This window comes from Apteryx mantelli, chromosome 1 (assembly GCF_036417845.1).
Source record: "Apteryx mantelli isolate bAptMan1 chromosome 1, bAptMan1.hap1, whole genome shotgun sequence".
NCBI lineage: Eukaryota > Metazoa > Chordata > Aves > Apterygiformes > Apterygidae > Apteryx > Apteryx mantelli.
The window spans coordinates 115,493,468-115,781,825 of NC_089978.1; the positions used below are offsets into that span (position 1 = coordinate 115,493,468).

General features: G+C 37.0%; 1 protein-coding gene and 2 long non-coding RNA genes across 7 annotated transcripts; 2 read left to right on the forward strand and 1 right to left on the reverse strand.

The window, feature by feature from the left end:
• Window positions 1–37,150: 37,150 nt before the first annotated feature.
• On the reverse strand, window positions 37,151–208,300 carry GBE1 (1,4-alpha-glucan branching enzyme 1). Its single transcript, XM_067299853.1, has 16 exons — window positions 208,123–208,300; window positions 168,851–169,020; window positions 156,102–156,217; window positions 144,600–144,725; window positions 142,418–142,553; window positions 139,968–140,058; window positions 138,624–138,833; window positions 113,566–113,681; window positions 113,189–113,316; window positions 108,930–109,028; window positions 105,917–106,027; window positions 103,108–103,279; window positions 69,970–70,154; window positions 68,663–68,793; window positions 52,243–52,360; window positions 37,151–39,138 (listed from the first exon to the last, which is right to left on the reverse strand). The coding sequence occupies exons 1-16, from the start codon at window positions 208,221–208,223 to the stop codon at window positions 39,082–39,084; spliced, it is 2,067 nt and encodes a 688-aa protein (XP_067155954.1). The 5' UTR covers window positions 208,224–208,300; the 3' UTR covers window positions 37,151–39,081.
• LOC106490730 (uncharacterized) lies at window positions 208,050–219,386 on the forward strand. 5 transcript variants are annotated; one of them, XR_010884705.1, is made up of 5 exons: window positions 208,050–208,154; window positions 210,886–211,087; window positions 213,611–213,739; window positions 215,654–215,730; window positions 216,613–219,386. It is a non-coding gene; the product is annotated as an uncharacterized lncRNA (long non-coding RNA). The 5 variants fall into 5 exon arrangements; XR_010884704.1 differs by having other exon boundaries at window positions 213,611–215,730; XR_010884709.1 differs by lacking the exon at window positions 215,654–215,730.
• A 10,372-nt stretch (window positions 219,387–229,758) lies between these two features.
• LOC106490731 (uncharacterized) lies at window positions 229,759–231,708 on the forward strand. Its single transcript, XR_001293671.1, has 3 exons — window positions 229,759–230,038; window positions 230,632–230,746; window positions 231,587–231,708. It is a non-coding gene; the product is annotated as an uncharacterized lncRNA (long non-coding RNA).
• Window positions 231,709–288,358: the final 56,650 nt, after the last annotated feature.

The following is a 288,358-nucleotide window of genomic DNA, read 5'->3' on the forward strand; positions in this document are numbered from 1 at the left end:
CTTTCTTTACATTCTGCGTTTTTTGTCTGCATTGCAGACAAAATTGGAACAGAATAATGAGGATAATGACAAAACCATTAATATACCTTTTCTATTTCCTGATATCATTTATTAACAGATGATATATGTTAGATACTGTATACCCTTTCTCTGTAAGAGCATTAAAAACAAAAACAAACAAAAAATAAATGCAGTGTTCTTGTTCTGGTTGAAATTCAGACATCTATTTGGTTTTTTTTTTCCTTTGTTTTTTTTTTAAAGGAAGTCTCATCTGTTTTAAGATTGTAACAGATAAAGTGCAGTCTATAACCTATGCTTTTGGATAAGGATTATCTTTTTTCAATTGTGTGAAAGGAGCCTGACAGAGTAGAGTCTTGGGGCAGCACTGTAAAACAATCATTAAATAATATTAAGCCTATGGCAAGAGAGAAGGAATCACTATAATCATTGTATAACATGGCTCCCAGATCCACCCTCAACTTTGAGTCTAATTCTTGGTCTCTTGGAACACCATCTTTAGATTATAACAGAAAAATCCTGTTAATGTTTCTGCCATTGCCACAGTCACACTGCACATGTCCTTGGGACAATTATACTATCAAGTTCTGCTTCATCATCTGCATCACTAAAATAAGAACAGGGATTTTCTATCTCAGGGTTATATTGTGTGCTTTCATTAAGGATAGTCATGCGTTCTGACACTGCTAGACTAAAAATGATGTGGAACTGCAACGTATTGTTACTATTATTTAATAATGTTGAACAATACTTAGGAGCTTCTTTTGCTTCCTGACTCCCATTCAGATAGTGCAACCAACCACTTCTCAGGATGTAGGACTTGCAGACAAACATTTGGCACTATGTTTCATTCAAACTGGAGATTTATATAACCTCTCGAATGTCCTAACACACTGGCCACAGTGACCCACTTTGCTATTAGGGAGCTGTTCTCATGTGTCAAACCATCCCTCATTTTTATTTACACTTTGAACTTTTGTTCCCGGTGAGCACCCTGCCACTGTGACCAGAGACTGCTGGTGGGAGAAGCTGAATAGCTGGCAGTATCTGGTCACTCACTGTCACCTCCATGATCCGGACTCATAAGAAAAGGGGTTTTGGATAAAAGAGACCTGGATGGGAGAACAATTTACCCCGGGGGAGAACATACACTTAGTGCTTTATCAACCCAAAGCACATATGGGTTAGTAAAAGCTCATTAATCCCAGGGACCCTGAAATTCTGAATTCTTCTGATTTCAATCTGGGCAAAGCATCATTTAAACTGAGGAGAATATGGGCATTTAGTTTTAAAACAGCAAAGAGGGTGAGGCTTCTTGGCCTTTTTATGTAGCCAAAAGGTTCTGCTCTGAGTATCTGACTGAGCTTTCTCACATGGCACAGCGTGGACCTCAAAGGGACACTCACACCCTATATTCATCTCTTCTGTATACTACATCTCTTATGCGTTGTTTATTTCGCCTGCATGAATTACTTACACTTTCAAGGAATTACTATGTATTATGCAAAGAGATTAATATAGAATGTTATTCTAAAAACTGGTTTATCACACTTGCATTAAGTCAGTGTTATCAAATATGTTTTGATATTTGCTGGGGCATAGAGAAATGCCTCTCCTTTTTATGTTGAATTTTTACAGGTTCCCCTGCATCAGATTTAAACAGCTTTGCCTGACTGGTTTCTTCAAACCACAGATAAACTAGGGATGGAGGAACTTTGTTAAGCTGGAGATTTTGTGAACCTCAAATTATTTTTTTTGTTTTGCAAAGCTCATTTGGCTATATGAAGCTTTTCCTCCAGGAATTTAAGACCACTGTTTTTGAAAGGTGATGTTACTTGTAAGAGACAGGCTTGTGAGTTACAGAAAGTTTTAATGATGTTGCTGGAGCTATAGGTGACCAAGGGAATAGAAGTTTGGTTAAAAGAAATGCAGGATTGCCACAGAAAGCCTTCAATTTGAGAAAAGGTAAGGAAGCAGGAGTGAACAGTCACTGTCTAATAGAAAGAGTGACAGATCTCTCCTTGCGAGGACCATGTTCTCCATTCATGTCTTTAAACAACTCATCAAAATTTTCATTTTACTGTTAAAACCTCCTCTAATTGGATCTGTCCTCTTTCTGCGTTTCAAATATACCTATCTGAATATACTCTTTGCCTTTCTACTACCACATCCTTTCTGTTCATACTTCTCGTCAGTGTTGTCTACTCCATATCACACAATTTACTTTTCCATTTCCTCCTCAATTTTTCCCCCTTTTTCTCCTCTCCATATAGACCTATCTTTAAGAAAAGATTCTCCTATTCTCCAAAAGTGAACCCAGCACTGTACATATTAGAATTAAATTTTCAAAATCAACACATAGGGTGAAGAAATAAAAAATTTCTAGCCCTGTCATACTAACCCAAAAAGCTCAAAGTGACAGTATCACCATATGATTATATATACACACAGAACTACTGACTTTTAACATTATACACCTTCACGTGGAATGCAGGGCCACCATTTGCATCTGATGGCATACGGAAAAATTGCTCAATCCCTCCAAAGTTTAACAGACTTCTGTGGCAGGAACATGAACAGTTTAACATGAATGTTTGATGTCTCTCAAGAACAATGCCAGTTCTCACCTTGCATCCTAATGACCAAAATCAAGAAGACAGACAATTTACTATTGCACATTCCCCACCATGATGGATAACTACACCACGTTATCCATTTCATGATGTTATGCTACATTTTGGAAATTGTACCATCTGCCCCCAAGATAATTTTTACCTGTAGTTTTGGAGGAGACTGCTTGCAGATCTGTGTCAAAGACATTTTTGACACGTCAGGGTGGAGCTAAGGGAAAGGAAAAAATGAAAAAAAAAAGCCTACAATCAAGAAATTAGTGTTATAGAAGGGTAGATACTATTAATAGCTGTAGAAGTAGTATCTGCTGAGCTTGTGGACTGATGTCGTATAAACTGTGCAAGGGACAGTAGGAGGTAAGTAGTCAGGAGAGCATGTGAACCTGACTAGCTCAGTATGGGAAGCTGATTTTAGAGGCACAGAGACCGACTAGTGGGAAAACACAGAATTTGTGTTTTCCTGTGAGACTATGAGGCCCAACTTGGTTCATTGAATCTCCTTGAAATTTGTAAACTTCCCCTGCCATATTCAAGGGTAATGAGGATTAAACCTGCACACAGGGGCCCAGGATAAACATTTACAGCACAGCTAGTTTGTTTCAAATCCCTTGGTAGGTCCAAGCTATAAAATTTGACCCAAAGGATTCGCACGCTAGCTCTGCCTTCATAAACCAGCAGTTGCTCATTGCCATTTTTGCAGTTCTTTGGTGGCGATGGCAGGGGACAGTTCTGCTACGTGTTCCCAGGGAACCAGCTGTGCTAAACACACAGTCAGACACAGCCTAGCAGGGGCAACACAACAATCAGTCAGGAGCTGATACACATGGCCAAGCACCAGGGCAGCTTCCTTCAGGGAAGCCACAGTCTCATACTCCTGGGGAAGGGAAAGTGTTGAGATGTTTTCTGCTGTTTTCTTAGAAAGTTATTTACATATTCTAGCCTACCTCACTGGATATTTGGTGATAAAGAGGCACAGTGCATCTGTATGGGCATGTCTGCACCAGAGAACAGAGGTGACCACTGCCAGGTCCAGAAGAGCAGGAGGACCAGCTCTGCCAGCAGGGAAGGCAAGGATGTATAAGCTACGTGCAGTCATCACACTCACTTCTAGGGCATCTCTATAGACTACCGTGTTTCACCAGAAGGATACACTGCCACATTCAGCCTTAGCGCAGGCCCCTGTCGGTGCACTAAACTGTACCTGAGTCCAACACTTACATCCAGCACTTCGGGCATCGAGATACCCTCCTTCCTTTCTTTCCTAAATAGCACTTTTGCCAGCCTGGACCGGAGGCAGTGACATCTACTTTGCTGTTTGGGATTTCAAACAGAAGGGAACACAACTTTGATCACAGAGAGGGTGGAATCGGGAAACCAGTAATGGACTAATCATTCTGTGAAAGAAAAAGGGCAGTGACCTCTCCTTTTCCAGCAGGTGCTGCAAGGAAGCTGGATGCACTTAGTGTGGCTGCTGAACAATACGCCTAGTTACCATCTGCACGCTGACAGAAAAAAATGTAAGCCAAAAAGTAAACAACCCATATTTATTTGTGTAATTAAAGGAGACTAAAATGTGATAGAAATATCTAATCTCCACAAGAAATCCTGTAACCAATTTCCAACATGATTAAACTCACTATGTTGCAAAATGAAACAATCTAATCAACATTCTGTGTTCTAATTATGTCTACCTGATCTTGAAATATTTCTGAGCTTGTTTATATCCCCAGGCCTTTTTATCTTGACGCATTGTAAAATCATTTCTAAAATGAATCAAGTAATGGGTTTTGCTTTCTGTGGCAGGTACAGCATTGTGAGCGTGGGGAAGTTCAGAGACCACTGCTATGAAACGATGATTGAAAATCTCAGGCAAGTGGCGGGGGGAGCAATGGAGAGGGAAATGAAAGTGCTCAAGGGGAAGAAACATACTTAGCACTGGATACAGAAGGAAAAACCGCTGTACACAAATGAGGGTATGGCAGACTAACAGGTTGAGAAGAAACTATACAATGCAGAAAAAGAAGGGAGGGGAGTAAGATTAAGTCAATGTAATCAGAGGCACTTAGAAGAGTGAAGGTAGCAGAGAGAATTCATGGTTCTTTTTTTAATTTTTATTAAATTTAAAAAAGAGAAAAAACAGATTTCTCTCTCTTTCTCACATTGTACTACTTTCTTCCCTAAAGCACTTCCTCAGATCTCATCTTTGTTCTTATAACCATAAGAATTTAACCAGTGAATGACAATAGGTTGAGGTGGAAACAGATTAGAGGCAATATATGAATATAGCTAAATAGTTAATATTGTAAAATGTGTATTAAGTTACCTCCAAAAGACAGTGAAGGGCTGTGACTTTGGGGAGTGGAGAGAGAAAAGCTGTGTCTTCATACGTCACTGTACAGCAAAGTGCATGACAAGGTTTTGATCTTGATACTGGCCTCTGGATGCTACTGCAACATATATAATTAACAAGCACAGTATGGCAGTGGAAACAGAAAGACAACATGGTTTACATTTGAAAGGCTACATTATGGACCCCTAATATTTTTAGCAGCAGATAAACTGCACAGATGATGAGAGGGGAAAAAAAAAAATGCAAACTTCCATTTTTCTTCTTCTTTCTCCATAATAAACTCTTATTAAAAAAAAAAAAAATCAAAGTACTTAAAATAAATCACTCCTCTCTCTTCCCTCCCCCCTTCCACCCCATATTTAAATTCCAATGTTACGATTTAAGTCAAGTTGGCTTCCTGGAGTGCTGAAAATCAAAAGGACCTCTAGCAGACAGGCAGAGACCTATTACGAAAGCTCCAGCCAAACCATTGCACACTGCTTGCCCTCATTTCTCTAACAATAGGGACTTACCTCAGATAGGAAAATGGACAGCTACTTTTAATCAATAGGATGACCACAAGACCATTTGGACAGGGTAAAAGATAGAGGAAAAACCCTTTTACCTGATGAATAAGCACTTTTCCACACTTCTAGTGAAGAGAAAGATTCCTAAATTTTTAAACTTTCATAAACACTTCAGAGCTTCATCTTGAAACATGGGCTCCTCTGGTTTCTTGTTTCTGTGGGTACCCAGAAGCAGATGCTGTGGGAGAATATACAAGAATTTCATTTAACATATGTGGGATAAAATTCACTGCATGGAAGTCTGTTTACTCCTCATATTTTTAGTTAGATGCTCAGGATTTAATATCTTTCCCCTTGTTTGTCATCATTAACGATAGCAACTCTCTGTTATTAAGATCAATAACTAACAAGATGGTCTGCCCTCATTGAGAAACTCCAGGGCTCCAAAGTTTTGGTAGACTTCTTCTGAAGCACCTCTAGTGGCCTTTCAGTGCAAACAGATATTCAAAGCAGCAGCAGCTGGAAAAGTGAAGACAGAGGAAAAAGTATCATTTTGACAGTGACCTCTATATCAGGATAAAAATAATAAAGAAAAAACCTTATGAGCTGACACCAGAAAATATCAAGCAGGCAGCTTCAGAGTTAGAGTAGAGGAAGGGTCTGGCTGAGGCTTTCTACTGAGGACATGTTTATTTTGCACAAGTCAGAAGCATATAGTAAAGTTAAAAAAATCTTAGTCTGCATGGACTAATTAGCTCTGTTGAGAATCCACTCTGTGGCAGACATGTTCCACAGGAGATGTTTCCAAGGTCTGAAGGTCCAGGGGTGCCTGATCCAAGGGCAAAGGCAGAAAGTTATGGAGAACAATGCCTTTTCAGGAAAAAGTCAATGAGACAAAGGCACTCTCATGAGCAGTTATGAGACAGAAGGAAAATGTGTGCAAATCCAAAAATGGAACAAAAAAATTGTTTTGTATTGAAAAAAAATCATAGCTTTGGAACCGGGCTAAAATTCTCAGAAGTGCTTGCATGACCTGTGTGCCTTTTGTTCAAGTATACCAGTGGCTATAATGCAATGTACAGACACTCCAACTACTTTTATACTTGGGCAAGTCTGATTACAGGTAAGAACCTAACTGTGGCTGCACAGAGCTCAGTATCTGATCATTTATCTTTTTTCCCCTCACCTCTCGTACTCTGACTGCAGTGTAGATATTACTTCAAGTGTCCAAATCTCATTTATTCAGGTACTCCATGCTCAAGAAGCTTTTTAATCTTACAAGGCTTTGTTATTTCTAGAAAAATATAAAGACAGAAAAAACAGGCTGATTATAAACTTCCAATTATGCAAAAAGTTGGTGTAGTGCCTGATGATTTATATGTTGTTTGATCTTTTATAGGTCATCTTAAAAGTTAACATTCAAATTATTTGAGAAATTCTGACTCTTAAATTGACCTTTTTAATAACATTATTGCAGCTGAATCCCTTGAGTGTTTGGGTTCTTAGTTTCCCTATTTTAATTATTAATTCATTGCTGCACGTTGAATTTTTCTGTAGCAACAGAAAGGTTAATATTCATAACTGATTTCATACGCTTTTTTAAAGGCAGGTGACAAACAGTAGAGGGGAAGATGGGGGGAGGGTATCAAGGTTTAATTACTTTTAATACCACTGTCTAGGTTGTGGTTCCTACTGGGGCTTCTCACCTCCAGGCTATTCAGAGAACAGAGATAAACACTGTAAATGAATGGAGCAAACCCATACATTTATACCTACGGAAAAGCTTTGACAGCCACACTTCTGTGCAGTTTTAAATACTCTGTCCATTTAAAACTGCTTCCACTTTCCATTCTCATTCCATCTCTTGCGCTCACAAATGCATCATTAGGAGCTACAGAAGATACAGTCAATTTTTGCTTAACAGATTAAGATGAGAAAACCACAACTAAAGCCTATCTAGCAAATAATACTTATGGAAGACTTACGTTATACGATTTTTCCTCGGCTTACCCAAACATTCAAGATCAATCCTTCTATTAAAAAAAAAAAAAAATCACTGAAACACAGGCATTACCCAATTGAAATTAAAGTTTTAGTGTTTACATTACATTCATGCTATATTATGATCATGAAAAATGCATGCTAAAGCCTCTAGGTTTTAAAGTGATACAACTATACTCTTACCACAGAAATGAAATGTCCATTTCAATCTGGACGAAATTCCTAGATGTTTAATTGACAAAGGAGCAAACTAAGGATTACAGCTCTCTTTGGTGGAGGAAAGAAAAAAAAAAGATGTGAGAAGACCCATTTTTCTTATTTTGTAAGATTGTTATAAAAATTCCGTTCCGCAGGATGAACCTCAAGAACAACATTTCTGCTACACCATTTTATTTATTTTCAAACAGCAGTTCCTTTGCTTTCAAACTGGAAAGCTTTGTTTCCCTATCTGTTAAAATACTGACAGCCTCTAGGAACATAAATCATTACTGTGCAGTCATTTTTGATATTTGAGATAGTCTGAATTGCCTATATTCACAAGAGGACATTTACCTATGGCTTTGGATTCACTTATTTTTCTTTACTGGAAAGATGATGCAAATATTTATTATGCAGCTGCATTTGAGAAGTCTTTTTATGTCCTGCATCAAAAAGATGAAGTGAATAAAAACTGAAAGTCTTGCTATGTACACACAAGATAAAAACTCTAACCTATAAACTGCAAGTCAACTTTAAATAGGTTTTTTAGATTAGAAAATGATAAAACTTACCTCAGTTTATTCCCTGCCCCCAGTCAAAACCTGTATGCATGCCCATATTTTCATGCAGAAAGGTGATTTTTTACTAGGGTTATGTGTATTCAAGACAAAATACTTCAGAGAAACACCACAACAATCTCTCTGTAAGACCTTGAAGTGTTCTTTCTGCTCTGCCGAAAACCTCTAGATGGCATACTTTAGTAAACTTTTATGATTACAGACATCTTGGCCTCAGTGTACAGTTTACAGTGCTTTTGCCAATGTTTTTGAATTAATCTACTGTGATGACTGTCAGTTTAATGAGTTATTAAAAGATATTCATGCTTTTGGAGTGCAAAGTGTAGAGCAAATAGAATAAATAACATACCATTTATTACAAATCTTCCTAAAATAAAATATATTTCTCTGTCCGGACTGCATTGCAGGCTCTAGGGAAAATAAAACCAACAGTATTTTCAAGGAATAAAATATTTTCTGCAACAGGACATGTGTCTGCCTAGACAACATGATAGTAGATAGTAACCTGTCTTCCTCCTGAAGTCAATAAGGTCTCAGGACTTCACTATGTTTAGATAGTTTATCTGATATGGATCTGTGTGGTTTTACAAGCAGAACACCTAATAAGCAAAATAGCAACTTGCCTCTGGGATCCCTGCTTAGAAAGCGCTGCATTAAATTGCAGTAGGCCCCTCTACGACATTATCATTAGATCAGCAAACACAAATTTCTGTATAAAACAGGCTTTCTACTACTACTACACGCTATCTTTCAGTGCTATACACTTGGCAGAATCAGACCCTAGAAATAAGGCAGTCTGTCTGGAAAAAAATGAGTGAAAGAGATGCTGACTGTCCTTGCCATCAAACAAGGTAATAATCTCCAAATATATATACATATATATTTTTATATGAGCTAAGACTTTTCTGTGTCAATCCATTCAGCTACATGAGAACTGGACCCAAACAATATGATTACTGAGTGGTTCATCTCCCCATTATCAACAGCTATGGCTGAGGCTTCCTGAGTCATGGAAAATCAATGCTAGTAAGGCTCATTAAGACGTTTGACTTGAGATATGGAATCAGCTTATGTCCATCCAGATTCATCAGTTAACAGTGCAAGATCTGGGCTCGTTCCCATAGGACTGTGCTGCTTCCAAGCTCTCATCAGCACAAGTGGATTGAGGCTCATGTGCAAGCAAGCACTGACTATTTCCAGACCATCAGTGCATAACTTGCCTTCTTCTCTCCTACTGATGTGGAATACACATATCGCTTTTCTCACGTGCCTTAAGTTACCTTCTCAGTCATGTCCTGTACTCCCTGCTCTCAGCCTCCATGCTCCTACCTTCCTCCTCCTTCTGAAAAGTCCTAAATGCTGGGGAAGAGACAAGAGACACCGTTCTTTATCTCCTTCCCAGGCAATTCCCAAATATTTAACTAGATTTTAGATCCTGACCCACACAAAACTAGCTAGTAATAGTAATTGTTGTCAGGCACATCTGCAATGCTATGTGCTTTGTTTAGGAATATGAGGTGAGCAGATTTGAAAACCTAGCCCCCAAACCAAATCATCAGTTAACTATGTTTGAATTAGTAAGCACAGAAGGGTTTTGTTTAGTTTTTAACCCCCAAAACAAAGCCATCCATATATACTCTTTCTGCCTGTGTTCCAGCAAGTGGATCATAGAGCATGCCTTATACAGAATACCACAGGAAAAGGGAAATGAACAAATGCTACATAAAAGAAGAACAAGCCAAAAATACCCTGGGGTTATTGCAAACTCCAGCAGATTTTCACAGGTGTTCTGGGCTTCAACAGCACAGCGAGACTCTCTCATTCATGTTCCCCCTGCTTTCTGGAAAACAGCACTGATGTGAATATCCAAGCTAAAGAAAACAAAACCCAATGTATATTTCAAAAAGAGAACTGGCTTTATATCCCACGGATTATTATATAGCTGTGTTCACAAATTGTGCCTAGGCATCTTAGGAATGTTGAACTATTCAAGCATAAACAGAGCCAAGATTATTTATAGTTCTTTTGTGTCATATTGGATGAGGCTATGTTGCAATCGGACAAATAATAGGGGCCAAGGTGACACACACTGTAATATTAATAGAGAGAGGAGGGGAAATTACCAAACTGAAGTGCTTGGGAATCTACAAACTATAGCAAGAACAACCAATGTCATAAGAAAGTCATTCCTCTCTAGCAACACATGGATTCAGGTTCCTTTTAATCATTTTGTCTAGTTGTATACTCTGTTTTACGATGGTTTAATTGTGGCTGTACTTCAAATGTGGTGTGCTGATGGGGGACAGCAGGGGAGCATTAGGCATAAAATTTAACTGCAAAGCTCAATGCAATCCTAATTATGGAGCTGCTATGACACCTCCATAATTACTCATTCTTATCCACTGGCTCTACTAAAATAATTCACAAAACAAGAGCAAGCTGAGAATGCCAGCACTGTCACTGCAGTCCAGATGCAGGCAGGGCTAAAGCATGGTGAAGGCTGGCTTTTTGACATCCACATCCCTCCACTGAATTTACAGAAGCCCTATTTAAGCTTTCAGTTTCCATATAATGCAAAGGTTGTCTAAACTAGCTAGAAAGAAATGTGGAAGAGAGGAGTACCTAAAAAAACCCTCATTTTTCTTGGGCACCTCTATGCAATTTTGAGTTAGTTGTTCTTATGAAATTAGGATCCACAGTCCTCCAGGACTTGGAAGCCTTTCAAGCACACACTAGCAATTTATAATGTTCCCCTAAAAAAAGGCTAGAAAAAGAAGTGGAGCTTGTATCACTATTTTTTTTTTTTTTAAACAAACTAAGAGTATGTCATTTCATTCATAGATAAAATGAGCAAGCATCACCATGCTTTAGTCCCTCTCTAGATCTGGACTGTAGTGAACTGCAGTAACAGTGTTGGCATTCTCAAACTGCTTTTTGTCTTGTGAAACATTTAGTAGAGGCGGAGGATAAGGGTTAGTAATGATAAATGCATCATAGCAGTTCTGTAATTAGGATTGCACTGAGCCTCACACTTGATTCAGGAAGCACGGATCAATCTCCTGTCCTCCCTTTCCCCAGGGAGTGCACTTGTCATGGGGCTACAGAGGCAAACTTCCTCTCAGACTCTTCAATCCTACATCTTTTTTAAAGACTGGCCAGTCTAGCCTCTGGCATTGCAATTAGGGTGCATTCACGGGAAAGGAGAGATGAGGGTCTGAATTCCTCAGACAGGGCATTGATTAAAGCTCTGACCTTCACACTGTAATACAGTAGGTAGCAACCAGGTCTGGGGAACCCCTTTGATACTTCCTCCTTCTCCTCTTCCTCCAGTCATATTTAAATTAAAATGGAATCTAAATGAAGCCTAGAAAATTAAATTCTTAATTTTACCATGATGGTAACAATCTTGGGCACACTTGAAGAAGAAAAATTCTAGCTACCTAGTCCACCAAGAAAACATACATATTTCTTCACAGGCCTTTCAGTACCAACATAGCTATTTTGTACACTGCAATCTTGGACTGGGGTCCCATTTTACATGTTTTTGCTTTACAGTTTACTTCTCAAAGCAACATTAGAGCTGAAGGAGCAACATAACTCCCAACCAGTAGCACACTCTCTAGAGTAGGCGACCAGCAACCTCCTCTAGGATACTAAGATTAAAAAGCTTTTGGTTTGGCTCTGCAAAGAGGCCAAGGAACTCATTTCTTGCCAAAATTCTCATTGCTGCATCTCAGTCCCCATTCTCCTACTTCTAGAGCAGTGTAGGTAGGATCTAAAATCATTTAATGGACCATGGAGCAAGGTATCTTTAAGTTTTAGGAAGGATAACAACATAGATGCATAGGTTTCCTCTAGCACTGATAATTCCAAGTCACTGAAAAATATAAAAGATTGGTCTGAAATAATAAGATAAAACCAAAAAATATTTTGGAAATGGTACAGAAATATTTCAAGTTTTTCCTCTTTAAGAGCAAAGACTAGACTTTGAAAAAACTGACAGCAGATTCTCAAGTAATAACACACATCTGTGAAACTGGAATAAGACATCACATACTGCAAGACTTTCAGACAAACAGCAAGAGTTTGTAACACAGTCCCTGTTCAGCTCATTCCTTTCCAGAGTGCAAAACTAGATGATAGGTACTGACAGCAGAGGTTAGATCAAATACCCAATCTGCTGGAGGGTGCTTAAGGGATTAGGACTGAGGGACTTGATACTACTGGAAGTATTTGATTCTCTCTGTTACTTCCAGGTTATTATGAGGAGCTTCTTCCTTCTGCCTGCACAACAGCAAAATATCTAATCAAAGGTAAAATCAGGTACAGTTATTTCATTTCCTCATTCCTTTATGGCTGTTTTCTGACAACAGAGCACCATTTCACTTAGTCAAAGTTACAATCCAAGTCTGGACTCCTAGTGCGGAACTGCTGATCAATATAATGGAGGCCAACATCAATGAAAACATTAGAATTGGCCTTGCTGACTTTAAGCACGGTGATTTTAAAACGGACAAAAAAGCCCGGTGACTTTAAAAGTGATCAAAAATTTTATTCCTAAAACAAATTTATGCTTAAAAACAATCTGGCACAATTCTGCTATAAATAATAAATTAATACACAGACACACACACAGGTACTTACATATATACACACTATTATAGTTTCTTGAAATGTTTTCTAAACATGGATTAAAATTAATTGATTTCTTTTTATGCACATTAGGAACTGAGATAAAGGAAGTTTCAGTGCCTCACTTCCCTGAAGTTAAGGGTCATCTGACTGACTACAGACACCTATATTATAGATGACTATGTGACAGCTAGTTAACTAGACTTTTATTAGAGTCAACACAGAAATGTAGGGTTATCCAAAGTATGATTGATTTCGGTCTAAGTCTAGATGAGACTAGATGTCTAGAAATCTGGTAAGATGAATACCTCTCCAATCCATTTGCAGAGCCATGTCTGGAATTTATATCTTTTGATATAAATCATGGGATTTATGATCCCCCCCCCCCCCTTCTTACCTCAGACATCCTGAACCCTGATGTGTATGCAGGACATGAGAAAGTCCAGATGATTTAAGGTGGGCAGGAGACATTGCCTTGTATCTCTTCTACCATACCATGATATGAAATATGTTGACAGATTTGCATTAGAGACAAGAAAACAAGTAAAAAATAAATGTGTTCAGAACTTTAAACCTATGAAATGCACTGGATTCAAATTTCTTTTTCTTAAGATCTAAAAATCATGTACCACATTAGCTATTAGATGACACGCTGACAGCTGTCACAATTTAAAACATAGGGAGAAATACAAACGCTGACTGATTAAATTTTCTTCACTCTCAAAAATATCACTTCTGATCTGAAGCCATCCATGGTATATATTAAATCAAAAGGAATCCAGCTGAGAAAGCTGAAGGGTTCAGAATGGTTAATGGAACACAGCCTTAAATGTAATGGGTATCACATCAGCACAGCATAAATATTTTCAAAAAGTAAAGGATATCACTAAGAAAGCTTTATTAAAAATATGTATTATGTAAACATTCCCTAAGAACTGTATTACCCATCATTTCTTTGTAACCTTTTTTTCTAAGAGATATGCTTAGTATCTCTTACCTCTGATAAGTGCAGCAGGGATGGACTGGATGACTGAACACATCTGTAGCAAACAAGATCACAAGGAAGAGGTTATGGATTCATGCAGGTACAGTCAGGAAAAGATGCTGCAGAAATACAGCATAAACTTAAGACGACTTATACCTAAATGGTTTGTTTTCCACAAAATGAGTTATATTGAATCCATAGTTCTTTAAAGGAAAGTGTTAGATTTTATTTTCAGTTGCTTGCAGATAAAAAGTAAAGTGCACATAAGAAAAATCTTTAGGTAGCTTTGGTAAAATAGAACAAAAATACATGTCTATATCTCTACATATCCTTTCTTAAGTGGATAAAGGCTTCCTGTCTACTATGTATATATCTATATATACACGTAGGGGGGAAAGGACAATTAATTCAGTGACCTCTGATGTTCATCTAGGAGGGAAAATTGGATGCACAATAAACATAGATAAATTTAATCTCTTCTGTAGAAACAAATTATCCTACTTACCCTTTAACAATCTACTGTGACTTTTTTGTCATCAGATCATGCAACAAGCTGAGGGGATTTTGCTAATTAACTACAAGTTGCAAGCTGCAGAATTCAGCTATCAGCTTGTTTCTGCTTTAACAAAAATCAAAACATTTAAATGCTCCTCTTGGCTTTATCTTTTATTTCCTAAGTTAAACTGAAATATTTTAAATACAGAAAAAATACTGATAGTGCTAGCAATTAAAAGCTAATGGGTGATGCTGGCCCCATGATGCCAAAAGTGAATGCCAAAATCCTCCAAAGTAGGCCATTAGCTTTCCTAGCCACTATGTTGACAATAAGGCAAATGCAATGATTTCATGCATATAAAGGACTGCTTCTGTTCACAGATAATGGAAGCTTAAGCTACTCAGTGTGCAGTAGGCCACTTTAAGAAACAAAGCAAAAATAAAGCACATTGCAGAAACATAAAACAATTGTGCACTTGCATGTCTATATTTATACAGAGAGCGACCATGATTTCTGGTTACTAGAGTAAGCACACAGATGAACAGACAACTAAATCGACAAACAAATGTTCGTATATAATTAGGATATTATAAAAAGTGGCCCACGTAGCAGACTTGCACAACCTTGAGCATATGTGGGCTTTCCCCCCCCCTTCTCTTTTAATGGCTGCATGTCCTAGATGAATTCTTACTACTCACAGGCAATGACTAGAACAAATAGACTGGTTCAAAGGGCTGTTGTGAGGTGCTCTCTTACTTTATACTGAAGTACCATTTTTCTTTTGCATGCTCAATTCAATCTCTAATCCAAAGCAATTGCTCACAGGTGCCAGACTTGTATATGCAGCATGACAGCCAGCAATAGCAAATAACATTAATGCCTCCTTCCTCCAGATACTAAATGCTACTGGATAGAAAACTTATGCTGTATTCTGCCCGTTTCCCACCATTGCAGAAACCGAAGAAGCCAAGATAATCTCAGATGCTGTTGCTCAAAGAACCCATAGTAACTGTGCAAGGAAAGTGGCACTGAAGAGAGAAGTAATGTAGATTAATTTAGTAAGAATGTAATAGTAACAAAAGGGGGTCACTTACAACAAACAGAATATGCTTTAGTTTTGGACAGTTCACAAAGCTAAATTTTTGCCCTATCCTTGCAGCAAAGATGTCTTATTTGATCTTCAAGCAGTTCTTGAACCACCATAGCTTTCAGTGCAGAACTGTAATGTAAACAGAAGTAAGTGATGGTTTACACTGAAATTGCTCTCTGCAGCTGACTCTCACCCATCTCAAGCATGCTACCAATGCTCAAAACCCAGGTGACAGGGTGAAAGGAAATATTTAGAAGGATTATGAATAAATGCCTCTAGAAAATGTTGCTTGCCAGGAGATGGTAGAGTCCCTACATTATGGTCATTTAGGCCTAGAGTGGTCAAAACATGAGAAAATCTAATGAATGGACTGGATGTTGGGTTCTCAGACCGCATGCCAAAGGTGTCTGTTGCCTCACTAGGAATTCCCTGAGGTCTAGAGAAGTTAAACCTTGAAAAACATACAGATATGTTTGGAGGTTCAAAATACCGGGAGAAAAGGTCTAAAAACATGTTATCTGTTGTCTGTTGGAAGCTCAAACTACTTTTGATAAGCATGTACTGTAGCCTCCAGAAGACCAGTGTAAAGTGAACACTCCCTTAAATATTGCTTTTCTCAAAGAGCTGAACTGTTGGCAGCCCTCTTCCTGTGTCTACCTGAGGGACTGGAGTTTAAGTGGTACAGCAGATGAAACTACCATTGGGAAGCTGGTGAAGAAAAACTACCGTCTCAGATTATCGGTACTCACATAACAAATGGTTTGGAAGGACAAAAGTGGAACCTGAAATTATCAGATAACTGTTCAATATTACTCATGAAATATGGTCTCACAGGAAGAAACTCTACCAACAGAAGCACAGTGCAGTGATTTTCACCCGCTGAAATTGATATTTTTCTCCCAACTATAACTACATAAAAACTCATTACATTAATCTAACTTTCATGGCTTGCTGCAGAGACTTTTCCATATAAAAATAACTAAAAAGCACTGTCCATCTCCAGGGTTAAGCACAGATGAAAAGAGCAATACTTTGCAGCAGCTGTTTATTGGATCAGTCAGGAGCACCTAGGCGTCGAGTAAGGGCAGCGAGCAGCGTCCTGCACCTTGGGCTTCTAACTAATGGCAGGAAAAATCTTTCCATGCCAAAGGGCAGCTTTGGGGCCTAACTCACAGCTGGTGGAAAAATTAGCACAGCTTTACTGGTCACACTGAAGTTACTTCAGTAAGGGTGTTCTTCCCAAACCTTGAACTTTTTAAAACTAGCAGTGGTCATGACCAAGTTGGCGACCATGCCAGTTAAAGCGATGAGAAGCAACTGGGCTCACCTATGCTTAACATGGGAGAGATACAGAGGTACCAGAAGTTAGCATCAGTGTATGAGAGAGACCAAAGTGCAGCTGCCTAGTTATTCAAAAAAAGTGCCTAAATTTTGGTCCTTTGGTCTATTTGCAGGTTTCCCATTAACCTTGGAAAAGTCACTTCTTCACTTTGTTCCTCTGCATTCTCACTGTAAAGCAATTGGAGAGCTACTACTAATCTACTAAAGCTATCTAAAACCTGCATATTATTGTTGTAACTTGCAGTCATTCATAATTAAGTTTCATGGATGCAATTTTGATTTAAAACTCTGCATTTTAAGTCTTTCACATATCTCAGTAAAAGCACAGCATTTTTTTTTTAAAGAAACACTTGAGTTCTTTACCTTTAATCACAGAAGACGTGTCTGTTCCCGACCAATATTCTGTGATGTAGAATTTAATTTACTTTCCACCATTTTACTTTTAATTATTGCCAGACTCCCAAGCAATAAACTGAAGCAACATATTGATGGGACAAGTCTTTTAAATGATGAGACATAATAATTATTAATTGCAACTTAAAGGTCCCTAGCAGCACTTATTTGCTATAAATACTGTCTGACTTCAAAAGCTAAAAAAGACTAGTATTGTGTAACAGTCAATTAATTAGATACATACTGCAAATACCTTTATTAACAAATTTGATTATGAATAGAGGAATTCTCAGACTGAAATACTTCAGCTGTAAGCTGCTGACTCAAGTGTTAACAGCCACACATTTTTTCAAGGATGAATATATTACAGTGTACAGGCCCCGTAATGATACTGCAAATTACTATTTTCTCTAAAGTAGTAGTTCTCATTTTTACAAACAACACTTAACTACATTGCAAAACTTTAAATTGTCCATGAAGGCAAACAATCTTTTGCATTTCTTTTCTCTGTTCCTTATTTTTGCAGCAGGAACATGACAGAAATTTATTGTTAGCTTGAATAGGAGAACAGGATTGTAAAATAGCGTGCCTGTCAGAAGTAAATCAGCAGAGCACCTTCTTAAAACGTATAATAAGAATGCTTAGCAAGTCTCTTCTAATCCAAAGTACTTTCAGGAACTGGTAATTTATTTTTAAAAGAAATTACTCTACAGGTAGAGAAGGTTTTTGTTTGTTTGTTTGTCAGTTTTGTGAAACAGTTTTTAATTAGCTATATTTAATTGAGTCTTGCACATACGCATTGGGAAACGATTTATGAGGTTTACTGAGGCTGCAGCACACTTCTCAAAATAAATAGTCCCTTTGCCAACTTACTTACCCCACCTACTGACTAGAAAACTATGAGCTGTATATTTTTTCTTTATATAAAAAAAAAAGCACAGAGAGATAGGGTCTTCTTGTACCAATGAAAGCAGCATGTGCCAGGGTTTAGGGCATGTGTTCAAAATAGGAGAACTGGATTTTCTTCCCAGGTCTACCAGTTACACAGTAGGAGCTAGACAAGTCATGTCACCTTCTGCCCAGCATCTGCATCAACGTGGAGGCAAGCACATTTAAATTTTCATTATAGTTTTCTGAGAAGCACCAATCAAAATTGTCATATAGGAAACAAAATACTATATAAAGCATGGCTTTTCTAGTTTGCTACTATTTACAAATTGGATTAACCTGAGTAAAATCCAGCAATTTCCAGTTGAGGTCATAAGCGTTTCCAAAGAGAACAGGAATGGAAGGCTGATGATCAGATGTTTGAGAAAAAAAATGCAAATATTTGATTTATAGTAGCACCTGGAGGTCCCAGAAAAGATCAATAAAAAACTGCCTTTGTCCCAGGGAGCTGCTCTCAGTAGATAGAATCAGTGAGATCGATGGGGAAAAAATAGCAGCTCTCATATTATTTAGCAAATTAGCATCTTGGCTGTCTTTTTATACAAGACATGAAGGTTTTCCTGTGTACAAGTCAAAGCACAGAATACACTAAGAATAAAGGGTTCGATGTACTTAAGAACTGGCTACACTGTCAACTACTGTGGACTCCAATATTTTCATATTCTAGAAGTGTTACATGGCAGTGAGGAAGATTTTTACTGCATTGTTTCCTCACTTAGCGTTTACCAGAATAAATACCACTCAGATATACATGCAATACGAGCTGTAAAATGAACTGGTGATGTCTATAATTGGAAGCAAAGTAATAGAAAACATTGACTATATGCTCTTGACAGATGTTTCTCATCCTGATCTTGTGAAATCTTGATACAAAGGAAGATTAAAAAAAAATTTATAATAAGTGAGAAGAAAAGGACCCCCAAAGATCGCACAACAGTGTAGTATGAACTTTGTGGCTATACAAGACTCCTGAAGAAGTATATTTTAAAAAAGTTTTAATTCCTTATGAAAACAAAGTTTTTTCTCATTGAAAAAATTTCCTACTGAGAGATAGAGTGAGAGAATCCTATCCATATTTCTTCTCAATTCTCCTCCCTAGCCCCAATTAGTAGAGGATATTTACATTGAAACAATCTCTTTCTCTCTTTCATTCATTTGATCAGCTGCTTATCCCTCATCTGGAGCCATAATCCCTTGTCTGTAGCTTCATAATCTTCTGCACAGCTAAAAGGATTAGGTATCCAGGTGAAGCATAAACAGCAAGAACAGATGATCATATAGGAAACAAATGTTATCCTGACTTTTCTAATGCCAATTTCCCCAGTGATAACAAAAAAATAAGGAAAAAGAAACCCTAACCCCACCTAACCCCAACCCCCAGAAGTAATGGAGCAACCCTGCAAATATATAAAAGGAGAAAATTAACTCAGGATGCAACATCTTTAATAAATAACTCTCCCCAGAATTAAAACTGCATGAAATTACAAAATGAGTAGTATAAAAAGACAAAGTATAAGAAGATTAAAAAAGAGAGGAGAGAGAGGATTCTAAATGCTTTAAAAAACTGCTGCAATCTTTTCAATGCAAATATTTTTCATCCTGAAAACGAATGCCTTTATCTCTGGGCTTTCTAAAAAAAGGGGTAGCTGAATTGGGGAGTGGTAAGGCTACATTTTTGTCCTTGCTTCTCAACCTACAGCTCTTTATTAGGCAGGATGGAATCTACCTCTTAGTAGGCCATTTTCATTTCTTTTATAAACTTACTGAGCATTCCTTGCATCTGACTTTTTTTTTTTTTTAAAGCCAGTACATCTATTGAAGCATATCATGGTGTTGCCATAACCTCCCATTGTGATTAAAAACCAGTCTGATTACTTGTGCCCATTACAAACGCATAAGAGAAATCTTTGTAAAATTCAAGATTCTTTTCAAAACTCTAAAATCAAAATCTAGCCAATTCATACTCTTTTGACACACACTTTTATATTCAATGCTTGAGACTTTTCTTTAGTTATGTCCTCTTTCACTCTTTTCCTTCAACAAGACTTCTGATATTAAGCTCAAACACAGCCCTTACTAATACACCGTACAACTGGAAAATTTTCAGGAGTTGCTTTGGTTGTCTACATTTGTGAAAAAAAGAAATACATCTTTGGAGAATTATTGTGCTTTTTTTAAGCCTAGATATATATGATGGCTGCTACAAAGGCAAAACAATGGCAGACGGACATGGCTTTTTCAGTATGCCTCAATGTAGGAACTGGATAGTCTTACTCTGAAGCCGAGAGCCTCACCTGGAAGATGAAGGAAGGCATTAGGGAAGCAAAGAAGAAAGTAAAGCTACACAGAAAAACACACATCTTCATGATACCTCCCCTCTTCCCATAAAGTTACCATCAGCTTCTAGTTACTTATCTACCAACATTATCTTAGGTTAAAAAAGTGTTGATTTCTTCCCTGCTTGTTTAATGGGCAATAGATCTGTTTTTCTCATCACCAGTGTATGGAAATTTACAATAAGTTAAAAAAAGCAAGCTAAAATCTATTTCCAAGAAGTTTATCTTCCCTCTCATTTCAATAAGTTAGTAGACAGATTATGCAGTGGCATAATTTTGAAAAGGATTTAAAGGTTTGCAAAAATGCAAATCAGGTATAGATTGAGTTAGTATATCAGTAATATATCAGTCTTTTCAGAACTCCTGTAGACAAAACACAGCTCACATCTAGAAACCAGTCAAAAGAATCTTGTTGAGCAAAGCACAAAAATGAACGCTGAACCTGTGGGAGCTGATGTTCGCCTACGCCAACCTCTCTTCTTAACAATTCTTTAAAGTCTTACCTTCTGGCAGAACCCACAGAAATATAACACTCAAGAAACTGAGGAAGAGTCAAACTTTATCTGGCTATCCTCTTTACTACACTGTTAGAGGTTATATCAGGCACTCATGGTCAGGAACAGATATATTAGGGTTTAAAAGAGGTTTGCTAACAAAAATTCAAAAAAACACGTAGCAATGGTTTGGGCAATATGGAAGATGCACGTTGAAGGCAGGAGCTGCTTCTGCTATTTTGTGTAATCAGTACTTCAGTTATCATCTAAGGTTAATCTGCTTGCAACATTAATAAAATTGCAGCACAATAAATTGAATTCCATAATGAAAATAATGCAAAGGAACACTAACTAGGGGGCTTTTCTTGCTGAGAAAAGCCCCAGTCCTCCAAGAGATGCATTCACTGCCTGGAGATTTCCAGGGGAAGTCACCATAAGCTATTTTTGGTGATCTAAAATGCCCCATTATGTAGCTACAGCTGTGATCAGCAGAAGCACATGAATCTTCTGAATTTGGGGAGAGCTATGAGAAGAGTTTGCCCCATGGGCTGCCCCAGCTCTGGACGCATTCCCTTCACTCCCTGCAGTAATCTCAGCTCACTGACCTTCCAGAGGAAGCTAGCTGCAAAGCCTGTTTCTTTGCCAAGGCTGAGGAAAGGGCAAAATGACCTGAAAGCCGGGAACTGAGACTAAAAATGCTATGATATGGAACAGGTTGTTTCTTTCCCTTTGCATTTGTATTCATTACTTTAATCACAGAGTATAACAGAAAAGCCTAGAATCTAGGACAAATGCTTTAAATACCATGTATAACCCTAACCAACCAAATACTTCAGAAAATCGGAACACCAGCAGTGATAGCTCAGGAACTTATTAACAAGGAAGGACAAAAACCATTGAAAATGTGCTACTTGGCCAAGAATTGACTAAAAAGCAAGGTGTGAGAAAGATAAGAGGTGTGTGTTGATGTAATAGGCAACAAACATTTGAAGGCTACAAATATCTAGGAAGGACACAAAATTATATTTTCTCAGACTGCCTTAAATAGCTATAAAAATTATATAAATTCAAATGTCATTATTAAAAAATCTGGACTGTTTTTGAGTAGCAAAGCTTTAAAATATTTGTGTATAACCACCAAAGAAAACACCACCTTGATATTTGGAGTAGAAATGAGGCAAGGGCATCAGAACATAGAAAACAAAACATCCAAGACTTTTAATAAATTAGGCTTTATATTAAATATTAATTGTTCAAAAACAAATTGGCCATCTATAGATACTAAACCAAGGAAGTATTAAAGATGTAAAAGATGATTAAGCAACTCTAAGAAAAAGGAGGGAAATAGAGAGTGATATAGCCAAAAAACCTTACTGTCAACACCATGTATCAGCCTGTAAATGGTATCTCGAGAGAAACAATAGAAGTACCACTACTTGGATCCATTCTAAAGACTCCGCAAATCACTAAAAAGTTCTGCATTATGGACCTATACTGGCCTAGCAGGAACATGGAGTAGATAAACTGAATAATCTGGTTCCAACATCTTAGATATGATCAAGCCACTGGAAAGCTGAATTTCTAGCTTATTGCATGAAGGTTATATTGCTTGTTAGCTCAAGTATTCAAGCTCTTTTTTATTTTAGTTCAGAAATGTTAAATTTTATAGTCCATCAATCCAGCCATCTCAGAGTTGTTACTGAAGCTAGAAGACTTCAGAAGGCAAAGGAAAAAAATCAAAAACAAATTAATGTTGGAAGATGAGATAAATCAAGTAGGGAAGTCAAAAATGAATTATCAAAAGATCTTTATCAAAAATGAATAATTTTTTTCTACTTCAAGAGGAACCCATTAAATTTATTCTCCCAACCCCCATCCCTTTGCACCATTGTAGTTCAAGTAGCATAATATAAAAATGGGCTTATTAAGATTTGAAATGTGTTTAACTCTCATCATAAGCACCACAGTCCTTCAAAATTTAATTTAAAAATATATAAATCAGGATAGCATAAAATAGCTTGCACTTAACAATAATTGAGGGGATAAATACGTTTATAATTGAGAAACTGTGAGGAAAAAGGAGTCAGGAAATAAATGGCATGGGCAGGATTCAGCAATCAATGACAGTACCGTAACTGCTTTCATTGACATTAAATGAGATTTTGTGGGGGTTCACTATTGAGTAACTCTAGGATTTTCAAAAGATGCAAGATTTAGGAGGTCTAGTGTGATTGAATACATGAAATAGAGCGATTCCCTCAATACCCATGCTGCCATCCTGTATGATACTGAGAACTCCGGTCCCTATTAAAAAGGAAAAGAAAACAAAAAGTGTTCAGCATATACGCAACTTTAAGGCTTTTATCTCACTGGCACCCCTCATTTACTTAAAGTTATGCAAGTGCCTAACTTGCTTTCTAGACTGGCCAAAGCAAAGCCACAGGTCATGGTGGCCACTTATTGACATGCGGCGTGTAATATGTGAATCATTTTACAGTGGCTTACACCACATGTAGACTTCTTAATTTTGGTTATTTGCTGCAGCATTAACCTTTGCTTTTCCCTTTGTTTTTTTCTCCCCTCTTCCCCCAAAGTAATTACCAGATGAGAAACTGAGAAAAAGTTCCTTGGTAATGCTATATTGTGCTAAAAGGAACTTACAGGGAGTCAAGATGCCTGAAAGCAGGTATCTGTATGTGCAAAGATACCACAACCAAAATAACATGCAACAAATACAGACTTAGGGAATTTAGTTTTATTGATTATCAAGCATCATATGATCACAGGTGTAACATTACCAGTGACACTTGTGAACAGAGCCTGTTTGAGACAGCTTCCAATAAAATAAGTAAATCACAACACAACAAATTGATGATACAGCAAAGGTGCTAATAATGGTGAGGCCAAAGTAATTGGGAAGAGACATAATAACTTGCCAGCCATCATCAGTTGTTATTATACAACAATTACTTGACTGATATATAAATCAGGATATGGAGGAACCCATACCATACCTTTACTCTATTTCATAACCCATGTGATCATATGGTTGTTGTGTTGGACAAAATTTTATTGCTAATTTATAGTATTATTTATACACTTTTGTAAATTTACTATATTGAGTCTTGAAACCTGTCTTCTACTTCATGTAATTATTATTCTAAGGTATCAGAATTATGGTAATTACTATATCTCTATAATACGAGAATAAAAACCCAACCTCAAAGAGCAAATATAACAATTCCCACTGACTTAGGATTTTCGATCCCAGAACTTTCTTGAGGGACTACATTCACTTGTTTAAGTGAAGATAGCTCACTGAATGGCTCACTACAAAGAAAAAATCCTGAACAAACAAATGGCTTTGAAACTCAACTAGAGCATTCAGGATTACACAGAATCAACAACTGCTTTAGTAAGATGTCAGGACACAACAGTTTCACGTAATATTTAAATAAATAGTGAAACAAAATATACAGCAATGTGATACTTGCCTGAATGCATATTCTCCTTAACAAGTGTAGACCCTAAATAAAAAGGCTTACTAGAAGAATTCAGCAACAGGAAAAACAGCCTTTGCATCCAATTCCTGAAATAAATGGCCTATACACAGGCCTGATAGCCTCATGTTAAGAATATTTTTATTATTGATTTATTCTGCAGGAATGTCTACAAATTTCAGAAATAGACCAGATTTTTTTTGGTCAGGTGTGTTCAAACACACAGAAGTGAACAGTGCCTGACTCTAAAAGGATGACATTTAATAAATATTAGTATGTTTTATGGCAAGCAATTTGAGCTGCAATTATCTTATATTCAGCTATAAGAATTAGAGAGAGAGTCCTGTTTGTGTGTGCACATATATATGTCATATATACATTTAGAAATATGTGGAGAATACCCTGTTTACTGGAAAAAAAGAGTTTTGGCCAGCAGCATGACACAATTTGCCTGTTCAACTAAACTAATACCATACAAAGGATTGCAAAACCACCACGGTTACTATCACGATAGCCTTCAGAGATGCTGTCAGTAGAGTTTTGGAGACTGTGAATGGGGCCAGTCTCTTCTTCTTTCACAAGTCACTTCCCCTGGGGTCTGACCTGGAGCCCCAGAGAAGCTCTCAGCATAGTGCAGAGTATGGTAGGACCTCCTTTCTACTCCTAAGATCAAGGACTTCCCACCCATCACCTCCCAAGACCCATAACTCTACATGGGCAGCTGCTTGTCTCTGCTCTTCCCCTGTGCTGGGGGAAGAAAGGAGAGCTGGTGGTCAGAGAGAGAGAGAGAGAGAGAGAGAGAGAGAGGGTGTCACTCACTTGCAACCACTTTGCCTTTCCACTTGGAGACTGAATGGATGTGTAGGTAGACTGTAGGACAGCCCAGAAAAGGAGGGTACAGTGGAAGCAAAGACACAGAAGGGCCAAGTCGCTCAGGGTTAAGTGTGCTGCAAGTGGTATTGTGGATAACAGGATAAAGTCGGTGCTTTAGTATCACATATATTTAGAGTGGTGGCATTGCTAAATCCCTAAGGTAAACTAGCTAAAGATGCAAGTCAGATGGTTTCATCTGGAAACCAGGTAGGTCAAGCTGAGGCTGCTGGAGGACTAGGAGCCCAGCTTCAGTTTCATTCACTGCCTGAGGTCTAAACTCAGCTGTTCACCTCAGACAGGTACTCTGGTCAACAGAGAAGCCTCAGACATCTGGAGTGCTCTGTTACATTAATGCTGCTCATTTCGTATACATGATCAACAACATTTTTGGACTAGAAAAGGTAACCAAGATATCTCACCTCCCACATCGGTATCCTAATCACTAGGGCAGAGAATCATGATGTTTTTCTGAACCAAATAGTGCTTGTGAACAGAGCCCGTTCCCTACAAAGCTGATCACTGGCTCTGTCAGAGGAAGGTCATTTTACACCTAGGTCCATATCACATTAACACTGAGACCTCCAAAAACCACTTCCTTTCCTACAGAGTGGAAATTAGACCCTGGGCAAAACTAGTCTATCAGTTCTCTTCTGTTCTTCAAATGTTTCAAAATTAACCTTTTTGTTTTAGGTCAAGTTAAGTATCTCAAGTAATATAAAACATTCTGTTTTACTTTGATAACAAAAGAGAAAAGAAAAGCTGTTAGTACAATCCTTGCATGTTTGTACTTTATCGGTTTGCTGAATGACCCAATAAATTCAATTATTCACCCAGAGAGGAGACAGTAAGCACTACTTAGAGAAATACATTCTAGTTATTTCTGGATTTTTATGAAAACTGAAGGATGACTTTTCCTGGAGGACTGGAATGAGAATGACAGCTTTAATATATTTGCTTAACCCTCTTAAGAAAATTGTCAAGGGACTTTAAGCTTTAATGCAAGTTAAATCGTATTTATAAATAATTTTTGTTTTCTGTGGTATCAGCTGAACACGTAAACAGGGATTAGTCTATACACAAATAATATATTTAAAATCAATATTTCCTATTATATGTGTTCAGCAAGGCCAGAACCTGACACTGCTGAGGAAGTTTATATCTGAGATCACTTACAATAGGCATGAATTATTTGATGCTGTTATTAGGCTAATGTGCCTCTATAAACACCAAATTCCTGGGACTACTGTAATCATCATGATATTGACCTCTATTTGGGTTTTCTAATGAAAAAGAATACTAGCTTCTCCTTTGCCACCTCTTCTGTAATCTTGATTTTAGTGCCTGGCAGAGGGCTCCATCCATTTACACAGGCTTTGGCTTAACAAAGGTGATTGGATGGCCTCCATGATTTAAATTATATTTAAATGAAATTAATTGCTGCTTATGTTGACTAATACTTTGGTGTAAAGGTATATTCGGTTTCAGTACAGTGCATGAATATCTACAGCAGGCACATTTAGTGTAATTACGTAGAAAAAAAAAAGTTAATCTTGCAGAAAACAAGATGAAGCAAGATGCCTCCCATGCAGTGTCACAGAGCACACTATTTATATTTCCCAGTAGAGGCAGCATACACATCCTTTGAACAGAATGTTTTACATTTACACAGCCTCCCTTCCCTTCATTATTAAAGATCATAGATGCTAGCAACGTAAAAGAATGATCTGTTTCCGCCACACCAGTTCAAGCTGTTCCAACTCAAAGCAAGGGAAGAAAATGCAGTAAGCTTGCAGGGTCTTGAAAATACCCTGTGCTCTCTTCTGATATGACCCATCTACACTGCCTTCACTTGGGTCAGGCTAGGACAGTAGGATGACATCCCTAGCTCAGCTTTGGTGACCTCCCTTGTGAGGGGATGTGGTTGCTGACACGATTCTGCGGGCATTCTGTGTGCACAGGGCTCTGCCGTCAGTCCTGTACCATCGCTCTTTTCCTCTTGCATGACTTTTATATCCCAGTTCTGCACTGAGACTACATTATCTTCCTCCCATGAACTTAAAACTGACAGACTATTGCAACACATAACCCCCCCCCCCCATACCTACATTTAATCTTCTCATCTGTCAGCCAATAACTTGGTATGTTAGTTGTTAGCAAGGGTGAGGCAGGATACTCATCTTTCTCATGACTCCCCAGCAGGTCTCCCAAGCAACTTCTAGGACAATCTTCATCCTGCAGTAGCTTGACACCTGGGTAATGTATGCTTCCATTGACCAGGTCTGGTGAGCAGCTGGAAGACTCATTCACCAACTCTAGAAATAAACTTTTTCCCATTAGTGCTCTCTGGATCCTGGAGTGACTGTACATGGCTAGCTAGGTGAGAATAGAGCTGTTCTGAAACTACATCTGGCATGGTGATGTAGAACTGCAAAAAAGGGCTGACAGAGTGAATACCACAGCCTGACCTTCTACAGAAACCATTTTATACCTTTGATGTACCTTTAGCATACCACATAGCACCCTCCCTGATTACTGCAGTTGCTAGAGCATGCAACATTAGAGTGTAATCAGAAAATGCAGCAGAACATTATCAAAATAAAATGTGAAGGACCTCAAGAGGAGTATTCACACCATCTAACTTAAAGAGAGGTAGGCTACTCCTGAGTGCAATTAAATAAAGATGAATTTAGAAAGAAGAGAGTGTTGCAAGCAATGAATTCTTGTATCAGCAGAGTGTTGTAAGGTTAATACAACCTGAAATATATCCTCTATGTGACAGATCTCTGTCTGCAAAGTGGGATGATATCAGTTTTACTTCTCCCATGCTTTAGCTTTTCTTGAGGACACAAATCAGCCCTCACTATCCCTTACTGCCAAACATAAGGTTTGTGGTGCAGGGAAGCATCAATCTCCACTAGGGCTAAGAACAAATTGCAGATTTTGGACTCATGACCATACAAAGGGTATGGTAACCCTCAGATGCCAGTGTAATTATAATTCTTTTGATTTAAAAAATATGGGCAGTTGACTGAGAATGAGAGAGTCTTTGGTGGGGGAAAGGGGAAACAACTGTTTCACTACGTGCTTCTTAAGAAGAAGTGCTAACTTTTAAAAATCTTCTGGCACTTGGAGATAAATTTTGTCTTTGAGAGGAAAAAAACCTCCAAAACTAAATTGCAACTGCCATCCAAATATCTTGTTGGTAATGATTTTGTGCACTGAAATGTTACATATACTGCTTCAATTTCTAAATCTGCATTTCAGATGAAAAAGTGCAAAATAAGGTTTAGCAAATTAGATATTAAAGATTTTGCTACTCACTGCAGTTTCTGTTACATTAGACAAGCACATTATTTGCCTTAGCAGGCAGAAGAACAATGACTAAAGGCTGCTATTAGACCAGAATAGCTACATTAAAATAACTGTAAAAATAATTGTAGATTCACAACATCAATTCTGTGTAAACATTTTCAGCAACATTTCTGTATATCTAGTTTGGTTTGTAGTGTTACAAAACAACATGTAAAGTCTTGCAATTTTGGAAATTATAGTGCCAGCCTATTTAGGCTACATCTGTGTTAGCAAATGCTTTAGTAACAGAAGAGAGGATCAAAGTGGCTGTTGCTGAGCTCCTCACATTGCTGTTATATGTGGTTTGGGCAGTATACTTTGGATTTGATTTAGTTTGGTCCCCTGGGCTGAGAAGTCTTCATTCCAGATGTACTTTGAAGCTTTCTGATAGGAAAACGCAGTAGATGCATGCGGGAAGTCCTGGCTGTGGGCAGAGGCCATGCATGTCAATATTAGGTACTAAACTAATTACGCACGAAGGTGCATTTGGGGCAATTTTGGAGAAAAGTCCATGGTTTAGTTCCATCTCTAAGCAATCTAGCTCATTTGCCCCAAAACTGTTCTGGGAACAGAGTTAACACATTTGCAGCATACTTACCTTTCTAAACTATACCACCGCTTTTTTTATTATCATTCCTAAGAGGTTCAGGCCTTTCAGGCCTTCAGGACTTCTAGAAAAATGCTATGTGGTATTACATGTCACTTGGTTAATTAAGCAGTATCATTTGTGGAAATATTGTGCAGCAGTGGGTTGCCATTGCAAATGACATGGCTTAGAGATGCAAAAAAGACACAAAAGTGGGTACAGAATAGTGCAGAGCATGTGCTTAAAAAATAAAGCCCAACTTTTCAAATTCCTGTGACCAAAAGCTATATTAACTAAAGATTTAAAAGCAAAAGAAACAAGTTCATTCCAGATAACTACCAAGCCTATCTGCAAATGAATCTGTCCCACCATGCACAAATTCCTCTACCACATGCATGCCACCTCCAAGCAAACCTGGCCTTCCCCATAGGGAGGATTATCAGATAACTACCTACTGGCAGCTTGCGCTTTCTGCCAGCAGTGGTGTCTGTAAAAGACAGGATGAGCAACTGGTTCTAGCAAGAATTGGAACACAGAAAATACCAAGAGTAAATAAACAATAATATGGGGGAGGGGTGTGTGGATGGGGTGATTTCCATGTCCTTGTTTGACTTGGCCATGCTGTCATGCCACTGAGTTCTTGCTTTGTACTTGTAATCCCCTGATCATTTGCTGAGCCTGCATATTGGTATGAATATGACTGGCCCCCTTGGAAGAGAGAGGAAGAGGGTGCATTTGATTGTATCAATCCAGCAGGTAGCAGGAGGATTCCTGTCATGTCCGACTCTTCCACTGGTCAAGGCTACCTCAGCAGGTGATGTGACTTCATGAGCCCTTCACACCTTCATGCTTTGCTTTCTGTCCCCCAGCATACCACTACAGAAAGCTGTATTGGGTGTGCTGTGAAGTGGTTCTCTCATATCCTGGGTAAATCATCTGCCACAACACCAGCTTTTCAGAATAAGGATGTATGGGCCACAAAGGAAACAGACTTCTCGAAATACATGCAAGGAGATGCTCAGACTTACAATTTTTACTCATGAGAAAATTCCCTACCAGTAACATGCAAGCATTGCTTAGGAGCTGGCACAGAGCAGTAAGAAGTTGAAGATGGTTCATTTGCACATCTCTGATGGCAGCTTACATCTTCACTTTTATTATAAATTGCTGTGAGAGCAACCATTGAAATGTTGCTACCAAGCCTCTCAGGTCAGGGTCAGCCCTCAAAAGGGGCCACAAAACCAGGGCCACAGAACCTATAAAAGCTGGGGAAATCAACCATCATGAGATCACCCTTCCTTTAGGGGTGAATCAGATCTATAACAGGCCAACATGTTTGCCTATGCTGCAATCCACCTTCTGTCTCCAAGCACTGGAGAGATTTGGCCTTGATAAAAGACCTTTTGATGGGCCAAAAATACCTTGCAAATATCAACAGACTCATGTCACTGGGCGGCTGATGCTAGAGAAATAGGAAGGAATAAGGACATAAGGATTGCTTAAAAGGTCTAGACTGCAGGACTAAGCAAGGCGCTGTCCTATGAGGCAACAGAACATTGTAGAAATACCTAAAGCACACTCGACATCCACCTAGCTTGTCCAAAATAAACAGGAAGACTCACAGGTCCTGTTCAGAAAGACGCAAAAGCAGACTAGACAGGCTGACAGCTGTGCCTAGCATCAAAGCAAGTCATGGTTTCAAACTCAGTAAGACAGTTAATGTAAAAGGTCAGAGTATTCAATTATTCATAGGAGTATCTACATACAAGTTACCCGAGAATCAACATCAGCAATATCTTTCACATTTAACAACCTTGCTCAGCATTTTACATAACTTGTTGTATGTATACCACAACTCAAGGTTAGATCAGACTACTATGATCAACCAGTCTAACAAGTATATACAGTACCACCGAGCAAGAATTTCCTAAAGACAGCTTCCCCAGCAGTAGCATTTTTATAATTCAGGGATATTTGCTCATGTTGTCTACCAGAAATAACGTGAAGATTTCTGAGAAAGTATAACCCTCTTTGTGCAGTGATGAGAGATTAGGACTCTCCTCCCTCCTCTAGCCACTCCATCAGTACTTAAATCCAACAGAGGACTGGATAATTAGATTTTTTTGTTGATATGAGAATAGCTGTCCCTAATTAATTTCTAGCTACATGTCAATATGGTTTTATGTTCCCTTTAAAGTGTGTGTGTGCTCAGTGATAGCATTGCAAGGGATGCATGAGACACTAGTGATACCTTCATGCTTTCTACATGCACAGGAAAAGAAAATAAAAAGGGAAAAAAGGAAAAAGCTAAAATTGCATTAAATGTATCTGATCTTTCATTATCACTTTCTACCAGTTATACCCAATTGGGCAAACCATGTTTAATTTGTTTTAAAATACTTAATTACATTACTGGGTGATTCCTTCAGGATTATTAAAGAAAAGAAAGAAAGAAAGAAAAAAAAAGGTCAGTGCAAGGAAGGACGTATGGCCACTGTGTTAATCTATGAATATGATATATTGTATTACACTTGTCTGATAAGTTTGAGGAATAGGGGCTGGTAACTCCAGCAGGCTACTGAAAACTAGAAGCAGCAGTAATTTCTGTTTAATAGAAGGTTGTTACACAGCACAACTGGAAAAAAACACATACATATTTGACACAGCATAGCCATCTCCTGACAAGTTGCAGGAAATAAGACTGGGACATCAACTGTAAAAGCCCATTTTCCAGCTAGCCCTACAGTTTTAAAAAAGTTACTATTTTCCTGATGATTACATTTTCCAGTCCAATTCATCACGTGACCAAGAACATTTGTGCCAGGGACACAGGGACAGGACTGACCCACTGGAGAAAGCAAATGCTGAAGCCAGCACCACGGGCCAAATCATTGACTGCCAAACTTCGCCAACAGGTGTCACCAGAAGGGACACAGCTGATTGTCAAGGCCCGAACTAAAGAAGCCAAAGGAGGCCTAAGGAAAGGTAGCTATATAGCCCTATGGCTTTACATGTTCGTAAAAACAAAAAAACAAAAAAACCCACACCACACACACACATCTTTAAAAGTAACATACAGTAACTTACGCAGTGAAGTCACTGAAAGCTGCCTCCAAGCAGCTACATATCCAACCTTATGTTAGAGCTCAGCTAGTTTTGATGCTTTGCACATAATACAAACACTTATTTGCTTAGTACTTATAATTTTTAAGGATAAATTCTGGGAGGGCTTTTTTTGCCACATATCTTTCTCTGAAAATGCTGATATATGAAAATCCAACATTCTCATGAAAACGTCCCTTTTTTTTTTCTTTTTTTTCTTCTGGGAAAAGATCTATGAGCTTTGAATTTCTGATTTAGAGTGTGACTCCCTGGAACAGCAACAGTCCAAGACTACAGGAACTTACCAAGAACAAATAATTGAACTAAGCAGTACGGGGATGGTCCAGCGTGCCCAAGCAAGTGATAAACCAACAAGTAAAACTAAGTAAAGCTACTAGATCTGCTTGCCATTTAAAACAAACAAACAAACAAACAAACAACCTCCTCTATCTGGAGATCTCCAAAGCAGATGGGGATATTTTTGAAATCTTGGAAATATTTTTTGCCTTGGGAAAATTGTTTTCTGCATCTATCTGTGTTATACAGCCCTTCTGCACAATTTCATAAAGTGAGCAACACTAGTTCCTTCAGACAAACAATCCTGGATAGAAAAATATATTTTGTTTTTTTTGGACCTGATGTGTTCACATAACTGGCTTTCTCACGTTAGTCTAAAGACACACTTTTTCACCTGCCAGGAAGGGTTTGCTTTCGTCTGACAAAAACATGCCACGGTCAAAGAGATTTAAAATGATTAGTGGAACTACAGAGGCAGGAATTGAAGCGGCATTTAACACCACCACCAGACATGCATCTTAAACCTCCCTCCTCTTTTCCTTACCCTAGAAAACCCCAAACCAAAGCTAACCCCAGCTTATTACTGAAGACTGAAAACTGTGATTGCCTCAAAGAACTACTATTTACACAGGTTACAGAATACAGAAAGGTTCAAAGAAAACATTGCATTCAGTCTAATACCACTGTGATGAATAAAGAAACAATATAAAAAAACCCAGTAGTGATCAATATATGAAAGAAGCTTTGCACAAAAGTAATGGTTATTTCTTATGTTCTACATAACAGATTTTCATTTCATTTAATTTTCCATATCTTTATGGCACTGGAAAGCAGTCATCTGATAAAACTTTTTTTCTTTTAATAGTGAATAAACTTTTATGAAGGAATTTACTGTAAAAATTACTTACATTTGCAAGTAGAAAATTATTTTTACACATTTCTACAGGGATAATCACGTGCTAGCAAGCCAAGCCTAATACCAAAGAACTGGTCAAAGAATTTCTAGCATGAATCACAGAATATATAGATTTTTTTGATCTTACACAAAAGTGATACTTTAATGGCAGGATAATTAATTCAAAACAGTTATCTTGCTCTACTGCCTTAGTGGACACAGGGCATGCTAAATATTTAGAGAAGAAAATAAGCAAGGCTGGGATTTACCCCCTCCCTCTTCCTCCATTTGACTCCTCCTACTTTCATTTTGTTAACCAATATATTTTTGAAGTGGACAAGTAACTCAATTTTTAGTGGGAGAGCTAGCTAGCTTTTTTTTCCCCCCCCCTCTTCTCCTCTCACTCTCTTGCATTCCCCAGTAAAGAATATACCAAAATAATTTCCTTCACTACAAAGAATCCAGTAAACTACTGGAAAGTAGGAAAACAAAAAACTACTATAGGGAAACCAGTATAACATTACAGCATTTGCAGCTTCTTTTCTTCAGTGTTCACAGGCATATCTATTTTTCCTTAAATGCACTGTCCAAATACAATCTAATTTGGGGTTTTTCTTTGTTTGTTTTTTTGTTAATAGACATGATACTCACCCTGAGCATACACTGAATATTCAATCCATTAAATTTACATTGTCTTATCATAGGCTGTCCTTTTTCTATACATTTCAACTGTGATTTGTGGAGAATACTTAGAAAAAACAAGCTTTAGAGGGAGTTCTACTTAGTCAAATGGCATGGGTGATTAGTGATCAATTTTAATCCTTAATATTTGGAGAAATGATTATGGTTGTCTTAACTCTAGAAGACAGTTTTCAGAACTAGTTCAATTAAACTATTAGATCTTTTTCAGGGTTCAAAATAGCTTTTTAAATAAACAAAAATGTCAAGTAAGCTGAAAGCTTACTTCAATACCTACAAGTTCTTACTTTTTCTCTTAATTCATTTCAGGCTTTAACTTACCATGAACACCCAAAGAGTTATTTATATTTGCAGGGTACATATTGTACTCACAGGCATGAAAAATAAGATTTGTTTAATCTGATAAGTCATAATTAACTCTTGTTTTTACCTTTCTGTAAGCAGAATATTTTCATCATATTCAACTGCAGTTATTTTTTATCCAAAGTTTCATAAAATTATTTTTAATAAGAGCAGCCATATGTGAGCCAATCACTATTACTGCAAATTATTTTCAGATAAAGCAAAAATGAAAAAGCCTACATAAAGGAAGTATCGCACAAATAAAAAAAAAATATATTGATCCCACACAATAAAGGCGCACACACATGACAGAAGGTTATGGAGCTTTGTTGTTGTTTCTTTTTTTTCAAATGCTCAAAAAAAAAAACTTTTAGAAAGATGCAGTGTCTCTTCTAAAGAACTTGAATGCAATGCTAAATAGTCTGGAAACCAAAAGTGAGAGCTAACACATATGCTTTGGCCTAAGAGACAGCTTTCTATTACAGCAAATGACTGTCTACTCCTCAAAACACTTGCACCGTATACTATGAGGTCTGAAGAGACACGCACACACAGCTCTCCTTGGCAGAAAAGCCTCTGCTAATTGTTAGGAAGATGACACCTATAGGCTGACTTTTTTGAAGCTCACTTCCTAGCTAAGGGATAAAGTATGGAAATATGTGAAATATTGCTTTGTCTCCATAACAGTCCTCCTACAATGATTACATGCCCAGTTTGGAAACATTAGTCAATGAGGGAACTCTCGAGTGCTATATACTTAAATTCCTCAGAAATTTAAACAGGAAGAAGAAATATTGATCGAATACCTCAACAGAATATTTACATTTATTTGATTTAAAAAAAGCCCCCAAAAACAAAAACCAAAAAAAGTTTCTACTGTTCATTCAGACATAACCCTCACCCATCACTACCTAATGAAATGATTTCTAGTTATGAGAGAGAAGACTTAAATAAACAGCAAGTTCTCCAGTAATCTGTTAGTGGGCAGTTAAGAACCTGGAGGCACGAAACAACAGGGAAATTAAACTTGTTCGGCTGTTTAGATCATCTTAATTTGAAAGCAGAATTGTGACTGACGGATTAATATGGAAAATATCACCTTGCATAATACCTGAGCACCATACAATTCTTTACCTAGGCTGGTATCTTGCAGTTCACAGTTGGTCTCCTTTTGTCAGAGGATCGTTTTCATGATTTCTTTTATCGACAGAACAGTCCTGTCTTTCAGAGCACAGGGTTAACAGTCTCTTTACTAAATTGAATGTAATGAGCATAACAAATTTCATAGGAGAAAATAAGAAAAATGATTTTTTTTCCATTAAAGTCTGTTTTTCAGAAGTACTCACCAAACTGAAACAAATGCTCCATTCTTCATCTTCAAATATACCTCATGTCAATAAGGCTTGAATTGCATGAGGAGAGGAAACAGCAAGGAAATCGAAACTTACTCCACTTGGAATATGACAATTTAGTGGGTACCCGCCTGTTATTAGAAAGAATAGCCTGGATAGATGAACTTATGCTGTTCAGCACAAAGAACCATTCAGCACATACACTGCAAGGTGAAAGGAGGGTCCCTGAATCAACCTGAATCTTTAGGAAGGTGAGGAAGAACTTCTGGAGTTCTCATCAACTGTCATAGAGATCCTGAAACAACAATTGCTGAAGCCAGAGTTACTAAGAATCACTAATACACTTTTTGGTGACAGGGATGTGGGAAGGCTACCTTTAAAGGAATAAAGAACCTTATCAGCCCTCTACCCAAAGAGAGATTACTTTAAAGGGGAGTTCTTCCATAATGTCTAAATCTCTACAGAGAGCTTTGTGCCCAGGGGCCCATCCTCATGGACCACTTCATAATCTACTCTTGGGCCAGAGATAAGTTATGAAATTGAACTGATGAGTGCTGATTTCAAGTGCACCCAAGCAAAAAAGCTCCGGATCTCATGTGCTGGTCAAGGCTTAAACTGGTAGTGGTGACAGGCTGTGGGAACACAGACTCTGACACAGTGCAAGCACCTTTAATAGAGTCGGACTACGGGGGTTCGAGCCTTGTAGGTGGCACAACAGCGAGGAGGGACTCTTGGTTTAAGTCTTGCAAACTGAATGTGACACGAGACAGGAGCTGGAACAGCAGTAGCTGTATTCCCCTTTATATGCCATCACTGAATAGGAGGTAGAAACTGGCCTTCCATGGATATTGCGAAGGAAAACTTTCCAGCCTTGCAAGATAGGCAGGAGCACATCCACTGCTACAACATACACACGGACTCTGAAAAAGCCTTAATTATTATGTTTCCTACATTTTCACATTTGTTTTACCAATCTTCATGTAGTGTGCTTAATCTATTCACTACATAAGAGAAGTATCTACACCGGAGAAATATTCTGCCATTTTCACTAGACTGTTTCTGACCAAGACAAATTCCTGATTTTGAGACGTGCCAATATTCTCCAGTGTTAAGACTACTGGACAATACTTTTACAGTACAAGCAATGAAACCACATATGCATTTATGTTTTATCCTCCTCAGAGTTTATTTGCATGTAATTTTATACAGTTTATACTTCACATCACACATTTGTTCCTTCCCTTGCAAAAAAGCCTGACAAGTGCAATTGCCTTGCATTACATTTTCAAACCTGGAACTGTTGCCAGTAAAAAAAAAATCTACAAAACATTAGCAGATCAATATAATGTAAATATAGCATATAATTATGTTGCTTTTTATTTCACTACAAAGAAAATATCATTTGACAAAAATGATAATCAGTTCCAGTTGTTAAAACAGTTCAGTGTATTTCTTTTAAAGTCTCAGTGTATGGGAATGCTTTTCTCAGCCCACTACCAAACAATGATCAAAGTGGTACAGGGGCAAATGAACCATGATACTAAACAATGTTATAGCGCTCTGCTCCAATACAGAATTCAGACTGGGGATGTTCATAAAGTCCTTTCAGTGTGAAGTCTCCCAAAAGACTGCTTTCAATGCTATATTATCCCATCATACTTTCTATTTTGCTTAAAAGTAAACCGTATTAAAGTACAAGTAATCCTTCCAAGAACTGTGAAAAGATTTTCAGTGTTGACACAAGTATTCAGTAATCTACACAGTGGCCCACAGAAGAAACTCGGTAAAAGTATGACTTAGAAATGGTCACGGACATCTTCCTCTTTGGCTATTTTAAAGTTAGAAAACTCAGACTCGTACAAAACACAAGAATCATTCATTTTAGAACCAATTCAAATATGCTTTAAAATATGTGGAGCAAAAACAAAGCATTTCTTTTTAATTTGGTATGAACTCTATAGAATACTCTGTAATACATTTTCAAATATACAGAATCTTACTCTTTACAAAAAACATCCTAGCTTTATTAAAGAACTCACTTGAACAGTCTTAGCAGCACTCCAATAATTAACCACCTTGAACTTAGCAAAAAACAAAACAAAACAGAAAAACTTAGTTTCATTACTGTATTTTGAGACTACTTCTTCATGATAAGCGATGTTTCAAAAGTTATAAAAGTACAAGAACATCATGTTCCAAGCTGAATAGCAGCTTCTGAAAATGGTGAAATCAGTATTACAAGGTCTCGACATTATTGAAATAAAAGGGAAAAAATAAACTTTAAGAATATCTCCTAGCATGGTATCACTGTAGTAAGAAAATGCTTCTTACTGAGCATCTTAGGGGTCTACAGAAAATAGTCAAGTGCCTTTCTTTTTCAGCTGCAGCAGGTGAGGTCCACAAACTAAATGATTTGACCAGCAGCAAATAAGCAGTACACAATAGCATCAGCAGGTCAGAGTCACTCAGCCTGCCCATTTGGCTGTTAATCATTTTTGTGAATTTCTAATAAAAAAAAAATAGCAGAGTACAATACTCTCAAAGAATCTTCTCATCCATTTGGATAAACATTTTTAATTACATGTTGGACTGCACTGAAGAAGAGGAGCCCAAAATGAGGTCCCACAAACCTTTAAGGTTTCCTTTTAGCCAAGAACTTCTGTTTTATTTACACAAACTACTTACTTTTAATAAGAAGCATTGATATATAATGAACGTTTGATTTCTTCATCAAAATGATAGAGGCTTACAAGAAACAGAGAGCAGGACCATTCCTGATAAAGCTCTGTAAACAACAATTTGAGAATGCTAGCTGCTCTGCAATGTCTTAAGTGTAATTTTGCAATCTCAGAGCTACAAAATTATATTTTTCTTTCTACCTCTTTCATAAAGTTTCCTCAAATAGGTTCTAGCAACTTGAGAGCTCTGCAATTATATGTGAATATTAATCCTATATTTTAAACATCTAATACTACTATATTTAGTTTCAGAAAGCTTCCTTAGAGCAAGTTTTGTTATACTTTGCACTGATACAGTATATCAGCACTTCTTCTATGACTTGCTTCTTCAGTGAAGAATATCCATATATTCAGTTTAGGATATCCATATTCTGAAGCACAATAGCCACTCTGCTGGGAATGTACACCTAGTAAAAAGATGACAAGAACAAGAATAGCTGAGAAGAACCATGAACCTCACCAGATACAATTTCTAAATAAGAGCATGAGAAACACACACACACAGAATATCTTAGCTCTTTAAATTTATCATTTGTGCAACGTGTCGTTGATATTAATCACATTTAAAGTGTGATTATTGACTGCTCAGTCCCCAGCACTTGAGTTATACAAGATGATCCAAAAGTTACAAGCTTAACAGACAACTTAACTTAATTGCAGTCTTTCCTCTTTTCTCTCTCTCTCTCTCTCATATGGTGATATATTTTAAAGAGGATACCACTAGAGGGCCTCATATGATTTACAATGTCCAATTAAAAAAAACCTCGAGGACATTTAGTCAATAGACTATACAATAAATGACAAACTTTTCCAACAACATTTGAACACTCTTCTGCTGTGAATTAAAGTTGCCCCAAGGTTCATGATGTTATTTCATACAGGTAAATACCAGCAATAAGACACAGCAATGCATTCTTCCCACTCTTGACATCTATAAAGTTTCAGTATCTAAGCAATAAATTCACTCTCAAATACAGATATAGATTCAAATTAACCACTAAATTATTGCATTTTCTTTACTCTTTTAACCTAATCACCATGAAAAAGATACACATATAATCAAAAGACTTCTCATAGATCACAAAAAAGCTTGTGACAATATATTTTACATGACATTCCTTCCGAGCAAAATAAAGTCACAATCTGAAAACAAGACTGATATGTACTACCTACCAATTACCTTGGTATTTGGTACTCCATCAATTGTCAAGTGTAAGAACATGTTTTCTGAACAAGTCAATAAAAATGCAATTATAAAAGGTAACACAAGATTGAAGATTATTGGCTTCATTTTGACAACATCTTCTTTTAGACTATCCACCATCCCTTTAGAATGTCTAATATTCTGCAATTTCAACTACGTTATTTGCAAACTATAGCCTGATGGCATGAAAGGCCTTCAGAGTTTGCAGAACAGAATAAAGCAATAGAGCAAAGAGCTTTAGGAAAAGGAGAAAAAGGAAAGAACAGCTGATCTTCATTGAACCAGACTGAGGCATGTCCAATGCTTTTTGAAAGGCAGCAAATATAATGATTTCCCCCAAGGTTTCAGTGATAAATAGCTGCTACAAATTTCTGCAGCGGAGGAAATACTTAATCAAGACAACTGACTCAGAATGTCTAGATAAATGAGAGATTTCAAAATTGTGAATTGAAAAATTCAGTGTTCTGGATTTATATGACGAAGTTGAAAAGGGAAGAGAAGGAAATAGGAATAATTTTTCTAAGAAAGAGTACCTACTACTATAGTTATAACAACAAAATCAAATATAAGATATAATAATTAGATTATGGTCAATAGTAAGTCAAATCTTAGGAGTAACAAATTAGCCTAGTTCCTTTAAAGTCAATTTACACCACCTGAGAATCTGGGAGCAGTTTGAAAGCACTCTACCAGTTCATTGCTGGTGAGAATTTCAGAATTGATTTTTAGCACTATTTCAGAATTTGTGTGAAATATTATATTTAAACTGATTAAAACTATGTTTTCTGTTTGTCATGAAGACATGTAAGGCCCAATAACTGCTAGTTTATTATTTTAGGCATTTCTTTTTCTCGGCTGGGCAAATTGAATATGAGTTTTAATGCTTACTGATTTGGTGGTCTTTTTAATAAACCTTAGAAGAGCCAAATATGACATTATCTCCTAATCTTATCAATTGATATCATTAGGCAGTATAACCACCTTTAAGACTTAAATAAAACTGTAAGATGAAACAAAAAAAATTAGGGCATGAATAATGAATACCTACCACTGTAAATTAAATATTCATTCCACTGCTGTAACAATGTACTTACAAGGAAAAATAGTATGCAAATAAAGTAAAAGACACCTCTTATTATAAATTCAATAGGACTTGTTTTTCAAAAAGTCTGAAATACTACTGTGTATGTGCTGGGTTTTTTTGTTTGTTTGTCTGTTTTAAGCAGCCAGAATATAGATCATTTGGGAGAGGGAGATGGGAGTGAAAAAGTGACCAAAGAGGCTACTGGTGTTTCCTGGACTGAGATGAAATCTGGAAAATTATCTGTCCAGGACCCAGCAGTTCTTAGCCTTCTGCTTTCTCACCTCCACTTCCTCCTATTCTGACACCTCTAATCCCAGTGCTCCTCAGATTTTACACTCCAGTATTCTATCTTCTTTACATCCTCCTATCTCATATTTATACACATTGATAAGATCCCCCCATAGTTTTCTCTTCTCCAGGCTGAACAGTCCCAGCTCTCGCAGCCTCTCCTCATATGAGAGATGCTTCAGCCCCTCAGTCATCTCTGTGGCTCTTCACTGGAGTTGCTCCAGTAAATCCATGTCTGTTTTGTACTGGGGAGCCCAGCACTGGACCCAGCACTCCAGATGTGGCCTCACCAGTGATGAGGAGAAGGGAAGGATCATCTCTCAATGCTCTGCCTAATGCAGCTCAGGATACTGTTGGGTCTTCATTCCCATGAGGGTGCCCATGTTCACCTTGTTGTTCACCAGGACCCCTAGGACCTTCTCTGCAAAGCTGCTCTCCAGCTGGTCAGCCCCCAGCCTGTACTAATGCATGGTTATTTTGCACTTCCCTTTGTACCATCTGGTGTATCAGCCACTCCTCCCAGTTTTGTATCATCTGCAAACTTGCTGAGAATGTAGTATTCTTTTTCCTTCACCACCTCTCACTTGAACTACCACTTTTGTAATGACAGATCCCAGTTCCTTTCTATTGATTTTCTGTTTTTCTGACTTCCTCCTAGCCATAGAGCCCACATACTCACACCCTATACCCCCCTCCTCTGCCCCACTTGAGGGCTATCATGCCTGTTGCAATTGCTGAACTCCTTCAGAAGACCGGCAGTAGCAGTGTACCGAGTAACCTGTGCTCCAGCCAAGTACAGAAAGGAAAGCAAAAGCCAAATTTTAAAGAAACCTTTAAAAATTCTTAGATTAAATTTGGCCTGCTATGACTAGTGAAGCACTAAGTCACAGAAAATAAGAGGAACTAGCACTAGGCCTTTCACATCCTTTCCATGCATTCTGAAAGCTGGAAAGTGAAAGATATTGGAAATATGCCAATACCATAAAGTGCTACTGGAGAAATACCTGCCTTCTTAGGGTGCACTAAAATTATTGTACTAGACCTGCAGTATCAAGTGATGAACTTTCAGGGAGATGCAACTCAGAATGTACCTGTATGGACTGTTCCTCTACTTGTGTTTCAGGTTGGACAGACTAACCAGTATTGTTCTTGAGCTAACATGCATTTGGCTGAGGAATAAGTTCAATACTCAGTTCACAAGCATTTCTAAATGCCTGTTGACACCTAGATCTCATCTAGGAATTTCCACAAACTGTATCCTTTCTTACTTCTCTATTTGGCCACATGACTCCATCACCCCTAGGCAGCTGATTATTGGGTCTCAGTACGATATGCCTTCTGCACATACAACTGTAATGCAACACCCTTGAGCATACAATTATTATCTTTTAGGAAATACAATCTTAGTAGAGAATGCAGCTATTATAACAGGTTAACATGAAAACACTATGTCTTCCCTTCTACATACTAACTTCTACCAATTAATGAGTTCATGCCTTCAGATTATTCAATAGTTTACAAAGTCCTTCACAGATTTTCTGAAGTTCCTGGAAGAACAACTGCCTTGCGAAAACAAACTCTCTGCAGAGGAAAACCCATTTGTAATGAAGACGCACATTCTTAAGAGCAAGTCTAAGGACAGGGGACAAAGCATATAATGCATGTGCAGCTTTACTACATGTTAATCCAACTACAAGCTACATTGTTTGCCTTTGTCAGAATATGGTTTGTGAAACAAATTGTTTGTGCTTTTGGGGGTGTTGGGTGAGTCCAACAGATGGATATGTGTCTCTAGCTTTGGCTTTCTTTAACACAGCAGGCATAAATTATTTAAAAACCCTTGTAAGACTCTTCTTTGAAGACAGGAAGTGGGAGATAAAATTGCGTAACAAATGTTAGTTGTGTTTTGAAAGGCACTCAGTGATGTAGGATGGTAAAATAAGAACATTAAGTATATTATCAAGTGAGTCTATCATTCCTAGATATAGGTGGATCCCCTTTCTGACAAATTAGTAACTTAAAAAAAAAAAAGTTCTTGAACCTTACATTCCAACTTTGTAGAACTGTTTAAGTTTAAATAATACAAAAACTAAGTTAAGAATAGTAAGAGACGTAAATTTAGGAAAAAAAATAAAAGAATGCAGTCTGGAAAAATTTACAGACTTATACTCTCTTGATCTGCCTCTAGACTATTTCTTCATTGGTAATTTTATACAGTCTTACCAGTTGTTGAATCCTTGCTTCAGACAATTTGATAATGTGTCATAGAATGTGGCATTCTGTTCTCAGCTTAAAAAAATTGTAGCATTAGCAATGCCACTCAGTGGCAAAATGTCAGGAATCCACTACTGATGGGGTAAGTTGAAAGAAAGCATCTTATTGTATATTTGAGTGCAGTCATTTTCAAATACACAGAAAGATAGATAATTCCTAACTAAAGCAGATAAAAACATGCCTTAATTAGTGACAATAAATCTATTTTAATCGAAGTCTCTATCTGAATCAAGAACTCTGCTTTTTTATATTTTAATCCATTACTTTGATTCATATTAAAACACATGCAGTGTTCAGCATTATAAAAATAAATGTACAAAAGTATATAATAAAGGCTAACACCCCTCAGACACAGAAGCATGAATGCTTCTATTGCATTACTCAGTTCTGTCTTCTTTAAATACTGAAAAAGGTAACCATAGTTCTTTTTTCATTTTCTAGGTAAAGCATTATGGATCTTTTAAGTCTTTAAAATATTTAGGTCCACGTTATAATAAACATTTTTAAAGATAATTCCAACACACTGAAATGCACTAATGAAGATAATTCTGACATTTTATAATAGGTCTGTGACTCTATACAAACTCCATTCCATTCAACATGGCTTCAAATTTATCAGGATGCCTCTTTCTACCATTCAATACATCAACCCCCCCGCCAATTCAGTGACATCTACAGTCTGCTCCGGGTACATTGTGTCTCATCATTCCAGTCACTGCTGAAGACACTGAACAGTATCAGACCCAGCAGCAACACATGGAGCCTTTGATTACCCAAACAGCTGCCCAGTCACCTAACACTTAGTTTATCCAGCCCATATTTCCTCAGCTCCCAGATGAGAGTGCTGTAGGAGACAAAGCCGAAAGTCTTACTACAGTCAACGTAGTAACCTCATGCACACAGCCAGTCATTTCATCACAGAAGGCAATTGGTCTGACCAGGCATGATTTGCCTTTGCTAAATCTGGGTTGGCTTTTTCTGACTAACCTTCTTATACCTCACCTGCTTAGATATGGATTCCAAGAGGATGTGATCCTTGATCTCTTCAGTGACTGAGGGGAGGTTGACTGGCCTATAGATCCCTTGCCTCCACCCCCCACCCCACCTTTAAAAAACAACCCCCCCCCCCAGAAAAAAAAAAAAAAAAGACCCCACACAGATGAACATAATGCTAGCTTTCTGGTCACTATGATTTTTCACAGATGATAGACATCAGTCTTGCAATCATATCACTGAAATCTTTCAAAGCCCCTGAACAGATCCCATCTGGCCCCACGAATTTGAAAGCAGCCAGGCTCTTTAAGGTATCTCTAACCTATTGTTCTGCCACTGCTCCTCTCCTTTCTGGAGCATGCTGGCACACATAAGAGTGTAGGAGCAGTCTTTGCCTTCAGAGTCCAAGATATATATATATATACATATATATATATATATGTATATATGTATATATATATATAAAAAAAAAAGCATTGAATATTTCCACTTTCTCCATAGTGCCCATCACTAGCCTGACTCCTCCATTTGTCAAGGGACTTGCATTTTACAGCCTTCCTGATTTTGTTCCTAACTGCCTAAGCATTGCTTTTTTAGTGTCCCTTTGTTGCTTGTCCTTGATCCTTTATTTGTTCTTTTTTTGTAGTTTAGTTAATCAAAAAGTTCCTTATTCTTATTGTTTTGTTGAGCATATACGTTCTTGTAATTTGTTACATAGAACAAACAGGTTATTGGATATTATAGGTGAATGTTGCGTTTCAGTTAAAATTATAGAAATAAAAGCCACTTAAGCAATAACTGACTTGTCTTCAAGGGATGTTATAGGAAAAAGAGCAAAATCACAGGCACAATGTAATGTAAAAGTGATATTATATTAAACTTTTTTATCCCTTAACCTCCATTTAGATATTTATACTACAAAAACGTAAGAAAGAGGACAAAAAGAGTAAAACAATTGATGATTTTCCAGGTTAGTTAGTTCAGTACAAATAGTTTAGCAGCAACACTTTTTTCCTCTCTTATTATGTATCCTGTATTATTCTTGATGATATTGGTCACAACACTCAAAACTTTAATCTCCTTTTCCCAGGTTTTCTTACCCAAAGTGCATCACTGAGATCAACTCATTGAAAGTCAGGAGACCCAGACACTGAGACAGGCCTCCTGGAAACCCTTTCTAAATTGCTTACCTCCTTGTGCCCTAATTACCCATTTCAAAAAAATAAAAATAAAAACATAATTTCACGTAAAGTATGTAGAGATGCCCTGATTAAAAACATCATAGAAAAGCTAGGTATTTATCAGTAAAAGACATCATCATTCTTGTCCTCCATTTCCTTTCATGTACTGTCTCTGAATTATATTGTTTCAGTTACTGCCTTCACTTCTATTGATCTCTGCTCTTCTAACCGGCTTCTTTCTGATCAGAAGTTTTATCCCCGTTCTCCCTCACCATTTCATCAGCTTCACTTGATGAACATGGACAGAAATGAAAACCCTATTCTCTCTAGTATTCTATACTTTGTTTTATAGCTCACCAACTTCTTGACTATCATTCAGTAGTATTATCCACTGAATCTCTCTTCTTTTCCAAGTCTCCTGCATTCACTTGAAAGGCCCTTCCAGGCTCTTTCCTCCCCTACAGTTCTTAGGATTATATGATAATTCATGTTGAAAAGGGCTTCAGGAGATCCTCCTGCTCAAAACAGTGTCAGTGATGAGATCAGACCACGTTACTCAGGATTTTAGATACCTCAACAAATTAGCCCTTTGCTACCTACACCAATTGCCCCATTTTCTCCAAGATGTCACACAAAAACTCTGTTATTTTAGGAAACCATGAGGACACCAATAAAGACACATATATAGCAACACTCATAAGGACTTCACAATGGAGGGAGTGGAAGATGGGGAAGGGAGAACATCCAATCTATGACAGAGTCAGGCTAACTCAGTTGTGAATAAAGTTTTTGACAAAGTTAATTTTCAAAGGTTTAGTCAACAAGCTATTGTTGAGATTCTTTGTATTCCCAGTGGAGTATTCATCAGAAAAAGTGAAATATTTGCAAGTTGAATTCACAAGGCAGATGGGCTAACAGAAGACAATGGGGGGTAGAAATGTTGATTATAAGTCAAACAGATACAAAACATGTTTTTTGTTACCTCCTCTTTAACCTTTTCATATGGCTTGTCCATTTAAACTATGAGGCAGTTTCAGTCTAAAGCAAAGCATATCCCACATAGATCAAGGCTTGTGGCACTAACGCAGTATATCCACTTTAACACACAGATAAAACGTTTTTACAGTCAATCTCTGTTCCACTTACATACATGGTGTCCCATCAAGACCATGCTCCATTCACATGGGCTATCTCACAAATAGTGTAAAGCAACAAGTACTACTACTATTTGCCAGGAACACATATCTACGCTTCCTAGTCATACAAATACTTATTTCTTACACTTCTCCACTGTAAACATCCAGCTAATTTCCAGAAACAAGAGATTAGAAAAGCTAATAAGAATTTCTCTTTAAAATAAAACTAAACATTTATGAGTAGTTTTGTGTCTTTAACCAAATATACAAAGTGCTTGTGAACAACAATAGTTATAAGCAGGAAACTCACCTTAGATATTTTGGAAGACCACAATATGCAGCATTCTCCAAATACGTATAAAAAAAACTGTACAAGCAAGAAGTTCTGCAGCTGAAAATTGTTATTTTCAGATCTGTCAGAACTAGATTCAGTGCCAGGTGCAAGCATCAACTGAAATCAGCTGGAGCTGCAATGAACCACCCTTCATCCCACTTGCAGGGTTGGAAAAAATCAAGGCCTAAAAATCATTTCAAGGTCATTTTGCAACAGATGGAAGAATTACTGGAACTCAGAGCTAGATCAGGCACTGCAGAAAAATATTTGACAGTGCAAATTGCAGCTGGTAGGTGCAGAAGGCAATGTCAGAAGAGTCTGTGCCAACATTTTCTTAAACTTTTAATTAAAGTGAGGGCTTTAAACAATCTCATGACTCTGCATCACTACTAATTGTCAGACACTGACACTATTTTGAGAATATAATTAGCCATCAATGAATAAGATACATGATCCTTTCCCTTTCTGCCTATAATTTGTTATGTAAAAACCTCAGACATTTTGGATTTCATTTTGTTAGATACCGCATATGACAAAGAAGGTATGCTTAAAATAACATGAAGTTCTGCCTCCACTTTGTTTTTCATTTTACAGCTGTAAGACATGAATATGCAGAAAACCATTTCTTAGATTGTTTTGCTTCATTTCTGCAAAAGTACTCCAAAAACTGCACTGTATCTCAACATTTCTCTTCTGTCATCTCCTACACCCCTTTTCTGCAGGTTAAGAAAAAGTACTTAACTACAACAACAACAAAAAAAACCCTAACACAAAAAAAAGTGGGTTAAGAAATAAGATAGGAGGAAAGAAAATGGCTAACAAAAAAACCTTTGGAAGCATTCCACTTGCTAGCTTGCTTTGAGCACTGAAACAATCAATGAATATGAAGAAGCGAATTTATAAATCTTAAACCACAGGAGGTAAAAATAACAAAAGATCTTGATGGTATTAAAAACTTATCCCATTTCCTTAGTTAAAACAGTTAGTTTTCTAACAACAAACATTCTTCCATATAATCTTCATGTCTGTGCACATTAGGGGGAAAAACAGTTAAAGACTACATCAGATCCTTAAAATTCAATACAAAAATCCTGATCATGGAAGTTATTCAAATGAGTATTTTCAAACCTAAGGGTCACTAAAAGCTTTTAGATCATTTCAGTCTGTGGAAATATTTTAATCTGTCAATAGACTCAAGGAAGCAGGAAGTTGCACTTTGACACTGAATATCATATATTAAGGTTAAAAAAAAACAACCCAGCAATAAAGATATTCTTAAAATAAACTATATAATTTCAGTTTCATTTGGTGTGAGGGCATTGTCAGTGCAGGCCAAAAGTAAAGAACCAGAAAAAGACCAGCATCTAGGGGGAGGGAAATCCAACACCTACTTATTTTTTTAAACTAATTTGAAACAACTAAAGAAAAAAAAAGATGTATTACATGTCTCAATAATCTGCATACTAATTTGCCAATGATATATCATGCTCTGCAATATTCCATTTAGCCTGCTTCTTACTTGGAATATATAGAACAAACAGTACTGTGGAGAAAAGTGTCAGTAAGTTGTATCTATCTACATATCTAATTATAGTTACAAATCTATGTTTCTGTCTATGATTATAATGACATTTGACACTTTTGATGTAGAACTGGTGCACAAAGCATCAAAACTACTGTTTTCATATGAACACTTGGTCATTTTAATATTTTTGTACCACACCAGAACTAAGATGCAGACTGATTTTTAATTACATTTTACAGTAAAATTCAGTCAAGTCAGAAGCCTTAAAAAAGGAGAAAAAATTAGGAATGATGCGGGTAATTAAAAGAAAAGAAGTTTTCTTCCCCCCTCCCCCCAAAACGTCCAACTACAATGACCAAATAAGATATCAATAAATGACTTTGTACATAAAGGGGTACTAGGGTATCTGACAGAAGCTGAAATGTGTCTGTGGCATTTAATTTCTAACTAGAAAAGAAACAGGAAAAACTAACAGTTTACACAAGCATTCCAAAAGCACACAAATTAACAAAAATTCCTCAGAAAAGACTATTAGGAGAACACTGCGGAGGGGATAAGCAGAAATAAAGCTGTGGTAAGAGTCCGTTTTTACAGTGACAAAAAGGTTAACATTTTGATTTTATAAAGTTTGATTATGTGGTAAGTTATGTTCATTTATATATGGGTTAAAAATCCAGAATAGAGCAAGCGGTGAAATGGAAAAATTAGATTATTATTTAGATCAGTCTAATTATGATGGACATTTTTTGTGGATTTTTCTATAGAATTGTCAAGATGTCTGATGATTTTGAAGTCTGACCCTTTAAAGCATTACTGAACAGAACCTGTATCATCTGTTCATCAGCAAAATTTTACAGTGAAGTGGCTAATGGTGCTTACAAAGCTTACCCTCCATCCAGTTTTCTTTGCTCCAGGTATTTCATATTTTCCTTCTTCTCATTCTGCAACGTCACTTTGAATGTTTCTTATTAGGTGATGTTTTTCGAATAAATCATGTCATATTTAATCTTCTATTTTTACAATGCATTTTTTACATTATTTAAGTTTCACTTGAGCAGCAGAATTATTATTGCATGTGATTTCATTCTGCCATAGACCTCTGGGCATTTTTTGCTGACAACATTTGCTAACACCTTCACACAAAACCTTATGCAATCAATAAAAAAATTTCTTAATAAGTTTTCTCAAGTTTTGTGGTGAAGGGGAACTAAACTTTTTGAAATGAGAAACTAAAGTCTCATGCATTATCTATGGAGAATAAGATAATGATGGGGGGAAAAAAAAACAGAAAAAAAACCAATGCTGTGAGTTGACTGGGGTGAAGCCATAGATCTTTTAAAAGAACCTGGAGAGGAAGACATCTACTTGGATTTTATAAACCTCAACTAATTCTAGAGCAACTCCCAAGCATGGCTAGACTGACTAAAAGTTGGGATCTAAATTACTATTTATGCTAGTTTTATCGTAAAACAGCAACTGAAGGAGTTTACTGTAACTTTTGTTCTTTCTCACTTGGAGTTCTATCTTGTTGAGTTTGATCTGGTTTTCCAGAACTTTTCCCAATTACTTTTACTTGGTGTCCTTTTACTGGCATTTTACCTCTATGTGGTGCTTGTGGCATCTTCTGGGGTGTTGACTGAAGCTGCTCTGTGAATTGGATTGCTGAAGGATATATAAAAAAAAAAAAAGTGACCCATGCTGTTGGGTTTCTTTCTGATCCAGAAGTGCCATTGCCATGCCACAGCTTATGCTGCAAAAGTACACTTGCTGCTTTGCTTACTTGTCACATGCCTCATCTTCCACATGCTCCTAGCAAATTGCATCTTCATATTTTGTCACTTTTTTTCTGTCTTGAATGACTTGCACTCCTCATCTAAGAGTCCAAATGCGAAATACACATTCCAAATTACAGTTAATTAGCTTGCAAAAATTATTAAGTTAGTGGCAGATGCTCTTCAATCACTAAGACAAGGTATTTGAATTGGACACATGAAGCAAGAATTCTGGAAGCATTAACCTGCTATACAACCTTCAAGAATGAACTCTCCTGGAGCCTTAGTTTCTTTGTGTGCAGATGAGTATAAACACTTACCTACAATATGAGGGCATTGTCGCATATACTTTTAAAAAATGTTCCCAGGATCTTTTTACACAAACAATAATAAAAGCGAAAGATATTTTTCATGTAACAAGGCAGTTTTAAAACAAGCCAACAAAATAAATGCCACTACCCTGAATACAATGAAATAGGCAGAGAGTGGGGGTGCATGTGAGAGACAAAGAGCTTGCAAATTACAATAGGTCTCTGGAGCACAGCTCTCGGCAGAAGTTTTAAGACATGACCCTAGAATTTGATTTCTCCACTCTGGCATAGGAGACCTATGGCACACACAGACCAGTGCACATACTCTGTGTTTGTATTCTATTACATTATAAATGTAGCTTATTTACAAGTGTGTATATGCATATGCACATACACACACCTCACTCGTGCCCTCACCTATACATGTGTATGTTTTAGATATGGAAGTCTAGTCAGCAATATAAGCTTTCTCAGAACTTTTCCAGTGAACTTTGTTTTAATCCATATTGTTTACTTCCCTAGAAGAGAGGAAAATCACTCACAGCCTTTATGAAGCTTAGTTTCTGTTGAGCTCATGAACATTAGTAGAAGTTAATATGCAGATACACATACGTTTATAAATATATACACACACATGCACACACACTTTTTTTTAATAACATGTACACATAAAAATGGGAAAGTGACAGATTTATAAATTGTTAACTGTGATAAATGATTATGATTTCAAGAGTAATGATGAAAGATAGTTTTTATTAGTCACCATCTCAGCTAACAGAAATTGCATGCAAGGATATGCCTCCCACTTTATCTGAAGTGATTTGTGGGAAAGCCTTTATCCATTAGTTATACAAGTTTAGGACTGGAAACTCTTGAAATTATTAATGGGAATAGAGAAAGTCTGTTCTGCTTTGCAAAGTTTTTCTGTAAGCTGAGGAGGAAAAAAGTCTGTCAGCAAATGAATGATTTGCTCTAATTCATGTTTGTGGATTTAAGCAAATGATTTAAAAAAATATCAGTTTCTACAGAGCTTTAATCACAAAGCAAGCATGAAGATGGAGTTCCTCAGACATGAAAATAAAGCAAATGAACGATGATATTCAAAATGACAATTCGAAAGCACATTAGAAATCTTTCATGCATATTTGCTGGCAAGGAATGTTTTGTATGCCAAACACTATTCTACAAAAGTGCATGCAAATTTAAATGTAATGTTAAAAGAGAAAAACAGCTAACATTATAGGTCATAAATAAATCATAAAATTGTCATCTCTACTGTATTTATACAAAAGCTGATTTTGAGACAATAAAAAAAGATAACAGCAATGCACCTAGAATAGACTCCATATTTGTCCAAAGAAATTTTAAAAGTTATTCAAATGAAAGTAGAATGAAAAAATCTTACTTACCATAAGTGAATTATGCCGATAATTGTGAGGATATTCTTCAGAGAAGTATTCTGTACTGTGGTCCAGTCTTTGATGTCCTCCATATTCTGAAGCATCAGAATCCAGAAGAATTTTATACTTAAAAAGGACTATTAAGGAACTATTCCAGATTACTTTTAAATGGGAAATAAATCAAAACAGAAAAACTAAAACACTGGTGCAACATATTTCATACTAATATAATCATTTTAAAGGAAAAGTGGAAAAAAATCAAGCTAAGAAAACTTCAAAGCAGGAAAATATATAGAACATTTAGAAGCTGTATGAGATTTTGTCTTGAAATTTTCATCTTAGTACGGTGCTAAAAAGAAAATACCTGTAGTATCTTCTGAAATCTTCTATGAATGATAAATTATAGTATTACAGTAAAGAGGTATGCATGTCTATTTGTACAATTAACTAGATTAAAAATGGATCACTAAACAGAATTAATGAATTTAATTTGAACTGGATTTTAAGAAAACTACATAATTGCGACCAACTGTCAAAATTACAACCAACTGTGATTAGCAAAATTTTAAAGTCTGTCGAAGTGCTAATGAGAAAAGTATATAATTTTATAGAAAAAAATATTAAAATATTTAAAACTTCTTTCAGAGTTTATCAGAAAAGACTTTGAATTATTACAATATAGAGGAACTAGGGTCGTTTATACTTAACAGAAGACCTTTTAAAACACAAGTATTAGTCTGACCACAGTTGTTAAAATGAGATGAGTTATTTAACAAAGTGTAACAAAGCTTAAAGGATAGCATAACGATACAGTTATTTAAAAGGATTCAAAAAGATTTAGGAAATAAAAGTTGAAAGAAGAAAACTTAAAAAAAGTAAGGAAATAAATAGGGAAATGGAGATAATACATATTCAGAAGTCAGTTTATTCTCATCTGGGACAACAATAAAGAAAATGCTTTAATTGTATGATTACTTCTGGCACTATCACAGGCTATACTCAAGATTATTGGAATACTTTAACTATAGATTTTTATAGCTTATTATATGTAGAACTCTTAAGTTTCAGTAACTTTGAATTTCCTGGTTTGGGAATAATTAAAACATCCTTGCATTTTTTCCTCAATAAGTTACAGAAACCTTCAACAATTCCAGCCTCCTCCTCCCCACCATGAAATACAGAGAAAGAAATGTGTTCTATAATCCATAATTTACTTCCTTAATTTTAAACCACGAAAGAATCTTATTTTGATAGAGCCTGTACTTAACAGGATTAGAGCAGAGTGAAAAAACACTCTTGCATTCATTGGCTCTTAAACTGCTATAGGGCTTCTGTGTTTGCTCAACCTTTTGATATCGGGCCTGCTCAAAAATCTAAGGATTTTGATATTAGAAGAATTGCTATTATTTAAGTCTTCTTACACTACTCTATCAGCTGATGAAGCAGCTTAGGAAATTTCTTGTTACAGTCCTACTAATTTAAATTTTTAGCAACAAAAAGACTGTTGAAGAAGTGACATAAACACAAAAGAACCCTAAGAGTACACAATTTCAGTCTGAGATATTTCAGTCATATGATGGATGATTGCATTGGTTTTGGTGACAGAAGGCAGAAAAAAGTAGATACAGGCGTAGAAAAAAAAACAAAGCCATCAATTAGCTATTGGATGACCATGATAAGTAATCTCCTCCCCACAAGCATCTGTTGCAGCAAGAGAGACAGACAGAAAGGTCCAAAATTGCCAAGCTGGTTTTTGATTTCTAGAGGTTAACTGACTAACAAAATAGAGGACAGATCACCTAATGCTCTAGCATCATCTTCAGCATTGTTCCTGCCCTTTTTTTAATGTTAGGAAAGTTATACTTTATTGCCAGTTTTAATCCTCAATGCCTTATGCGAGTAACGCATGGGTGCACACCCCCCCGCCCTTTATTTTAGAAACATGTTAAAAAACTATTCATTTATTGTCATGTACAACACACAAGAACAAACTAGAAATTTTGGTTACTGTCTCTAGCACCCTTTCAAGTCCATCAGCAATGGCTGATACTACTCCACTGTACATTTTATGAACATGGCAGGGGAATATCTCCCTCAACATTTTATTTTTTGCTTCTGTGATCTACAGCCTACATTAGATTTAATAATACATCAATGTTGCTGAAAGCCCTGACATCTCTAATGATTCCTTTAAAACTATTTACAGCTATTGCAATTGTTATGGTTATGCTAATTTTAAAATAAATTATCTCATTTCCTTAATCCAGGCTATAAAAGTATGTCTAACAGTGCTCTCTAGCAATACAAAGTTATAATACCACTGCCTCCTCTCACCTCACAATATAACTTTATCTGGCATACATATAATTAACCAGATCCTGAACAATGGGGTCAGAAAGCATTCTAAGGATCTTCACCAATTAGATACTTCTCAGGGAAAAATTACTGGTTTGGCAAATACATCCATTTGCCTTCCAACTTAAGCCTCACAGAAAAGCTGCATTTCACATTCCAGAATTATTAAGTTTCTGAACACTACCTTCATGAAAAGACTAAACAATAGTTCTGCATTTTAATTAAGCACATAATAGAAGCATTTTCTTTTACAGTAGAGCCTCTTTTCTTTCAGCTACAGAGTGCTGGGAATACTAACCTGTATTCTGACTGAAAAAAAGCCCGATTTCCGTTCAATTTGATGCCTTGACTGTAAATTTCCTAACAAGGATACTGTAGGAGAGCAGCAAAAGCAATGAACTCTTGTACAGACAGAGCTGGAAATGGAATGGCTGTCATTATCTACCACATTAATTACTGAATTACTGTGCTTTTATGATGTTTTGAAATACATATTTTAATGTAAAATTTTAATTTAATCTTATGCATGCTTAACAACACATAAAACATCACTAAGTAAATGTAAATCATAAAATAGAATATTTGTATTTTGTTTCTCAACCTTTAATAGTGAAAAAGAATCCCAGTGCTATTTGTGGGGGTGATGGTCCAGCATAATTAAGAGGTTTGTGAAAGAGCAGATGAGAATTTCTACTGACCAGTGCAGAGAAGGGGGGGAGGGAGGAGAAACCACATACACAAAAAAACCCATGGTTTATTGAGTACTCATAAAGCAACTACTCCATATAGTCTGGTTTGAGTCTCATGAACATATGTCACAAATTAAATACCTCCAAATACAATTAAGAACATTGGGTCTTCTGTATTATATATGACAGCCATATTGCGCAAACTTCTTGAGTGACAGGTTGCCCATCAAGTTGGCAAGTCTGGACACAACTGAGCAAGACTGGAAATGTAGCAAGGGTAGTTAGACATATACAAAAAGACTGTAAGTCATCTTGATGGTTTCACCTCCATCCTTTCATAATCTGTTTTACAAATAGGATTAGGCACTGTTTAGTTTAGACTTTATTGCACAATGAAATGTTTAATACCCATACCTCTGGTTCTCTGGTATTTTCCAGACATGCACCCAGACCATGTGCATACATGTATGTATTTATTTGCTTCTTCACTCCATATGTAAATAAACTCTCATTCTCTCACTGCATTCCTCAGTCTCTGAAAAGAATAGCTAATAAGTATTCCATTTTTACCCCTTGCTGCCATTTCTTGACAAAAAAAGAAGAAGATATGGTTCTGGCAATATAAATGGGCCAAAGCTAAAGCACAGATCAAAAGGGATCAAAAACTGTGCTAAAACACTGCTGCATCATGTCTGTATACAGAAATTTTTAGAAAGTGAATTTAGGCTAGAAAGAAAGGCAGATAGGGACAGCAGACTTGGAAAAACTTTTGAAAAGCTTTTGATCCTTTAAGCAGACTTGGGAGTAGCTAGCTGTCCTGAACCAGATATAGTGACAATAATAGTAATAGTGGCATGACCTCACACCTAATCCAGCCAGAAATTATAAGGATATGACAAGATTAAACCTACTCATTTTCATTACACATGGACCAAAAGATTTACACACAAAGCAAGATACTGAATTAAAAGTTATCTTACACTGTTCAACAAAGAATTAAGAAATACTCCCCCCCCCAAAAAAAAAACAGAAGAAAACATTTTAAATTTAAAATAAACAGGAAAATTCCTAAATCAACATGTATTTCTTAGATGTTCTTTTAGTAGTTAAAAAAAAATTATGCTCTTGGAAGCAGCATGTTTTCAGATTTTACCTCTTATGAAATCATTAATAACTTAGAAGCAGCGGTATGTGAGTATACAAATAAGATACTGGAGCTACCAGTCGCTACATTTTAATATTAAAGGAATGTTAACAACATTGACCACTAGTTCTCTCTGTTGTCTTAGGTAGAAATAAGTTATTAAGTTTCCATACATGTTAGTGCCTATTTGCTAATGCCCTTGCCTAAAAGATAGGGGTGAAATATTTGGAAGTTTTTAAAGTAGAATTTAGCAAAATTTTTAATATGGGTTTGTTTAGCAACTAAAGTGAGATTTGTAATCGTAGCACATGAAAACCAGGGCCAACTCCATCAGATGTCGAGTATTACACCACTTCTTAGTACAGTTAGTTTATATAGCTACACATACAGTAATGGCATAAGGTAAAAGCTCCTAAATAAAAACCTTTAATTAACAAGTTGGATATATTTTAAAAATCCAATTCTCAAACTCCAGGAAAATATTTTTGCTCATCTTGGATGAAAATCAAAAGTCAACATTCAAGTGTTGTATTAGCATTTCTTCTTAGTCTTGTTTTAGCTACTGGCATATACAACAAGCAGTCCACTTTTGAATGGGGCTCAGCATTGTAATAGCCAGATTTGCAGAGGTCAGGCTGAGTAAACTGGCACAGCAGTGTAGAAGAACTCACACCAGCATTTATTAACTGAATACTGCATACGAGTTCTTCCAAATTTGCTCATTAAGAAAAGTCAGTAGAAAGCAACAATGCAGAAGAGTACAAATTACTAAGGGGCCACCCTTATGAAGCGTGGATTAGAAACCTATCATTAACACACCAAGACTTCCTTGTACTACTTTGATTTAGAGAATTAAACACAAAAATAGCTTTTCTGTTTTTTCAGCACTTCTGCAATTCAACATTAGAAACTACATGAGGCAAAAATGAGGTTCACAGATGTAGGTTTCTTATTCTAATTGAAGTTTTCATAGTTATCAATCACTAGCAGAAGTTCCAATGTCCTTAAATGCAACAGTGAAATATATATTATCCAAAATTATTTTTTTCTATACTTAGACACATTTCTCTATTCTTTAGGTAAAACTGGAGGTCCAGATATATTAGGTATCACGCTAATTTTCTCCAGGTGAATTTGTCTCAGGAGATAAAAGAGAAAGAGTTCAGTTTGGGAACTTACTGCATTCCCTAGATAGGGGTGTGTTTGTGTGTGCATCTGTTTGTTCACCTTGAAGATACAACCCAGGGCTATTCTAAGAAAATATGAAAATGGAATGGCTTCTATTTAGGAGAGCTCATAGAATGAGCTAATTCACCATTTCATCCTTCAAAACTAAAATTGATTGCGCACAGAATCAGAGAGATTACAGATGAAAAATCAAGTGTGATACTTTAAAAGTGCCATTTTTCAGACCATGACGTACCTTTGGTATGCTTATAAAAATACACTGAACCGGGAGTAGGCAGTCAATTTGAGTCATGAAATTGATGCACAGTTTTGGGCATACAGCTGCCAGACAGAAAGAAAGCACATACTCAAGTCCATGCTACTCCACGCATTTGCTGGATTCTCACATTCACCGTGAGAGATTTGGGGAATCAGAATTTGTGTCTACCTTAACATTTAAGCTTGGGCATACGCTTTAGGAGCAGTTCTCATGAGAGGCCCTAATCATGCTTTGGTTCACACTTCAAAGCAGTCTTGGCACATTTGAACTGGATTCCCCTCAGATGAAGGGGAATCCCGTTGGGTGAACCGGATGTGCCCATGAAGCACAAGTAAGGTGCTCCAGCTGTTAAGGGGAATGCAGTCCACAGGACTAGAATTAAATCCAAAGTAAAGTATCTGAAAGGCATATAGTGAGGGCATTGGGTATTGCATACCAACAATTTCTCTCTTTAGATCTTCAAGCGGTCTACATTGTTGTAAAGAGAACCTACTGCATTCTGATGAGAATCACAAATTCCTGGGGCCACACAAGGAGCAAAAAATGATTATTGAGAACTAATGGACAGCAAATATCGCCACCACCTACACATGTACGCACAGAGTAAGATGCACATGATGGTTATCCAGGCATGGCATTTTTCTGCCTGTGCAGAATATTTTTGATCATTCTAACAGAATATGAAGCTCAGTATACATGCATCAGTTACTGAGATAATATTATAAGCACACAGAACTTGACCCAAAGAAGAAACAGAAGCACTTAACTAGAAAATACTTCAGTTTGTTTGCTTCCTCCAATATCAGAGTATTCAAGTTGTGTATTTAAGGGCTGAAGATGTGAAAATACAGACTTCGTCTCAAAATTAATAATGAATAAATGAAGGAAAAGCATCCCAGATTCAACAGGTGTCCTCAAAGCAATCTGCACTCTTGCTTAACTCAAGTCCAAAAAAAAAAAAAATTTAAAGTCATTACTAACACCTAAAGTGTACCTATTCCGAGTATGCTCTGGCATTATCAAGCAAGTTTGTCTTCCACATTTAAGTAGGTTTCAAATTTCTTACATTTACTCACCTTTGAGAACTTTGCTGACAGAAACAACATTAAAAGCTGCTATTTAGGAAAGCCACTGAAAAATAGCTGCGAGTTAACGAGAGAACAGAGCTCATCTACACAAGAAAGATGGCTTCCACTTACCACAGAAGGGTAGGTACAATTTCATACGAAAATCTGAAGGACAAAAGACAAGGATCACAATTCACAGCATAGGATCATAGGCTAATTCAGGTTGAAAGGGACCTCTGGAAGTCAGCTCTGAGGTCAGACCAGGTTGCTCAGGGCTTTATCCAGTCAAGTCTTGAAAACCTCCGAAGATGGAAGTTACACAGCCTCTCCAAGATATCAGTACCAATGCTTGACTGCAGGCATTGTGAACAAGTTTCTCTTCTTGATTCACAAAACAGGAAAAGCAATGTCTCTGCTATTAGACTTGAAGCTAGGAAGGTTGTACCAAGAGGTCAATCCCCATCTAGGATACTCCAGTTTAGATTTTAGATTGAATTTACTGGGAACATAACCTACATTTTCCCAACAGCAAAAACAAAAGATACCTGGTAGGGAATCAGAAGTAGGTAGGAAAGCTGTTGGAAGAACTGCCCAGATGGAGAAGGCATGAGGATCACCATGAGATGACACATGACTTTCAAGTACAAAGATACACCAGCTGGTTCAAGAAAGTGCCAAACACAACAGTAATGAACCAGGGCCTGGATGTTCCCGAGGAATGCATTTACTCTACAGAAAGCAAGAACAGATTAAACAGTCCTGGCTGCAGTTTTCATTGCCAAATTGCTCCCTGTTAAAATAAAAGAAGATATCCTGGCAAAAAGTGAAGAATGCAAAACCAGAAAAGGTAAAACCAGGCACACCAACACCTGTATAACTAACAGTCATTATTCCTCAAGACAGATTGAAAGAAAGGGGAAAAGAAGATATTGAAGGCCAACAATCATGAAAGGCCTCAAAGCTGGTTAAAGTGACTAGGGCTGTTAAAAAAAAGAAAAAAAAGTAGTCTTGAATTCCACTAGACAAGCAGATAGTTAGCATAATTAATTTCCAGATAAAGGGTTCTTCTGCTCCTCCTTTCCACACACTCCTATTTTTGGAGAAGTACTGTAAGAGTAAGGTCTCAACATACAATCCAGAAAAAGTGTTTCAAAATATTTGGGTGAGTTTTCAAATGAAATTAAACATCTTGGCCTGATGAGCTTCAAGACAGAATGATTAGAGGATATTTGAAGCCATTTAGTAGTTAACTTATGGTATAGTACTGAAACAAACAAACAACCCTCAAGCTCCCCAAATATTGTACTTTTTTTCTTCTACCAGAAAGGTAGAAGGGCAGAAGAAAAGAAGCTGTAGAATTACAGACAGACTAGTCTTATTAGCTGTAGTTCTTGGGGAAAAAAATCTGGAAAAAGAAATTAAATTTGCAAATCCATGTTTGTTGGAAATCAGGTAATCAAGAACACATGTTGAACAGGAGCATGATGATTTACTTTCTCAGCCTCAAAAAAAAGGGGACATAGCTTAATTTTCATGAGACTTCTGACAATACAAAAAATTTGTGCAACAAAACTCAGTGTGAGATCTTATGGAAGGGAAAGGGGATATTTATTTACAAAAATCTAAGTTAAGTTGATTTTCACCCACTCACACTCATTCTCTCATAGATTTCATTCACTCTCATATCTATACACTCACAAGCACCAAGTCCTGTGTGCCCAAGTGGTCTGGCACTTGCATACGATGCTGAGGACAGGGATGTCAACTACACTCAAGTTTTCATCATGCCTCTTAGGCTCCTCTTGATGGGCAATGAGGACCCAGTTTGGTGACAAGTCTTTTACACCCTGTAGAAATCAATAGTCCTTATGATATGTTCTCCTTTGCTTCAGAATCTTGATTACTTCAGTCACCATAAGTTTTAGGCAAGGTTGCTGCTTATTGTCTGTGTTTCCATGTTTATTTGAAATGTGTGCCTGTTGTCCTGCTGAGGTAATGGGGAAAAAGGAATAGCTTAAGTTAAACCTTGTTGCCATCCCGCTGCTGTTATAATGCAGGGTCTTCTCCTGACAAGTCATCTGTACTGCAATCTTATCAGTGCATGCCTTCTTGTCTTAACACAAAATCAGATCCCTCCATTTTACTACTGAGAGCTTTAGCCTCCATTATCAATACAGGCCATTCTTTTAATCCTTGTTTTGTTGCTTCTGCTAGCTCTTTCACATGTGCATTTCCATTCACATATTTTGTTCACACCAGTAATACTTCTGTTACAAATCTGTTATTGTTTTGCAGATGACAAAGTTAATGGTGGTTTCAGCTGTGACATAGGACCCAGATAAGAATTCAAGCCGATACTGACAAATTCAAGAAATGGTCCATGGTGAAAGAGTTTAGCTGGGATAAATGTTAAATGCTGCGTAGACAGGAATAACAGAAATACTTAACTGTACAAATACAAGATAAGAGGAAGAAGAAAAAAATTAGGAAATAGTTATTAAAAAATGACATGTGGATTACAAATGCAACATGCTGTGGCACAAACACTGTATAGAATTAGAGCTTTCAAGACCATGAATCTTTCTACTTCTCTGACATTGGTAAACTGTCAAAGAACTGTGACTAGTTTGGGCACTGAACTTCAAGAAAGGATCAAAGCTAATTCCATAGGAATGGCTGAAGAACTTCAACAAGAGAAGATTGAAGAAAATGACAACAGAGTCATCAAAACGATAAAAGGAAGTCTCTGATTCTTTGCAAATAGGATCAGTAATAAAATTGTTGGAAAACAGACTTAAGTTAAACATTAAGAAAAGCATTTTAATAGCACAGCTAATGATGCACTGGAACAGACTGACTACGAAGCTGGGGAAAGTTATTTTGAAATTACTGAGGTTGATATAATAACTTAAGTGGAAAACAAATCAAATTCCCTTCTCTGTTTTTTCTTCCCCCTCCCTCCTTCTTTTAGCCAATTTCCTTTTGAATAGATGAAAAAAGGTTGCCTTACTGAATCTTTACTGCAGACCGGGCTTGGAGACCTTGGAATCAGCCATTACATCACTGAAATGTCTAGACAGTACTAAAAACATGGAAGCTTATGAATGGTTTCCATGCTAACATTCAAAATTTTATCTACAATCAGAGGGCCAGAGACATCTGACGTAGATGTTGATTATTCCTCTATCTCCAAACTGAAGCAAATTAGGCAGAAATAATTTGTTAGCTCAAGCTGCCTGTTTCATATGAAAGGGTTCTGAAAGAGCATAATTTATGAAGTAAAATTCCACTATCAGCACATAAATGTTTTCTTCTTTCCCTCACATAATGAAACACAAATTGGGAAATAGCATATGCTGCTCTAATAGTTGTACAGATTCATGTTGCTGGAAACCTGTATCTTTTCCTCCTTAAACCAAACTTTTTCAAGATGCATTACCACATTGGTATGCTATATTTCTTATTCACACATCTTAAGGTTAACATATAAATTACCTTGATGGAATTTGGCATTTAGTGGATCCTAAATTAAGTCCTTAGTCTTTATTTGCTGTATAAACCCTGAATTCTAATAGGCAGGGACAGTTACATAACTGCACTTCAAAGCAGCCTGCATAAAAAAAACAGCTACAAAGCAACATCTTTGCCTTCAGCAATCACACTCCAGTGACTCATTCAAGTGACCTTATTTGCTTATTAGAAGCTCTAGGTGCAGGTTGCAAATGTCAGAGCACCTGAATTTATATTTTTTTTAAAGTATATCTTTGCAGCATTTTAATAACAATATTTGTGAGATCTCAGGTTACACGTAGCTATTTACTTATCTACAGCTGTGACTTCCGATATATTTATTCACCCCAAACCCATGACAACAATAAATATACTCCTCTTTGGTACTCATCCACTCCAGCTTTTTAATGCTCTGACATGTTATGCCATATAACAATGGCAACATCTGTAATGAAGTAACCATTTCTTTCCACAACATTTTTTTCCTACATACTTTATGAGTATATGAGAACATGAAATCTCAAGATGCAAATAGAGGTAAGCCATTACAGATTTGTACTGCTCAACAACATTTATGGACTTTTGCGCTCGCATATAAAAATAAGGTCTCAGTATTTGAATGTCTCACACTAGACCACATCATCTTAGGATAACGAAAGGTAGAATGAAGCAACTCAATTTCAAGGGAATTTCACAAGACAATAGAGAACACAGTGGTGGTAGAAGTGTATGAAAACTGACTCTAAACTAGCTGTGACAGTTCATATGGCTTTTGACTGGCTGACTGTTCAGAAAGACACTTTCAAAACCAAGTGGAACAAGAAGGACTATAACGTCTACTGGACTTTATTTCTTTTACAAAAGTACAATGAAGAAAAAGTATGGTTTGTTATGCCACCAGCCTACAAGTAAAGAACAGCTAAAGAAGAATGAGATATTCAAGGAGATGAAAACAGAGGAGTGCCTGCAGAAATGTAGGCCAGAAAGGCAGTAAGCTCTATATTTCTTAGTTTATCTGATAACCTATTTGAGAAACTGTATATGACAACAATTTAATGATGTACGTTACTATAAAATACTGATACGTCAAACATCCACTTAAAGGCAAATTTAATGCATATCAAACTCGGACTAACTGGAATAATCTAGTCTGCTAAACAAACTTAAATCCAGGTATGGGCTACTGCAAGGATCTTCATTTCCCACAATTCCCAATATAGTTCAGTTAAACTTTCTAGTAAAAGAATTTAATCAGTATATTATAGTATTTTGCTCTTCAGGCTAATTCAGTAATTGCCTCTCTTCCGAGAGTATAAAAACAACTGACTGCTGACTTCTTTTTAGAAAAAAAAAAGCGCAACACACATGTTTTTAAGTGCTTCTACTTTGTGTTTAAGTTCCATATGTTGACTAAAGAATGGCTTCAAAAGTGGAAGATATGTTCTGAAGATTTCATGTTACACATGAAATGTTACTTACATAACACATTTTCTAAAATTTCAATGTAAAAGGTTCCATTACAAATCTGGACACAAAATTCATGGCTCTAATTGCAGGACAAGAGTTAGAAAAAAGCTATTCATCATTAGAACACCTCAACATATTTAAAGAAAACAGATACTGAAAATAAGCATGTTGGATATAGGCAACAAAGAAGAAAAGGTGGTGAAAGTAAGTGGAGTAAGAGGGTAGCAGTAGCTGTTAACATTGGAAAATGTTTCATTTAAAAACTGACATTAAAAACCGTTCTACATAGTTTCCATACTACATATGTTTGACTACTACAAAAGATTGAGCTGTAAGAAATAAATTACGTGATTTTTTGTTGCCTATAAACCGATGCAAAGTACCGTTCAAGTCAGCTCTTCTTGATTAATAGTTTAGAAATCTCAACCAAGAAAGTTTAACATCTAAAAGAAATCTAAGCATATAATTTGTATCTTTTCTGGCTATATAGAATATAAGGAGGATTTCCCATTGACTTGCTTAGTTGATAAAATACTTTATAACCTTGACGTTCAGTTACAAAAATAAATCTGAATCGCTCTTGAACTGAAGTGCCAAAACATGAGGCCCCATAGCTTCATTCATACTTTGGAAATCATGTTGTCCTTTTCTTCTCTTGCACTAACTCACTTTTACCAGTCTTAGAAAGATTACAGCAATAGTGCAGATTAGGCACTGTTTATTGCTGACATTTTAGGCAGTTACCAACACTACATAAAACATCTAATAAGCATATCCCAAACTGGACAGCACTGTCTCCCACATGTTAACTTTTGCCTTTTGGTCTTGCAATTTGAAGAGATATGAACAGAATAAGGAATTCTCATGGCTCTTCTATATAAATAGAATTATAAAGATCATGTATTGGCTCCTCATCCGGGAAAAGTGATGCAACTTCATTTGCTCTCTTTCACCACATGCTTTAGAACTTATATAACTTCAAGTTTGCTGTCAGTTAAGACTATCCATACAGTTAGTTACCATGGCTCAGGCGAGGAAGTCTGAGGGTCTGCTGTAACTTGATTCTGATTTTTAGCTTTTTCAGAGGAGCATTTCACTGACTACCTGCATCTTCTCAGTTCTAATGCCAAAATAATAAACACGTCAAGTTTAACTGAGATGAGGTCTCCTGAAAACAGGTGCTTATACATGACATATGCCTGTACCAACTATTACTAAGATCTCAGCAGTTCTTTAATATGCTCGATGGCAGTTCCCCAGCTCTAGGGCTTTCCTTGGATTAGAAGTAAGCTTTTACATAGAAAAATGGGACAACGGAGCACTTTTGTATTCATCTTCATTTTATAAAGGAAGAAAAGACACTGAGAATGCCATTGTTAGATACAATTTTGCTTACCTTTTCCGCCAGACAAAATTGAATCAAAAAGTTTAGGCATGTTCAGGATCTCTACGGACAACTGTTACTGTCCAAGGATGATGCTAGTGACAGGCACTAAACAGAAGTGAGATTTTATTGCGTAGGTATCAAGGTATGTTGCCTTATTTGATGCATGCAGCCAAAACACCTCCCTTACAAAAGAAGTCCCAGCAGTTCATCACATGTGATGACCTCTGGATGAGAGCATAGTGACCTTGTTGGAACAGATCATAAAGAAGCTTCGCAGAATCAGAGAGGTCCTAATTAACATGAATATGATTTTCATTTCAAAGACCAAAAAGGAATAATAAATAAATAAATAAAATTACCTGCCTAATTAAAAGGTTTTTACCTAAATTAAACTACTCCTCCCCCCCACACTACTTCTTTACTAGTTTCCCCTTTCTATGCTCAACAGTTTAGGATGAAGAATTTTGATTTTTATTTCAAGGATGAAAAGAAACTATTGCAATTCCTCGAATTTTACTGAGCCTGATGAAGATTTACTCAACATGCTGTTAAGCTGAAACTACATTTTTGGGGAGCTAAATTATTTGTCTAAACAAACATGCCCAACTCTAGCCTCAAAGTACCTTTATGAGTTTTTTTTGTTTGTTTGTTTTTTTCCTCAACTGAAAGGAGGTTGCACAGAGGGACAGCCACACAACACATTTTAGCTTTTGAAACATGAAAATCTGTTTAGGCCAGCTTTGTGAACTGGAACTTGTACTATCATTTGCAACATATCTGCCTAAGTACACATAGTATTCAGAATTATTTGCTTCTTTAGAACCCTAGATACTGGAAAGGAGAGAAGACTCCTATCTTCAGACTTAAAAATCTAAGGTCAATCACGCTGAGATCCAGTTGGTGATATTTCACTCAGAGGATCTTCTGGAATTTCCCATTGTTTATACATTGATCTGCCATAGAATAAAACCAATAAGAGAAGACCATTGAAAAAGTGATTTATAGGAAGGTTCCACATTTGAGATTCTCAAGGGAGAAAACTAAATTAAGAGCAGCTGATTACTTCCCCTCAAAATTGCAAACAGTACAATACAGGAAGAAAAGATAACACTTCCCTAACTAAATGAACAAAACTTTCAAAACTAAGGTTAATTATGTTTTATAGACAAAAAAATAGCAATAAGATCATTTAGACCCCTCAATTCTTACCAGAGGAAGCAGATCATTTGTGACATACTGAGGAAAGAGAACCACAAAATTCACTAGTTGTTGGGGGTGGTGAGCTTAGCGGAGGTAAAACTTAAAACAAGACCTTTTATAAAAGCAGATACACTGTTCATAATTGGCTATTTCATTAGCAATAAAAGCTTTGAGTTAGAGAATGAAGAGTTAATATGGATCTTTACTACCATCTTGCTTTAACAAAAGCCTATCTTTTACATTTAAACTATCTACAATATGATGCACATAAAATATATATCATACACTTAAAAGTAAGGAGTATGTATTGGGGCTAACACATTAAAGAAAATTTTATATAAGTTGCAAGTGTGAAACATCATCTAACGCCATCTAAATAACACATTTGTCCTGAAGACACTTGAGCTATTGTTAAGTGCTATTATGATTTTCACTGAGTTAAGATAAACATAAAATATCTAAAACAACCTTAGCATCTACCAATAAGTGAAAAACATTTTCCAGTGAGTTTCTACCCACATTAAAATAAATAAATAAGTAAGTGCTGGCTGTGCTTCCATGCAAGATACAATACAGAAAGCTGTTTCAACGTCTGCAGTGAGCTAGTGACAGACCAACTTACTGAAACCCATCTGGGCTTGACTGGCAAAGTAAAACCAGTGAAAAGCAGGTTTGGGGACTTGCTTCAGAACAGATACTACAGAGCAACCTCAGCTGAAACAGAAGTAATACCTCCAGGATTCTATACATACGGTAAAAGTCAAATTTATAAGAAGCAAGGAGATCTGGTACTGTAAAATAGATGCATGAAAGGTTTTTGAAACGACTGGAAAATTGAAAGCACTGCTCACATTAAGTATCAACTTAGTCAACATAGTGGTCATGAAAATATGTTCATTAACATAAAGAAGCCCAAATAATTTCAGAAATGCCTGAGCTCAGCTTAGTCACATCTTAGCTGCAAGTATTAAGGGGTTACTAGGAGTACAATTCTTCCAAAAATGTGTGCAGCAAATCTACACAGCAAAAAAAATTATGCCTAGATATTTAATTCATTCAGTAAAAAAAAAACAAAAATGAAACTAGGGAAACAGACTCATATAAAATAGAAATTAAACACAGGCTTGATGAGGGTATGTTACGGAAAAGAGAGAAATTAAATGATATGAGTTATTAAGAAAATGAGTTTATTTGCAATATTTTCATAAGCATACCTGAGAATTGAACCTCTAGCATTTTTGAACAGGGAAGGCAGAGAGCGAACAGGGAAGGCAGAGAGCGAACAACATGAAATATCTTTTGTATTTAAGGGTAACGGTATAATAAGTATCAGAGCAAGAAAGTCATGCTAATTCTTTGTTACGTATTGCAGTCCTTAACATTGAATTTATACATTTTCCATCTGTAAAACTTGAAGCATTTCTTATAAGGCAGATAAATTGCAGTAGCATCAGCCTAAACAGGTGGATACCTGAGTTCTATGACCATCAAGCGCTGGTGTTATAGAAAAAGACTAAGATTTTATTACTCCAATGTCTTTCACGCCACCTCTTCCAGGAGTTCCAGTAGCACTGTACAGCTAGCAGAGGAAAACACTGAACAAGCTGGGTCTCAGCTAATGTTTCTAAACTCTGAAACCACTGTTAAGGTCCTGAGACACTGCAGGTATATGCAGCAATGCTCATAAGTTAGAGTAACTATTTGCTATCCCAGACTAAAGCAACTGAAATATGGCAATAGTTACTTTCTGCTGAAACTGCTGACGAATAAAAAGAAGGAAGTAGGCCAAAAGGCTAGGAACTGCAGTGCATTAAACTGATGCAGCAAGATTCATTAGACTGCATTTGTCAAAGCACTTGAAACAAACTGAATTTAGTTGGGTAAACTAAATTCCTCAAGCAAGTTAGCATCAATTTTTTGAAACTCTCTCAATGCTAAGTATTGGGAGACAAATGCACACACAAGTCAATTACTGAAGATTTACCATTCACTCCTTCTCTAAACATTAATTACTAACCCTTAAAGTATGATTGTACCAATGACAAAGAAGTGGTCACTTACCTTTTAATTACAGTTTGCATTCATGTTAGAAAATGGGGAAAAAAAGTAACTTTGAACTTCTGAAGTTCCTCTGCACATATGAGACAATAAAGAAAAGGATATTTTCCTGGAGTTTCAACACCCACTCTGTAGTCCACATAACTTTGATATGGATGGAAGTTGAAAATAAAAACGAGACCTGCCCTCTCAAACGCAATGACCTTATTGGATTCATGCTTTTCACTCACAAAGGCCTAGGAAGAAAGTTTTCCAACACTATAAAATAATATCTCATTTCTAATTAAATTGACAAAAGTAAGAAAATACACTGCTGCTATACCTCATTTCAGGTTAAAACAGACTTTTAAAGATTCAAGCAATATAGATACTGGAGTTAACATACAAACTAAAGATCTCTTGTACTTAAGTAATAAAAAAATTCTGATCACAACTTTAAATTTTAGAGGGGAATGTAAAATTAAAAAGTCAGAAGTGAGCTAGAGATATAGCACTTGAAAAATTCTTTGTAGTCAAAGATTAGTAATATGGTCATTGTATCACACTTTTCTACAGCAAAAAATGGCGTCCTTTTACCAAACCAAATTTTCAATATATTTCTTATGGCGATCAGCATCACTCCTACTACTAGTAATATAGAAAATGAAGCACCGGATATGCGGGTTTTTTGTTTTTGTTTTTTGTTTTTAATTGATGTGTGAGAAATAGCTTTGATAAACCACAGTAAACATTCATTATTTGCAACAAACAGCCGCACATATACCATCTTTATTCTATTTGCTAAAGCCATAAATAAATAACTAAGCAACCATTTTAAACAGTCCTTTAAAGTGAATTATGACTAGAGCATCACATAATACTTTATATGTACAAAAGCTATCAAATAATTGAAAACATTAAACACTGAAAAACTATAATAATTGATGAGTCGCTTTAATAAAAAGTATAGTGCAGTATTCAGGTAAAAAGGCAAATACAAATGTGACAGGTTGAAGATCAGGACACTATAACATATGCTATACTGTAGCAAAGTGTTTTATCAGTAATAGAGTAATTATTTATACAAAGTAAATTGTCAGAAAAATTTACACTTTCCCAGAGTAATCCTTGGACTGGACTACAGACAAAATTTTATAGTTTGCTTTAGCCAATCTGCAGTTACTAAATAAAAATAGCAAAAATAATAGGAAAAAAGCTTGCTGTGAAGCTAAAAGGATACTATTTTAGATTTTACTATCCATAGAAGATATTTCAATGACATGTTTTGACAACTTGAAAAATATAGCGGGGCATTACACAGTGCATAATAAAGTGCTGTTTAAAATTTCTGCATGCAAATTTTATATTATTGTTATTCTGAACATGTACACTACTGGTGACTAAAAACTTAACATTTAGTATATACAGCTTACCGGGGGAGATGCAAGCCAGCCAAATCTTTCCTCCAATTTATTCATATCTCTGTCAAATGCATTTAGGAATCTATAGCGAAGAAGATGATCATCAGTAAGATTAAACTGTCTTCTGGCATAGTGGTAGCTCTCATTATTCCCTTTTCTGGGAAAGTCAAGCCATTCTGGATGCCCAAATTCATTACCTGTATTTAAAAATATTAATTAGGGATTGGTGAGATCACATGCTGAAGAGACATTAAAAACAAAGATATTATACATTAAAATAGATTTCCTTTCTACAAATTTTAAAATTCCATAGAATATTTTTCCTTACATAAAATGATTGTTTTATTATTAAAATTATTCTCAGAACTTTCATATTTGTTAAGAGGTTTGATTGGCCAGTGAAACTGCCAAAGCAAAATATCCATGGACTCCTGTAAAAGTCTAGACCGGGTTTCAACCCCTACGCTATCATGTGTTGCTTAAAGATTCCTAATTCCCATCCCTTAATCAGAACAACAGGAATTCAGTCAATCAGGATATAAGTTTTAGAGTCACTATGAAACCTAAACACACCACCTTAACACTATAAACCCACTGTCTGAGAGCACTGAAGAGAAATCAGCACTATCATTTACATGGTCAGCTTCCATACCCATGGAGGCAAAAATCTCCCACTTTATCAATTGAACTTAACAACAATAAAAAGACCAGCTGGACCCACCTGGACCACTTTTTTGACTGTATATACTGACTATAAATACTGTCACCACTGTTTCCAGTAAATTAACCACTAAATGAAAACTATTAAAAAAATAAAATAAAAGAATGAGAGCAAGAGAGAGAGAGAGACTTGAAACTGTTCCTCAACTTCCTAGAAACATTCAAAAAGCATCCTGCCTCATTTGCTGACGATACAAAACTGGGAGGAGTGGCGGATACACCAGAGGGCTGTGCTGCCATTCAGAGGGACCTGGACAGGCTGGAGAGGTGGGCAGAGAGGAACCTCATGAAGTTCAACAAAGGCAAGTGCAGGGTCCTGCACCTGGGGAGGAATAACCCCATGCACCAGTACAGGTTGGGGGTTGACCTGCTGGAAAGCAGCTCTGCCGAGAAGGACCTGGGAGTGCTGGTGAACAACAAGTTAAGCATGAGCCAGCAACGTGCCCTTGTGGCCAAGGCAGTCAGCGGTATCCCGGGTTGCATTAGGAAGAACATTGCCAGCCCGTCCAGGGAGGTGATCCTCCCCTTTCACTCAGTCCTGGTAAGGCCGCATCTGGAGTACTGTGTCCAGTTCTGGGCTCCCCAGAGCAAGAGAGACATGAAGCTACTGCAGCAAGTCCAGCAGAGGGCTACAAAGATGAGTAGGGGACTGGAGCATCTCTCTTATGAGGAAAGGCTGGGAGAGCTGGGACTGTTCAGCCTGGAGAAGAAAAGCCTGGGGGAGGGGGTGTCTTATCACTACATATGAACATCTGAAGGTGTAGAAGGGAGGGCCAGACTCTTCTTCAGTGGTGCCCAGTGACAGGACAAGAGGCAACAGGCACAAACTGAAACACAGACAGTTCTGTCTGAACATGAGAAAAAAACTTCTTCACTGTGAGGGTGACAGAGCACTGGAACAGGTTGCCCAGAGAGGTTGTGGAGGTCCTTCCCTGGAGATATTCAAAAGCCGTCTGGACACAATCCTTGCAAACATGCTCTAGGTGACCCTGCTGTAGCAGGGAGGGGTTGGACTAGATCTCCAGAGGTCCCTTCCAGCCTCAACCATTCTGTGATTCTGTAATCCTAGTTCAAGTAGTGGACTAGACTATACACAATAAACCACAATGTGTAATGATGATGCATTCAGTCTTTGATACCAAAAACAAGTGACGTAAGGGGCTTCAACAGAGCACAGGTTGCTTCAGCCACCTAATCCTTGCAAGGGGAGGGGCTCCCTTCCCAAACTTGACATTTAGTGCCACAGGCACCAACAGGGCACTTTTCATGCTGGGATAAAGCACATTCCAGCTCTGAGTTCCTTTATATGCTAATCATTCTGGTCCCTTTAGATGCCTGCAAACACCACTGCATTTCAATTTGTTTTTCTATAGCAGTAATGCTTCACAAGTCTGCTGTTTTCATCCTATCTAGCCCACAATAAATACTGAATAGATTTCACTTTACAACAAGGAATAGGTTTAGTCAGACTTAAATCAGACTTAATTAAAAAAAAAATAGAGGTGAAAAAAGTTTCAATTTAATCAAATATGAAAAATTTTCTCTTACCTAGAATTTTCAAAACAAGTCTCAACTGTTGAAGCTGGAGTTTCATAGCAACACCTCATTCTTCTTGTGACTCAGCATTTTGAATGACTTTCTTGTATTCAGAATTTACTTGTTTTATAAAACCCTTCCTTCCTTCTCTATTAGTTTGATACAAACCCAGATGAACTTAATGGTTCTACCTCACGCTATCACCTGCTGCCTAGCAGCCTCTCAGTCAGTTTGGACCGTTCATCTTGCACAGGATTAAAAGACGTTAAGTACTTTAAAAGTTAAACATGCTTTTCATAGAGTCTATGGTATCTGATGTATCACAAACATTTTACAGAGATTACACAGAATACATCCTCACCATAAAACGGAGATGATGAGTGGCATGCCTGGAAATGTCTATGAGAAGTAATATGATCAAGTTTAAGAGCATTTCTGCATTAGAAAAAAAATGTATCAATATTTCTGCAAGCAGTTACTCAAGTTTTGGCAATAAACTGCAATTTTGTGGGCAGGTGAAGGACAGGGAGTGGGAGAGAACGAAGGTGGTGTTTCCTGGAGAAAGCCTGCGTGTGTAGCCACCATCTGCTATCTCACACAACCTGTGCTGCCTGGAAGGCTCAGAGGAGATGGTCAGCGGCGACAGCTATGAATTTGGATTTCCAAAGTGATTTTTGTGTATTTCCATGTTTCACAGGAACAAAGAAATGAACAAAGAACAAAAGAAAAAGGCTGCAGTTATATTTAGGAGAGTCCTTTACAATGGCATCCATTTTGTAAACGAACTGACAAGTTGTAAATTAAATTTCATGTTCAGAAGCTAAACCACTAACTTTCACATTCAGTTCAAAAGCACAGACAAATATAAAAGAATCAGAATCACAGCAGGACTTTGAAAATGACCTTGGAATAATACTGGACTGAGCTCTTAAAGTATGCTAACAAGTTGGTACAGAAAATGAGGAAAGATATTACTACAGAACAGAAACTGTATCTAACCAAATTCAATATTCTGTTAGGATCTGGGCAAGGTATTATCTTTTTTTGTGATCTGTGCACTATTGAAAAAGATGGACTACATGAGATTGCTCAAAGATAGCAAAAAACATTACAAGTTGAAGATAGTATGTTTCCTGAAAAGACAGCCAAGGAAATCATACCTATTTATTCAAGAAAAATATAAAAGTGGAGGAAATAAGCAATAGAAGACAGTGAATAAATCAGACTAAAGTAGTACATCATTTCAACAGAGCATTTCACCAGAAGTAGGGCATAACTCCTTTGTTTATACAGTACACCAACTCTTTTTCATTTGTCTTGCCTGTTTCCCCACCACAGTAGCTAGTGTTGTTTGAATGCTGTTTTTTTTTTTAATGAAAATACAGCAAAAATAGTGCAGCAACTGGATAAAAGATTAAATTACTTGCTGATGTCAGAAAAGCATATTCAAGTTCTAAGCACTTACAGCTAACATTTTAAAATCTGTTTTCTTTTATGGGCATCTTCTGGGCAACGTATCTGCAAGCCATTTATATTTGCAATGTTAAAAGTGAGAGAGAGCATTTAAGAAGGAAATAAAAGTTCCTAAATTAAGACAAAACAAATTCTAGCAGGCTTTTTACTTTTGGTCTTAAGATATAGCATAGGGAAAGGGAACGAACATTTAGGATGCAAGCAGGCCTTCCGATAGACTGCAAAGAGCACTTTGGCACTTGAGACGCATCAAGGCTATGCATCCTTTAACAAGAAATACACGTCTCACACTACATCTTACCCAACACTCACTGGCCTGTGCTAGTTTATAAAATAAATATAAAATCACTGCTTTTTCTTAGTTTAACTTTAAAATGAATGAGGAGGGGATAGGAAAGAAGAGGTGACTATGCCACTATGCCACTTACTTGTGGAATAATTAATGGCATCGGTAAAGTACGTGCTATCTCCTCCCCCGTGTTTCACTTCTCATTTCTGACAAGAATCAACAACATTCACTTCTGGATAATTGAGGAAACATCTAAGCATAGATGTTCTATTGGGATTTCTCCTCCTGTAATTAATTTGCTGTTGGATGTAAAGGTCCAAACTACAGATTGACAAGAAGCCAGCTGGTACAAATGATGCAAATCAAGACAATGGAACTAACACGGGGGAGGCAGAGAACAAAGCTGAAATTAACTGAAATTTTGATTAGAGAAACAAAACAAAGACAAACCACTGAAGTGCAATGCATACTAATTTTATCTAAGAATTAATTCGTCTGCTATTTCCTACATGTTATGCATACTGCACACCTTTACTGTGCATAAGATTTCAAGATCACAATTCTAAAACAAATTAACACCCTATTCACTGTAATGAAAATTTACACCACTATTGTTTGTAACAATAGAAATACATTTACACCACAAGAAGTACTTATGCGGCTGATGACTATTTTGCAGCTGAAACCCTCAAGTTAAAGTATTGTTGATCTCTCTCTTTTTCAGACATCTTAGCTAGCAATCCTCTCTCAGAGAACCAGGCTAAACAGAACACTGAAGGCAGTTTTAAAAGATGCAGGGAGCTAAGAGATGCTAACTTTTGGGGATTTTGTTTTCTGCTGTGCCTTTTTTTTTTTTTTTTTAATAACTAAAGACGTATGACATTAAATAATTTAAGAACAAAGTAGGTGAGTAATTTATTTGATATGTCAAAGAAAAGAAAGAAGTTTATTTAGGTGTTTAAGGTTGCACAAATATATAAAGGATCTAAAATACTATAAAACCTTATTTAAAGCAGACGGGCTGAAGACTGGGCACATTGGGACAGATTTTCAACCTGTTCACATTAACGTATTTCCATCAAAGTAAGTGGAGTTACACTAATTTACCCAAGCCAGATAATCAGCCCATTCAGGAGTCATAACTGATTTGAATTTAATTTCACTGCCACTGTGAACAACGGTGATAATATAACAATCTGAAGCTGAAGAACAGGTTTAGTGCCCTCCAGGATGAGGAGGAGATGGGCATGGCTGCAAGGGGAGTAACTGGAACAACAGACCCTGTGCCCTGCCGGAACGCCCGGAAGAAGCGGCAGGTGATTGTTGTGGGGGACTCCCTGCTACAGGGGATGGAGGCACCTGTCTGCCGACCTGACCTCTTGTCTAGAGAGGTTTGTGGCCTGCCAGGGACTCGAGTATGAGATGTCATACAAAGACTGCCAAGGCTTGTCCACGCTTCAGACTATTACCCTCTGCTGCTCTTCCATGTGGGCGCCAATGACACCAAGGGCAAACTGGAGAGCATCAAGCAGGATTTCAGAGCTCTGGGGATGGTGGTCAAGGGTCTGGGAGCCCAGGTCATCTTCTCCTCAATCCTGCCAGTGAGGGGGATGGATGAGAGGAGGAGGAGATGGACTTTCCAAGTTAACGACTGGCTGCGCCGCTGGTGTTGGCAACAGGGTTTTGGTTTCTACGACCATGGGACCCTGTTTGAAGATCGACAACTGATGGGGAGAGATGGGATCCACCTCACGAAGCGGAGCATGTGTGTCTGCCAACAGGTTGGCCAACCTGGTAAGGAGGGCTTTAAACTAAGAAAGATGGGGGAAGGGGAGAGTGTTAATGCTAGGGTAGTTGGCAAAAGACTGCTCAAGTCAGGATGCCTCCAACAGGTGAATGCAGCCAGGGAAGTGTGCATGGGATGCAGCTATGGAGGATCCTCTTGTATCCCTCCTGGGAAACCTGCATGCTCGATCACCTCTCTGAAATGCCTGTATACCAATGCACGCAGCATGGGGAATAAACAGGAAGAGTTAGAGATCTGTGTACGGTCACAGGGCCATGATCTCATTGCCATTACAGAGACATGGTGGGATAGCTCGCATGACTGGAGTGCTGTCATGGCTGGCTACGTGCTTTTTAGGAAAGACAGGCCAGGAAAGCGAGGTGGTGGAGTTGCTCTTTAGGTGAGAGAGCAACTGGAATGTATTGAGCTGTGCCTAGGGGTGGATGAACAGTGAGTTGAGAGCTTATGGGTAAGGATTAAAGGGCAGGCTAGCATGGGTGACACTGTTGTGGGTGTTTACTACAGGCCACCTGATCAGGAAGAGGAAGTGAGTGAGGCCTTCTACAGAAAGCTGGAAGTAGCCTCACGATCCCAGGCCCTGGTTCTCATGGGGGACTTCAACCACCCCGATATCTGCTGGAAAGACAACACAGCTAGGCACAAACAGTCCTGGAGGTTCCTGCAGAGCATTGGTGACAACTTCTTGACACAGGTGGTGGAGGAGCCAACAAGGAGAGGTGTGCTGCTGCACCTCGTACTAACAAACAGAGAAGGACTGGTGGAAGATGTGAAGGTTGGGGGCAGCCTTGGCTGCAGTGACCATGAGATGGTGGAGTTCAGTAACCTGCGAGGAGGAAGCAGGACACCAAGTAGGCTCGTAACCCTGGACTTCAGGAGAGCAAACTTTGGCCTCTTCAGGGACCTACTTGGAGGAATCCCATGGGTTAGGGCCCTAGAAGGAAGGGGCGTTCAAGAGAGCTGGTTAATATTCAAACATCACTTCCTCCAGGCTCAAGAGCGATGCATCCCTATGAGTAGGAAGTCAAGCAAAGGAGGCAGGAGAGCTGCATGGATGAGCAAGGAGCTCCTGGCCAAACTCAACCAGAAGAAGGAAGTACACAGAAAGTGGAAAGGGGGACAGGCCACTTGGGAGGAATATAGGAAAGTTGTCAGAGTATGCAGGGATGCAACAAGGAAGGCTAAGGCCCGTGTGGAATTAAATCTGGCGAGAGATGTCAAGGACAACAAGAAGGGCTTCTTCAAATACATCAGTAGCAAGAGGAAGACTAGGGAAAATGTGGGCCCTTTGCTGAATGGGGTGGGTGCCCTGGTGACGAAGGATGCAGAGAAGGCAGAGTTACTGAATGCCTTCTTTGCTTCAGTCTTTACTGCTCAGGGCAGCCCTCAGGAACCCCAGACCCTGGAAGCAAGAGAGAAAGTCTGGAGAGAGGAAGACTTTCCCTTGGTAGAGGAGGATCAGGTTAGAGATCATTTAAGCAAACTTGACACCCACAAATCCATGGGCCCTGATGGGATGCACCCACGAGTGCTGAGGGAGCTGGTGGATGTTATTGCTAAGCCACTCTCCATCATCTTTGAAAGGTCATGGAGGACAGGAGAGGTGTCTGAGGACTGGAAGAAAGCCAATGTCACCCCAGTCTTCCAAAAGGGCAAGAAGGAGGACCCAGGGAACTACAGGCCAGTCAGCCTCACCTCCATCCCTGGAGAGGTGATGGAGCAGCTCATCCTGGAGGCCATCTCCAAGCATGTGGAGGACAAGAAGGTGATCAGGAGTAGTCAGCATGGCTTCACCAAGGGGAAATCATGCCTAACCAATCTGATAGCCTTCTCTGATGGAATGACTGCCCGGGTAGATGAGGGGAGAGCAGTGGATGTTGTCTACCTAGACTTCAGCAAGGCTTTTGACACTGTCTCCCATAGCATCCTCATAGGGAAGCTCAGGAAGTGTGGGTTAGATGAGTGGACAGTGAGGTGGATTGAGAACTGGCTGAATGGCAGAGCTCAGAGAGTTGTGATCAGTGGCACAGAGTCTAGTTGGAGGCCTGTAGCTAGCGGTGTCCCCCAGGGGTCAGTACTGGGTGCAGTCTTGTTCAACTTCTTCATCAGTGACCTGGATGAAGGGACAGAGTGCACCCTCAGCAAGTTTGCTGACGATACAAAACTGGGAGGAGTGGCCGATACACCAGAGGGCTGTGCTGCCATTCAGAGAGACTCGGACAGGCTGGAGAGGTGGGCAGAGAGGAACCTCCTGAAGTTCAACAAAGGCAAGTGCAAGGTCCTGCACCTGGGGAGGAATAACCCCATGCACCAGTACAGGTTGGGGGTTGACCTGCTGGAAAGCAGCTCTGCCGAGAAGGACCTGGGAGTGCTGGTGGACACCAAGTTAAGCATGAGGCAGCAATGTGCCCTTGTGGCCAAGAAGGCCAGTGGTATCCTGGGGTGCATCAGGAAGAGTGTTGCCAGCAGGTCGAGGGAGGTGATTCTCCCCCTCTACTCAGCCCTGGTGAGGCCACATCTGGAGTACTACGTCCAGTTCTGGGCTCCCCAGTACAAGAGGGATGTGGCACTACTGGAGCAAGTCCAGCGAAGGGCTACAAAGATGATTAGGGGACTGGAGCATCTCTCTTATGAGGAAAGGCTGAGAGAGCTGGGCCTGTTTAGCTTGGAGAAGAGAAGGCTGAGAGGAGATCTTATCAACATGTACAAGTATCTGAAGGGAGGGTGTCGAGAGGATGGGACCAGACTCTTTTCAGTGGTGCCCAGCGACAGGACAAGAGGCAACGGGCACAAACTGAAACACAGACACTTCCATCTGAACATGAGGAAAAACTTTTTCACTGTGAGGGTGACAGAGCACTGGATCAGGTTGCCCAGAGAGGTGGTGGAGTCTCCTTCTCTGGAGATATTCAAAACGTGCCTGGATGCAATCCTGTGCAATGTGCTCTAGGTGACCCTGCTTGAGCAGGGGGGTTGGACTAGATGATCTTCAGAGGTCCCTTCCAACCTCAGCGATTCTGTGATTCTGTGATCTGCAGAATAAAATACTGCTTTGCTTTCTTTTCTAAATAGAACCAATGTAAATCCGATCTAGATTGTACACCATATTCATCACTTTTCACAAAATAAACATTTCAAAGGACTAATCCTCATTTTCCCTTGTTGCGAAGCTCTGTGATTTTGTGTTGCTGTTACACTGCAACAGTTTCCATTCTGTCATTTTCAAATAACAACACTGTGGTAAAAAACAGACTTCATGGCTTCGACACTGTGACATTTCCACTATGCTGTATGCCTAAGTGTATAGTACATACTGTTAGTTAACCACTTTTGAGAGATCCCCTAACATTTTTAGGAACATAAATATTCCACAACACATCATCACTTTTCTTACAAAATTGCAGAGATTAAAACAAAGAAGGAAACTATGACAAGAAACTTTTCAGAAGATTTGGTCAAAGAAGCTCTAATTCCTTCAATGTGGCATTCTGCTGAGAATTGATTTATACCACAATTGACAGGTTAATGGATTTTAAAAGTGAATTAAAGACTAGATAGGAATGGGGGTAGGCCACGTGAAGAGGGCAAAACCTTTTTGCTGCAGTATCTTAAATAATGGCAGTTTTCTTGTTAGTTTCAATATGGCCAGAATTTCATCTTCTGTATTTTTGAAAGATTGGACAAAGAATAATGTTAGTGAAAGAGAAAGAAAATGCAAAATGGAAGAAAAAAAAAGGCACTTGAATGGTACCTAATGCATAGGAAAGTTGTAAAGTTTTTGAAATGATGTAAAACAATAATGAAAGCTTAAATTGTTCAGCAATATTCTGTTCTTGCTATAGAAGCAAAGCTAGTTAGAATTAATTAAATACACATTTGTTAACAGCACAAAATGAGAAAATTCAAAATGAAAGTTTGGACTGATTCAAAAAGCAGTTCATAAAGAAAAAAAAAAAATTATCAGCTTGCCTACAGAGTCTGGGGATTCACCAGAAACTTAATTACACTACAAAGAGGACAAGAATAGATGTCAAAACTGACAATCAGCAAAGCTATCTGGGAGCACAACTTGGTGCAAGAATGTGCTAAACAACCCTGTCAGATATTTTTGCAAACTCTTCCATACTAGCTGACTCTAAAAAGAGCTGTTAAATTTCTTGTGTATTTGAAGCGGAAAACTTTTGAAACATCCCAAGTGACAGATGTCACGACTCATGAACACATAAAGATTCATGAAGCAACAGATATTCAAAGACACCAACAGAGAACATTTCTACTATTTAAAGTGTTATAACACCCTCAGAGAGAGAGAAAGAAAAAAAAAACCCAAACCTTTATACATCTATTAACAAATGTTAACACAGCACTGTCTTTACACAATTCTACACAGCTACTTCAAACAGAAATAAAGAGAAAGGAAAACATATGATTCTTGTCCCAGAGAACTGATAAACTGCAATTTTATCACAGTGATGACAGGGAAATACAAGCATTTTGGGAAAGGAGGAGTGTGATGAAAACCATAGAAGAGAAAAAAGAAAGCAGTCAGTACAGATTTAAAAGTCAATGGACAAAACAGAACAAGGTGGATTGTGAGGAGTTGTTGGGGATCATGAGAAGTCATTTGAAGGGGAAACGCATTATGAAAAAGAGATAACAGGATGGAGAAGTGGGCAGTAGTGAAAGACAAACAGCATCAGAATGGTAATGCTTAAATTCATGCTAATATTTGGGGTGGCAGGGGGACATCAGGGAAGTAACAAAGTATGTTTGAATAAGGGAGAAGTCATGACTGAAAAAGAAGATATTTGAGTAATTTTCATTGCAAGGTTAAATTCCTTTGCATACGTATGCACGCGCACACCCAAACACCCCTCATTCCCATCAGTCTGGCCGCAGATGCCAAAGACTAGCTGTATAATCCTCAAAAAGGAAAAAAAACTCACAGAGAATATCAGCTTTCTTATCTACAGACACTACTCAAATACATACAAAGAGTCCCCTTTGCAACTGGCATATCATCTATTCTGGGATAACAGCTCCCCTCTTGTACATACATCATTACCTGCACTACATATAAATATATCTATGAAACACATATACTTCATCCACAGAACTGATACAACAAGGAAACAAAAAAGCAGAAAGGTCATGGGTTAGGAATTCTTTCCACTGTCCACAAATCAGGCCAGTCATTCTTAAGCCGAAGAACAAAGAAGAAATACAACTCCTGCTTTCTTGAAACAGGATGATTTGGGCATCACAAAATGCTCCTCGTTGCAACTGTGAACCTCTTTTATCCAGCGTCTTCAGCAAAGTAGTATATTCCTGAGATTCCTCCTAGAGTCACATATCACTGCTTTGAGCTTGCTTAGCTTCCTTCTCAGTCTGTGAGCTGCTTCCTCCCTCCACATGCATGCCACTCAACCCTGTCACACTGAAAATGCATTTATAAACTAAAAATATCTGGCTTAAACCTATCTTCTGAAGACCTTCACAGTTTTGTACAGCTCTCATTTGCCATTATTTTCAGTGGAGCCAGCCATTTACTAAAGATACTTTCAAAAACAGAATTTGGGGATTATTGTAAAATGCCTTTGAAAAGGCTTTGGCCTCAGCTACACCACCTTTTCCTCAAAAGGATGGAAAACACCAAGCGGCAAATACAGCAGCTGGAGCAAGTAGTACCTGGGCACTGTGGCATACCAAGGTGCTGTTATTAAAGAGGCCATCAGAGCCTTAAATCTGATATCCTCAATCTTAATTCTGTGGCTGCCAATATTAGACTCCCCTGATTTAAAAACAGTCACAAGTATCTGTAGCTCACTTACTGGATATGTTTCAATATAATTAAAGAAACTGATTTAATTGTATTCTGAATTACATATTAGTGATTTGTGAATCTTGAAGGTACAAGTAGTATTTTGTTTGAAGGACTTGGTACTTTTTCAACCAAAGCAAGCCAGTATTGTAATGCCTTACCACTGTGAGCTTACATATACTGTATAAATGCATATTTTTATATATGCATATATATATAATTAAATGGTCTGTTTGTTTCTAAATAGAATTCGATATGGCAGCTGAAATCCTAAATGTGACTAATATCTAATTCAAGCCATACCTTAGATATGTAAGCACATTCTCTTGGAAATTAATTAAAACAAAGAGACAAAAGTAAAACAAACAGGTAAAAATCAAGCAGAAAACCAGCTACAGAGCTATGCATATAACATATATAGACTAGTCCTATTTTGAAATGTCTCCAGTCTGTGATGTTCTCCCTATAGAAGATTTCCCTGCAATGGTGACCGTGCCATCTGCGCATTTTTCAACGGTGTACTCACCAACACATTGGATATGCTACCCAATTACTACCCCATCATTTTCCCGGTGCTGGGGGTGGTGGTGGGGGAATATTGCAGTAGTACTTCATATTGATGGAGGATTGTTTTTGTTTTCAAATACATGATTTATAGGACATGAGGATAGTCAAGCTGAAAACATGGCTAGCACATCTAAAAAAAGGTAACAATGTTGAGACAGTCCTTACTTACGGAGCTTATTTTATATTCTCTGACTGCATTTCATTGATACTGATTCCTACAGAGACCTGCTTGACTTAGAAAGTTACCTTGGAGTCAGAGAATCCTATTTGTGAGTATAGTCCTTCAGGTATCCTAGGACATGACTACAGAATGCTTTGAGATATGGAAAAAATGAAGAAAATTGTGTGCAGAGCCCCTGAAGAAAGGATGAATTTGACACATTTGTGATAGCATGCCTTGATGAGCAGATGTACTGGTATCTGATTGGCATATGAACTTTCTGTGCTTAAATAACCCAGGTTTGCTGCACTTATAATGCATCTGAGATCTGATGACTGCATGATTAATTGACCTGTTGTGAGTAAATGCATCCTTTTAAAATAATTAGGTCAGGACAAAGTTTAGTCTCTGAGATAAGTTATAAAACTCAAGGGCCTTCTCTGATCCCTTGGGTGAGAGAATGCAAAAAAAACCCAGCATGCAAAGTAAAATCAATATCCTAATCTCAAAAAAGCATTTTTAAGAGGAAGAGGAGTCCAGAATTTGATACAAGCTTATACCACTCCATCATGCAGAAAATCATAATGTTAGCAAAGAATTTCACCACAGTGAAGTATGCAGAACAGTAAAATGAATCCAAATAAGTCACACATGTCACCTTTAGTAATAAACTTCTTAAATTAAAACCCTTGCAGGTTCCTAACTCACCCAATGTGACATTGTGACAACATATACCACGTCAAAGAAATTTTTGAATATTATGTTCTATTTAGAAAATACAGACCAGGAAGATACAGGCATTCTATTTTCAAATCGTTCATTAGAGTATTTTAATTAATTTGGTAACAACTTACAAACCCCTTCTCCTACTATTATGGAGTCCAACATATTGCATGGTGTGCTTGGCTAGTGAATGTAAACCCATTGTTATAAAGAAAGCCAAACATTATGACCCAGCATCACGTACTACCAACATTTCAGAGCACTGAAAGCCTTTCAAAAATGAAAAGGGCTGCCTGCATTTTTAAGTCAGGTTTCTTTTACAGAGTTCTCTTAAAATAATTCATTTCAAGAAACAGACTTGCTTCAGTGAGCTGATAAAAAAAGCACAGCCCTGGCAAAATCTAGTATACCTACTGTTCAGCACAGTGTATTTTCTTTCTACAGCTACTTCAGTTTCACTGCTTAGCAGGAAGACATTTGAATTTTTATTGTATTTCTACCTCTCAGCATAAGAATGTACGAGTCCGATGCTAAATAACTTGCACTGAGAATTTGAAGTTAGATCACACATTTTTTTTATACACAGCAGATGAAAATAAATGCCAACTACTGACACCGAAAAAGAAGATTGGCCAGCAATCCCTTTTGCTTCAGGGCTACTGCTGTGGTATGAAATGTTAGCCATCTGCAGAACACAAACATGCTGAGGAAAATATAAATAAAGAATCCATATTTTGAGAATCATAACTTTTGATAACCATTTAAAACAACCCTGAGGTAGGAAGTGCCAGTTGATCAATCTACTTTCCTATATAGTTACCAAAGTAAACACAATACATGAGATAACAAGATTCATGAAAATACAAAAACAGAACTGCATATGCAAATAACTCCGGGTGTGGGCAACAAATAAGACAGAATACCTCACACTGCCATTTTCAAACACCCATACTAAACGTGTTTCAGATAATAATATGCTGAATGAGCTGTAAAAGGGTCCAAAATATATCACAGCTATATATACATTTGAGTTTAAGAGTTGAATGCTAGTTTGTTTCACTGAAGCTACTTAACTCAAGAGCAGAGCTTAAAGAAGGAAAGAAGCAGAGATGAATCAGACCAGCAGCAACCGGAAGACCATGTTAATAAAAGAGACAAGATCTTGTATCAGGAGTGGCAGAAGCCCTTGCTGAGCTTCAAGCTAGCTGGGATTAGACCACCCTGCCACTCGCAGAGATCAAGAAGCACAAACGCAGTTGAAGCTCCGAGCCAGCAGTCGCTGCCTCTTACAGCTTTTAAGGTGTTGCCTATCAGCTGTCCCACACTAACTTGCATGGGGAGGAGTAACTCCTCATCCAGCCTTGTTCATTCCCTTGGACTGTCTGCAGTATGTCGCAGAAACTGCTTTTAGCTCTCCAACTGTAGCTGCTGATCCAGAGAAGTTTCAGCATGTCACTGACAAAAGGTGATGGTGCCCTCTCACACACTGCCAAAGCAGCCCGTAGTTCCAATTCAAGCACTGAACAGCACAGTAATTTTGCAGAGGATCTTCTCTTGTGATTGAAGTCTAATTCCTAACACAAACATTGGTTCATTGTTCTGTAGCTCTGTTTAAAGACAAGACAAAACCATCAACCCCAAACCCCAACACATTATGGTATAATGCATCACTTATTTGGCACTTCCATTCAGACCAGTACAGTTTTCTGGTTTCCTGAAAAATTAAAAAGAAAAAATAAAAATCTAGAAACCAGTAATCTAAGGGTTTATGTTAAACATATTGCAGTTTGAAAAACCTCTAACAGTTCACATAGGGATACTTATCGATCAGATAACAAATAAGCAGTTAAGGAAGAATGACACAAACTGAAGTCAAAATTGACTATTTCGCTAGGAAAATACAAATCTGCCAAAATCCCCTTGCAGACGTGTGAATATTTTGAGTAATCTGAGAAGGAAGGGAAGAAGCAAAAAGGGAAGGCTCAAGAGTTTATAATTCTCATCTGCACTATGCAAAATTAAATGTTGCATTTACATTCTGATTTTCTTTATACTTACTATTAATAATATACACACGAAAACACAGTACTACAAACAGTTTAAATTCTATCAAGTGAAAATAAAGTTATGATTTTTTATTTCATAAAAAAATTGACTTTTCATCCAATTTGGAAAGAAAACAAGTTTTGAAATATACTGATATTCTAAAGAATGAAACTGCTGCTTTTCAGAGTGCATTTCAAAAGCAGTATCTTCATCAGTGTTTCACAAATATAAACAAATAAACATAATCACTGCATATATCAAGAGAACTCCCCCCATCAACTCACCTACCCGGTCTCTTCTTTCCCTTTCAACTTGTTCACTGTTATCTTTAGTTTGGTTTGTGAGATATTTTGTTTTTTAAATACACTTACATAAGAAATGAAAGAAGGTGACCAGTTTATTCAAGACTATAAGCAGACACATGAAAGCATTTTTTCCTAAGGGATGGCTATTAGTTTTAGGATATTTCCAAAATACTAGTAAAATAATTGCATGGTGACAATCTGTGGCAAAATTTCTATTTATTACAGTCAATCATAACCAAGAAGCATAAGACAAGATTATTTGCAGTGGTTTTTTTTTGTTTGTTTGTCTTTTGGCTATGTTTTTTGGCTATGGGGAAAGGATATTGAAGCCTACAAGTTTGGTTTTCTTAGACATTTTACAAAAGGGGCAAGCTTAAAAAATAAATGAAATAAAAAAAAAAAAAATCACATCTGCCTACTGATAGACTGAACTACTTACAAGCAGTGCTACCTATCAGTCAGTGTATTGACCTGACTACTAAAGAGCTGACTGTTCTGTCACAGAATAGACGGGTCATTTCACTCTACACCACACCTTACCTGTTTATAAATAAGATCTACTGATGAAAACATGCAAAAGGTATGCATTAATGTGCAAAAAAACTCTGATGATACAGAAACATAAGGGGACCTGTCCACAGCAGCAGTCGTCCTGATATTCTCTCTCCCTCTCACCAGAATAAGGACCAAATCTTGTACAATTTTTCAAAAGTGATTCTGAACACCCAGTTGCAAGATACAGTGTGTCTGTCAAATAGCAAGTGACTGCATCTGCATGGGGTTCAAAGTCAAAATTCAGTTAGAATCATTTGAGATGCACTGCCTCCACAAAAATACTTAGTCTTGAAACACTCACTAAATCAGCTCCTAATATTTAGGACAGATTTGCAGTTGCTGCATGTGAACATGCATGTGCACAGAAATTTTTTAATATGGATGCAAACATTACCAAATTTGAGTTTAAAAGTACCTTGAACTTGATCCTCATCAAACTATCTTTAGTCAGACCATAGAGTGTAAAAAACGAAACAAAGTTAAAAAAAAAAAAGTTAAAACATAACAATAACATAATGCATGCATATTATTAAACTACTTTTATGACTGTTTACAATACCAAAACAGCGTAAAGGAAGTTTGTAAGGTACTTAAGAATCAGTCCCTAAAGAGTATTATCTTCTAATACCAATGTACACTTAATTGATTACATCAGACACAAAGAAATCCCAATGCCATGTTTTTAGACTATGAAATAAAACCAAAACAGAGTGGTTTTGTACAGCATGCACTTTATGAAGTGGGTCCCTGTCTCAGTGACTGAGGATACTGCTGCCAGAACGATACCCATTCTCACAGTGCTGTTGGCCACTGCGGGGAGGAGAGGGAATGCAGCTAATGAGAATGCGACAGCAGTTGGAGACCATTATAAGTAACCTGATAAACAGATAGGCTAGATTTACAAGTGTAATTTAAAGATAGCCTTGATTCATGTGTACATTTAATCAGTGTCAGCACAATTGAGAAACGGGCAAGAGGAAAAAAATACCAGAAAGAAGAAAAGCAATTTAGCAGGTTTCAAGATAGCCCATCAATAGGCAGGCAAAAGCTTTAGAAGCTGAAGGGAAACATCACTCCTCAGACAAAAAGGCAACTACACTGTAGAGAATTGGTGCTGATGGCACTTTTGCTACAAATAGCAAGTGATTTATAAAATACCCTCCAAAATTCTGTAAAATTAGAGAACAATTCTCCTGTGAGGCCTTTGTATTTTATATGTTTGTACGGGGATGATGGGGAAAAAAAAAAAAATCTTGTACTATTGAGAGAACAAGCTTAAAACAGGAAATCACTTGAAGTTAAAAATAGGGTAAAAAAAAGAAAAGGAAAGAAAAAGAAAAATGTAGAGAGAATTCCATCATTGACAAACTACATTGTAACTGAATGTTACCATATTTTTTCTTTGGGGGGGGGAAAGGGGGGAGGAGGAACAGTTGTAGCAGAGGATACCCCTTTTTTGCATGCTACATTAACCTTTTATCTTCTCCTCCCCTTATTTCTGAATAGGTACCTTGAAGAAACAGCTTTAAAAGGCATCAGAAGATTCACAGGATGCATTGCCTGAAGTGGCATTATTCCATTCCCCTTCTTTCAAGTAATCATTCTCACTACAGGCAGAAAGACTAGAGAAAAGATTGTGGCCATTTGCCTCCCAATAATGTGTCTTTTGATGAAGAGCTTCTAAGAGCTACTTGGAGTGTCATCAGGCAGAGCTTCTGCCAATTTTGTATTTCACCTACTGATTTTCAGGTTTTAGCGTAGAAAATTGTTCAAGTAGCTAGGAAATCTAAGATCCATTGAATAGTTCCAACGTTTTTAATGATTGGCATATTCCATGTATGATTCCAGACACACATCAGTCCATACATTAAGAAAAGTAGTATGAGGGATATGTACATGAGCTGAGCAGTGTGGTGTTCTGCACCAGGTAGATGCCGGTTCTTTCCAGATCTCACTAGGAAGGAATGTCCACCCAAATCTTTAAGTATGATATGATGTTTAATCAGAACATTCAAAGATAGGAGTGGAATAGAAGATTAGCAATTAAGTCCTATGCTCTGATGCTGGGAACCCTGAGATGATATAGCATTGGATGGACCTCTAAATCAGGACATGGCACGTTGCGCAGATCCCACCTGTGGTAAGGTTGCACTATCTTTGAATGTTCTTCAAGTATACTTAATATGATGTTTAATCATATTGATTAGATATCATATTAAGTATACTTAAAAGATCCAAGTGTACATTTCTTACTGAGATCCAGAAAGAACCAGCACCTACCTGGTACACAATACATGGGTCCACAAACGGAAGCAGACAATACTTGCTGCATTACAAACTACTGAAGACTCTTCAAGTTTTAATTTAGAAAAACCTGAGAGAGCTAAAAAAAAAGGTCTAAAATACTAGCTTTTAATAAATAGCTCGTTGCATTCACCACAGGTCATTTTATGCCACCAGCTTTTATGAAGCAAGACACTATTCAGTACATGTTATTCCTCACCCAAAGCCATCAGAAAAAGGGGAACCTACGTACTTTGATCTCATACCTGCATTTATATTGAGAGGAAGATGATCTCCGAGTATTTAGTTGGGTTAGGGGCCCAGAGACCAAGGTTGAGCAAGTGACCTACCTCCCAGCATAGGCACATATGTTGACCTCTGATTAGCAGCAACAAAACCATATCGAACTAATTCATCATCCCTAAAAAAACAAGATATAGAGCAGAGGTATAAAGTGTAGGTATTCTCGTTAACCAACAAGAAGGGACAAATACTCTCTGAAATGCTGTGGAGACTCTGCTACTATGCTTGATTTCGGATGGAAGATGCAATTACAATACCAAACTTAACATGATACATACATCAGAACTTACACAATTATGATAATAGTTCTGCAGTTTGATTGCTTATTTCCTCTTTTACAATATATTTGCAGAAGGGTAGATACATGATAAGACAGAGAAGTATGCTTGCTATAACTCCAACTCACTTCCTGAATTTGAGAAAGGATCAAATAGATTTGCATGATATGAAAAAAAACCTTCTATCCTCTGGAAGGTTTCACTGGGAATCAATCAGGTACTCGCTCTTAATGGCCCAATTGTGCAGGTGGGAGAAGGAGCTTACAATGTTGCCCCTTCTGAAATGTGGCAACTCAAGAAAGGACGATTCGGGAAAATGTCTTCCCATACCAGAAAGTTAACCTTTTTTAGATTAATCCTTAAAGGAAGAAGAGAGATCATGATGCAATATTGGTTATCTATCTTCATATTCACACATTAAGCTGTGTTTTTCAAACAACTTTGTGAAAAGGGAGTTGGGAAACAGGTAAATGAATAGCCTGACACTAACCGTATGAGACCCAAAGTCGCCAAAAATACAAAAAAGGAAGGTTTGCCATGAGTCATCACTGTCTTCACCCATTATCTTTTGCCTCCATTTATTTTCAGATCACAGCTATTCTTTGTTTTTGAAATTCTACAATTTACTACATACATAGATGCAAATTTGGCAATATTAAGCTTATACTTGAAGCACATTCAACTTAACACTAAGACTTGAATTGGCTGAGAGCATAAGAAAGCTGGGAACTTTTCAAGAAATACCCGACTAACCATTTTATGGTTTTCCTTGTGATACCAAAGTGATATAAACATACATTGACAAAGGAGAATTAGAGGAGAAATAATTTCTATGTTACAGTATGGCTGCTTAAAACTCTTTTTCCCCCCATTTTTGAAATAATTGAATTGAATAAATGAATAATTGAATTGAATAATTGAATAAACTGAATTGAATAATCTTGAGTTGTAAGACAAACTGTATAAAATCATATGAGCAAACTCATTTAGGTAGCCACCTCCATATTTTTAAAACATTTTTTTTTAAAAACTAAAACAATACTTTAATCAGGCACTGTTCCTTTCTGTGCCCCCAAGTTTAGCATTATTGTTAGAATTTATTTTATATGCATTCATTATGATTCTGAATTACTGTTTTCAAAAATAGTACTTCACTTTATTGAAATCTGTATGCATGTGAAGCACTATACTTCATGCTGCCATTGCACTGTATACAAACAAGCAATGCAGCTTTCTTAGGACCCAAGTTCAAAATGTATTACAACTATGTTAGAAGGAAGCATATCATACTTTTTCTGCTTTTAAGAAAAAGATTCTTTGTTTCAAAGAAAAAAGTAAACTTTGATTTCAGAAAAAAAGCCTACTTCAGTGTTGTATTACAACTGTTTGAGAAAAGCCAAATATTTCCAAAAGCTAAGATGACTCCTCCTCTCCTCCTCCAGCAATACTATGTAGAAATTCAAAGCGACAAAAAGAAAACACAAAACAGACAGGAAATCACTAGATTATCTGCACAAAGAAATCTGAATTGGACATATGAAATATTTTTCATCAATGCTTTTTCATGTTTCTTTTTTAACTCAAAAAATAGATGTACTTAGGTGGTAATTGCTTTACATGGATCTTTTCTTAAAAACGAATGGAAAAACAATCCTCGGAAACATGTGAAGTTACATATTTATCTGCAAAAATGTATTTACCAATATCATTACTCATTCTCTTTTGTTGTAATTCATTCTTTTACACAGCCATACAATGCTGCTAGCTTAATTCACTATTTGTTTTCCTTATTTAGATCTTAATGAAAAATTTTTGTCAGAAAGCAACATATCCATTGAAAACCTGATACTGCATACTAATGCTGGGAGGAAGGAATAGGGAGAGACAGGATCATAACACCACAAGACCAGTAAAGGCTTCTTACATCACCGAGCCTAGCCCTCTTGGTATCTCAGATATGGTTCACGTCATGCACTTATAAACTGAAAGATGAAAAGAAAAGAAAAAAAACTTACATAAAAGAAAGGTATACTACAAGTTCTAAATCCAAGATATTCACTAGAGCTTTCTACAGGCATTTTGCAATATGCATTCCTTGAATAATGCCTGTAGAAACACTTCTATTTCATTCTAGCATGAGCATTTCTGCATCTACTGCTAGGTACCAAGGAGTAGAACCCTTCAGATACACACCACGCCATCTTCTGTCTCCTGTTCAAGAGGGTCTGGTCTCCCAAAGTATTTTCAAAGTATTCATATAACACAGGAAACACCATGAATCAAAAAAATTATCAAGGGACTATAATATGCAGACAGCTCCTTTATTAAGATCAGTTTTATTTATTTCCACCTTCTTTTCCTGCATTTAAGTTTTCTGAGACAACGCAATGGATTTAATCATGCATTCCTATGTACAATGCACAAATATAGCTTTTCATTAAGGACGCAGAAAGAATTACAGATACAGTCCTACTGGCCTACAAATACAAATTTAAAGTACATCTTTAAAAGGGAACTTCATAACTTATCTGAAAAACTTTAACCACATTTAAGTTAAACACAAGAAAATAAAGATCATTTAAAATTAATAGACTCTCCCCTTCGTCATTTAAAATTAAGAGACTCTCCCCCAAAGCAGGAAGACAGGCTATCAATTAATAACTTATTAGACTTCCAAGACTAGTTACAGTCAGCACCATAACAAAAGTACATTATTGATTTTTTTGCAATTAGAACAGCAAATATTTCAGATATTATAGAAGCCTGCACAAATAAGGCAAGCTCTCTTTGCATATACTGAAATTAATGTCATTATTCCAGTATATTTATCAAATGTTGGGCTTTCAATAGCTATATTAAAGCTTCTGACATAAAAAGGCATATGAAATAACTTCTAAAACTTAGGATTAAATCACAAAGGAAAGCAATCTTGAAGATAGAGCTAGATATAAAACAGAACTTAAAAATAAAGAAAACTTCAACTGAAACGACTGGTTTGGCTAAATTTCCAGTTCCTCCTTGGTGAAGCTTCTGCAGGCAGGAATAAAGTTACCCCAAACAGCACCACATTCCTGTACTTTGTGCCATTCTAGATCATCTTTACTTCTCTGATATCACTTCTCTGAAATCACAATTTTAATTTAAGATGCTTGTTAGTATGACATGCAGTAAAAGATCAGAGTGCATTTAAGGCCTGCATCAAACTAAAGCAAATTCAGAAACAAGGTGAGCTAGTATTTAAACATACAATTACCATCTAAAACACTTTTGGTAGTACTTGCTGGACAATATTGTTCCTTCTCTAATAGAAAAAATATTGAAGTAATAGGAAAGAAAGCTAGATCAGATTTAAAAATATATGGAAGAAATAGAGGGTTTTAAAGAACGAACTATTCACAAATTTAAAAAGGTCTACCTACAAGGTGCCCAAATACAGCTAAATAGAACACAAGGAACAAATCATGATAATACAAATGGATACTTTTAAAAAAATAGACTACGCATTTATACAATATTATTTGTATCTATAAATACCTAGTACTCTCACTATGCTATCTCAGTTGAAAGGAGAGGAAAAAAAAAAAATCTATTCCTCTGTTCCTCACTTTCTAAGATGCTGGCAGCTATTATAAATCAAAATAAATAACCAATCACAAAAACGAACAAACACAAGAACAAAAGCACAGCATAAACCAAGTGGGCTTTTTTTGGTCATACATACGTACTCATCCTTTGCTAGAAAAGACACACACAAGAAAACCTATGCAGAAGTCTACAGTACAGAAGAAATAAGAAAGGTATTTTTAGTTCAGAGTACATAAGTAGTGAGAAGTGCATGACAGTCCCAATGCTTGCACTTTTCACAAATCTAAGGAATACAAGGTAAATGGTGGAAGGCATGCTGCTGATTCAGCACTATATCCTACAACAGGTTAATGCTGTCTTCCTTCAGATTTCCTTTTTTGTATTGATAATTTGAAATAAGAATATACTTTTCTTCATTGAGAAGACAAAGCTTGTGAGCTCAGACTGCCTAGAGATTTGACCTCTAACACATTCATCAAGGAGATCCAAGCCTTCCTGCAGTACCTTGTATTAGAAACCAGCTTGATATAAAAACTGATGAGCATAAGGGAGCTGTTTCATAGTCTATGGACTGACTCATAAATCAGGAGTGGATTACTTTTAAACAAATAATATCTCTCAAAAATGCCATTTAAGAAGCTATTCAATGTGATTCCTTGATTGAGGGACATGCTCTGAATTTCAAGTAAAGATCTTAATAAATATCCCAAATGAGGACTACAGATTCTGGGCTTCTAGTCATAAGGCTTCACTAGCACTCTTGGCTTTGTAAAATATGCTCTGTTCTCTTTGTGATTTTAGTTGTTGGTTCTCACCCCTTTTACTTAATGTGCTTTGAAAGAAGTTATATTTTATATGAAACAAAATATTCCAACTGAAAGGGAATTGGTTTGATTTGCCAAAGTCTAGCAAAATTAATTTTCTCTTCAACCAAAAGTACCTTCACCTTCTTCCTAAACTCTCTCTCTAGTTTATCCCACTGTAAATTCCTCTTCTTCCTTCTTGAGATAAACTTACCAAAATCAGCCCTATGTTCATATGTAAGACTAACCTTAAATATTTAACTTTCAAGTAAAACTAAAATACCTCATTTTCATTGTATTTTTCTAATTTCTAGAGCTCATGTAAGCCATTTACCCTTGATTATGTACCAATGTATTGCTTTAGCAGAAAGGATAAAAAGTGACTCTCTCAGGTTAATGGAGCCTGCAATGCCAGTCCAATACCAGCCTGCATTGTATGCTCTTTCCTCCCCTACATTCTCCTGTTTTTTCTTCTACCTTGCACACATTTCCCCTCTCTAATATCAACAGATTGGCTACCTCTCCATGACCACTGCTATTAAAAAAAGCGTTTTTTCCATTAAGTCTCTTGATATATGGAAGTGCACTAAGTGGATGACAGTGCCTTCAGATTTTTTTTTTCCCCTGAAACTCAACCTGATTATAACAAATTACAACATAAATATATGCCAAATCACAGCATCTAGTCTATGCTTGTAATGATAAATTCTAGTGACATTTGAAGCCAGCATACTTTTAAATTTCAAACTATGGATCTCAAAAGACTTCTGAGAAAGACAGGTCAATATTTATAAAGGACATTTAATATGGTTTTCCTCTGCAAAATTTACTAATTCTTATGAAAAATTGCATAGAAAACACCTTGCCCCTTGAAGACCAAAGCAAATTCAACTACAAAGTTGTTTAAATTCATATGCTAGTAAATTTCTGAGCAAGTGTCAGATTGATGGCCTCAGAAAATTAAGACAATGCAGTACAAAGAGCAGGATTTTAAGCTAAAAGGGCTTGTGAAAATAAGTTCTTGAACTCAAAGACATCTTTTTTTATTCCAATGTCATCACAGCAAGTGTTATCTCAACAGTTTAAACTACACTGATTTGGGGAATTAATGACACTACTGAGATGAACTCATTTCAAATTGCCACAACTGTACACATTAAAATCTAAATTGGAATGCATGCCTAAGGATCTATTACTCAGACTTTACTAATACAAAATGTCACCTGCTCAGTCATCTCTCAAAATGACAATTCCCTATGGAATAACATGTGGGGTTTAATTCTATTTGGCTGAGCATTGCCCTAAACTAGTCTCTGTGAAAGAACAATGCATTGACAAATGTAATGTTGCTGATTAACAGATTCCTACGCACACCGTTACAGCAACTCACCATAGTCTCATGTTGCTAAATTACCTGATTGGAATCTACAGGAAAATGCAGCTTATGTCACCTCTCTCTCTTTAAAAGCTGGCCTGCTAAGTATAATCAAGAAGACATTTTTTGCTGTTTGGTAGATTGTTTTGGGCAAAACTGATACATTTTTCTTTTGACCAGGCAATTACTGAGTACAGACAGACTGCAATTAGTAGAAGTAAAACACAGCTGGCTGGGGGAGAGGCTACTGTTACTTCTTTTAAGCTTTGGGGATTTCAGAAATAAGTAACTTAAAAGAAAAAAATACACACGAGTACTGATAATTTATCAGTATCATAAGTGCACGAAGCACAATGAATAGTATGGAGAGAAAAGACAAAAGCCTTAACACTAACGTAGCTGGATGCCTTCTTCAGCAGATCCAATTTCTTTCACAAGGATAGACTTGGATGAGACACAGTTCAAAACAGATTTACTCCTGTAATGACAGACAGTCTTTTCTGATGATTTATGTTCTGTTAGTTCATAAACAACATACTGGCTATTACTTGGATTGATCGCACTTACCGTTTGTCACTGCTCATAGATACAAAATTCTTCAAATAATGGCCTTGTGTGGATTTAGCAACTCTGCTGGGTTTTTAGCAGGTAAACCCTTTCCATAGACATCCACTGTCCAGGAAATTATTGGCTTCCTGCACCAAGTATGTCATTAGTGATGCTAATAAACTAGAAAATAAACATCACCCCTATGCTTTGTAACCAAGCAGAAGCTAGTTTCTATATGAAAACTACATATTATTACATGAATTTATTAAAGAAGGTAAAACTGAGGAAAAACAAACAAGCCTACTCTTTCTCAAAAAGAAAAACGTTATTTTCATTCAAACAGAAGACTGCAATATAATAACTGCATCTATCTACAGACGGCCGAAAATAAATTTTTTCTTCCTTTTGGGTTCATGCAGTATCTTACAACCAAGGACCCCAGAGTGTTAGAAGCAGCAGAACTCTATTGGTTATATTTACTATAGCTCATCTATCTATCATTCTGAATAAATTAACTCATAGACTAAACCTTCACATGAACATAAGAAAGAAAAACACCCAAGAGCACTCTCTACTAGAAGAGGGAACCACTAGATCATTTTTTCTCTGAAGTGGCATTATGAGCAAAATCCTCACACAAAGACGTTTTACAAACTTCATACAGAAGCTTTTCTAGAGCCCTAAAAGGTTAATAAAAAGTTTACAGAATAAATTAACTGAAATTTTCTTTATAATTTTTTTGGACTATTTACCATACAGTAACATTTTTTGACTATTTACAATACATCAACATTTTAAAATACTTAAAGGCTGTATGAACAAACCACTTTCAAGGCATTTTGTTTTAAACTTTCTACATTGTGGTTATGGTGGATTAAGACTACACTTACTGAATTGCTTACATAATAGATCACTGAGCAGAGAAACATTCCTAGATCATCTATATATACATATATATGTATATAAAATCAATTTTCAATATATTAGCAAAGTGACAAAAGTTGTCATACTTGCATATTGACAAGCAAGAATACTTTATCCTTTACAAAATTCTTAATTTTGAAAAACATCTAAAGACCAATTAAAACAGTTCCTCATGTACACCTACATGCATTTGCATGCGGATCCCCCCTTAAGTTGTATATATACTTTTAAGACAGACATTCTGTATAAAAAAAAGCAAAAGAATCTGTAAGTGAGGCACAAGCCAACTGATTTTCAATTCATTTCAATTCAAGCTGAAGAAAATGAAAGCTATTAACAAAATATAATTTAGAACATTGTAGTCCTTAGAGTTATCTTTACCTATTATTTTTTATAAAAGACATCTAAGTCAAGTTAAGCAATGTCAACCATGCATAGTGAAGTGGAAGGGGAGACACCCAGTGATGAAAGGGCAAAGTAACAGCCATGCCCTGCAGAGTTAGAAATCCAAACAATGTAAAAAAGCTTTCCATAGCATCATGCCTTTAAGTCATAATTTGTATAATAAATTATAATTTTGAATGTTTGAAAAGAGAAATGTCTTCAAAAACAAGTGCCAAAAGTTATAATATATGCAGAACTATTATTCTAATTGTTCTTCAAAACAACAATAAACCAAAAATGAAAAGAGTCATACAAATAAATGGAACTCTAGCTTCTAATACAACTTTAATAGACTTATTTTACAAGTTCATTTCTTATTCTTTAGCAAGTTCTCACATCACATGAACAATCATATCAGTAGGCCAAGTTGTATGGACTCACACATGGTGACAGGAAAGATGTTAACAGTCTGAACTATGAGCTGTAAAAATCATACAAGATGCAAGGTAACAGATGGAGGCTTAAGACCAAAACTTGAGACATCAGCAGAGGTCTCAACTCAACATCACAACAGTTAAATGATGGTACTAAACATAATACAAAAAAACCCAAAACAACAACAACAAAAAAAACCCAAAACACACACCTCTTATTCCTAAACTAACTCAGGCTTACAAACAAATCACTCTGTATCACTAACAGAAAAACAACTATACAACTACTCACACTTAATAAGTATATATATATAACCAAATTGAAATGTCAGAATGGCTTGATTTTCTGCAAATCCACTTAGCTCATAATAATGCAATATCTGACATCCTGTAGACTTAGGACTTAGACACATAACCTAAGGAAAAACCACTGTTGCTCTGAAAGAAAAAGAAGAGTCACATAAGATACAATCCTCTAAATTGAGGTAACGCTCTCCTACTCTGGCGAATTATATCCAGGTTTCAAATCATGAAATTTCCTTCCTGGAGCAGCAGTTAATTCTTGAGCAGTTCTCAGAGGAAGTTGCTGAACTAGCAAGGATTCTGCCTCAAGGTTCCTGCCTTGAGATACCACAGTGTGGCTGCCATCTCACCATCCCACATCTTGACTGCTGCTAGTAGGGTGGGATGCTTGTTTGTTTTGTTGTTATACATATATAAAAATACACATACGTATGGGTCTTTCTGCCCTGCCCTTTCAGGTAGGAAGTACAACCAATTCTCATTCCCATTTGGACACACTTATTCTGTGAGAAAAAGGTGGGAGAGAAGGAAGATTAGACAGAGGTTTTGTGTGCGTGTTTTATTTTTAATTTATGACAGAGTCTCTCTTTAATTGCTTTTCTCCTAGTCCCTCTTATTATGCATTTTGAGCAAATGAAGTTTATTTCAATCAACTCTAAATGAACACAAATATTAATAGTTTGCACTTCTAGAAGACTTTCCAGAAGAGACTCTCAAAGCAATTAATGAAGCCTAATCTATGTATATGGATTCTTTTTACCACAGGTTGCGAGCAGGGCATATGAGGTACTGTGGCACAAAGCTTTAGGTGATCCGGTCACTACAGCACAAGAGGTCTATGCCAAGCTCTGGGTAAAAGTTCGGATTACACCCTTCTTGTTTCTCCCTTTAAAAAGAAAGATAATTGTTTCCATCAGGCTGCCATGAAATCAAAGCACCTGGTAGAACTGGCAGCATAGAAAGTGCTTTTGGCAGGTATATTCAGGAACGCATCCTAAGCGGAATGACCACTCCAAAATACAGACCCTAATCCCCAGTCTTTATCAATTGAGCACATTAGGATTGCTTATCCAAAGGAGCTGGCTGAAGGGAGCTGGTTTAAAGAGTATGTGCTTTCCCATTTTTTAGGCCTTTGTTTAACAAAAAACCCCCAACCAAACAAAAAAAAGGAACACACAATAGTCATTGAAACCAGTTCACAGGAGTAAGAAGCATAAGAAAATGTATAGACAATGGTGTAAGAATTCAAAGGGATTTATTTCCAACATCTAAAAAGAAACTTAAGTTTAAACCGAAGACTATCTTAGTGCTTAACACAACTTTTAAAATAATTATTTCAGGTTTTTCATCATGAAAAGATAGATTTTGTTTCAAGTAACATTCTCATTTAGATTGTAGGTTATGCTGTGCCTTTTTTTTATATATATATATACTTAACCTTACATTATCATTCTTAAAGCAAATTGTTTTCAAGTATTTCCCACACTGACATTGGTGCTACTGATACAGCTTTGCAGAATTCTTTTTCCTGGTTTTTAACATCCTTTCAGAAGTCTTCTACTGTGAAATTCCTTGCTTTAAAAAAAATCTATTTTAGTTCTCTAATACACTCATTAAAGGAACAGTCAATGCATAACTTTTTTTTTTTTTTTTAAGGCTGAAAAGGAAACAAGGTCTCATTATACCAAACCATTAGAGAAGGAACTATTCCAGGGCATTCAAAAAACTAGGTGTAGAGAATATAGATAAACCAAAATGAACTAGCAAATGAACTAACAAGTGGGAAGAAAAGGAAACATTATGGATCGATTTGATAATATTAGGAAAACACAGGTAAATGTCAACCCAAACTGTAACACCATCAGTCAATGATCATGATTCCAGAAGTTTTTCTAGTTACTACAGATCATTTGCTAGCTTCTGTATAAAAAATGCTGCTGTTTTGTCGGGGGGAGAGAGAGAGACTTGGTCTCTGGAGTCCTAATTAAGAGTTGTTTTATGATAGGAAAGCCATGAAAAAACAGTGCTAGAGATTCACTTTGGGACTAATCTCCATTTAAATCAATTTGAGTTTAAGCCAATTTAAAATGAAGAAGGAAGCAAGAAAATGATTGTTAGCAAGCTGAAAAGCAAGACCTTACAGTGGCATAAAACAGTAAATATTTGTGATATGAAAGATCCCAAAGACCTAAAATGCTATTTTAAGACCCCTTGGGCTAGATTTTCTGTTAATTCTAGGCAATGAAGCAACTCCCATTGCATGTCTAAATCTAGATAGGCAAGTAGATGAAGCACAAAATAAGGAGACAACACAGAAACAAGTTTGCTGAAGAATTGGCAGAGCTCTTCCACAAGTCCTGCAGGGCTTTTCCCCCTATTTGTGGGGTACAGACAAGGGGTAAGGGAATAGAAAAGGAACATTTAAGGGAGAGGAACAATTACAGATGTCTACAACTCTTCTTCAAGGATAGGATGGAAAGTGAAGCTTCTGTAAGGGATGTACAGACAACTGTTCTGCAGTAATAAATTCAACTATTAATTTCAGGAAATGCAATATGAGAATATATATGTCAAAGTTAAATAGCACTGTCCACTGGACAACACAGATAGTTGCTTTACTCTCAAGATGAGATCAGAAGATCCCTGTAGTACTCTAGAAGTCTTATAACTTCTAGGAACCCTTGTTTAGCAATTTAGGGAGTAAAAAGATTCAAATTTTAAGCCTTTTTATTGTATTATAGGAGTAAATTGACAATAAAGGATCTATTTCCTTCAGGTATGGGATTTTTATTTTGGTTTTGTTTTCAAATCCCCATGTTAGAGAAAGTAAGTATCTAAGGCCCCAGATATTTTCCCTTGTACTTTTCTTCTGTTTTGAATTAGATTAAAATTATATGCATACCGCATTTCAGTATCATTACAATTACTGGCAAAAATACCTATGTATGAATAGTGGTTTTACCAATATTTCCAATAGTAAAATGACTTCTACTATTAATTATAGGTACAAATTGTGAGTGTTGGTGTCTTTTTGTTTAAATGTCATTTAAGTTCAAACAATCAATGTACATTTTATCAGTCAACATCTTCATTAAAGCTCAGTTGTGGAGGAGGTTTAAACTCCTAAAGGAGTATTACCTGTCCTTGTACTAATCCACCGTGGAGAAGAACTTATAATATCTGTGTTTTCCTAAAGTCCTACGACATTATCTGACCACTGCTGACCAGTCTCAGTGTAGAAATCTCAGCCTAACATAGGTTGAACAAACTACAGCTACAGTAAGATTGCTGTTCCCTAGCCTCTTTGAAAGTAGAGCATTTAGATGTTGCATAGATATCCAAAGAAACACTGCTTTTACTACAAACGAGCCTTCCAGAGAGTATTCATTCACTAAAGCAGAATGTTAATCATTGTCATGAGTGTTTTCAGTCAGGCATATGCTATTTTTTCCCCTTTTTAGGTTAAGCCTTCATTGCGAGATGGGCACCTGAAACCCCAGAGATTATTTGCAAAGCTGCACAGAGAACTGAAAATAGACAGAAGGAAAGCCAGTCCCCAATAGTTTGTATTACAAGGAAACCAATTTCCTGAAATGATAAAGTTTTCCTATTCACATTTAAGCTTTAGTACGTCATTGATTGCAATTAGTGGGACACTGAAAAAGAAGGGAAAAGCCTTCAAAGATTATTGAATAACCAGAAACATGAAAAATAAGGATAAACTTTTTCACTGATTTCTTACAGGTATCTGTAACAAGGACAGAGAACTATCCAGTGTGAAAAGTCACAGGAGAAAGTTACAGTCAATGTCTCTTGGGGCATAACTTCTCCCAGCAAGAATCTGCTTGTATGTACAGAACACAGATGATATTCATACGTACATGTAATTAAATCTTACTCCAGATCTTCAAAGAGAAATTCAAGGATATAGTTGAGAACACAAGTTTTCACTCCTATGTGTACCCCTTAAAAAGGGGGTTGTTATTCCTCCAAGGTGAGCAAAGCACTGAGAAAGTAGCAAGTTGCTTTGGTATCTTCATTTTCAGGAAAAGATGAGACATACCTATTGGGCAACCTAGGGAAGTCCAGAGGCACCTAGAGTGCATTCTCCAGGGGTCGTAAAAGGAGACTTCTACCCCTCCTGTCCCTCACCCGAGGCTCTTCTTCCCCATCTGCAGCATCCTCACAAACCGGAAAGTTAAAGAACTCACTTGTCACTTATTTGCTTAACCAGATAGCATGCCACAACATGCATTTGAAGTACACTAGATTGTAAGTATTCTGAATTTATACGTTTTCTCCTCCAACATTTATTACAATCTTCTTCTTTTACATATAGCAAACTATAACATATTTACTGAAACATCTGCAGTACTCAAAGATGCACAGTATTAATTAATCAACCTGCACTGACACACTGAGTTTAACATGTCACATTGAATTACTGATGGTTTTTCTCACCTTACCAAGTCAATATGAGGCAGAGACATCTGCAGTTTAGCAGGCGCATTTTCTAAACATCTGCTTCCTTAACTATTGTAGTGTCACTAGTTTGAATGAAACAGCACACATCGTACCTTGTGCATTTTGGTCCCTGACTCCACACTTCATAAATATTTATTTAATTTTTTCTTCATTACTCTAGAGAGCAAAATTTTTGCATTTCATTGTAAACAATAGTTTTACTAGTATACAATAGGATGTATTCATTTTTCCATACCATATTAAAATTTTTAATTGTCATAAAAAATACAAACAGTATCTAATTTTGGAGTGTTCTTATAATAGCCAGGAAGAGCATATGTATCAGTACAGATATGCTTAAATCAAACTCAACTACTCCAGTATCAATATTTTTCAGTGTTTTAATTATTAGAAATATATTTAAGTATACTATTATAGAAAAAGGGCAAAATACGTCCAAAGTATTTAACAAAAAAAATTGGCAGCAAAATTAGGCTAAAAATACTACAAGTTTCCAGTGTATATTTTCATTGCTGGACAACTGAGATGGTCATTTAAAGCATGCTTTCAGCCTTTTTTTCATGTGGGGAACACAGAACTGTTATAGAGAACTTGCCACACCACATTACCATAATTCTTGCTGCTTTGTGATTTCTCTGTGAAATAGTCCTTACATTACAGAACTATAATGGTTACTATAGATAAAGAAAAAAGCATAAATAGTTTCATCAATTAACTTAGAACTAAGAACAATCAACTTAAGAAGACTATATAAGCTGTAACTTGCTAATCATCTGAGATCAATTATTGGATGGTCTCATAGTGATAATGCTTAGGAAGCAACGCTACAGTTTTATCTGAAAGCTCATGAACAAAAAGAAACTAATATTGCAAACTCTTGCTTCAATACCAGAATGTGCCTCCTATCTCTGTGAGGTGTTCTGGCCTACTTCATATAGCTCCTGCTCTTCACCAGGAAATAAGTGATTCAAGATTCCTTCCCCGCACTAATTATTGAGCAATTAATAACTGAAATAAGCACAGAGCTGTCGTTAATTAATTCACTGCTAGCCTAAACAGCTTAGGAGAGTAGAAGAATAGAGATGGAAAATGACTCAGCTGCGTAAGATATGGCTTACCATCCGACAAACTTGCAGAACTACAAATAAAATACTGGTCTAAGCTATACATCAGCGTAACCTGAACTGGAATTTACCACATTTTAAAAGGATTTCTGTTACAACTGGGAATCATATTGACTTTATCTTCTTGTCTTATAATACATCTATCAGGCAGGAAAACAATGCATATTACCTTTTGCACTAAATCTTTATAAAAACATTTATGCTCAAAACTTTAGCAGTGTGATAAATACTATGGATGTAAGATGATGTCAGATCATTTTACTTCCCTGCCAAGCCTCCTGTAGAGGAGAATATGAAAGACTTGTTCCTAAGATTACTTACCCATGAAGTTCAGATAGCTGTCTCCTCCAAGTGCATGAGTAATGAGACGAATCATTTTATGAAGCTGCATTCCACGATCAATAACTGGAGTAAGAGGGGAGAGCACACTCATGTTTGTATACATCTCTGCGTCCATCAATCGAAATGCCAATGTCTTATCACCAACAAGTGCCTGTAATAATAAAAATAAATAAAAGAAGAAAATCCTTGGATGTACTAGAAGTACTTGAATGTACTAGAAGTGTTTCTAATGTAAACTTTAAAAAGCAGGTGTTCTCCATCAAATGTAAAATATGTTAGTATGATGCAATAAACCGCAAGTGAGCTACCACTTTGGAGTTTTTATAGAAACAGAAAATAAGACAGAAAACATCTTAAGTAAAGTTCCTGGGAAATACAAATAAACGGCTATTAACAATACTCCTGATTTAAAGATTCGGAGTTAACACAACATGTTGTTTATATACTATCAAGAATGTGATTGGTTTTCTGAGATTTCTAGGAATTTTCAAGAGAAAAATAGACTAGTAATTCTATTTAAAGACAGTTACTGAATTACTGACTTGCTGGTGTTTACCCTTAAAGAAGGCCACACAAATGCTAGGAAACTAGGATTATTTTAATATATTAGTATGCAGGCAGTTGAAAACATTTTGGGGTGTTTGTATGTAAATAGACAATTTTTGTTAGATCAGCCCAATTTGCATTTTATACTCTATTATGAAAACTCACTAGTTTCCACAGGGAAAGAGGAGTTGTAAAGAAAGTCTAGCTGAAAAAGCCAATTTCCTTTAGTTTTCAGACTCATAATGTAATGGCATAATCAGGTGATTTTATTAGGTTAAAAAAAATAAAGAAATTTTTGAAAGTTCCTAAGCAACTAAGGTAATACATACTTACTAAATGCAACTGTATGAGATCAGACCATCTGTCCATCTGGCTTACCATTCTGGCTCCAAAAAACAGGCCAATAGCAGATGCCCAAAATAAAGCATGTTTGCCTGTTAGACAATCACCTAGCAATACTTCCCCAAAATGTTTTCCTAACAATCGCAGCTCAGGTACTTTGAGACATAGGCAGCACAGTAGTATTTCGGAGCCTTCAACAAAATACATTAAATCCCCTTTGAACTCACGTAAACTTTTAACAAATACAGCACCATATGACAAGGAGTTCCAGAATTTCGCTTTACACCAGCGGGATGGGGGGAGGAACGCCTCTTCTCTTTACTCAAAACCTGGTCTCAATGTTTCATTTAAGGTCCCCTAATCTTCCCCTTAGAAGAGAGAACAACTGTTCCCTATTCACTTTCCCCATGCCAGCCATGATTTTTAAACTGCTGTCATTCCCCTCCTGCCCAACGATTTATTTTCTACAGTGAAGAGTCTTAGGCTATTTATTTTTCTTCTTATGAAAGCCACTCTATACCTTCTATTATCCCTACCAACTCTCTCAACATTTTTTTCCGTCATACTATATCTCTTTTGAGATAGGACCAAAGCTGCATCCAACATTCAAGATGCAAGTGAGCCATGAAATACTACAGTGGCATACTGATTTTACTTTTTGCTCTCCAGTCCTTTCATACCAATTCAAAGCACTGTATTCGGTTTTTTGACAGCTATTAGCATGGAGTTGATATTTTCATACATGCTTTATAACCATGAGGTCCTGTGCTCTGATTGGTAATAGTTAGCTTATAGCCCATTATTGTATATGAGGAGTTGGGATTGTTCCAGTCCTTCATGTGCACACTGACAATATTTAAATAAAATAAAGGAGTAGATGTAATTCAGTGCATCTACCCCATTTTTCACGCATTGTTCTGGTGTCCTTCTGTAACCCTCTTATAGCTTTTGGGGTTTTTTTTAAATGAAAAAATATACACAACTTCCACTCAAGTATGTGATTCCAAAACAAACAAAAAATGGTGTGGTATGCAAAACATAATTGATAAAATCCAGCATGAAATATTACAATAATAATGAAAATAATGGCATATGTCATGCTTTAGGATGAAGATTCACTATGAGACAGGCAAGGGCACCTTTTGTAAAAGACAATCACAGAATAATGTGCATTGCCAAGTAGTACCTAACAGTTTTTACCAGGATTTGGATTCCGCTCTTGTGCTTGAAATGAACGTTATGTCCCTGACTCAGAGGAAAAAAAGGTAAATAGGTACTCAGAAGGAATCTGGTAAACTCAGAATTCTCTTTTTAAAGAATAACATAGGTCTTGTTTTGAACACTTTTGTTGACTTTTATTATAAAAGGCATAGGAAATAGGAAGTCAACCTCTATTACGTAAATGAAAGAGTTGAAGGTAGGTTACTTAAATCTTTTATTAGACAATAGTGTGGTTTTTTAGAAAAAAGTTCTTAATTTTAAAGTTTTCAGCCAACATTTATAATAAATAGTTATGTTTTTTGTTAGTTTTTCCCTCTTTTGCCAGTAAAGTCAAAGGTAAAAAAATTCTCTCAGTGCTCACCAATTCTTCAGAAACAATCACTAAAAAGACAGGAAGAGATGAGTGCTATCCAAAATCATCCTTGATTTTTCACTTTTCCATGTATAGCAGCCAGTACAATTGCTGTGTTTAATTTCTGGTCACAACCTTTTTCACATTGGATCAAATTGTTAAAGAATACTTCCTTTAGATCTCAAAATAGTATTGGGGTTTTCAATTCTTTCATTTCTTGAAGGGAACAGAACAGTCACATGAACACTGTTGCAGTGAAAAGCCCACTAAACCTTTAAAATTCATCTGTTACTTGCTTATACATAAACAACCAAATAGATACAATACCTGGTCATGGCTCTCTGCATATGCAATATACTTTTCTTCATACCGCCTGTTTGTTAATGTATAGACAATATTGCCCATATTCCAGTCTTCATCCTTCAGCTCCTTAATTATCTGTATAAATAAAGAGGTTATTCAAAAGTTACTTCTGTTTTAACTAAAAGCATATTACTACCTTTCCTCATCACTTTGGCAAAAAAAAAACCAACACCTAGTAATTTGTAAACATTTGTTATTACTTTAGTTTCTCCTAACTCCAAGTTTTGAAGTGATGAACTTTCTGTGATAACTCAAATGGATTTCTTGCTTTGGAATTCCACTGCATTAAATATAGCTACTTGATAACTTTGTTCATTTCTCCTGCACTTCCATGGTTAACCACCGGACAATAGGACATCTACCATACCAATCCTCTGATACACCGGACCATGTGGTTGATGTGAGGCTGCAAGAGAGCACTTGAACCTGAAGTGGGAAAAAATGTGTGTACACACATATCTACACATAGTATTGAAAGAAGTCCTGCATTTCAAATAATTGCAGAATGGGGCAACTTCTTCAACAATTTGGATCAATGATAGATGAAGCATTGGACTGTTTGAAAGAGAATGGATCACAGCAAGATAGCACTATGCTGTTGCCATATATATGCAATGAAGTAAGAACCCACTAAGTGCAGGGACTTCCATATTCCCTGATCTGTGAGATCAAGGTAATTTCCAAACCACACTTTCAATCCTCCAGCTTTGGAATCCAAACCATGTTTTATAGTTTTGCTATGCTAGCTCCTAAATTTTAGCCATTTATATTAAATCATATCAACAGGGATTTTCTGGCTCACATACCTCTTAAATCTAGTATAATTTCAGTTAGTCCTTTCTTTTTCCTATAGTATTTTATAGGCTCCCATTGATAATCCCAATTTTTATATATATATACACACACATACACACACACATACACACACAAAATATGTATAAGTATAAAAAGTGATAAAAAGCAGAGACAGAAACATACACCATCATATCAGACATCCTGATAATTTAAATGTCTAGTTGTAACTGGTCACATACTCTTAAAAGCATCAGAAAATCTGTCTTTTTATTTATTTAAACTTGCAGACACTGAAAATAGTTTGCTATGCAGCATCATATTATTATGAACTAGCTGGATCTTTAATCTGAACTACTACAGCCGCTGTTATGACAATCAGCTTGCCTTAGACTTTTTTTTTTTTTTAAATACAGATTCCTCAGAATTAGTTCATGGAACCCTAGAGACCCTTCAGGTTAAAAACCGCTGTTTTAACAAGTTGCTTGGAAAACCTTGGTGTATAATAGGTACCTATACCTACTTAAGAGTTGGAGAGGAAAGTCAGCAAGCCATCTGTAACAGCAGTTTGATAATGGCCAGTAGACTATGCTTCTGAACTTAACAGTTTCAGCTTCATTCTTGGTCTCAAGAAGTGTGGTAGCAAACTCTGAGCATCACCCCTTTCTCTAACTCAGGGTCTTCAGCTGTGGGTGCTCATACCCAGTTTCCTTTGGAGCATTCTGCTTGCATTGCTATGTTTGTTGTACAGTTAACACATTCCTAACTAACCAGAGTCTGCTGGGAAAAAGCCTAAGCTGTAAGAGTTGAATATCCCTTCAGCATCCTTCTGATAATATTCATCTACCATTCTACGTTAAAGTACATAACGTTGCTACCCCCCAACCTCCAACATATGCATTCTAAAAATTACTTTGAAGAAATAAATGACACTGGGTTAGATGGGTTAAGCTCAACAGTAACTATGTATGTTGGAAGCTTTTCCCCCACAGTTAGATACTGCATGGTGGGCATTTGTTTCCATTCAGTGTATTGCAAATGAAAATAAGCTGGCCCTAGCAGAGATAGCTAAGATAAATAATCTTTTGTCCTTATAAAATTCCTATAGTGTGTATTTTCATTTGTAATACAAAATCAGCCACTTGCATTTTACCTACCTAGGAAGTCGTTCATCTTTTCCTACCATAAAATGTGCTAGGGAAGCTGAACATAGGAGCAGGGGAGGGAGGTGGGGGAAAGCTGGCAAGTTTGCTTTTTGCCTAAAAAGAAACAAGAGGTTTGAAACTGTCTTTTTCACTATTCTGCCCCCCATCTCCTACTTACAAAAGTTAAGATGCTAAGGATAAGCTAATTCACATCTTATTTTTCTTTAAGCTACACACTACCCTTATTGAAGCCATTAATGCTCATATTAAAATATTTATTGTTTTCAGATTATTATGATAGCCCTGGGGATTTGGTTGCAATCTTATGTCTAACTGAAAGACACTCCCTAAAACAGCAGTGAAAGCCTTTTGAGATTATTTATTGTTTTCTTCCTTTTCTTGTGATTCTCTATATTAAGGAAAAGGTGATTTAAATCCTTCTCATAGTCAGTGTTTATTAGTACATTATCGCTCTTGAAAAGCATTTACAGATTTTTATTATTCTTTTTATAAACTCAACTGTACTGAGTGCTGGTGTTAGTATTATTCATGTACTTTGCTTAAACTTTTAGTATTATGCTCAATGCAAACTGCTATGCCCAATTTAAGGAGGGCTTATTATACTAAGTTGTTGGTTTTTTAATATTTATGTGCATAAGACTTATTTATCTGTTTACATTCTGCATGACTACATAATCTACAACTGTTGCAAGATACAGGTTATTTCAAACAAATTGAACAGTCCATAACTAGTGTATGAAGAAAACAAAACAAACAAAAAAACCCAACAAGAATGCAATGAATAGCTCCTATTCTTACTCGTCTTCTGAATGGAAATAACCTAAGACATATCTACAGCTCTCATTTCAGCTACTAACATCTGTGCTTTAGCCTGTTAGAATTTATTTTGATAGTACCTTAACAGATAAGAGAGAGAGTAAAATTTGTCTGTAAAATTCAGAAAAGTGTATTTGTGCATGTGCAGACACAGAAACACATTACTTCAAGAGTACAACATATTTTAAAAACTGCTTTCTCACCTGTATCCACTTATCTGGAATAGCCATGGCCAGTCGATAATTAAATCCCCCTCCTCCCTCTAGAACAGGACGACAAAGAGCTGGCATTCCAGAAACATCCTTAAATAAATAAAGTGCAACATAATTTGGTTATTATTGCAAGTATTAGTTCAGATTTTCCACCATGCAGTAGTACTTCTATATAAATATTCTCTAAACAGCTTCATAGATTGACATGGGATGTAGGAACAAAATCAGTGGATGTTTGATACACTCCTTTTTATATCCACACTTGCTATCTGAATGAAGAAGTTACAGAGAAGTATAACTATTTTTCTCACCAAATACTCTACTGTAAGGAATTTTATTAGAAAATATGTTTGAGGGGAAAAAGACCTCAGCATATATCAGTTGAGGCAGAATTTGAAATAATTAGATCTCTTGAGCTCCAAGTAATCAATAAAAGGTAGTCAAAAAAAGACAAATTAAACCTTCATTTTGTTTATTGCTATTTTACATAAAGAACTGCATAAAAATAAAAGGTTGAATAAAGTCCAGTAAGGAAGAAAGACACAAACTTTACTCTTTTTCTAAATGCACAATAAGGAAGCTATTGATTCAGTTAGCCCTGAGAAGTGAGATACCCTTATCGCATAAATCTCTCCTTCACATTGATACAGGCTGATCATTCCTAATTCAAAGTTCTTAAAATAAATGTTCAATTCACCATACAGTTAGACACTTATGTCACATAGCATTCTTTCTTCTAAATTTGATTTATCTATGTAGAAAAAACAAATTCCCATGTACCTGTAAAATATCTATCAGTACTCAGTTTTATTATGTGAAACAGAAGTCATTTGGTCACAGTGTTTATGGATTAAATACACTTTTGTCTACACAATAAAATTAGTGGAATTAAATTTTGATGAAAACTAAGGTTTAGTTAGAAAATTCATTCCAGTGTGCTGGATTCAATCTAGTTTTCAATTCAATTGCTGCATTTGACTAGGTCTAGATGCAACAGGTCCCCAAGCAGAAAGCTTCAAACAAAACATTCATTCCCTGCAAAGTGCATGCTAACAACTAAATGACTGGACCTTGCAAGTACTCTTCATAGTGAAAAAATATTTTTCACTTACAATTATGTATTATACATATACCCTATGTTGACCTAGGGGAGGAAGCAGAATGCTCCCTCATCAAGTTTTTGGATGACATACTGGGGGGTGGACTCCAAACACCTGAGTGCAGGGCTGCCATGCAGGGGGACCTCAACTGGTGGAGGAACACACCAACAGGAACCTCATCAAGTTCAACAAGGACATTACCAAATCCTGCACCTGGACTGGACTAACACCTGGCATCAGCAATGGCTGGGGACTGTGAGGCTGGGGAGCAACTCTGCTGGAAAGGCCCTCGGGCTCTGGGCAGCAAGCAAGCTGAGCATGAGCCAGCAGCCTGCCCTGGCAGCAAAGAGGCCAGCAGTGTCCTGGCTGGTATGAATGGCATAGTCAGGGGATCAAGGGAAGGGATTATTCCCCTTAACTCAGCACACACTAGACCACACAGAATAACTACATCCACTTTTTGGCCACCCAGTACAAGAAAGGCACTGACAAACTGAAGCCAGTTCAGCAAAGGGCCACCAAGATGGTCGGGGCTGGAGCACTTTCCCCATGAGAGGAGACTGGAGGACTGGGACTTGTTCAGCTTAAGAAAGAGATGACCTTGGTGTGGGGGACAGCTGACAGCAACCAATACCTAAGAGGAGGTTACTGAGAAGAACAAGAGATAGTAGCCATAAATTGATAAAGAGAAGGGGATATTAAGGGCGGGGGAAAAATCACTGTGACATTAATTAAGTACTGGAGCAGGTTGCCCAGAGAGGCTGTGGGATATCTGTACTTGGAGGTTTTCAAGACCAAATTGACAAAGTCCTGAGGAACCTGGTATGAGTTCAGTGTTGACCTTGCTTTGAGCAAGAGGTTAGACTAAGATGATCCAAGTTCCCTTCCAACATAAATGCATTTATGATTTCTTTTGGAGTATTTATTTATATTTAGGTATTTTCCACACAGTTTTACCCTTTCAAATTACTGAAGAAAATTAATAGCAAAGTATGGGAGTATCCATATTGAAAGAAAGTACAGAAGCCTTGAAAGTGTAAAATAGGCTGTCGGAGAAATTTCTGCATTAACACAGTGTTTTCCACAATATTGGGTCTCCTCCCGTAGACACGTTCTTACCAAGGTGAAGATGACTAGAGATTCCATGCAGTAGACCTCAAAGTTTAATGAGGTGGAATTTCTTTTAAAACATTTATTTATCAGGAAAGGTTCAGAAAAGTTCAACAGCCCTCCTAAATCAGTCCGAAATAATAAAACCAGGACTAATGCCCACCCAGATATACAGGACAAGAAGATATGAAATAAAACCTTTCAATGTGATGCTATGATGCCTACATGGCCAAAGGAAAGTTTTTGAGATTTAAGTAGCTTTCATCTACTTTATCCACAAGTTTGAAAGCCAGATTTTTGAGATGTAAAATACCAAGTAAAACATTTAATAATACCCATCTATTTCTAAAGTTTACCTGAACACTAAAAATTAATATTAGTTTGTTCAATATATTTTCCCCCAAAATGCAAACAGCCAAAGCCCAAACTTTTCTTCAGACTCGAGTTTCTCTTCAACATGGGCTGCATGTAAAAAACGAAATGACAGCAGAAGGGTATTTTTTGCTTTTTTGTTTTAAAACCTTCAGGCATAATGTAATTTACTTATTAACATTTGTTCTAATTATACAAATTTTTAATCACAGCTTTATTTGAAAGGCCAAATGAAAAATAAGCATATAGTCACTAATATCTAAAGACTTGGAAATTACTAAAGCAGTAAATAATAGAATATTAAAAATCTGCAAAAATTATCAATCAGTAATTAAAGAATACATTATAGTAAGACAAAAAACATTTTTCTCCTATGGCACTCATTCCATTGTCATTATAGGCAATCAAAAATTCATCACAGCTATTTATAATTTTCAATTATATCAACAGTTTCTTCCTTTGAAATTCTCTTTCTACCACAAAGCATGTTGATCAATTCTGTACTTTGTATAGACACTCCCCACAGTAAGAAAAACGACATATTGAAACAGATATAGTTTTCAATTTAAGTAAGAAAAACTGAAGACGTATCTAAAGAGAGACTTTTAGGCCAGGTAATACGAGCAGACTGAACTCAAAATTTCATTGGTAGGAAGGCAAATATTCTAAGATTCCCTAAATAATGAACAAGTTTCACTTGAAATAAGCCTACAGATCAATAAAACCATCTCAGATTTATTTATCAGTAATTGCTTACCAGCTGCTACTTTTAATACCTTGTCATTAAGCTTTTAGTAGTGTTTGTCTATAATTAACTTTGCCATACATATCAAATGAAGTTAGCACTATTTTGTTTTCTGAAGATGAAATTGGAACTCTTAAATAATACAAAAAGCTTTAATAAAAGTCTGTATACTCCCTAATGATATCAGATAGATGCAACTTTTTTTTTTTAATGAAAATAAACATTTTAATATAACAAAAATCCTCAAGGTTTACTTGTTCTCTTTTAGATAAGAGAGATAAAACACATCAGCAAAAAAGTACCTATTAATAGAACTTTAATGGTTCAGAGTTTTATATTATAGGAAATTCTGCACACCAACAATAACTTTTTTCAGAGAAAAAACAGTTTAATTGACCTTAAGCTACTTAAATACAGCCTATTTACTTCTTTAGAAACATGGGGAAATTTAATACTAAATATAAATTAGCATACACATTCAACATTTATTAATTTATCACATTTATTATAAAGGGGAATTGTCAATTATGCCACTATAATTCAAAATATGCAAAACAGCACAGGGGCTCTTAATTTTTAGTACCATGAATCGCTAGTGACAAATAGCAATCACGCAACAGCAATGAACTAATAAAAAACAAACCTTATTACACATTCAAAGGGGGGGGGGGGGGAAGAAAATAAAAGAAAAGAAATCCCACAATGTTTAATGATCCATTAACTCAGAGAAAATCCCCAAAGTGCATATTTCAATTGTTTTCCATCCCCCCACCCAGAGGCAAAGACTGTCCACTAATTAAAATTTATCAGCTCATGTCACTCCTTGAGTACCTGAAGTGTGACTAATAATTATCAGGAAATATGCATCCCAAAGAAAACTGATCAATATTAATGTCATTGAGTATGACAAGTTCTGATTTTACCTCTGCTATGGTTATGCATTCTGGATGCAATAAATTAATCATGTAGTTGGCCAGCATTAGATAACACAAAGCATCTTCATCCACATGTAGGCCAAAATATTCATTGTAATCTCCACTGAATCCTGTGCCTAATAAGACAAGAAATTTAAAGGACATGGTAACTTTCTTATTTTAAAACAAGGATATTTTGCAATTATGCAATTTTATAAGCACCAAATTTTTTTACTCCTAATTTCTAATCTATCCACGTAGTAGCACAACAAAATATTAGCAAATCTGACAAATTCTTGGAGCATTCAGTTAATTTTTGTATTACCACTTCTACAGCAATAGAGCTCCAACAGGACTGCTTAAATTAACTTGCTTAAATTACTTACCAATCCCATGATTATGATACAACATAGATGTAACACCATCAAACCGGAAGCCATCAAAGCCATAGTCTTCTATCCACATTCTCAAATTAGACAGAAGGAATCTCAGAACTTCCCAGCTGAAATAACGTGAACATTTTGTAAGCTTTAGAAACCTTGGAATCACCTAGATTTCCTTATACAATATGTTTCCCACTTGCATACACACTAGTTATACTAGACATTTTACCATTTCAATGATTGTCTTTTCCCCCCATTTTTCTCTGGCATTTTCCTAAAAACTTCAAGTCTTCCTTGAAACTCTGTCCCCTACTGCATTTAATTTTAAGATGGAAGATGTTATTTTGGAAAAAAAAGTTATCAAGTATCTATATAGACATTCATGCTAACATTTTAACACAGATATTATGTTTTACTATATATATTTGTCACATTACATTTGCCTCTCTAAACATGACTATATTCTGTGGGAAAAGATCTTATAGAAATAAAATGGAAATAATAATAGGCAAGAGTTAGTCACTAGTATTTCATATATTTATAGCAATTTCTAGTCCTAATAAAAGATTAAAAGCTTTTATTTCTTTATTTAAAAATCATATGTCACCAGTAGATACCTAGCACCACATCACCCATTGTATTACAAAACTCATTTACAGTGCTAACCAACTAATGAAAGTTGAAGAGGTATTTCTTGCAATCAAGAACAATGGGAATGGGGTATAAAATACACAAAATAAAGAGCAGGCATGAAATAACAAATATAAAAGGGTTTCCAAAGCAAGTAAGCACTTACAGGCATTTGTGAACAAAACTCATGTCAAAGAGATAAATAGATATAAAACAGATTTCCTGAACTCCAAATCCTCTCATTACTCAGAATACATCTCAGGAGCTTTGTACCTTGCTCCTACCATCCATCCCTTGTGCTACGACACTCTTTCTCTGGAGTCCTTGGCACAGGCTGCTCTAGGTGCACCTCTTTCTCTGCAAGGGAAGCCTCCAAACAGCTCCCCCGCCTGAAGCAACTTTACACAGGGTTTTGAAACTTTTCTTTCTTGCCCAAATGTCTTCAACCCTTACCAATTTCAGGATTTAGATCAATTTCCCGACATAGCGCCGCTACAGTCCTACTTTCTACCAACTTTGCGGTCAGAGAGAAACACACTTTAGGCAGAAGCATGCATGGCAGGCCCCCTCTGAGGGGTAAGAAGGGCAAGATGAGCACATTAGTCAACATTACTAATATAATTCAGCTGTGCACTTGTTGGCAGCAACCAGCAAAAAAGACCCTTTGAACATTTCACTCTGTTTAACAGCCTTCAGGGGCCGTGCACTCAAGAGGCAACTACGACACACGGAATAAACGCAGCTTTGACGAAACAAGCCTCCCACCATCCTTCCTCCCAGAAACCTCCTCATATGAAAGGTGCTTTAAAACTGGAGCGAATGGTATTAAATGAAGGCATGGGGACACACTACGAAGTACAACAGCTGGTAAAATCCTGACCTCACCAATTGGTCAATTCCTATTTACTTCACTGGGATTAGAATATTTCTTCTTGCCTATGCATGTACTGCGCACGCATATACCTGTGCATATAAAGACAGAAACATTACCAAATCAAAACTTACAAAGTTGAAATGCCAATTGATGTATTGTCTCAATTCAATATACCTTTTTTAGGTATGCATTACATGATAACTTTTTTTTCTCTGAATCATCCAGTTGACAAAATAACCCAAACTAGGGATATTTAGGTAGCCTGTCCACTGAATCTCTCTAATATAGTTATTATTCTGAGGTGAGATGATTTGCAATGAATGACCAATAAGAAAGATAATGCTCCAATGCTGAAAGCACATGAAAGCTATCAAAATTCCTGTGAACTGGCAAGCTGGTCACTTAAAACACAACTTTTCACAAATGCTTGCTGTGTCTTTTTCTGACTCAGCATCAGATTTGTCAAAATGCGGTAATCTCAATACTGTGAGCAAAGTCAGCAGTAGCTGTACTGTGACAAAAATAATCCCGCACGTGATTAAGGTGATGTTATATATAAAAGAAAAAAGGAGATTAATTGCCACAAGCACGAGCCAGACTTAAAAATTACTTTTTCTCATTACAGAGTGCTTAACTTTATAACCTTAAAGTTCTTAAGATGGTAAGATGATTTGTTCATTTGCAAAATACATAAAGAAGTCCCAAGATTGGTAGTAAATATTATTATTTTCAAAAGGGTTGTCACCAAAGAATGATCTTTGGAAAAAGATGGAGTACCAGTATGAAAATAAAATTGCAATGGCTTCAGCATGGGCAAGTGACTACAGATAAGAATAAACAACACTAATTTGAACCAAAGGTTTAGCTAGACAGTTGTTGAGATCAAAAACCTGAGTAGGGATGGCAGATGTTTTCCAAACACCTGAATGGGGATGAGAGAGAAAAAACTGCATATTAAAATAATTAAATAATAGATTTTAGCTATGATTCTAGTCTGAACTTGGAAAAATTCAGAGTTTTAAGATAGTTTCTAGGAAGAATAGCATATCTTAGCAACCATATTGTCCTCTAAAGAGGTAACGACACAGCTTCAAAACAAGAGCCAACAACAAGAATAACTTCTTTTGAAACATGAAAACCACACAAATCATGTTGAGGATCAGGATTTCATCCAAGTAAATTTGTTTGCAGGAGCAGTAGCGTTAAAAACAGAAGCTGACAGAAAGAGCCGGTAACCTTGCAGAATTCCAGCAGAGGCTGAAATCATACCGCAATGGAAATATATCCACCATACAAGCAATAACTCAAACATTTCTAAAAGAAGTAGATTTTCATAATTTTACAGACAGATATGGAAACAGGACAGCATTCATTAAGAATGTAATTTCTTTTGGGCAAAAGCCATATCTTAAATCATATCCTAACAGTCTCTCATATTTTTGCATACCATAAAATTGAGGGAGAGTTTTTTCTTTGCATGCATGATTTAAGAGAGGAAAATATATGCTGTATAATCATTAAGGAACAGAATGATTTATACTGTAAGAAATTTAAATAATTCAGAATTCACTCGAAGGACATCATTCAAAACAAAGAATGTCTTTGGAGAGAAGTCTTGGGTCCCCCGACTTCGGGCCAATAGCTCACACATTTTCCACTGAGAAGTCTGTTTTTAAAGTGAAATGAGCACATCTAGCTAGATGACCTGGTTTCACAAGGTGATAAGGAATTTAACAACTTTCCTACAGTAAGTCAGCAGAAAACCTATAAAACTGCTCATAAGTGACCACCATTATTTACTTTTTTTCCTTCTGAACTAATAAAAAGGCAAAATAAATGATCGGCTGTAAGAATCTTAAATTCCAATCCATGACAAATATGAAATATTTGACTGGAAGTTAATAATAAATTTAAACCAGTTAAACTCTGTCATGATGGGCAAAAGCAGAATATTGGGTGCAACTAAAACATTTCGAAGGTGCAACGTGAATCATACTCATGTTGACATTCGAGAACTGTATTTATCATTATGCATTGTAGAAAATGTGTGGAACTGCTGACAAGATAAGAATCTAAACATTTATGATGATTTACCTGTCTTTGATTCTTAGTGTATAATTAACACACAGTAGCACTGAATTGTTGAAATGTTAAGCTCCTTTTGGAAATTCAGCAGTTGACTGGCTCATATTCCACCAGTGAATTGCTACAAATAATAATAAAAAATTGGCACTCAGTCTAATAATGTTAATTTGCAGTAAATCTGATTAAGTTATATTTTGTGAACCAGGTATATGCAACACGTTCAGGTCTGATACTGAGAAATGTTTTCCTCTCTGTTAATCAGCATGAACCATTTCATCTGTTATTTAGAGACACTTTGTTTAGAGTGATACAAAGGGTAACAACTTTAATCCTATCTGGAAGAGGTAAAAAAAACAAAAAACAAAAACAAACAAAAACAACCCCCCAAAACCACACACACAAAAAGAATAAACCATCTGTATTATCTGTATTTCCACCTCTTTCATTTAGATGGAGAAGTGATTGCTCGCTATCCTCTACGTGCTACTGGCGCCAAGATCCCAAGTTATCTGTAGCCACAAGGGATCCAGAGGTAAAAGTGCCCCAGGTGCTGACTTTTTAGCCAAGGCACAAGTCTCACTAACACGGCTATGCTACTTTTGATACCTGAACTCAGAATTACATACAATGCAATTCTATGTGAACATATACATCTCTACATCATTCAGCAGAACATGATATAGATGTGCACAGATCAAACAGAGCCGGCACCTGCTACAGAGCACAAACCAAGCAGCATTTCTATCTCTGAAATGAACTGTGCCAAAAATGAACAGGAAAAAAAAGAGCTATTCTCCTGGGGCACACTATAAGCTGTAAGCAGAAGGGGTCAGTAGCAACATGTCACTTCCACCATATCAATTCCAAGAAGAGAGATAAGCAGGAAGAAACTTTCTTCACAGTATCAACCACAGAAGCACAATTGTCAAGCATTACTTTTTCCAGATTTGGGATCTATGGGAGTGCATTGCCTGTCTGAGCTCAGTACAGGCAGAAAGGGAACATACTATTTTATTGCTGCACTGTTAAGCTTGCCCACATTTCAGAATTAATAATCAGACACGCAAGATAGTTTTTAAGGAAAAAAAGCTTACCGTAAAATAAAGAATACTAATTACTCTTATTGGACAGATATCATTAGTATCTGTGAGAAGTTACAGGAGACTAAAGCTCTCACGCACTAAATACACAAAATTTTTAAATAAACACAAGATAATTGATGAAAATCCTGAAAACGTAGTAGTATAAAGAGCTTCTACAGTACAGCTTCCAGCTGCAGGAGGCATTTAGCCAGTAAAAGTTTTCAGAACAGATGCAACATTCTTGCAATATTCTTGAACTGTTCTTCAAGTACCACAGTATTCTGGATATCAGTAAAATAAATTAATATGATCAAACTCATATTAACACCTCCACTATAAACCACCAACCCAAGGAACAGTCACATTTCCCTTGATCAGGGTTCAAGTTGTTGTACTGTGAAGGTGAGTTGAGGGCCAAGACAGAACTTAAAAGTTACATGCATTATTTGGAAACTACTCATTCATGCCTACCACAGGATGAGGCATGAAACTAATATCTTCAATAGTAGTAGATCTTTATTCACATGAAAGGTTGGAACGATGTCACCTGTGTTGCATGGATTCTAACTACACTTTCCTCAAACCAAAAACTGGAGAAATTCTCTACTAGGTGTGACTACCTGTGGTTGGTATTCTGCCTCCAGCAATGGCCAATTTGAAATGTTTGAGGGACTTCAAGAACAGGGCAAGCCATAGGGACAGTTCACAATTCTCTCTCAGCCTCCCACTGCTACTGGCTCAAGGACTTCCTTAACTGGGAGCTCGGACTATTAAAAGAGCTAAAGATACATCTCTTCCAGCCATATCAGTAGTAAAAGTAGTCCCTTTTCTTCCCCTGAAGCCTCTGAATTTAAGATAAATAATAGCTCTAGATCTATCCCCACAAGCTTTTTTTTACCTCTGTTATCAAGTATCTTGATTACTACCCCACCATCTTTTCCTTCCCCACTTCCTGCCTATGATCAGCTGCTAGTTATCACTTTACCTCTGAGTTTTTGTTTGTTTTAAAGAGAAATGGATCCATATCATGATCTTTCTGTTTCACTCAATTAGATTATGCTCACATTGCTACCTGCATAGAATTCACAATTTTAGAAGTAGACAATTTATCCTCTGAGGTACAGCAAAGATGTTGACAGTGTCAAAAGACTTGTAACCTTTCATCTTTGCTTTGCAAAGCAGCTTTATCTTTTAAATAACACTTCAAATAAAAAAAGCAGTACATTAAATAACACAAGTGACTGTACATTATATCTCTTTCAGAGTTTATCTTCACTTAAGGTCCAATACGACCCCAAAAGAGTAAAAGAAAAAAAAAATTGTCTCAATCTCTAATTAGATGGCTTAAACTACAGATTTCACGGCCAGCTTCTGTTCCAGCTAACGCAAAGTCCTCGCTTAGAAAATTTTGATTGACATTGCAAGCTCTTGGGACCCAGCTGGAGAACAAACAGAACACGCTACTGAAAAAGAACGCACACAGGTCACTGCAGGTGGATAATAGATTTTGAAGAACCACAGCTGCTTTTCAATATTGCTATGCTATTGTAATAGAAACCCTAAAACCTGCTCAGGTTCATGCATGAGTAAGCAGCACTCTGATGTTAGTAACAGAAAGAGACCTATGTTAGGGACACATGAACAGAAAAGCCAAGCTCTATGCTGAGATCTGGAAGGATCCAGACTATAAATAAATGAATGAGTGAATAAATATAACACTATTGAAATATTTATTCAGACATTTGAAATCACAAAAGATAAACCAAGTGGATTACTAAGAGGCAGGCATTTGAAAGCATACTAAATCTTAACCTTCAGATGTACAAGGACAGCACCACACTGAGGCAATCCTAGATTACTTGACTTGCTAAACATTATCCCATTTGTGTCTGTCCTAGATCATCACCTTACTATTGAATCTTGAGAAAGTTAGGGCTCTGCACCAAAACAAGCAAGGCTAAGCTGGTCTGAACTACATAAACCTCCCCTGAGGCCAGAAGGGAACACAGTGAGTGTTTTGAAAGTTGAAAACACTGGATGAGAAGTTAGGATAGGGTCTCATGATGACCTTGTGATTGTTAAAGTATAAAATTTCCTGAATTCTCCCAGTCAGTACTGTGGCCCTCAGGAATGTTTTGTTAACGGAACAACATTGAAAAAAAGCCAGCCAGCCATCATGGACTTAACGCAACAGACCAACAGGAAGGAACGCATCATTCCTAAGCAATCTTGTCACAGTGAGATGACAAAACAACACACAAAATGGTTGTGACCTATTGTTAACAGTCCCTCTCAGCCTGTTTATGCTTAGGTATTTCAGAGTCTCATTCCCAATATTAAGTCTACCAGCTGTAAGAGCAGCACTGGAGCTAACAAAACCCACCACTTAAGATCAATGTCTACAAAACCTTCAGGTGTACAGTGATTGGCATCGCTAAGCCAGATAGCAATTGCCACCAGGAAGTACAAATCCCACTGAACAGCAGTGCAAAATGTCAGGGCTTTTTACTTTGTTTTTGTCTTCAACATAAAATGGTGCTTAAAGCTGGTAATGGTCACTGATACCACTTTACCAGCAGGAGCTGAGCTTCTGATGAATTACTCGGGAAGTAACTCTCTTGATTAGAGTAGCTGCCATTATGTAGTTGATTCTCAGAAGAGTAAAGTTTCCTAATGCCTTGAGTTTAGGGTAAACAATATTGCAGCTTTTTACAGGAGAAGGCAGATGCAAATATTATCAGATTTGAGTAAACCATATAGATTTGTAGGGAAGAAATATTCTATTTTTCCATCTTCCAGGATGTTCTTAGGTCTTCTTGAGCAATGCTGTTCAGGCAGGTACTTTTCCCCTAGTAAGTGCCTCTCAATTAAAGTAAGAATCATATCAAGTTGAGATGAAAAATAGATACTCCTGTATTGTAGGAGTAAAAGATCTTTCATCACAGCCACTTTCTCTCAGTTATTTTGATTTTTTTTTTCCTCTCCAGAGGGATATAGAACTTTGAAAAGCAAAGACAGGAAAAAATTGCTTTTCCTATGTTTTTACAGGACTTTATTGCATTAATTATTTGAAGAATATGAGAGAGGTAACAACGCTAAAATAAAACCCAACATGTGCTCGTAAAATAACTGTGCTAACAGAGCTCCTGTAAATTGAAGGGACAAGGTATTCCAAGGTTTTGCCTCCTAGCCATGAGCAGTAAAAATGAACTAAGAGGAGGCTGAGCCCCTCCATTCCTTAGAATTCAGGCTGGAGAAATACAGGAATCTTACAGATATACCCAGATTATGTTTGCTGTGCATGGGTATAAAGTAATGAAAAATAAGGTTTTATTTTTAGCCAAAGAAATTCAGGATTTATTTATGCTATCATGATTATAAAGCCAATGATGATATAATATTACAAGACTAATAAAATGAGTCTGAGAGACTAGAAGTTTCTCATAATGGTTTAAAATAATGGATGCTTTTATCAATATTTCTGACAGAAGACATCTTTCTTTAGGTGTCAACATCCCCATTCTTTCAGTTAAAATGGAAAAAGATCAAAAGTACCTCAGAACTTCAAGACTGTCTTTCAGAAAACCCTACCTAAACATTTAAATAGGACCAAGAAAAGTCATCAGTGTGAAAGAAGGTTTATTTGTAAATTTGGAAGCATTTGTAGAGGAAAGAACTGAAGTCCTTTCACAAACTGTATCACACCAGTTAGCATCAGGCAAAATACAAGTTAGTACTGACAAATTAATTGCAAATAGTATTTCACAAGTATCTGTGACTGTGTCTATACTACTCTTTTTACGGACAAAACTCTGATTCTACATAAGACACTGACATAATATGTGTGTGTATACATACACACACACACGTGCGTGTATGTATATGTGTGTATACATATGTAACACTATGGGGGGAAGGCACAGACCTAAGGGTGTTTTTGTTTACCATATATTTTGTAACACTCAATCAAATTCTTACTTCAGGGGTGATAGTTCAAAAAGTCACAAGAAGAAAAATATAGAACAAACAGTACAAAGCTTCTTAATTAAGAAACACTAATATATTGCATTACATTCAGTAAAATTAATAATTAATGAGCAAGTTGTTTTTCACAACTCAAGATATAACTAATTGTTATTTTACATAGTCTGAAGCTGTAACCTGAGATTCTGAGAAAAGTGAACAAATAAAAATTAAAAAAATAAAATCACCAAAATAACTCAATTTCCTGGTTCAAATATAGTTAAAATATAATGAAAAAAATCTATAGCTAAGAATAAAGAAGAACAGCAGCTTTGAAGATACAGAGGATTTTCCATTCCATTCTTCCAATCAGTATTCCCGAGTTCTGTATCAGACAATACCTCGTCTGGAAGCATTAATGCTGAGCCCCATAAGTTCAGTGTTTTGCAGGGAGAAGACTCCTTCATTCACTATGTTGTAGACAATATAATACCAATACACATTTATTAAACTTGCTACATAGTCATTACTTAGGGAAAATAATTTCTTAAAAACAGGCATATCCTTTACTCAAATAAAAGCAGTAATTCTGAAGTCCCTAACGAGGTACGTACAGATTCTATTCCTCTAAAATTTAGCCTTCATCTGTTCACTGAAGCAGCACTATACAAATCAGCTTGCAGCTATTTGCACAAATGATCTCTCCTAAAACAGCTAATGTGCATCCATGTAATTTTCCATACATCTTAAGTTACATTCTAATTAATACCTGGACCTGAATACCTTTTCTTCCGCAAAAGAAGGAAAGTATAGATCCTAAATCCAACTCCAAAGCTAGAAAGCAGGCCTATCTGTAATATGAACTATTACAATAGGTTATCTCCCACACTATTATTTATTAGTGTAAAAATCTGGATATACTTCTCCTTGGTTTAGGAAAAAGTCTTGCAGAAGACTGGGAGAAGAAACACTACTTAACCGTTTTAGAGGTTAATATGAGGTTCAACATAAGAAAAAGGGCAGACCAACAAGATTTAACTTTTTTTTTTAAGCAAATGGTATTTCTCACAAGTATAATCCATACCTCAGATATCTTCAACCCATTTAAAAGTACCACAATTTGTTTTCAAATAGATAGCCAACACAAAAGTACATACAGATAGAGAAGAGCTTCTAAGGCAAAGACACCAGCAAGGAAAATGAATGAATTCCAGGGTGAACTTCCTATCTAATCACCTGAATATTTTTTTCTTTTACTAAAGGTAAATATACTCATATATTACAAGGGTAATATATAAGAAAAGAGTATCATAGCCTCATTCCCACATCTGAAAATAAATCTCAAGAACTATATTACTCTTACTGTTCACAAGTATCAAAACAGAAGTAATCAGATTCATCCCATTTATATAACTTTGGCAGAGACATTAAAAACATGTCTCTCTGGAGTGTCTTAAAATCAAATTGATGATCACACTATGAAGATGGAAAGACCTTACAAGTATGTTTCTTGGCAGTCTTGGAATATAATGTATAAACAGTTTGCTACTCAAATCAGTGATGGTTTGTGGTGCTCTCCCCATCTTTTGTCATAGACAATGGGATGAGAAGGTGCTTTGAGTGCACGCTATTATTAGGCCATACACTTTCCTTTTACAGCTGGAACTTTACAAAGGGAAAGCACCAGAAATGCACCTTTTTTTTCCTTCACTGTACTGGAGTTGCTGTCTTGCTCAAAATCCCAGAATATGGGGACTGAGGAACTAAAGAACCAAAATGAAAGATGGCTGGGGAACAAACTCAGCAACATGTTTCCTATTAAACACCACCACCACACAATCTTCTTTATTTCAAGATAAATGCAAGCACTAGCAAGAAGCTTTAAAAAACTACCAGTATTTTCTAGATGTATCTACCTTTTTTTCCCCCCTCCCTGAAAAGCAGGGGACACTTGCACTGCAGACCTAGTTGACAAAAAGGTAGCTGAAGCTAACTGAAACAGCTCTTTAGTGCAATCTAGTGTTTTTAAAGGTTAAAGTTATTGAGACCAAACTAAGTTATTTGACTCAAATGACAGACCTAAAGGTTTTGCAAAGATATGCTCCTCTTCTTTCATATATGAAGCAGAGAGAGAGAGTGAGCAGAGAGAGAGAGTGTTTACTCTGAAAGAGGATCCTGACATATACTGGAAGGCTAAGGCGGCAGTCTCTTCATTCTATTCCTGAGAATTTAAAACAGAAAAGAAGGAAAAGAAAAGTTCAGTGGTGTAGTGCTGGATGAAGAATTTGTGGACGACTACTATAGTATTTAGGAAGATTTTGAAATACTTAAAAAGAACGTTAAAGTTTAAAGAACCAGATTTCTTTTAAACCTTAAAAAGACTAATCCATACTCCAATATTTCTTAAAACACACTAAATGATTCTGATGATAATAATTTTTTAAACAGACGCCATTTCCAAATTAGTTTTTTGAAGAAAAAAAAAAAAAGAAAATGCTGTAAAAGAAAAGGCCAGCTATGATATAGATCCACTCCATATCATTACTTTAAAAGTGCTGACAGCATATATAACAGCATCTAATCTAATATTCTCTAAAACTCATCATAAATCTTTAAAAGGAAACACTTTTCAAATGTTGCATTGTATTTGCGCTGTCATTTCAATATGAGCTCTCCCTCTATCCTTCACCATTCAAAATTGCAACATTCTGGAAACATAGTGTGTTCTTTACTGAGGTCTACAATACTGCTGCTGTGTAGATGAATGGTCCCAAGAGTCTTATTCAGGAGTTTGTTACGGATTCTTTATTCCATTCACTCAGTCTTATTTTGAATAGGTATTTATATTAATAAGGGCATAGAAGAAGTGTGGATGGAGATTTTGAAGCCTTACCTTAGCTCTGACAAAGACAAACATACATTAGGTGAATAAGGATAGACAGTCTAACATTTTGTCTAGAGAAAATTAAAGATAATATAAGTTAATCATTTCTCCATTTTACAGGTGCTCCCAAAGTCACTGTTATTGACCCAGGGGACACACTGCTGTGTCCCCTTAGCAGCTGACTTCTCTAAAGCTCTAGTAAAGGCAATGGAGAGAAAGACCAAAGATGCACCGTGAGAACTCCACTCAATACTGGAGCGCCAGTTGTCTGTGCATCTAATTCCAGATCCATGCAGCTGTACCTAACACACACACAGAAACATACAACAGTTGGAAAGACTGAGTTATAGTTACCTAAAAACTGTTTAAATGAGATTTACACACAAAAAGGCACATTTTGTTAGGCAGCTGCCAGATCTGGGTTCATCGCAGCAAAAGGCAAGTGCAAGATCCTGACGCATGAGTCAGGAGATCATTTTCTTTTCTCTGCACTTCTCAGTTTTCAGATGCTTAACGTTTAATCAATGTTTTGGAAAGATCCATGGGTTTAATTTAGCAGTTCAAACTCTCCATTAATTATCTGTTTTCTTTTGCCAATGAATTATACATGTTTATGAATATTAGCCACATAACTTTACCAAAATGTCATCTGCACAAAAATAAAAAAAAACCTCCCCTAAAAAGAAATACGACTATATATAGGTTTATTGCATCTAGTAAGCAGCACAGTGTTCCACACTAATTTTTCAGCTTAGTCCTACCTATACCTGGTGGAGTAAACTAAAGAATATCAAAAACTACATTCAGTTATTTGCCTTAAAAATTAAAGTAATAACTCAAGTATTACTCAGTAAAGGTTATGTCCTAAGAAATACGAATATAAAAATAGCCTTAGAGGCACAGCAGGCATGCACTTAATCTAATGAAATTTAACATTCTTGATACTTTTTTCTCCCTCAGAGGGCTTCCCTAAGTAAATAGGAAAAAGAAAATATAAGTACTGAAGACAATTATCTGTAGTTTTAACAGGGCCTCCAGAACACACACACATTTTAAAATAAGGAACATCTCAAAAATAAAAAGCCTTCAGAAGTGCTGATAATAAGTATGTAGATTTCAACTATAATTTGGATAACATTAGCACCTGAACCACATGTTCTACACAATATATACACTAAAAGGAAGCTTTGAGAACTTTTTATAAACATTTAAAAATTATTTTCCTCCCAAAGTACTTTTCTTAATATTAAATTTATTGACATAATCAACCCCGCAAATTAACAAGCAAAATTTGTTGTTCTGAAGCATGCAACTACATCAGCAAGCCAGGGCATTTTTGAAATATACCATTCAAATTTCTGCAATCTAAATTAAACACCTACAACTTAATGCGATGCACAACTTCCATAACATTTCAAACATTTCTAAGTAGTTTACTGTTCAACACTAGGTCCACTTTTAATTAAGCCTAACTGCTCTTAAATTGACCATTATTCCAAGTCTTCCCAACGGGCAACGGCACAAACTGAAACACAGGCAGTTCCATCTGAACATGAGGAAAAACTTCTTCACTGTGAGGGTGACAGAGCACTGGAACAGGTTGCCCAGAGAGGTGGTGGAGTCTCCTTCTCTGGAGATATTCAAAACGTGCCTGGATGCAATCCTGTGCAATGTGCTCTAGGTGACCCTGCTTGAGCAGGGGGGTTGCACTAGATGATCTCCAGAGGTCCCTTCCAACCTCAGCGATTCTGTGATTCTGTGATTCCCCAGAAAAAAGGACCAGAGCTAGGAAAAAGAGGACCAATGAACAGCAAAACATTTAAAAAGTGAAGAAATAGAACTGTTCACTCTAAGGCACTAGATTTAAAGGGGGAGAGAGAGGGGAAAGAGTTTAAGATTTCCCCTTACTACTGTTGTACCTCATAAAACAGAACATTTTGGAAACTCCTCAAAAAAGCATAAAAAGCTGATGCAAGAAGTCCAGACTTCTGTTTTCAACTTTGAGAAAGTCCCAGAGCTAAATACATAAATATATCATTAAGTGTCCAGTTTTCCAAAAATTAAGTGGATCAATAATCGAGAAGTCTTTTCTATTTACAGATGCAGTGAACAATAGTTTCCATTGAACAATGGAAACTGATAACAGAAAGAATTAAGTAAAGATGTTCCACAAAAACACTAATGAAACCTTATCAATTGACTCTTCAGTGTCCATGTGCTATTAAAAGATCAACTTTTTTTTTTTTTTAAAGAGGCAATCAGCCTGAAAAGCCAAAACCAAAACATTAAACTTCAAGCAATTAATTGTGCCATCTACTTCCCCAGCTTTGAACATAGCAAAACCAATCTCATAATGAATAAATAATCACTATAATATACAGAAGTCTGAAAAGGGGGCGACCCTTGAATTTATCATCCTAGAACTTGTATTTGGCAAGAAGATACTATCTAAATATATACATATATGCACACACACACACATATATACACACTTTAGTCTTGCAGAGAATGACATACTGAACCCCTGAAGTCTCTGCTGTCTGTCTGTATTTTATTGACTAAAAGTCTACCCTTCTCTTCCTCATCACTATATTGTTGGCAGTAATGCCAGATCAGTAAATGGAGAACAAAATTTTAAGACAACTAGAAGTGTGAATGGATTGGTTATCAGTCATGATCCAGTAAAGACATTACGGGTGTCTTCTGAGATATTGACTCTACGTCCTGGACAGTAATTTACCAACCCCCCCTGAAAATTCAAGGTAAGTTCACTCTTTATAATAACATCAGCTAATACATGTCTTAGATTTCTTCCTCTCACACTTCCAGCTTGTTATCCTCAACATAAGCCACTGCGCTGGATATATTCCAAAATTCTCTTTTTAGCACCATGGGACAGAGCTCCTCAGTTACATTACAGAAACTTCAGCACGAAGGACAGAAAAGTTTGCACAATGAATCATTGCCTTTACCAAAAAAAAAAAAAAAAAAAAGCAGGGGGGGATTCTAGTGGAAGGCTCAGACTATAGAGTTTGTCTTATATCATTCCTAGAATCAGATTCAGTAAATGATTGTACAGGTAAGCAGCCATCTGGTAAAACTGATTTACACATGCATCAATCCCTATTACCTTTCAGTAAACACAAAACACAAAGCTGTTGCATTTGCACAAAACAGCACAAGAAATCTGAAGCAGAGTTAACAGTGCAAACCTATTTAATGTTAAGCATAGTGCAGTATTTCTTCATTTTGCTGCAATTGTTAAAATACAGTTCTTCAGGAATGTAATTAAAATAAGATATTAACTCATCTCACACTGTATCCACAGAATTGAAAACTTGCAAGTTTTACTGCTGTTTAGTATGCTTCATACATACTTTTTCATGTAAAAGAATTGAGAAAACAGGTTTATAATCAAACACACTCAGGTTTTTATTTCAATTTCTTCCTAGATACTATTGTTTCAGCTATACAATTTATTTCCTGAACATAAGTATATGAACAATAGGAGTATTTAAATAGATTGTTGAAGTAACTGTGTACTACATAATATGTAGCAAGATTATTATTTGAGCAGTTTCTGAAAAACTAGGTACTGACGGGCGAGTGAAGAGTTAACAGGACTGAAGTTTGTCAATTGATACGCAGAAGAACTGATAGCACAAGAGCTGACGTGCACAAAGCTGCTGAACAGAGGACTTAACAGGACTAAAGCCGTCTACCAACCGATATGCGCAAGGACTGACATGCGCAAGGCTGCAGAATGGCAGCATTAACAAGACTGAAGAAGTCTGCCACCTGGAAACCGCACGGACCCCCGGGGAGGGAAGAAGCAATACGGAGGTGTTGGGGTCTTGCCTCGCTAGCAGGGTCCCCCCAAGCAGACAAACAGACAGTCCTGTGATTGTGAAACTCGCAAAAGTCAGCAAAAGCAGTGTTTGCCCAGAGCCCCAGCCGTATAAAAAGAGACTTGGGAGCTAGGAGAGTTTGAGCAGGGACGGGAACGTGACCTGACCATCCTCTCCGGCTGGACCGTGAGTATTCCCCCCCCTCCCCTTTTCCTGGGACGCTGGGTTAAGGTAACTCCTCGAGGTTGAGAGTCCTCTCACTAGGAGAGTGCACAAGAAAGCTTTCAAGTAGGGATAAGCAGTGCTTCCAATTAATAACGCAGTAATCGACGGTTTCAGGTTATCCTTTCTAAATTAGTAACTGATGGTTTTGTGTTATCCTTCCTAAATTAGTAATCGCATTATTTTAATGGATGTTACTAATCCAAGAACTTGTGTGAAGAAATAAACATCTTTTTTATTATTATTATATTACTGTCTCAGTCGTTGCTATCGAACCTTCATAGCATGACAGCGTGACAGGTACAATATCAATTTTGAATTGATTAACAGTAATACTTTTTGTCTACTTTCCTGGTTTAAAAAAAAAAAAAGTTAAGCATCAATGTTAAAATCTTTCACAATATGAACCAATGCTTAACATATCTAATATCTTCTAAAGCCAAATTCATATGTTCCACCAAATACATATGAGAAAGATATTCTGCCAAATTGCACATTCAGTTGCATTCTGACTAATCAACTAAAAATAGATTTAAATTGTGACACTGGAAAACAGTTTCCATATCCCACTGCTTTCCATAATTTTTACAGTTCTTACATTTTCTGAGCAATCTTTCAGGTTGAGCATCAACCCCAAAAATGGTCAGGAGCCCTCAATTATTTCATAGGTTTCAGTTTAATATCCATTTTGTAGAAAATGAAATAAAGACTCTTACCTTTCAGGATAGTGATAAAAAGCCTAAAACTTAAGTAACAAACACTGAAGGTACAAACCAGAAAGAAAAGGGAGAAAAAGCAGTTGAAGTCTTTGGGAACTTGTTTTTCTCCAGTTTGGTTCATGATTTCTGATTACTCAGATTCACTAATCCTGCGATGATAGATAGCATCTAGGAATCTAATGCCAAGAGTAAATTTCAAAACAAAAAAAGCAACCTCCACTGGATGACTAGCATTGTCTGAGCCTTTCTTGCCAACTATTTCTACTATCCCTACTCAGCTTCTTGCCTCTCCCAAACATTCCCTAACAATTCGGACACTACTTTCTTCTTTAATAAATAATAATAGTAATAATAACAGAATTTCCTTGATTCTTATCTATTTTCAGATTTCTTGTTATCTATAAGATCAGCTTCATGCTTAGCAGTGTGAAAGCCTATGACATTTATTTCCTTAAGTGTCAACTTCAAGTACTTGTTTTTGAACATCTGAGCTTAATCCATCTACTCTCAGTTCCATCCATTACTATGACAGTTGCAGTAGAACCAGCTGAGTACTTTCTACATCTTTATTACAAATTCTCTAATATTTTTATGAGTTTGAACTCTAATTATCTCCAAGAGTTATTTCAACCACATATTAGTTTCAAAGACAAAGTAATTTGGGCATTTAAATAACCTTAAAGAGAACATTCATGTAAAGTTGAGTGCCTCCCTGCATTTTAGGACAGAATCAACAATGTTGTCCCATCTAAAACTGCATCTCGGTTAGTGGCTACAGCTGGCAGCAGCTTGGTTGGACACAGATGGCCACCACCTGATGCAGTAAGCTGGCCAGCTCAGTTTGGTGTTTTGACCTCCATCTTTAGTTTCCATCAACTTCCATGGACAGGAACTTAATCTTTATGCTGATTCATCAGAGGGCATTCCTCAAGAAAACACAACATCCATTTCGAAACTGAAAGTAACACAACATTAACTCCTCTGTCCCCAAACACGTACTTGAAAGTGCTTACTTGCTAACATTCACAATGATTGCTAAAATGAAAAAACAGGATTTTCACAGACATGAAAGGGCTTAAACCTAAACTTTAGGGTTTTTTTGTTTTTTTGTTTTGTTTTTTTTTAAGTACATTGGTGCCTCTACAGTCACCTTCACAAAGTCCAGTCTATTAGAGAGAGTGTGATGTGGACATGTGGAGGCCCCATCTTAATAGTCAATCTGTAATCAAAATAAATTACATATATCAACTTTGGAAAAAAAAATCTCAATACTACATCACAAGCAGCATTTTCTTTAAACTCTTAGCTGTTGAAAACCAGTCTTTGCCAGGCAACTCCAAATCCAATACCAATGCATACGATGGGGGTCTCTAAGTACAGAACTTTCCTAAAATAATTTAGTGAACACAGACTGGTAGGAAAGAGACTGAAATCAACATAACTGTAGTATTTTATGTCATGAAACATAACTTTTACCTCTGTTCCTACTGTAATTACCCTAGGATCAGTGTACTGAAAACATTTATCAATTGACCAAGAATCTAGCTTGTTGACGGCTATTTCTTTATTACCTTGAATCTATCTGGAATTCTGGCCAAGATATCTCCCCAAGGAGTACACATCTGTGATAAACCTGACCTGCCACCGGATGTCATTGCTACTGCATAAATGCAGCTGGAAGAGCATTAACTGTATCTAGCTGTAAATTCTCAAAAGTTGCAGAAGAAAACACTTTAGTATGCAGAATAAACCCACACTTTGGAGAATCAACTCTTTTGTATACGATATATTAATTCTTTAACTTTTCCTGTAACATTTCCTTTCCAATACCCCAAAAAGGGATCACATCTGTGTCCCAAAGTCTGTATGGCTCAAAACTCAAAGGAAATTGCTTAGTTGGGAGAAAGCTGCAAAAAGGTCTTTAGATTAGAGCTATGCAAGGTAAGAAAAGCAAAGCTGCAGAAAAGGACAGGTTTGTTGAGGTAAGGATTGTTAGTAGGTCAAAGATTCAAGAGAAAAAACATGCAAAGATACAAAACTGTAAAGAAAAAAAAAATAAGATGACGACAACTCAGCACCATCAAGGAGCTGCTACAGCGAGTAGTGGAAGCCTACCTTTTCCCACCTGACAGATGCCTGCAAGGACAGCAAAGACTCTTCAGCCGTATTACTGAAAGTAGTGAGCGTACTAGTAGCTTTTAAATCCTACCTATCTTTTGTGTGTGTTGACCAGTAAGTAACTGCTTGGAGTTGAGCATATCCTGCTTAGAGTATCTTTGCACCTGATAAAACATGCCTGAATAGAGTCACCCAGAGATGTACAATAAGAACCCACACATGCCATGATAGCTGCACTTTGTAACTCATTCTGATATGCCAGCTTCCCTTAAATCCATTAAGCAAGGAACTGTAATCTGTAATAGAGCACCCCACAAGGCATCCACTTAAATCAACTTGAAATGCTAAATACGAAAGAGTGATTAAGTAGCGGTCTATCCTTTTCTTCCTGGAAACCAGCTGTTATAAATCATGGTGATGCTCCCACATAAGGCAACAGAATTTCAGTTCCACGAAAATTTGGTATTTAGAAGAGCTCAATATTCAATCGTAGGCTATTTAGCCCTTAAAATTTCTCTGAACAGCTAAGATATGAGAGTTTTGAGCCCAGACAGATATCTTGAATCCTAACCAAACAGTAATTTCTGAAGGAACATTTCCCAGTTCAGTCCATCTACTAATAGTAGGCCAGTGGAAGCCTTCATGCAAAGATAAAGTGGGAAAGCTGGTGACCAGAACAAAAGAGAAAGCTTCAGATAAAGAACAGCTGTTTAAGGAAAAATAAATAATGACCTTAACACAGGCTGCAGGAAAGGATCAACATGACTTAATTTAAGGAGTTAAAGTCTCAAGTAGAGTGAATTAATATCTCTAAATGTCAACATCAATGGACCTTTTCTTCTTGTACGATAAAGCCTGAGGTCTATACAGGATTTAAACACTGGGTGGCAGAAAAGGCTATTGTCTGTGTCCAAACAGGTGCACTGTGCCATTTCAGACGCAAGGAAGTACCCAAGGTATCCGCATGAGGCTGGAACACGGCATGGAACTAAACCTACAGGTAACCCACACTGTTGTGGAGAGGCAGCTGGAGGACTGGATATCTAGAAGAGGACTAAACAAGCGTTTAGGCACCTGCATCACTCTCCAGGTAACCGCTCTACTTCTGTTGCATTGAGGGCAGGCTAAAAGCAGTTTCTGAACCATAAGAGCTTGTAACTCATTTTAAGGGAAACCGAAACAAGTGTAAAACACTGAACTACAACTTGCAAGAGTTCAAGCACTGCTTCATGAGCAGTAAGACCAAGCTGAAGGGAAAATTTGGTTAGACAGCAGGGAACCGGTACATCTGTTGCCCTGATGCATATTCTGTGGGACAAAGCACTGATGCTCTGAGCCCTCCCTATAGTGTTTCAAAGCACCTTTGACATGAGCATCACTTGAGATGTATTGGGCAAAGCTTCATAAAACTGAACAGGGCAGAAAAGGCTAAAGGAAATAACTAAGTCATAAGATGGGAGAAATCTGTTAAGAGAAAATTGGAGTTCCTTTACAACATTTATAGCCTTTACCCCCTAAAACAGAGGAAAAACATACCACCAACAAATACAACCAAAACAAAAGGTGTACATGGATGGGCCAAAGGATTCCCACTGGTTACAGTTTGGTGACAAAATAATACACCAGCACAGAAGAGGCAGTAAAGCATGGAAACACAAGACAGCCTAAAAAGTATTGGGAACATGGCCAGAGAAAAAAAAAAAGCCGCAAGACAGAGTCTAGGGCTGACTGCTGGCCCAAAGAACCCAGTAATAACCATCATCTCCTGTTGATTATACTGCTGCAGTCAAGGAAGCAGGACCTGGTAATTAAAAGCAGGATGGAAACCAATTCCAATTCCTGTGATGAATTCTTCTCCTAAATTGAGTATGAACTTTAAATTTTGCCCATGTGCTCAGGTTTATTGCTGAAGTTCATCTTGCACACATAAGTGTAACAGGATACCTATTGTCCCTTAAACTTGAATTAACTGTAAAATCTAACAAAGCCTAATGAGAAAAGTGGAATACAGAGACAAAAATAAAATAGACACCCACAACAACAACAAAAACAACACACAACACTTAGATTTGAACAAGCCTGGAAAAGGCAGCACCAGTTAACACATTTTAATTAGGTACTGTTGAAGAAAAAACTTGTCTTTGCTAGGTAATAGCTTTCAATTCTTTTAAAAATGTTTCTCTGATTAGTATTTTAGACACAGTTTTGGGGGGGGGGGGAAGAGATTCTCCCTTCAGCAGTATAAAGCCTCATTTTAATAGGAATCATGACAAAAGCTACAGAAGTTTCTATTTTAAAAATGTATTGTTAAAGTAAATGCCATCCCCACTCAGGGTTAGGGGGGGTTTTGGCGAGGGTAGGGAGGGGGATGGAGAAAAGGAAGATTCTCCAAATCATATTTTATGGAGGGGGAAAAAAAAAAATCCAGTTTCCAGACTGGGGCAGGAGAAGGGGAGAGAGAGGAAAAATTTAAGATTATGAAAGTGGAAGCTTTTTAATAAAAACTTTCTGATTCAGGAATGAAAAAGAATAAATATTTCTTTTTTAATTAAAAAAGGAAAGTAGAAAGAAGTCTTTTACTGACCTGGTTATTTTCCCCCAAAATTCTTATTTTACTGAAATTGAGATATTCCTCTCTTGACAACTTTAACAGGATAAAGATTTTAAAGGTCTTGGAATTTTTAAGGATAAATTATAAACAGTTTGTACAACAGTTACAGAAACACAGATTCAAAAAGTATTCTACTGCTTATTAAGTATTTTGCCTGGAAGTCCATATGACAAAACATGCTTTTATCTTCTTAAATTGCACGACTGTGCTAGACTTCTGAGACACAGGATCCAGGTTGTCCTTTCAACAGTTTTACTACAGCTTTTCTTGGAGCTACTCTCTATGAATATTACTAAGGATGCAGATCTAAGAGTATTTAAATTACACAACTGATACAGCCTGTTGATTTTGCTTTGTGTGGAAATAAGATCTTTGCCACCTTCTGTTGTAGTAAGTATTCACAGTCATCTTCCTAGAAAACTGAATAACCTTGCAAACCTTGTGAGACAAATTTCTCCAGGTCTTGGCTTTCACAACAAATGCAGACAGATTAAACTGATAAAGCAATTGTTTCTTAATCTCTTTCATGGCAGAGAATTAGTTTCTCTCAATTCCAAAGTAAATCTAGCATTCTTTGTATTTGATGTTTAAGTACCTGTAGATTTAACAGTTCTTCCCACTACAGCAGAGGAGGGATTTAGTACAAGTATTGTACATGAGAGAAGTTTATACAAGCTGAAGAGATTTGTTTCGGTAAGCAAGTATTTCTGTATACTATTCAATAGATTATGTTTGGTGTCATTTATTTTCAGAAAACTTTGAACATGTGTAAGCAATCAAAGTCTACCCCATGGATTTTTATATGCTCTTCTCTTTCAGACTAGAGCTGCTCTTTTATCAGTATGGAAATTAGCATGCATGTCAATCAAATGGAAGAATATAACAACTTTTTCAATGAAATGTCAGTTCTGGTTCTTTCCCAGTTCTGTGTGGGACCTGTATATATCCCCTCCCCCCCCAAAAAAGTCAGTTTTTTTTAAAAACTATTTCTGAGTAACCTAGAATAAACACAATCATTAGATCTTTTAAGCCTTAAGCTTTGACTATAAATATATGCAAAATATTCAACGTTTCAAACATCAAGATTAAAGAAGTTTTTTATGACAAAACACAGCTCACTGCATGGCTTCCTGTACTTTAAGGAAACCCCTCTTCCCCCATCAAAGTGTAAAAAAGGAAGAGTGAACTTCTAGCATTTTACTCAAGGGAGGGCAGGGAAAGAGGAATGACATACAAAGGTCCCTTATTCATTTAGAGCATCATTTTTTGCTCATCAGTAAATAATAAATATTAAATTTCTCTAGTCTTAGCCATTCTCTAATCTCTTTTCTCCCCCTCATATCCCTTTTTCATTCCCATTTTCACCACTCAGTCTGGTGTCTATTCTTAATCATTTAATACCCAAAAAAAAAAAAAAAAAAAAAAAAAAAAAAGCTATGCAGCAATGTATCTCCTCAACAAATATAGGCACATAGCACTGACCAAGCAGACCTGTGGAGGAAGTTCTTCAGTTCTCAAAAAATGGTTTACATTGCCAGGTATTATCTAGAAATCAACTTGCTGTTTCTTTCATTTACAAATCCTTCCAAAACATTCAATGCTAAAACCAGTTTCTTTCCCAATCAGAGCAACCTCCTTCTGCTTGGCATACAGAAATGGTGATAATTGCATTCAATTTATTTCCTCGCTAGAGAAACTGGTACCACACATTTGCTTGATTATACACAAGTATAAAATGTAATAAAATGTGAAATATCAGTGTATTGTTATTGTATAATAAAACTTGAAGATTGTCTGAAATGGAATTTATTTGAATATGGATTCAAAGATTAATAGGAAGCAACCCAAACAGGAAATGGCTGTGATCTGACATAATTAAAATGCATTTGTTATAATAATTAAATCACAATTCAAAAAGGCTATCTGAAATCAAAGCTGTCCCAAATAAAAAGTAAATTAAGAGCAGCTCATCCTATTAAGTAACATAAGTGCACAAGTCACTTATTACACTGGTCACTCAAAGTTTAATTGAAATTGTGAGTTACTGAGCAAGAGTCTCCATTAAATAGTTGACCTATGCTATGTAACATTACTTTTGCAAGAGTGACCTTAAACAGTTACAATCCCCATAAGCTATGAAACTGTCACACTCAAGAATATAGCCGATGAGTACAAGAAGAAAAATCTGTATCAGCAGCTAGCTGAACACTATGGCATTCTGATCCAAGGGGTAAAGATATCCACAATGCAAGCCTATCTGGGTAATAGCAATTTAATGTGAAAGATGGAGAGAAACAGGAAGAACAATCAACTGAACTCGCAGACACACAAACTTTAACAAATAACAGATTAAAGAGACCAGAACTCTTAAGTCATACACTGACAAGCCACTGAAGGAACCACTCAAGCGTAACCTTGAAGAGGTTAAACCAGAACTTTGTAACTGATAAGAAGGGAAAACAAGATTACCATGGGTTTCAAGAGGAAAAAGGCAAACATCAAGGAATAAGGGCATGTGTAGGAATGTGTAAAATTCGTTAGAAAAATGCTTTAAGGAGGTTGTGGGGTTGTGTGAAACTTATTATAGGATGTTTATGGGAATAGTCAAAGGCAGGGAAAGGTGGTTCAGGGAGGAACAAGCATGGGAAATGGAAAAGAGAGCCACATGTAAGCTGGCTGCCCATCAGTACATTTTTCTGGCCAAACACTGCTCCTGATCACAGTCTGTCTTATCATCTTATTAAGCTTTACTCCTATTTATTTTCTGTTTAAGATTGTTTTTTTTGGCATGCATGTGTGAGATCTACTAGCTAACTTGAAGCTGGACTAGCCAGTGAATAGGAGAAGACCATGCCCTGGCAAGACTCAAGGTTAGAGCTGGGGACTGGGTAAGACAGGACCAGGGCTGGACATGGACTCAAGCTCTGGTAGGATTCGAGGGACCTGTATATGTGAGTATGTTTGGGAATCCAGACTGAAGACTTGCATATGGTTCCACCGGTGAAATTCAAGCCTGATTAGCTAGAGAGGAGAAACAGGACTGGCAATCTGGGCTGTTAATGTTATGCAAGTGCACTCTGTTTATGTGGGCATTATGTGCATATTATGTGGGTAAAGGCATTTTTCCTCTGTCTGTGTGTTAATCTGTGTGGCTGCCATGTTTGCATCACGTACCTGTGTATTTGCATCTTTGAAAGATATGCTCAGCCACACTGGAAATGAGGAACAGCAGCACCTCTCATCTAACAGATTAAGATGAGGGGGTTTCTCCTTCCCAAAGTCCACCAGATTTGTATACCCTTAACACAAGGGAGGCAGAACTATTCACCACTTGAAGAGAAAAGCACAAAGCTTTTTTCCCAACTAAACCAGCTAAGTATTCAGCACATGAAATACATCTCACCCCCCCACAGCACATCAGAGAACAGAAAGTAAACAATATTAATCATCATCGGGCACTAACATTTTGTTTGACACATACTGTATCTGTACTACCCAATCACCCGTGCCCAGAACGGGTCTCTAGGCACACAGCTCAGAACAGTCTCCATACATACTATTAAAGTTAAAGTTCCTTAGTCTCTATAACAGGACACCTGCCTGCTGCAAGTGGCCTCCGCTCTGCATTAACTGTTGATCCATGTCTAGAAATTACTCGGAACAAAGGCAGTTGGCCTGGGCCAACACCATACACCAGAAACCACTTCAACAATCTGACAGTTTGACGAAGAAATTTTCCTTGGTGTTTCTTATTCTCACCTATTTGACAAACACACACACACATATATAAAATATAAATGTGTGCACATATGTATATATACATAGCCATAGATGACAAGAGGAATAACAAAAATAAAAATACTTAAAATACAAGACTAAATACATAGTAGCATTTATAAAGTAAGTGAATTGAACTCTGCATATACTACACTATTTGCCAAACTGGAACAGTCACTGTGTAGTTTTAATAGAACTGGTAAGAAATAATTATCACTAAAACACTTCAAAACCTTTTTGGTACTTACTTTGCGTAGTCAAAAAGCCTGCTATCCCAGAGCTGATGAGTTCCTTTTGGACCAGAATGGAAGAAACAAGAATCTGTACCATCAAATTTGTTGAGACCATCTTCAGAGTTTTTTGATGCGTGACTGTGCACAACATCCAGTAGAACAGTGATGCCCATCGAGTGAGCAACGTCAATCATTTCCTTCAGATCATCTGGAGTTCCGTAACGGCTATCAGCAGGAAAACAAACTGTATTGTGAGCGGCACGATGTGAACTTAAACTCACAGTACTTAACATCTCATTCTCAGTTAATTATAAATTAATGTATTAATTGTTATTGTAACCATACATTGTACACAAGTTCTTTTTTTTTCTAGCCTCTGAAGTAGTAGCTATTTATTACAAGTGGACAACTTTTTTTTTTTTTTTAATTCTAAAATACAGTTAAGCATGCATGCACTTTATTTCAGAAACAGTTCCACCAAAATTTTACTCTTCCTTTCTAGTCAGCTGGGGGAAGCTAAAACATTTAATGCAATATAAAACATAACTAATACAAACTAAAGCTTCAGTTTAATGTTCTATACTTCCTCAGTTTGTATGAGACAGGAGTATTTTTGTATTACTGTAACAAAATAATCCATAACTGTTACAAACATGAATGTATATTCATGAAAGTCCCCAAGACACACTATCTGCTGCTGTCCTGCTTATTTGTTTTAGGTACTACATTATTTTCAAACATTTTTAAACAAAAATTTGTCTCCAGTCTGCAACACACATTTCCTTTAACTAATTAAGACAGGCAAACTTTCTGTCTATCTAAATTTACCCAGTTTGTCATTTGAGCTTCAACGAGATGAAAAATCACAACATTCCGGTTTATCATAATTTTCCTCAACAATTACCTTAATCTATTTTCCATCTGTTTTCACCCTAGACCTCAAACTTAAGTGCAAGCACCTGTATGCATGGGAAAAAACTTAATTTCCTCAAAACATACAAAAAATCATGATTTTATTTCAAATAAGTTTATTACGGACAAGTACCATAAAAGTTCTCTGTGTTACTGTCATGAATTGCACAACACCAAAACCCATGCATGAAGAAAGCTGAAGCTGGACAAGTTGGCATATACTATGAAAACTGATGTTACTTGTAAACTTTTGTTTGTACCATATATTAAATGTTTTTGCATAACAGCTGATAACTATGCCAAAATGACTTCAGATTTACTAAGAGAAAGTTACAATAGTACCTAAGCCAGTACTTTCTTTCCATTAAACACTTCAAGTTTAAACATCTTCAGTGGATGGTGGGTAAGGCAAAAGAGCACGAAAGTAGTAAAAGTATTGAAACCTACCTGGATGCTGCAAAGAAGCTTGTGACCTGATAACCAAAACTGGCATAGTATGCATGTTCCATAATAGCCATCAGCTGAACACAGTTATACCCTATATAAAAATAAAATAAACACACACACACCCCTGTCTTAAGGACAGTTAAAAGAGGATTTGACTCCTGTGACATCAGTTCCAGTCTATGGTATCCTCTTATTTTAACTGATTCTAACTCTAATGTATGATTAATAATCAACAGTTAACTAAAGATCCAGTCTCTCTTAAAAAATAGTTCTACCTAATAGTCTATACTTCTTTGATCTTCCACTAAAAGTGGGAAGGTCGACTGGTCAAGTGATGTACATATAACTAGATGCATTAAATTGAATATCTCCATTTTAGCAAGCAATAAATGATATGCAAATATAATCTTAATTTGACTTCGGAATATTAACTATGCCAATCTGCGTGTCCTGAACTTCAGCTTCACTTTTGATACTTGCAGTGTTGATCATGAAAGGAAAAAAAAAAAAAAAAAAAAAAAAAACACACCAAACCAAAAAGACTGACTGATTACATGTATTATAACATATGCTTTATGGAGTTTAATTTGTTTTTGTTCTCAGTTTACTGAAGAACCAAGGCAGCACAGGAGGATAGGGGACTTTTGTCTCTTGTATGACCCAAAATATTTTGGTGTAATACTAAGGGAGGGAAATCTAAAGGGAAAACAACATACTGATGATGAAACCACAGTACTTAACCACACATCTTAACTAAGCTATCTTTAATGCCAGTGAATAAGTGCCCCAGCTAACTAGCAAATAAGGACTATCAGCAAAAGGTAACCTTCAGGTTTAATATACAGCCTGTTGAGACTCCCTCCACATACCACTTCTCTTTATTAGTTTAACCCAAACCTTCACATAAACAATATACTGTTTCTTTTTAATTGTGAAGCCACAAAAGTGTTATTTGAAGGCAGTTGGCATGAACTCAATTTGTCAGATTCATCGCTGTTTCATAATTCAGAATCATTGAACTTACTTTTATTTACAGCATTTTTGCAAATAAACAGTATAAATAGCATCAAATTAATTTCATTCTATTTGCTCGCTGTTTATCTTGCTATTTGTCATGCACATATTTCTACAAACTATTAATATCTTAGCATTCTTAAATACTGATGTCTTTAGGCTTGTCTTCATACTAAGACAATTCAAAACTAAAAGAATCAAGCAGCCCTTAAGAAAATACATTAAATAAATAAATAAACAAACAAACAAACCTTAACACCCAGAGCTTAATTAAGAACATTATCTACCATGTTCCATATGCCTAATCTAATTTGATATTGCTTTTATTTTGTGGCATATCACCACTTTAATGTCATTTTTCTTCCCCAAAGAAAAATCTGTAGGTAAAGCAGAAAGCTTTCGTAATTCTGTTAAACATAGCCTCCTGGAAAGAAGGAAATTCTTTCCCAGCAGGAAGAGAGCCACAGCTACATAATGCGATATCCACATTTTTTTGTTGTTGCGGGCTTCCAAATGTGCAAACTCATTCATTCTGCCTGCCAGCTCAGCTTTACTGAAAGGCAAAAGCCATGTTTTGTGAAACACTGACTTGAAAAGTTAGCCTAAGAAAAACAGGTGGCTTCTTCAGGCACTCTGGCAAATGAAGCCAAACAACAGACAAGCACAGCCACTATCCACAGAGATATCAACTATAGATGTCACAATTATTTTACATTTAAGTGCAACAAAATATACTTTATCACAAGGCAGTAAGAGCTAGCAAGTTCTAGTGTCATGTTACAGAAACAAATGCAATGACACTACAGAAAAAAAAAAAATCATTAAATAGAAATTGAGGTGAACAGTTTGCTATGCTCCTTGAGATAATCAAGCCGGCTGTTTCATATAGCCCCTTCAACATACTAGAAGTTTTTCTAAAACAGAACTGCTCATGCTTAAATTTTTGCATGTTCCGATATTTACAACAATTGTTAAGGGATAAAAATTTAGCACATCCAGTAAACAGAAAGGACAGTCTTTTCTATCCAGATATTTGCCTTAACAGGCAGATGTACACTAGTGGAAGCAATTAAGAATACATTATTTTCCAATGACTATCACACAAAAACAGGTCCTTTTTCAAGTGAAAAGCAAACCATGCTGAAATCAAATTGCTCTGCAATATTTATCTAGGCCTTTGGAACAATATTTTACTTAAAAAAAAAAATCTGTAGAATGAAATTCGATTCATATATTCTATTTCAGTCCATCTTTCTCTTTCATAGATTTCTCTGTTTCATAACTTTTGGTGCCCTGAAAAATGCATTTCTATAGTACACTTAATCTGAAAACACACACGCAGAATAAAAGCTACAGACACTTGATAAGCATCTTTTCTAATAAGAGAACAGACACATTAAAATTTTACCTCTGCAACAATCTGTGTTATTACTTACCAAGATCCTTTATTCTAGGTAGTACATTGTATGTGAAATTTTTATAAGAAGCTATTTTCCCTTCCGGGGAAGCAATCCCCACATGAGATTCATAGATTCTTAGGCTTTTCAGTCTCTTGGGTGAAGGATGCCTGCGCTGTAACAAGAGAAACAGCGTTATTAGAATACAACAGATTAGGAGTGGTGTCACAACCACACCGTCCACACAAATAAGAGCAAAACCAAAACCAAGCATCTCCCCCCTCCTCCCCCCACCACCCCGAAAGACCACAAACATTGTAGAAGTAACTAGGCATCGAATACTCTTAAGGCAAAGATGTATTTTATACTAATGTTCTTCCTGAACAAGAAACTGGACACTCTTGATTTGATGTTCTGTTGTGGCCTTGTTAAGTACACTCACTGATGTGTGCAAATTTATAGCGGTCAGTGTAGTACGAAGCGCTTTTGAACTACTGTGACATTTGTTTGGAAAAAAAAAGTTAGAAGTTTTGAGGTTTGTTTTTTAAAGTATGCCTGCTTTTTACAGATATTTCAAGTCACCTCTGCCTGTTCCAACAAACTATAAAAATTTGTATTTTAGTCCTAAAGCACACAGTTCTACAGTGCACAGTGATCTATCTTCTGCTTGTGTAGGATTAAAAAAAAAAAAAAAAACTATGTCTACAGGCAAGTGAAATATGGTATGCTGTATTTAAAAATTAGTGAAAATATTTTTAAGACTACAGAGCCAATTGAACTTGACCACGAAATCTCCTTCTCTAAAATAAATAGAGTTTACACCTTAATCTGGATTTTCTTTATTTATTAAACAAAAGTCTTGTCTCAAGAAACTAGTAAAAACTGCCATTTTCCCCCAAGGTCTTTTCAACCCCTCCCCAGTTAAAAAAGAAGAAATTACAAAATTTTATTTTCCATTTGCTAATTTAACATTTGTTTGAGTGAGGTTTTACTGATTTTGTTCTAGCTTTCCAAAACAACAACAAAAACAAAACAAAAAAAACCCAAATACATTGGTTTGAGGAGTCCAACTAGTATCAGAAACTAAAAGCAACAGGAACAGGGTGAAGAACAAGACATTCTGGTTAAGGTTTGTTACGTGTATTTTACTTCCACTGTGCACCTCCCATTCCCAAACAGCTTAGATGCTTTTCATCGCACAAGGCTGGGCAAGACCATGTCTGCTCCCTAGATGTTCTTGTTTCCTTTCACCCTAGGTCATAAAGGTCACTGCATTTCCAGCTGTCCCTCAATGCCTCTTCCTACAGAGCAGCTAGGCACCACAGAGCATCATAGAAACTGAATTCACATGCCCTATAGTCCTAACTAATGCATTATTGTAGATTAAAAAATAAATAAATAAAAATAAATAAATAAAGAGGTATTTTCTACATGAGTTACCCTTCTGCTGTCAAGCAGCTACTTCATAATTAGGGGCAGGTGCTAAAAACCTTGACTCAAACCAGTGGCTGCAGCACCTCTAATACAGACTGCATTGCATTTTGTTGTTTCCACTCAAAATCTATAAAGTGCAAGAATATGCCATAACATCGCAGAGCCATTCAGAACTCTCTGAATTTTTTCCTCAGGCTATTCTTTATATATAATGTAAGGACTTCATCCCTTATAGCAGTGCATGAGAAGTAAGAGGGCTTTAAAATCCATAAAAAGATTTTCCCGATATGACGAAACTAGGATTAAACTGGAGCCTGAGCAGCGTTTTTCTGAGGACTTTCTGGTTTCATACGGCATTGACTTACTACTGAAGTACTGAACTTCGTTCTTGCAGTAACTCATTTTTAAATCCAACTCTGACAAATAGTTCCCTCCTCTGGATCAGGAAGGGCCAACCAGCCACTGCCACCAAAAACTTTAGAATAGTTATTGAACTGGCCTAAGATGCGAGGAGCTAAGATACTACTTTAATTATAATTTTTTTTAATACTCCATTACGTGAGACTGAAAAAATAACTCCAAAATATCTATGGTTCAAGTTACTTTTTTCTGTCAAAGCCTTGAACATGCATTCTTCATTTCTCAGGTGACTATTCTAATTACTGGACTCCCCTTTTTGTGGGATGCTTTTATTTTTTCCAAACAGTGACACTTCATTCCAAATAGCACAAAGTGATACAGCATACACATCTTTATACACCTTTTGAAAAAAATATTTAAGCCTTACTGTATATGACTGTGGTGGATTCCAGTGTACCCAATCATAATTCACTTTGTCGTCATCACGGACTACATATCTTGCCCAAGGTGAAATACGATAGAGGAGTTCACCATTTTGAGCACGAATCACCACCTATAAAATAGTAACTGTAATATATTCATGCAGTCACATATAATTCATATAAAAGTCATATATAAACATATATATAAAAAGTCATATATAAAACACCTACTGTATAAACCATAGCAGAAAATGAAATAGTATGTCACATACAAATACATAATGCAAGTCAAGACAGGAAAGAATGACCCTGATTGCAGAGAAGATTTGTAAAGGAATAGCAAACAGGTACATCAGACATAGGAGTGATGTTCAACAGCAGGAGCTAAAAGGTGAGGATATATGCGTAAGCTTCATAGAAATGATGGTAAAAAAAGGCTTCTCAAATGGATTACTGCTAGGTTCCCATTTCCCGTCATTACCATTTCCTCTCCACATTCTTAAAATTTAAACAGACATGTAGTATAATGCTACCAAGATGAGAGCCATGATTTGTTTACTTGGAAAACAATCTAGTAGGTCAATTTTAAAATCTTAATTCCCTCTTCTATGCTCAGTGAATTACGACTGATATAGTATAGACCAGATTCACAGATTAAGTCAAGCACAAGACAGCTTCCAGGCCAAGAGGAGACTGAAGAATAAAAACAAAACTGCTGATTTTCTTCTGCTGCCTTGCAGTTCATCTGCAGTTTTCTTCACTATTCTAATGACAAAATAAAAGAAAGTATTATCAACTATTTTACTTCCCTTATTTGGGGCTCTCTATTTATAAGGATAGATGAAAAAAGGACCATTCTTTCCAATTCCCTCCAGAAGTTCATACTTCACTTTGCCAGAGAAAGTGATTAAACAGAACAAACCTAGAAGCTCTTTTAGAGCATTATTATTTTACATAACAAAAGCAAAACTGAAATAATTACTAGGATAATGTCACTAGTCAAGTTTTGCTAGGTATTTTGGCTGCCATTAGAACAGTAAAACAGAAGGCTTGTGAATTTAGAACCCCCAAATGTACAAGCAATTGAAGTTTTCCTCCTAAAATTCTTAATTCTTCATTGTTAACAAGTTGGTTGGTTGTTGTGGGGTTTTTTTGGGGGGGAGGGGGGCGGGAGGGGGAAGGTAGGTTTTTTTTGGTTTTGTTTTTTGTTTTTTTTTAAAGAATGAGAGCTACCAATATAATAAGGAGAAATCCCAAATGAAGTTGTATTTTTTCTTTAAAGAAACAACAAAAAGTGACTGTACTTTACTCTTAATTCCTCACTTTGCCTAACAACCTGTGTGGAAGGAGACAACTACCAAACAATTGCTTTTTCACCTGTAGCAAGCGTCTTTTATAATTTTGATGAGTTACCTGTATTCTTATCTGAACTACAGGAGAAAGTACAATGAAAAAATATGTATGCAATACAGGTTAATGACAAGTGGTAAAGCAAACAGAAGTCAATGAAATGAAATTCCTATGTCTTTCAATTTATATTATTAAAGACTCTACCACGTTCAGCTTCACTGACAATTCAAGATGAGAAAGCGTAACCAAGACCAACGACATTCTAAGAAAGAGCTGAGAAGTGATTATTACAAACCCTGTACAGTTGCATGGAAAAGTCCTTCTGCCAACTATGATAGCAAAGCTGGCCATAAGGGTCTTTATTAGCAACATGCACTTGATTTGAAAGTAAGTTCAATCAAAAAACTAAAAACATGTCAAAATTAGGTCTTTCCATGAAGACTGCCTGGCAAATTTAAGTTAGATGCTGCAATAAGCCAACCAATTTTTTCCACTACACTATTTATTAAAAATTAAAATTCAAGATACTTCCCTTCCTCACTTTTCTAAACATGGCTAGGGAAGGAAAAAGAAAAGCTCATACGCTAAGATATTTTCTTATATAATTTAATACCTGTGTGTTTCAAATGCCTGCATTCACTGTCCTTTTCTTTTCTCTCATGTCTTCAGCATACAGGAAAAATGTTTCGGTCCCTCATTTTTCATTAAGCAACTCACCCTTATAAGCAAAGACAAACTGAAACTAAACCTAATACAGAGAAGCTTTAAAAGGAAAACTCCAGCAAATAGTTAATTTTGCAGTATGAGAAGCTCCTCTTGCAAACTGGTTGAGCCTCCGTAAGAGCAGCTGCTCTGCACCGGATTTCCTATCAATTCTTAGAATAAGGGCACTAATGAATGGACCAGTGTAAGAGGCTGTACGTGTAAGAAGGGACCCTATTTTGTTAGCCTCAGATATAGACAGCAAGTACAACCAAGTACAGCATCTTCACTATTGCCTTACAATTCTTGCTACTGCAACATGAGCTACCAAGCCTGAGGTAGGCAGGAAGGGGGAAAAGGGATCAGAAATCATTCAACACTTCTGCTCCAGGTGGCAGAGGACCTAAAAAGGTTGCGAGCTCACTCCATCCTCAGAGAGGAAAAGCCAGCCCAACCAGCAGCAGAGCAATAACTGATCAGCAATTTAATTACTCCCCTAACCAGAAGCACCTTCCCAAATGGACACCTGTCCAAATCAGTGGGGGAGGAGGCAAGAAAAAAGGAGAGCTCTGGCTAGAGATCAGCTTTCACTGGAAAGCTTTATCATACTCTAGAATCCTAAAGTTCCAGAAAAATCAAACGCTTCAGTCAAGGATCATTCAAAAGTTATTTGCTAACAAGCTAGTTGAGTATAAATTGTGGAAAGAAGTTACAGAAAGAACAGACAGTACATAGCTTTTGTAGGTTGTTCTCCTTCATAAATTGAAAGTCAGATAAAATTGGGGGGGGGGGGGGAAGAAAACAAAAACAAGAAAAACCACACCACTCTAGTCACATTACTCGAAGTCTCCCCTTCCCCAGCTTTTTTTCCCCCCCTCATCAACTCTGGATTACTGTAAAAATAAGTCAGTCAAGACAAAGCTCTTATTTATTTTCTCTTCCAAGCAATTTTCCAGCAAAGAAATCTGCTAGACACATGCATTTACACCAAATACCTTTCAAAAATTACTCGTTAGCTATTGGAAACATAGTAACAATTCTAAGATGTTTATATGTTTAATAGCAAAGATCTGTATGGTTCAGAAGCCATTTAGGAGTGCATTTGCTGTGCTGATTATTTTTATATAAATATATTGTCACACAAGCTAGAGATACTTAAATATTTCTTCAAAAGGAATTTCTTATCCATCGGGTTTTACAAAAAAAAAAAAAATCAAAATAATAAATAAGCAAAAGCCTAATTTCAAAGCAAGTCATGCCCTGATTTTCCAAAAGAGGGAGATATAACTCCATGCATGAATTAAACAGGTGTTTCAATTGCAGTAAGGAATCTAAAAAAGTGTCTAGCTAGTTTACAAGACTAGATTCCTCCCCCCAAAAAAACATCAAAACCCCCCAAAACAACCAAAACACACTACACGCTTTTGTACTCTTCCCCCCCCCCCCACCATCTCCATGCTTACTTGAAAGACAAAGTAGAGTATGCATTTAAATATAAAATAACTCAGAAGATGGAGACAGTAGTCTGGTATCATAAAAACAGCTATGCAGACAGAGGTACAAATGCCATAGGAGATTCAAGAAACAGTGAGAGAATCAAGAAAATTATAGTAACATTGTTAAAAATGACAGCAATATTACCTGGAAATGTGCCAGGTAGATTATTTCAACAGGCACAAGTCTAGAGAGGACAGTTTACTTAACCATCATCAAGTTTATTGTAGAAGTACATGGATTTCTAGTGGAAAAAACTGTAAGCTTCATAACTGTTAGCTACACAATGATGACACTATGAGGTATCAAAGGACAATAGATATATTTTTAAAAAGGAAAACAACACGTGCATCTGTGTTGCAGTACAGCATTCAAACAGCTTTTCTTTCAGTCAAGAATTCAGATTTTGAAAAACTATTTCAAAAAAGTCAATTTAATAAAAGCCTAAGGAAAACTGGAATCTCTAAAATAATCCAATAAATACTTTTTTCTACTGTGACTTAACCAGAATTAAGTCACCATAACAGCAATGACATAGATTTAAGACTGTAAGAGTTTGAATACCTAATATATAAATATTCATATGAATTATATAACTGAGGGGCTTGAGGTGGAAGAGCAGAGTTTGAAAAGCAGCCATAATATAGCTCATTACACACAATAAGCCTAACTTATTAAGAGTTGTTTCAAGCAGTGTCACGTAGAAAAGAAACTGCTGAAGTATGTAATAGGAGCACCCAAGCATTAAATATTACTTATCCTCTACTATAAAGCGTTGGTATAAAGGGCAACTACTGCGTAATGCGCCTTGTGGTTGGGTGGTTGTGGCACAGCACACTTATCTTTTGATGTTCCCATTCACAGCTGTTTCCCGCTGACAGCAAAGTGTCTTTCAGCAGCGAGGCAGGTCATGCTGAATCACCTCCATTCCCTGGGACACATTCCAGTTGTGTTTTATAGATAACTGGGCTAGCTTATGGGCCCCAGTGACCCTTCCACTGCCATCCTCCTTCTCGCCCTGTTGTCTCCCTCCCCAACAATTCTGGAGTCCTTATGGCTTGGATCACAGCCTCCTTGGGGGACAGTAAAAAAAAAGCATAGAGTTCAGTTGCATTCCCTGTATTTTGGGGTCATCTTTCATGGAGGTGCTCAGCTGACCCTACCTACACATTGTCAGGTGCATTAACTGTTTTCTGGTATGATAAAGTATTCATGTTATGCTACTTTAGAATAACACCTAGGAGAAGTATTCCTCATGAACAGTTCTTCTTAGTTATATTATCAGTACAGGTTTCATATGGCAATACTCCCATGCCTACACCCCCATCCATACAGGAAAGATAGAGGCAATTAATCCCAGACTTGGGCATCCAAGATGTGGGATACCAAAGTTATCTTCTGCTTTCTCCTTGTCCTATAATCTTATCGACAACTACAGACTTAAATATAGCTGAAAAATTAGACTCCTAAACTGCCAAAAGGGTTAAAAGCTTTAACTAATTAATAGTGGCCCTTATGTGTATAAGTTTATATAGACTTAATATGGACTCTCAGACTTCAAATTCCATTTCAAGACACCTTCCTCTTGAAAAATCTCTCTCCCTTTTCCTCCAAGAAACATTTTTTCTCTACACACTCTTAATATCAATTAAAACAATGAGTCTTCTGTATGGGTAAAGTAAAAGGAAAGTATTTTTAAATAGTAAAACCTCCCAAGAACTGCACAATTGTCAAGTCAGGAAAACTAAGCCTGCCAAAAGAACTAAACAAGAATATTTTGAAATTCTGGGCTCAGTCTGCAAAAAAAGACTCCAAAGAGCCACAGTCATTGGATCCCAATGTTTCACTGCTGCTAAAACCTCTCCTGTGAGTCCAAGAGCAGTTGCACAGAGCCTATCTGGTTTTGGTAAACAAACTCAAGAGACCATTTTCTTCTTAATGAGATAACAATCCTTCTGTTACCAGCTAAATTAAATTAACACCAAAAAATCTACACTAACCTGCTCAAGGGTCAGGGCCTTCAATCAAGCAACAAAACAAAGGGTATTGCCACAGATTTAACTAATAGTTTATTTCCTGTTTGGCTCCACAGAGGTCTAAGAAAGTTACAACAGAGAAAAATATGTATCTCAGATGATTTAAGTCCAGTTCCCTGATGTTCAAAATGCCAGCAAAACCCCATCTGATTCTTCTTGTACACAGATCCACCATAGGTCTACCAACATAGATCATTATATACCATTATGCTGCAGACACTTGACTCATTCAACATTCAAATTTGTCAATTCAGTGACATTTTCTCCCCTAGACACGATTTAAGACATGCAATTTAAATGACACAGAACTTTACAGACTATGAGCAAGTACACTTCCGCCCCCCCGCCATCACCAAGGAGGAGGAAATAGGAAACTTGAAAGCAGTCTGATATCATGCTATTGAGCTTCCTGATCAGCAAGGTCAGTTGCATCATCATTTGCTTCATCATCAACAGAAATTATACTTGATCGATTTATCAACAATGGTTCCCCGCCACTGGTTAACCTGCTTGCTAACCATATTCCATTCCCTTTCAAGTTTTGAAAGTCAAACATGAATCTACTATGAATTATTGAATAAATAAGTAAAAATTTTGAAGATGAACCTTGGATAACATTCTTTACAATTAACTAACTATCCTCCCCCAAACATCTTGTGGGCACAAATTTTAGGCACTTACAATCATGACTACTGTATCCTAAATGTTCTCACTCGAAAACAGGCATTTGTTCCACTTTTGCACCCTTTAATGTTAATGACAGTTATACATTTAGACTTCAAAGCTACTCGAAGCCAGCAGTAGTGAATCTGTTCAGTATTTGTACAAACTGTGACTTACTGTTCCTAGTGCCAGCCCCAACACTGTACCAACTTGGCACCAATGAGTATTAACCAACAGTCACTGAAACTATTGAAACGTGCAAGAGTCTGAAGTTATCAGTGAAAGAATATTATGTCAGCATGTGCACCAAATATCAAATGTAACCACTTCATTACAATACAAGACAATCCTTAACAAAAAAAAACAACCCCCCCCCACAACACTAAAGTCCAACACACACCAAAAAAAGAGACACAAAAGAGCACAATTTCTATCCTTTCTTCAAGGAAAGGATAGCAATTTAGAGAATGACAGAATGCACATAATCTAAAAAATATATTTTTTTCTACCATTGTTTTCTAATGTGACCTTTCCAGAGAAAGCTTACATTATTTGTTCCATGAGCTGTGTATAATTAGCTCTGTCAACACACAGAGACAAGTTATGAAGGCTGCTGTAGTGCCCCCAATCTTTTTTTTTTTTTTAAACGCAATCAAAATTAGTGACAGAATTCAGTTGCCTTTGTTTGATTTTCATCGATGAAAATCAATTATATATAAGCTATCTGCACTCAATTATATACAATCTAGCAAAGAAAGCTACCTATCAGTAGTTAATTCATATGACTTCAAAAAATAAAAATAAAATAAAGAACCCAACAAACTGAGTCATCAGTAATATTTTATGGATGGCCTCCTAATCTTTGCCATGCTTTTGGTAGAAGTACATCACAGAGGCATGTCAGCAATTCTGACACTTACCTTTGTATCTCAAGAGAAGCATAACCCTGAATCACTTGCATTAAACTAGATTTAATGAGTGTACAGATAAGATTTAGTTGTATACAGTATTTTAATTTCATGCACCTACCTAGCATACTGTCAGACAAAACGTCAGATAAATTACTAATATATAAAACTCTTGTTCTTTCAAGTCATTTCAGAAATCACAGATCTACTGTCATTACTAGAAAGCTGAATAATTAATACTATTTTAGTAAATCCTTTCTAATTCACAGAAGACGACTTAGTGGTTCAGCTATTCAGATCTCCTGATAAAAAAGACAGATGGGTCAGTACTTCTAAAATATTGGCAGTTATGATTCTGAACTACCTGCTGTCCTGCAGCACTGAACAGAAAATAATTTCTTATTAATTTGTGACAAAACATTTTATAATTTGATCAGTAGCCATGAACTTGGAAGTTTTTTTCCTGTAGACTTAACTTCTTACTGGCCTCTATTTTCCATATGCTCTTCATTTTTTATTTTGGTCCTCATGGAAGACTATTTCTATAAAGAAATTAAACAAGTTCCTCCAGATAAAGATTTCAATTTTTACCAGTACTATCCCCACCCTTAAACAAGACTTCATAAACTAACCACTACTTACTCATATGTCTCAAAATTAGGATCTTATGGACTACAGTGAAAGCTTATTTACAGATAATTTATAGCAATTGTAAGACTTATTTATAAATAAGCAGTAAACAGAAAGTGGAGACGTCATTAAACTCCTGCATGCCCATGACAGCATGTGATGAGACTTGCTAAGGAAGTCCATCCAGCTAAGCTTTTGTAAAAGCTTACATATTCTATGACAAAGGAATTAAGAATACTCTGATAATTAAAGAAAAATTCTTTCATTTTCAACCACAAAAAGATAAGCACACTCACCCCCCAACCACCACCACTGTTAGAGTGACAAACATGCTACCACAAAACAAACAAAAAACCTCCCCATCTCCATTAGGAAAAAGAAATAGAGGTACATGGCAGTTCAGTTTATTATAAGCACAGAGAGGATATCTCCTTACTTCACTGTTTTAAGGCTATGTGTCTGTTTTTTTTTCTTTTTTAAATTGTGCTTCACTCATGACATTTCTATCAGAAGTAACAAAACTCTATTTGTTCACCAAATGACTTATTCTAAGCTCCCCACTAATCCTGAGCTAGGTATTTCCAAAAGAAAAAGAAAAAAAGGTGTCCTTTTCCATCAGGTCATTTTATTTTGTAGATGGGTGTCATAATTCACAAGGGAATCAGTCTCAGCTGTGTTAGAAGCACTCATCTCTTGACACAAATGTATCAAAATATCTATAACAGGGTTTTTAATTACCTTCTTCAATGTCTATGCTTAGTTATGAGAAGACTGTCTGAAGAGCTACAGTAGACAGTCTACTACTATCAAAAAGAGATAAAAGTTTGTGACCTCTGTTCCTCATTCATTTTCCTATGAAAATATTTTGTAACCTCATCTAAATTAGTGTCACCATCTATACTCCATGCATTTTCCATTCTGGCTTAGAAATTACTTATTTAAAAGAAATGACCTTATCACCATTTCAGAACTCAACATTTGCCTTTGTAGAACTGAAGATGAAAATATTGAAGACAAGCTAATGATAAGGACCTTCTGGAGGTGCCTTCTTTTTCTTCTAGCCAGTCAATCAAGTCACTACTTAAGTGTCTAGAGTTGACTAGTTTAACTTAAATGTTTAAGAACTATATTGGCAAAAGTCAACTTTAAAATTTACGTAGGCCCTGTTGTCAGGGAATCATATTCAAATAGATCTTTGATCTGCATAGTAGTTTCTGTTTACATCCAAAATTCTCAGGTTCTACATAAAGAATGAACTGCAAAATTATACTCTGCCACACAAATCCCAACCTTCCCAAAAAACACATGCATTTAAAAAATGGCCAAGATCTCCAACAGAACCAAGTGGTTTCAAGAAACCTTACATAGGGACAGCATTTTCTGAGTCTGTTAGTGGAATGACAGAGAAAAAGATCACCCCTGGATGAGGATAACATACATTTTTACCGTGTTAAATATCCTAACCTCATTTTGGATTTTGTGATGGATAAACCATTTTAGAACTACCTTAACTGAAGACTTCTTTTATTTTACTTTAGTTGTAATATATAAATACATTAAAAGTACGTGTTATAATCTGTTATGTTCAGTTACGTAAGCACCAAGTAACAAAACACACAGTGTCATGAAAGATTATTAGCAAAGAGACAGATGAGGCTGAAAGGAGTTCCATAGAGACGAAGTCGGTTATAATCATCCATTTAATCCATAAATATAATCATCCATTATGATTACATATACTTGTGAATCAAGTTTCTAAATCTCTGCACTTAAACAGGAATATATGTACTCAAAAGCAATCAATCTCGTAAGGAGAGAGAATAATAACTATCCAGCTTCATGGATGTGTTTGGCAATCACATTAACTGTGAGTCTCAGTGGTAACTACATATATCTTTGCTTAGAACAGACTGCATCAAAGTGCAATTAAAGACAGGTCAGAGTGAAAACAGGAAAACAAATCCACATTCTGCTAAGCAAGAATTTTACTTGCAAGAAGCAAGTTTCATGTTTTTTTCAGAAGACTCAGAGCAGTTACAGAACTGCCAGCAACCAATATCACTAGTAACCTACTTCCCAACCATTGCCAGTTTTTCTTTTCCCCTACCAAAAATCCTGCAAGCTACACAAACATTGCATGATGGAGTCTGCCTTATGGAGTTTGTATTCCAATGAGAATAGCAAATGGAAAGACAGTAAGCACTATAAAGAGCTGTACTTGAAAAATAGGAGAGATGACAGTGATTATAGAGAGACACGGGCAAATAAATCCTATTCCAGATACATTCAGGAATACATCCTTTTTGTGTACATAAGTTAATAAACATCAGCATCCTCCATCACTCACATCTGTTATCTCTACATTCAGCACAGAATATTCTACAGTAGGTGAGCTCAGGAGTTACGTAAATACAAAATAAACAAAAGGTAAATTCAGCAGCAATTAAAAAACCCACCTACATATCAAAACTATGGAAAATATTAAGTAAACATTCTGTATCTCATATTACTGCATACTCACTGTATTTGAGTTGCAGACAACTGTTTTCTCCCCTCCTCTAAAATAAAAACAGCTTTCTCACATCCCTGAATGAATACTGCTACGTTTCTATTTATCCATATTTAACATTGGGGCAACTTTGTATGCCATAACAAAAGCAGAAAGATATGCACAAGCGTTTTGAGTATGCATTTCCACTGGATTTTTATGCATTTCTTTGTTTCAAAAGATTCTTTGTTTCCCTAAGCTCTGATTTTCAGCACAAAAGTGAGTATTTTTTTTTCATTTATTAGTTCTTTTAATAGGAGCCACGAAAGTATAATAGTTTTATAAAAAGTGTTCAGGTTTTTTTTTTTTAATTTTCATAATCTTTACATGACTTCAGTACATTTATTTCCTTAGCTACTCATTTCTGCCTACTGTTATGATCTGATAGGTCTAGACCTGAAGCTCTGACTGCAGTAAGTCAAATTCTCAAAAGTGTATCTCAATGACTGAAATCAGAATTCACCTGGAAATATCAGTTCTACTGGTAGTTAGTTGTCATTATGTACATCTGCACTAAGCATAACAACTGTGGTATCTGACTGCTCAAAGAAACTTTCCATTAAATTTTGGAAGAAAGGATTTATGCTCATGGATACTCATGAAACAATTGATAAAATGCTTAAAACTATAATAAGTTTCCTCTATTTCTTCATTTAGTTTAACCTACTAAAATCTACTAAGCCAACTGCTCAATCTTCTTTTACTTCCTAAATGTTTAACAGAAATTTTAAAACAACACAAAGAACACTTAAAAAGCAGTGGTTAAAGTACAACCATACAAAGTATAAAGGTATTTAGATTTGAATAGAATCTAAAATTTGAGTAGTTTTATCAAATACAGGAAGTCTTCACTACTTAATCCTTACTTTTCTTTCCACTGTATAATCTGCATGTAAATACTATTTTCAGCTTGTAACATGATACAAAAAAAAACTATATCCAGCTTTCAGCCACATATATCTGTTCCTATGAATCATGAAAAAAGTTAGATGTTAATATTATTTCACTTATTGGAGTCGCTCTGCACAAGTAGGTAAGTTATTGGAACTCTTGCTTCCTGTAAACACAATTATAACACAATAAAATTAAAATTATTTAAGAGAAAATGAAAAGGACATAATAAATAAGAATGACTACAAGAACTTGGGAAAAAAAAAGTATTTCTAAAACTAGCACCTTTAGCTTTGATCCATGGGGCACAGCAGGGTAACCATCTTGTCCAGGTGGGATAAACAACTCCCATTTCCCATATTCCATTTTCTTATATGGATGAGAAAATGGATTCCAGCCATCTGCAATATAAGAAATTGTATTAATGACATTTATCTTAAAATGTATCCAATTAAAATTCAAGAGGTATCAGTATTTTTATTCTTTTCCAGAACACACTTAAGTGACAGTAAATACTCTTACATATGATACGACTGTGTACTTTGAAAAGTAGTTCATGAACTGTATAATAGGTTCACTGAGAAACTGTTCTCCAATTTTAATTTAACAAAGAAATGTAATGACTTTCAATCCATCTTCAATCAGGTTGGTTAGGTCAAAGCCATAAGAACCTTTCCCTCCCCCCCCCCACCAAAAACAAACAAACAAAACACTACTGATGTTAATTCCACAAAATCGTAACATATATGCACTTAAGTGTCTGCTTTTATTTTATTAGGAACATGAATGAAAACTTTATAGCAGTCACTATAAAACCTGATACATATGGGGATTATGGAGTGTGTCACTATTGGTACCATCTCTTCTCTCCAGAAAAATGCGTGGCTAAAAAGTAATTCTCAACATAAAATTGAATCAGAACCAAAAATTTAGTTGGAAGTGGAAGAAATAGATTCAAAAATGAACAAAATAAATAAATAAACACACACAAACCAAACAAACCAGTAGAAACATTTGTTACAACAGTATGGGAAAAACTCATCAGCTCCTGTTGATCATGGAAAGAGATGAGTTTGGACAAAATGCAACTGAAAACAACCTCGAACTGCATCAGCAAACTACCTGTGGACAGGGTTACAGACCTTATCCTTGCCAGCCCTGCAAATTTAAAATATACATACACGCATATATAAAAGAAGCAATGAGCAGTGTATTTATAACAAGCTGACGTCCTATTAATACCAACATTCATTAACTGCACAGAGTAAGAAAGGAAAGAGCAAACTGCAGACAAACTTGGCAGCAATGGCTGTGAAACCACCACAGTACCAGACAGTGGCTAGACAGCTGGAAAATATGGCATAAAACATCACAGACATATCTAGTAAATCTTAAAAGAAGGTTCCTTCCTCTTAGTTAAAAAAAAGTTGCTGAACCAAGCTTAGATTCCACAATTCAAGATTTTTTGTACCTTTTTGATCCACCAGGCATTCTAGGCGTACAAGGTTAGTCATTGTGACACGCCTAATCAAATACAGGCATACCTTATTTCATTGTGCTTCGCAGATACCGTGGGTTGGGGTTTTTTTTGTTTGTTTGCTTTTTTAAACAAATTGAAAGTTTGTGGCAATCTCGCATCAAGCAAGTCTATCAGCACCAGTTTTCCAACAGCATGTGCTCACTTCATGCCTCTGCGTCACATTTTGGTAATTCTCACAATATTTCAAACTTTTTCATTATTATTACATCTGTTACGGTGATCTGTGATCAGTGATCTTTGACGTTACTATTGGAATTGTTTTGGGGCACCATGACCAGTGCCCATATAAGATGGCAAACTTAATTGATAAAAGCTGTGTGTGGTCTGACTGCTCCACCAACCGGCTGGTCCCCCATCTCTCTCCCTCTCCTTGGGCCTCCCTATGCCCTGAGACACAACAGTAGTGAAATTAGGGCAATTAATAACCCTACAATGGCCTCTAAGTGTTCAAGTGAAAGGAAGAGTCGCACGTCTCTCACTTGAGGTCAAAAGCTAGAAATGATGAAGCTTAGTGAGGAAGGCACATCGAAAGCCAAGACAGGCCGAAAGCTCGGCCTCTTGCGCCAAACAGCCAAGTTGTGAATGCAAAGGAAAAGTTCCTGAAGGAAATGCAAAGTGCTATTCCAGTGAATGCACGAATGATAAAAGTGAAACAGCCTTCTTGCTGATATGGAGAAAGTTTCAGCGGTCTGGATAGAAAAATCAATCCAGCCACACCATTCCCTTAAGCCAAAGCCTCATCCAGAGCAAGGCCCTAACTCTCTTCAATTCTCTGAAGGCTGAGAGGGGTGAGGAAGCTGCTGAAGAAAACATTGAAGCTAACAGAGGTTGGTTCATGAGGTTTCCAGAAAGAAGCTGTCTCCACACCATCAAAGTGCAAGGTGAAGCAGCAAGTGCTGATGTAGAAGCTGCAGCAAGTTATCCAGAAGATCTAACTAAGAGAATTAATGAAGGTGGCTACACTAAACAACAGATTTTCAGTGCAGCCTTCTATTGGAAGAAGATGCCATCTAGGGCTTTCATAGTTAGAGAGCAGAAGTCAATGCCTGGCTTCAAAGCTTTGAAAGACAGACTGGCTCTCTTGTTAGGGGCTAATACAGTTGGTGACTTTAAGTTGAAGCCAATGCTCATTTATCATGCTGAAAATCCTCGGGCCCTGAAGAATTATGTGAAATCTACTCTGCCTGTGCTCTATAAAGGGAACAACAAAGCCTGGATGACAGCACATCTGTTTGCAACATGGTTTACTGAATATTTTAAGCCCACTGTTGAGACCTAGTGCTCAGAAAAAAAGATTCCTTTCAAAATAGTACTGCTCTTTGACATTGCACCTGGTCACCCAAGAGCTCTGATGGAGATGTACAATGAGATTCATGTTGTTTTCATGCCTGCTAACACAACATCCACTCTGCAGCCCATGGATCAAGGAGTCATTCTGACTTTCAAGCCTTATTATTTAAGAAATACATTTTGTAAGGCTATAGCTGCCACAGATAGTGCTTCCTCTGATGGATCTGGGCAAAGCAAATTGAAAACCTTCTGGAAAGGATTCACCATTCTAGATGCCATTAAGAACATCTGTTATTCATGGGAGGAGGTCAAAATATCAACCTTAACAGGAGTCTGGAAGAAGTTGTTTCCAACCCTCATGAAGGACTTTGAGGGGTTCAAGACTTCAGTGGAGGAAGTAACTGCAGATGTGGTGGAAGTAGCAAGAGAACTAGACTTAGAAGTGGAGCCTGAAGATGTGACTGAATTGCTGCAGTCTCATGATAAAACTTGAACAGATGAGGAGTTGCTTCTTATGGAGGAGCAAAGAAAGTAGTTTCTTGAGATGGACTCTACTCCTGGTGAAGATGCTGTGAACATGGTTGAAGTGACAACAAAGAATTTAGAATATGACAAACTGAGTTGATAAAGCAGCGGCAGGGTTGGAGAGGGTTGGCTCCAATTTTGAAAGAAGTTCTGTCGTGGGTAAAATGCTATCAAATAGCATCACATGCTACAGAAAAATCCTTCGTGAAAGGAAGAGTCAACTGATGCAGCAAACTTCATTGCTGTCTTGTTTTAAGAAATTGCCACAGCCACCCCAACCCTCAGCAGACACCACCCTGATCAGTCAGCAGCCATCAACATCAAGGCAAGACCCTCCATCAGCAAAAAGATTATGACTCGCTGAAGGCTCAGATGATGGTTAGCCTTCTTTAGCAAGGAAGTATTTTTTAATTAAGGTACATACATTGTTTTTTTTAGACATAATGCTATTGCACACTTAACAGACTACAGTATAGTGTAAACATAACTTTTAGATGCACTGGGAAACCAAAAAATTCATGTGACTAGCTTTACTGCGATATTCGCTTTATTGCGGTGGTCTGGAACTGAACCCACAATATCTCCGAGGTATGCCTGCAATCATAGTCACATCTGCCAAGAATAATCTGTATTTGTATATATTAGTATTAACTGTTCAAAGTTAACACAAATATTCTGAAGGATAGATTTAGGCAACATAATCATTTCTGGACTAGAAGGAGGTGGCAATCTGAATTTCAAAATCACTTCTTTCTTTGTCTTGAAACCTCTCTAACTCACATAAGCTCAAGGAAATGCGAAATCCTAAGGTAATAAGAAATCAGTCAACTCTGAGAAAACCAAATTGCATGACATTTCCTTCAAGCCAATCCATTTGCATACTCTGCTACAGTAAACAAAGCGGTTTAGATTTCAATGAAAAAAGGATAAACAGCTTTCAGGGACCTCATATTTACAGTAAGTACAGTACATACAGCTGATAAGCTATATGTTCACACCCTACACTGTAGTTCCATGGATAGATTAAGCTGGTGTAAAACAATATTGCTACTAAAAGGTAGTCCAGGTTAAAAGCAATTCAAAAAAAAAAAGAAAAAACAACACCAGTCATGCCACTGGAGCAGGAGCATCACTTTTAGTGGCAGTAGCAACTTAGACTAGATTAAAATCACCCCAATCTACACAGCCAGTTTACTCACCATGTCTATAGTTTTTGCTGGTTTGTTCTTAGGGAAAGCCTGGACAAATAGATGTCATTGCTTCCTAATATGTAGCAATGACCTTCAAAGCATAAAGTTGTACAGACAAAAATTTTCATATTAATCATTTGAAAGCTTAGCCAAAAACTTCAAGAGTAGCATTTAACATCTTAGGTTATTTCACCTTTTTTTTTAAAAAACAATGAAAACACCTGTTTTTTGTTCCACTTTACACAGGGAAAAGTATATAGATTCCTGTTATGAATACAGAGCATATGTGCTGCAAGACCTTTGAATACAGATTCATCATGCAGTGCGGAAAAAATGCCACATAAGAACAAAATAGTATCTCTGATTCAGCAGTTTCAGTTTTAAAGCTACTTATTTCACCTTTGTCCTAAGGAAGCAAAAAGCAGTCCTCTTGGGGCTAGCTACCACCACTGAAGGGAAAACATTTTAAAAAGGAGTAGAAACTCCTAATGAATTAAAAATTTATTTAGTACAGTGATCAAAAGGTCTCTCTAATCTTCACACTCAAAGAATATTCCATCATAAATCAGCTATTACTAATTTTTTTTATTTTAAATCAGTTATTCCTGTGTGGCCTGAATATGCACTCCTGTTGACCATTTTCTGTTTTATTTCATTTACTAGAGTTCCCTGTAAAAAAAAAAAAACAAAAAAAAAAAACAAGAATTGCATTATAAGAACTAAACCATTTATCACTGTAAGCTTATAAAAGAAATTTGAAATATATATTTTTTTTTATTTCAGAGCTTGGTTTAAACTAAGTTGTACATAAAAAGATATTTGCTTCTAATTAAGTTTTAAGAAACTGTATCAAGTACTTCAAGTTTTTTACTATATAGTCTAAGTCAAATTAATTACACTGCTACCATTTGATAAACCTCATATTTGTAAAAAACATAACAACACTACCTAGAGTGAAAAACAGTTTAGCTTGCCTTTCAGTATGTGTTCTTTAGTAAATGGCTTACCTGATTGGCAACACCCCCACTTCAAGCACAAACTTGAACTAAATGACCTCCAGAGGTCTCTTCCAGCCAAGACATACTAAGGCTAAGGAATAGCACAAGACCACATCTGCATGGAAGCAGGAGATGGTCTTGCTGCAGTGCAAGACTACTTCAGGGGAGGAGGAAAGACGTTACTTATATTCATCTGCATACGTATGTTCCAATAAGCATCACTAATCCAAACTATGATCTTCTGTGAAGCAAGAAAGATAATATTCACTAATAATAAATGGATGACTCAAGCTGCAGAGAAAGATTAGGCTGCTTTCAAAGAAAGATGCTAGGTGCTCTTATATAGCTGCTTAAACCAGAAAGATGCCAATCTTTAAGGAACAAAACTGAAAGGTGCAAATAAAAAAAGACTAGAAAATGTGACAAGAAGATATAAGCATATAAAACAAATATTCTAGTACCTATTCATTTTACAGTTAATTACAAAATCTAAAGAAAGATGCATTATTGTTTTTATAATAAAATATTTCCCATATTCAAAAACTGAAATACGATTAAATGCAGTATTATAGCAACACTGTCATTATTAGGCTATTTGGATAGTGCAGGAAGAAATTACTCAAATTAGAAAGACATGTTTAATAAATTATTGCTTAATAGCAAAATAGTTTGTATTATTAGTAAGATTGGGAGGGGTTTATCCATTCATTTTAGTCTGAAGTTTCAATAAAGAATAATGAAAAAACATAGGTCTGCTGAGGCTTTTCAGCACAGAACAAATGTTACTGTAGCAATAACACCACCACTAGCTCCTTACGAGTATGGCCCAAGCTGCAAAACACTTTTTTTAAAAAAAGTTTTATTTCAGGGAATGGTAAAAAGACAAAGAACACATCGTTAGGGTTTGGGGGTTGAAAGAGAAAGTCATGACAGGGTACTGTAAGTTATGAATGGCCAAAATCTCTCAGATATCAGAAGAAAGAGAAACACAGAGGGACATCAGTCCCCTAAGGGTCCCTGAAGGCTCCCAAAGTATTGAGGGTACTTAAAGGTGTAAAAATTGGGTTGGAAGTAAAAAGTAGGGGAATCTATTACCTATAAACCATATAAATTACATGTTCCTTTAGAAGATCTTTGCATAATCCAAGTGCCACTGATACAGTTAAAACTAAATGAATGACAACTGAAGGTACTCACACAGAATAGACCCTGGAAGCGTACTGCAAGAACTGAAGACATTTGGAAGAACTTATGCCTGGATCTGGACAATTGCACTATTTTTTTTTTTTTTTTTTTTTTTTTAATCAAAAGCAGGACCTTTACCTGGAGCATATGCTTAGAGACTTAACATCAGAAACAGTACCTAAACTTCAATCACCAACATATGGTTCTCACCATGTTAAACACCCAGAAAGAGCACCTCCAAATAGCACCGCACCTTTTAAAGAGAAAGCAACAAGGAAAAAAAACCCCACCAATGTGCTAAGGAGTTGAAACTTTTTTTGTTTGTTTGTTTTTTAAATTATGAACAGCTAAAATGTTGGAAGTTAAAGAATTCAGGCAATATGGGAAAACAGAAGAAACTGAAATGAAAAGCAAACATCCTAAGAAGATGCAAGAAGATACAGACAATGCCTGTAAGCATTTATGACTGTCAAAAGCAATTCTTTCCTTAGGGGAAATACTACCAAATCCTTTAATTCTCTGTTCCCTCCTCCCCTCTCCAGGTATGGTAAGTTTTATATGTATCTGATCTTCATTGGTTTTCATAGAACTTTTCCTAATTGAGCTGCACCTCTTGATTACAGTATACTAACTGAACCAAATACTCCAGCTGATGACTTAGAGCATACTACAAACCTACAGCAAATGTCTTAGACTGGGACAGTCTCCATAAAAACTTACTTGGGGAAATTTGCCTGAATTTGAGTTCACTACATATGCCAAGATTACTGAATTCCTACATTCTTCCAATGAATTTCTCATGACCTCTGTTACAAAAATTCCCTTGGACTCCCACAATCACCTCTCCTCCTCCCTCCTTTAGAGGGGGAATGTTTGCAAACATCTAAGCATGTCTGCTTTCCACAGGCAGCTTGACCATTTCTGGCCATGTTGTATATGCTTCTGCCTGCACCTGCCAGCAATACTGCTGATCTTTCCTTTTCTCAGCCATGATCCTCCATTACTTGGTGTCTATGGTTCTTGACTGAACAATGAACACAAAGCAATACCCATTTTTCCCAGACCATCTTACTTGAAACCAATACATATTTCTTATCCCCCAGATAGAAAGTCATTGATGAAGGCTGTAACAGAAAATAATGCTTTGAATTAGGCAGAGACGTACACAGTTAAAATACCCTAAAATAGAAAGTCTCCTACAAAGGAGTGGCTCAGGCTTCCCTCAGTTTTACTGCTTAGTTTTCAGAATATGGAGTCTAACAAGCATTCACAGAGCTTCTTTAAGGAAAAGATATCAAATTACATCAAAATCCATGTGGATGGAATATGAAGTCAGAAGATAGACTCAAAACATTCTCCGCAGACTGTATAGGTTATACGCAGTGGCCAATTAGGTCTTCCTCTTTCTACGCTGTATGATTTCCAACAGCTCAATAGCAGGGTCATTAACATAATCTGCTTAAGAAGCGATTAAACAGAGAAAGCTCAAATACTGACATAAAAGCAAATGTCATTACTTCTCAGATTTGATGTTTCCCTGGATATTAATAGCAGCTTACACTTCAGTCTACTGCCTTCAGTTGTCTGCAACCACAGAATTATAGCAATATTTATCTTTAACTCATGAAATCTCGGTATTTCACAAAGCTTTGACGAAAGGAATAAGAAATTCAGTATCATACTTTGTAGTACCTAGATCACATGTAGGCAAGGTTTTAAAGCCTGAAAACAAATCATTCCAACACATCAAAAAAATATTAATCACAACTTTCAGCTATCCAAGTTATGAGGCTTAAGTTCCTCTTTCTTCACCCTGAAGAAAACTGTCACAGTAGAAAACACCTCAGCCCACCCCCTCCCCACCCTCCAACTGCAGAAGCCTCCCCTCCACCACTGCAAAAAAAAAAAACAAAAAAAAAACACAAACAAAAAAAAAACACAACCAAACAAAAAAAAAAAACACAACCAAACAAAAAAAAAAAACACAACCAAACAAAAAAAAAAAAAACACAACCAAACAAAAAAAAAAAAAACACAACCAAACAAAAAAAAAAAAAACACAACCAAACAAAACAAACAGGCAGAAGCCACACAATTAGATATTCTAAAATGACACAAATCTTAGATCTAATGTTAGCTGGGAGGGAGGGAAAAGCAGGAAAAAAAAGAGAGAAAAGAAGTAGACTAAAAACAGAAGCTATGAGGTTGACAAAATATTATAGTAAATATTGACTTTAGCATATACATACTTATTCTTTGAAACTACTTAAAGCCACTAACTTTTTTTTGTTTACAGACAACATAGTCTCTGCACAGCCAAACAAAACTTTCTTTGAATATTCTAATTCCCCCAACATAAAGTCAGTGGGTTACACTGAAAACTTGGACTTCAACTACTTTTAAAATAAACTGAGCTTTTTTTTTCTTCTTCTTTTTTTGAAATAGTTGATTCTAAAATAGCAATAAATTGCCAGTAGTCACTGGGTTCCTCAGCAATAAAATAAGCGAGTAAAATATTCAGTGTGTTATCACCGATAGCTTTTAAGGTAGCTATAACGTTGATACTGCCTCTAGTATCAGAAATTCAGCTAATTGCCTCATACACTTGATTTACTGAGCCGACAGAAGTACTAATTGACAAATCTTAATGTTTTCGAATGTTCATTTAATACTTTAAGTATCTTTTTAGATTGAGAGTAAAACAACATACCAGAATACCAACAGATATAATATGCTTTTCTTTCCAATTATGAGTTTGAAAGAGGAGACAAAGAATTCTGAAAGTATTGGGATTTTCTTGAAGTCATTTTTTCCTTTACCAAAGCAAATACAGGTCACATGCACTATCACTAGATTCTAGCTTTTTTCCAGAAGGCACAGTGATACTAAGAATTATCCTGTAAATGGGAGTTCTCATCCATTACGAATGTCTCAAAACAATGCCCCAAAGTAACAAAAATGGGGACAAAACATCTTGATATCAAATCTTTTTTTGTCCCTTATGATAAACCTAAAAGAAAAAAAGAAAAAAAATTACCAAAAAAGCTAAGACTGAGGCTTCACATGTGTATAACTACATAAATAAATCACGAATGTTTATCTTAAGCACAGTTCGTAAGTTATTATGAACTATTAGCTTAATTATAAACTCTGAAAGAAATTTAAGTTCTTTGCAACACAGCCTATGACTGTCATTATCATTTTTATTAGTTTTTAATCCTCAAATGTCATTACCTTATCAAATTAGATAGCATTAATATTTTGTGTCTTGCAAGCAAACTGAAAATCTAAAAGATAGTCTTGCTTGGTAAAGTAACTTTTGCCTCACAGACAGTGCTGGATTAAGTAAACAACTATGAGTAACACTTCTAGCCAATTTTCCACAACAGAAGTTAAAAATAAAACATGAAGTAACATTTTTGAGATTATACTACTATATTTCAATTTAAAACTGAAAAGTTGCTGTCATTTAAGTTCCATGTTTCTTTTTTATAAAATGCCCCCCACCAGTAGTTCAGTTACAGTTCTCTTTATAAAAAGTTAAGTTTTCCAAAAAAAATAAATAAATGCAATCTCAACATTCAATTTAAACACAGAACAACCATAAAATTAGTCTGAGATTTTAACCTGCTTGAAAACTTAAAGAAAGGTTAAAAGGATTCAGTTTTAAACAAACATATCTGTAGCAACTTAATTTTAAATCTTAAGGTTTTGGAACCCAGCTTCTCATCAGAATGTTATTAAAGCTCATCTGAATTGAATGACAATCTTCCATTCCTCTAGGCTTTCCAAGTCCATTATCTTCCCCTTTGGGAATGAATACTTTACTGTGACTGATAATGAATATAATATATAGGACAAATGTATTTTTTCACATTAAAGAGAATTTCTTTTTAGTCTTTTAACTTCTTACTGCCACGTTTCATTAGTGTCTAGATAGAACTATTCTAAGATATTTGTCCCAAATTTCTGCTTCATATTATGTGATATATGAAATATTTTTAAATAATATATAGTTTTTGGAAAATCATTCCAGCTTTTAACTATCGTATTCTGGTACATGTGTACTTCCCCCCCCCTAAAAAAAAAAAGTCAATTTGCAAGTTTCTCTAATAATTTCTCTAAAATTTTAGGCATTAATTTTGTTAAAAGTCAATTTTAAAAATGAACATTTATTAAAATACATATTTAAAACAAATGTATTCTATTCTTGGATCATGCTGAGTAATTTAATCCAAAGACTATTAAACCCATCACATAAAAGAATCCTAAAATGTAACTGATGGGGTGAAGGATGGGAGGGAAGGAATTACAGGGGAGGAGTAGGGAAAAGTAGTATTTTCTGTGTTCTTACACATAAAATTTAGCTATTAAAACATCCTCATCTAGTTGTCTTAGAATCAGTGTTGATAGATGGCATTACTACAGTCTAGCAGTAGATACTGATGATTCATTGGTCAGTTTTGGAGTCAGAGGATACATCTGATTCCCATATTAAAATTCAAGCACTATACCAACCCACTTCAGCACCACCCATTCCAATAGAAAGACGAGCAGCATTTGAATGAAAGCTAGTCTGCCATCCATTAGGTTAATCATATCAAACAGGACCATAACTGAGAACACTGTTGTACTAACTTTTCTGTTTTGCTTGTCTTCTGCATTTAAAAATAAAATTTCAGAAGAGAATTTTCAAGGGAAAAAATAAATATATATAATCATTGCCTAAATACTCAGATTATCAGAGTGAAGAGTGGACACAGGCCATCCTATCTAGTTCTCAAAGAAAATAAAATATCAGCAGTTAAAATAGATGCCATCGGTTTATGATTCTGAGGTTTGGAAATCAAAAAGTGTAATGTGAATATTTAATGCTTTCTTTTGCTTATTTTATTTTTAAGCATACTGATCTTGGGACTGTAGAAAAACAGTACCAACCAGAGCGCTGGGAAAAAAAGAATCTTAACAATAGGTCTGAATAAAACTGTCAGGGTAGTCCATTTATTTCTTTATTATTGCACACATTTTACAGAAGCTTAACCATAGTACTATAAAAAGAACCACCAGATTCACTACAGTGAATGGCACATGTAAAAAGTCTTACCATTTAAAAATTATATAAGCACTTAAAAGTTCCAAGCTCACAACTGTTTCTTCTGCAAATGCTGAGTTTGCCCTTTTAATAGTTTGCTCATATAGAAATAAGGAAGAAGGAAAACTCAGCAATATTACCTTTTAATTTAAGAAGTAGTTGTTGACTGCCTCAAGTCTGGAATGCATATAAATTTTTATATATTTTTCCCAAAGCATTCACCAGCTTAGTATTTCAGCAAAACAAAAAGTTGCAAAAATAACATGGCACACTTCTCAGACACAGTTACACGACCAAAATCCCCTACCATTTCACAAACAGGATCCTGGTCCAGTAAGAGAGAGTGACAAAATTCCTAGTATCGTGATGGAATAACACCTAACTCTGAAGAAAGGATAAAATACAAAAGTGAAGGAGAGGAGGGAAAATGGAATTAGTATTACAAGACTTAAAAATATAAGTCTATCTGACTTGCTTTTAAGAGTTTCCAGAAAACAACTTATTTTTGAGCGTAGTAAACCTTGTGAATGACCAACAAATTCACATTATCACCTCAAGTTCTAAATAAGTGAGGCAATGTCTTCCTCATTCTCAGAGAAAGCAGCACAGTTCCTCTGTGCAATCCTACTACCTTCCTCTTCTGTTAACACCATTCTACCTCCTTCCCTCAAAACAGATCACCACCTACTCTTTCTTGCATATGTTCATTTTCCAGTAGGACTTTTTTCACCTACACTCCCTTGATTAGTGGGAATCCTGAAGGGCCTTGGTCCTTGACAACACTACTGTTAGGTCAGCCACCAAGGAAGAGGCATCAGATTATTCTGTTGTTTTCTAGAAAACCTTATGCACGAATGAGAAAGAAGCCTAACTGTAGAGCTTTAGGGAGAAGCTCAGATAATTTAGACACAGCAAGTCTAAAGTTGCGGTGCAACCAGGCTAGACACTTGTAAAAGGTCACCTCTTTATGTGTGTATGTAAGATGCAAACACAATACTGATCATAACAATAGAAAACACACGTGTCCTTAGTCCAGTGCAATGTTGAATAAAAAAAATCAGTTTAAATTACTAACTGTCATCACACCAGCAACCTCTATGACATACACTTCTATTATCAGAATTTTAGCATTGTTTTAAAACTGTCTTTAAGTGAAGAGGATATTGATCTAAGATATATTATAAAAGAGAACATATATTCTTGAAAATACTTACTGAAGTCACCTGTGAGAAACACTGCTTCAGCTCCTGGTGCCCACTCTTTGCAATATACTCCGCCATCCATGAATTGGTTAACTCCAAAGGTTTTGTAGCTTTTGGAAAACTTGCCAAGGCCTCCTTCGTTTTCCTCAATGTCCTTCAAGCGTTTATAAAACAGAGAATACCTTTCAAAGAAAATAAATAGTGTTTATGAGAGGAGGTATTTGAGGGTATTTGGAGGGGCAAGGAGGGGGAAGTTTAGCAAGCGTCTTTCTTGTATTTAAAATTGGCAAACATACGAACATAAAAACATCTTAAGTGAGACATACTGTAACATTGTATCCTTGGACTACACTATCAAATTCACTGTTCTTTACAGAATTAAAAGAAAAGTATCAAGCACATAAACCATACAATTTTTCCATGATTGCAAAGTTACAATCTTCACATAACTGTTTTCCCTACTTTAGGGGAACAATCTGTACTTTAAGTCTCAGACTACAGCTCCTGATTGATAGCCAAGAAATCATAACTACACAACAGGAGAACTTCACACTCTCTCACTAGCACTTTTTTCTCAGACTATTAATACTGGATGTAGGCCTCATAGGGAAAATTGTATAGGTCCAATACATCTATCGCAGCTAATTTTAATAGATGACCTTAGGACACTGAAAACTTTACAATACACTATAGCAAGAACGGAGGAAATAATTTGACACTTGAGGAAAGCAGTTCCTTAACCACTCTCTAGAAAGACCATCAGTGAGAACACAGGCAGTCCCCTGACTCCAGAAGTATTTGAAAAAATTACCACTTCCTGGAAATACTTATTTGGTACTTATTCGGTATTTACTTTCTCCTTGTAAGACTAGAAAGGCCATAAATGTCTAACATAAAAATTTACTATTAACAGCTTGGAGTTTGTTGACAGATTTTGCCCCGATTTCTCCAAGGAGTCCCATCAATTCTAAAAAGTATAAGGTGCACAGGATAAATTAGGAGGGCCAACTTTGCTTCCTAAAATGTGAGCTACTATCTGAAGAAGCATGGCTAGAACTTCACAATTCCATAGAAAAGTTTATTCATCCTAGATGGAAGTTGGGGGCTTTTTTTGTTTTTGTTTCTTTGAATTAGACATCCCCAATGAAAAGTAGAAATGTATTTATGTTCTCTATAAACGGAAAGGAGTTTTCTGAAAAGTATAAAAATTGAAAAGAATCCCAGCAAAAGTCTGGCCACTTGTCTGCCACATTATATTTACTATATTTTGAAGACAAACACACTGGAGGTACAGTACTATTTCTAAATGCACCCATAACAATATGCTCTCTTCTAATTACCTGGAAAAAAAAGAAAGAAAGAAAGAAAAAACTAGAAAACAGCCTTGCGTGAAGTTATTGAAAAGGGAAAAGGAAAGACAAAAAACAGTAAAGTAACAAAGAGCTTGGTTTAAAAAAAATAATAAAAAAAAGACATTCTGTTCAAAGCATCAAGACTTAGACACTGCTTTCAGTGTTATTTTAAAGCTTTGTTTCAGGAATGGCCCTTAATTAGTTCAAAGTGTAAGGTTAAAAATGTCTATTTATTGGTCAGTTCAATTGAAGTAGGTTTACTTATAATTTAAATTTACAGTATTATGACTCCTTCTAAGGTTAATCTCCCAACAGCTTTTATTATGAAGCCTGATGCTCACCTTTAAAAACAGTGAGAGTCAAAAAAAAAAAGCCTCGGGACATACAATATCAAATATACTTATAAAACCTTTTAAAGGAATGATGCAAGTGGATGGGCAAAAGTTGCTCACGGGTACAAACCTCAAAAAGTGCACTATAAATGTCTTCTATCCTGATAATCAGTTTCATTTATAGTGCTTCAGGGAGAACATTTTATCAGATTTCCAAATATTAAACTTATATACACACATGCACACCCAGTTGACTGACTTAAACAAGTGCAATCACAGAAAGATATATATTTATATAAATAAAATAAAGGTTAAATACACAAACACAGAACAAGTCACTAAAACAGCCTCAAAAGTTCAACAACTGACATTTGGTAAAGGCAAAATTACTCTATTATTGAAGGGTTCTCCTTGAAGAAATGTTTTGATTTTTTAATTTTTATGCTTTCTTTAAAATACATCAATTGCATTATACAAGAGCACAATGCTATTTGCACCTTGCAATCTCTCTGCCATACATAAGCTGCTTCAAAACTGCTGCATGTCACAGCATTACTTTTAACCAGTTCTACTGCAGCGTGCCCAAGAATCCTTTTTTATATGCTATATGTAGCTGTGTCTGTTGTAATGTCAAAAAAGATCCAGCTCAAGTAATGAAAGTTTCATAAGCTTAAAGTAAAAAAGATGGTTCAGAATAAGCTTTCTACTTAAAATTAAGCCTTCCCCTTTCCCTCATACTTGGTTTAAATACTTTTTAACAGCTTTAAGAACACCTTGGCTGGATGTGATATTTTCCACATTCAGGAGGGAGTGGTAGCACTCATCTTTAAGCAAAAGTCAGTCATACAAATCTTTGAAAGCTGGAGAGGAAGATGACGACACATTTATTAACAGAGAAGAACAGCAGGTCATAGAGAAGAACTGCAGTCTCTGAACAGAAGAGAGAAAGGCTGTGATATGCTTCGGATAACCCAGCGCCACACGCAAGCCGATTGCCTATTGCTCTTCCTCACCCACTTCTCCCCAGCAATAGACCAAAAAACCTATCAGTCTCACTCTCCTCTGCCCAGCTGCTTAAGAAATAAGTAGCAAACAAATTCAAGATGAGAGGGGTTAACTGGATAGGAGGGGTGAAAATGGACTTTCAAAAGGCAATGATAGATTTAATGTCTTTCAGAAATTACTGTGGAAGTAATGCACGTTGTAAACTCTGTACTCTTTGTTTATAGGAATGCTAACTGTACATCTACTGTTTCAATTTTTGCCTTTCAGTAAATTCAAAGTTTAAAGAAATATATATAAAAAGAGACCACTACTTTTAATATGCTAAATGATCGTGCTTATTACATTACTCTAAATAGATCGCTCTTCTCGCTCACCTTGTGATGCCAGTGGTTGAGCTAATGTGTTCCAGGGAAACGGAGTTTCTTTTGGAGGCTAGAAGGCTGGAGGAATGCATCAGTCCCACCAGCATATTAAACAAATTGTTGATAAAGATTTAAAACATTGCAGCAATAATTTTTTTGGGGGGGAGGAGTTTGGGGGGGAGTTGTTTGGGGGTTTTTTTGTTTGTTTGTTTTAAATGAGGCAAGTTTTGAACAAGTAATGCAGCACTACGTATATTTGGTTGCAATGCTTCTTCCATTTTCCACAAGCACACCATTTGTGATACATAGCAAGTTAACTCAGGTATTGCTCCTGCATTATCATTGCAGAAATTAAAGATTTAAGGGCTAATGCTCTCCATAACCCTTTTTAAGTGATATTCTGAGACATGTTCAGTGTTAATCTTTTAAAGCCATCTCTTGAAATGATCAAACAGAGAACTGTAGTTTGTTCAAAGTTCACAGGAAAAAACACGAGCTTCTGAAATGGATCAATTACTTGTGCTGTGAACTATTCTCAGATCTCATCTCAGGAGATGAAATACATCTGGCCACAGGAGAAAGTCATTTGTCACAGAAGGTCTTGTAAAACAAAGCAGAAGTGTTGTTCTGTTTCTTGTTGCTATTTTATAGGAATAAAAAGGGTAACTAAGCGCATGCTTATGATCCAGATCTACAAAAAATTTAAGGTTTTGCTTTCACAGACTCTTTACCTTCATCTCTGGATTACTGATGCTTGTTATATATTTTATCTTCCAAACAGAATCCCCAGAATTAGTTTACACACAGAAAAGAGAGGATTTTTTTTCCCCCATTTAAGCAATTTAAAAGATTCACATTGCTTAGTAACAGCATACAAGCGTTAAAAAACATGCGGTAGACATTATATTGACTGTAGCATTTAGTGATCCCCCCTGAATTCTGAACATCATTGTCACATTGATGATAAATACAGATTATAGCCAAACTAGACACACAAGAACCATCAGGACACATTTCAAAGGTGAGGTAGAACCTGTAAAATTCTGGACACGTAAAGAGAATTAACAAGTGTCCAGAGCAAGAAGTCAAAACAAAGAGGTTGAATTTTGTCAGTAACTTTTCAAATCTTCCCAGCTTGATGAATCACTGCAAAATCTTTTCAGATTTGTCTTATTTCCCGCATTAAAGTTGACACTGAAGAGGTATTACAAAGTTTAAATCATATGCAGGTATGACATGAAAAATACAACTGTTACCTTTGTGGCAAAAAAACTAAATACAGTAGCAACGAGATCCACACAGTTTCAGAGAACGAGTCAGGAGTAACTGGAAGTTGTACAGATCAAGATCCTTACTACAGGCCAGGTATGACACAAAACACTCCTGGCAAGTACAGAAGGCAAAACTAGACAGCTTGGGTATATTTTTTGCTCCTGGCACTCTTGGGGAAAGGGGACACGGGTGCACACGCACACGCTCAAGTGCTTGGGAAGGCTTATAGGAGAACCATACCAAAGGCCTTTTCAATTCATATCCTGTATCCATTCACCTCATCTCCATTAACAGACCAATGGGTTGTAAAACTTAAATATCATCAAAATTAGGTGTTTTCTTCAGACTTACTGGAAACAAAGACTTCCTAGTCTTGGTACTTCCATAAGCACACATATACCCATCTTGAAATACTGCATTTGATAAGAGAATAGTACTTTTACAGCAGTATCCTTTTTTCCCTCCTCTGATCTTTCACGGTGAAATAGTAGTAATGATAAACATCATTTGAAGCAGGGTCACAACAGTCTTTTTATTATATTTATAATTTGTAAGACAGCATTGCTTTAAGTCCATGCTTTATATACAGTCATGTTTAAAACCTTACAGTAGAAATGTAGGAATTTGCTGACTTTCCATAGAAGCAGGATTAAACCATCCAATAAGAATAACTGTAATGGCTATCCAAAAAGCAGATACTCGCCAATATAAGGTAAACTTCACAGTGAAGGAACAAGACAATATCAACACAGTAGCCATTTCAGATGTTAATGTTTTAGGTGAAGAACATTTCCTCATACTTTCATCATTTAAAAAAAAAAAAAAAAGAGAGAGAGAGAGAGAGAACCTCAGATATTTTGTATTATGGGTACCTAAAGACAAAAAAAAAAGGGGGGGGGGAGAAGTTTTAATAGGAGAAACATATATATCATAGCAAAAGTTGGCCTAGAATCTTTCAGTCAGTGCAAAGCTAAGGAAGAGTGCAAAACTAAACAGTTCTTACCCCAAAGAAATTTCTTTCTATGTATCTGGTAACCATGATACACAAAACCCTCCTCATGCTGCAATTGCTATCACCACTGATTTCACTCATTTAGTGAGCCAATTAAAAAGTGCCAGACAACACAGCAGCATACAAGATGCCCTCATTTAATCAATATGGTGCTGCACTCCAAGGTGGCTGTAAAATATCAGAAAGTTTTTATGCCCATTCTCATACTTTTTTCCAAAAGGTGTGGTCATTGCAGCTTACAGAATAGTCAATTTGATTATTATAAAATCTGTGGTGTCAACACTGAAATCAGTCATTTTAGTGTCTTTGCTTACAGTGCTGATTTTCATAGCTATTCATCTTTCAGATTCTTTTTGTCTGCACCAGCTTCTGTGTCATAACTTATTTCCACAATCTTGGCCCAATGTTAATGCTAATTTATTCAAAACATGAAAGCAAATAGGAAAGGTTTTGAGGATGATATTTGTTGTCCATATGGAAAGTCCACTTCTGCAGGTACCAAAAGGGAAAAGGACCTGAAACAAAATGCCCAGTAACACACACTCTCTATAACCTAATCCTCTCATCTTTCAATGAACACAAACATTTACAGTAATGTCTGTGTTAAAATAAAGCTAGAGTCCAAAGAAAAAGACAACAAAATTCTCTCAACTATGCAAGTCTTAAATTTATTTTCATTTCTTCCAATATAGATGTTGGAGAGACTAAAACATCAAAAATGGAAAGGGGGAGAATGGTTTGTTTTCCCCATCTCCCCCTCATTTAAACAGTTAACCTTAAGAAAACCTGTTCAGGTGTTTTGAGATACTATTTATCCTATTTAACATCTGACTTGTGAGCATCTTAGGGGAATACTATGTCTTATTGTCAAGGTTCCCCTTTTTCCCCGCCACAGGAAAAAGCTGTATCTGCATTACAGTGAATATACAGGATGAGGAATAAACTGTCACCATTTTTAAAGGTTTATTTTTCCAGAATACTAGCATTGAATTAAAGCCACACTTCAAGTTTGGCTCAATAAGGAATTGAGAAAATGCCAATTTTAATTCCAACAGATTACCACTTCTGCAGGAATCGGAGAACATGAGCAAGGATTTACAGCCACTTTTGATGTGTACAAAAAGAAAGTCTCAGGAGCTGCAGTTCCCCTCCAGATATCAGAAACTGACCATCCTTTGGAAAATGGTGTCCAAAATCCCGCAATGCTGACATTCATCCCTTAGCAGTGATGGATATCATGCAACTATTTACGCTGAACACATAAAACAGCAGCAACTTCTTCAAAAAACTCGATAGCCATAAAAGAAGAAGAACTCAGTTTGAAGCTGAAGGTATGATGGCAACAATTAGGTTATAAACTTGCATACCTAAGCAGCTATTACCACTATGGGTCTATTCAAAATGTTTAGCTGCAGCAGTAAAATAGGCTCAAAAAACTATGTCACAAAAATGGACTCAACTCTGTTCTGCCACAATCCTCAGGGAAGCTAGCCTAATTCAACAAACATGCTACGGCATTTTGCGGAGTCTGCCTACAAAACAGACATCCCTGCCTCCAAATTTGATCAGATACATCTGTATGGAGCCATGCTGCCCAAGCTTATTCCATTAGTATAGCACAAGCTCTTGGATCTCCACACTGTAATCCGTGTGCAGTAGCTATCTTTACTCATTATTTGTAAAATCATACAAGTGGTAATTGCCTTCTCATGAAACATAGTTATAAGGTGTCTGATGAAGACTGGGTTTACACTTACTAGGTTTTGCAGGAAAGCCAGAGTAGAATTAATCTTCTTTTCCAGGTAGTCAAAGAAGGAACACATGGGAATATGCAACAGCACAAACAAAACAACCATCACTCAATGCCCATTTCTATTTCTGCTGTGACCCCTACCTTTTGAAAGAAAAAAGCAAATGTGAAGAAGAGAATGGAAGCTGAAAAAGTAAGGTTTAACATATCTGAATGTTTTAAAATAAAGAGCATGGGGCCATTCACAAAATCTAATTTGTACTATTGTTGCTTTGATTTTGAAGGTGTAGTTACACACTTTCACCAATACCAAAGTCAATACATCATCAAATAATGAGCCCCTGCTGCTCATTTCGTCCTCTACTCTCAAGTTCACAATCCCCCCAAACTGTCCTCATTCAGCTGCTTACAGAGGTAGACTTATCTTTTATTTTTGTTTTTAAGGGAGAAAGGATTGAAGGAAGATAAAAGGAGGCAGAATGAGGTTTTTCCTGAAGCAGTTTCAGCAGTCCAATAAATCAGATGCATCAGAAAGTTATGAACTATAAAGTGGCAAGAACAAATTCCTGTCCCCAGTTGTTTCTTCAACTAGCTTCATCACCAGTGAAAGCAGATCAAAGCAAAAGCCTTGGATTTAATTTCATTCTATTCTCTTTTCCATCCCTCTGCCTTACCCACCTTTCATTTTTCTACCCAGAACATTACACAAAGTAACCATACTTGAGGACCAAAAGCACACAAAATCTCATGTGGGCACTATGAACCTCAGAACAATAGATTTACTGCATTTTAACTTACGTACATCAACCTTATTGTTTTAGATGACTGATTTAAACTTTCTCCATAGTGACATCTTTTTAATACATTTTAAAGTAGATTAACCAACATTTCAACAGCCTGTAGCCTTTGAAGCATTAGAAGGATGTCAAGAGAATATGTTTTGGAAGTACCAAAGACCAATGGCTGATGGACGGGGACACAGAAAGAGGCCACCATTTCATTTTGCTTTTCTGCAGGTCTAAAAGTTAGATGCTTCCTTTGCCTCTGAAATCATGATCCTAGAAAACCCGTGGGTGGCTAAATTTGAGTTTTCTTGAAGTTCTAATTGTACTATTAAAATCATTCACTACACAAATACTTTACGGCTCTGTCCCCCAAGTCATTCACTGCAATGTCACAGGACCAGTAGTAGCTTTAACATTACATTGAGCCCCACAGACCACCTGCAGAAGGAATCTCTCTCTGTTGCATCTCCAGATTAAGTTCAACAGTTGTATATTTTATATACTTTACAAACTGAATAGGCTTTTTATTTTTTATTTTTGTGCCATTACCTACATGAGATAGAAGACATGAATGCAGGTTTGCGTATGTCACAGTTAAACAGCTTTAATTTACAAATATGTGAAGATGGATTTACATTAGAAGTGTGGAAGACTGTGTAAAGAAAATATGTACTTTAATTATAGTATACACAAGAATTCAACAGTGAAATTCAACAGTGAATTTAAATTTATAATTTCACACCCTTGAAGAAAAATCTCCCATATAAAGCACTGACTTTCCAGATATAAAGCCTGGTACCTGTGAAACGTGCAATAGTATTTCAGAAGATCTTGCATTTTACAGGTTACTCTTTATCCTTCATCACAATCAACTAATGTTATTTGTCTATACAGTCACTACTGCTTCCATGAGAAGTCTGGTAGCAGCTGAATTATGAAATCAGAGGCAACTTAACATACATTTTTCAGCTGAAAACTGAAGATTCTGCAGACTGCCCAATGTTATTAAATTCATATGAGGTGTGATAAAATTAAATGCTATCCTAATAATTTGTGTACTCAGGGGTTCAATAAGGAACTTATACAGTGAAACTATTTCTGTTATGATCCTTACCATCAAAGAAATGCTAGAATTTCAAGATCTGCTCCAGCTTGAGGAGTTTTCTTTTATTACTTATTACTAAAAAGACCCCACAGCAAAGAACCATAGAAAAAGAGTACAAAAGGTAAAAATTTCAAAGTAACTTTTCCAAGTGTTCTTTAGTCTGCAGATAATGAGTGCCAATCTGCAGTTTTTCATTTCCAACAGACTTAGTTACTTAAAACTCCCAGGCTCCTTCCATGGTCAGTGAAAAGATGTAAACTCCCAAATCACTCTTTGGAGGCTCTATTACATCAATATGGAGAGATAAGTTAGTTTTGCACCCCAAACTAAATGCAGTTTCTTAAAAATTAACAAATATTTGCTTGGGGACAATTAATGTGTAATCACTTCTTCTGTTGAAAGTTATTCATAATGGACAAAGTGACTGACAAAGCATTATTTTTTTTCAAAATAATTTAAGTGCAAGTCAAGAGCTAGTAAGAATATACACTGCAGTATCTATGAGAATGAAAAAAAGTGTCAGAAAATATTACAGAGTAGCTACATGGTTTTTGACATCCTATCAGCAGCTGCTATTTCTGATACAGATGTAAAACTAATCAGCAACGAAGGCTAATAAGTATAAATATATTTCAGCACTATTTTAGCAAGACGACTGTTCGCTGACTTAAGTTCCGGCCCACTGCTTTCTTACACAATGCAGAGTACTAGAAGCAAGCCTCTTTCCTGCTTTAAACATTAAGATGATTTAGGGACTTCACCAGCATTTGACAGCTGTAATGTCTTGCCATCAGCCTCACAACAAACATACATACTGCTTGATTCAGAAACAAATGAAAGAGCGATTACAAGATATACTAAATGCAGACTTAATGCAATCACTTAGTAATAGCTGTTTCACTGAATGTTCTAAACCAATCCTGCATGAGAGCGCCCTTCCCCACCACAATGTTTACAGGCTATCTTACCCATATCCACATGTGTTTGCTCATCTGTCTCCCCCTTCAATTTATTAGAAGCACACGGATGCACCTCACAGGAAGTGTAACAGATTACTAATGTTTAGAAGGTGCAAGAGGCAATTCCTTCCATCAGAAGTCTACAGAACTAGTTAAAGACATACGAGAGAGCAAGAGAGAGTGAGAGAGCAACAAGAAACACACACATGCCTAAGTAGTAGCACTTACTGTAAGAAAGTTATTTTTATCTTTGTTAATCTTTATAGAGTTATATATATATATATACACACACTTTTTAAAGAAAAAAAATACAGCCACCCACAAAAACCTTAAAATATTAAGGTATCTATTCAGACAGAGTTGTAACACAGCTATCCACACTCTACATCTGCCAAAGCAACCAAAATATTTAGACTTTTCCCTCATGACAGAGAAGCTAAGACAGCAATTACAAAATAATGTTTAAGGCTCCATTTTATGTTTTCGTCTGTATTCAAACAACAAATTTACCAGTAGCACACTTTGTTTATTCAATTTTACACATCTAAATATTTATCAGATAAACATTTTAGGTAGGAGTTTTTTCAATTAATAGTCATAGTCTTGCTATCCCTCTGCTTAATAGTCTTAATTGTGCATAAATTGTACACTAAAACCCCTTATTTTAAACTATAATAATTTGCTTTTCTGTTGATATGACACCAAAAGAAATTTGGGGCAGTTCTTTTTAAATTATTGTAACTAGAGAGAAACTCCATTATATTTGAGCAGAAAGCTGTAGAAACGTAAAGAGACAGATTTCTTTCTAGAAATCAGTAGACTAAGACTGTGTTAGCTCGTGTTTCATATTACACAAGAGAAAATAAACTGAAAGGTCAGTTGAACAGTTACAGCATTGCCCTTTTCCAAGGTAATCAGCAGAGCATGTAGCAAAGACGTGAACACAAGCGTGACTGGAAAGACAGTAGCTGATAAAGAGGCATGATGCCAAAAGTACATGGGACAAAATACTACTCTTCCAAGGCCAGTTGAAGAGTGTGGCACACTGCAGGACTTACTTCAGTAACTCTGATTTATTACTTTAATTTGAAATTGTGTTCTTGTTAAACAGTCAGGTTTTTATATTGCCAAAAGACACTAGAATATGTAATACTGAACATTAATCACATACCCAGGTAAGCTACAGGAGCAATATCGTTATTAATTTGTTTGTAATGAGTAGACAATACAGTCATTAGAATTAATCTTTCTGGTTTACAAATGCATTTTTACTTTAGGTACACAATTTCTTGTTATTCAGTAGCATTTACTTGAAAACTGTAGGGTAGACTTTCCCTCCATTTGAGACCCAATTTATTCTTCCTTTCAGTAAAAGGTATTTATCACTGAAATCTTCCAAAACAGTTTCTACTAATCATTAAAATACACTTAAAACCCCTTAAGTTTGAGACAACTCTCTCAAAAGTTTTATTTGCCAGAATTATTAATGAAGCTGTAAATAACAGCATATCAATTCCCATTTGATTCCACTGTCAACTATTTCTAACAGACTTGCTTTGTATTAATAGATAACAAGGTCAAGTCTGGGGAAAAAATAAATAAATAAATAGATTCAGTGATTCCCACAGCACCAGCACTGACAGCTACAAAGTTGGAATCAAAACACAAACTAAAAGCAGTAGTTATACTAGAGGCTTCAGAAAAAAAAATACAGGTTTAAAAAAAAATTATATAAAATATGCTTTTTGGTGGGCAGGTGCTATTACATCAGGTTTTAAGCAACCTGGAAGTGTCATTTGGTATCATTTCTAAAGCAAATACTTGCATGGTAAGAATCAGCACATATGCCTCCTATAGGCTGTCAGAGCTCTGCACATAATCGTTGAAGTCCAGACTAACTTGTCACTATTTCATTTAATTTTAGTTGCCTTAAAAAAAGTTATTATCAATGTACTTTTTTTTATTAGTTTGCCACAGCAATAAACATAAGCAGCCATCTGTTTCTTCCCAAATTTGGATTCCAAGTATGCTGCATCAGTTTGGCTTCTGCGTTCTTAGTAATGCTGCAAGTAATTTTAATCAGCATAATGTAGCTCAACACAATGCTAAGCAAGATTTATCTTTCTATATGAACATTCAAGAAGTTAAGAATCAAGAGATTTTATCGTCTGTCAAACAGGAAAAAGCTTATGTCAGAAGTCATTCTTATTTCAAATAAAATTACACCTGATATTTCTGATTACACTAGCCACCCAACCCACTTCAGAGGGCACATTATGCAATAATTTTCTTTGTTTTGAATTTCCTAACAGAAAACTGTGCAGCTGCTCTAGCTACAACTTCAATGTGAATTTCTATAATAAATCTTATTTCACCTCCTTCTAAAATCTCTTTCAAAAATTAAAAGCAAAGACCTGCTTTAACATATCAGATCAATGGTGCATATATGCTAGGCCACACTACCTGAAAGTTATGTCAGAAACTTAAACAAAAATCTTTGCAATCCCCTAGAACAAACAACACCACTCCCCTGTTATAGGGCTGTTTCCTAGTCAAATTCACAGATTTGACTGCCATCGTAAGAGGCTGTCAAAAAAGATGGCTAAGGAAAAGGTACCCACATCAATATCTGGGTTCTGTACTACAGCATCCTGCCCTCCTATAATATAGTCTTCATCTTATCTAGAGTAACCACAAGGCTATGTTATTTCACTTAAAGTAAATAAGTCTCTAAATCCTACCATTTTAGCCTCAATTTTAATGCTGATAATGAGTTCCAAACTCATTGTATACAATGTTTTAAGTAGTTTTCATCAAGTATTCCTTTACTGTTGCTAATAGAAGAACAACCAATGCAACTATTGCAGTTCCTTTGTATTATTCAGTATTTTTATGCTTACATTAAATGCCCGTGTATTCATCTACCCTCTAAATAAATGTTCTGTTTCTCTGTCTCATGCACACAGCTATATTCTCGATGTTGATTTTTTTCCTAGCCTTTAAATATTTGTCATCCACTTTTAAACCAGTTATCTCTATTTTATTGTAACAAACAATATTTCAGGGGAAAAAAAGCATACATGTTATTTTACATATAAAGAATACCTACAAAAAAGTATTAAAATATGGAAAAGGAAGCAAGGTATACTTTTTTTCTTTTGCTTCTGACTACTGTGCTAATTTGATCAGTCTTCACTGGTTTGTCCAATAAATGTTTTACACTTTGGCTTAGAGGCTATGTGGGGCTATTCCTATTGACTGCATATTCAAACAATCAGGTAAGCCTAATCTGCTAGCCTGTAAAGCCAATGAAAAGTGACTCTTCCAGAAGACAGTTTTAAGGAAGAAAACATCACCTCCAGTAACTGGAAAATAAAAAGAACATATAGGGACTGAGGGGAGGGGGAGTGAACAGAGCTAACTTACCTTTCAAATTATTCATACCAGCTTTAGGCACTTTAGCAGACGCATCATGCTCAGCTTCACAGCACAAATCTGTCTAAATTTAATTCTTAACTCTGACTTCACTGTGTACAGGACCAACAAGGAAAAATGAGCACTCTTAAACGTTTATAAATATTTTCCATTGTTGAATGTAGTATCAATAAACTGGAAACAGAATTAGTACTTGTGTACTTAAGAAATATCAGTAACTACCACCAGATAACATAGTCTATTCCCAAGGAAGATGAGCAATCAAAAAGCATGTATTCTTGGTTCCTGATGTGAATAGTTGTATGCAAAGGTATATGCTTCACTCACAACCAAACATTTTCAAAGGTGCCCTCTAGGAGAGGCTCTTCTTCCAGACTTCAGTAAGAGTGAGCACAAAGAAAAGAAATGCATGGCCACTAACAGATTCGCACTATCATCTCTAGAAGGTAGGTATAAACACCAAGATCTCTAAGTTATCACTGAATGTTCAAGCCTCTTTAGAAAAGAGAGGAGTTAGGATTTCGTGGAGTCCATCTATTCTTCTGAAGCATTAAACTACTGTGTAGCTCCTTGACACAACAATCCTCTATCTGGATAAAGCTACATGTATCATTTCATGTCAAAAATGTGTTAAGCACTTCTTAATCACAGAGCTAACAATATTCAACAACTGTTGGACCCATCCCAACCATATATCCATTTTCACAGGATTTAAGTTCATAAGGACACATGACATAGCTTCGAAGACATCCGTTTTCTGCTTACTGTACTTTTACATTAGCAAGGACAGCCTGATAATCACAGAAGTCACTAGTACTTTGCAGCCTCCAAGCATATTTTAGTCTCTTGGCTATAATGCAACTTGTCTATCGGAGCATTAGAAAGGTTATGATTCAAGTTTCAAGTTGATGTGACTAAAAAAAATAGCAAAACAAAAAGAGGGGGAAGAATGCAAAACAAAAAGAGGGGGAAGAATGCAAAACAAAAAGAGGGGGAAGAATGCAAAACAAAAAGAGGGGGAAGAATAATAACTAATACTGCACTACTATTCATGACTCAAATCATCCACCTTAAGTATAACCCACAAAAAGAGCTGATCAGACGCTTAAGTTTACGTCAGATTTTTAAATATCTGAAGTGGTGAGGTAGCTTGGGACACACCACCTCAGAATGAGGATGAGGAAGCATGAGCTAAGAAAGCCTGGTATTGACACGGTTAATCATCCTGATATGCTGCACAAGCTAACCACAAGCACAGATCTACTTTTAGAAAATAAAACAGAAAGCTTCAGAGTTCATGGAAGCGTTAACATTTGTCTAGTACTAGGAGTTGAGAAATATCAGACAAACAGCTGCCTACCGGGGGGAATATTATATGTTTAAGAGGACTTCCTTTTTATTAAGTCCCCATCCCCACTATGACATTGCTATGATTTTCTAGGTGTTTTTTTTTTCCTCTTTATAAGAGAAATTACATCCATCAATTTCCTAAATGGCTGACCAGCTTGAAAAGTTGTATTTTAATATACCTGTCTATCTCTGAAGTACAAAATAGAAAAAAACATTACATTATACTCTTGGTAGAAAATATACATATGTATAAGATTATGTACAAGTCTAAACATTTGCATTAAATGTATACTGTATGCACATAAAACAATATCCCTCCCTTCTCCCCTCTCCTACCTGAAACAGGCACAATAGAATATAAAAATAGTACCTCTCTTTATGGAATTAAGCCTAGAAAAATACTGCTTGCTCCAGTTCTCAGACTGCAGAGCTGCCAAAGTAAAGCCTTCTAACTGAAGCCAAACAGGACAACAGGTTAGTCCCAGAGCTTCAACCATGCACATCTCCTCCTTATCTGAGCTCAACTTGATACACGCCAGTATCAGGGAATAACATAAAGGGGAAAAAACATGAACCAACAGCTTTAATATTAGTTATTGACAGTTTATCGGGAAGTTAGCCTCCGAGTTAAGAGCTATAGCTCAAGAATAAACCTGGTAAAGACTTTTGAGGCATCATGGAAGAAAGAATATTGTTAGATACATAAAGAGTCAGCATGCATATTTTGTCATAATACATTCATTATAACACAAGTAGTTGGAGTATTTTGTATTCCATACATAAACGTGAGATATTCTGTAAACTGCATATAGCTCTGTACAAATTCCGTACTAACATCTTCTCCCCCTCCCCAGACGGGTCTGAATTCCTCTTCATCTTTGACAAGGTCAGGCATAAATAGTATTCGTAAGTGTAATTTTATGTCCTTTCCTTCCTAACACATTATACACTGAAGGTTTAATAAAGCAGCAGAATATTGCTAATAAGCAGAAATAAGAGACTGACAGCTAGAAGCCTTTTTCAATTGCCATTTGAATTGATGCAAGATTTAAGTGTAATACAAATGCAAAATTGATAGAACAAGTACTAGCTAGCTAGAAAAAAAAAAATCATTAGTAGTATAATTAAGACCTGGAACAGCGACCCAGAGAGGTTTTAGAATAAACCTTGTAGGTTTAAGGCCCAAATGGACACAATCCTAAGCAATCTGGACTGAATTCAATGTTGACCTGGTTCTGAACAGGAAGCTGAAACTTTGATAAAATCCCACTGTCCCTTCCAGCCTAAATTACTCTATGAAAATCAAGTACTTTCCATCTATTGAAGCTAGCTCGTTCTGCTTAAGAAAAAGCTAAGAACATGGCAAGATATATAAAAACAGCGTAGATAGTGACAGAAGTACTACATGCACTGCTAAATGTCAAAACGGTCTAAAATATCTTTAGTTACTGGCAATCACACATATACCTCCTCTAAGTTCGTATTCATTTTCTTTGTATATGTATCTGTGCACACAGATAAAGAAATTCCATATTCCTAAAACAATCCAGAGAAATGGACATAACCAATCAACTTCTGCCTTGAAAGAAATTTTGCTATTAATGCTTTTGGCAATTTTCCTCAAATATCTTATTACCATATGACTTTTTCCCCATATGATTTTTAAATCTGTTAAAGTGGTTACCAAAGTGTGTAAGGTAAACTTTTGCATCAACACTATCTTTTAAAACGTTACTACAACTATAGTATCTACATGTTCACATGAATTGGTACGCCTAGTTATTTCCATTTTAATTTCCTATATGCAAGTTACACAAATAAGCTTAATATATGTTTTGCTATTACTCTATGTAGGCCATGTATTATTTCAAAGTGCTCTGGAAGTATAATCTAATTGGATATTGGCAAAAATACCACACTTTTCTGCACCAATGTATAAAACACTACATGGAAGAAGAATTATGGATGCAAGATTGTATTCATACTGGAAGTCACCCAATACTATGCGTTGGGCTTTTTTTCTTTTTCTTAAAAAGCTTTTTAACAGAATGTTAGTGGGAACTTCTGCATCTTTCTTCACAGATAACTAGTTAGAACAAGATAAGATCCATATTCTTTAGTGTTCTGCAACAGTCAGTCTTTCAGAGAGATAATGGTAATGTGTATCCTTTTTGAACTGAAAGACAGAATTGGCATTCAACAGTATTTTATCTCTACAGGACAGGGAACCCTTGTTTGTCATCTCACACTAAAGTCAGCAGGAACTGGAAGCCATCACATGATACTCACCATCTTACCTTATATACATTCTTGCTATTGACTGGCAACACCCTCGTAACTGCTGCTGTCAGCCTCTCAGTTATGCCAGCAAGGGATTCTTAAGGCAACATCATACTGACACATGATCTGAACAAAACAGAAACTGGGACCTTACCCTACCGTCCAGTCAACTTTCAGTAAAATTAAATCAAGTGCACCAGCCCTAATTCTATAAGGCTGAATTTATAGAAGTGATATATAGAAGTCAGTCAGTCTGAACTTACAGAAGCAAGGGGAGGAGAAGCCCTTTAAAAAGGACACTAGACTCCAGGCTATAAAGGATTTATTCCTAAAATTACAGCTGTCTTGGAAATTTATTTACAGCTTTTGAAAAGGTACCCATTTCTATTTAGGAATAGTTGTGTTTAACATGTCTTGCTGCCTTTGCAGGCCTCCCTTAAGCAAAAAGACAAGTCAGTCTACCTCTCCATAATGAAGGAAGGAACTGGGCAGCTTGAGTAACTACAGTGTGATTGTTGGAATCAGTTTAAAACCTATGCAAGGTCTCTCACACAACAAAAGCCTAAAAGCACATACCTCATTTAGAGTTCTCTTGAAGGTAGCCTGGATTCTTGTGTTTCACTATTTATTTACTTTAAGACAAACTCTTAGCAATTATTCTCACACTTTTCTGAGCTAAGTTTAGTGCCCTTTCTTTAAAGTTTTGCACACTAAATGAACTATTACATTTTTGTTAAAAGCTAAGTCAATGCAGACCTATCAGTAGGTGCACTATGACCCAGTAAGTTTATAAATCCCCCACTTGGAGAGACATGAAGTGACATCCCAAAGCACTGTGCTACACTATGCATTTTTATTTAGTTATGTGTCAAAAAAATTGCACCAAAAAAAAAAAAAAGACCAACAGACAGATAAAAGAATCTTGCAGACAGGCCATTTTCACTACTGATCCCTTAGTACAGGCCAGACTCCTAAATTCAGGGCAGAACTATAGCCTCTTCCCCAATTCTAAGATACCACATAGCAGGAGCAATCAACAACTTATCTGCCACACGGAGTCATGGGACCAAAAGAAGTTCATTCAAGGTAATCAGCATGTGAAATACAGGTGCTGTATTGGGTAAGCATAAGCAGAGAACAATAGCAAATATCAGGTCTAAAGTGAATATGTGTTGTTTTTTTTCCCCCTTTAGGTATAGAATACATACATCTGAACTAAAGAAAAAAACAGAAAAAAGAAAAAGAAGTAATCTTCAACATGTCAGATGTCTTCTTGAGAGAAACTTCTTAAGAACATCCATTATTCCTAATTAAGAAAAATATAAACATTTGGATTGCTTACTGAGAAAAATCCATGATAAGGACAAAAAAAAAGGTTGAAAGCACAACAGTAGCTGTACTGAATACTATGAACAAAATTGATCTGAACAATCATAAAGAGTTCAAATCAGTAATTCATTCCTATTTTGTAGGGTTAAGAGTTGCTAGAACTACATCCCACATACAGTATAAATAAAGCCAAAATATTCATGTATTATGTAACTGAAATATAGCTAACATGAACTTCAACCTTTCCACGTTATCTGACAAGTTCCATTCCTGGAGACGTCTAAGGAAGAGAGGTCTTTCCTAAGTACTCTTCCACCTAGAGTCAACCATACTGCTATCTTACTGTAGACAGTCCATCCCAGAGTACGGAACCCACATTACAGTGCAAGTAAACAGTTCTCACAGTTTCTGTTTGTGCCCTAGTCCAAATTAAAGTGCAAAGTCAGTTCTGATGTTGAGACAGGCAAAATTTTGTTACTTGGTTATGAAAATACAAGACAGGACAGCTGACGGTGCAGTCAGTACACAAAACACCTGCTGGAGTCCCACAAATGGAAAGCTGACCAAAGTACTCCAAATGACAGTTTTCACCAAAAGCCCAGTTTTTTTTGTTTCCCCCCCACACGCACACCCTTTTTGGGAGAGACAGTAGGAAAAACAAAGCCACACATTTCTATTAAGACCCTTTAATGTAAGCAAAACAACAGCGGAAAGAAAACATACAGGACCCAGCAGAGCTTCCTTTACCACCAGCATGCCTGTCCAGCCTCCCAGGGTTGCTAAGGTCCACGGTCCCAGGGCAAGTGCCAAGGAGATGGAGCCCACAGCCAGGACTTGCTCTGTCCCTGCAACCTTCCTTTTTAGAAGAGGCCTTTCCCCTCCCTTCCTCATTCCACTCTGGAACAAAACCAAGTTTTGAAATCTTCATGCAATAGGGCTACTTTTCTCTACTCACAGTTCCAGAAACAAGGACAAGGGTCCATAATAAAATTTAAGTATGCAACATTACAAATAGCTCATACGGAGCCAAGACCTAAGGAGAAATAAATAAATAAAAAGCAACACACAAACCATGAACCCTAATGAAATCTGTTCTGTTAAAAGTTTAAGCTAGTATGAAGAGAAAAGCTGTTCTTTAATTAACTCATTATTTACATATTAAGTTATCAGACAAAACAGGTAAACATTTTCAAAATAACTCTTTTGGCAGAGACAGATACCTATTAATGAGTGGAGCTGAATTTGATGTATGGCAACTTTTTATTAAAGCAAACAAAATGCAAAGCCTACAATTTAGAACTACATATTTTCCCTTTGCTAGACAGTTAGCTCCCTTTCTAGACCAAATTTCAGTAGCAGAAGCCCTTCACGTTTAATATAAGAACAAATTCTGAGTAATAATTAGTGTTGTGAAACCAAATGGTTTTTCAGTTATTGACTAAAGAAGGAAAAAAAAAAGCCTCTGAATCTGAAAGCTAAATAAAACTATCCCAACTTACACAGGACAATCATTTGGATTTTTTTCCCCCCCTTTTTTGTTCTCCCAGAAACCAGAGTAAAACTAGAAGCAAGTTTAACTGGCATCCAGGAAAGTCCACTGTAAAGACCTCTCAGTGAGCAACCCTGTAATCCCAAAGTTTGCTGACTGTTGGGTTCCAGAAACCCTCACTGCTTAGATAGTTTCGGGTGGGGGGAGGGAGGGAAGGGGGACACAACAAAAGAAAAACCCAAACAGACAGATGGATGGATGGACACGGACACACACGACAGCATCCCCTGTCAAATCCATGACTAGCACACCTTGGACGCAGTAAATATCCAAATTCATCTCATTTTGTTAACAGTGTGGAAGACTGAAGAACAAATGCTGTTACATTATGTAATTACTAGTAATTTTAGCTTGTCATCTCCATTATTCCTGAATTGTACGGTCCCATTCCACCTCCTCCAGTCACACTGACAGCATTGTCCAGTCCCTCATCCCCAGTAGCACTCGTGAAAACTCAGTCTCAGGACTGTGATGTGTCCCGATTAATACTTCAAAATTAATGTAAGTTTTAATAATGAATAATAATCAGCAATTGATTTGATACATTTCATTCCAAGAAGTTCTGAATTCTGAAAGTTTACTTTAAGCTACAAGATAACAACATAAATATTACAGATTATAAAATCCATGCAGAAAAATTCAGTTCTAGCTGACTACCAGGTATGTAGGTCTTTGACTATACTTCCATTCATTCTTACCTTGCTCTTTCTTTCTAAATAACGCTTTAAAGGGAACTTCCTTTCAACACCTGATGAACTAATAAGTGCTGAACTTCTGTGCAAGAAAAAGATTTATCACCACCCTTACAACCCTGAACTCCCCAAAGAATATGAAATGTAGGCTTGCACACCCAAAATAAATACATACTATGGATTACTCCCTGTGTGAACAGTACACAGCTAATGAATGCTTACAAGGAAGATGAAAAATGGCTCTGGAGGCAGGAGACAGTAGGAATGAAATAACCAACATAAATAGCAAATAGAAGAAGTGATGCAGAGCTTTTGTAAAGATCTGAACACACAAAAAGTTTGCAGGCTTTACAATGAAAATGTATTAATATAAACAGTAGAAGAAAGGAAGAATCTTAAGCCAAAACTTCTAAGATAACAAACCATGCATTCATTGCCAAAAAGCATGTATACCACCATTGTCGTATTTCATTATTGTATTCTAGATGCCTGTTTACATCTTAGGGAATATTAAATTTGTACATTATCAGGTGAAAGCCTGATAGGATAACTCCTATTTTCTGAGGTATATACAATACCTCTTTGCTTCTGTAGGGGAAAGCAAGCCATAGCAAGTATATCACCTTGACGAAGAGCACTGGGGCCTAGAGCACTCAAAGACTTCCTGCCTTTAAGAGTTCTTCACTTCCCTCCCATCTTCACTGAGAGAGAGCTGTCCATGAAATCTGACAATCTTGGATTGCCAACTCTGCAGAAAGTTTAACAAAAGCTATAAGAGTCATTTAAAAGTTACCAGAATTTGAAAAAGCTCTTTGCATAGATGTTTAAGAATCAAAAATTTCAACAAAACAGATTCAGGAAAATTTTATTCTACGCATTTCAGCCTGATATTAAAATAAAATGATCTGTCCTAGTTTAAAAATAAATAAATTTCATTTCTAACAAGCAACACACCTGAAAATTTTTACTCAGATGCACTGTTACAGAATTTGAAATACATTACAAAACCAGCCACAAATTATTATTTATTCCTACTTGTCTTTGTTTACAGAGTATTTCTTTGCCAAAAGAACTGTAAAGAACTGAATAAAAAAACAGCTTAGCCTTCTTTGTTCTCCTGACCCCTTAAGCTTTACATGATCTAACATCAGAAGCTAGGGTCTGGAGCTATCACACATGGAGAAAGTCTTACCTCAATGACAAGTCTTCTCTATGCTAAAGGCAAATAAGGAGCAACTTTCAATCACTGCAACAAGTCTGTAGACAAGTTGCTTTAGTAATCTTAGGGTTTTATGTTATTCTTTCCTCTCACATGCACACATCTTACCATCCTGCTCCAACAGTTAGCACCCATTCAAGATAGCAGAAAGAGTAATGCTACACCAGAAACAAAACAAGCAATTCCTCACTTTTATTCTACTGTTCTTTCTCAACTAGTCATCATCACTGTGGCAAAAGACTTATGAAACCCCAAAGATTAACATCAGCTGGTTCAACTGAAGAATATATAAGCATTGTGTTTGTATTAACTACTGCAACAGCCATGATGGTAAACACCATGCCTGATGCCCATCAAGAAGAAATCTTGGCAGAATGAATGCCAGAAAATGTTCCAGGGAGCCTGAAAATCTCTCCCTAGACAAGTGCTTGGATTCTTACAGTTCCTGGCAGACAACCCATAGAGCCTGGGAAAGATGACAAAAAAGAATCACAAATTAGAAAACAGAAAAAATGGAACAATGCAACAAAGACTCTCGACTTTCTCAGCACATCTTTTGTTTTGAGCAAGCGAGGACTGCACGAGTGAAACTTAATTTGGAAAATGTCATAAAGAAATACAAACTCGCTGCAGTTGAGCACTGTCCTATTCTTTGTTTAGGGTGGCCTAATACTGTTGCTACTATAGACAAACCTTGTTAAGCATTTAAAGAAAAGCTATCTGTGAAGAAATCTCCCTGACGTTTTTTACAATTACTTAAACAGCCAACAGCTTTTACTGCTGAGAGATGTGTGACAGAGTCAAAGCACTGAGAAAAGCCTTTGAAATTCATGACCCATACTAACCAGTTGAACCAAATACATGAAGTCCAATCTGTTTCTTACCAGTGTACAAAAGTTGCACACACATGGTGCCAGAATTCGTACTTCAGAACTTCAGTCAATCACAGCAACATCTAACAGACTTAGGCAAACATACCTAGAAGTTGTTACTAAGCTTCCAGAATGTGAAGACCTTCTCTAAAAGAAGGTTTACATTAAAAATGTTAATATATTAGCAAATGCTACTGGTGAGCAACATACTTTTTGTCTGCCAAAGTGCTTATTGCAGATGCAGTTATAATGCTAATGACAAAGTGTGCATCTAAGTTTTGACTAGGATGGAGCGAGCTCCAGCAACAGGTTGTACTACCAAAAACACACTTTTCCTCCTACAAGCTGTATTCATGATATGAGAACTTTTCTGATATAGTATGCTATGCTGGCGTTATCTTTCTGTACACCAGACCAACTCCAGCATCTGCCATTTTTATGGCTGCTCTGCCAATTAATATAATGATTATGCAATCTGCGTCCCCAGGCCTGACTAAAAATTTTTCTGAGAAAAGATCTGTCATAATTGAACTACATTATTTGACAAGTATCAGATTGCAGCATGCTACACTGATTCCTACTATGTAAGAACAAACAAGTTGTTCCGAGAAATTTCTGAGGAGAGGAGTCAGATCTTGATAGACTTGGCATTTCCTACCTCTGTAGAGCTCAGGAGATATTTCTGTCATAAGTCATTATGGTCAAAATGTTTTGCAATGGCACTTAATGGACATAATTGCTGCCAGTCATGACTGTCACTGAAGGCTCTGTCTGATACCTACCTTGATAACAACACATTACTTATGACATTAAGAAAGGTAATACATTACTTTATGTTCTGAAATTCAAAGGCCTGAGTCCAGACCAACAAATTTTTTGCTGCCAAGATTTCACTGCTCACCATTAAGAATGAAAACGGCTCCACCTGAAGACACAATGGCTAACAATCATATTCAAAGAAACGATCTGTTATCTTACAAGACTTGGTCCATAACTTCAGGATCGAAAATGAGATCCTATTCGGAAGGTATCATCTTTACTTTAATCCAGTCATTGTTATTGCCTGTTAGATGGCAACTGCTTTGGCACAGCCAATAAAGAGCTATTTAAGTCCAAATTTGCTAAATTTTAAAGTGAAAATGGTCATTAGATCTATTCAGGAACCTAATCTTTTAGTAAAGCCTTTCATTTCAATCCCAGAATGCATAAATCGTAGCTGAAATACATTCATCTCCACAGGCAACCTGACTGTGCTGTTCTTAATGTCACCAACTGTGGAATCTACAGACAGTTCCTACCACTTAGAGGTGTAAACAACCAGATGAGCTTCTGCCCTGTAAGCACTACTTCTTTCTTTCATGAACTTATGGCAGAGAAAACAATGGCAGGTTGCTTTCCTCAGAAGAAAAATGTGTATTTTTGAACAATCAGATTAAAAGACTGAGTCTACTGCAACCATTAAGAAGCAAGGAACTTTTATGTTTTTAATTATCTGCAAATTTTTCAAATGTTAAGATAAGCAGTTTAAGTTTAAACAATCCATTCTATGGATTAAGTCTGGTAGGTTTTTTTTACTATTATTACTCTGTGAAGTAGTCTGGTGACCTCCTCTGACTTCCCCCAGTCTTGCTCTCCTCCTGCTAACTTAAGCTTTTCATCCATAGTCTGCCTTAGTGACATTAAAAAAATAAAATAAATAAACAAACAAAATCCCGTGTTTAATACATTATGTTCTTATAGACAGATATTATAATCCAAGACTACTGCTTCTTTCTCACCATGATTGTATCACACAAGATAACTGAGTTGATAGTTGGTATTTTGAATTTTTGAGGAAAGTTCTACTTAACATCTACCATCTATATTATGATGTACCTAAATTGGGGAGGTAGAGGGTCTTCACCGATGAGAACTCTAAATTACAGTATTTATGTAAAGTACCAAAAAGTCAGATTTGTAACCACATAGGTGTACACTCACACATTTGTTTTAGGATAAGAAGCGGGAAGTAACCAAAAATCACATTTTTCTGCCCAACATTTTAAGGCAACATAAAGAAAATCCAAGAAGCAAATAAATCTTATTGCTAGCAGTGTTTATATTTTCCTTCTGAAAGAACTAATCATTATAATCACACTCAAATTACACAGCAATAGCAACGCTATTAAAAGTCTGTTTACTGCTATTTAAAAAGACTGTTAGGAGCCTGATTTTTTTTTTTCTTAAATACTTCCGAATTGTTGTGAACAGGATAAAGATACATCAGCAATATTTTGAAAAACACTTTCAGATGTTTACAAAGTTAAGTGTTAAAAACTCACTCTCATTTGAGAACTCATATCAACTAAGCCACAGATTAAGAGCATGGATTCCATAAACCACAGCTAAATACGCCAATGAACACTGGTGGAGGCTGGATACATACACATGCTACCTAGAAACTCCTTCAAAGAAGCTGTAAAGAACAACTAATAAACATTACATGTTTTCCCCGAAAGCTATAGAGGAAGCTGTATACCAACCATAAGAACAGAAACAGCTACTTTTCTCTCTCAAATTAAAAACATAAGTTATAGCTTAGCTTTCGGGGGAAACAACTCCCCTGAATTTTCAATGAGCTAAAAACAAAAACAAGCAAACAAAAAGCACTTAAAGCTTCAGTGCTCACCTTCAGTGTTTTTTCTTTGGGGGGGGGGGGGGGGGGAGAAGGGAGGTGGGGAAGAAAAGGAGAGGAGAAAGGAAAACAAACCTTCCCAGTGTTGTCACCAGTATGAGATTCCTACCTAAATCATAATTTATTACTCAAAAAAAAAAAAAACAAAAAAACAAAAACTTTGATTGCTTTAGGCTTTCTCCCTTACTTCCTGACATAATAGGCAATAAAGCATCAGGCAGCCACGTTGGCCTCTTCAGTCTGTATCCATGGTCTAAGGGGGGAGCGTTGCTGCTGTTTAATTAAAGAAGGCAATCCAATTGCTATGCCTTACTGTAGTCTATCTCCCATCCCTTTGGAGCTTGTCAATGAAAAGAAGAGTACTTACCGTTGTTCAAAATCACTGCTAGCTAGTGGCAAGAAAGAAGCAAACAAGTAAACAAAGAAGCAAAGATGCAAAAAGGGTAACAGCCTAAGTGAGGAAATGGGGACAAGCAAATGCAACCATTCATTCTCCTGAAACCGGGACCAAAGGGAGAAGATAGTACAGATACCATGCTACTTGCAAGATGAAAAATTGAAGATTATTGCTACGCTGGTTATTTTTAGAGACATGTTTTACTAAATTCACTTCCCCTTTTTTAAGGGAAGGAAAAATTTATGAAATATATCAGATTAATATTGAAATAAGCTAAAAAGCCTGGCCACAGACTACTCTGCACTGGAAAACTTCACAATATGCTCATGGAGCCAAAGCCATTAGCAGTGCTGGACATGTATCATTTACTTCTGTAGATCACTGATTTGCTCAGACTTATCAATGAAATATTTCAATACAAACTATATCCATGTATTGAACTGGAAAGATATGATAACCCATGATCTTTCCAGAGATTAAGTTTCATTTTGAGAGTTCACAGTCAACCAAGAAGGTTGATTTGTTTATTCAGACACTAGATTTTAGTTACCTGGCTCATTTAGCATGTAGAATTTTTGCCATGTCATCTACTACCTTTTAACATTCTCCTAAAACATTTGTAGTCCAGACAGATACCAAAAGAGGAAAATGTGTCTTTTTTGGCTGTCTCTGTTCCCTTCTTTCCTATAAAAAGGAAATATAGGATGAGAAAAAGAGTAGAGGCAATTCTAGCAGAAACAGAACAGCTCTAACACCTCTAGACCTCTATGCCAGCCCCTGCCCCAAGCCCTCAAATGTAGTATTTCCCAGATGCTTCTATATGGAAATACTGCTGCTGCTCAGATAGGAATACCAAGCTATCATGCCAGTATTCACAACTGGCATGCTGCCCGAGTTTTCTTGAGAAAGAGGTGTCACACCAAGGCAGTGTGCAACACCACTTCCTTTAAACGCGAGTGGAACTACCTAGAGGAGTGTGGCATTTGACAAGAAGAGCTTCTGCAGAAGTCTCAGAATGGACTGGTAATTGGTAATGATCTACATATTTGGTACAATGAACTATTGGATACACTTTAAACATCAGACCAAAAAAGTGGCACCTACTTTAGTTCATCACTCTTAAAAGCAAGGACTCATTTACAAGTGAACAAACTAAATGACTTAAATGAAAGAATGCTCTTAAACATCTTTAGCAGATTTGAGCCAGAGAACCTACACTACAGATCTGTCAGTCCAATCACAATGCATATTGTGAAAGATATGATAGATTGCTTGGCTTGTAAAGAACAAAGGCTTTGACTCCTAAAGGATTTATAATTTCTTTAGAATCCAAGAGTGAAAACTTGAATACTCTGTCTAAATGCTTCCTTCTGCCAAAAGATTTCACAGCAAAATGTTTGCATATTAAAACTAATGACTAACTCCTCTGTAATGATTTTTCCGCAGCGTAAATTCATGTTATTGCTGTTACAGTTATAGGTACTAGAGTTTTTCTTCAGCCTTCTGGCATGAAAACATCTCAGCAAAATCCTGTAGAGACAACAGTATAATGGCATACCTCAAGAATCTATTTACTCAAAGATATGGAAAAACAAGTGTGATATAAAGGTAAGGGATTACATTTAAACAGCTCTAATTCAGGACCAGAAAGTTATGGCATTTACAAATCCCTGTCATATCAGGAACATTTATATTGTGTATAGCTACCACGATACATATTAAATGCAATGATGTGAAAAGGTAAGGCCTAAACAAAGATGTCCAGGGGCATTTTAGACAGCCTAAAGTATCCAAGATACCTGCTTACACCTAGTATACGTAACACAGAATTTATGAGACCCATATTTTTCTGGAATAGTAATTATAGACCAAGCAGGATACCCTAAAACTGCTAGAGTGCTACTAGGCTCCAATGTTTATGTAATGAATTCATTCTAAGTGGGCAATTTCCAACAGTTGTGGTAGCACACATGTTTTCATTAAAAACATACAGTAACTCAGCATGATTTTAAGCAGAAGTCTTTTAGACAGTTCCCCCTCGCACTCCTGCCTGTTCTCCAAAGTGTCCTATCAAGTGCTTATATAGCCAAAAACTTAGAGCTGATGCCACCGCATCCATGTGTGACCCTAGGGAGTGACTAGAGGCACATATCCAGGAAATGCATACAGTCTGCCTATCAGTAACCCATAAGCAAGAACAGTGCCCTCAAAACAGCAATCTGCCTCCACAGACACACGGTCGCCACAGCTAGACTAGCTTGGAGTGACTAGCTAATGAATTATTTTGTCAAGAAAAGAAAAAAATACCACACCAGCTGTAATAAACTTACTCCATCCATTTCTGATCAGCACTAAAATTTTATTTCCCTCTTCTTGTCCCAGTATAGGCTCTTTTAAAAGAGTCCTGTCTGTCAGCTCCCTCTCTGGAAGGAAAAAAAAAAGTGCAAAGGAAGATTAGAATCTAAATGTGTGCCAGAAAAAGAGAAAAATGAATCTGATCAAGTAGTGTGTCCTAGCAATAGTATTTTGACACTCTTCATTACCAATAAGTCTGTTTGCATATGTTAGTTTATCTACATTTCTAAAAGTCTTTTTTGATGAACAAGAAGTTTGTTTTTGTTTGGGGGGTTAGGGAGGAATATTGATATTCTTTAAATTTATACTGACCTAAAGCATTACTTTAAGGTTTTCTTCCCTTTTTAACTCCTACCACAACCAACATCTTTACTTTGGTTCCTCACATCAGCATAACTTGGAAGTGGGAACCCCTGGATTCCAATCTCACTTTAAGGACTATGGAATGCAAATATGGAGACAAATTACTCTATGAATACAGACTAGTTCAGTTAAGGGCTGAAACTCACATATTCTATTCCATGAACCAAGCACCTAGAAGTTAATTTTGTGTCACTAACCATCACTTAATTCCTTTGGCAGATCTAGCATCTTGATCTGGCTTGAACTTAGCATAACCTCCCAGCAGGGTACCTCTTATACTAGGAAGAAAAGATCCACCTTTCCAGAACTTCATAACCCTCCGTAAAATCATTGAGTATTATCTCTCGTGCAAAGCACAATGGCAGACATGCTGGTGCAAAACCCAGCAACACAGCATACCAGAACAGAAAGCACATGGAAACCAGAAATACGCTGTGTTTGGGCAACAGCCCCAGAGAAAGGAGGAGAGTGTCAAATAAAAAGCATTATAGCTACCACCACCTTCTATTAATATTAGCCACCAGGATTTGAGCTACACGTTTAAAAAGAAATGCCTGTAAAAACTTTTTTAAATACATGAAGAGAATAGTTTAAAATAAATTTAGCATTAGAAATATCCAGATTAATGGAACAGAATTTCAAGATGTACAGCTATGTGAAAAAATATTTCAAACAAACTAGTTGACCTGGGTCATTCAGGTCTTCAGACATGGATTCTGAGAGGGTACATCAAGGGTCTACAGTAGTAGATTTTAAATCACAAATGATGTCCAGATAACTTTCACTGGTAAGGGGTTTCTGACAGCAACACAAGGCCAAGCAGACTTTGTTGTTCCGAGAAGCTTGGAGGCCTGTTCTTTGCAGCATGGCCAGGAATTATCAGTAATAAGTGACCTTCAACTTGTTAACATGAGACGCTATAAGAACATCAAATAAACTGTGAGATACTTGGAGAAGACGCAGACATATTACGACTAAAAAACATTTTTGCAGAAAAATAATTTCTTGCAGAGGAAAACTCATGTTTTAAACATTTTAGATACAAAGCCCTGATGTTGTTGCACTTCACACATTGCCTTCAGACACAGTTTCTTTTTAAGCTAATGAAAAACTGCAAGAAACAAAATTTCAGAAGTACAAAGTAAACTGAAGGATAAGCAAGAGAGGATTTGGATCTCTGACACTACCCAAGTGAACAGGAGCCTTTTTTGTGGAAAGGCAGAAGATGAAGGAGCAGCTGGAATTAGAAGGGATAGTGGGAGTAAGTAGAGGGTAACAGTGAGACTGAGAGGAAAGAGAAGTAGGTATACATAAATATTGAAACTGAAAAGGGGGAAAAAAGCATCCATGAGATAGGATGCCAATTTAAGAAAGTCCTGAAGAATAAGAATGCCTTCTTTACAGCTTGAAAGTAGTCAAGAATCATGTATAAATACTGAAATTTAAAGAATTCAGTAAGACGAAGTTTCTCCTCACTATTGCAAGTGGACAGCAACTAGATTCCTGATCACACAACCTATTGTTTTAAAACTCTGGGCATATTTAGCTCAAAACCCACCCAACTTCCTCAGACACACTAACTCTATGTAGTATAACTGGAGAGGCCTACAATCAATTTTTTAGGTAGCACTTAATATCCTAATCCTTTCCTGCCTTTTTGCAAGGCCAGCAGCTATTAAGACAATTATCTTAATGTTGGCTTTAATCTTTTGATTGGAACTAAAACCAGATATGCATATGCTAGATATACATTGGCCCATGTATGTATCTCCTCATTGCTACTGTAATTCCAGAGTATTGGAGCAGCAACATCACTGTTTATGTCAAGCTGGTAATCCATGCTTCACTGAAAATCTACTGCTCACTGCAGCTCACACCCAAGACAGCACTTTTCAGTACCAGTTTGTAACTCCATAAAAATGCAATCATATCATAGGCATTAATGGTTTTAATTGAACCAATTATGTTCTAAGAGGTAAAAGACTAAAAATACATACTAAATTATACAAGTCTTTAGCCTAAACAACACTTGAGAGTTAACAAAACACTTAGGGGAAAACACATATCACAGATGGTCAAACAATTTAGAACAGTAGTATTCCATGCAAACACTACCACTAGGGCTTTCTTTCTCTCTCTTTTTTTTTTTTTAAAGTAGATTCTTGTTTCAAGTTCTGAGCAGTTTGAGTGGTTTACTACACACAGTTAAAGGAACCACCCTCCTCTCTGCAACCAAAACCCCACACACACCTCAGGGTCAACTTTGGGCGGTCAGAGAAAGGAGGAACACAGACTTCCGTTTTCCCCCGAACATCGTTTGCAATGATAGGACCACATATGACAAAGAACAAAGGAGGGAATTTGACCAGAAGCCTGTTCCTTCCCACTAATCACCCATTCAACTATGGTAGCCCAAACTCTGTGGTCAGGACTTAAGTAGGTCCCTGCACCACATTTCAGGTAGTTCTTTTCTTAGGGAAGCACTTTGTTCACACCAAAGCACCTAGATTGTGAAACAAAGTGTTTCAGAACACTTCCATGTTCTATAGGCGCTCATTCTTATGTCCCAAGATTGCCAATAGGGAATAGGATCTAGGGATCCCAGTCTTTGGATTAGAACAGATGTGGCATCAAAGATTAAGTTTGATGCCTCGAGCCATTAGTACACTGCTAGCTGTCCTCCTGTCCAGAGTCAGGCTGACTTTTCACAAAGCAAAACAAAAAAAACACCACACCACACACAACAGCTAAGGTTTGAAGGCACCTCTAGAGATCATCTAGTCCAGCTCCTCTGCACAAAGCAGGGTCACCTACAGCAGGTCACCTAGAACCCCATCCAGTCAGATATTGACTATCTCCAAGGATGGAGACTCCACAAAATCTCTAGGCAACCTGTTCCAGTGTTCAGCCACCCTTACGAATAAAATGTTTTTTTCCTAAGTTCAAATGGAGATTCCTGCGTTTCACTTTAGGAACATTGTCTCTTGTCGGGTCACTGGGCATCACTGAGAAGAGGCTGGCTCCGTCTTCTTTATACCTTCCCATCAAATATTTATAAATATTGATGAGATCCCCCTGAGCCTTTTCTTCTCCAGGCTGAACAGTCCCAGCTCTCACAACCTCTCTTTGTATCAGATATGCTCCAGTTCCTTAATCACTTCGCCGTACTCACTCCAGTAAGTTTGCAGCTTGTACTGGGGAGTCCAGCACTGGACCCAGTACTCCAGATGCAGCCTCACCAGGGCTGAGTATAGGGGAAGGATCACCTCCCTCGACCTGCTGGCAATGCTCTTCTTAATACAGCTCAAGATACCATTGGCCTCCTTTGCCACAAGGGCATATTGTTAACCCATGTCCCATTTGCTGTCCACCAAGACACCAGCACCTTCTCTACAAAGCTGCTTTCCAGCCAGTCACCACCAATCTGTACCAGTGCATGGGGTTATTCCTCCCCAGGTGCAGGACTCTGCACTTCCCTTTGTCAGACTTCATGAGGTTCCTCTACCCATCTCTCCAGCCTGTCAACATCCCTCGAAGAGCAACACAACTCTGGTCTATCAGCCGCTCCTCCCAGTTTTATATCATCAGCAAACTTGCTAAGGGCACACTCTGCCCCAACACCCAGGTCATTAATTAAGATGTTAAACAGTATTGGCCCCAGTGTCAACCCCTGGGGGATACCACTAGTAACTGTTTTCCACCTGGACTTTTTGCCACTGACCACAACCCTCTGAGCCTGGCTGCTCAGCTAGTTTTCAGTCCACCTCACTGACCACTTACCTAGCCTGTGCTTCGTCAGTTTGTCTATAAGGATGTTAAGGGAGACTATCAAAAACCTTACTAAAGTTAAGATAAGCAACATCCTCTGTTCTCCTCTCATCCGCCAAGCCAATCATTCCATCAGCAAAAGCTATCAGGTTGATTAAGCACAATTTCCCCTTCATAAATCCATGTCTACTACTCCCAACCACCTTCTTGTCCTTCGAGTGTCTGGAAATGATTTCCAGGATTAGTTGCTCTATCGCCTTTCCAGGGAAAAAGATGAGGCTGACCAGCTCCCTGGATCCTCCTTCTTGAAGACAGGAGTGGCATTTGTTTTTTTCCAGTCCTCAGGAACCTCTCCTGATCGCATGACCTTTCAAAGTTAATCAAGAGTGGCCTTGTAATGACATCAACCACCTCCCTCTGTTCAGATCTACACACTAGAAAAAGTTACAACAGTTTAAGGATCAGCCTCTGACGGAGGGCTGCAGAAAGCATCTAATTTTAATCCATTACTAAATGGATGTTAACTGAAGGTTCAGATAGAGGTCTGGATTTTTTTGATTGTTTGTTTTTGTTTTTAAAGCCATGGCAGAAGGAAGCAAAGCCTGGAAGTCATCCATAATGAGAAGGGCAACGCTTGCAGGATAACTCCATTAAAAAGACTGAACCAGTTATGTCCACTGCAAAGACACACCCATGTGAATGTCAAAATTTGTGCTGAAGTCCTAAACTCAGGGAGGTGTTTTATTTCAGCGACACTTTTTCCTTTCACTTGGACCTATGGCAATAACTGGGGGAGCAATATTTTTTTCTAAGTTATATTCAGGCCCAGCTACTTATAAACACAGTTCTGAAGATGACAGCAAAGAGTACCTGTCAGCAAGAACTTCTGATGAGGGCATCTGTGAAATACACTACAAATCACTCTCTGATTTGAGCACTGCACGACAAAGAGGGACAAGAATATATTAAAAGAAGAAAAATTAAGCACTGTCAGCTTATCATTAGTAATACCAAGGCTTGATTTGGCTTCACTACAAAAAAGTTAGGTTTTAGTATCAAACATTCAAAGTGAAACCCGAGGTCAAGTAGATTGCCTTGACCATGTCTGCTAATTGGGGCTTAAAGCACCCTCAAACCAAGATTACACATATCTCATACAAATGGAAAAGTAGTAATATCAGGCCTACTTCTGCAGCAAGTACATCTAAATGGCTGGATACAAAGTTATGCAAGATGACAACCACCTTGTCCTAGCCCCAGCACATGTTGTTGTCCTCATTTTGTTTACGTGGCAGAACAGTTTAAAAATTCAGAGGCAGAATATATCATGTAAGCTGAAAACACCTTTTCTTTCTGGCAATGAACTTCATGTCTAAACAGACCTGAAAGCCACAAATATCTTTTAAAAGTGGGTACCGGTTTTCACTTGAATGATCTTAGAACTTGCATTAGGTAGTCTCTTCTGAACTGTCAGAACTAGAGAATTTAAATGTATACCTGAGGACACAGCATATCTCAAAATAACAGAAAGGTCTGCTTGTTAGAACGGAGTAATTAACAGTAACTATTAAGAAAGAGTTAATGGGAACAGAGTCTTATTAAAGTTTTAAAGAGCCTACACAGCAGTTGAGAACTTTAAACAGATTTAATTTCAGATTTAGGATGTCTTCCTCACCTACCAGGATATTCATGGAAAATTAAGCCAGCAGAAGGAAGAGTTAATAAAGGGCTGAGAAGGCCAGAAATCTGACAAGTTATTTAACACTGTGTATCCCCCTCATACTTTTAAGAATGACCTTTCTTCAGGTTAAATTGCTACAACAAAACCCGTGTAAACATTTACTCTGTAAGCTAGAGAAACTGTAAATATATCTTTTATTTCTTCTCAGTTAAGGAAGATACCGCAATTCTTCTCATTACAACCCAAAGACAAATTGATGCTTGGTAACACCTATGCTTTGTTTCTCTCCGTGTATTTTTTTTTTTTAAGGCCTAAGGCTCACGAACAGAGACAGTCACACAAGCAGAGGCTGAAGTACCTTTCCCTAAGCTAAACTTGCCTAAGGTGGCTTAATAACTGTGCTGGTTATGCTAAGCTTTTATATATATATATATATATATATATATACATACACACACATACACACACATACATACACATACATACACATACATACACATACATACACACGCCCAACAAATTCATATTCAGTTAAAAACAAAGCCCCTAAAAAAATAAAAAATAAAAGATAGCACTACATTAAAATTAGATTATTCTTGTTATTTTAACTATCTTGGTCTAGTTACACAGTGCTTCACAAGGTTTTATTACAAAAAAAGGGGGGGGGGGGGGAAGGGGGAAAGCCAGCTGTCTAAACCAGAAAATTTTACTTTAAAAGAAGGTTAGTCTTATGGTTTTAAAGGACAGTCCTTGAAACCAAAGGGAGAATTTTCAGTTTGAGACAACATCCCTATTTCTTTTATCCAGGAATCTGGTAATTCTCACTATGTGAATCAGTATAATTTTATTACACAGTAAAATCTGGACTGATGCAAGCAAAGCCTGTCTATCCTCCAACACCCCTCCCCCTTCCCTGCCCCCAAAATAAAAGGAAAAATAGAAAACCATACAAAGATCAGGGTATTGGGCATACTGCCATGTGGACACAGTCACCTTTTTGGGGGTGGAGGGCTAGAGCAAAGGGCAGGAGAGGTGGAAGGCAGGACATGAACTCCAGCAAGATGGACTTGCACCTGCTCAGCGAAGAGGTAAGCAAGGACAAGCGAAGGCTTCTAGAGAGTGCAAGTCTCTTACTCCTAGGCTGTCTTCTACTATCAGTGACACATGGAGAAAGCCTGAGCATGCTGGGTTTTCTCAGCCTGGAGAAGAAAAAGCTAAGTGTGTGTGAGTGGAGGGCAGGGGAACCAATTACTGTCTTAAACTACCAGAAGCTATTGGGGTGGGGGGAGGAAAGGGGTGGAGAGGGGAGGCAGAAGGGGAAAGCCTCAAAGCAACGGAATAAGCCAGGCTCTTCTGAGGCACACAGAAAAAAAAGACAAGAAGCAATGGACAAAGTTTCAGCTAGGGAATTCACATTATTAAGAAAGAAATTTTCACAGTGAGGGTAGCCAAACACTGGAACAGGCTGTGGAAGCACCAGCATCAGAGAGATTCAAACAACCCAACAAGGTCCTGTGCAACCTGATCCAGTATCATGGCCCTACTTTAAGTAGAGGAATAGACTAAGTGACCTACAGAGGTCCCTTCCGACCTAAATTATTCCTTGAGTCTAAGTTTCTAGAAATACCACTTTAGGGTCCTCATTCCAGACCAACACTGTTAACTGCTGAGGGGGTGGGAATACTGCCAGCAAGTTTCCTTGTACCAATCACACAGGCCAGTCTGCTAAAGAAATAGAGATCAATCAAAACAGTCTTGAGTTTCCTCAGTGCTTATTTTAGTTCTTTTTCGACTGTTCCAGCAAACTCCTTGAAACAATCCTTTGGCTTTCATGTTTATCTAGCAAGACAACTGGATCCAAAAACAGATTACTAACAAGAATCTCCACTGAATACTAGTAATCAAATAAATTACTGTAGATAATTTAGATTTCATCATAACAAAGTTAACTGTGCATGGTATAATAATCATGCCTAAAGTTACAAAATTTGTAACAGTTTTCCACTAGCAATAATCTAATTTTGCAAATATGATGCAATAGGTAAAACAGCAGACAGACTCAAGCCCAAAGGGTGAGTCAAGAACTTGCTGATGTCACAGCCAGGAATAGAGCCTAAAACTTCTATTTCCTCTCTGTTCTTCAGAAAAACAGTTAATAAGCAAGACAAATGGACTGTTTTTAAAAAAAATGTTTTTGTACAAGGCATACTGTAAGTGTCTCCACAAGTGTTTCAAAACTGTTTCTCATTCTCAAATGTCCTTAATCCTCTATCAAAATCCCCAATTCTTATTTCTTTAAGATGTTACACAGTATGATAGTTTTAAGTCAGAGAACTGCTACCAGCCCTTACTTATTTTGTTAAATAATACAGTTAACACCATTGTAAACTGTAAGAAAAAAATTGGATTATCACAGGAAAAGTACCCACACATATTGTATTTTGATCAAGGCTGCTATCAATGCTTTACTTCTGTTCTTTCCCAAAGCTTCTTAATCCAAGCAAGCAAAACACTTCTGGTGCTAGAGGCACAATGGCAGCCACTTACCCCTTTGTCAAGAACAAACTGCCTCCTCTTCCCACAAAGCTCCAGATCTCCATAATTTTAGCTTTATGCCCCCCCCCCCAGTGAATCAAAATACTACCTGTATTTTTGTTGTTTAAACTATTTAGGTAGCCAAAAATGCTATTTTTTTTTTCGGGGGGGGGGGGGGTGGAATCAGAAGCAAAGGTAGAGAGAGAAAGCTGGCCAGCAGTATCTGTAAGAGCAATGAAGACATTCTTACCGCTCAACTGCAGAACAGTTAAGTTTCTCTTTGTAAGAGTAGGAAAATTGTCTCAAAGAGACCAAAAGAATTGCTAATACCACATATATGCTAAGAATTCTTCCTCCAGGCCTAATTATGTTCATGCGGCCACGGTAAGCAGTTGACAAATCATAATACATGGATCCACTCAACAGCACGTATCCCTGGTTGCTTCGTCACAGCCTTTCCTACACCATGTGTGGGATGCATCTGATTCAATGGATCATTTAACCACAGGCCTCCACAAATGCATGATTACCAATGCAAAAAATCTCAAGTCACCATTTAAAATAATTGTCATCTTTATTAATTCAATTTTACTGCATTAACATGTGCAGCTTTGTTTCGTATGTATGCTTGGAGTTTCAAAGGTTTCATTTTGCACCATGCTTTTACCTGAAGCATTAGCTATGCCAGCACCAATATCATTATGTGACTGTATTGATTCATAGGGTACTCAACTCAAAGACTGTTTTCAATTCTAATTCCCATCTCAAAAGGGGCTAGGAAACAGCAAAGAACCAAAGACATGTAGGACGCTTTTATATAACGACCAGTTAAATACATTAGGACTTTTCAGCCTGCAACATAGATCTTAAAACTCTGTGCCACTGAGGATTTTATCAACAAGGTGAGCAGAGTTATTCACCACTTCTTCCAGTATGAGAATTTGAGACCAAAAAAATGAGACCAACATACTGGTGGTTCAAAACATGCCAAAGAAAACTGCTCTTCACACAAGAAGCAATTAGGCTGCAGACCTCCTTTCTCCTGGGCACTGCTCATGTAAAAACACTAGATTGAAAAAAATGCATCTAGAGCTATGAAATACAGACAGTCCTTGAACTACAATTCTTGGAAGCTGGGAGGAGTCTTATGTGGAGATACCAACAGGCATTTCCATGTGCTTACGCTCTTTTCCCCAGGCACATCCACAGGACATCAGTATGGATAAAATTGCTGTTTGGCCTTGGAATAAGACATTCAGCTTACTACAGGTTGTCACAGAAGTTTTTTCTTTTCTTTTTGTTAAAGCATATTAGTAGCATATATATTTTTGCAATAATTTTCTAGTAAGTGACCAGTTTAGAGTCCACAGGATATGAAGGGACTAGACACAAACAAGATGTCAGGTCCTGCACTTGAGATGGATGAACCTGAACTGGTCATAAAAGTTTGGAAAACTCATTATGTTCAGCACCATCCTATACCCAGAACTCACCAATGGCAAACATACTGTTATCCACAATATGCCCATTTAAACAGCAGGTAGAGTTGGGCTTCTCAAACTTTTTGATCAATGATTTTATTAAGAATCAGATCTACCTACTCGCTGCTTCCTATACACTGGCATCCTACTGTAAGAATTAGGTGTTTTACAGTACTGCATATATTACCATGGTAATGCTTGCCAGGAAACCTGACTTAAAACACTCAATTATTCTCTTGTTAAGAGATTAAAGTTTGAGAAAGAGCTTTGTAAGTCAACCTAATAGTTTATCTAATTCTTAGTTCCATTTTACAAGCTGTAGCCTTCCCATTATTCTCTGCCAGAACCCAACAAGACACCTAGTAATGCAAAACCTCAGCGCTATTTCTAGTGCAGTAGGAAAAAAATACCAAATACTTTAAAAATCCAAGTTTCCCTCTTTCCTCCCTCCCATGTGCATAGACTTTCCAAAGTTTTGGGACAGAGAGCACTGCTCAGTAGTATAATTTTGACCTATTAAAAGACAGATAATGAAATACTATATATAAACTTGCACCATAAAAAAACTCCAAACTTTTGTTTTTAAATTCTAAGTTAAAAAAAAAAAACACTCTTACAAGGTCAGCAGTTTTGCAAGGAGAGCACAAGGCAAGGACAGTTAAACCCACTAGGAGCTGTGCAGAACCTGCTTAGCTCCGCAGGGTGTGGATTGCATTAGCGTAACCTGCTCGCACCCACGTTGCCAAAGCCCGCTGCACGTCCCTGCCACAGGGATGACACCGTGGCTCCCTGCTGAAGGGAGGAAAGGCATATTCAGACTAGTAGCCTGAAAGCAGCTTTACGAGAACACAAAACCAGCGATTTTGTCGAGTCTGGCAAACAGCAAGGCTTGAGATTCAGGGAGATCTCGGGGGGGGGGGGGGAGAGGAGGCTCTCCCCACAGAAGGAAGATATTTGGGAACAGTTTAAGAGATTACCACAACTAGCCGCAAGATCTTTATTAGAGGCGATGGAAGCTAACTGCCTCCGCAGCCTGCAGAAACGCGCGCGGGTCCCCCCGCGGAGTAGCCGCCCGCCCCGGGACCGCCAGCCCCCGCCCCACTGAGCCCGGGGGGGGGCCCCGCCAAGCCCCCCGCGGCGGCGGCGGCAGCTCCTCCCGCTGGCGCCGGGGCCGCGGCAGGAAGCGGGGCCGCTTCGCCGCGGCGGAGGGACGGCCCCCCGCAGGGGAAGGGAGGGGAGGGGAGAAGGCAGAGCGGCCGCGCCGCCGCCCCGGCACGGCGCGCCGCCGAGGCGGAGCTCGGCCTGCGGCGCGGCTCGCCTCCCCCGCGCCCGCCGCCGCGCAGGCCCAGGCCGGGGCGGCAGGGCGGTACCTGTGCTGGAAGTCCTGCTCGAAGGGGGCCAGGTAGGGGTCCAGCTCCAGCAGCCGCAGCAGCTGCGGCGCAGGCGGGCGCGGGGCGGTGGCGGCCGCCATTTTGCCCTGCGCTGTGCGGCGCGGCCCCTATATAGCCGAGGGGGATCGCTGCGCGGGAAGGGGAGGGCGAGCGCGGCACCCCCGAGCCTCCCCCGGCCCGGCGCCGCCCACCGGCCGGGGCGGCCCCCGCTGCCACCGCCACTCGCCGCCCGGTGCTAGCGGGCTCGGCCGGGTGGTGCCCGCCTCCCTTCCTCCCTCCTTCCCTCCCTCCCTGCAGGGGCTGTGGAGCTGCGGTCCCTGCGTGCCGCCAGCGGTGCCCCAAAATGGCCACCGCGGGCGGCCCGCCTACCCCGGCGAGGGAGCAGGAGCGTCTCCGCCGCTCCCCAAAGTCCCGCCGCGGCTGCACGCCGCTCCTGCCCTGCGCTGCCCGCAGCGGGGCCACCCGCGGGAGGCGCCGTGCCACCGGTGCGCGCGTGCGCAGGGCGCGGGATGGCGGCGCGGCAGCGCCTGCGGCCTTGCAGCCGAGCACAAACGCAGGGCGCTGCCCTGGCTGCGAACCGCGGAGCACCGGGCAGGGGTGCTGCTGCTCGCGGGTGAGGAGAGCGAGCTGTGATGCCCTCAGTGAAGGAAAAAGGAGCGTCACATTTTTGGATGGGCCACCTACTATCCGAGGCAGTTACTCACTGCCCTGACCATGCTTCTAGGCCAGTGTTTAGCACTTATTTTTTTTAAGGCCTGGCAATTTTTGTTTTGTTCAGACATGTATGGTGAGGCCGTTTATTTAGAGGCTTCTTTCAAACGCTTATCAGCCACAGATTAGATTGTTACCTTCAGTTTGTTGCTTGTTGCTGTCTTGGCTTCCGCTGAGTTTTCGTGTAGCTTCCCCCTCCCTGTCTAGCTGATAACGAAGAGCACAGTATCCAATGAAAATTGGCCGAGCATTTCTAACTTTACCCAAAATTAGCTACAATAAAAGTTTCCGTAATGCTATTTAATATATTTCCCTCCTCTCAGCAATTCAGAACTTTCCACACAAAAAATCCATGTACTTTTGTCCTTTATGGTATGCAGCTAGTATTTTCTGGAAGAATGAGTAGGAAGTACTATTACAAAACTCGCCCTAGCAAAAGGCCTAAGTGGTTTTTGTTTGTTTTTCGAAAGAAGTAGCATCTATGATATAAACAGAACTGCTTATCCTATCCAGATCTAATAGATCAGGATTTTTTCCCCCAGTTTCCACTATCTGCAGTCTCAGTGGAGACTGAAAATCTGTGTGTTTTTATTATTAGCTGTGCTTCTCAAAACAGTCTGTGCAACAGCGATTCCAGTGTCTTTGTTAAATCAGATTTTAATAACTCTCTCTCTTCCTATTTCTGACATCTTTCTTTGCACATCACGTGTTCTTTTGCAAATGCATCGCTGTCATTCTCACAGTTGACTACTTTGGCAAGCTAAAGGGAGAGAAATTCCAGCTGTTTATCAAGAGCCAGGGACTTGCTTTTCACGATAGTTTACATTTTACCTGTGCTTCTGCTTTCAGACTTCCAACTGTTCTGTAATGGAGAGGTTGCCTGCTGTTGAAGTGGAGGGAGGAAGGCAGTTCCAGCAGTCTTTGAATTCACTAGAATAGGAAAGAGGAGCTTCATTCTCAAGCAGTTCACAGCACTGTTGTTAGCTGTTTGGTATAAACACAGGAGAAAGATTTGTAAATCAGCAATTTGTATGAACAGTGGGAGCATAGCTGTGACTTTTTAGCTGCCTGAAGACAGGGAACCCTTCTCAACCTAAAGACTTTTCATTTGGAAGGTTTCAAGTAGAAGTGACACAGTATCCAGCCTCGTACCCAAGCAACCTTGAACTTTAGGAAGTCAAATTCAGACATTCTGTAACTATCCCTTGTCCCTATAACAGACCAACCCAAATGCTATATTTAATACCCTGGGACTTGGGAAATTGATAACCATAACATTTCTATCCATTCATGTTTCTACTTAAACTTGGGCATGATTTTATCTGCCTGGTTTGTCAAAAGTAACTCAAAGATCCTAAGGCATATATTAGTGTGATCATCTACTTCTACATGATCTAGCTGAGACCCAAAGGCCAAATTTGGCTCTGAGGACACTGTCATTGAGTCTGCTGTTGGGAGGCAAAAATGGCAGTTCAGACAATGAATATTGTCCCAACAGTGGAATGCTCCTTTGTGCATTTGTCACAGATTGATACAAAGCTGGCAGCTGCTGCTGACAGTAGAAATAGGAAGAAGTGGATGGCTAGTCATAACTGCTCTTTTGGGAGACAAGAACAGGGCATATAGAAGTGATGTCTAAAGTCTGTGTCTGGCACCCAGTGACTGCAGGGGTTGGAGCATATCAATCCACTCTAACTAGTCTTTCAAAGGATATTCATGGTTAAGTTATGTAAGCTTTAAATGTTATGTTGCATAGCAATGCTATACAATAACTATAAAGTTACAATTGCTATAACATCGGTTCCAAATTAAGCAGAGAGCTTTTTAAAAATATGCAAAATTCAAGCAAATCCAAGTTTTGGATTAATGAATATTCAAGATCTGAAAAGCACTGGTTATAAAGAAAACTGAATACTCATTTCATGCAGTACCTCTATTCTTATTTGCTAGTGTTTTACACTCACTTTGCACAGGATGACAGAGATGCTAAACTGTAGGAACTGTGTTAGAAAAAAATCTTTTTTCATTAAGGCACAGGTTCTGATTTGTCCCTAATAAGAAGTATCTGCTACAATCTCAGCCAGAACTATCTGTGTGGTCTCTAGCCTTTTACACGTGGAGTCGGTTCCTGAGTTCCAGCTGCTTGTAAACCAAGTGGATCTGAGCAGACCAGGTCCCTGCTCCTGGCCTGGCTCCGTAACATGCTCCCAGACTCATCAGAATCATCCACAAGGTATGGGATTCTGCACTGCAGCTGTCACGTGCTAATACTAATTCCTAGACCTCCTGAGTCCCACAGCTCAAGGTAGTTGTGAAACAGGCAGCTACTATGAGCTACAGTGTGCCCAGCCATCCTGGTTCTCAGATTGCCCAAACAGGAATATGGTGAGAGTTTGCTAAAGCTGACTTGTATTCTTCAGGGAAAGAAAGTGCAGTGGGCAAGCATGATGTGCACCCAGTTCTTATCCCAGTATAGACAAAACAGAGCATTGCAAAAATTCATACCTGGACACCAGGGTGTGCTCCCAAATAGCACAAAATACCACTGTTCTGCTAGTTGTGCTCCATTTTAGCTATGGGCAGTCTAAACTTCCAGTTTAATCTATATGAGAAGAGATGGCAGGTACCAAAGATACAAAGATACTTTTTAACTCTACTGTTGAGAACATTTAATAGTTACTGATCTCCCAAAGCAGCAAATCCCAAGACATGCCCTTCGTCTGTCTAAATTCAGCACTTAAAGGCCATATTCAAGATTTGTCATCATTTCAGTGCAGGGAGAATGCCTCTCAATTCCAGTTCCATGAAAGCCTTTTTACATGTGCATATGGTTAGCCCACTTTGCTTGCTTGTGTGCAAGGAAATGTATGCTTTTTTTATTGCCCTTGCACCTTCTCATATCTTACGTATGGCAAGTAGTTCATGGCCAAAGGATTAAGAAACACAGGAACACATTAGCTCTCCGTGAGGCCTATACCGATTTCCACAAAAGGCACTATAAAGAAAAAGCTGTTTTTTCCAGTGTAAAGAGGCAGCTGTTCAAAGATCAGGTGTCATACTTACAGTTGAATGGATTCTTGAAGGCTTCTCTGTGTCCTTTAGACAGTGTCAGATAGACATCTGAGTATGTTACAGTAAGTAAGTGTCCCACATTTGGGCAGGTTTATATGTGTATATACACACATATAAATATAAATATATGTAAATATATAAATATACTTACAAAGTGGAATTCAAAATTTGAAACAAAAATAGCTTATTCTGCCATACTGGCTAATCGCCCTTACATCCTATTGTTTATTCAAGAATCTGTAAGAAATGAATTGCTCAATCTTGACCCAGATTCAGTACAAATTTCTCCATTATAAAAAAAGAAAATATTTCTGTTAACTTCTTAATTATCACTTCTCTTGATAGTCTCAGCAGACAGGTCAAACACTGAGTGGGAATGGAGATTAAACCATCTACTTATCTCTCACTGTGGATTCTCCAGGGCTGTATTGAGACACTCAGGGGGGAAAAAAAAAGGACAATGCTGCACAGTAGCTCCCCAGTGTATAACTCAATAGCATGTCACAGTTCCATAATTAAAACTGAGATTTGCACTTCTGGCAAGAATTCAACTATTTGATTACCTATGAAGAATAAAAAAACAACCTCAGAAATTACAGGAAACATTTGAAGAATCCTTTAAGTAATTTATGGTATGGGTGGGGGTTTTTTTGGTTTGGTTTTGGTTTGGTTTTAAGTAGGGTATTCATTGAGATAGTCTTTTAAGTCCTTACTTGTGCCTTGTTAAGATATCAAGAGCTTTAAATAACAACACATATCTTTAAAGATCGAACTCATGTGCAATCTGGAATACTAAAAAGCCAGTTTCAGAGCTGTCAGATTTCACTAAATGCACTTGATGGGAATGTCATTTGCACTTACCCTGCAAAACAAAATGAAAACACATTCCAACTACATGAGAGTCATAGCTAATGGGTGCTTCTTGCTTTCACATTATTGCGGTATTATTATGATTTGGTGGCGTTATCTTGTCTAACAGAATATCACATAAATGTAAATCTCTTTCATAGTTATTTACATGGTAATCAAGACACTTCGAAGTGTGATACCAATTAAAAAAATCAACATGTCTAGAACAATAATATCTGTTGTAAAACTTTTTACAGTAATGTATTAACCTCACTAAAAAAAAGGATTTGATTTAGCAGAGACTTTAGCTTCAAGTAAGGAGTTGGAAAACACTCCACAGATGTAAAAATACAGTAAACCTTTAGGAGTATCATAACATTTTTGGATGTGATGTATACTCTGTTCTGTTTATGCTTGTTATATGTATTTTTCAAAAGCTATTACTGCCAGTAGTACTTTCTACAACTGCCAGTGCTGCTATTTTCTGGCATTTTCTTATGCATATATGTGTTGGGGGAAAAAGAGAAAACATTGGGAAATTTCTCCTTAATGCCATACCCACGATATTTAGTAAATGTCACCTCTCTCTCTTATCAGTGTATGTTTGTCTCTAACACTTAGGAAATCAGGAGCCTGAGTTATACAATATAATTGTCCCAGAGAAACATTCCTGCTATTATTGCCTTTGGTTTCTGTAACAATTGATTGCTATTAAACAAACAGTTTATTAATACTACCCAAATATTCGATGGTTTATATTGAATACACTTATAATTAAGAAAGAAGCACTGTGGCTTCATCAGCAATATTGCATTCTTTCATTGTTCATTGACAGGTCTTTCCTAAAATCCCTGAGGAGTAGTCTGACCAAGGAGCTCTCTTGAAGACTGGTTGTATAGTTTCTCATTCCTTGCTAAAACACTACGGAAAGGTAGGCCATCTGGCCTTCTGCTCAGAAGAGGAGGTAAGGTCGCAGTTATCCATTCAGAGGGTGACACAGCTAATCCTCAGAAAGGTCAAGTGAGGTAGGAAGAAAAGGAGGAGCTGCATATTACTAATGCTGTGACAGCTCTGTCAACATCAGTTCATTAATATTTGTATAACTATTTTAGTCTTCAAAAAAAAACCCCAACTAAATTGCGTTCCAGAATTTAAGATTCTGTATGTACCGAGTTCACCATGGTAAAAGCAAATGAATGCTGTGCAAATTGTGTGTGAAATACAGAACTTTCTGAAGTCCCAAATGCTTTATGCAGACAGTCTTCTGGATCATGTCTATATTACAGTGATTAGTTGTGGTTTAATTTTTAAGAGCCAAACATCAGTACTAGTTCATTGAATTGGTTCTCAGTCACCACCAATGGTATTTTGGGTGAGCAGAAAGATGGGTGGGGGGACAATGTTCCTTAGTGTTACACTCAAAATCTTGTTACAGACAAAAGGAAACCATGTATATGAAACTAAGAATCTACCATTCGACCAATAGATGTTCTTTAATGATCTAATAGTCCAAATTACCTGATTAATACAGAAAAAAATCAATAATGCAGTTAAAATTGTTATACAAAAACTTCCTAATACCTGTCTGTTTTCTCTTAATGTTATGCTCACCTTTCCAATGTGCCTCTAGGTCCTACGGTTGACAGTTTAGGTCTTCCTTGAGCAGATGTGGGAAGGGCTCGTGTTATGGCAGGCATCAGCCCCCTGAGGTCTTTGCTGCAAGTGGTATGATGTTCAGGAAGGCAGAGGACAGCTCGTCCTCCTAAGTCCTTAGGTTCTCAGCTGAAGTCTGAAAACTGCACAACAGCCTGTCCCAGCCTTAAACAATGTTAAGGGCAGTTGTTTGTCACACAGGAACTACCCAGGGGTGTCAGAGCCTTATCCCCGGTGACCGTCACAGAGCTTCAGCAATAGTCACTCAGCCACTAGAAACATATTACATCAAACTCAGTCCAAGGCAAACCCAGACAGGTCCTAAGACCCTGCACTGTCAGGCCTATTGCCTTTTCCTAGCAATGGCAAAAATCACATTTACCAGGCTACAATTTCCCCTTTTGATAGTCTGCTAAATACAGGCTAATCATTCCATGAGTCCAGCAAAAATGTCACAAATGGTCTTGTGATTCAGGGCTTCTTATCAGGACCAAGTAATAGCTCTTGAAGGCAATCATTTTCTCCTATCTAGCTTGCTTGATGAGAACCCATAAAGATTTGAGGGTAATCCTTGATTCTTCATAATGATGTACAACCGCTGCACAATCACCAAAACTGTTAAAAATTACTCTAGGGTGTAAAGCTAAGTTCAGGTTTCCATAATTGTAGGAGACCATAATGTTACTTTTAAGCTTATGATGTAATTCATATCTTTACATTACATATGTGTCTATTATCAGGCAAATTATACACTATGGGATAGCTCACAGTGATTTCTGGACATAGAGTATGTATACAAACACAACTGAATTCTACATAGAAAAATACAAAATGATTGAAGCAACATCATAGTCAAATATTGGCCAAATTTTGATCTCAACACTTGTCAAAAGATTGAAAACTACTGCTGTTACATATGTAATGCACATCTTGAGCTGTTGTTTTCTGGCATCCGCCTAAAGAGACCGTTGAGAACGTTCTGTCGTATTTAGTCGTCCATAAATGCACATGTCCAATTTCAGCAATCTCGTAGCTACACATCTCCAAAGTTACACATCTTCAAAGTTACACATCTCCAAAGTTACCTGATTAGCTTCTTGAAAACAAAAAAGAGCAAGAAGTTCAAGAAGTATCAGTAAGTTGATACAAGTTTACATGTCATACACATATGTAATGTTTTGGTAAGACCATAGCTAAGTGACCCCTGGTTTCTAACTTATTCTAGATGCCTTAAAGTATCCCCAGTACAATATATGAAGGTGCAGTCTTCCCAATCCCAATGTTACAGAGCTATACTTAAAGGTATGCAATCTTTTAAAATACAGTTTACCATAGGAAATATTTTTATACCTCACTGATTCACCTTTTCTTCTTGGAGCACTCAAAATTCTATATTTTATAAATACAGAAAGTTTCATCCTTACACACAGATAAATATTTGTGTTAGGAACACAGACATTCATACATTGGTGATCTATTAATCATGATGACAACAGTAGGAAGTACATCCATCCTCACCCAGAGAAACAGGGTTTCTCTTGATTAAAGATGGAGACACCTTTAAATTGGATTTTTTTCGTATTACCTAGGTTCATATATTATGCTTGTTTTTAGATTCAGCCATGGCAGTTGAGTTAAAAGTAGTATAGCTTTCCCTTTTCATATATGCATATATCATAATAAAAACAAATACAGTTAAAGCAAAGCTATGCAATGTGCAGCTGACAGTATGCATATGTTTGGAAGGGATTGGTTGTTCCTCTCTGCTACCTACGTAAGATAAAATAAGCAATGATTATTATTAACAGTTATCTTAATTATCCAGGCTTGAGTATCTCCCTCTGTACAAGTTTCTAAGGATATTCAGGTTAATTAGCCACATTTTTGTTTCCTGAATACTTAATATTGAAGTATGTAATAATGAAGTAATTCCTTCATTCTTACTCAGTAAAACTATTTTATTTAATATTATTAAATAATTGTTTAGCAATCCTCCTTCTGTGTTTGTTTTGCTTTGGTTCCATCTCTTATAGCAAGCAAAGAGATTTCTTCTTTGATAAGTTTATTGATCACATTTTTAGAATTATTTGTTCTTTTTCCTACTTCTATTTGAACTGCACACAGTTAAAAAAAAAAAAAAAGCTCATGAATTATCTGTTGCTTCTTTGCCTATACACTCCTTAGCTGTCTCCTCAGTAACTGCTATGTTGGCATCTGTTTCAACACATGCACGAGGAAAACTCACAAAGGATACCATCCTGGGAGCTGAGTCATTCTCTAAAACAGGACTGTCCTCTTCTGAACATAAAATGTTTCTCTCCAGAACCTAAGGGCAAGTATTACCTATGCAGCGTCAAATAAGACTTTTTAGCTTCTTTCATTTTAAATTGTGTGTCTGACTGAAAATATCACATCATTTAGCAGTCCCACCAAAGTTATCTTTGTATTCCTATAATTTGTGTTACTAATAAGGCCAAAAACATAGTCAGCCTTCTTGGTTCTGTCTTCTGTTTCCAATCTTTTTTTTTTCATTTTCATTTCAAAATACACTGTCATCTTCACTGGTGTTTTTTTGTACATAGACATAATTTCTGTGACTACTTTCCTGTCATCCAGGAAATCTCCAGTGCTCAAAGAACATCACCTCCTGTATAATTATTAATAATAAATTCGTAGTCCAATCACATCTTTAAAAGGCACTCATGGTGAATGAGTGGCTTAAGTCATCTGATATATCTAACATTTAAAAAGAGCTGACTACTAGAGACATATGTTAGACATCCTGAAAGTGAGGAAAAAGCAAGACTAAATATTTCAGATTCTTTTTCACAGCACTATAAAATGCCATATACATTCTTTGTATTTTTAGATCAACAGACTTGCTTCTAATCTTGTCTCTGTGCTTGCCAATCATATTTACTCTAGCAGGTTGAAAGGACCCTAGCACTACCAAAGTTAACAGTATGTTTTTTTCTGTTTGTGTCCAAATTGTGGCGTTACTTTCAGCTGTGAATAAGAGTCACATGAAGTTCCCCAAAGAATTCTGTATTTGAGTTATATTATATTGCCTGAAGTAAAGCTTCCCAAATGATTTCTTCCCTACAATTCTTTTCATTTGTTAGTATTTTTCATGTTAGCTTTGTTTTTATAAATAATGCATTTATTACATTTGTAACCTCCCAAACTAATATCCTTTATTTTTTTCTTTGCTTTGTTTACATGCTTTATCTTCTCCTTGTCATTTGTCCAGCTCTTTTTGACTTAAGGGATTTTTTTTTTATTTGTATTTGTTTTACAAGTCTTGTTGCACTGCTCTCCTTAAATGGTTTGAAGTTATATGGCAGACAATTGGGCCCCATGTCAATGGATGAGATAGACAGGCTTTATTACTTCTGCTTGATCTCAGTGAGTGTTGGTAAAGGGGCAGAACTGTGGAATATGAAATACAAATGTCAGCAGAATGTTTCAGGGTTTTTGTAAGGAGTTGCCCAATTAGTCATTCCTTTTCTGTAAAATGAAGCATAAGTATTCATATTCTGAAAAAAAAAAAAAAAGGGCAATACCACCACCAACAAAAAACAAACAGTGGCCACATGTTGTCTGCTGTTTTTCTAATTCCCTTTCTATAAAATGAAGCATAGGTATTCTGAAAAAAAGCCAACAGCAAGAAAAATTACATGTTGTCTGCTATTTTTCTTAAAACTGCAAATGTTTTTCAAATTTTATCTTAAATCATTAGCCAAGTGTCTTGCCCCAGTTTTTGATCTTGAGAATAAACCTAAGTGTTTCAGCTTTTATCATTTGCCCTCTTTTGTTTAGATGATTAGATTTGTAGGTTAGAAACCAATGTTTCGTGTACATCAAGACCTTTCAACCCAGACACAATCATAGGGAACTGGAGTAAATTCTACAGTAAATTCTATTAATTTTATAACATATTTAGTACCTTGAAACACAAAAACAAGACTTTTAATAAGTTTAAATCAAGTACACCATGCCTTTCAGGTTAATGTATTTTACATTCTGTATTGAGTGGAAGTTTGCATATTAACTGAAACAGTTTTGATTAGAGTTTTGCTGTCTTCATTCTTTTCTTTTCAAAAAGGTCTTTTGCATTGTATAATAGCTCTATTAGTAAAACATATAACGTCTTCTCTGATAACTTTCCATTATGTTAGGGAAGATTCAACAAAGCCTTTAATTTCTTTTGTTTTAGGTTGTAAATCTGGATAGTTAAGAAAAGATACCTTCTTCAAGAATATGGTATCTGTGTGTAAATATAATACTGTCATTCATAGTTAGAGCTAATATGCAGAGGTTATAGCAGTGCGAGCTATTTAAAAATCAAAAGCAGCACAGTCTTACAGAATGTAGTCATGTATAGAGCAGCAATACATAAAAGTTATCCCTCAAAAACATACCCTTTTAAAGGGTAACCAAATATAATTATTTCATGAGGTGCTGTATAATTGAGATGACTTGGAATTCCCCCTCTTGTAACACTTTTGATCTAACAGTTAAGTTTGACAGGGTAAGGTTAAATCTCCTTCTCCTATCACGGGTTAGGAAATTCTTTTAGCTCTAAGAATAGCTCATTAAAGGAGGATGGAGAGTCTCCTTTTCTGATGTACATATTAATTACCATAACGCTCCATGAGTTTATCTTTGCTGGCAGAATGACATACCTTGCTGCTGTATCAATGAAAATTGAGTTTCTTGTTGATTAAAACTGTCACTTGCCTTGAATAACTAGGTTCAATGAAGTAAAAGCAGGGGAAGAGGAGCCCCAGCCACATTTTTGCATCTCTTTACTCTAAGAATCCCCCTTTCCCATCCCCATGATGCTTATAAAAGATTATATAAGCAAGTACTAAGTTTCATTTTAATAGCTAAGTAATTCCTTATACTGTACATGGAGACTTTTAAACTGGCTAATAAACATTTTATGATAAGCCTTCTATGTCTTGTGGTTGATTTGTAGTCAAGTAAAAGCTCTCATATTCTCTTACAAAGTTTCTCTTCAGTTTGTTTCTTTTCCCTTTCCTCACCCAAGTTTTCAGTATTGACTGCTTCTCTCTGTTATATATATATGCTCTGTTAGACACATATATATAAAATATACGTAAGAACTTAATTAAAATCAGCCTCACCAAAATTCTATTTGTGAGTAACTTCTGCAAGAACATGAGCAATAGCAGGTGTTCTAGTATCAATAATAACCTTCATCACTTTGCAGGACTGACCTTTTGTTTATGTATATGGTTATTTGGGGCCTTCGTATGGGTCTCATATGGAAGAGTGGGTTGGTTGTTTCTTGACAATTTTATAATACTGGGACAAATGTTATTCATATGTAACAATATACATTTACCTTTTAAACATACCTTTAAATACACTTTTTACAAACACAGCATGACCTTAGATGCATTCAGTGGCTGTAATAACTGACCTATCAAGTTTTATGACTGTCAGAGGTTTCTCATTTGAGTAGATGCTCTGGAAAGCCCCACTCCACTCAGCAGCGGTATACTGAGTAAAACAAGATTTTTTTTAAATGTATTAGTCCTGTTCTAATCGAAACAGCACCTATTTCATTTTATAGAGATTTTGAATTGAACATAGGACTAAAAAGAGTCACTAGATTCAGATATGTAGTCCACTCTTGTTCTGGACCTCATATGACCCCCTGATGACTAATCAGAATAGTGGCCTTGCACCAGTGTCACTGACAGCAGAAAACACATGTCAGTAAATATACATACCAATGTGCACGTGGCCTTAGAATTTGAGGTGAGCAGTGGCAAGGACATCTACAGCATAAATGCAGAGGTAAAATACTCCTTTCCTCCTGCAATAAATGTGGAAGGAAGGACTACAGAATATGTACATTAGCAGATCTATGTCTCTTCCATACCCTTTCCTGTATTCCCTGCCCCAACACAGAGAGAAGCACTGCAGAAGTACAGTTTAAGATGCAATTCCTTCTTCTGTTCAATCTAAAATAATCTTTTTATGATTCATTTCCCAGAGTGCAGTGCACTGTGAGTAAAATGTATCCCCAAGAAATTAGTAATATATGCAACCTTGTCCACTGCAATAAGCAAAATCCAATTTACCTCAGGTATGTTTAGCAGAATTTCTAGAATCACACTTCCACCATTCAGCACACATCTTTGTGTCTTACACCTCTACTCTGGAGATGCTATCCACGTGTCTTCTTCGCCCCCAATTTCTTTCCAGATGGAGTTTGCTCATGGGTTTTGATTGTAAGATTTCAAATCAGAAAGCAGGCCTATAACCTGGAGATAGGCGAAATAGGCATTCCTTAATTAACCATTTCTCTTTTCATAACTCTTGCTATATTCTTGGAAATACCTCTAATCATAGTCTAGTTCGCTGCTTCTTTGATTAATTAAAAGCAAATCAGCCATGAAGATATCAAGCAGTTAGTTAAACCAAGATACGTGCAATACTCATAACACAGCTATCTCCTCCAAATTCTAATGAAATCAGAGGCACTTTTGCTGCTGGTTAGGTATCAGTCAGTGTAAGTAAGGATCAAAATACGACCATTTACTGCAGTTAGAGAAACCTTAGACTGTTTATTTTTACTGCTACATTAAGTAAACATGATTGTTTTTACTGGAATGGTTCTTGACAGAATTACAGACAGCAAGGACCTGATCAGGTCAGGACTGATCAGGACCTGATCCTTTAGCCACTTCAGACAGACAGCTTATATTCCCCTCTTCTCAGAAAAACATCTGTTGGAGAAGTGACTGCAGCGTTGGGCCTCAAAAGAGTTCTCAAGACTGTTCTTAAAGCATAGCTCATAGATAAACCAGTTTATTATAGTCCATCTCCTAATCTACTTCATGCTGCTCTACAGCATTATGCTCATCCTTCTCACCCTGAGGACAAACTTTTTCCCGCCATACCTAAAGGCATGTAACAGACCTCATTTAATTCTGAAGAGCAAGGATGTTAAATGGGTTGCAAATGGTAATGATGCATCTAATTGCCTCATATCTGAGGTGCTCTTTCACCTAGCAGAACAGCTGACTACATCTGCATCCCAGAACACAAGCTCAAACACGTATTTTTCTGTGCTCTTGTCCAACTCTTCTGTTGACCCATTATCAGTAGCAAATTACACAGTGAACCAAACTTGCTTCTTTCAATATTTCTTCTCATTCTGTTTCTGCATAACAGCAGATGTATATGCTCGGGTCTTTTTTGATATTTGTTGCGATGGTTAAATCATAATCAGCTCCATGGAACAGGATTAACAATCTCTACTTTAGCTGAGACCTCACCACCTTTACATTTAAGGCTTTCGTTTACTTCTTCAGCTTTTTCGATTGCCAGTCAAGGAGGGTTTAAGTCTGTAATATAGTAATACTTGCAATTACTAGTAAATGACATTTTAAAGCATTAACTAGTCTGTCCTTACAGCATCCTTTTCAGGCAGGCAAATAAATGTTATTATCCTCATTTTACAAACACATTGATTAAGTGACTTGCCTAAAGGCCACACATCAATTTCCATGTCAGTGCCAAGATTAGCACAGAGAAATTTCTGCATTGCAGTCACAGAAAAAAAAAAAAAATCTGTATTATCAAGTCCAAACCCCCTCAGAAACAAGCAATCAGGTGTTTAGTCTAAGCAGCATTTACCGACTCCGCATCCCCATATGTCAGCCCTGCACTTTGTCCACTCGTTAAGCTACTGCTTGTTAATGATTCAAAACGGTTCCCTGTGTTACTAACAGGGGAAGCATTTCTATTTTCTGTTTTTGCTATTACCTCCTCATTTCAACTGCAGAGGCTGGAAAGCCCTGGCTTGAGCGCCTCTGAAAAACCCACTTTTAAGACTGAGCTTTGGGAGGCATGTGGGGTGAGGGGAGGAAGACAGACAGGCTTATGCTGCTCTCCCATGGGGCAGCATGAGACTGGACAAGGGTCTGAGGAAGCAGCACATGCAGCAGCAGATGGATGAGGAAGAAATTCAGAAGTTCTTCCCCTTGTCCGTGCTCCTCGTAGATGCTGGCCATTCTGAGCTTCTGCTCTCTCCAAGCAAATTTTCCATTTCCGTGTTGCGTACAATAGGTGCAATTCTCTTTTCTTTTGCTGCTGTAGCCACTGTTTGGAAATTGTGGCAGTTGTACTGGTAGTATTGGAAATTGAGTCTCGGGCTCTAAAATGCAGCAACATCTCTAGTCCTCAATGTGTTGAGCTGTTGGGTCAGTTGTCCTATTTTTAAAGCTGCTGCTTTTAAATTGGGAAGCAATTTTGGATTTGATTTACATTGTCTGATTTAGACAGATAGACAGATTGTCTGTATTCATTTCCTAACTGACTTCAGCACAACCTTACGCAGACCTTACTGCCTACATGTATCCTGTGACAAATGAAAGTATAACCAGGTAACACCATAGCATACAGAAATCAACTGAATACTGAGCTTCTAACGTTAAATACTTGCTCAGTTTACAGGCAGTTATTTCTAAGGAAAAAAAAAAAAAAAAAAGGTGGTGACTGTGTTTGATTCCCCTCCAGAGCTTTCCTTCCTGCTTGGAAAAACAAACAAAACAGAGAAACTCACTACAGCACTTAAACAGCTAATTAAATAGCTAATTAAGGCCACCCACGTGTAAGGCATTGTTTTATTCTGATTTTAGGTACAGTTTACAAGATGTTTCTGACTGGACTTCTGAATGTTAGGAAAAATCAAAATAGTTGTAAATCTTCTGAATGACAGTAGTATCAGTTCATCATCAGACTCATGAATCTGCCATTAAAACCTACAGTGTCATTTCAGAACACCTGAATTTGACCTAGTCATTGAAGCTGGAACTGTGCCAACGTGTGAAAGCAGATACATTGAAAAATTGTCCAGCATTTATGATGGATACTTTTATTTCAGACCAGACTCCCAGATGATGAATTATATTCTTAACAAGCATACATGACAAAGCTAAATTTAGAAGTAGAATCTGAAATGGTTGCCAAGTTTTTAACTGAATGTCATTTATAGTGGGATTTTTTCCCCTGTGAAAAGAATATGCACATATAGACACACAAAATGTGTAGATTTACCTACAAAATACCTCAAATATTAGCCATATGAATTATACATTTGCCTTTTGCTGCCTTTTTAAAAGATCATTTCTTTCATTAAATTAATATCATTCAATTTATTGCTTGTGAGTCACCTGTAGATTGCAGTATCAGAATTATTCAATAGGTTTATATCTGTCAAATTAGCTCTATTATTCATTAACAGCAAAAAATAAAGCATCTTTCTAAACAAGTGATTACTAAGTGTGTGTGTTTTCTTGGCATTTTATTGGTTTGGTCTTCTCTGTAACTCTATAGTCCATACTCTTCCACTGCAGAATTATTAAGGTGTCATATAAGGACATGTTAAGGAAATGGTAAGTTTAAAAGCATTAAACTGATGCAGAGTTAATCGCTACTAGTGAAAAAGCAAAACATGGCTGGATGGCCATAGATGTGATGATGTGTTCTGAAGCCTGATAAATATTATATCACACTACGATTTAGGGTGCTCAAGGGCTTCACAATTTTAATTGCATTTGCAATGATGGCAGCTCAGTTCAATTATGTACTCTACCTCTTTCAAAGAAAAGCACTTCAGTCTGTAAAATGATACTATGGCACATCTCACCTGCAAGGTTGCTGCAGTATTTGGGGTATGTCCTAAATCCTATTGTCTTCAGTGGGAGTCCTGAGTACAAAGAACTGCAACCCAAAGGTTTCTGTACTGGAAAAAAATTTAAAAGAATGTAATTAAATATGTAATCAGGAATGAAACCAGAGGATATAATAAGAAAGACAAAATAATGGAAGACAGTGTTTGCATGGAAATGACAGAGTTTTTCTTGTCTATTTAGCTTATATGTTCTTCAGGGCAAGTAGTATCTAATGTTCTGTGAGGTACATTACACTGCACAGTGGGAACTTCATTTGTGGCTGATCCTGAGGTAATATCATGAACACAACTGATGAAGAAAAGAAGTTTTCTAATAGTTCTTTCTATTTTGCAATTTTATTTTATTGAGTTTCTCATACACCCTGTAGTATCTCCTTGATAACTGTAATTAATAGTTTTGATTAGGCATTTGGATTCCAATCTACTAAAGTCTCACTTCTAAAACTTTTGAGTCTTGATGTCTTTGATGAAACTTCACAGGATGAGAGTCATAGACATGCTTTAGTTTTTTGCTGGATTAAGACTTTAGCTATTTTTCCTTTCTTTGTATTTATTTCTAAGGCCTACCTTCTTAAAAGTTAATTGAGTCAATGACTCCTCAGCATTTTATAATGTTTCTTGGCTTAGTTTTGTCACCCAAATGTTCACTGGTAACTCAGCTTTCACTGATTTCCAGAATCTACTCATGAGTTTAATGCATAGCTGAAGTTAGAGTGTATAATGAAATGAAATATTCAGCTGTGCTTTCAAATGAAATTAAAATTTACCTATAATGAGTGAACTTGGCATATGATCCAGAAAGCTTTATTTCTTTCAGAAGCTCTTACAAACACAAATATTTGTGCTCGTGCAGAAGTGCAGGAACTTGTGCACTTCACTTTCTGGGTGAAATTCTCTTTGCTTCTCATAGGCAAGAAGTCATGCCAGATGATCAAAACACTCCCTTGTGGCCTTAAAAATCTCTGATGTACTTTGAAGCTTATGATCGCAGCATCAGATCAATGATATGTTATCTTTGTGTCAAAAGAACAATCCGCTATGATCATTACTGCTGCGTTGCCGATCATTTTAAATTAACATAACACAAACCAATTTAAAAAAACCCTTTCATATTATTGTCTCTAGAGTTCCAATATTAAATATGGAAAAATACGGTCACAAAATGGGTATTCACATGAAAAAGGGGCTTGTACCTCCCAACCAATCCCTCCATTATCTCATGGTGCTTTTCAAATAAATGATTTCATTTAACTCGCAATTTCTAAAGGGATTTGAAGGTTATTGCATTCCATTCACTTCCAAGTAGATTGGATACTAAAAATAAAAAGTAATGACTCAGAGCTTACCTTTCCTGACTCTGGAGCTGAAATGGTAAATATTTAATAATAGAAACTCTCTTTCCCAAAGTTTTGTTCTTCTTTGTCTTTATAATAACAAGCAAAATGAATTTCTAAGGACATAGCTATACTGATATCACACTCATGGCTAGTCATGTTTCCCCAGGACAAATATAGACACCATCCTGCGAAAACATATGAGGGCTTTTACTGACGATAATAGCCCCAATAAAGAGAGTGAGATTATAATTGAAGATTTACTATTCACTTTCCAAAAGATGAAAAAATAATCTAGGTATATAATCTTTGTCTTCAATGCAATGACTAAATGGACCGAAAACAAAACCATTCTGATATACTTTACTGAGTGTCTTGATATCACTGAAACATTACAAACACTATATATATAGCTGTATATTTATAAATATATATATATATATGCATGTGCATATACAAGTATCGTTCGTGTACTCTTGAGAGTAGCAGGCACAATAAAGCGTTTGTACTTTAGTCCACTTTTCAAATGGAAAAAACAAAGCCATACCTTTGACAATCTTAGTTCTTTCTTTGCAAGGTCTGAATAACTGAATATAATTAGTTTCTAATTCTGATTGTTAAAAGACATCCAACTAAAAGAAGAGAAAAAAAAACTTACAAGGAAACAGATGACGCTTTGCGTGTTACTCAGTGAGCAAAAGAATCTTTTTACTAGGAGCCATCATCCCAAGGAGATCCTATAGTTATTCTGGAAAATATCTCTCATAATGGCACAATATATGTGGCTCAAGGTAAGAGATAAATAAGGGTGTGCAGGGGAGGAGCGAACACTAGCAAGTACAAATAAAAATTTTTACAGAGCTGGAGATTTCAGCCCCATCTCCAAACATTTTTCTGCAGTCAGTGGGCTCTGGATCAGATCCTTGATCTTTATTGTTTTGTTGCTTTAATGCTTCTGAAGATTTTTTTTTAAGATAGGCAAATATAGTTTTGTAGGAACTAGCCAGTATAGAAACAGTAGGAAAAGGTCTCCAAACATTTTTATTGATCCTAACATCTCCCTGCCAAAATCAAATACATGTACCGTGCAGACTGATTGTCTGAAGGGGTTCTTAAGGTGATTTACACATCGCAAATAGCAGAGGTGTGCTCTGGGCCTGACCACTTCAGTAGGAGATAATGTGAGCTAGGTCACAGGTAATCTCAATACAACCACCGCTGAGGTTCAGCTTACCTGTCCTTCCCATAGCAACCCAAGCCAACATAAAGCTTTAGCATGGCAATTGCACTGGAATTGGTTGGTAAATGCATGTATCTCAAAAGCCACAGGCTGCCCATCCTGTTTTAATACAACTTGCTGTTCTAAACAAAATCAAGTAAACTAAAGTGCACCCTGAAGAGCCTAACCAGCCCTTCCTTGCTGCAAATGAAACTGATTTTTTTCTGCTTCATGACTGCTGCAGGAAGAAGTTACCATTGTCCTTTTGCTCTGCAAAGTACAAAAAAATGCTTTCTGCAAGTAGCATTAAGGCACAGACATCCATCTTACCAATACCAGCTAGCAGAACATGTCAGTAACAAAGGATAGCATAAAGTCCACCAATATGCCTATGTGACAGCTACGTTGCATGCTTCAAATAGCTTTAAATGACCTCATATGACTCCTGCTGTCTGACCGGAAAAGGCCTCATGAAGCTCAGCATGGCATGCAAACTCACTTTGGAACAGATGACAACAGCTAGCTAATGCTGAGCTCCTGAAGCTAAATTGCCAGAATTACCTACCTTAAAGCTATCTCAGGAATATCTGCACTCAACTGCAGTTCATATTGCTTAAATATACATTATGTATGATGCAACTGCTATGTTCCACAGATTTTGAGATTTTGTTCAAATATAATGTAACTGGAATTGTAATGATCAACTCTGTTTTGGATCTGTTCTAAATAGGTATAATTTCATCCAGAATTGGTGGTAGATTTGGGGTTAAGTTCTACCACAGATATAAAAGACAAGATAGATCTGGATTTCCTCAGATTTCACATATGTTTGAATCTGGTGGGGGTGGGTTTGGTTTGAGACTATTTCTAGTTCAAATTTAATGGTACTTCTTGGAAAATATTTGTACCTCAAAAATATAAATTCTCTACCATTTGCACTACAAGTTTTCTTTACTTTTAGCCTTCCAATATCTGTTAAGTTTAGGTGAAAATGACATGAATAAAGTCTTCCTAAAGGGGTGAAATATATTTATAATAAAAATACATTTCTACCATGTATCTTGGAAGCTTTGGGAGCACTGAGTAGACAAAAGTTGCTAATTAGCCAGGTATCTTTGCCTAAGCATGGCAGAAAAAAAGAGGTTTATATATTTTACCTGTCTGACACACATTTGTCTCCATTTAGAGGGGGTGGGGGGAAAAAGGATTGCAGACTGGTGGAAGGACTCAAGAGGAGCTTCTAATGGAGCATTTATAACTTCATTTTATCTTCCAAATACTGCCTACCTAGGTTGTATCTGTATTCCTTGGCTAGGGAGCTAACTTTTAATTTCTTTAATCTCTCCCCAGACAAAGTGATGATGTTACCAAACCCCTCCAAACCTTGTGAAGTACTCACAATAATATTATTAGTATTATTACTTTTACTCTTTCTTTGCAAAAATGAGTGATTTGGAAACCCAGGCATGGAAAACAAAGTGTCAGAGGTGCTAAGAGGCACAAATTGCTCTTTCCTTCTGTAGGCACCATACTCACTCCCTGAGCTGAATAGAAGACTGGCTCTCCTATTTCCTGGTGGAAGATTTTCAGTGGAGCTAGGAAATAACATCCATGACTCTAGATTACAATAAGTCACAAATCACTTACATTCTGTTGTTGTTGATTCTATTTTCTTGTTGTTTAGCTACCTAGTCAAAACTGTCTATGTGCAAGATAACTGTAATAATTTTTGGATGACTCTTCTGGGTCAGCAGTCACACTTGCCACTTCATCTCTGTATCTCCAAGTAATATTATGCCTCATTGTGTCCGCGTGTAAAATCAGAAAAAAGAGATGAAATGATGTTTACAGAATTGCACAGAAAATCAATAGCAGAACCAGGAAAGAACCCAATCTCCCCCTGTCCCCTGCTCCCACCCCAACAGTCCCCCAGTTGCTCTGTCTCCTGGACCAACTTGCAAACAAGTTTGGTTATTGCATGAATGCTATAGTGCATTTGTTCATACTGTCTTATCAGGAGTTTAATCTCACAACATCATGTTACCAACACAACTGTGTCACTGCAATTTAACATGCATTTTGTTGATGTGCTCTATATCTCATTAAAGTCTCATCTCCTTAGCCAATACCATATGCTACTCATCTGTAGCAAAGCTCTTAAACATAATGAAAAAGGTATAATCACAAATAAGAAAGCAACTGTCGACAAATGATACTACAGGTATTCAAATTCTGTGACACCACGGAAAGAAAAGATACTGCAACTGTAATCCTTTTAAGACTTCTAGCATCATTATCCTACAGGAAAAAAAAGTGGGGCTTGGAAGTGCTAGTCCGTCATTCTTGAACTTTTCAATTCCATTACAGAATTCTCAAATCACTGGCAATGCCATGTCAATGCGCAGGAGAAAGATTGTTTTCTAACCTTCTTTTTAACTGAGAAGAAAGTTATTGATATGTTTTGTTGGACACTTCTATGTTTTCAAAAATATTAATTTAAAAGTTTAAATAAAATATTTTGAAAATATTTTGAGAATGTTAAACCTTATTTAACGCTGATCAGCTTTTTTTTCCTCCTGATTTTTTTTTGTTGTTTTGATTCATGATGGGAATGTTAGCTTTTTTCCTGACAATACTAAAACATGCAGATAGTATTTCAAGTGTGTTACTTCATCATGAAATATGATCAGTATAAAACCAAAATACAAGAGTTAGTGATGATACCTATACCAGTAGCAGAAAAAGAAGTTAGCCAAGTTCTACCCTCAGACATATGATTATACTCACCACAGACCAATGTGAAATACAGCTGTATTATTGAACAAGTCAAATATAGAAATGAGAGCAGAGAGACAGGTTCTAGCTACTCAGTACTGCTCTCAGCTACTCTTTCTTCTTTTGTTCTTTTGGCCTTTCATCTTATGATTTCTCTGTTAAATACTAATAACACAGTCTTGAATTTTCTTAAAATTAGAGCCCCCAATCCTGAAAGGACCTCAATGCAGGCCTGCATCCACTCAAAGATTCACCTATACCTAAAAAGCACTGTCCAGGCATGTGAAAGTCCACTCTCAAATAGCTGGTTCAGGATACAGGCTTCAGACAAGGGCGATGCAGAACAGGAGCCGTGCTCGGGCACCACCTTGAGCTGGGGGCACCGTGACAAAAAAGTGATGGAAACACAGTGACAGGGCCAGGGAAAACCCCTGGCTGAGCACTTAATCCAGAAAAGAGAATATTTGCATGAGGACTGTAAGCAAAAGGAATGATACTCACCAGCAATTTCATTTCCCACCTGTGAGAAATGAACCCCGCCACAAGGTATTTACAAGTAATGCCACACTCCTGGCATTGATACGTTGCCAGCCCGTATTTCTCATAAATGCTGAATATGTGAATGTCTGTGACCCTGTTCGTAGAGGTACTAATTCTGCCACAGGCACCATTTAGAGAGCTATCACCTGGACAGCAAACTTTCATATGTCACTATCAGTTGGGAAGTCCAATAAGACAAGGGGTAATTTTTACCCCTTTAGTATTAGCAGATGCTTATTAAAGACATGCATCTTCACTCCAGTCCATCTCCAATTAAATCTAAATTAAATTTCACCAAGCAGAATCACCAGAGTCTAATTTTTAGACTCTATGATAAATCCACCTTCCTGATGCTGACTAGTTGTTCATTAAAGACAAGGATCCATTGAAGAGCACAAATAATTTTTCTTGCTAAGTTAGTTCACATCACAAGATTAAACTAGTAGCTTTGTTAGGTTAGACATGCACATGTGTATGTATGTATGCACATTTTAGGTATATAAACCATAAAATATCTTTTGAACTGTATCACAGTTCTTCACATGAGAATATAGTCATGTATTCAAAATATTAACCTTTATGCTTTTCTTTATTGGCAGGTTTTTGACACTCTCTTTTCAGCAACTGGATCTTCCACTGTCAAAGCTCTATAAATGAGCTAATACCTCCAAATGGTTGCCTTACATTGGTCTCGCTAATGTTTTTCTTTTTTCTGTAAGTATCATGTTTCTTATGCATTCCTTCCATCTGGAAATAAATTGCACTGAATAAGATGAACCTTTTTAAAAGCACAAAATTTAATATTAATTTTTAATGAATCAGTCTTTTTTATTCATTTATTTTTCTCCTAAGAGGCTGTAGATCTTAGTCTGTCCCTGCCTACATGTACAGAGATTTTGGGTTTATTTTATCTTTTTACATATATATATATTTATTTTTAAAGAACGTAGGTGACCTAAGAAAGTTATTGGGGCTCATCTATAAAATTATTTTTCACATATTCCTTTCCTTCCATAAATAACTATAGTATGAAGTAGTCATATATTGGATGTAGCAGTCATTTTGTGAATAAAACCCTATCATTTTCAGTATCAAAAATTTAACATTTCATTAATCATGGGCAACAAAGTAGCATTGTGAAAACAACACAACTGTATTTTAAATGAAAATTGTGAAAATACCACTTTCTATATAAAATTTGAAAGACGACTGACAATTTTATGTGCCTGAATTCTGTTTCTGAATGCCCAACTTAAGGTAAAAGGCAGGAAGACCAGATGGAAAACAAAATTGTCTAAATGCAATCAATTGATCAGTCTAATTTGTGCGATATGTTGTGCTCACGTATCTGATAAAACAGTCAGTTCCTGACACAATAAAGGGTCACTTTCCTACATTGCTTAAAATTCTCAGTCTTACAGCCAGTCTAGAATATCTGCCCATTCTTTGTCCTGGCTGTTGGGTCATCTGAAGTTTTTAAGCAATATTACATATTAATCATTAGCAGTTATTCTGGGTTTATAATATAAAATGATTAAGAAATATGTATTCCAGATGTCTACACAAATCTTCATGTGGTGTGCAGATATACTGTGAACTAACACAGCTATTTCCCCTGAATGCTGCTACCTACAGAGAAGGAGCTGATTAATTCCACACATCTTTTATTATTATTTATAAACTGGTTCTTAAATAAAGATGCTTACATCTGCCTCTTGCTCCAGATGGTGCAATTTAGCTGCCTATGTTACTCATGAGTCGTTTTCTGTTTTAAACAAATACTCAGCCCAGCAATTGTCTTATCAGGAATTCTCCATTTCTCTCAATTGAAACCTAAACTGCATCACTGCTTTAATTCTCAAAACAGGGAGTTTCCTGTCTCGCAGGTCAAAAGTGCAAGGAAAAAAAAAATCCTCTTAAAATTTCCAGTGCAGCAGTCACAATTGTAAAACCGCCTGATACTGTAGCTGTGCCCTCAGGTTACCAGCCAAAATTCAGGCAGCAAATTCCATCCAAAATTCTCATGAGGTCTGACAGAGCGCAGACAGTAGGACAGACCTGCAACAATATATATATATTTTAATCTTTTTTATTTTTTCTGCCACATCACCTGTCCATAGAGGTTATGTTCCAGGTCCGTTGAGCATCAGTTCCAGCCTACGGCAAATTCTTCGATGTACATGGCCAGACTGTGTCCTTGTCCCAAAATCTGCCCAAGAGAAAGTAGTGAGCAGGCTCCTCCAGATCCACCATTTGAGTAGCTCATGTAGATCTTCATATGTAATTCGTTTGTCTGCTGGCATAAGAAGCAGGAATGCCTGAAACATTCCTCTGCTGTGTTATACTGGAACTGCATTTTTTCCCTTGGAGTTATATTATCAGATAATGCATTTTGAAAAAATATTACATTTTAAATTTTAAAAAGTTATAGAATTATTTCATTCTGACTTTGTCTCTGTAAAATCTTAGTGTTATAAAACCAAACTCTTAGGCTAAATTTAAAAATTTAAAATTGACAGTGTTCACTTTCCTAATAAAATGAATCTGTAGAGTTTGAGTTAACCCTTTCAGATCAGTAATACATGGCTAGCTGGTTGAAAACAGAATAAGTGAATTATTTCCAAATCTGGAAATCTCTGGTTCAACAATTTTGGGGGAAAAAAAGGAATTTTCAGTTCTGGGAAAAAAAGAATTGCTACCACTTTTCACTATTTTAATTAAAAATTCTAATATGCATTTTCACAGTAGAGTGTGAATTTGGAGCTAAAAAATCATTTGAAAGATCAAATTGAAATTGAAATTTTTTTATTTATGATTTATACTTACAGTCCTTCATTACTGTTTTTTTTTTCCCCTAAAACCAGATAAGACAAACACTTGAAATAGCTTAAACCTGATTTGTTTTACTGCTTCTGTACCTAAGGTGATACGTCCATTCATTATGAAACCTTGGAAGATGAAAAATGGGGATTTAAATCTTTTCACTCTCCTGGAAAATGATCATAGGCTTTTTATATTTAGATAAAAGAGTGTGGCCACCACCATGCTGAGAAGGATCTAATCTTGTGGTTGCATGCTGCCAAAGTGTTTTACCAGAGTGAATATTATCTGAATCTTGATCTGATTTTAACTGAAGCTACCTACATAGTTGCTCCAAACAGGAGCAAACCCAGAAGCGGAACCAGCACCTAAAGAATATGCAAGGAAAAACTAAGTGACCTCAAAACTTAGATCTGTTTTGAGTATTTTCATATGGCTAAGCATCTAACCTGGACTCCTGAAATTCCCTAGTGCAGATCTGGTAACTCTTGGGGCTTTTAGCGGGACCAGTCCCACCAAGTTCTTCTGTCTTGTTTGAACAATGAATCCAAGAAGCACTTTACAAAACTCTTCCTAATCACCTCTTGGCTATCAGGATCTTTTTTCCACCTTATATAGGTGACTCACTACAGAAATACACCTCTGGGAGTTGAGCAAGAATTAACCCTGTTGCAGGCAGGCGAAATGGCAGGTAAGAGCACACCCTGTGAGTTTAGGGACTATCAGCTACATAAGAGCTCTTCTGCTCTTCTTTTCTGGAAGACGAGTTTGGGTCTCACCAAGTGGTAAGCCACAGTTCACAGCTGAGGCTGGAACACTGTTGTTAGGGGATCAATTTTACCTACTGATACTGTCACCTATGCCTGCATAACTGAGACCATAAACTCAGAATAGCAATGCCTAAGCCAGTCTATGCAAAAACAGCTCAAATTAAAAGCATGCTCTCCCTGGGCGTTCTCTACAGCTAATGGAAAAAGGGATGTGGGATGAATTGCTTTCTGGAGGGATAAAAGGTACACGCTGCTTCCTCATGGTGCCTCTCTCATTGCATATGGCACAGATCAGATAGCTGAACTCCTAACTTCTGTTCTCAGGCACCTGAAGACGGATTGAATGAATTGTGGATGTTTTGTGTTCCATTCATCTTTTAGTAAATAACTGAAAAATATCCTACGGTTCTTCAGATTCTGAAGAGCTCTTGAATGGCTTGGTATCCTGTCATTAGGAGGACTTATATTAATCTGATTTGTCATGATACCCAGTGCAGAATTAAAGGTGGGAAATTCCAGACTTTTTGTGAGATTGAGGGGTCATGTCACAAAAAGAAAACTACATCTAGCAAAGCACTTTTGCGCTTTGTTCAATATGTTCACATAATATCATATCATCATTTGGCAGACATACAGGTTTTATAAATCTGTTAGGCTACTGATAAGCTGTCAGTTCAGGCTATTTCCTTTAAATCTCAAAGATCCAGTTGTTTAAACCTGAAAATGATGTCCTTTTGACTCTACTTTTTCCAATACTCTTTGACTGGGAGTCCCTACCATTCTTTCTTCTGATGCACTTTGGCAGTGCAACAGACTTACAGTCAATGAATGCTATCTGAAGCTACCATAGAGAACCAAAATCTTCCCAGATACAAATAACCCATTATAAAATGCAGCTCAAGGTTGAATAATTCTTTGCTGACCCCTTAGGTGGTAAGTGAGGGCCAGAGGCATGAGTTTCATTGTCTGTATCATTATCACAGCTCATATGACTGCCATGTTAATGCCAGCAATTAGTTTGCTCAGATTTTCAATGAGAAATTTTCTGTATGAATCTAGTAAACTACATCCTGATCACTTTGTTCCATTCTAAGATAGAGACATAATCAATAGATATATGGTCATTCAGAGTGTTTATGAGCTTGGACAGACTTAACACCCACACAATAATAAGACATGTCCAAATGAGCATTAGGATCCAAGAGAGATCAAGCATGCAGCAATTGTACCTATCAGCCTCATTAGCTAACCCTGGCCATCCTTCATGCTTCACATAAATGCTTTCTGCATTTTAAAATATTTTTAATGGGGAAAAAACGTGTTTGAGATCTCAAATTATTGCTTCTATGCAATGTTTTTCTAATGTATTTCTATGAGAATTACAACTGACTGTCCTATATTTCATTAGGGTTGCTTTTCAAACCATCAGAGCCACTCTTGTATAGCACAATACTGTACCAGCTTTATCTTACACAAAATGAGAATTGCAATAGAGAAATACCTAGAGACAGCTATTTTTAGAAGAAGCAGTTTAGACTACTTAGATTATAACATTCTTCAGTTGTCTTCCCATACCAGAAGATTCTTTCCATTTATTCATGTCCCCATGAGCTTCCCACTATTACCAGCCCTTTCAACCTTCCACATAGGAAAAAGAGAAGTACTTTGCTGTAGTCCTTGTGCTTTGATAGCTGAAGAGGCAACAGGAGCAGGGAGTTATTCTACATAGTTCAGAAGCCCATCAGGTAGGGTGAAAGGATAACAGTCCATTATAACTGATAAAAGATGGCAATCACATTTTTGAAATTCCAACATTTGACGTTTAGTTTTTCATCACACTGAAATAAAAACTAAACTTACCAAGTGTCTTTACAAGAAGTAATTTATAGAAACATTTGAGGGGACTGTGGGATCTTTTCTTTTTTGTTCTAGGAAGTATTCATTAGAAGACATAATCTTGCCACACAGTGGTCAGGGTCCCATATCCTAGGATGAATGGGAGTAGGATACAGAAAGAAGATTTTGTTTGGCTTGTTTTTTATCTCCTGGAATATTTTTAATCAGAGCAAGAACTTGAGCATGTACACGTCTTCAAAATCCCAAACCACAGTTATAGTTGCCAGGCTACAGACCATTAAAGTCCTTAAATTTCACTGTACCCATTTCAGTTCCTGCCAAACAATATACCGTAATGACATTGAAGAGAAGCATTTGTCAACAAAATTTGAGCTACCTTTAGCAGAATAGCTTCTATATGTTTCTATATATTACCAAGGAGTGGAAGAACCTAAATACAGTAGAAAGTGTTTTTCTGATATTACAAGACTATAAATAGGACAGTGCAGTATGAGGAATGATGCCCTAAAATCAGAAGTCAGGTTATTATTTTGGCTATTATACATGAAAGTATCCCTTCTGGTCTGTCTCCATTTGTACGAGATGAGCCATTCCAATACCTGCTTAGGTCTTTTGGTCTGCGATTCTGCCTTTGTACCAATTTGAAATAGTATAATTTTGCAGGCCCTTTAAACTGAAATCCTAACTGGCAATACTTAACTATCAGCACTCCCTTCCACAGCCAATTCCAAAGGAAACAGAAGAGAGGACTCTGACAGTGAAATAGAATTAGGGCTAAATCATAGCTACTCTGTGATATAAGTTACTGAAAAATGAAAACAATCTCACAAAATACCACACTGCACAGCAAATGAGGCATGAGAGATTTGGTGGGAAGAATGAAAGGTAATACACCACTGTAATAACTCGAACAGCTTAAGGACAGCCTGTGAACTGAAAGTACATAACAGTTTTAGTAAACACAAAGTTTGAATGTCAGGAAAGGTCTTACCTATAGTCCTTTCAAACGAAAGGCATACTTCATCTTTTAATGAAAGTCTGATCTCCAACAACAGACTTCGACCTTCAATACAGGACTGCCACTGATGCTGAAAATCAAAAAGCACGAATTATTTTGCATATACATTGGAGCAGAAAAGCAGATTTTCCCCTTTCATTCTTACTCGATTTCTTTGATTATCAAAAGCATCAAGATGCCTCTTTCTGAAAAAGGTTCATTGTTGCTCGGTTGTCTTTATTATTGCCTATCACATATACACAATAATGGAACACCCAAAGGTGCACTTAAATAGAAAAACTAGCATGCCCTCCCGCACATGCTACTTCACCAATGACTAAAATGAGTACTGTCACATGTGACATCCTAAGGTCCCTATATTTTCCAAGTAAGATGTCCAGGGCAAAGACGGGGGAGGTATTCCCCCCCCCCCCCCCCCCCACAGGCCACATGAGACTCTAACCTCCTACTTGCTATTTTACTCTTCTTTTTCTCTCCCACCAACCAGCAGAAGCCAGCCTGGCCAGATGCACTATTTCTGAATATGTAGCATTCAAGTGACAAGTAACACACTCCCCATATACGAGAACAAACAGACTAAGAAAAATTTAATAGAGTGGTGTTTTTAAAGATGGAAAATATGTCTCGTGACCCATGGACCTTGCCATCCACTGATTGCTTTCCAGGGAACCCACTAAGGTGAGGAGAAAGGGGGGGGAGCAGTTCTGCCACTTGATCTCATGGTGAGGGATCTTTCTCCACGTAGTCTTTAATCATCAGAGTAGGGTTTGAGCCAGCTGGTGCCTTGGTGTAACAGCCCCAGCAGAATGGCACTACTGGAGCCAGGCATGTGCTACCAGCTGACTGTGTGTTTGTCCCTCTTTGTTCCTCCTGTTTATATGTTCCTTAGGATATCTGTCCTGGGGGACAAGTTTTGTTCATCTTTTGTGGATGTTTATCTGAAGACTCTGCTGCCTGCTAGATACCTGATTTCAAAGTATTGCACAGACAGATCAGATATCAGAGACAATTATTCCGTTCAGTAATTTCTGGAAACCATAGGGGTACTGTTCTTTTGGAGCTGGCCATAAGCACTTGTTTTTTAAGTGTAAAGAACAAAAGTCTTTTGTCCTAATTAGCAATATAAATAGAGACAGACAGACAGATACATATAGATATTTCCCCCCCCCCCCCCATTTCTAAGGACAAAGCATATACCATACTGAAGTGCCATTGCCTCAGGGTAGTCCAGGAATCTGCTCTGGGGTTAGGAAACCATGGGATTACGGACATGACACATGAGATACCAGAGCTCTTTTCTTCCTTTTCAAAACTCCAGGGGAAAATATCTGCTCTATGCACATATTTTATGAATGATCTTCCAGGTACAGGCTGAGACAGATCCTGGTAAACACAATGTCAGCAACCAAGAGTTCCAGCTGTAGCTGTAAATTTAGGTTATAGCCCATCTGTACTTCCTCTTTTACTGGTCACTCAGGTTGAATGGTGTCCCTGCATAGAGATCATAGGCTTCAGAGTATGTGTTGCACATACGTCAGATTTGGAGGATTGCTAGAAGGCCCTTGCAAACCATGCAGCAAGGTGTCTGTCTGAGAGCAGCTCTTGCATGTGAGGCAGCATGCCTCTGGGCACGAGTCCCTCAGTAGCCTGACACACAGACACAGATGAACACTTCAGCAAAGCGGGGGATACATGACAGCAGTCTTCAGAAGCACTACAGCCAACCATGTTGGTGTGGTGCTGCAAATTGGAATTACAGGTCTTGCCTTCACAAGAAGAATCAAGGGTACAGCATTGTCCCAAAGTGAGAATTTAGGAAGTCACTGAAATCATTCCGAATTTATTATAGAAGTAGAAATGGATAAAGGAAGACTACACAGCATCTGAAGATGAGGACACACACTGCCAACATTACGCAATAAAATTTGCTTTTAAAGAACTGCTTGCAAACAAGTAACTACTTATTACTTGCTGGACAGTGGGATTATGTTCCCAATCCACTCCCCCTACCCCAGACACTGAAAAAGTCAAAATAAAACATTTTCTATAGCACTCAGTTATAAATCAGGCGCTTTCAGATAGCTTAGAACTCATCTCTTAAAAGGCTTGTTGCTGCTCTAGGGAGGAGTAAAATAGCTACTGATGGCATTCAAATCATGATCTACCTTCTCAGCCATTAATTTTAAATATGATTCATACTCCATTATGCTCTAGAAACCAAAGAAATTATCCTTTATTGTGCCTAGTAATTTTTCATCGCTATGTACTCACAATGACCAATTTTACTCTTCCCTTTTGAAATGCACTTGAAAACTTGTAAAAGTTAACCCCAATGTTTACATTTACCTTTAATTCAGCTTCATAAGGATTTTCCAATGTAAATCTATATTTACAAAATAGAACAGAATTATTAGCATCTAACATGTATGAATAATATTAGTTTTTAAATTGCTTAAATATTAATGTGTTCGTAAATTAGAAACAGGTCCAGGTCAAACTTCAGGGGGAAAACCAACCTATTGGACTTTGTCTTACTTAAGCACAAATACAAATATACATTTTAATGAATATCTGAGCCTGTCTTAGGACATTTTAATAACCACAGAAATGAAGTCCAAAAACGGATGCGTTTTTACTGTTCATCCTCATTTAAAATATCAGGGTATTTTTTTAGTCAGAAAAAATAAAAGAAAGATCACAGAAAAAGGTCCTAGCTTGAGTTTTCAAAAATCCAGGTGCCATTTGTTGTTTCAGCTATGTGACCTTGTACAAGTCATTTAATTTCTCTATGATTCAACTTCCCACCTCTAAAATGCTGATTTTCATTATCTATTTCCATACGTCACAGGTATGGTATGCTGCATAAAATAGAGACACTGCTTCCTTCACCTTTGAAGGACAGGATGTATCCTCTTACCTTCAGAAACAGGTGCAGGCTCTGAATCCCAGGTCAGGAGAAACACTTTTTTGAAAGCCTGTATAAGAGATGAGATTACTCAGCTGTAATTCTCATTAAGTTTTATTCATAGCGTGCATAGCAGTTAAATACTATTAAAAAAATGGCTAGGTTCTGTCACCCTCCCTACCCAGTCCTATACTCTTTGGGGAACTTGTGGGGTGTCCCAACACACAGTTTATTTTTAATATATATTGGATGGATTAGGACAGAGGAGTAAGTAAGTTAATATTAATTATTACTAGCTACTTCTTTAATAGCTGAATAAAAGCAGTAATCAGAAAATGACATACAGAATTCTCCAAGACACGGCAGGACAAGACAGGACATTTCATCCCTGTCCATCCAGCATAAGAACTCATGGGTATCAGAGGATGAATATACTGTTCCAGGCAGAAAGGGATTATACAAACAAACAAAAAACAAACAATGAAAAAACAAAACCAAAAAAAACCCCACCTCAAAATGTTCCAAGACTCAAGTGATGAGTCCTGGAAATAACAAGGCTTTTAAATGTCTTGGTTTTCTCAGAGTGAGGAGAATAAGAAGTTACCTCTACTAGTTAGAGATAACAAAGTGTTAAATGACACTCAGCCAACAGAACTTGTCACACATGAAACAAATCCCACTCCTCCCAAGAATATAAACTTCAGAGAGCACATTTCCTGCTTAATTACTAAGATTTGATCTGGATTAAGTTATTGATAAATTCCAAGTAAATATGAGATCTAAAAGTGGGAAAGTTAGCTCTATTTTTATGAGCTAAAAAATACTTCAAGAAAAAAGGGAAAAGTAGGTTTTGTAATTGATCCTGGGTAAAGTCTTAGTGTAAAAAATACATGGGACCCGGAAACATCGTTAATCCAAAGACGGACATCTGTAGGATCGGGTAAGGGAGTTCATAAGGAAAGGCAAGCATTCTTATAAATATTATTGTAAAGGTAAATGCATTAGCCTCTCTATTTAGATTTTTTAAATGTATTTCAAAAGATCTCTCTTTGGCAATTACTGATTCTAACTTATGAACAGGACTGAAGTTTGGGCACAGAAAGAAAGAGATAAAAGAGTAAGAGCAAATCTTTTCAAGATGATCTTCTGAAAAGAGAAAGATATTGATGGAATTGTGGAAAAGACAAAAGTTCTGAGAACACAAAATTTGGAATAATTTTTGCATTGCAACTCAAAGTTTCAAAACTGTTTAATAAAGAAAGCCATGTCATGATTCAGTTTAAAATCTGTCATTACTTCAAAATTCGTGGATTCTATCCTTCACTCTTTATATCATATGTTATAGTATAAACGAAATGGAAAACAAACATCCAAAATAGTTATTGAAGCAAAACTACATTACAATTTTGTTCCAAAAATGTTTCCATACTATTAGATTTTTATCCTTGGGTTTCCTTCCATGTTTGTATTTCTTCTATAACTCAGTCACAGATCTACGTAAATGCAATGTATTCATGTATTCCTGTAACAATAGCTTCAAGAACAAAAAGCTACCATATGAGGCTGAAAGTTGGTTAGAGGCTTAGAGTAAGGGTCAAGGACTTCTTTCAGGATTGTCTGCAAATATGGAAGCCAAGAAACTAATGGCTCCAGGTGCATTAGTAACTGTATGAGGCAACTAGAACTACAGGAGAAAGAAAGGAGAAAATGAGACAAGTATCTAGCATGACACTAGCAAACAAAAAGAAAAAAAAAAAAAAGGTGCTTTTGGAACTGATGATTCAATGCAAAGGCCTGAATTTTTTCCTGCTATGTTCAGCTTCCTCTGCATGTTTGTAAATGACACACAATTGTATCAGAAGAAAACTGAATCAAATTATACATTCCCAATGGAAATAATAAGGCATCAAATACTGGCTAACTGATCAAGCAAAAGAAAGGTAAAAACATATAGTTTTCTACAACTGTCATTTCTACAAGTAATAAATTTACATGCTAGCCAGCCACACTAATGGGTTCCAATATGAAGTTTTCATTTTGACCTCTGGCTTGTCAGAGAATGACTAATAAGCAGACGAGCAATCTGTGCTGCCCAAGTCATTTGTTGATATGTCCCCTGTCCATTCTTATCCTGCTATAGGCATCTACCTTGCTTAAAGCCAAAAATCCTGCTCCTCTGGAGATTTTGTGCATAAATACATTAAAATAGTACAAGAACAATAAATAATATCTTGTAGAAGCCAGCAAAGCCAATTTAATTGCTGAGCAGAATTTTTGAGCTGGAAAACAGTACAAATACTTTGTGTATACATTCTCATAATTCTTTGAAGAGGTAGAGATAAATTGCAAAGCAAGCAACCAATGTCCTATGTAGCCGATTTCCACTCACTTTTTTTTAATCCTGCCTCAAATGTATGATAAAATTAAAATGAAAGTTGAAGTAACACAGCATGAGCCAATCTATGAAATTTAATGTCCTAAAGCACGTTCAGCATGCCTGAACAAGAACACGAGGGGGAAAAAGTTAATCTAATTATAAAACTTATGACCATTAAGTTATTTATGTTGCAGATATTCACTGCAGTTCTTTGCAAAGCTTTAAATATGTAATCTAAGAAAAAATTATTTCCATTGAAAATGACTGAGATAACTGGTGATAAGAAATTAAAATGAAATATATTGAAGCCAATGCATGGTAACATTAGATGCAATTCAGCTACTGAAATTGCCTTAGTATTGTAAGCAGTTAAAAAAAAAAAACACTTTTCTCAAATGATCAACATATATTTCCAGAACTATATGTTTGGATAATATGCACAGTTAAGAGTCATGGTGAAATTTCTTCCAAGAAGTGACTCAGGAAAAGATATTCAGATATTTATTTATTAAGTGTCAGCTATGATTCTGGCAGGTTAGGAGGCCACATGCTGCAAAAGTTATACTGTCTAGGAACTGACCTAAACAGGGCTCTAATTCCCAGGAAATGTAACTAGAAAAGCACATCCTACACTGCTTTACATTTAGTATTACTACACGGGTGAAAAATAGGAAGGAATATGTATACACAATGAAATATATATATCCTTTACTAGTTTCTTGTATTTCATTCTTCCCTTTTAGATGCTTCTTCAGTAATAACCGCTCTTGAATCAGTATTTAATTCATGAAATATACAACTCAGCAAAAGCACTCCCACTGATTTCAAACAGTTTTGGCTCAAACTTGAGAGGCAACCCTATTTCAGGTTCCAGCTGACTCTGGCCCTGTTCATTGTACGCTTCCTTGACTTGTGCTCTTTATACTTGTCAAAGTTCATCCATGCCAGTGAGGCGAAAGCAAAAGTCTGAAAATAGAGCCTTAGTTCTTTTGCTTGACAGGTCTTATTCCAAAAAAGGCTGTTAAATTCCTTGTAGCCATGCTATCTCTTTCATTGCTATTGCCAGATACTTGAAGATCAGTGTATACCTCTGCCTGAAGCCTTTTAAATTGCTTAAACATCCATCTTTTTATTTTTCAGTGACAACCTGATATAAAATCTTGAATATAATCATGAGTAGAATAGAAAAGTATGTTTTTCTTGAGAGAAAAAACATATTTGTAATCAGTCTAATTTGTGATTTATTCTACCCCTCTAAAAAAAGGTCTTAAATTGACTTCAGAACATTTCTATAATTCACATGCACCGTGCTCATATAGAGCCTTCCACAGTGCATATACCAGAACATTTTGTATCAGTTTTGTTGTGTGTACTAGGTCTTAAGGTTATTTTTAACTTTGGAAAAGAAAATAGTCATACCATAGCACAGTTTATCTAGTACTCCAATCTGTCCTAGGATGCCAGGGGGAAACCCAGGCTAACAAACTTGTAATTATGCATTTCACTGAGTGGGAAGCCTATTTCACGGGGAGTTTTTTTGATATTTTAGCAAAAAAAATAAGTTTTTTAAATTTAATTTATTTTAGCAATGAGTGCCATTACTAAGGCTACCTCACTTTGCCCTAGAACATAGAAGGGTCTTAATAAAATGGAAGTCAATAACAGCTGTCCAATTCTGATAACTCTCCTACACACTAGGAAAGGATAGAGTCTCTCCCTATATTTATTTGGTTTGCATACAGAGGCCTTTTCTTACCAGACTTCTCAATTGTAAAAAAAGTGTCAGTTAAATTTTTACCGCTCCTAAATATATATTTCGACTCATACAAAGAGAATCATTAAAAGTTTTGCTACACAACAGCATCTGCAGAACTAAATCATTGTCTGTTTTAGGTCTAAAAAGATACCTCTATTATTGTAAGTATTGCATAGTGAATGCTGTATTTCCAAGAGTGCCCATTGCACCATGTGGCTGGTACATTTGGCAAGCTCCATGTCATGGATTCTATGTATCAGCTATCAATCACATCTCTCACATCAATCTGTTACCTTCTGCTGGAAATAACTGGCATATTCTCATCTTCTTAGGTACTGATGTGCATAACTCCTACTTGTTCATTTTTTACACGTATAAACTCCTGTGCTTTAGAATGAGAACACAATACAGATACACATATACTTTATATATATATAATGTATACACACATGCGCGCACACACACCTATAATCTCTATAAAAGCAGCACTGCAGGTGTGTTTTCTTCAGCTTTAAACAAAAATTCAGTAATGGTAGATATACTGAATATTGCTCTTGGAAGTGCTAAAAGTAAGTCACTGGATTAAACACTTAAGTAGTACATTTTATAACTTAAACATTATTACTATTATCCAAGATTCCTTTTAGTTTAATGCAATTTATCTGAGTGCATGCACTAATTTCTGTTCTCAGCATAGCCTTGGGAGGTCAAAAATGTTAAATATGATCCTTTGCAAGTTTTAAGATACCTTTTTGCATTATTTACCGTGGATAATCACTACCCAATGACTCTTATGTACTGACAGCATTCATGATTAAGGGTATATGTATTAGACCAAATACTTAAAATATAATGTAACAGATTTGACTATTCTATATAAGTAGCTACTGAATTGTAGCCAGTATCATAAAATATTGGCAGGTTCTCTTTGTCGTTACAGTTGGAGTCTTTTGGTCAGCAAGCTGCTTTCCTTACATCTGACAAAATTTAATGCAGTATAAGTTGTTAAACTGAAAAGCTCTGCTAATTGAAAGTGGAAAATATGGGGTACTGTGAAGGTATGAATGAAGAGTAACAGATAAAAGGCTTGACAAGAAGGGAGCCTGTATGGACTGTTTAACATTTATAAAATATAAGATAAAAGATATAATTTTGTCTTCATTTGTCTTCATTTTGTCTGCATTTCATTCATGTGAAAGTAGTGACTGGATTCTCACTGGTATAAATGAAAGCTGAATATAGTCCACAGAAATTATTTTGCTCAAATTTAAACAAAGTGTGCTGAAAAACGGTCACAAATTTTCACCTGAAAAAACCTTCTATTTAACATTTATACTCTATAGTGAAATTTGACAACAGAAAGAGCAAGCCCGAGGAACAAAATATTTTTCTACTAGTAATTCATTCTACCAGTCTTTCAAAATCCTGGGCTTCCTCCATAGCATGGAAATACCTGTTTTTTTTCACATTTTAAAAATATATTAGACAGACTCCACATCTTTTATGATTATGCTCCTCACTGGTTAAAGGCTAAAACAAACTGACTTTTAACTGTAGTCTCGAAACTCAGAAATGAAAAGTATAGAAACAGGTGAAACCAATCATCTATTGCAGAAAGCTGAGGGCAGTTCTAAAGTTCAAGAAGCTTTTCAAAAAGGTAAAATGAATGTAATCTTTATGAGAAATGTCAATTTTATTCTGGGCAACTGCAGTCAAAACATGAGGGTTTCAGCTGGAGCAGTTAAGAACCATACTCTCAGAAAACTAAAAGAAGGAAATAATAATATAGGAAAAAGGTTAACATCTTGACATTAAATTACTGGCTTTAATAAAAATTATAGTATGTTTTTATATAATCAGGTATCACTGACTACTATGGCAGGCAATAAACCAAAAATGAAAAGAGTTGATTCATCTGTCAGTCTCCAGTTGTGGTAGAGCTCTGCAGGAAACCTAAATGTGTGAGTCTTTGAACGGAGCTAAATAGCTTTGTGAAATAAACCCTTTTTACTTTCAAGCCTCTGTGATAGAGATAAAAGTATCATATTCAGACTGGCTTGTTTTGTTCAATAGTGTGGAAGACTTTAGCTGAAGTTTCAGAGACTGGCCCTCACCTTTTATGACTTCTTCTGCAGGTTTTTTAATTGCATATTTTTTAATAATTAATTTAATGAAATGCATGTTTTATTGCATAATTGCAATATGATCCTTAAACCATATTCATCAATCTTTATGGGGTGCAGCTTTTATAGCATTACAACTACTTTATTTTTAAAAAAATTTTTGAAAAAATGCCACTTTAGTACAATAATTATCAGTAATTGTATAAATTTAAGTCTTTAAAACAGTTAGTGATTGCTAATTGTTAATAAAGGAACATTTTCAATAAGCAGTTCAGCAGCTAAAGCTGCTCAGAACAGTCTAGTAGGGTTTTTTTTTTTTTTAAGTGACTAAACAGATAAAGTCAATGGGAGATAAGTACCTAACCTATTAAAGAGCTTTGAAAATCTCAGCTGGTATTTGTGAGTGTCATTAGATGCTTAAATTCCTTAGGAAATCTGAATTGAATTCCATTCGCACATAGCTGATTTGCTGTATACTAATATCTCAGTTGAGTTTCTGTATAAAGTTGTTCTGTGCATAAGCATACTTGGCCAAAGTTACACCACTCAAATCTCCTGTACATTAAAATGGTTCCTCACCTGTCCGGTTGCTGTGAAATTGTTACAAAGGTGCTTATACTAGTAAAACTTATTTCTGCTCTGGCAGTGTAATAACTATGAAGGTATTAGGCTTATTCATAATGATATAATTTTATCCATAAATGGTATTGACCCATAGCCCTATAATTTAAATAACACACAACAATCATACATACAGAACCTATCAGTTTTTATATTTTAAAATTGTTCATATCTTAGCATTAAGCAGCCTTAATTGCAGCTGTGAATAACTGAGTATAATTTGGGGTTCACAAAATTTCAGGTACAAAAAACCAGAACTGAGATAAGACTGAAAGCTTGTCTTAAGCTGAAATGTCTCATAGTTTAGAAAACTAAAATGCAAAGATATTCTGTGTATAATACACAAAAATACATTTCTATATATTGTACATAGTATACATTATATTTATATATTTTTCCTTTTCATTCGAAAGACCAGTGAATCAAATTTTGTTTTGTTGTTTTGTTACATCTTGATATCATGAAGACTTGGTCACAAGGAGAATAAAAATTTGAGCCATATAACTTTATACATACATTGGTGACTTGCTGAACCAGGTTTGCCAGACTATTTTCAGTTGCCTAATGTAACCTTAACAAACACAGTCAGTGTATTTTAAGCATTTATACTGCTCCTACTACAATATAAACTAGGCATCAGTCAGAAATATTTTATGGTGTCATATCACATCTACAGCAGGAATTAATTCTGAAATTGCAAAATATCTTCCTAAAGGACTGGTATCCATAAATTTTCAATATTTTTCTCAAATGATGTTAGCATTGGCTTCTACTGAAAACTACTAGTAAATTTTGATCTTTGTAGCATTGCCCTGTGTTTTACAATTGGGCTTGACTTGTTAAAGGTTTGAAAGCGCTATCTTCTTTTTTGGCTACCAAAAATTAATACTAACTTCTAAAAAACAAAACAGTAGGGGAGAAGGATACAGAAGTGAAGACAGGCCAAGAGTCAGTTTAACCTTTTTTCTAGGTACACCCAGCTATAGAAGGAGCTGTGTGAAACACCTGCAAAAGAAATATACCTTAATGTCTGTTCCAAAATATCAAATACCGCATTTCAATCACAATGCTCTAAAAATACAATGAATTAAGCATTGGCAATGATGACAAGTAACCCCTGTGAATAAGTTACTCTGACAGTATTCTGCCAACATCCAAAAATGTCCAGATTGTGAAAGCTGCAGGCTGTCTGCTTTGTAGATGACAATTATCTTAGAGAGAACAAAGTCAAACGCTGCAGCACACATAAGCCAGAAGTATGACATTGCTGGAGATATTGTATGCATTTTGTGACTATGAAAGTCACAGTAGACTGGAGGACAGACATTACAGATGTCTTGGGGGGAAATATAAGCCTTAGTATTTCAAGCAATATTTACTTATACTTAATAAATTAATAATTCAACTTACTATGCAGATCTATTTTCTCCATTATACAAACATCCACCAATTACCTGTTTGCATGCTTTTTTTCTCCCAAATACATGACACACAATTGTGGATTATTAATTTGTACATTTTTAGTCAGTAAAACAAAAATGGTTTGAGTTTTGCAGTTTGGACAAATAATCCCCCAAAAGATATATTTTAAATCTCTTTATAAACTGTAGGATGATGAATAATTTTTATGGCAGAAAGTATTGCCATCCAAAAGGCAGTTTAGAGCCTTTGAAAAACAGGTTTTTTTGAAAAAAGAAAATCAGAAAGTCCTAGCAAAAAGTAATCAGAATGCTCCAAGTCCTTTATGGTCATCCTGATTGTACACAGGTGCTGATCAACATCCATGGACTGGGAGAGGAAACTAAGGAGTAAAGCAAGGGTAGGTAATGCCCTGCTACTGTCTGTGTTATTTATTGTCTGAATCAAGAGGAAGATAATCACAAGCTAGACAGTTCACCGGCAAAACCCATATGAATGACCTTCTTTTTGCTGATTATAGTCATGTTAAAAAGGGGAAGACAATATAGTGACAATATTCCAGGAATAGCCATCAAAGACAGCTGAAATATCATTAGAAATACCAAGTCTTATCCAGAAGACAGTATGCACAGTAAAGGTGACTTCAGGCACATGGAGTCCATTAACAGCAAACATCCTTTGTAAACTCAAAATATTTTGGCCACAGGAGTATGACCAGCACTGCCACAAAAATAAGAATTTCCAAAATCTCCTCTCTTTCATTATGGATATTTCTGGAACACCACAACAATGACAAACTTCTCTAGAAATAATTGATCTTATTGGGAAGGACCTGAAAATAAATCGGAAAGAATTTATTGTATCTTCTGGCAGTCTAAGGAGTGCAGAAAAACTAAACACACCAAACATGAAACATGAACACATTTAGACTGCAACTTCCATAACAGTTTCACAAACCAACTGGGAGGCTTACAGAAATCACAATTAGAAGAGTAAAGAAAAAAAGTCCTGATTTTCATCATGAAGTTTAAAAGTCTAAGTAAATTAATCCAAGACCAGAATATCTGGTGGCATGTGGTGGAGAATACTGAGGGAGCAGAAGGGACAGATTAAAAGCATTGAATGCATTTTTGTTTCCAGAAGGGGGTGGGTTTAGTCCAAAGCGGATGATGTTTTTACTTCTGAACATTGATCTCCCTTTACATTATAAACAAGATCAGAAATTAAAAAATAACCACACCTCTCATATCACAAATAATTAACAAACAATCGTACTTTATTGAAAAATCTAAGTAATTGCATATAATAAGAACTGCAGACTAAAAAGGCTTTCTTTAGCAGCCTGGAATTGTCAACAGGATTTTGGAGACTATTTACTTAAATAATCAATAACAAACCAAATGTTACCATGACAACTATCATATTACAGATGCAGCACTTTGTATAACCTTTGGCTTAAATGAACTTTTATAAAACTCACTTGGTTTAAAATTCCCTTCACTACAATCTCCTCTCAAAATTTAAAACAAGAAGTGAAAATGTGAATTCTGTTACTTTTTATATGGGTAAGGCAGCCAGCTTACTAAAGTGTATGTCTGCAAATCCAAGTTCACAATGAAGGTAGTTGTGACACAAACCCATTCTAATGGCTACCTGATTATGTGCACTGAAGAGTCAGAATTCAGCTGGACATGGTGCTAGTGCTGTGGCACTTTTTTCCAGGTCATTGGCTATAAAAAGGCAGTGCTCAAAAACTAGTGGAGCTTAGGCACCCTAATCTGCTAAGAAACTGAGGCTCAGGACCTTTGGTACCTTCTGATCTCGTAAGAGATTTTGAAAGCGCAGATGCTGCTACTCTCATGGCATCAGGAAGACTGAAGGTCATTCTGGCTCTTTTGATGGTGGACCTATCATCTTTTAGATGAATGGTCCCTTCTCAGTGACCAGGCACGCTAAGACCACCATCCTCATCACTTAGAGTTACAACCAGGATACCATCTTTGACTGGGTCTTCTCAGTGTATAAATCTCTCTAACAGTAATCTTCCTGGATCACATTTTCAGTTACTTTGCGTCAACTCTCTACAAGTTCTCCTTCACACAAAGCATCAGTCAAAACTACTGGAGTCAAATTTTGTGGAGTTTTCTGTGCAGCTTTCTGCTGTTGCCTACATCTCAGATAGGCTACTGTTACCTCAGTCTCACAGTCCTCTGCTAACAATATGAGCCTTCAGCTTCTGTCTGAAGATTTGACAAAGTATATATATGTATTGCATATGCAGCATATATCTAATGCATTACATATGAAGTATAAGAGGAATGCATAACTTGAAAAGTTAGTAGAATGGATAATATGCAGGTTAAACACCATTCTAAAAGATGCTAGAGTTATAGCTGAACCCTGTCTAAATTAACATCTAGACAAAAGAGAAACAGCTCTGAGAAGTATGAAAAATGAAAGGAAGAAGAAGAGAAAAATCAGTGGTAAGAACAGTTTTAACAAGTATGTGCACAGTTCTGGAAACAGAACTGGACTTCTGGCAGTGGAGTCAGCTGGCTGAATTTAAATGTTATTTTTGATCTGTAGCGCAGAATGTGTTTGGTGATAAAGGTTAGATATGATTTTTTTTATAATAAGTATCCTGTTACATGATGAGATTTATGTCCTAATTAGTTTACAAGCCTGTAGTCAGTCCATCTTACAAACAATTAGTTAAGAGATTTTCTTAGCCTAGCTTTTGATATGAGTGCAATAATTTCTAGCTTTTCTTCTTCCTGTCCTCTTCATTTCCTGCACTGGCCATTAACAGCCTAAGAATAAAACCTAAAGGGCAAAAACATCCTTAGTTCTTAAATGACAATAAAGAACCCAGCTTGCCCAACAGTAGCCTTATTCTCCAAAACAAATTATCACTGCTGTTTCTCAGACTACAGCAACCAGTTGATGCATGTTGTGTATGTACATTTTGTGCAGATATCAGTATAAGATTTATACTGCTAATAATGGAAAAAACTGATTCAATACTTTATGCAAGTCTGAGAAGTGAAGAAGATCACTGTATTCTGAGTCCTGTTCTTTGAGCTAAATTAATAACTTCCACTGTTTTATCATCAATTGTTCATTCATATTTCAAAATCACAAAGACTTCATTTTAAAGGTATTGTACAGCATGTTCTGTACAACAGCTGTTGGCATTATTTGAAGAGGAAAACGTTTCTGAAAACACATATAAGACATCAGGAAATAAACTCTCAGAAGCAATTGCTTTAGGCTGAAACCTGGCACAAGGAAACATACTCAACCACAGTAAAACAAATTTAATAGTCATTTCACTCAGGACAAATCTGGCCCTATGTCTTAATATGAGAACAAGAATTACTTAACTGAAAAATTAAATACAGACCCTGTCAGAACATACCAAGTGAACATATAGATGCCTTGTGATGACCTCTTTTGCCAAGGCAGGTTCAAGAGACGATAGGAACTGCCAGTGATGTGCCAGTTGTTGATGCTGTGAACAAAAACTAAGCACAAAGCATTGCTAACCCTCCATAGTCAAGGTTGCAGTTTAGTTGTGTTCAGAACTGACTTTGGCATCATCAGAAGCACGCACTCACAGATCAAAAGCTTTAAAAATGGATTGTTCTAGTCAAGAGAAAAAAATCAGTTGGTACAGGAAAATTAAAAATTGTAAAATGAGAACATGTTTTAAAGCTACTGATAATTGTTCAAATACATTTGGGGGAGAAGACAAAAATAAAACCTGGTCATGTTTGCTGATGCAAGGAATGAGATGAAAAGCCTTTTTGCAGTTATACGATTAGTTTCTTCATCTATACTAGAAAGCGTTTCCTGACACAATCTCAGGTCTCATTTGTGGATTTTTATTTCACAATATCCCCTTAGCAGCACACAGTGAACCTGTGATCAAAGCAAGTCCTTATAGGGTGAAACCATGTTTTGTGAGTCAGGGCTGGCTACAAAACAGAAATTCCAAGTTTAAACCAGTCCTCCTACACATTGAGTATTGACAATAATTACACAAAAACATTTTGGACTATAACTGGTTTTGAAATAAAGACCAAACAGTACGCAGGTTCTGTAATTTCTAACTGATTCTGTGCTGGGCTACTAATATTTACAAGGCAACTCATTGTGCAACTCTAAGCAGCAGAAAGTACTCAAGAAAACAATGCTCACTGTTTTAGTCATGTATAGCAGAGTATACGGGTTTTGTTTGTTTGTGTATTTATACATGCACACACACTTTATAATAGCTAAACATTTTATCGCAAAAGTATAAGAAAATACTTCCTTTCAACATCTTTTCCCTTCAAAAGATTAGGGAGCCAAAACCACTAATATCTTGACAGACAGGTATTTTCATCTCTCCTTTTGCTAAAGCAAACTTTTGGATTCCTTCATCCCACAAGCACACTTTCTACTCTTCACAAAATGTTTTAAGTTAGAAATGGCCCCTAAAATTGCAATAATTCCTATGACATGATAGACTGTAACAGCTCCCTGGGAGTGCTGCAATCTGTAATGTCAACTGCCTCTAAATTAAGAGGTTTAATCTGGTTAGGGACAGATTAAGAAAACCCTGATATGACAGAATTAGTCTGGCCTCTTAATTACATGTGGATTATGACATTTTTTCTTTTCCAAATAGTATTAGAAGTGAACATGAATATATTAAAGAAATAGCCAGGTACTACACAGAACTTTGCATTGCACAGTGTTATCACCTCTCAGCAAACCTTCTACCACAATAAAGTAATACTACCTGCACAATCAGGTCACTGTATCGGCAAAAAAGAGAGGCACACACAGTTAAACTAGGACTTTAAGCACGGCCCAGAAGAAGGAGCAGTACCTAAACCTTATCAGTCTAGGAGTAACTCTAAGAGGCAGCATGACAAAAACCATATGACCCCTTATCACAGGTCTTCCTCTCTATCTCTGCTTCTGGCAGTAACTTACCACCTTCCTGTGCAAAGCCCTGCACATTGGCTCACCTGTATTATCAAACAAAGAGCTTGAGCCAAGGTGTATCCAAGAACCTCTCCCACATATCTTATGCAGAAAGGAGTAAATAAGCACACAACTCCAAATAATCAGTTCAGAAGTATGGGGACACCATCCCCTGTTGCACTTTGTGGCACTCCTGTGAGAGATTCCCATTGCACACCGACAGAAAAGCTGGGAGACACAGGTGGGAGACACAGGTGGGACCAGTCTGAGAGCAGCTGGGAGCAATAGGTGGCCTCCTTGAGCTGTGGTACCTAGAATACCTGTGTTGGTCTAAAAACTGCAGGTAGCAAACAGTGCTTCTGAGAATGCAGATATAAGTACATCTAGTGGCAGTTATGTTGCAGCCTCTGATGGAGTCAACTAAACACACAGAGAATTGTCCAACTTGTTGATGGATTAAATGTGATCCTGTTTAACTGTATCCTGTTTAGGATTAAACAATTCAAGCAGTAGAAGAGGGAAGTAGTTACTAACAACGCTTCCCACATGGGTCAGACATAATTTGCCTAATGACATGAATAAAAGTGCATGTCTGTGCAACTATGATTTTTAGTCACGTGATTAAATAGAAGACAAATCTTCAAGTGCTTTTTATACCTCCTCCTACCCTTCCTCCCCAGGAGGGATGTAAACAACATGAAAGAGTTCAGAGCTTATTATTTTGTTATTTTTTACCATTCTTCACATGTAGCATTGTTTATTATGCACCTCCTTTTCCATCATTCAAGAAAAACTGTACAAACACAATGAGGGCATGCTTTATTTTAAGCAGAAGGTAAACCTGGAAAACTGAAAATTCAAAGCAAAACAATTCCACACTACAAATGAGGCTTGTCAGGCCAGAGCTTGAACGATATCACAACTGGCAAGACAGTCTTATTTAGATAGTCCATAGCACATAATTGTGTGGAACCCTGAGGAGGCTTCCATGTAGAGAAGAGGTTATTCATATATAGGAGGAGAACTGTTATTCCCTTGCTTCTCATCTGACAATGGCTTCCAGCAGAATGACCTCTCCTTACTTTAAGTAGTGCAAAAATACAAAGTTATTCCATTTAACACAATGAGCGTATCAATATAAATCATGTTGCAGAGAAAAATTAGTGCCTGTAATTTTAGTTTTGCTCCTTTTTGGCCCAAGTATGCTCTCTTTTTTTGGCTTTGTACAAATGTGCACTGGCAAGTGCTCATCCATTACATACTAAAACTCAAAAAAAGACTATTTCCACCCTGAAATAAAAATAAATCATATATTCTATTCCAGATTTGACAGGCTTGTCTATAAAGAGACATAGAAAATTGGGACTTGTTTAAGCCACATCCCACAAATCATCTTGCATGCTCAAATGTCAAGCTGTATTCTAAGTGTGAGTCACTGACTATCTGTATTTTTTCGGGGGTATTTTTTTCCAGTTGGATTTGTATCCAAATTCCATGCACTTTTTCTTTTACTACATGGAAAACCTTTGTCCTTTCACACAGAACTATATGGGAAAAATTAGTTAAAAAAAAAAAAAGAAAAAAAAAGAAAAGCAAAACCCCTGCACAAGCGCATGAAGTAGCAAAGTTGAGAAAGAGTTATGTTATTTTTAATGACCTTTGCACAGCAGCTGCATAGAACCTTAGCCATGTACCAGACACCCCAGTGACACACTCATACACAAAGCTGAAAGACGTCCATTTCCCATAAATACACCGTGGGAAATACCCAGTTCAGATGTACACCATTTTTACTTTTCCCTCTTTCCCAAGTCTCTTGGCTCCTCTGATCCTTCCTGCCACCTTGATATTGGCAAGAAGATAGGTGTAGTTTGTGCACTTACTACAGGCATTGAAAAGCGGGAGCTAATGTGAAGCCAGTCTTCCCATTTCTTGACCTAGTTATGCAGTGCTACAGGAGTGGGAGGGCTTAGCCCAGACTGTCCCCTTTTGGGACCTTATCAACTGGTGCAGTTTATAACAGACCTGAAGCTACTCTCAGCTATGACAAGGCCAAAGCTGGTGTGTAGTCAGCCAGATAATTAAGCAACTCCCTGGGAAGGCCACACTCCCTTCTTTTGCTGTTCCCGGAGGAACATGGGTGTAGCGGAAAATGTAGGCTCATGTTTTCCATGCTTTTTGAATACAATCATTGGCAACACTTAAAATCTGCGACTATTCTAGCTCATCAGGAAAACTTAAAAAAATGACATAGCCACCTCAGGAGAATACTTTTATTATGCTATCTCCTGAACCCAGCAGTTTTAACTCATTGCTTTCAAGTAATTAAATGCTCGAGCAACTCCTGCAGCCCTAGAAGAGTACACGTGGACTCACAGTCAAGTACAAAGTGAGCAAGGCAAATATCATTCCAACTTCTGCTCTTTCCCATCTGATAGTCGGTTTGGTCATTCTTTACTGCCCACTTGAGATAGTCACTACTAGAAAAGGAACACTGATGAATCATCTTTACTTCTGGTAATTGTGTTGAAAAAGATCAGACAGATCAGCATTTTTTTGCTTCAGCAAACTTTAGCCTGAGTCCAGAAAAATACTGCTGAAGTTACACTGGCATAAGACAAAGATTTTGACGTCTCTGATGAGTTGGAATCTGTGAATTACTTACCATGGAAGGGTATATGTTAGCAGCATCACTTGATCTGCATTTTAAAAAGCGACCTTGAAAGTATGATTTCACAAATTAAAGACATTTGTTTTTTAAAGGCTGATATGGATTCTTAAGAAAAAAAGAAAGAAACAAACAAAAAGAAAGAAAAGAGAAAGAGAACAAGAACAAGAAAGAGAAAGAGAAAGAGAAAGAGAGAGAAAGAGAAAGAGAAAGAAAGAGAAAGAGAAAGAAAGAAAGAGAAAGAGAAAGAGAAAGGGGACATGACCATTCTCCAGTTGAGGTTTGTCAGAAAAACAAACTATTTTAATTTCTGCAGTTTCAAAATATAACTTTTTTGAGCCAGAATCATTACAGACACCACTGGGATTTTGGTATATACCCCACAATCTCTATCTCCCTCACAGAACTGGTTGTATATCAGCAGCAATACTGAATATTCAGAGAAGACTCATATGTGAACAACAAATAAAAAAGGTTAACTGACATCTGATCAGTGAAAAAATTCTGAAATAAAGAATTAAATGAGAATATTAAAAAAAATGTTGCTAGAAATTTTCACAACAAGTACTGCTTTTTGGACATGAATTCTAAATATAGATGCTTCAAGTGGAGTTCTTGAGGCCCTGCTTAGGCACCTGTCTGCTTTGAAAAATACTGAGCAACCAGCCTCTCAACATGATTTCTAGTAGGTACCTGGCAGTGCAGCAAAGCAGACAGATGCCTAATTACAGCCTGGGGAACTCCTCCTTAGGTTGCTACTTTAGCAAGTCTTGGCCTTTATGCTTTCTCACAGAAGGGAACTCTTGTCCTTTTCTATATTAGCTTGGAACCTTCACCCTTTCTCTTCCCACTTTTCCTTCCAAGATTTATATACACATATACCTTAAGTAAAACAAATTGCCTTTTTTTTTTTTGATTATATACATTATAATATAATACAATGAATACATGATATATAATGGATGTATAATATTAATATTATATATTGTTAAGGTTATACATATGTTATGGCAGAACGTTTCAAGACAAGCTTTCCTTTTCTCATAGAGATGGTTACAGCTAAAGGCAAAAACAAAATGTTCTTTCCCATACCTTAACATCCCTAACTACCAATCTGGAGAAACTCCATGTAGACATGATAAATTCAGCCTGTGTGACCATGGAAGTCTTGGTATCTATTATCAGCATGTCTGCTGATCTAACATTCAGTAAATGCTCAGAGTACAGGTCTTTCAAGTACTCATTTTTTCTGTTTTGAGGATGAAATATTGTTCAATCTGAAAGCAGTGTTGCAGTTAATCTAGTTGCTTGATTTTAAACATTTAGACAATTATTTGAAGACAATGTAATTAGAAAACATTTCTTAAAAATGGAAAATTGGAATGTTTTTATTAGAATAATTTCAAAAAAATGTTTCAAATTTTACTCTTTCCCCTCCACCAACTCTCCATTAAATCTGGGATTAATCCAGGAGGTGTTTCAGTGGGGAAAAAATTATTTTTTACTGTCTGAAACAACAGAAATAGAGGTTAAATAATAACTAGTTAAAGTGGAAAATGTAAATTTCTCCATCAAGCCAGGGATGGTAAACTGACAAATTAGGAAGAAATGTTTAGGTAAAATAGCTTTAAAGTGATCCTTATCTTGACACATTTATTCAGATTTAGCAAACTATGGCATATAGATTTTCTAAGCCAACAGGTAAACACAAACCACCAGCATTTAAGAATGGTCAGTGCACCTCTCCTTTATGAACTCATTTGTATCCAGGCATCCACAGAATTCTATGGCTACGTTCTCCACAAGTTATGCATAACAAAAGTGTTTTCATTTGCTTTAATCTTATTTTGCAATAATTTCATTGGATGTCCTGTACCTCCTGTATAACTAGGGATTGTTCCCCATACCCCCTTTTCTGTACAATTCATGTCTTTTTAGATCTCAGCCGTTTCTCCACCTCAGACAGCTGTTTTTCATGACAAAGAGTCCTAGTCCATTTAATCTCTTCTCATGTGGAAGCCATATCACCATTACTGTTTTCAACATACTGCTTTGTGCTTTAATGCTCCCTTCCTGAGACAGGGTGAGTGGAATGTCACACAATATTCAAAACCTGCATGTACTAGAAATAAATGAAGTAATACAGCTTGGTTTTTTGGAGTTTCCAGAGAACTAATAGTTTCATAACATTTCATAGCTCTCTCCTGTATGATAGCTTATTTAGAGTTAACCAATGCTGTGTGTGTATTTAGGTATGTACGCATGTAAAAATACATACCAAATTGGGAACATCTACTTCATAGCATGTGTTGACACTGAGTTTCCTGCCATTGTATTATTTAATTGCTCAGTTCAGAGTGAATCTTTACAGTCAGTTTTATATCATCATTTTTAACTTAACAATTCATTCCTTTCTCCAGGTTCAGAATATACCCCCACATTAAACACCCTAAGTCTCAAGCACAGGATTGGTGGCCTCATCAATAATAAAACTTAACTTCTAAATCAGTTACTGACCAACAAAGACAGCTTCTAATGGTAATTCATGTCTTTCAGAACTTTTTACGTAATTAATTAAATGACATTGACTGGATCATCTTTATGTAAATGTGTGTTACATCACAATGAGGGAGAAATGGCTTCCCTTTATAAAAATCCCACTGACTTTCCTTTACTGTATCATATTTATTTATGGATCTGCTAATTAATTCTCTTTATTTCATAGCTCCTACCAATTTTATTCTCATGAAAGTCTGATTTACTTGTTTATATTACTGAGGATTTCTCTGGATCTCTTTTTAAAGTTTGTGTCATATCTGCCACTTTTCTCTGCTCAGGTGCTGAAGTTGATACAAAGAATATATTGCAAACCACAGTTAGCAGTTCAACAGTTTCATATTCATGGGTGAATGGCATCTGGCCCTGGCAATTTATTCCTATTCATTTTTTATATTTGTTTTAAAACCTTCTTAGTGAGGTTTCATCTCAAGACAGCTCCTCGCCCCCTCCCCTGTAATGAGAGGTTCCTTCTGCTGTGGAGCTCCTGATCTGTGACACAAGCTGCCTTGAGCTGTGACAAGTATATTATCTATACATAAAGCAGAGGTTTCTAACTCAGCAGAAGCTGGGAGCTGTTGTCTTCCTGGGGGTGCATGATTGGCAAAATGCTGACTTTTGTAAAAGGCAGCAACTCCCAGGTGCCAACAGATTTCCCATTGGCAAGTCTTACACTCATACCTCTGTATCAGGACTGTCCCGACAGTGCCAGGACAGTTTCTTCTACTTGTTGTCCATACTGCCTACACAGTTATACACCCTTGCAAGGCCATTTGGGTGTGAAGAAAGGAAAGGGGTTCATACCTCAATTCTGCCCCAAAAGGCTAAAGCCAGGGACATCTTTGCACCAGACTTGACTCTCTATAGCTTATCTAGAGCCCTCCAAAGGATTGCAACAGGTCTAGGACCAACTTGGTTGTTACCTCTTTCCTTTAACTACCTCTGTTCAGCCAGCTGTGAGACTGCCACTACCCCAATGCTAAGCTGGACAGCAGAAAGCCAGGTGGTATAATACATGAACAAGCTGCTAAAAGGCAGGGGAGAGTTACTGAATGGACTATAAAAGCCTAACCTCAGCTGGACTGAGAGCCTAACTGGGAATTATCACTCAGATCATAGGAAAGGAAAACTTGGCCCTAGTACATTTTGACACAGAACATCAAATATTTTTTCTCTTCAGTTCCGCTGTTGGTCACATCAGATTTGGAGGATAGAAACCAACATCTGTTGATGAGACATTGTCCTCCACAACAGCCACAGCATCCAGGGCAAACTGAGCTGAAGCAAAACCTGCTTTCGATGATGGGACAGAGTAGAGAGCCCTTGGACAAGAGAACTGTGACTCCCTCCTTCTCCCTCCCCCTTCTCTTTTCCTCACTGACTAGAAAAGACCAGGAGGCAAAAATTGGTTTGGTCCTCTTCCTCTTAGTTTGCATGACTGTAAAAGTGTGGGTGACCCAGGAGCTTCCTGAAGTTGCAGACATGTTGAAAAGAACCCAGGCGATGAGCTGTGTGGGATAGCTCTGTCACAGGACAGCCTCCAAAGGACAGCTTGGCCACAACTGGTACGTATCAGTGGGGTGCTGGGGCTTGCAGAATGAAGCAAAGGGTACCCTATCAGTGGGTCCACAAACTGGAGTCTCTACTTGGGCACTGCTTCCAAGGACAACAGAAATAAGCACCAGGAGCTGTGAGCCCCTGCCTTGTACAGAGACAATCCATGCATTTGCCTGGTGAAAGCAGCTCATTTCACTTCTGCAGAAACTGAGTTAGAGAAGGAGCTGGTGTCTTTTCCAGAAGCAAGGCACTGAAAAGAGGTCAATCAGCTGATATCAGCAAGATATCAGCTTCCATCTCCCACTGTGTTCAGAAATATATTCTCACCCCATGCATCCCTGGATTGGGAAGGTCTGACTTTTTGTCCTTACTGTCTAGGCATTCATCACCCCCATTGAAAAAAACAAAAGCAGAGTCTAAGCACTACTGTGCAAATATGATAAGAGATATAATACATTGCTTGCACAGCTATCAGTAACCCTCTCCCTTTTTAGCCCGGAAAAATCTAGCTTCCTATCAAAACTGAGATGTATGTATGTTCCCAATATAATGATCTTTCACATGCAAAAAAAAAGGGCAGGAAATGATTTAAAATGCCATAAACTTCCTTAGAACAGGTTTTCTGCTGATATGCCTTTCTCCCTGAAGTGCTCCCCATGCTCTTTCTGAAATATTCATTGCCCTAATGATTTCTTCAGGCACTGCTCCTGTACATAAAGATTAGTTCCTCCTACCAGGAAAGAGAAGCAATTCCAAGGGAATGGTTAGTGGAGAAACCCATAGGGTCCAAAAACATATGTAAAAACTGCTTTTCTTCCTCTGTGCCTAAGGAGGTGATTTCAACCTTTATTTTAGATGTGGAATGGTTACTGTTATCCATGTGTTTACAACTTAAAAAACAAATTTCTAATCTCTTATTTTCCTAGAGCTGTCATACATTTTAATTTTATCCATAATCTTCCTTATTCCATGCACTTGTATTGTACCCTTACAACATCGCAGGGTCAGATGTACTAGGATTCACATAATCATCCATCCTCCAGGCACTTCTGCAGCTCCCATGGCAATTAAAATATGTTTCATTTGTCACTTAAAGCGAACCCTTTTTCCCCCACAAGGTTTGCTTGCAAACTCATTCTGTTTCTAGGAAGTCATTCCTTGCAGTTCAGTGTAATTGCTGACACCTCTAATACATGGTAGCCACTTGGTAATGTAGCTTCTCAGAAGAGACAGAATTTTTAGAAACTCCAGCAACAGAAACCTCAGGATGAAACCACCCAGTCTTTGGATCCGTGTTCTTCTGCAGGGAGGCTCAGTGGTCCAGGCAAGACCTCAAACTGTGGCTCGTGAGAGCCATGTGCAATTGTGATCCTTGAAGTCTGTTTCTACAAGTGGAAGAAAGTTTGTGTCTCGGTTTCTCATTTTGGAAAAAGGACGATTCTATTCTTTGTGTGTCTCTTTAGACATCTGCATGCTAAATTTACTGAAACATAAATAAATAGGTGGCCTTTATTAACGTCTACTACAATCAATGTTACAGTCAGTGCTGCACTAGCATTGTATCATCTCCTTGTGTAAGGGGTGCAATGCTATTTTACGAAATGAACCTCTGAGGGCAACAGAAAACTGTTACAAGAATAATATTTGGTCAATGGTTATCTATGATGGACTTGAACTGGAAATTGCAGGTGAAGAGCATTATTTTACTTGCCTGGAAAAGGAAGAGCTGTGAGTTAAAGGAGAGCCACAAATATGAGTAGCAGAATTCTTGCTCAGGAGTTTTCAGTAATACAGCAGGAAACCCAGGAACAAATCCTCTCCATGCATTTCACAAACACTTCAAAAAACTCCTGGTGAGAAGAATAAAAACCAGATCTCAAACTTCAGGAACCAACTCCCAAGCAGGCATACTTAATTAATCATATCTTCCAAATGTTTATCAAACCTAGGGAATGGATATTTACCTGTTTCCTCCATTTCTCCATGGTTATGGTATATCATCAGTAATCTTTTGAACATCTGTAAAAAAAATAAAATAAAATAATAAAATCCCAGAATTTCCATAGAACACTAAGGATCTCACTTAGTATTCGGTTAAGCAAACTCACAATGATTTCAAATTATTCTCAATGCATCAGAGAATTACAGAATGGTTGAGGTTGGAAGGGACCTCAGTCCTAGTCCTAGTCCTAGTCCAACCCCCCTGATCAAGCAGGGTCACCTAGAGCACGTTGCCCAGGATCGCGTCTGGGCGGATTTTGAATATCTCCAGAGAAGGAGACTCCACAACCTCTCTGGGCAACCTGTTCCAATGCTCTGTCACCCTCACAGTGAAAAAGTTTTTCCTCATATTCAGATGGAACTGTCTGTGTTTCAGTTTGTGCCTGTTGCCTCTTGTCCTGTCACTGGGCACCACTGAAGAAGAGTCTGGCCCTCCCTTCTACACCCTCCCTTCAGATGTTTATATGTATTGATAAGACCCCCCTCTCAGCCTTCTCTTCTCTAGGCTGAACAGTCCCAGCTCTCTCAGCCTTTCCTCATAAGAGAGATGCTCCAGTCCCCTAATCATCTTTGTGGCCCTTCGCTGGACTTGCTCCAGTAGTGCCACATCCCTCTTGTACTGGGGAGCCCAGAACTGGACGCAGTACTCCAGATGTGGCCTCACCAGGGCTGAGTAGAGGGAGAGGATCACCTCCCTTGACCTGCTGGCAACACTCTTCCTCATGCACCCCAGGACAGCATGGGCCACCTTGGCCACAAGGGCACATTGCTGCCTCATGCTTAACTTGGTGTCCACCAGCACTCCCAGGTCCTTCTCCACAGAGCTGCTTTCCAGCAGGTCAGCCCCCAACCTGTACTGGTACAGGGGGTTATTCCTCCCTAGGTGCAGGACTCTGCACTTGCCTTTGTTGAACTTCCTGAGGTACAAACTTCATGGATGTATGGATATATGAAGAATAACTAAAAGCTAAACGAACAGTGTTTTCATCTCAAATAATGGCAGCACACACAAAATAAACTGAAAAGTCTATGAGGAAAAATAATAATCAGATGGAAACTACTAAGAAAAAAAAATCTAATTTTGAGTTAGAAACTATTTTTCCATACCAAAAACCACATCAAAACTGGAAATAGAGAGAGAGAAAAAAAAAGGACTGATTCATTCAAATTCTAGTTAGCTAAAGTCTCACATTCCTATTGAAAATATAGATACGAAATATTTGATCAGTCTTAATATTTGACAAAATTATATTGGCTGCAAATGAATTGATTTTTTGAAAATATATTTCACATTTTTCCTATTGTAACATCAAGGTAATTTTAAAATATTAATTTTCAGAGAAGACAAAAACCAAGATTACTGCTTGGAAAAAATATAATCAAGAGAAAGAAATAAAAAAAATATTTATTTAATATACTAGGAATAGAAAAGAACATTAGATGAGGAATCAGGCCATTATTAACCAGAGATAGCAAAATCAAAAATAATGTTATGTAGTTGTTCACTTGACAATTGTAGTCATATTTGGCACAAAACAAGAAAAGGTTTTCACATCTCATACATAGTTATGGAAGGAACAGCAAGTTTAATATATGGATGAAAAAAGAAGTTAATAATCATTAACATAACAGTAGCAGAATCTGTAACCTCTTAAAAATAATTATATATTTCAACCTGACTGGACTAGATATCTTAAAAGAAATAGCTGAGGAGTTCCCAGCAAACAAGGGATCTCAGCTGGAATCAAAAGTCTGAAAATTGAGGAAGTTTTAAAGGATTGAAAAATTGCAGATGTAATTCTGATATTAGAAAAGTAGGTGTGGGAATCAGCTAAAGAGATTACCAGGGTTACTATACAAGCACTGTCTTGATTCAAACCTTAGACAAAATTTTAAACAGTTGATCAGAGATTCTAAACCATCAACAACAAAAAAAATTGAAGCTAAAAATATAATTGATGTTAATAATGAGAAATGGGTCTTATTAAATGGAAAGATACAATTCTATTGTCTCTTTCTGGGCAAGATTACAGGTGTAGTTTATAAGGCATTGTCATCAACAGAATATACCAGCATTTCTTAAAAGCTTTTAACTTCCTTTTCGCTTCCATCTTGGCAAAAAAAATTTAAAAAATTAAGAGGGCACATTAGATGGAATAAAAGTTGGATCTCTGATAGGTCTCTAAAAACATATTTGGTAATAGAGCATAAGGATGTTAGTATCAAAGTCCAGTAAGGATTAGTTTGTCACCCAAAATTATTCAGCAATTTTATCAGCAGTATAGATCTAGACGACTGTGAGTACTGCAGATAGCACAAAGGTTACAGAATAGTAAATAACATGGGAAACTATTTTATACTACAGAAAGGTGTGGACTGACTGGTTAGAATACTGTCAAAGCAACAGTGTGCATTAATATGGCAAAATACAGGGAAATGGATTTGGTAATAAAGAATGCAGATTTTAGCTACAGGGCAGTAGAGTTTGCTCTAGATTACATCAATCAAAGAAAGACTGTTGGACCATTGCAGAGAACAACATTAACAGGAGCTCTCATGTATAATGATGCAGTTAAGCAGATTAATTGGTCCTTGGTTATATAAATTGGGAATACGCATGTTATGCTGATCTGGAATTTCTTGGACAACTGCAGCACATACACACTACCTGGGAATTGCCTAATGCATGCACAGTGAGTCTAGCACTTTTTAGTAACTTCATAATATACCACTATTTACCAATATGGCTTGTATCTTCATAATATATACGCATAATCTATATCTTTTCAGAAAGCACTAAGGTTGCTCTGCATCTATTATACATCCACAGCATGCGCACACTGCAAGTGCCTCAGATTTTTGAACATGCGGTAGCTGCTATGTCATTCTGCACATACCTTATGGCGTGCTTGCCATATGGCTGAAACCTTCCATTCAGATTAGGGCTAACACATGCCTGGAAATCCTGACCAAAGAACAGCAACTCAAAACTTGCCAGGACAGGGTTTCCAGGTGAAAAAGAATATGCAGCTGGGGAAACAAAACAAAAATCAAAACCCAGCCCCCTCACAACCAGTAAACTGTAGGCCAGGATAAGAAAGGAAATTAGAAGAGTCTTTTTGCCTCTGAGGAACTAGCCTACAGGTGGTAGAAGGTTACCATGTCCCCTTCTGTGTCTGTGCTCTAGGAGAGATTTTACCGGAGTGAGTTCCAAGAAGAGTCCCCACAACGAATGCGAGTGAGGAAAGGATAGCGTAAATTTGATCTGTTTAATTTTCTAAAGAGAAGAATAAGAATGAACTTTTCCAATGTATGCAGAGTGCCTGTGCACTGAAGTAACCTGAATATCTGCAGTATCAGAATTCACCCACAATATATAAGCTGATACAGTTAAAAATTCAACAAATTCAGCACCAAAATAATGTGTAGTTTCCAGGTTTTGACTTAATAGCAATTTAGTATGGAAGATGGTAGACTCACTCTTGCCTGGAGTCTTTATAATAGGATTCAATATACTGTCATCTGTCTTCTGAAGATGGCTGTACAGTACGTATATGAGAAAGCCCAGACTAGTGGGAATTTTAGTGCATTAAATAATTCAGCTAGCATGCAATGTGAACTATTCAGTATCATAGGGCCAAATTCAGAACTTTTCTGATAAAAAAATCACAGATGTGCTTTTAGTATCAATTTCTTTGTTTTGTCCTTAACTCTTTGTAGTATCGTGTTATAGAAGGGATCTAAGCCAACACTGAATTTAGTGGTAAAGGCACATTTCAATTGCCCCAATAGTTCTGGTAGCACCAAAGATCATTAGCAGTTCTCATTTTCATGACCACAATATTACAAGTCCTGTGGAAAGCAAATCAAACCCGCTTGTATCTAAAGAGTAAAAAAAGGGACTGGTATTAAATCAAGGCACTGCTCAAAAGGATGAGTTAGCTCTTTCATTGTAATAAATCAACATTTCTTCACTGGAGATGAAATCTTTTGGATTTATGCCAGGTAAGGGTTTTTACTGGTGTGCAGCACTTTGAAATCTGGAGAAAACATTTTTCTTGGCTGCAGTACATCTTATTCCTCATAAAAAACACAGTAAAACATTCAGAAAGGTTACTTAATACATTGTCAAAGTAAATGCATCTCTGCAAATCAGAGTCAGCATGGCTATGTTTCGGGTGATACTAGTGTTGCTAAGGTAACTACTGATTTCTACCCTAGAGTAAATAGTTACATAAAGCTGACAGCTTATTCAATTTTATGTGTTAGACTCTAGGGCAGAGCCTGTCTGCTATTTCCTCCTGTGATATTGACCCTAGTTCAGGTTGTGCACCCCCTTGGCTGCTTAAAATCAGAGGTCACCTTTATCGCCTGCCAAAAAAGCTATCAAGGTAACAGCCAGCAAATCTGATCCTTCTGGTCTGCCAGTTTCTCATACCCTTTAGTTTCTGTTTTGTGTCAGGTTATGCGTCAAATTTCTTGACTCACACACTGAAGCATAGAAACAGCATCTCTAAAATATCGTGTAGTTGGTTTCTAAGTAAAGAGAAACAGCTGCTATCAACCCAGTTTTCCCACTTAGTTTGAGTTTCTCTGAGAAGTAAACCCACTTGTCCTTTCCTTTTTCACTTGTTGGAATCAGCAGTGGGCAGCTGTTAGTATCTTGTTGAAACCATACAGCAGTACTTAAATGTTTATTGGAACTCCTCTAAAATTATCATTTCAAGTGCAAAGTGTTTAGCAGCAGTAGCAGCTTAAACTATTCCTTTCCCTTTCTTATGGTGCACTTTGCTTTCAATTGTGCTAGCACAATCATTTGCTAGCCTAACTCTGATTGGGATTCTCTCCTAAAAATGAAAAAAGCAGTCTTCGACTGCCTTTAGTAGCCCAGATCAGTTCCTTGATTGGGTTGAAAGAATGGCCCTACAAACAGACATCCTGCCACATCTGAGCATGCTTTTGCGCATGGCAACAGGGATATGGGGAAAAAAGAGGTGAAGGGCAAGGAAAACAAAATACCCCAAAACCGAATTTTACCAGGCACACACTTAGTATCCCAAAACCTCAATACATATTTTTGAATTCAGCATTTGCCATTTCTTCCCTCGTCTTAAGAAGATGCTAGACTGTAGCTTTCATATTTAGTTCTTATCACAGCTTTTGATTATGTGGTATGAAATCTTGAAGGCATACTCAGAACACACTATTCTGATCTAATGTGTCTGCAGATAAAATTCAAACATACCCTCCAAGTTTCATAGAGTAACATCAGTTTACAACAGCAGGGAAACTGACTTAAGAAGATGCAACCTACTAAGGAAACCACCACCTGCACTCCTATTAGGACTGTTGAAATAAATGCCGAATAATCATTGGCCTATAGCTGCTACATGCAATGACTTTTGAAAATGATCAGTTTATGTTATAATGGGTTTAATCTCACTTGGAAATATAATGCAAAAGAAAAAAAAGGAAAAAATCAAAATGAATCAAACTTGAGACAACAAAAAAAAATCTTCACAAATGTAATTTGCAAAAAAATTTTGTTCATCAAAAAGCCTTACATTTCCACACATTATGATTGCTAGAAAAACCAAAAGTGTAAATTTTTGTTTTATTTTATTTTCAACTAATATAAACAAGATAATTCTTGAGGTATGGAACTGGAGGTAACTGGTCCGATATTCCTGAATTTCGTATCCATTTTTAACATAACTGGGTGAAAGATATTTAAACTAGTTATTTATATGCCTATACCTACACTATCATCATATTTATGCTTCTATACAGAGAACAAAAGAATGAAAGACAGGTACTAAAAGATGCGGTGTTGATGGCTCATCCGATGTCCCATTTTCCCTGAAACAGAGAACTTATCAGTGTCTCATGCTGAAGATGTAACCCCATAGTCATCTTTAAATTACAGCAGTAGAAATGCAGGACTGAAAAAAAATTTCATGAGATTCATAAATGTTTAAATTATAGATAGACAAGTTATTGTTCATAGAAGAGGCAAATTTACCAACCTGATATATGGCATCAATGATTAAATGTAACATTTTTGTATTTCTGAGAAAATATCATGGAGTCTTTCAAGGAAAACAGCTAAGCAAACTGACTTTAGTTTGCTCAGTGTTCAAGAACCGCCGAGGCCCATGAATCAATTAAGTATTCCAGAAAGCTCCCAGAAGACCTGAGGGCAGTGAATGTTTATTTGCACAGTCCTGATGCACTCTCAAGTCTTTAGCAGTTGTTTTCTATTTATGTTTAGTCTTTAAAGTATAAACCAATAATAATGATGATTTTAAGAAGTGGACAAATGTCCTTAACAAACTGAAATGGAATCATCACTTTCGCATAAATTTAGGGAAAAGTTGTCAGATAGTGCTGATTATCAGTCATCATCTGATCTGAATTTGAGGCAGTGGAAGGCTTGTTTTTGCTTTACTAGTTTCCTGAGCCATGCAGTGTCCCATATCCATCTTCTAAAGAATAGATCTTGATCTTCCTAACAAAATGCTAGAAAATTAACATTCTCCTTTCAATGCCCATCTAACATGTACAGTCTCTGAACAATCAATCAAGTTTTCTTCAGTCAAAATCGACTTTTCCAAAGAAACTTGGAACATAAATCCTATATCATCAGTGTTATCAAGACTATATATGACAGAAACAAACTAAAAGGGAGTCATTTGCATCTTCCTCAGGCTCATGACCATGCTGTCAGCAAGAAAATGGACACAGGCAGATGTTTACATTGCATAATGCATTCTCTGAGAAGTTGTTCAGACGCAAGGAAATTAAAAAGGGTATCCCTATCTCAGACTTCATTTTGTCATGCAGGTCAGTGTAGACAGCTAATGATTTTGTACAATATTGACCTATAATACTGTAATATTGGCATAAACAAGAAGTTTTTATTAATCTAATGGCTTTGAAATTAACCTACTTTGCAAATGCACATCAATATTCATGTCTTATGGTATACTTTTAAGAGTGATGCTGAGGAGCGAATCACTGAAAATACTTCATTACTGCAAAATTGTCTGTTAACTTCCTGTCTGCTCTCACTTAAGACCATGCTACAAAAAGCTACATGGGTTTGCCCCAAGTGGACACTTACAATGTGCATGCTTGTTAATATAAAGACTTACACAAAAACAGGTGCATGCTGAAACGTGCACGCTATTATTAACGGGTGGGGGAGTTTCAATCTTCAGGGAGTCAAGGAGTTGATTAACCAGATAAGTGCAGGCAATTACATTTGGTCCATCAGAGGGACATTTGCATGTCCACGGAAGTACATAATACTGATCTTACTTCAGAAGAGTTGCAAGATTTTCTCTTAAATAAGTTTTGAGAAGAGATGTTAAATCTTTGTAGACCTTTTGGAGGACTTTGAAAATAAGATTGGCTATAAAAGCTAGCATGCTCTGTCAGGAAGAAGTTCCTTTCAGTGAATGTAGCCTTAACCATAAAATACAAAGAGATTTGAAAAATTGTCTGCCAGGAAAATGCATAGTAAGTCAACTCAGCAAGGGAAAGAGACAGAACTTTCCCATTCAGTCCAATTTAGTCTTGGTATAAGGTATAAGCTTGGTATAAGCTAGACAAGTTTTTCTTTCATCTGTGTCTTTCATAACATACAAAGGAAGGGGCATTGCTTTCTATTGGCATTTCATTTCACCATAACCTGGCTTGAAGTAAAGATGGTATCAAAGCAAATAAGATACCAAATCACAAATCATTCATTAGTTCAGGATGGGGTGAATCTATGCTAGGGGATTAGGGCTCCTGAAGCCATGCTCATCCTCCCAGAACAATCTCTGTAGTATTCACAGATACTTTGTGGGCTGACATTTCATCTGTGAGCACTACTTTGAGAACTGGTATCACAAGAGTTAGAAGAGGAAGAAATGTCTTTTGGTGACTGTGATAACCATAAGAGCTCTCTGGCATGCAGTAGGGTATTGGGAAGCAAGCCAGAATCTCGGTGATCCTTGGGGAGTATGTCACAGCATGAAACAAAATTATCAGCATACTCACAAATATATCCTAAGTTCTTCGAAATGACTAAAGTCTTTCCTCTTTCTTCAGAACTGTCATAGTTTTATTGACAGTTCCAACTGACTATAAAACTCTGACTTTTTACCTGACAACAACAACAAAGCTTTTCATATTAATTATATGAATGACATACAGAAGTTTGGAATTAAGCCATTCAAAAGATTACTCTACATGCAATATTCAGAACTAGAAAGGACTTAGCAACAAGTAGGTTACATCTGATCTAGAGTTGTACAACTACATATTGGTTAACTACTATGTAGATCAATAACTGCTCCAAAATATCTTTAGTAAGGCTTTGCAACCCTTAAAACAAAGTATTTGAAAACATTTGATACTGTATTTGAAAACATTTGATTTGAGAAGGTTCTAGGACAGAAGTCACTGCATAAGCTTGTCCACTTTTCAATCAGTAAATGCCTTACTGTCATTTCCTACCCAAGCCCTTCTAAAGGCCCAGATTCTATTTTATCATTGGGACATAGAGTAGGATGAACTCCACCTTGAGCTATGCTGAAAATAAAGCTGAGGTATGTGTGTGGTATGCTGCTTTACTACAATCTGTCTTTCAAAGATCAAAAGACTGGCTACAATGCATCACAGAAGACAATAACTGTGGTAGCTCCTGGCCTACATTCACAAGAACAAGAAAGTTTTTATAGCACCTCCCTTTGCATGTATCAAAACACAACCCTGTTTTCTTCTTGGGAGATAGACTTGATCATCTAACAGACCTTTTCTAACATTATAATCCTGAGTCCTAGAATTCTGTTTCGCAATCTCTTCACAGCGCCATAGACTATTTCAGCTTGGAAGGGCCTTTGGGCATCAGCTGGGTCCAACCCCATTCTCAAAGCAGGACTAAGGTCAAATTTAGATATCTCTGAGAATGGAGACACAATAGCTCTCTGGGCAACCTGGTCCAGTGTTTGACCACCCTCGTGATGAAGAATTTTTTTCTCATATTTAATTAGTATTTGCCTTGTTGCAGCATCTATCCATTGCCTCTTGTCCCTTTGCTGTGAGCCTCTGGGAAGAGTATAGCTCCATTTTCTCCATAATCCCCCTTTAAAAAGTTGAAGATGACATTTAGATCTCCACTTAGTCTTAGCTTCTTCAGTCTGAACAAACCCAGGTCCCATAGCTTCTCTTCATATATCATGTGGTTCCATACGTCAACAAAAGCTATATGTCAGATACAAAACTTCCAAATTCTCCTTTCCAGCAAAGGTGGATGTCTTATTTCAAAGCACTGAGGTTGCTAACTTGCTTAAATCTTTTAACAGATAAGAAAAACAACATGATTTTTTTTCTCCAGCCTCATGCTCAGAAAAGCTGAAATCTCCTCTTTTCCTTACTTCCAAAACTCTCAGCCTGAAGATGACATGCTGCAAATTTATGTTTGCCTTGCATGAGGAGAGTAGAGTGAATAACATGCTACAGCTCCTGCCTTAGTCTCACCAGGCAGAAAGCATGTACCACTTCACATTTTGATGTAACTATCTCAGTTGCATCTGGCTCCTTCCAGGATGGAAAAATTCAGCCCAAACACTTCGAAGTAGAATATAAGGTTATATAAAGGTCAATAGAAAAAAAAAAGACACATACAGAATTTCAAGAGAACAACAGACAAGAATGAACATGTCACACATTTGTACAGGTCTCTAGACAAGAGACCTAACATTCATCAGGAGAAGCTCATGCATTTTTATGCTAAAGGAAGCCTACAATGTTCTCCCTGTTGCTTACTGTTCAGTCATTTCTATTCAAGCATGCTACTTTGGTCAACAGAATCAAATCCTGACCCCACTAAAGTGGGAATTTTGCCAGACATTAACGGGTGAAGAATTTCCCTAGTTATGGGCGTAAATTAGATTGAAGATACAGCTTTGTCTAGAATGTGTGGTTGTCAGGAAAGGAATTTGACCCCTTGTTGGTGTCTAGATATTGCTTAGCACATTTTGAGTGTCACTTCAGCACAAGTAGAGGTGAGTACCACAACAAATAAAGTATTAATAGCATAGCATATAACTTTTAAAAAATACATACATACTACAACTATAGAGATATATAAAATATAATATAGTATAGCATAGATACATACAATATAATATAGCTTATCTATATGCATATAAATAGCTATATGTATACAGCATATATGTGTACCTGTTATGTATGTTATATGTATATAACTAAATGTATACAGTTACAGTATCCAGGAATCGGACACCACTTTTTCTTTATTAAGGTGCTTTCACTGACATTTCTGATCATGATTTTCTCACCACTTCCTGATCTCTAGGGACAAGGTAAATCCTGAACAGTGTGAGAGATGAGCGAATTTCTGTCCCGTTCAAGGAAAAAGAGGAAAAAAGAAAAAAAAAAATTTTGCTACCTTAGCCTAAACCTCTTCTGGGAAGACGTCTGCTTAAATGTTTATAACACCTTCTTAGTTCTTAGGCCTTCTTAGTTCATCTTGCTGTTAGTGGAGCAGCAATGACTCACTCAGATATGTAGTGAAAAGCCCTCCATTCCCATGGCAAGAGAGTCAAGGTACGTCTTCATGCTATCCAGGAGTGTGCTAACAAATGAAATTTCGCCCTGGCCAGTATCACAGATTGCAACAAAACAAAAATTTTTCAGCCACTTGCTCCTTAAATATAGCTTGGCAGTTGACCAACAAGCTACACTAAGAAGTCTGAATATCTTAAAGCAATAGACACCTGCATTCATACTGTGAGCAACAATGGATGGAACCGAGTAATTTCTTACTCTGCTGCCTCTGTGTTGCTTGGTCTTTGGCTACCCCATTAATTCATACAGGGTCCTTTCCTTTTCTGCCTCTCCACCATAAATGAAGACTGGCCAATAGAATGACTTTGACTGAAAAAGGAACATAAGGGCCAGAGGGCTACCAAAAGATGAGAGTGACTTAGTCATTGAAGAAAAGCAAGTGGCATTGTAAACGTTGTGGACTAAAACAGCTTTTCCATTGGAAAATAGTTTCAAAGCAAAAAAAAAAAAAAAAAGAAAAAAGAAAAAACCTCAAACAAAAAAATAGAATGCTGTTTTCTCTTCACATCCACACAGATTCACACATCCCCTCTCCAGGGCACTGGGTTTCCTCAGCTTGGTTCTTTCATTTTTATCTACATTATCCAATTATTTCAGGTGAGGTCACCCGGATGTTGGCATATCTTCCTTTCCATATGGGCATAGCTTCATGAGGCAGAGGGGATATGCCATATCATGTTCTGGGGAATTTTTCTCTTTTCAAGGCTTGAAGATAAGTTATAGTTAGAAAATGGTTCTGTTAAACTTCCTGTTGGTTGATCAAGGTCAAGGTATCTGACTAGAGGCTGTTTTTGACATAAAGCAATGTATGGGACTGGTAAGAGTATTATGGGCAAGTCAAAAAAAAAAAAAGGAAAAAAATATTGCCTGAAAATATTTGTTCTCTCTTCACGTGTTCTTCTTTTTATATACATCAAGTGATATTGATCTGGTTGTTAAATTATCTATTCCATTCATCCATCCCTGGGAAACATTCCATCTGTTTATTACCTCTAGTGAAATAGAGGTGTATCAGTATGCTACTTATTTTGGTTCATCTAATATTTTAAGGCTTTTTTTTATTTACAATATTGAAACATCTGAACTAATTTCTAAAACAAAATTGGTTTTATACTAAATAAGAAATATTGTAATGAACATTTGTATTAATAAGAAGTGAAGCTAGTTTACGTGTTCATTTGTGATTAAAATGAAGGGGGAATATTTCCTTTTCTCCAAATTTGAAAACATTTATCTGCAGGACCTGTGCCTAGAAGGTGGTTGTTAACTCCATTCTGATTATGTAATGCAAATATTGACTTGTTCACAGGAGTTTCTTACTTTGAAATGTGATGTGTGTCTGACATTTCCTATCTGCTCTGGATTTATTATAAACTTAAACATAATTCCTCCCCGTTCTGCCTCAGAAGTTCTGGATTGTTGGAGTTTACAGTAGAATTATCATTGCAGATCTTAGAAAGTCTATTCCCTTTTAAAGAACTTTTTTTTTTTTTTTTAATGGTACCATAAAACACCGCATAGGATATCTGACAATAGGACCTTCGTGGACTACAATCTTTTATACATTTAATGGTAGATTGCATTAATTAACACCAAATCTTTTCATTCCTTATATAGATAAAGTAAAAAAAGAAAAATCAGCATACATTGATTAATGGCACCAAATGGAATTATTACCTTTAAGTGTTTTCAGGACTGGATTACTACATTTTTCCTAGTATCAAAGTTGAATTGTTGATGGATGAGAAAAATCAAAACAGATATCATATTTAGGACACCAAATTGTTAGTGATTTGTAAACATTAGTTCATAGAACACTTCGAATAGATGATGGACAATTGTAATCAGATTTTTTCCCTGCAGTCTTGATACATTTGAGCCTCCAGAATTCACAAATTCTCCTTTGTCATACCTGTGCTGTATTCCATAAATGTTAATCCCATATTGTTATATCATAGTTGCTTTTTCTTCCTCATCTACTAAAGGAAATATAGCTCTTAAACAAGACTTCATGTGTTTCACATGCTATTGGACTGACACATTTTGCTTGTCTATCAAGCCTATTCAAGATTCCTACTGCCAAAAACACTGCGCCCAAAAATTTCTGCTCAACTGCAGCTAAGATGATTGGAAATATCTTCTAAAAGTTATCATATAAGAAGGCAGCAAGTTATCCTGAATGCTTCCTTTCTATAATTAATAGAGTTAATGCATCTTTTAGATACTAGAGGAACCATTCAATCTGAGGAAGATATAGAACTCTTATAACCATGCATATTTCTAATGAACACATGAAAACTAAATGGGAATAAAACTTTATTCCAGAGTCTCTTTGTAAGAAATGGGGATCTATTCCTGCAATATAGTAACCAAAAACAACAGACTGTGTAAGATTTGCAGAACTCTGTGGCAGTTTTATTCTTTCCAGAGTTTGGAATTACAATATTTCCAAATTTACAAGGAAGCTCAGTTTATGCTATAGAAGAACTCTAAAACTGTAGAAATTATCAGCAGATAAACTTTACCTTAGGTAAAAGAATTATGAAGACACCAAAAGCACTGGATATATCACTAGATGTGACATATATATGTGACATATATATTTGGCACCCTTGAATGAGAATCTGATAGAAGCTTTTAGGCATTAAGTATTACCTGAAGGAGCTAATGGAACGCAAATTACAGGCAACATAAATGTTGCTAGAGAAAAAAGCAAAGATCAGATAGAATGTCACTGTCCACCAGAAATAAGGTAGAAAGAGCTGACTTGAGGTTGCAAAGAGCCCCACTGGGAATGGGTCCACTGACAATTTTTCATATTTAGACAAAGGACGATTTTCTCTGGAATGACTCAGATGGCTATGCCAGGGGAATGACTAAAAGATGTTATGCCGCGTACTCTGTTTTCAGTAATATCTTTAATATTCATAGAGGAAGACCAAGGCATATCAAGACAAAGATAACAGAATATTTTGGAATACTCCAGCACTGGAAGACTTATACAGAAAAAAAAGGATTAGTTCAAAAGATGGACGCACTCGAGTGCATAGGTACTGTACTGGCATAAGAATCAAGAGTTTTAAAATAAATCTGAAGAGCAACTTTTCAAGGCATGCACAGATCCGGTTCTAATAGGAATAGCATTACAGTTTGAACAATAACGCTTTGAAGTACTACACTACTACTACTACTACTACTACTACTACTACTAAATAGGACTGATGAAATCTAAGATGTTTCTGAATTCCTATAAGAAACTACTGAAATACAGAAACAAAGGCTATTCTTATAAAACTACAATGTATAATCACTTGATGATGTATCTCCTTACAGCTCACACAGGATCATCTGCTGTCTTCTGACATCATTAATTTAAAACAACCTCTGATCTGGGGAAGAACAGGCTATGGTACATCTGCCTCCATAGAGCAGGCAAGATTTTTCCATACCCTACATTTCACTCCCCTCAACTGTTTTGAGGACAAAAGTCCTGAGAACAGTGCTCCATTCCTTCTGCTCATACTTAATCTGCAGATTACTAGATTACTTCCTTTCCATCATCCTTCTCCCCTGAAGCGGGGCTGAGAGACCCAAGAGTTATTCCCTGGATAGGCCACCCACTTTTTCCCCAGGGGAAGTTAGTCACTATTTTCTCCCTTCCCTTTTGTCTTTCTGCAGCTGCTCATCAGGCCCCACCAACTAGTATTTCTTCACAGTTGTCTCCCAAGTTTCTGTGCTAAACCCAGAGTCCCGGTAATGTGCTTCATTTGTCAGTCTCCTGGTTTTCTGCCTTCATCTCCTCCTATTTGTCTCTGTTTACAGAGATTCTTTCTGTAGCATGTGGTTGCACCAAATCTGGCATCATTCCACATACCAGGTGTTTCAAATATATGCACACACATTACCTTAAAACTAGTAGTAGCAATCCTTTACTCTGCTATTATAAAGCTACGTAGGAGCCATTCACCCAGGGAATGAGGTGGATTGTAGCTTCCTAACTTTTTAGATGCAGTCAAGAAAAAAAAGTTGCATTTCCTCAACCCATTACAATAGCACACATTGTTCATTGCTAAATGCCAACATGCACCCAGAAATAGATAGACCCCAAACTAGAAAAAAAATGGTGCTTTCTCTTGTTATTCTACCTTTATTGCACTGCACTGAGCGTTTAGGAAACAAAATACTCCTACTCCTGTGCAATTTGGAAAATTGCCCATGCATGTCAGTTCCCACAGCCATGACCTTTACATCTTACCCCCCTCTATGCTTCAGCATATGCTGGCATGCTTGTAAAGTCAATGGGTGTCTGGTTATGCTTCCTCCTCCCTGCCTCCATTTGCTTCCTCTCCCTCACCTGTATAAGGTTACACATCTAAAAAAGAATATGACTCCACATAAGGGAAAACATCACCCTTGATTTACAAATCCTCTCATTACGAGGTAGGCAAAAGAGAGCAGCAAAGCTGACAGAAGAGAGGGAAAGTAATTGTAATTCTATCAAGACTTCTAATTCAAGTAAACTACTTCAAATGTTAATAGATTTCCAATGCAATACCAGCTAATCCCCCACTGTCAATTTATATAGTGAGAGAATCACCTGCACTGACATGTTTAATGTGCTTTTTGTAGCCAACCACCTCGAGCTGCAATCTCGTCAGTTCTCGTTAGGCAAATGAAGCTGAGCTAGGTCAGTCTGTGGACGGGAGACCTCTGGGGACAGTTGGATGCTGTAGCGTGCTTCCACAAGGAAATATGTTCAGTCATTAAAGAAGTAGCACACCAGCAGCCTCCACCATCCCACTCAGTTCCGCGTCCTGCCACAGACTTCCCCGAGACAGCAAGCAGATCGCGTCGCCTCTGCCGTGCCTCAGCTTTTTCCCTTCCCTGAGCAGGCAGCAGATGTGCCAAAGGTGACTCACCGCAGGAGGTGGCACTCTTCCCTTCGGGTCTGTATTGAACTAATGTCACAGCAAGTGGCAGGAGGCGCTCTGCTAATAGAGGTTTCGTCCTTGGGATGAGAAATAAAACGTTATCTGACTCGCGGTCATTAAAAATCCCATGGTGCTTTCCACAGACTAGAGTTTAACCTGGGTATCCTGATCATATTCCAATGTGGGTAATTGCATTTCACCTACTTAAATTCCCCTGATGCACCAGCTAAATTCTCCTGTTCACCTCTTGAGCTGAAATCAGTAGCACCAGCAACGTAAAGGTTGCTACTACACGCTGCCCTGCTGACGGCTATGTTTTAGCAAAGGCCATTTCTTCCTACATACAGAGCATTTCAAGTTCTTTGCAGAGCATCCTGATGCATGTGAATGGTGCTATATAAATGCACAAAATAATCAGTCAATAATAAGAGAAAAATTCTGCTGCATGGAAGGATTTCAAAATAAATAGTCTACTCTCCTTGCAGATCATCAACTTTAAAAAAATCAGACAATACAGCATATACAAATTAATATCTTGGTCAGGTGAAGAAGTAAACATTTCTCTAATATAACTGAGAGCATAGATATTGATTTCTGAGGAGATAGGGTACTGCAGCCTCTAGCAATTCTATGATTAAATCACTAGCTTCAGCTCTAGCATCAGTGTTCTCTTCGGTTAAAAATATATATATATATATTACAGAGGATATCTCCAGATCCCTAGAGCCATTCCTTTGAGTAAACTGGCAAAATGTAAATATTTCTCTGAGGGGTTTTGATCCAGTGCTAGATTATCTGACCGAAGTTGATCATTTTAGTGCTTCTTTGAAGGGAAAGTAGTTGCTGCCTTTTAGACTTGATTTGTTAAAGCTTTGAATGGAAATGTATTAAAAACTGCAACCAGCTTCCATGACACGACTTGCTGAGTATTCTGCAGGCAAATGGATTCCCTGGTCTCACAAGTTCTGACTGGAGCCACCAGAAAGTTAACACAACTCTTTCCTCTACTTCTGCTGCACTTGAATTGAGGCCTCACACTTGGAGGCGGCAGGCGCTGAGGAAGATACAGTAGCCCCCCTGTCGGAAAAGGAGGGTTTCATATAACTCAATAGCAATCAGCAACAACTGTGGGATGCACAGACCTTTTAAACTCTGCAATGTGCCATCATGGCATATCTATGCTATAAAACATGCAAGTAAATTTGCAGGTCTGAGCTGAAAATCCACCAAAATCAGTGGGCTTGTTTAATTTAGAGGAAAACTGCTTTTGAAAAACAAACAAAGAAAACAAACAAAAAAAACCCCAGAGATGCCTCAGTAAAGAAAAGATTATTTATTATTGATCATTACACTTACAATAGATACAACATCCAGCTCAAAAAAGCTTTTTCTCTCTCATCTACTTTGTCTTCAAGAACAATGCAGAAAAATAAAATTTTACAAAAAGATTTATTTAACACCATCTTAAATGGCTCAGATCTTCAGGATCTGAAGTGATACACAAAGGGACACACTTTCCATTTTAATTAAAAGAATGAAAAAATGGAACATTAAACCTGATGAATTTTTTATATATAAATTAAATGCAGGAACTTAAATGACAAGGCCAGGAATGGAGTACTATTGAAACAGCAGCCCCAAGCAGAATGATCTGTTAAAATGGATTAGAGAAGACCTTCTCTAAATATTAATAAAAAAGAGAAGTTACTGGAAATTATACTTCTCAATTTAACACCACTTATTCCTTATAAATATTTTCTATTTAAGGCCTAATAGGTATTAACTATTGATAAAGTCTTTATTAAAATAGTTTTACAGTGGCACAGTCACTTCTGAATTCCTGAAACGAAAGCACAAAGATGACCTAAATTGGCAGGTTTGACTCCTGGCAAATTAGCACTCTACAGGGAGCTCCCCTGGACATACAGAACCGCCAAAGCCACTCCTGCCCCACGGCTCGGTTACCCACAGCCTGTGGAGGTCTGCGCACTGGGACCGCGGAATGGGGTCATGGGCTATGCCATCTTATCACGGTTGTATACCTGATTTCTGCCAAGAAACCCTTGGTTGTGCCAGAAAATGAAAACAGCTACTAGAATGCAGTGCTACAGTAAACAGACTCTAAAATAAAAAAACGCACACTATAGGGAGGTTGTCCTCCACGAAGACTCATTTCTTGGTAATAATCTTTTCCCAGAAAATTTCATTCATCCCACCTCTCACTCGTTACTTTATTTGAGGATGTAGCTGTAGTTTTCAAATTTGCTTTTATTTTACACTCATTATTTTTTTCCTTCCTCTTTCCTTCCTTCCAAATGGGTTTTTGTCTCTGTGTGACAGTAATACTTGTTAGAGAATATCGGGCTGAAGCTGTCTAGAATTAATCGCTTAGCATAACTTGCTTAGCATTAGTAGCTAAATTTGCTGAAGCCTTAGGCCTCAGGCTGTGAACTTTTACTTAGATAAGTAAAAGGGGACCCCAGAGCCGGTTCAAGCTGGAGAGATAAAGAAGTTGCACGGACGGCAGGAGTAGCCAACCTTGAAGATAAGAAGCAGCCTGCCTAGAGACAATGAAGGGGCCCAGTGAAGAAGGGGAAGACCCCAGACCTAACTGTTATTATTGGTCCAAACTATCGCTTAAGGGGTGGGGAATTTAGATTGTAAGGGTATAATTGCCCAGGGGTTTCTTTGTTCGGGGTCCCTCTTCGGAGGCACCCAGCTCGAGCTGTAATTACCGCACGTGTATCATTAAATTTTATTTTTCTTCAATCTGACTTCAAACTTCTGCCTCAGCAGGAACCTAGGGTCGGACCCTGTTATGGAGGCCGGCGAGCCTGATTTTCCATAACATACTATCCTAAAAGCAGTCTGTTTTGCTAGCATTTGTTAACTATTGCTATCAATATTTTCAACAAATCGTTTAATGTTAAACCCTTTTATTCAACTCAAAGGTAATTTGCTTTGAAAACAATGAAAAATTATGTCCACTTTTTCTTACACAAGTATTAAGGTTATGTGTTTCAGGGATCAGCAGCAGCTCTTGTGTTAATTTTCTGAGCTCTAATTATCTACATTTTATTCAGTTTCAAAAATAATTGTCAGACTGGTTTTGCTTACTAAGATCTCTAAGCACATCTTAAATATTAATCAACCGCCATGCAAAACATGAAAACATACATTCAGAAGAAGATATACCATGTAGAGCCAATTGACATGATGGTAGGAATCCTTAAGTCTGGAATTTCCAGACAGCAGTAGATTTTTTCCTGGACAGAGCTCTTAAAGGGAAGATGAATCTGGCTCAGTAATTTATTAGCTTTAGTGTGTTCTTGCCTTGCAAACTTTACAGTGCTATGATATAGCAAATCTTAACAAATGCTTTAAATCACTTCTGCTACTGACCTTGTCCTGCTATCATTCATCATAGGGAAAGTTTTCTTTTGATGTACATATCATAGGCTGGTCCTCAGTTTTCAGTAATATATTGAGAAGATGAAGGAAACAGAAGAGTAATAGCAAACGCAACAGCAGCTTTTTTTCCTTTTGAAATTTCCTGAACTGCGCTCTGCTTTCAGAGCAATAAGCTCTCTAGGTTTATTGTAGAAAACAGCAGAGGATTCAGACTCGTAGCTTCAGAAACAGGCTTTCCTACTTTGTGTTAGTCATACAAATCTTGCGTCTGTGTTTTATAATTACTTAGCAGTACTCTATTTGTTCCATCCTTGCATAGCCACATTATGAGCTAGGGAATAGACCCACATTGCCCTGCCACGCAGGGATGAGGGAGCATTTTGCTTTACCATTAGGTCGAACAGTGTTTTATCCTACTTAGTTTGCCCTGCTCTATATGTCAGTGCATTTCAATTTGAGAAAAGAAGATGAGGCTCACCAAATCTACTCCCATCTCACATGATTTCTCCTCTAGGGAAGAGTAAGGAAGCAGAAGATATTCACTGGATTTAGCTATTTGTAATTGCTGTTGAATAACCTTTTCCTGGTACTGCCAAGCTCTGTCCGAGAATAAAGAATGTTCTTGATCTCAGCTAAAGAGTCTCCATACTGAAGGTAAGAACCACGTTTAGTTTTCCAGAGTAGAATTTTAAATTTAAACAAACTATTTTTCAGTCCTTAGACTCTCATCTCCATGGCAACCAGGGACATTCGGGAAAAAACCTGTGACTATGGAGTAGACAGACACTTCTGTGTTATTAACGTAATGATATTTCCTAAAGGGAAGTCCAGATGACTGTGAATTCCTTCTTTTTTCTATACTTATCTTGGCCTTATTTTCTAATGTTTCCTTTTGTTGTCCAGCTCTCATCCAATCTCAGCACAATTAAAACAGAGCTCTCCCTATAACCTTCCCAAAAATATCATTCTTGCACTCTATTCTCAGTTTCAGGACAACCCTAACTGCCCTCCCACTCACTCGGTTACACAACTTGTAATCATTTTTGAGTTCTCCCTCCATTTAATCCCACACATCATCATCTGGACCTTGAAGATTCCTCAAGCACAAGGTACTTAAGAACCTAAGCTGTTTGGAATGAGAGGAGAAACAAGTTTTCATCTAAGCCTTCATCCTGTCATGTCTCAGCTACTGCAGTTGCCATCCTTCTGCCCTAAATACCATATGTCTTCACTTCTATTTATTCAAATTTTGCTGCCAAAATAACTGTTCTGGCTCATACATTTCTGGCACCATGTCCCTCATTTATCTCTCCACAAATTCCATCCTGAGAATAAAACATAGTTTATGGTTTATTTTATACCTGCTATCACCAGCACTATCAGTGCTGAAGGTAAGATGGTAAAAATGTCTATTTAAATAATAATGAGGAAAGCTGCAGAACCATTCTTTATGCATATCACTATACTCAGAATTCCTGCTTCTGTTTTGTTCAGAATCAAGATTCAGCTGCTGGTGAGGTATCAATTCTCAGCTGCTTTAAGCTCTCTTTCCTCATCAGACCTACGAAAACCTCACAAGTCTAAGGTAGTTTATATGCTATCACCACTAAAACATTTTTCAAAATTGTTTCACTCACACCTTATTCTTCTCTAGTCTTCTGCTGTATCTGTTGTCTCTCTGCTTAGATGTGGAATTAGATTTTGGGTTAGACTGGAAGCTCTTCAGGACAGAAACTAGTTTTCTTTTTATACTTTTGTATGATAGTTATATGAATGTGATGCAGCCTTAAAGCTTGGATCCTTAGATTCAGCTGCAAGACAAATAGTGATCTTGAACAGGGGAAAAAAGGGCAGAATCAGACTAACATAGCTCATCACAGGCAGATCTTTGTAAGACATGAAATGCTGGATCATTCATTCTTGATGTTCCACTGATCACAGGAAAGCTGGTTGTTTTTAACCTATGCCTTAATTCTTCAGGCTTCTTTTTTTCTACCTCTGCATATTTGATTTTCTTGCTGAGGACAAGGACTCGTGGCTGGGAAGACAAACTTAGCTTTTAAACCATCTATAATACAACATTTAAGAAAAAATAAAAACACTTAGAGTGAAAGAAGATTACAGGAATAGTGGATCATAAATAATCAATCTTTTTGTAATACTTTACCTTCAGACTTACACTGTAGCTCTGCAATACTGCTCAAGGCTTTCAGTATTCAGTGATGTTTTATATGACTGTATTATTTATTTATTTATTTTTTAAAGTGGAATACATTTGTGTTAGTGCACCGTCAGATAGCTAATAAGGTATTAAAAAAAGTCATTAGCTTAACCTCAGAAAGATATTTTAACTAGTGAACTGTAAAATTCTGAACTCTTTTAAGCATCACCTGGAGTACTGGGAGGCATCTTCCATCTCCTTAATTCAAAAAACTTAAACTGAATATCTTGATATACTTGAACAAGCAAATAATGAGTGCTGCTAATGCAGCTAACTCACAAATGTGGTCACTTGTAGAAAGGGCAAGAATGAAGAAGCAGATATAACCAAAAAATTGAAAAGATATTAATGAAATTTCAAATGCAAAGTGAAAATCTGAAGTTGTCACGTCCTTAAAAAGAGACAAACTACAGAGTTGCATTATTTTTCTTTTGTTTCTTGTTTTTATATAAAGTCATAAATCTTAACTGTATCACCTTATTAAATGATCCCAGTACAGCAATTTGATCTGCAGAGCTGAATGTGTACATCTAAACAGAATTCCAAGGAAGTCCATGGGATTCTGCATAGGTTGCAAGAAAAAAATTACATGCTGAATTCATTAGATTTTGTTTATGTTTTGATTTTTTAATTAGCATTATGTATATATACACATATATTTATATTATTTTTATATGTATATATTTTATAAACACACATGCACACACACACAGAGGTAAATGCTGATCATTTGCAATAGCCCACTGATAAATGTTGAAAGTCAGACACATTAGCAGCAAGCATAGTGAGTATGGCCCATTTTAAACAGATGAAACTTAATGAAGAAAAAACTGCATAGTAAATACAAATCAAGATTCCATGCCAGCTTAGCTTCCTTTTTTTAGTATGAACCACTCTGTCTGAAAAACTATCAAATGAAAGGATGGGGACAGCAGGGTTTGAACAACATGTTGCAAGTTAACATGCCTTTAGATAGAGCTGGCATCAAAATCTAGAGTAGCAATATAATTTAAAAATTCTTGAATAGAGATTTAGTAAATCAGAATTAAGAAATTATTAAACAATACTGGGGTAAAATAGGCTAGATTTGCATTAATATTTGGTTGAATTTGAACCCATGATTTTGTAACGCAAACCCTTCTGCATTCTGTATCTCACTATTATTTACAGCAAATCCTTCTTCATTACCAATGCAAAGATATATCAGAGGTAGGTGAAAAAGTGATATAAACCATCTTTTACTATAGCAAGCACCTGCCTATTGTGCAGTCCCCATACAAAAAAAGGAAGGCTTTTTTCACTTGTCTTCTTAAACATTCACTGGAAAGAAGGCCAGCTATTTTACTGCTCTCTTGTCCATTTTACCATTAAAACTCAAATGTAAACTCAGCTTATTCTTCATGCTCCTAACTCATTTTTTGCCATTGCTATTTTCTCTATAAATATGCTATATGAATTAGTAAAACATTTGCATAGTGAATTCTAATGAAAAGATGATGCAACAAGAAAAAATTTAGTATGTGAACCAGATTCTCCACAGTTGCCCTACAATAAAGCATGGATTTAAGTGACATCAGTGCTGTACAACTAGCAGCATAATTTCATTTTATGTAAAAACAGGGTGGTTTTTTTCTTCTCCTTCTTGGAGTCATATGCCTTTTCCTTAAACAGAATCACCAGCAATTAGAAAATAATATAGCTAGTTTTTATGGAATTTTTAAAATCTACATCCTGCCTTAAAATAAGCTACTCTTAAAAACCTTAGACTCTTTCCTGTGTGAATGAATACAGTTAAACAGAAATTATTCCTACTTCCGCCTTTGGATGGATTTACCCATAATATTAATTCCTTACTTTCTGATCATAGCTACAAAGCGTCTTCAAAGAAAGGACTTATTTTTAATTCTGCTACTTAGAAACACTAGGATGCATCTCAGAATGTAAGTGGACAGCCCCAGTCGCACAGCTGTTCACGTTTTTCCTTTTTGTAGGTTTACCTCGGTTAGGCAATGCAGCTGGATAGCCTACAGTTCAATTTCTTGATTCTCCAACCAAAAAGGACCATCTATCTCATTTCTGGGAACTGCACTGTTATCCTTAGTATTTGAATAGCTGAAGATCAATGTGTTTGGTGCTGACTGCTATTTATTAAACCCAGCTAAGCAACAAGTTCAGCTGAAAAAAGTCTTTCTGCTATAAGAACCACCATTATTTACCCTAATTGATGCACAGAACTAAATATTTCTACTCTATAATAGCAACTAGCAAGCTGCCATATCAACAGAATGGAAAGGAAGAAATAAGAGCCAAGTTTTCATAAAGACAGTGGTACCTCCATCTTCAGTCTTTGACTAAAGCATCCTGGAATGAGTTTGTTGGGCTTGGATGATGAGAACTTAGCCATACCATCTGTTTTAGGAGAGTTTAGCTAAAAACAGATGCACACAGGTGCTGAACATAAGCAACCCAATTCATCCAGTTACAATGAGCTGAGCAGCAAAAATACCTGTTGGAGTTCTGCAAAAGACCTAGATGTCTACACTTGCCACATGATTTGTGGTATTTCCCTGAAGACTGCACAAGAGTGCCAGGGTCACTGCATGGAAACAGCCAAAGTCTGCTTTGCTGTGGACTGTGAGCTGAAGAATATTCATTTTGGTGGATCAGACTGTGACAAATCCAGAGCAAAACTTGGAAATGACAGTATTCAGAATTTCTCTTTTAAACAGATGAGGATGCAATTTTATGGAATGAATGAGAAGATAAGCTCCTACAGCAATTCCTAACCTTCATGGAATTTGTCCCCCCCTTTCTTATCCTGTATTCTGAAACAATAACTGGATGAGAAATCACAGAAAGGCTGAGGCTGGAAGGAAAATCATTTGAAGACTGTCTGGTCCAACTCCTCTGCTTAAAGCAGGGTCAGCCACAGCACGTTGCCTGGGACACTGCCTAGTTGGGTTTCAAATATCTCCAAGGACAGAAACTCCACAACCTCTCTGGGCAACCTGCTCCAGTGCTCAGTCATCCTCATGGTGAAAAAAAAGACTTTTTTTCTTGTGTTTAAATAGAACTGCTTGTATTTCAGTTTTTACCCATTCTCGCATCCTGTTGCTGGGCACCACTGAGAAGAGTCTGGCCTTCCCTACACCCTCCCATTAGGTATTTCTACACATTGATTAGATCCCCTTGAGCCTTCTCTTCTCCAGGCTGAAAAGTCCCAGGTCTCTCAGCCTTTCCTCATATGAGAGATGCTCCAGTCCCTTCATCACCCTCATGACCCTTCTCTGGACTCACACCAACAGGTCCCTGTCTCTCTTGTACGGGACAGCCCAGAACTGGAACCAGCACTCCAGCTGTGGCCTCATCAGGGCTGAGCAGATGGGAAGGATCCCCTTCCTTGTCCTGCTGGCAATGCTCTGTCTAATGTAGCCCCAGAGGCAGTCTGCCTTCACTGCTGAAAGGGTGCATTGCTGGCTCATGTTCAACTTACTGCCCCCAGGTCCTTTTCTGTAAGTCAGCCCCCTCTCTGTACTAATGTATCGGGTTATTCCTTCCCAAGTCTAGGAAAGTCCAGGAACTTTGCATTTCTTTTTGTCTGAAATTTTTCTCTAACTTGCTTCCTCTGCAGTAAACTATAACATTAATTTGTACAACAATACCTATGCAAGAATGGTGAACTGAGTCTGAGAAACACTGTCACAGCAAATGCAGTCAGAGAAAAAAATATTTTCTATTTTGGAATAACCTTGCAGAATGACAACAGCAATATGAAGTTGTTAGTAATACTCTAAAACAGTGAAAGCAAATTTTTCACTCAACTTCTAGACTTCTACCATGAAGCTATGCACATGCCACAAGAATTGCAGGACACATGCCTGAGATGTGTTTTCCCTCTGCAAATTTCATCCTAGAAGTACGCCTAGGTTTCAGAAAATATGCTGTATTTATAAAATGTTTACCTCCACAAACTAAGCTTTCATGCAATTTCATACATATTATAAACAGAGCTGATAGCAACAGCTATTGTTGAGGCTATTAGTCACTTTCCATGGCAGGACCCTCTTTTCAGTTGATTATAGTTATATCCCATATCAGATGTCTTGATGCTGAACATCTTTTCTTCCTTCACATTTGTCAATTAACATATTTCTTCTTCTATAATTTTGCTACAGGAATCATCCCGATATAAGGACATGCAAATTGTTCTCCAACTGAATATCCTCCTATTTCATCCAGTTAAAGGCTTCCAAGAAGTCCCGGTTCACAGGTAGAGTGCAACTGGTAGAGGTGCAACAATAGAGTAGCAACTGGTTAGTATTTGAATCATCTCCAACTGTAGGTACCAATATGCACATTATATCGACAAAGATTTTTCCCTGAAATTATTCATACAAACTTAAGAGTCCCCTTTCTGTATCCGTATAAGAAGCGAAGCAAATCAAAGGGTATGTATAACCATTTTAAAAGTATTTCTGCCCATTCACTAGGGACAATCACTTTAAACCTTGAAATATCTAAGTGAATGCTGGGATAAACCAAAAGGAATTTCATTGGAGACCTACTTGCACAGAGTAAGGTCCATTATGGGAAAAATACAATCACGTATTGACTTCAGGTGCAAAAGCAGACTCATTAACATTTGTTGGCATCTGGAATGTAATAGAGATATGCAGATATACAATACTGATGTCTATGAAGAAGCACAAAATATACCCAGAGCCAACGTGCAAGCATCACGTGCAAACATACAGAGACACAGAGATGTGAAAAAATACTAAACATTAGCAAATTCTGTTTTGTGGGTATTCAAAACATTTTTCTCTGAGGATGTTTCAGTCCCAAGCACTTAAAGATTTTAGCCCATGCTGGGTTTTAGCACTGCATTTCTGCATTTCTTAATAGCCTGAAGCTTGCAGTGGATTCTGATTCAGCACTCAATCCCATGACAAGCTGGAAGGAGGCAAAGAACTACGGCAAATTTGGTATTTTTGCCCTTGAAAAAGAAGTCCACTAACTTCCTCTGTGACTCCAAGGTAACAAAATAGATGAGAGAGAATTATAGTTGGATGTATATGAATTTGCAGCTTTAGTGTTTTGCTCAAAGAAAACAAAAATAAAGTTCCTGTGTGAGCAACTGAAAGAGAAACAAGCAGTAGCTAGGTATCTGAATGTGAAAGTTTTCATTATCGCCCTTACCTGTAGGTGTGTTCAAATTACAAGCTTCTACCTAAAAAAATAGAACTCACCCTTTAAATCACTTTGAGTTGCACATCACATTTAATGACATAGTCCGTATACTTCCGGGAGAGGATTTGAAAGAAACTGCAGCATGCATTTCAGGGGGACAAAAAAAAGAATAAAAGTTAAGGTAAAACACTTCAAGTAGTAATCTGCCTGCATTTCTCAGAAAATTATGTATCACTGTGTGTGTGAAATATTTAGCCCGTTGCTGGCTCAGAACACTTGGAGAAATGATGACTTATGTTTTACTTTTTAAAATTCTCTATTAGCCAAAACAAAAAACAAAGTTATCAGTTATAAAATATCACTCAGCAGGCAAGGAGCTCTATATTTAAATAGAGTTGCTAAGATATATATATATATATTTTTTTTTAAAGAAACAGAGTACAATAATTAAAACCCATCATAACCAAGGAATACATCAACCGATTTTTTGTCATTCACTCTGTTGTTCTT

What these genes read in the sequence shown, in the direction of transcription:
- GBE1 (XM_067299853.1), bottom strand. Translation starts at nt 208,223, where the DNA reads ATGGCGGCCGCCACCGCCCCGCGCCCGCCTGCGCCGCAGCTGCTGCGG. An exon ending in GAGCAGGACTTCCAGCACAG is followed by an intron (nt 169,021 to 208,122) that starts GTACCGCCCTGC and finishes TTTCTTTGAAAG; the next exon opens with GTATTCTCTGTTTTATAAAC. An exon ending in TTCCAGATAAGTGGATACAG is followed by an intron (nt 106,028 to 108,929) that starts GTGAGAAAGCAG and finishes TTATTTATACAG; the next exon opens with ATAATTAAGGAGCTGAAGGA.